The sequence below is a fragment of the Anser cygnoides genome, chromosome 1 (assembly GCF_040182565.1).
Source record: "Anser cygnoides isolate HZ-2024a breed goose chromosome 1, Taihu_goose_T2T_genome, whole genome shotgun sequence".
NCBI classification, from domain to species: Eukaryota; Metazoa; Chordata; class Aves; order Anseriformes; family Anatidae; genus Anser; species Anser cygnoides.
In genome coordinates this window covers 44,944,983-45,233,340 of record NC_089873.1, presented here as the reverse complement: position 1 = coordinate 45,233,340, position 288,358 = coordinate 44,944,983, and the positions used below count along the sequence as shown (strand labels likewise).

The 288,358-nt window shown below is 45.7% G+C and overlaps 1 protein-coding gene across 5 annotated transcripts; it reads right to left on the bottom strand.

Annotated features, from left to right (window-relative positions):
* Positions 1-58,971: 58,971 nt before the first annotated feature.
* Positions 58,972-286,704, bottom strand: GRIN2B (glutamate ionotropic receptor NMDA type subunit 2B). 5 transcript variants are annotated; one of them, XM_066993879.1, is made up of 14 exons: positions 286,527-286,704; positions 267,325-267,760; positions 233,196-233,624; positions 184,391-184,989; positions 144,257-144,371; positions 101,390-101,598; positions 100,912-101,083; positions 100,079-100,232; positions 98,402-98,527; positions 95,114-95,343; positions 80,239-80,399; positions 77,941-78,128; positions 75,949-76,187; positions 58,972-74,072 (listed from the first exon to the last, which is right to left on the bottom strand). In XM_066993879.1, exons 3-14 carry the CDS (start codon positions 233,604-233,606, stop codon positions 72,165-72,167), a joined length of 4,512 nt encoding a protein of 1,503 aa, XP_066849980.1. In that variant the 5' UTR covers positions 233,607-233,624; positions 267,325-267,760; positions 286,527-286,704; the 3' UTR covers positions 58,972-72,164. The 5 variants fall into 5 exon arrangements, with proteins under 5 accessions (XP_066849980.1, XP_047909827.1, XP_066849998.1 ...); XM_048053870.2 differs by lacking the exon at positions 286,527-286,704 and adding an exon at positions 268,626-268,793; XM_066993897.1 differs by lacking the exons at positions 267,325-267,760; positions 286,527-286,704 and adding an exon at positions 259,516-259,616.
* Between the last annotated feature and the right edge of the window lie 1,654 nt (positions 286,705-288,358).

The following is a 288,358-nucleotide window of genomic DNA, read 5'->3' as shown; positions in this document are numbered from 1 at the left end:
ATAGTTTTATCAAAGTTTAGACATGAAGTGAGAGGCTGTGCGTGTGCGTGGAGGGACGGAAGCTGGAGAAAGAACCTAGCGCAGAGCTGGGAAGCAGTAGATCCTAAGCTCTGCTGCTAGCTGTGACCTTGGTCTGCTTAAGTAACACATTGCCCAGCAAAATCCAAGACCAGCCCTGAATTTGGGTCCATCATAGATGCCAGGGTGTAGCTCAGAGGTTTGTCACAGGCATTACATGAGACAAACACACCCAGGACTCCTGCTGAGCATGTGTTCAAGAAATTGTTTCAGGGAAAGCGTTGCCAAGGGAGTCTGCAACATATGGACTCTGCCATAAAGCTTGCTCCTGAATGTGCTAGATGTGGATTTTCTAGGGGGCAGGGGAGCTTCACCCTTTCTGCCTGCAGGGAGCACACACAAGGTTTGCAGGTTGTGTTGCCATTCCATGGAGGTCACAATTGCATCTGCCCATGTCCATAACTGTCAGCCGGGAATTGCTAAAACAAAATTATTTCATAGAGGAGTGTATGTACAGCATTGCATAGTAAGGTTTGCTAAATCACATGCTTGTAGTTGATTATAAGTTATTCAGGAAACATCCAGAGATTAGTCTTTCAAATCTGCATCTTGTGTGGACATAAACATTTCAGTGTGCATAAATAGTCCTATGGAAGAAACTGGAGACGGAAACATCTTCGCCAGATGACGTTCAAGTGTTCTGCAAATTACCGCGTGTGCATTATCGCCGCACCAAGAGCTGGACAGAGTTAGCTAATGGCAGATACTGCTGCATGTTTTATTAGGTCATTTATCAATCAAGTGAAATGTAGCAAGATGTACTCCATGAGTGTATTTTCCTGAGAAAAATCTATATTTTCTTAAAAGGTCTGTTTTCATTTCTCTCTGCTGTTTCTATAACAGCTATGATCCAGACTAGCTAATTTTGTTCTGCCAGTGGCTGTTCAGTTCTCCCACCTCCAGCTAATTTGTGTTTTTTTTTTTTTTGTTTTTTTGGTTTTTTTCACAGTTCACTATGTATAAGGGTCTCTTTGTTCTTGTTTAAGGTGATCTCCTCATTCTTATGCAAATGGCACAGCTAGAGGCAGAATGCTATCTCTCTTCAGTTAATTTAGAAATTACATTCATCACCACAGATCAATGTTTCCTTACTTGTGGCCATATTCAAGACATATGGATCAAAGGTCTTTCGTCTGTTTATCATCTCTGGTGATGCAAGTGCCAGTATGGTGCTCTGGGAGAGAGCCGCCATCCAGAACAGCATTATCTAATACCACAGTAATGCAGCCCCACAAGACGCTCGTATCTTCACCACAGTCCACTGTAGGCCCAAACATGTATCTTCTTTCTCACTGCAGCCAGCAGCCTCTCCTTTGTTGTCTGGAGACACTAGCTGTCTACCCACTGTAAGAGCTGGAACAAGATGGAATGGTTTCAAGTAGCTTAAACTGGGTTACTTCTCCCAGAACTGCACAAAGGGAATAATTAAGAGGCCTGATTCAGACAAGTAATTTCATCTGGGCTGGCAGAATCTGGACATAAATATAAAGGGGGATCTGCTGAGCTGGACACATTGGTTCTTACTGCACTGCTTTTCTCTGTCATCCTGAAATTAGAAGAGAGCTTCCTCTCTGGCCAGGCAGCAACCACTTCGCTCCCCGTGAGCCACCCAGGCCTACCCCACTCTTCAGCCCCTTGACGAGCGGCCTGGTTTGTTGGTGGTGCAGCAGCAGTGACTCTTAGGCCCCAGGCTCTGACCGTGAATTTGTACTCCGCAGGCAGAGAGGGTTGTTAGGAATGCATGTACATTTCTGGGCAGAAATCATAGCTATACAGGGTCCCTGATAGCTCTGTCTTTGTCGTGTGGGTTTTAACCCCACCATGTCCTTTTTCACTTGCTTAAACAACAGGGCACGTGTACGGCAGCTATTGCAGGAGTGCCTCCTGGCCTAGGCACTCCCATCTAATCCAACCTGAGACAGCATGTCTCTTCGTTGTAGATAGACCCAGGGAAAGCCAGGATTGCTAAAAAATTTAGTGTACTCTTTCACCCAGGGATGCCATTGCTGGGAGCCATGCAGTTACCTAGCATTCTCAATTGCAGGATCTTCAAGCATTTTTTTTCTTTTTTGAGCACATCTCATTAAATTTCACATCGCCCACCCCTCTGTGTGAAGATGAAATGCGTTATTGTCCCCATTTCAAAGCTGGGGAAACTCAGGCATGAAGGGCTAAGCTTAAAACAGCCTTTCTAAATGGATGCAGGAAGGCTTTGGCAGAGTTCTGGCAAGAACCTGTTTCTCCCTTGTTGCAGGGCTTATGATTTTAACCTAAGACCATTTTTTTTCTCTCCTGTAAAGAGCCCTGACAGTCCTGTGAGGAATACTATGTAAATACAGGTTGTAGCTGTTGATATAAATCACTGTAAATCAGTAGCTGACATCAAAAGCATAAAGCTGCTACTTCTTTCCTAATGGATGGGCATTTCATATACCTGCCAGTGCTAAGGATCACGTCTTCCTGAAAGAGTGCTCCCATCCCTTGCTTGCTCTCAGTGTAACCAGAGGCAGGGCTGCCCCATCCCTGCATCCAGCCATATCAGCTGCCTTCAGCCCTGCAGGGGCTGCAAATATGACCACTTGATCTTCCTTCCCTCCTAAATAGACTACTCCTGGGGCTAAAACCTCGAGAAACAACAGCAGAGTGTAGAACATAACTGGGTGTAGGAAGATGGAAGAGCTGGGCCTTAATTTTCTTCTTGATGAGTTAATGCTCAAATGCAAGTATACACCCTTCAACAGACTGCCTAAAATGTTTCGTTGCTTTTTTTTCAACTTCCATGGGAATACATATATGCCACCAACCCAAACAGCTTTCTAAAATATCTCTGGTGCTGACATCAGCCTTCACCCTTTAACATTTTTCCAGCTCCAAAGCATTTCCTTCAGGGTCTCTGGGCAGAATTAAGATGGGAGGAACTAACATTTTAAAATGTGAGGTGGTACCTGTAGACACATGGAGGTCAGTGTTTCAGAGGACATCCCAGTCAAGGAACCCAGATCTTTTCCACTTTCAACACCACTTACTGGGATGCCACAGAACAGGATGGTTTTGTCAAAGTCAGGTTGAATTCACTTGGGGCATAGACAGCACTGCCCTTTGGTGTTGGACTCAGTATAAGAGTATGTAAAGGGCCAGCCGCCAAGCTGTGGTGTGGCAAGGAGCCTTCCACATCCCATCGCAGTCTTCTGTGTCTTCAACGTCCTGCTCTGGCCCTGTCAAACTCTGAGCACAGTTAGTGCCCAGCGTATCCCACCATGGTACCCCGGGTCTGCCTGGAGCTGCTACACCCCTTACCCCTGCAGTGCTTCAGCATAGGCTAACACTTTCTAGGGGAGCCTTGGAAGGTGCTGGGTGTCCTCACAGAACAATACACCCTTGGTACTACTGCACAGCCATCCCTTGCGCCCACAGAAGTGAGTGTCTCTAACCAGCTGCATTGATATTTCAGCACAGGCACCCTGGCAGCACTGACTGAAGGGGTGAGTAGTTCAGAGGAAAATTGTCCATCCCTCCCTGCACCTGTGCCAGATTCAGAGCCTGCTCCTCAGCACGGGGTGAGGGGAGGAAGAGCAGTGGGGAGACGTCACATGCAGCCTGGGAGAGAACACAGCTCAGGTCCCGGACAGCTGGGTTGCTATGGCTGAATAAGCTAAATCTGGACTGAGGAGTGTGGTGAGAATAAATGCGTCAGCACCCAGCAGAACGGGAAGGCTGTCCAGGTAGATGTCCATTCTTTCAGGCTGAGCTACACGGCTTTGCTCCACTGACTTGCAGGGCAGAAATCATTGATTTTGGAGCTGATTATCCAGCTAAGAGATTACAGGGAAGAGAAGAGCAGTAGCTCTCAGCCCCTGGTAACCTATCTAGGGAGTGAATGAAACTGACAAAAATCTGACAGCACGCTGCCTACACGTAAAGAAATTCTGTTTCCAGTCCCCTCAGGGAAACTTCTGAAAATCCTTTTTTTTGGGGGGTGGGATGGAGAAAGGAGAATCACTCCATGTGTGTGTCTATACATGACTTTTCCATCTGACACAGTCCTATGCAATCAACAGCACTATCACAATCACCACCGTTGTGTCAAGGGGATGGAACCAATTTGCTGCTGAGGACTGTGCTAGATACATTATTGGGGTGACTCCAGTGCAGGGCGGTACATTCGTATAGACCACCAGTGCTCTGCAGGCACTGAAGGAAATCCATCTGTAATTGCCATCCATGGACACGGGGACCACACAGACAGAGGTGCTGAGGAGCTGCAGGAGGCCATGTGCAGAGCTCACAGTGTTCTCTGTGTTTTCTCTCCTAGAGACCGGGGGAGAGGAGCCCACCTGGGAGCCGAAAATGCAAGGGAGGAGCATGGCATAGATTTTCTCCTTCAGACACCCTCCCTCTTGCAGTGCTCTGTGCGATTTACATATGAATGCTGTGGTGTTCTTCATATGCAAGAATTAAGAGAACAAAAGGGAACAGGAAGTGAGGGGCAGGGAAAAGGAAAAAAGACATGACAGTAGCTGGAGGTGGCGACAGGCACCCAGAAGCAAGGTTACTGCTCAGTTATTCAGCATTGTCCCTGCTGACATGCACTACAAGGGTATAATTTAAGAAAGAAATGCTTCCTCATGCTTTGCCCTCTCCTGCCTGGCCCTCTGATGCGTTTTGCTCTGATTTCTGATACTGCTGGGCAGCACCCAAACCATCCTCCTGGGGTGAACAAGGCAGGCTGGGCTTTTCCAACCCAAACAGTACTTCTCTTAGCACTGCAGCCCTCCCTCCTGTGTGTTATGGGTAGAGCTTTGGCATGTAACTAACAGCCAAACAAGAATTAAACTGATTTGGTGAAATTAGTTCAAATAGTTCATACATTTTTTGGATCTCCAAGGTGTCAGAGTATCTAGCACACAAGCTAAGGTGCAGATTCCTAATGAGACACACACAGATCACCATATTCATAAATTCAGTCTTATTTGACAGAAAATAAAATTGAAGACCTTGAAGGTACAAGCACATATTTTTACAGAGTTCCTTAAAAATATTTGCTGGTAAAACAAGATTTCTACAAGGAACAAAGAATCATATTTTAATTGGTCTTTTGTTAATTTAACAACTCTCAGTTTCATCATATAGGGACTATATTCCCAGGAATTCCTCTGACAAAAGTGTCCCCAAGAGTCTGGAAGATTTTCCAATTTCAATTTAAAGAAACGTGCAGCAAGAGTGACTGAGTACAGATAGATGTCTCTGAGAGCATTGTGAGAAGACAAAGAAAGAGGGTAAGGGAGCCTGTGAGAGACTGAGAGATGCACTTTCTCATATGAGTGAAGTAAGGAGAATTATACCTGGCCTTAAGTGTTGTAATGAGTGGGATCAAGGCCTCCAGTGCCAGATTTGGACCTGCTTGCTTTCTTTCCTTTCGTTTTTTCTCTTTCTCTCTCATTTGTTATGTGCAGGCCCTATATTTTTTAATGAAAAACTTACATTGCTTCTTATAGAGTTTTTTTTTAGATTTACATGTGATAATAAAAAGGGACTCTTAAGTTAAAAGTGCTCTTCATGGCATTACCAGCAGAGGATAGCAGATTGCTGTTACTCCTGGGCTGAGTCAGAGGCATGGTAGATGAATTCTCCTGGGAACACATTGCAGAGACCCATTACCTCAGAAATCCCACCCAGTGCAGGATCACCAAGAGCTAACAGCTCTTCCTACCTCTCTCTAGGTACTGGGAGTTGTCCACAGAAGGAGACTGTACTATTACGCCTGGAAGGAGAACTGCATGATAAGGCATTCCCACCCCATGCCTATCACAGGTATTATGATCCCTGAGCTGGCATGGGAGAGTGTTGAATTGATTCAGAAGCTCTTGAGATTAATTGCAGATCAAACCCATCTACTCTTCTACATCGCTAACAGCTCTTCCTGCCCAACTCACCTTTAGGCACGGCTGGGCAAACCCTACTTTTTAAACCTCACAAATTCAGATGTGATCTTCTGCTTCAGCAAACATGGTTGTGAGCCAGCAGACTGCCCAGGTGCAAGCGTGAGATGCATGTGGCCCTGGGCTCTCTCCATGCGTGGCTGAGCTCTGACTCTTGGTTCATGTAAGGAGTATCCACCACGAGGTGTTGCAAAGTCTGGAGGTGAACCAGGAGGTGGTAAAACCCAAGGAAGACTTGGAAAAAAAAAAAAAAAAAAAAAAGGCAAGTGATACTCAGCTGTAATCATTCATTTCAATTACAAAATCATCTTGCACATTAGTAACCCATCTATGGTCATTTTCACCAGGTTTCAGGGAAATCAGTTCACTCGTGCGTGTGTTTGCAGAAGCAGCAACGTTTAAATGAGTCCTACAGGAGACATGAGAAGAGAGAGTTCAGACTCACTGTAGTCAGGATTTGCATGAGAAACCTGATTCCGGGAATTACATCCAACAAGAGAACAAAGACCTACTAAGTGACCTACCTGTCCAGTCTAATCAGCTCAAACACTGAATGAAATTAATTACAACAATTAGAAATTGAAATGAATATGCCAGTGGTTCTCAAAAAGTAGAACTTGGTAATGTTTCAATTATTTAAACATTTCAAAATTATGTTTTCAGTTCTCATATTTCAATTTGATTTCATTTTCCAGTTTTATATTACCTTTTATAGCTTTTAAATGTACTATGATGTCAGCACATGTAATCTTCACCTCAAAAAATAATGTGAAAAAAAGAAGCGAAGAATCTATATTCTAAAATCATATTTTCAAATGCTATTCCAGCATTTTCTGCAATTAAATCTTTTTCATCTTGAAGTTTTCTTTTCCCACATCCTCTCAACAAGAATTTCACAAAATTCATTCAACTCTTATCCAGGGAATAGGAAAACAACAGAGAAATAAGACCCCCAGCCTTCAAGATGAAGTTTTCAGTGAAGCAGTTCTGCCTAGCATTGCTCAATGCAAAGTCTTTCTGGATGAGTGGCGGGTCACGAATTATCTATAGAAATCACATGCCAAATCATTTCAAATTAAGTGTGCAAGGAAACCACGATGTGCTCTTGAATAATTCACAGAGTCACCTCTGCTCTCCGCTATCTACGACTGCCCAGCTGTAACGAAGGGAGCTGCCAGCCAGCACTCAGTCTCGCTGTGCTGGCAAAGAGGAATGAAGACCTGGGAAGGAAGGGACACGACTAAAGAGGACACGATGGAAGCGCCATTGGAATGTTGAGATGGGAAGATAAAGGCACTGGGACTGGGCAAGTGAGTTTGGGCCTGTGGATGAATGAGAAAGGCTGGGGTAATGGGTACATTGGAGCCTGACCCCGGTGTTGCCTGGCTTGGGAGCAGGACAGAAGATGTGGAGTTTGTGCAGCAATTACAGCCTCTCCTGCCACCTTCCTCCGGTGGCCCTCTCCTGCCAGCCAGCCTGTGGTGCAAAGGGTTTCTGAGAAAGTCATTCAGCCCATTGCAGTCAATTAATCAGAGCAAGTCCTACGTCCTGTCTGCTGTCACAAGCCATTGCAAAAAGTTTCCGTAATCCTGCCTTTGAACTCCGTGGTTATTGCCGTTTACAATGGGTTTATTAGAGGCTTAATTGAATTGGTCCTGCTCGCAGTGTTCATCGCTAACACGCTGGCCATTAGCGGCTGTTAATGAGGGAATCCAGAGGATTACTGCATCAATTATCAGGCCTGGTTTGGACTGGAGGAGCAGCCTGCAGCAGGCTGCTGTGAATCCAGCTGAGAAGCATGACACAGCGAACGTGGAAGCAGAGAGAGGCGCTCGCTGGCTGACGACCTCCCGGAGAGGCACACGGTGCCACAACCCAGAGAGCCACGGCTGAGGCTCAGCCTTTCGGGTGCTCAGCCCCGTCCTGTAGCAGGCATGGTGGAGAGGAGATGACTAGCACCCCATGCTGCCACTGGAGGAGGAAACCAACAGAAGGAGCACGCAAAACTGTGGAAAAAGGAAGCCAAATGACCGTAGTCTTTTAAAAAGTATATAAACCGTCCATAAGCCAGTGATTTTGCCAGAAATGAGTGGTGGAACCTTGTGTACAATGACCCAGTTACATCAGAGAGCCAGAAAAGTTGGAGCGCATCCCAGGTAGGAAAGCTTCTTGCAAGTGAAGCAACACTGTGTGCACTGCAGTATGCAGATTTTTATGTGCAAGGTAGGTGAACATCCCCATTGCTGGAAAAGGGCTGAGCCTGGCAGTCAGGTCACACCTCTGCTCTCCCACTGAACACAAAAAGGTGCACAAAAGTGCACTGTGTGGGGGAAAAATGTCAGTTCCTCGCCACCTCTATGCTGAGTTATGCCTGGACTCCTTCTGCCTAGTTATGGGCGTGAACGAATAACCCTGCCTGAAAGAGTGCAGCCCAGGCAGGCTGAGGGCAGGCACACACTCATGACTGCAATGAGCTGGAGGCAGCCCCATGGCAGAGGTCACAGCCTCCCAGGGAGGGGACAGCACCCAGCTGAGCAGACGTGGGCTAAGGGGCAGCCAAAGCTCTGCCTTCACAGAGCCGTGGAGACTGGCAAAGAGATGAAGCTGCTAGGGAAAGGAGGAAAACAGGAACAGGAAAAGGGAATAAGTGAAAAAAGGTTTGGGGACATGGTAGAGGCAGAAAAGACCCCAAGAAAGACTCGGGTTATTGTCTCTTTCCATGACACATAGCCTGGGCCATCAGGAGCACCAGAGGTCCAATGACATATATCCTTCCCTCTCTGCAGTTTTAGCTAGTTTTATAGCTGGGGAGCCTTGGACCTGGAAGGAGTAAATAATTCCTCTGGGGTCCCACATAGCATCTGTTGTAAAGCTGGAAACAGTTCCAGATTGTCCAAGTCCCAACACACACATGGCAGATCTTACTGTGTCTCACACCAAGGCTGATCTAATGCCTCCATGGGGAACAAATGCATAAGGGGGACAACACATGCAAAAATAGAGGCTGAGCATCTTAAAGGTTGAAATCAAACGGTGGACACCCACCAAAGCAACCCCTCCACTTCCCAGCATTTCCTGAAAGCACCCGAGAGCAGTAGGCATTGCCAAGAGGTGCTCTGGCCAAAGATGTGACCACAGAAATAGTCCAACCTCCCTTCCCTTGTCCTGTTCCCCAGTCATGCTTCATCCTCACAGGGACAGGACTGGCCAGGCAGCCAGGTCCTGGGGCTGCTGAAGATGCCCTGTGGCTTCAGGGGTCCTTGGGTTGGGAAACAAAGACCTGAAAAAAAGAGCAGGAGACAGGAGGAAACAGGAGGAGGTTAGCAGGAGATAGGACCCATGCATGAACATCTCCACAGCTGGTGCTCCTCAGAGAACTGTATAACTCATGTCCCCTGTAACAAGTATCACTGGTCCTTCTGTCCTAGGAGAGAAGGGACTGTCCTGGAAGGGAGGATGAGAGGGAGGGGAGGTCCCCAAAGGAGAATGCCATATGCAGCCACAGCTTCCCAGCGGGAGGAGGCTGCAGTTGTACCATGCTTCACTGGGCAGCAGCCCATCCTCCAAACCTGGCCTTGCTCCCCTGAGGGGCATCAGGGTCTGACCCCACCTGGCTGTAAGAAGTGCTGGGGATGCAGCGTGGGGTGGCTGGGCTGCCAGGACCATAGGATGCTGGGCTGTCCGTCTGCTGCTTCGCCTCGCTGCCAAACGAAAAACAGGGGGAGGGATTTTTTCCTTTTTTTTTTTTTTCCCTCTCTCTGCTCTCTCCCTTCCCGCAGCTCATTTTTCTTCTGCCTTTCAGATAAGGGAGCATGCCTGAGCAGCGTTAATTATGTTCTGTGGAGGTGAATAGGGGCCGATGGCTGGTGGCACCACAGCCTCTCTGCCTGCGTGCCCAGGGCATTGCCTGCCGCTGCTCCCCTCTGCTGACGTGGAGGTGACACAGGGAGATGTGAGCTCACACCTGCCCGAGGAGACCCTGCACATGGACCTGCTGCAGAGCTGGGGCCAGCTGCTGGGAGGGACCTCGGGGTGCCTGTGCACCAGCCCGTTTTCTCCCTCACCATGGGAGCTGTGGATACCACAGAATACAGCTCCAGCATCCTAGGGGGTGAAAGCTACAAGGAGAAAGAAGGGGAAGATATTAGTGAGGGACAGGCAAAGAGGTGAGTGGGGTGGGAAGGAGATGACACCAGCGTCAGATGGGGATAAAGGAGTGCACACCCCTACAGAAACTGAGAAAATGATTGTTTCACATTAGATGTTTTCAAATGTCGTGACAGTTCCTTCTGTCACAAAATGTTAAAGGTAGAAATTGAGCTCTGCTTCCCTGCTCCCCAAACCCGTTCCCTGCTCTTGGCTTGCAGCTGTGGCTGGCGGACTCTTTTGAAAGGTTGCCTGAGGGGGAGAGATTAACACAGAAAAGCATCTTCTCCATGCTCCTGAGCTAGAAGAATAAAGTAATTGGCCTGGCCTGCCTTCAGGGTCTGCTGGTGCCAGTTTCTGGTTGGAAGACAGAAAGGCATGGAAGATGAACAATCAACCACCCCCAGAAGGGACCACCTTCATCCTGTCACACCAGAAGTGTCCCTGCTGGAGATGAACACAGCAGTATACTGATGGCAGGTCTTCAGAGAAGTCCATGATGGCAAGTGAGAGGCAGGAACCAAAGGTCAATGTCAAGGGCAGAGGTCCTGGGCTGTCTGTGCAGCCACACACCAGGGCGGGGAGAGGAGGAGTGGGCAATGCACACCCCCAGGCAGAGCCCTCTCTCCCCATCAGCTTCCCCATGGGAGGAATGGGAAGGAGACACGGGGATGTGAGGTTTGTGTGCTGGATTGGACCTTCCACCCTGAGCACACAATCACCAGCAAGTCTTGGGATTGGGTTTATTCTTCAAATACTTACCTGCATTTATCTGCACTAGCTTCGGCATCCTGGAATGAACACAATACCTCAGTGTCCCACACTACTGACGCCTGGTAGCCGTTCCCACCTCCCCGCTGCTGCTCTCTGCCACTGCCTCACCGGGTGCCCTCCAGATGTCTCTGCTGACTAACCCTCCCCTCCCACCTACACGATGCAGGGAAAGAGAAGACCTCAGTAGAAGGACCCAGGTAGTCTCTTATTCCTTCACTCAAACAGCCCTGAGGAGTATTCACAGCCTAAAGGAAGGAAATTGTGAGTCTTTCTGCTCTGAGGGGTGTCAGAGCTAAGCAAGCCCTGAAGGGCAGAAGGAGCACAAAAAAAGGGGGATCACTGAATAGAGGAACTCATCGGCAATGAGTAGAGCAAGCAGAAACTATCAAATTTGGATCAAAATGACACTGGGAGAAAGGCAAAGAAGCCTCTCGCTGAGGTGGAGTGGGCTGGACATTAGCTCTCCCGAGTGGCAGAGGGGGAGGGAGGCTGCCGGAGGATCTGGTGGGATGATTACTTGGGGATCTGACAAACCGACAAATGCAGCGATTTCCATTTCAAATGGGAAGGCGAGAGGAGATCAAACACATTTCACAGTAATGATTCGGAGCCTTTCCCTGCACACTGAGACACACAAACACTGAGCGTAATTGAAGCCACACGCAGCTAAGATGGAGAAGCAGAAATCTGCTCAAGGGGACTGGGGTAAGAACACCCACAAAGCAAACACAAAATCCCGAACTGCAAAAACAAACAGCTCGGCTGCATCCACAGAGCACCTGAGGAAAAGCCATTCCCCGGCGTAATGCTTGCCTCCCTGCAGTTTGCCTACCACAGGCTGTCCGTACACGTCAAGAGGTGCTCCAGAAAATAACGCCACCCTGCTCGTCCCTCCTCAAAATCTGCCAACACCTATTCCCAAGCCCATGAGTGAATGAGCCAGCTGGAAAATAAAAATAATTAATTAAATAAATAAAAGTGATAGTAATAAACATTTGTTATTGGGCCTTGGTTTTAGATGGATATAGAATAAGAATGTCAGTACAGAAGAAGATGAACTTGAGCTCTCTTTATTTATTCATCCATTTTGTAACAAGGATAAGGTGACTCCAGTATGAAATTAGCGAGGAATGTAGATCAAGTATTCACTGGTTTTCATTCCTTTTTTCTCTCCTGCTGAGAATGCCTTTAGCTATTCATTAGTAGCCTGATACGGATTCTTTCTCCCTGCCTAAAAACCATCCAGAGATCCATGAGCCTACTTCAGAGGGTGAGACCTGTTGCTATTGCCCCCCCTAACAAGCGGTTTAAGAAACTGACTGTTGCAAGGTAATAAGGACTGAATACCTTACCCAGTCCCAGATTTCCCAATGGCATTTTGAGAGAGCAAATCTGAGTGCTTCCCAAGCACCACCTTACAGCCTCAGTGCTTTCAGACAAGAGAGAAAAGTGTTTCCGTGTTGGAAAAAGTATGAGTCAGGTTTATTTCATGTAGTGTATTTATTTATTCAGTGAATCCAATTTTGGTTAAAAATGCCTGCCCCGGGCTAGAAATGCTTGCTTTGAAACAACAGCATCCACAACCTGACATAGTATCAGTCACCCCAAAGATCATCCTCCTTCTCCACGTTGCCACCTCAGCCAACCTACAGCAGAACATCAGGGCCCTCCACGCAGTCAGAAGAGCTGGGAACCCCCTCATCGGCAGGGATAAACCACTCTGCAGAGCGCTGGGTCTTTTCTCCAGCCTGAGGCAGAAGCTTGCATGCCTCCTGCTACCCACTGCTTAACTTGTGCACAGCCAGGGGAGGAGGAAGAGAAAAAACAGTTTCTAAGGTAACCGCGCACCCAGTGCTCAGGGCTGTACAGGAGAAAGCAGCTGCTGGGAACGGCTGGGAGGCAGTGGACAGCACACGGGTGGGAGCTGTCCCCTGCAAGAAGCCCCACGTGGCACAGGGGAGATGCAATGCTTCAGCAACCTCATGCAGTGGGGACCAGGACGAAAGGGCAGGGTGATACCACGCCATCTGCTCTGGACATGCTGGTGACACAAAACCCTCTTGGAGAGTACCACAGTGGATGCTCTCTTCAAATCCTGTGGCGTTTTCTCCCTCCTCCACCTGAAGTCAAAAGGCTGCTCATCATCCTGTCTGCCTGTCTCCTTCCCCACAGACCCACACTGTGGCTCTGGCTCCCAGGAGGGGTTTTAGTACTTGTAGCCTGGCCTTCTCCAGGGCTCAGCTACTGCGGTGGTGGGAGACAAGGAGGGGTCTGCGCAGATGGAGCAGTTATGTCCCAGGACAGAGATGGGACAGAGCCTGGTTGCACCATGGCTGAAGGATCTCCAGGTCAGACCAAGAACCTTTCTCTAATACTAGGTGATATGGCTAGTCCCCAGTACAATTAAGGAGGTTTAGGCAGCATAGGAGTTTCAAACCCTGCAGGGCCGAAATGAGAGAGCTGAGGTAGCTGGAGCTCATGTGCATCACACAGTGAGGTGCAGGTCTGCATAGGGTGCGCTGGGGACCCTTGGTTTATGTGCTTTTGGGACAAGGCAGTGAACACCAAGAGCCTGAAGGGAACCAGGCCTTCAGCTACGGCCCTTTGTCTTAGCACAAGGTAGATGCTGTTTGGTGCCATCTCCAGGGGAGGTCACCCAAGCCACAGCCTGCCCAGCCCTGGAGGGGTTTTGGTCCCTCATCCAGGGCTGAGGCTTCTGGCTCTTGCAGTGCCAGAGAGGGTGGCCTGGGGGAAAGAGGTTGAAGAAAAGCTCAGAGTTGGTAGACGAAGCAGCACTGAGGCAAGCACGGAGCTGAGATGGCAATGGGCAGCATGGGCTGAGAGGAGCCCTGCCCCGGGGAATGAAAAGAAGCACGTGTGTGCACCATGGGGCTGCACAGAGGGGACAGGCCAGTGCCCTAGGCATGAAGGAACCTCTGAAAATGGGCAGTGTGAGACTGAGCACATGTGTCCAGAACAAAGGAGGGGCTTTGACAGCCTTGGGACTCTCAAACTAAAGCAACCGCAGTAGGTAGCCCTTCTCCTGCACACACTGTGTTGGGCCCCACAGAAACCCTCTTGTGATGCACAGCCCTGGGCATCAGCACTCCTGGCTGGAAGAGTCTCCTTTAGCAGCAGTAGCATGTAGGTGCATGTGCTAGAGGCAGATGTGAGCTCCGTGTGCATTCAGGGTGGATGCAGGGGCACAAAATGCATATTCTGTGGCACTGTGTGAAAGCCCAAACACCTATTTCCAAGCACATCCTATAGAACTTGGGCAGCAGAGCTTCTGCCCGTGCATTACACAGGAGCATCTCAGCCAGCTGGCAGCCCCACCTTGTGCTTCAGCCAGCACCAACGCAGCCTTGCCTGATATTGAAACCATTACTCTTCACCAGCCCCTCACCCTGTGCTGCCTCTTCATCCCCGAGAAGCTTGAAGCTAAAATTATACACCCGAATAATTATTCTGTGGCTTGGAAACAATCTCCCTCCCTCCCCACCCTTTTCTTTGACGTGTGTGTTTAATATCAAATTATTTATAACCCAGCCTTGCGGTCAAGTTTTTAATGAAAGAGCTGCCTGAGACTTTTAAAAGCATCGTATGCACTCGACTGGCCACATTATGCTGAGTAAGGGCTGCAGGGGCTTTAGCGAGAGGAGACTTGCTGCCGAAAATCCCCCAGTCCATGTGCACACGTGTTTTACTTGCTCACGCTGCCTCTTGTTCTCCCCATGTCATTTGTTCTGTCTCTCCTCCTCCCTCTCCCCTATCTAGATCTGCAGTCTCTGCCTGGCTATCATGAAATTACTGCCAGCACTGATGTCTACGAATAAAAGAATGATTAAACAGGGATTCTTCAATACCACGTGGATTTTTCCTTCCCTAGGATTATGCATAGCATAAGAGAGGTCAAATAAATGCAGGAACAGTTCCTCTAACACTCCCTCCCTCCTTCCCTCCTCAGCTATATCTGCTTTTTTTTCACTGCACTAACCTTTTCCTTCCCTACATATATATATGCACATGTACATATTTCTCTTCTCCTTCAGTGTGAAATATTGATGAATTCTGCTCCCCCAAATGAAGGTTTGTTGGAGTAGCAGCCTGCAGTTCATCTTCAGAGCAGAAGGGATGCAAATTTGCTGAAATCCTGGGAGGGATGGGGCAGTGAAATGCAAGAGCTGCTGCAGCAGCTGCCAGCTCACGTTTGACTCTGCGCAGGGGCACAGGCAGCAGCAGGGCAGGGATCTGCCCGAGCAGCACCCACCCTCCCAGCTCCCCAGCAAGATGCAGAAATGCGGTGAACGAGCAGGAAGCTTCCTATAATATACCTTGAATTATAGAGGAGGGCCAAGCTGCTCTTAGCACAGATGTAAATCTGTGGCTACTGAAGCTAAAAAGCAGTTATTTCACATTTACACTGTCATCGGGGGGCTTATAAATGTAGTTTTCTGTGGTGAATTCTGCCATCTCAGGCACCACTGCACATGTCCGGCTTTTGGGGGCACTGGCAGGAATAACGCATGCATAACAACTTGGTAATCAATTCCCTCCAGATCTAGTGTAAAAGACCTGTTCCCAGGGGATCCGAGTACTTGGAAGAAGAAAACCAACAACAACCCATAACAGTTCGGGAGCTGCGCTTTTCTTTCCGTCCTCCAAGGAGCAAACTGATGCCTGTTTGTCTCAGTGCATAATTGGGCTCTGAGCGCTGAGTGAGGAACATCAAAGAGGTGGTGTTTGCACATAGGCCTCCAAGTGGAAGCGCTGCGGCCCTTCGTGATCATCCAGCGTGTAGGCAGGAGGAGATGCAGCTAGAAGGGCTCCTGAGTCCCAGCTTGCAGAGGTCCCAGGACACAGCCTTTGCCCAGGAGAGCCACCCCCACCTTGTGGGTGCTCTTTGAACCCCTGTGTCTGAGGAGGCAACCTGTGAGCCGTGTCAGAGGCCTACTGGTCAGGCTCAGGCAAGGCAGGAGTGAGAACAAGTGAGCAGGTACAAGGTGCTAAAAGGCTTTTCCTAGTCCCCCAAACCACTACTGGACTCTATTTCCCCAGATGCAAAGGCTTCTCCAGATCAAGAGAGGAGACTGGCAAGAATTTCAAGAATTTCACCCAGATAGGTCTACCCCCTTGGCTCCACAGCCCTTCCCAAATTGCAGGCCCCTCACACCACACCACTCCCTCGCTCTGGCTGCGGTGAGCGAGAGTGCCTCCTGCTCCCCCTCCGATCACTGCCAGCCTCACGCTTTATTTTTCCCCCTCGCTCAGAAGGCAGCTTGGTGTGTCCCACTGTGTGGCTTATCTTGTGCAATTAGCACTTCCCGCCATATCTGATACGAGCGAAGGGCTCAGCTGCCCCTGATTAATTGCCGAGTATTTGCTTTCTTTTCCACTTCTGTGGCCTGGAATTAATTAGTTTATCCCTCTTATTCCTTTCATGGGCCAGAGAATTCTCCTTTTGTGCAATTATATATAATAGCAACGCTCGAAATACCCTGGGGAACAGTTGAGAGAAGCTCTCAGTGGGGAAGAAAGGAGCCTGAAAGCAGGGAGATTACTAAAGGTCATATACCCTACAGCTTCCCTGTGGTCTTAAAATATATACCATCCTCTCACTCCAGCACAAATCCCGCTCCTTGCCACCTGCCATACTGCCTTCTCCAGGCTTCTCAGTGAGTTAATGTCCAAACAGTAGGAAAAGCTTGCAGACCCAAACCCCAAGTGCGAGCAAGAGATGCCAAGCAAGGGCCCCCTTGGCTGGACACCTCCAGGTGATGCAGGAAACACAGATCTCAGGCACAGTCGAGCAGTACCTACCTGGCTCCTATAAGCTATGCAGAAATAAGGACATTGGCTATAATTTAAAGGAGATGCTACAGCTCTGATGCAGTCCATCCCTTGCTAACATGGGCTGTACTGGAACCAGTGCTCACATCCCAGTTCTGCTCTTGTGAACACTAGTGTAAATCGGGAGTAAATGAATACAAAAGCACTGTTACCGAAAAGCATTCATTGCTCTTTGGCCAAAAAGAGAACACTTTTCTGCTATTCTTTATTAAGTTCTTTATTTTCTGCTAGTCTTTATCGAGTCTCTCCAAGCCAGGCTTTGTCTAGAAATGACAGCCCATGGGAATGATTTGTGGGTCAGCCCTCCAGGTTTTGTGGGGTTGAATGAAAGCATCTGGGAAGGGACGAGACAGGATTTTACCTAATTCCCACAGGAGTTGGCACTAGCTCAATTTAAGCCCTTATTTACTGAAGTTTATAGACCCATAATTGTCATCTTCCTTCCTATCTCATTCACACCCCTCATTAGGCAATTTGATCTTTACAGTCTAAAGCTCCTGGGCCACCTCACTTACTGCTGCTTTCTTTAAGCTGGGACTTGAAGTGCCAGACAACCGTGTTTGACCCAGAGCAGTCTGAGTCTCAGGGTGCTTTTCAGGTGTCAGCATTCCCATGCTTAAGAAATCCATTGGTATCTAATCTAACTCATAGATGTGGCAATGCAGTGCAGCCAGGATGCTGGAAGTGTGACACTAGCCTCATCTGAGAAGGCGAGGGAGGGATTCCAGAACACTTGCAGCCAAAAATTTGGCAAGAGCTTGTTTTCCCACTGCAATACCTGCAGAGCTAAAGCTGTTCAGCTTTGAGCCAGGAAAGAGACAGCAGGGTGACTCTTCCTGGGTGTTTGCAGGCAGCTGGGGTGGTGGGGCAAAATAGGGTGCCTAAGAGACCCTGGCAGTCTGCTCTTTGGATTGACATTTCTCTTCCCCTGTTCCCCTGCCTCCCCATATCCCTCCTATTCATACTTGTTTCTGCCTTCGTTTGGCTATGTTAATTATTAGCAGTGCTCGGTCATCTCCTCTGCAATCATTTTGGGCAGACTAATAAATAAAGGTGATAAACATGTGGAAGGTGAAGCCTGTGCATTGCCAGGGCTGCAAATCAGTGGCTGAGGATGGCAGCTGGGGCAGTGTGGCCTCTCCTCCCCCTCCCTTTTCTCCTTTTCCCGCTCCTGCCTAGCAGCCCTGCCTGTTCTGCATCACGGACTCCTCTGGACTTGTAATGCAGGCTGGGTACAAGCCGAGTGCATCCGTGCTCCGGGAGCCTGTAACGACACCGAGATGTGAGATACGTGTGTGCCAGGGCAGGGGGAATGGGTCAGGGGCTGGCCAGGCACATAGCATGGAGCTAGGGAAATGCAGGCACAGTAGATAGACTACACACACTCACACCCCTGTTATTTGCATCACCATCTGCACCCCTCCCTATTTTGCATGCTCTAGAGAGCATTTGCTGAGCAAAAAGCATTAGCATACAAGAAGGAGGGAGCTTGCTTTAAAGCAACTGTATGCATCTATCCAGAGCAGTGCTGCGGCAGACAAGTCATTTAGGGGACATGGTTGCATCTCTCTCCTTGAGAAGATGTTTAGCTTAGCACTGGTGGACCCTCCTTTGCCTCAGCATGGTGCCAGAGAAACAACCATTGCTCTACTCACAGCATCAGAAGGCAAAAGCCACTGACAGAGCTGTTTCCTTGACCCATTTCTCTGGGAGAGGACAAGGTGGGGTAGTTTCTTGCCTTCCTCTAGAGGGTGTATTTCTGGTCCTTGTGCTGCAGGAGCTGCTGGGGAAGATGGGTCTATAGACGGGGAGAGCTGTGCCAGTAGTCTACTATGGCTCAGAAGCAGCTTCTGTGGCACTGTGACCTGTGTGTTGGAGTCCCCCACAGCAGTCACAAAGTCCTTTTTACTTCTCTGCATGAATTCTCATTTATCACAGAAGTTCTTGGGCTGGTGTCCTGGTCCATCTCCTTTGACACGTCCATCCTCCAACTGTGCTCTGCTGATGTAAAATGGCCCATCTGCCTTGACTTGGGCAGTGCTGCAGTCATTTACATCTCCTGAACCTCTCTCTCCTTCATAATTAGGGGCATAACTGGTCTTATATGAACACCTCTAAATGGCTTTAAATGACAGGACTGCAAAACTGAGGAGTATTTACATCCCAGCACCTGCAATGCAATTCATGCACGTACACCAAGCATCATCCTTCACTTAACCTTGTAATAATCTATAGCTTTACTAAGGTGGTGCTTGCAGTGGTGACTTGAAAGCAAACCAATAAATATGACTTTTGAATTATGTGGAAAAGCCTTCAGTTTTCTATCACTTTGCTTCACGGCTCTGAGTAACAGCGTGCAGGGAAGATATGCAATGTGCTGGCTTTGAATGACAAGGAAAGGCAAATGCCTGCCTGTGCTGGATCATTCAGGTTTGTAGAAACAGAGCTCAGAGGCACGTGCATTTCTGCACTGGCATTTGCAATTGCAGATCTGCCTGTACAAACCAAGCATTTTGCACAGGCAGACTGATATTTACTCAGCTTCATTTGAATGCAAAGCTGCCATCATTACATACATACAGTCGGCATGCGACTCCTCACAAGCGGACACACTACCCCCAGTGTTGATGGACAGCATTCCCTAGCTTCCCATCAGCAAATTCCTTGGATTTCAGTGCTAGGCACTGCTCAATAAGAGCTCAGCATCTCATCAGACTGCAGACTGTTGTTACACGCTGGCTACCTCAAATTCTCCCTACTGGTTTCCATGCAAAGCATTTTTTTTGCTTCCTTCTGTACATGCCTTTACTGGGTTTCCAGACATTATTAAGCATCTGCCACAGTCCAGCCCAGAGGTAGCTGCGTTTTAGCTGTGGCTGAATGATCGCTGTGTACGTAGTTTGCAAAGCACTTAGCGATTCTTCAAGATGACAGGCGCTGGGGATGTCAGTCATTTTCATTAACATAAATAAGATATGTTTCATTTTAGTCACTCTAAAATCATTGAGTCATTTATTGATGTCTCAGTAATTTATGAGCTCTCTGTCTTGGCTGGAAATCTACCCATGTGACTGTTTGCAGTAAGGAATGGGCACAGTACAGAGATAGATCTCTGTTTAGCTGAAGTTCAGCTATTTCTACCCTGGGTCAAAGTATTAAACAAACGGGGATGACAAGGCACATGAGCCTTTCCCCTGCAGCCCACACATTTAGTCACAAAACACTTTCACTGCAATGCTCTGGTGTTCTTATTGGTGCTGTGGCTTACTGTGGGCACCCAAAAACTGAATCTTATTCCCCTTTTGCTGGCAACCCTATCCCAGAAGGCAAAGGTCCCATTAGGACACAGACCAAATTCCCTTCCTGCTGCTGGAAATGGCCAGCCAAGAGGAGAGGTGTTGGTGGGATGCTTGCTCTGCTGCTGCCAGTGCTGTATCCGACGGGGTGATGAAAGGGAAGTGTCAGTCTCCCAGGGTGTCAGTCAAGCACTCTCATCAGACTAATTTCAGACAAAAAATTTGTCATGCAAAAGAGAACTGAGTGGGTTCAGATGAGCTCTGGAGAGGCATCCAGATTTTCTGCTGATGAGACAAACAAAAAAGGGATGCCAGCTCTTCGTGGTCTGGCTCTGGCCAAGAATTTTTCTTGGGGCAGGAGAAAAAGGTGAGGAACATATCATGGCACCAGTGGGGTGTGCCGAGAGCCCACACTGACATTTTTTCCCATAATCTCACCTCTCTTGCTGGGAAAGAAACCACTTTAAAAACAGAATTTATCAGGCGCAGCAAGAAGGGGGACAAAAAGCAACCCAAAGCCCAAGCAAGCTTGTGTCTCCCTTTGTCTCCTTCTCACCTTGTTCTTTTCCTTCCTTTTTTTCTTTTTTTTCCCTGTTTCCATCATGTTTTCTTCTCTTCTCCCTCTCTTGGTTTTCCTCTGCATCCCTTCCTGCCTCTCCTAACACCACATCTCCTTCTCCTTTTTTCCTTAGCACACCCACAGGGATCCTGCTCTGTTCACAGGACTGCAAAAGCATCCAGCTCCCTTAAGCTCTACTTTTAAACAGGTGGTGGCAGTGTTTCAGTGGCTAGTCAGAGGAACTTCGGCACCACTGTCTTGCATTTAGACTCCTCTGTGCCAGCACAACCCTTCCAAACAGCCCAGGACAGCTGGGAGACCTCCAGCCCCACACTCACCCAGGGACCCTTCCCCCCTTGAGCAGAGAGGAGATGGTCCTGTCCTCACTGCAGAGGCTCATCACACTTGGGGGTTGATGCTTTTTAGAGAGCACCACCAAGAGCTGCCACTTGCAGGCTACAGCACAGGGTAGTCCTTGGTCCACTTCAGCTCCAGAACCATTTGGACAACTTAAGTTCAGGGGAGATGCTCAGGCACTGCTACATCTTACAGCTGGGTCCCATCGGAAGCTCTCACTTTGCATGGGCAAGGCACACCCCAAAGCCCCTGCTTCTCCTTGCTCCCACCTGAATGTCACTTCTGTGATGTACAACCAAGCCTTGAGGCTGGAATTTGTCAATTCTGCATTTGTCAACGTGTCACCCAGGAATGTTAATGATCTCCATGCATGGCCTGAAGACTTCAGAAGTAAAATAGCTCATCTGGAACATCAGGACTCCCATTGATTTACTTTTCCTCCTTCCAGGCAGCAAAGTTCTCTTGTTTTTGACCAGCTAATTGTATTTTTCAAAGGGGTTTTATCTACCTGTCACGTGTCAGCGGGACGTTGAGGGCATACCTGGATGGGCTCACACACAGACAGGCAGATGGGCAGATGGGCACACACCATCGAGGGGTGTTTTACACAGGCTGTGAGAGCCATTTCATTTCAACAAATGGCACAGCTTTCTATCCAGTGGATGGTACACGGCACTGAGGGTCCAAGCGACCACTGAAGATTATGCTGCAGAAGTCTAGCACTCACTCAGTCCACTCACTTTTGTTTAAATAATTGCTCTTTTGCAAGCTACCTAGTCTGCTAACCCGAGCAGAAGCTCAGTTACAACTGATGGCACTGAAGCAATAGCACAGCAAGTTTTTCTTGGCTGCTTCAATTTTCTCTGGCCAGTGGAAAGTTGTAGCTGTGAAGGTGCATCTCCGTGCTGATGGCAACTAAGGTGCTTTATCTCCCATCCGCACTGAGCTATTAACATCCACACAATTATTTACTGTGGCCTAGCTATGAGCAGTAATAGCAGATATCATGGTATCTCTACTGTGCATTGGTATCTGCTCTTAGTCAAACAGAGCAGCCACTCTGAGTGAAAGTGATGCATGACATATAGCACTGCTGGATGAGTTTTCTCTGGCATCCGAAAGGCAGAAACACAAGCGGAGCACAAACTTACAACCCAGCACATGAACACACATCGCTCCATTGTTAAAGGCATGCCTAAGCTTGTCATAGATGGGACACTTCTCTGAACCAGGGCATTATTGCTTTCTTACTTTTTCACTTCTCGTAAGATTTATTGAAACTCTTTCTCACTAGGCACAATAAAGGAGCCAAGGCTGACATTTGAAAGCCGAGGCAGTTGTCTAAATGTAAAAGGCAATAAATCTATACCAAGCCGAAAGGCCAGAACGATCTTAGGACATCTGAGAAGAGGGTATATCTAAGCTGATCTCCAGAAGGGAATCCAGACCAGTCCCTGTTGAGCTGCCACTGTAGTTGCTTGGCACTTCAGACCTTGTATTTTAATATACATGTTTTTTAATTTGTAAATGTAATTTTTCACAGTCCCTTTGAACAGGTTCCACTGTAGCTCCCCAGAGCTCTTGATGCATTTTGGAGACAAGACTTGGCTTGTGGCATAAAAAAGGTGCATGTGTGAGCTCCTATGCTCTGGGCATCAGGAGGAGGAGGTAGGAGCCCTCCAGCTCACTTGCCTTGCCTGTACCCAGCAGCAGGGTCATTCGCTGTGGCCCCTTACGAGGATGAAGGTCCTGGCTTCAGCACTGGTTTCCTCCCTCCCTTTGGAACACGTGCCAATGTGTTTGTGGGTGGAGATGAGAAGGAGCCCCTATGTCCACGTTGGCAATGACTCAATATGCTATTTCTGGAAGCTATTACATGAGATTTTTTTTTTTCTGCATTAACATTCAAGAGCCCAGGAAGGTTGCTCAGGGCTATACTCCAAGGTGCCAGATCCTGTAACTTAGATCGATATTCAACTGTATAATAAAATATATACATATAACATAGAAAGACCACCCTTCCTCGATATTCTTATAGTGAAAACCTTGCAAATCTCCAGGAAACTATTCAAAATAAACAGTAACCCAAATCTCCAAGGACCACGCAGCCACATGCTGTGCTGGTGCACCCGCCTTGGTCTGGCCTTTCAAGTCGCCTCCCTGCAGCCATGCCAGGCTGCCCCCAGCACGTGTCCTGCCATGGGACTGGGTGGGCACCCACGTCCTTCTCTCCCACCACCCGTGGCTGGGCTGCACAGTGGTAACTCAGCCACTTGCACCGCTGGATAGGGGAGCAGGTTGGGGGGGGGGACAGCAAGCACCTCTCCGAGTCACTGCCCTGCCTCAGGGGCTGCAGGTGACTCAGTGGAGGGTGCTCAGCCCTTTATTTTTCTCTGCTGTCTTCCAGGTGAGCCACCAAGCCCCCAGATAGCTGTGGACAGTCCATCTGCTTTCTTTTGTGTCTGAGTTTTGCTCTCTGTCTCTCATTCACTTTCCTGCTTCTCTGGTTAAGTAGGAGCTTCGCTCAGGGTTGGCCAGGGTTGGAGCAACCAGCTGGGAGCACAGGGGGAAGGAGCAGAAAGCACAGCGGTGGGGCAAAGGCAGGGAGACAGGTGGTGGCTCCAGATGGCAGGGAGGAGACACCGAGGTCGGGGGCAAGGGCTGGGGAAAGGAAAACCTGGAGGGAGGCAGGGGATGAAGAGATGGGGTGGAATGAGTTGAATGAGGAATCTCAGGAGAAAGAGACCCGGCCGTTTAGCTGGGCATCACACACCTCACAGAGCAAGTGGCTTCTCTCTGCCTGAAATGGTTTTGTTAGTGCTTGGAAAAGGAATAAAATGTGTGTATGCCTTATATATATATATTGGTTAATAACAGTGATCTATTTATAGGCTGTAAATTATACACCATGAATGTTGCTCAGAGACAAGACATTATTTTGCTGCCAACAGGGAAAAAGGAAGGAAAGGGAAAAAGAGACAGAGAGAAAGGGAGAGAAAGGAAGAGAGAAAGAGAGAGAGAAAGCGAGGAAGTTGTGAGCTTCTGCAGCCGTCCCCTTCCCCCTGCTCCTCACTCACTGACAGCACAGCGCATGCTGCATGCAAGAGAGACAACTCAGAGGAGCTGTTTGGGGTCAGCTCTGAGATTGTTTCTGAATGAGTCAAGGCATTTTCAAGGGACTTCTGAGTGCCAGAGAGAAATACCATGAAACATTGCCGAAGGGCTGATGGCACGTGGTATCTGGCACCTTCCTGCCTGCTGCAGACACCAGTGCATGGGCCACCTGGCAGGCTTTCCTGGTCCCCCAGCAAGTCATTTGAATGCTTCAGAAAAAAATTCTTTGCTAAACACTCTCTCTTTTCAGTACCCCTGCCAGCAACCCGCTCCCTCCTTTTGCAATCACACATCCACAGAGAATGCATCTGAAGCCAAATTCGCCTCGCAGAGTTAGAAACCCTGTCACACTGCCTCGCTTTGCAGTCAGTAGTAAAAGGGAGAGAAGGCAATTCACTTGCCTGCCCTCCCCATTAACTGTAAGATGGTCCTACAGTATTTAATTGAGTGTAATAGTTAAGTACCTAACATTAGATGAGACAAGTCTAGGCCTTATGAGAAACCCAACGAATTGTTTCCATCAAGCTTGCTGTGTACAGAATGAAACCATTCAGGAGTAATCCTGGGTCATGGCACAATAGGAAAGATTTATTTTTTTATGTAATTTTAAAAATTTAATTATTTTTAATGTAAACTTTTTTTTTTTTAACTGTAAACTTTTCCAAGAAGCCTGGGGTTTCAGAAAGGATCAGGGGAAATCTAACACAGCTTCCTTTTTTTTCCTGAATCTTCCTGATCTCTTTCTTTGGATATCTGAGCTTTATCACTTAATTGTTCTTTTCTTTCCACAATAATCTATTTTTTTTTCTTTTTTTTTCTTTTTTTTTTCCCCCATCTAGAGTTTACACTGCATTTAATAATCAATTTCTTTTGTTTTTATACATTGGAAAAGGAACAAGGGCTTTTGATCCAACTTGCCTATACTATTAAAATACCTTCTGTCATCTTTCAGGTTTCCCCATATGTATCCTATATGATGGAGGTGAAAAACCTGGAATACAAAACCCACTTATTATACAGGCCCAAAGTGAAAAGGGCCATATACCCATCCTGCTGGCACAACAAACATGGCCTTGCATACCAATCCATCACAAATATCTGTAATATCCCCTCCGAGGGATGTTACAATCCAGATATGGACCAGAATCAGGTACTAGTCCATGCACAGCCTCAAATGCAAGGAGTAAGTGCATGTGTGGAGGCACGCAGCACTGACATCTGAATTCAGTCCACCTGTGTTTTCTCTGGTACTTAGTAATTGGCTCAGATTTGGAGTGTCCAGGGTCAACCATGCTCTGCAGACCAGGCTTCCTGCATTTCAGTGAGGACAAGGGATGCCAATATGCAGAACTGGAAAAAGATGAGAGATTTCTTTGACAGTCCACTGAATCATGAACAGCTGAGTAACAGGTGGCTGAATAACTGGCAGGTAATGCTTGACATTGTTTCAAGCCATGCGTTGCTCAAGACGAAGGAACAATTTAAGGCAGTCATTCTTGGGGTAGAGCTACAGTGAGATTGTGGGTTTGGGTCTGAATTTGCAGGGCAAAAAGACAAAGTGATTATCTGAGCTGCTTGTTAGGAGCGTTGGCATGCATATGCACTATGGTGACATGTTCAGTGTCACACGAGGAAATCTCTGGTGAGCCCCCTGGAAGCTCCAGCAAAGAGCAGAAGAGCATTACCACACTTGACACTGAGAGCCTTCCTTTGGAGCCGCTGTTACAAGCCAGCCTAGGACACCGTCATACAGAGCAATCGTTTTCGTGGTGAGTGCCTGTTTGGTGACCTGTGTGCAAAGGGTCTGTCTAGTTCCACCTGAAGGGGCACAGAAACACTATCCCAGAAAAATTCAAGGGTAACTCTTACACAGCGATGTTCAAAGTCGTCTGAGCAGGCACTTAGCAAAATGTTACATCATACGGAGTCCCATAAGAGCATTGTATAGAGGTGCTGACCTCTGACCTGGAGGCATTTTTTGATAGGGACTCTCCAGTGGTGATGCCGTGTTACCTAACTGCCTTTGCACCCCAGTGGTGGCTGTTCCCACAGCTGGGAGAGGACATCCGTGCAGGCAGTGATGTGTGGGAGGGGAACTGGCAAAGCAAACGCCGCTGCCAAATAAATAGAAACTTGGATCTCCAGAGCTTTCTGTTTGGCCTGGAGGACAAGTCAACCAGCAGAACGGATCAGCCTAGCTACTCCTCATCCGAGCTCCAGGGAGCAGCCCTACCTAAGCACAAGGCACCCTTCCCCCGCAAGCTCTGATCTTGCCATAGCTCAAATACAAGCAACATGAAAGAAAATCCCATAGTTGCTGATGAATTAGTACGTGCTGCCTCATCTCCAAGTCGATGCTAAAGCTAAATCTGTCTGCATCAGATTAGAGAGCCACATTGCCTCCCCAAACCCCGACACCTCTAATCCTGCCTCGCTCCTATCCCCTGAAGCTCAGAACCGATTCCTGGACCAGTGCTCCCAGCAAGCAGACTGGCAGCCTGTACCTTTGGCAGGGTCTCACAGCCAACCTGTATTTTCACTGGTGCAGCAAATCAGAACTGAACAGCCTCCTGATCTGAGCCTTGCAGGGCACAGCAGTCTCCATATCTACTGTCTGTAGTGCCTGTGCTCATACCCTTCCCATGCCAGAGACCCCCTTCACCTCCGTGCCTCACAGCCCGGCTGTAACTCCTGCTCCAAGGGCAGACCCCTGCCAGGGAGACCCAGCAGGCCTGAGGTTCTGCAGAATTACATCTGCTCCTGTGTCCTGGTTTCCCCCATCTCATCTATGATTTCATTCAACTGAAGTCACAACAGCTTTTCCAATCCTACGTAGGCAGGGCACATCCCTTGACAGTTACATTATTTTTTTTTGTGAGCTTTATTTTGGGGTGGGGGTGGAGGAGAGGGTGTTTAAATGCGAAAGTCTGAACCTATAGGATAAAATCTCCACTCAGCCTAAGGGAAGAAGCTGCCTGATTGATGGGGAGCGTCACCGTAGTGGGAAAGAATAAATAGGGTGAAGATGCTGCCAGATGGGAAACTGAATCCTCCTTGGCTCAGTGAGCATAGAGATAGCTGGTGGTGTACGTACCGCTGGCACAGTCTGCAAACAACCTTTAATCCTAACGGTAGCTAACATCAAATCCTGCCACAGCCTATGAGCACCAACAAAATATTGTATCCTAGCGATCGGGGGTCTTCGAAAAACCTTTCCCTGTCCCACTCAGCAGATTCACACCTCTGCCCTTACACCTGTGCCTTGAGCAGCTACTGGTAAAGGAGACTGGGAGAATGTCCTCCTTGCCCACAGCCCTTCCACCTCTCTGACAGCTGGGTCCTCCGTGCAGCAGAGACCTGGGAGGGGTGGCTCCCTGCAGAAGGCAAGATGGTTTCTACGTGGGTGAGACTGTTGTTGTGAGGGCTCCGGAGAAGGAGAAAAATCTCCTCTGTTACTAAGCAGGGATCTGAAGGCCGTTGTCGGGGGAGAAGCAGAAGAATTCCATAAAAGGAAGAATTATTCTGCCGGCAGCCAAACCACCTCGACTCCGATCTTGTCAGATCTCGCCGCAGCAGGGCTGGTCAGCACGGGGAGGCGAGTCCCCTGGGGGAGCAGGGTGTTGCTGTGACGCAGGGGAGGAGGGAGGGAGCTTCTTGTCCTGTGCAGACAGTAAACACGTTTCCCCTATGTATTTTTTAGGTTTTTATTTTCTGACCAAAAGGAAAAGAGACCCTTATGATTCAGAGGGCGCCAAGGGCACATCAGGTGGAGCATCTGATCTGGCTTTCTCATCTGGTTCCAGCAGGAGGAACTGGATAATGCCTGAGTACCATCCCTCTCTTTCCACCTTCTTTCCAGCCCCAACACTGTTTGAACATCTCTGAGTGCAAAATGTCCCTCAGTTACAAGTGATGGAAGGCCCTTGGGAACACAGTGACCCCTTGCTTGGTGAGCAGGACACTCCCAGGAAACCGGCGTGGGGATGGATGTGGCAGAGGAGAGCTTAGAGCACAGGGCGTCCACCATCAGTCCAATACCAGAGTTAGTAGGAATCCCTGTGGTCTAGGGAAAAGAGGCACCACCGATCCCTGCCCCTTTTTCCCACAGCACCCGGGGATTGCCTAAGGGAATTTATCTCCCTCCTTTGCCTCTGGACGATGCCCTGCACAGCCAGCAGAGCTGCAGAGACTGACACCACAGCTGCACACTGGGAAAGAGGCGACGGCAAGGTTAAGCATACCCGTCGCTGCTTCCCCTTGGCTCAAGCAAGTTGGTGTTGATTTCTCTCCAAATGCCGGTTGTTTAAATTCACTGTATGACAAGTAGGAGGAAAAGAATAGATGAGGGGAAGGAAATAACCAACTCTCATCCTGCTGCTGCTCTTTGGCCAGTAAAGCGATAAGGCAGAACAGAGAGAGGAGGCTTTTCCCCTGCTTCATTATGAAGCTGAAAATTGCAGAGCAAATGAAGAGTATATTTGAAGATAGCACAAATCCTCGATAAAGCCTCTCTGAAACTTGATGAAAATTTTCAAAGTGTATCAGGAAAGCTGGGATTCTGTAAGGGATAAACCCATCAGACAAGATGAATGGAAGAGAGACACAGATGGTTGGTTTGAGTTTTCCAGAGCAAGGCAGGGGTGTAGGATGAGTTTTAACCTCTTTGCAGCCTGCTGGCTCAATGTCAGGGATGAAGTGCTAGCTTGGAGATGAAGCGCTCGGGACCCTCAGTCTCTGGTCTCCTGTCATTTCAGGAGACAGGCCCAGCATGCTGGCACTGCAGACACACAGACTGCTGGGGCAACATGAGTGTGGCATGCTCCCCATCCCACCTTGCTGTCTTTCTTCCCTGCCCTGGGGACAAGCTGTAGACAGTGCAGACAAGCGGCACATTTGATGGTTCCCTGCGTCTCCAGGAAAGCAGAGCAGCATGCTCTTCTCCAGTCAGGGAAAAGGCCATGGCCAGGGTGGTTGTAAATGTGGTGTTGAGGTCTTTGGGAGGAGCTGTAGAGGCAGTCACGAACTTCAAATCTTGTTTTTCTCCAGTGTCTCCTGTAGGAGAGCAAGCAGAAGAGGACTCTGCCTAGTTTTTCAGATCTGCACTGACCCTAACTCCCACAATATGAAATTATTTGGCCTAAATTTCCTACCAGTTCTTCAAAGATTTCTCTTCTTCCCTTTTCCATACCCAATAAATTAATTCCCTAGAAAAAGGCCTGTAATTAAAAAAAAAAAATGTACAAGACATTGTCATCAGGTAAATACAGAACATGCTGCCTGGAGACAGAAATTATTTCGATGAAGATTAATTAGGCAGAGTTACTGTCCCAGTCTGTCTGGCAGTGGGGAAAACATGGTTTGAACATGGGAGGAAAGTGCCCATGCCCTCCCCTTGCACATCCAGCACCATCCACACAGCAAGCATTGCTCAGGAAGGCTCCTCTGACGATATGGGTGGTTTCTCCCTTTGCACACTTGTAGTTTAGGAAGAGATACTGCTAAGACCAGCTCATACAGCAGCAGGGAAAAAGGCCAAAAAAATATGTTTATCCTTGATAGGAAGAATGTGAAAGGACTGTATTTACTTGCCCCATGTGCATCTATTTCCCAAGGGGATGGAGACAGGAACTAATATTTGTGATGCTCTCAGCACTTGGTGGGAAGGCAGGTCAGACAGAAGCAATAGGACACAGCTATGCCTCTTCCTGGCAGATCATCCTGGAAACAGATGTTTTGCCTTAGGAGTTTGTGCTCTTCAGTGCCCACCAGGCAACAGCAACCTGACTGCAACGGCCTGAGAGTGTGAAGGGAGCAAGAAATATGCAGGGATAAAGGCAAAGAGAGCAACTTTGCTGTATATGTTGAGTGGAAAGAGAATATCCCATACAAAGATGGATGGATGGGTGGGTGGGTGGGTGGGTGGATGGATGGATAGATAGATAGATAGATAGACAGATAGATAGATAGATAGATAGATAGATAGATAGATAGATAAAGCAGGCCACAGCATATACAGCAAAGTAAAGCATGGAGAGATGATGCAGATGTAGAACTCAACCCAGAAGCTGTGTTAGAACAGTAAGGAGAAAAAAGGGATGGAGAAAGGTGTACCAAGTATCCATTACTAAAAATAAATGTAGACAAAGAAGAACAAGGTCAAGGTAAGGCAGGGGAAATAGGAACAGATCCTGATGAGGAAAGAGAGAAATTGGTGTGGGTAGAGAGGGCTCGCTCTTCCACCATGAGACTTGCACACGTAGCTCTTGCTAAAGGACAGATGTAGGCAGGGGTGGATTACCCCAAGCGAGGAGGCTTCTCTGCAACCATCTTGCACATCCACGTATGAACCTTTCCCCTCTGCCTGAGTTTCATGTACCAACTCAACCATCAGCACTGTCAAAGATCAAAGTGAAAAGGTGTGTTATTCACAGGTCCCACCCCCGTCACCACTCCCAGATAGGTAAGTAATGTGGATTTGGTGGCTATCAGCAGCAGGTTTTGACCCGAGATGAGAAGTGTTAGGCAGACTGGTCACCTCCGATCATCCACCCCTGCCTGTAGGAAGCCAACAAGTGGACCACACAGCTCTAGACAATGATCTTAGAAAGCTCCTGGTTATACATAATAACTTGTTCTTTTAGTAACTGTGACAATACCTGCTTTTCTTTTAATATGACATTTAATGGCAGAGTCCCAGAAAGCTGGATTAGCTGGCTGGGAAGGCATGGGCACTTCAGGGAACAGCAGGGAGACATGCAGCTTCCAAGTGAGCTCTTGGCCCCAGGTAGCGATGGAAACACTAGGGACTTTCCCAGGAAGGAAGGAAGAAAAAATGTATTATGAGAAGAAGAAGAAAGCCTTTGATGCTCGGTTTATTGGGAGGCATAATGCTATATGTGAGAGATTTAGCCAGCATTATCAAGAACTGGAGACTGCCAAGTCCTTCAGAAGAGTGACACAGAGCTGTTCAGGACGCATCCAGAGAATTTATAAGAGGCAGCATCACTGCTGGGCTCTTGTAGGAGTGCTGGGCATCTCCTTTTAGCTTGACCCCACATTGACTTTTGCAAGGACAAAAAAAAAAAAGACAACCAAAGAACTATGAGAGCATCTCCAGACTACTGTGTTCTCAAATCTTTATCCCCCACTTACAGACACATCGTTCTTGTACTATATATTGATATACTGAAAGCAATTAGTGATACCTCACAATGCATTCAGCCACAGGTAAATATTATTTAGTCTTGGTTTAAAGGAAAATCGTATCACAAAGACCTTAAAGGATTTCAGCTGCTATGGTGAAACCTCAAAGGCAATTACACCTTGGATTGCCAGGAGCTCCCAACAGAGGCAGGAAAAAATTCCTACAACCTGCACCCACCAGGCTGGCTCAATCTTCAGAAAAAGCTCCCAGTTGGCATGAAGGATGGTTGATTTTTTCTCCCCCCTAGATGACTTTGTTATCACCAGCTCCAGGCTCCATACCACTTGCAGAGGCTGGCTATTAATTCAATGTGCATATATAAAAGTTAGGCCTGGGACATTTTGCCTACAAAGCTTCTTCCTTAGCAGGCAAAGGTCATGTTGTCATTTGGAGATGAGGGCAATAGAGATGGCAAGAGTTCCACTTCTGATGAGAGGAAGAAGTTAGATACCCAGGTGGGATTAATGTCCTCTAATTTTTGATGTCCAAATACAGATAAAAGGATAACATAGGAAATGGAGCTAGACCCATCTGCAGTCAAAGAAGAGACAGGTACATTTACACTGGTTCTTCTGATCTATTTGAGATAGGTACATAAGGAAGAGCTGAAACATGCTCTTCCTCCCCCGTGGCTTTAAAGGAAACCTGACACTGTGGTAGACATCTATCCTTAGAGAGAGAAACCCACCACCGGGTTTGAAAGGCTCCAGTTCCCAGGCCAAGGCACAGCTAAAGTGGCAGTAATGAATAGCCTCGTCCATTTTCTCCGGGACACCGGTGTCATGGGCCTTTTGCTAAAACTGATATACTTTGAAGATGTGCACACTTTGCTTGCTACAGGTACAAGACCTCTCCACCACCCCGCTCACCCCAGAGTGAGCCCGTGGGGCTGCCTTGGCCTCCGATCAAGAGCTCAGGTGCTTTCCTCCCAAGGCCCACCAGAGCCACAGTAAACAGGCAGCTGTGGAAAGCAGGGGCTCATCACCCTGCAGACACTGCTCCAGACACATGGGGCCACCACCACCTTCCACTGAAGGGAAAAATAACTGGCAGTTCCCTTTCCTCCATGAGAAAACTGAGCTTGTTTATCCCATCAGACAGATGGTCTCACTGCCAAGCAGGAGCTACTGCTCCTGTCTGTCCAGCGCCATCTTTCTCATTTCTCTGTTTCTCAGGGTCTGCTAAACTTGGCCCAGGAAGGCTGCAACAGGGTCTGTTGCTGAGGAAAATAGCCCAAAATCACAACCTGAAGAAAGGGCAATTGAAGCAATTATCTGCCTTTTCTCTGTCTGACTGGCAGCTGGGTGCAGGCAAGGAGAGCTGTGCCATGATACAGCGCCCAAGAGGTACTTCACAGAGAAACTGAGAAGATGCTCTTAGGAAAAATATCTCCTTTTCTGGGTGACTCAGAGAGTTCTGTTAAACAGGAGCCACATGCAAGTGAACAGCGACAGCTCAGGAGCTCCCTCCCTCCTCTACATATAAGCTATCTTGCTGATTTCCAGGGGGGAATATTTGTGTGTTGATGTTGGAGAGTGAAACCCTGTATTGCAGGCATGAAGCAGCTTCCTCCCCCCAGTTCTTCAGCATTGCTCTCTGAGGGAAGAAGCTGGCTTGCTCCATCTCTGGCATCTCCTCAGAGACTGACGACAAAAATGCAATTAGTTCCAGTTGCAGAAAGCTGACAGTTTTTCATGTGTGTGAGCACATGTGCTGACCACATAGAAACAAGCTTACAAAGCTGGAAAACAATAATTTCCCTCTTGCATAAATCTCCTCTCCGTCTTCTGTGCAGATACAGTAGTCTGGGCAGTGGCCACAAGTGACACAATTCAGACAGGACCTGGAAAGAACCCTGACGGTCTATTAGGGATGAAGGAAAATTTCATTGCTAGGATAGGGCAGGGGGAAAACTGCTTTTCAGGGGGAACGATACAAGCCAGGTTTCCTTGCATAAAGGTGTCCGTGGGGATTCTCTGCAAATTGTGTGTGCTGTCCAAGGTCTGGCCACATGCCAGCCTGAATTATTGCATCTCAGCTCCCCTTACAGTTCACATCTTCTCATCTGTGCAGGACACACGTGCTAGGGGTAGATTATAGGTGTCCTATTTTCCCCCTCTAAACCATTCAGAAAAAAAATCATGGTCTGATATGCATGAGTTGTTAGCACTGCAATCACACCAGCCCTCCATTGAAACAAGGCAGATTGAGGCCATTCATTTTGGATGTGCTTAAGAAAGTTTTAGTTCTTGTTTTGAAAACACCAGATCTAGAAGCTTACTTTCCAAAAGCCTCCTGAGATTTCCTGAAATCACCAGAGCCCAAGCCTAGCACTTTAGTAAAATCCTACGCAAGGCTAGGAAGCTTACTTCAACAACTTTCAGCAGTCTCTGATGTTACTGCTATCTGTAAGGCCCTGGTTGCAGTCTGTAACTTCTACTCCAAATAAATTACAAAAGCAAGCATCCTGCAAAATAAACACAGACCAAATGAGGCTGTTTGCCTTCTATCCTGTCCACAGCACATGGCTTCTCTGCCCCATTATCTTTCAGCTGTTGCCTTCTGTGAGCACGCACCATCTTTGGAAGCACCTCACCTGCAGCACCTAGACCAAGAGTACAAGCACAGCACAAGAAATTCAAACTGGCCCCACAAACCAGCTCCATCGCCCAAAGGGATTGCAGAAGATGGCAGCAGAGATATAAATCATGACTGACACTAAACCCCAGATGCATCACTTCACAAAGTCCCAGGGACTGGTGTTCAGAGCAGAGGAATTAGGGAGTCTGGTTTGGAACTAAGAGGCAGAAGACTTTGTGCCAGACTGCCTGAAGGATACTAAGTACATTCATCTTGTCCATAGATGAATGAAATGTTATCAGTAGAGCCAGAGAGGATAATTTGACCTTTCTGTCTTTCTCTCTCCCTCTCTCCCTGCAGCTCAAGGAAAGAAAAAGAAATCCTTCACAAGTTCTATCAATAAACTTCAGTTCCCTTTCTGTTCCCTGGGCCTGAGAGTGCAGGACAAGCCAAAATACCCCTCGCAGGCAGGAGAGGCTGAGGATGCAGCACAGGGAGACGTGGAGGAGCAGGAGCTGGCACAGGGTTGCCTGGGAGTCAGGGCTCCTCATATTCAAGCACCTCATCTCATGCCAGCATTGGAGACATACCAGCACCACACTGCAGAAAACATGGCACTGAGGGCTGTGTCCAGCCAGAAAAGCAGGGAAACCAGAGCACCATTGGGACTGGATGCTTCTTGAGCATTGGCAGTCCTACTTAAAGATGTTCCCCCATCCAGCCCTAGTGGGACCAAACACTCTCTGAAGCACTAGAGAAGGAAGTGCACAGTGCACACAATGAAACGAGGAGCCTGCCGTGGGAACGAAGAGCATTGGGGCCCACAGGACATGATGACAGCCTGGCACGGAGCACACTGCACTTTGCAAAGTCGCACAAAGGCCTGGCAACCAGAACTTCCCTCCTTGGCTCCTTCTTGCAGCAAACCTGACAGAGACACAGCTTCATTCCTCCCAGCTTCACCCCACATCTCCCCCCACGTCAGGGTCTCCCATTTGAGTATTCAGCAAGTTCTTCTGGTAGAAGTTTTACTCTAAAAGTTAGGATATATTTTTTAGTTAGTTAGGATATATCTTTTTGGCTGAGAGAGGAGGCTCTGAAATGCAAAGAAAAAGAAGAAAATTTGCAAAGCTTCTGTGAAGTCCAAGAGTGGGAAAATGTTCATCAGGAGCAGTACAAGCACTGCATGAGTGTGTCTCAGGAGTGCTGGGGGAAAAGAAAGAAAAATCCAGCACATCATCTCTTCTATCAAGACCCAACACACCGTCCCTCTAGTGCCAGCACTGAATGTGAAATCCACTTTTCCTCAAAAAAGCAGCCTAATTGATGCACAGGAGTGTGAGCACATTACCAGGAGGGGGAAGCGCTGTGGGTCTGTGCATCAATGGGAGCAGGAGGTGGTGGGCAGGGATCGATGCCCCCCAGCTGGGGGCTGGAGGGGAGCAAAGGACAGCGGGGGAGGCACAGGGGCCACAGAGAGGTACCCTCAAAGCACAGGGCAATGGCCCAGACACCGCTCGAGTTTCCCAGCACTCAGCCGAGCACACAGCCAACACACTTGATGGGAGCTGCTATTTCAGCAAGCCAGTTGTTAATAAGTGGAGCCTTTTAGCCCTAATTGTTGAAGAACCACAAGCCAGCAAACCTCCCGGAGCTCTTCAATTATAGATCGTGCCCCAGAACTGCTGGGAACAGCTAAGGCGTTTCACAAGTCACCGCAGCACTGCTGCTGCCCATCCCTGCTCTCTGCCCTGATGCTGCTCTGGCATGTCAGAGCTGGCCATGACCGACGGGGGGCCTGCCTGTGATAAACCCCCATGGGCAGAAACACCTACAGCCAGCCAGAGGCTCTGGAATCTGGGGGAGAAGGGCTTTCTGTGCAGATGTTTGCAGCTATTCTGCACCCTGTCCGCTGCTGGCTTCCCCCCACCTCCCACCCATCAGCTCAGCGGATTCTGTCTGAGTCACACAGGTTTTGCAGCCAAACAACCCCCAAGTGTTTCCAGCAATGGCCCCTTTGCTTGGTTCCTACATCTCTTATGACTTTGTGGGTCCTCTCCCATCTGAGTGCTGGACAAGGTGTTTGTTTCCACACCCAAGCAGAGCCAGCTCACCATGATCAGAGATTTATTCCTAAATTATTGCCATTCCTATGCCTTCAGTCAGGCTAAGGAATCTTTCCTCCTTTGATCTTTCTCTCATCTGCAAGATACCACCAGTTTTAACTACCTTCCCCTGCGTAATCCTGAATGCAAAGCTTACAGATGGGGACCACTGCCAGATGTACAAGTGATCCCGTCCCACCCTGCACCGCATGAGGCAAGGAGCCAGCACGCAGCATGTTGCAGGGACACAGTAAGTGGTAGCAACATTCACAGGAGGCAGCAATGGGCTCTGAAACCCCCCTGGCTCCACTGTTTGAAGCCCATGTGGCTCCACCAAATGAAACGTTCAAAATGTTTAATTTTGAAAATGCCTATGGGATAGCTACAACTTTGGAAGCCAAAATAATAATAATAAAATCCTATCCTGGCTATAGCTTTTGGACTCCATGGTAGAAGCCTGGAAGCCCAGGTGAGGGGCAGTATGGTAGTTGTCTTCCTGCTATTTTCCTGTCCCACCAAACAGATATTTAATATGACCAAGCCCCATGTGTGGTTTGGGATCTGTGGATCAGTGTACTCTGCCAAACAGCAACAGCCTCATGAATCAGCATTTTCTAATTAAAAAAACACTCTGTCAGAAAAACTCACCAAGCCACAAAGCCTTGCAGATCCTGGGAGATGTTATAATACAGGAGAAGTTTCAGGAGCGGCAACCATCTCATGGGTTTTAGATCCATGACTTGGACCTTCCTCTTTCTCCAAAAGGAAATATGTTTTCTGTCTTCTGATACCACTGTGTGCCTTCATTTTCAGAGCCCTCAGTTGTAACTCACAAAGATAAATGGAGGAGTAGAGGGAGGAGGGAGCTCTGAAGGAGCACAGCAGTGCCTGGGCTGCTTCTCTACAGCCAACCTATTTGTCCTGTTGCCAGTGTCTTGCAAGGACTTTAACTGGCTGCTCCTGAAGGCACCTAGATGCTAATAAGCAGAGTAAGGAAGGGAATGCTATTTATTTATGTTTAGTTATGCATTTTTAGACTCAAAAGTGAGCCATGCTCTGGGTGACAGCCAAAATCCTTCTTCCAGAGCAATCTCTATGCACAGGAGCTGTCTGTCTGACCCAACTGGCAAGACCCCTCAAGGCAAAGGCATGCCAGCAGGGGAGGCATTGTGTGAGCAACTGCACCAGGGAGGGATGAGCTCTGCAGGACTACATGTGGGTCGTAGCCATGGCATGCATGGAGGGTAGAGGGATGCTAAGTGCTGTTGGTCACCTCTGTTCCTGCTCCTCGGACTGTGGTGAGGAGCTAACCTCTCAGACATGTTCAAAGGGCATGTGAGCACACACATGAGCTAACGGGCAGAGTTACTCCTTCTTTTTCAATCCCAGACCTTTTCTCTATGGCCATATTTGGTTTACCTAACTCCATTATCTTCTCATAACTCTGCAGCAAAGCCCTTCTCTCTCCCGCTGTCCCTTTCTTCCTAGGTTTGGGCTTTCTTCCCTGACTTTCAAGCTTTCCTTTCTGCTTTGCTCAGCAGTCTGTGAGATCTGTTCAGGCAGCGCTTATGCCATGGGCAATGGCGTTGCTAGTGGCTTGAACAATCAATCACTAACAAGGTCCATGGCAGATTGCAAAACAACTCTGGAACATGTTCATGCCAGGTCCTTACTGGTGTTTTCTGTATGTTTGGTGGTTTTACCGTGCTGGGCAGCTGAACTCCACCATAGCCACTCTCTCACTCCCCCTCCTCAAAGTAAAAAAGGGAAGAAAATATGATGGAAAGGGATCAAGGGTTGAGATAAGGACAGGGAGATCACTCAAAAATGTTCACCAAGGGCAAAACAGCTTCGGATTAATGTAAATTGTTGCCTACCACTAGCAGACTAGAGCAGTGAGAAACTAAAAGCAAACTAAAAACACCTTTTCCCCATTCACCCTCTTCCACCTCCACTCCCCAGCCACGCAGGGGAACGGGGAATGGGAGTTGTGGCCAGTCCCTGACGCTTCATCTCCTCCGCTCCTTCACGGTCCCTCTCTGCCCCTGCTCCCCGTGGGGTCCCTCCCACGGGATGCCGTCCTTCCCGAACTGAGCCTGTGGGGGCTGCCCACAGGCAGCAGCTCTTCAAGAACTGCTCCCACACGGCTCCGTACCACGGGGTCCATCCCCCAGGAGCAAACTGCTCCAGCACGGGTCCCCCACGGGCGGCAGCTCCCCCCAGGCCCCTGCTCCTGCGTGGGCTCCTCTCCACGGGCTGCAGCTCCGGCCCGGGGCCTGCTCCTGCGGGGGCTCTCCATGGGCCGCAGCCTCCTCCAGGCCACATCCACCTGCTCCACCGGGGGCTCCTCCACGGGCTGCAGCGTGGAGATCTGCTCCGTGTGGGACCCATGGGCTGCAGGGGGACAGCCTGCTCCACCAGGGGCCTCTCCACAGGCCGCAGGGGAACTGCTGCTGCCTGCCTGGAGCACCTCCTGCCCTCCTGCTGCACTGACCTTGGGGGCTGCAGGACTGGTTCTCACTCCTCTCTCCCAGCTGCTGTTATGCAGCATTTTTTTCCCTTCCTTCCTCTGCTCTCACAGAGGCCCAACCAGTGTCGCTCACTGGCTCGGCACTGGCCAGTGGCAGGTCCCTTTTGGAGCTGGCTGGAGCTCTGATCTGACATGGGGCAGCTGCTGGGCTCTGCTTACAGAGACCACCCCTGCAGCCCCCCCTGCTACCAAGCCCTTGCCGTGTAAACCCTATACAGTATGCAAGTCCTACACTACAACATGTTTTTACTCTCACAACAGAGAACATGACAAATTAAATTCACACAGATCATCTCCTGCTCTTAGGTTTACTTCCTGGCTCCTGCTGTGGTGTGCTGTCCCAGTCTCCCACACACCTGCAGGCCTTGGGAACACCAGGCTGGACAAGGCAGTGGCGCATCCCCTCCTAGCAACAAACTGTCTCCAGTAGCATCCCTCCAGCTGGGCTTCTCCACACCTGCTCCTTCCTAGGCAGGAATCAGCCTTCGTAGTTAAGCAGCACTGAAGAATGATAAAGAAAATAAAAGAAAACAAAACAACGAAGCCCTTTTGGAACAAATATTTTGTTTATAATGAAGAAGCCTGTCAGGCTGCTTGGAAGCAATTTTGCTAAAAGACTGTGTGCTGTAACTTTTTGCCCTTGGTCTGTCACCTTCCCTAGCCTCCAGAGAAAGCAGAAGACATTGGGCTGGGGACCAGGGAGGAGACTGTTCAGAAACCCCTGGGTGCTGCAGAAGGCCTTAAGCTGGGGCCTGAGGTACAGGCCTGCCTTACCTGACTCCACAGCTTAGTCCCTGGAAGGTTTGCCCCATACCTACTGCTGTGGCGTTGGTCTGTAGCAGACCCACAGACTGAGTATTACTAGCAAGGTAAAGGCCAGCCCCCCCGGTTTGCGGGTGAGATAGGGCAGCAAAAGCCACCAGGGCTTGGCTGTAAGAGCATGGTTGCCAGGGGCCAAGAGGATATCCATTCCCAAGCAGCCTTTTATTCAGTGAAAGTTGTCGACAGAGATAGAAAGCTCAAGCCCTGCTGCATCAGTGGGTTGGTGGCACCACACGGGAGGCTACAGGACCCCCCCAGCACCGTGGTGTAGGAGCTCCAGAATCACTTCCATCTGTCTGTGTCATCCCCACCCCCAACCCCCAGCATTTTCCTTCCTGCCCAGAAATTACACATTTCTTCTGATTGTTAACATTTGAGCTAATTTTATTTATTTATTTATTTATTTATTTATGGTGTCTTTGCCATGACAGTACCTCCTCCTGCAAGCAGCACTGATCTGCTCAGCCCTGTGCAGGAATGGGGCAGCCACGGTGTAAGGAGAACCTCAAGCCTAAGCAGTCTGTGTTCCTGCTTGAATAACAGCCTCTGATGCCCTGCACCACCTCCACCAGCACTGAATCAGTGCTCCCGTGTGCCAGCATGCACAGTGATACAGGAAGGCAGGTCACCTAGGGACTTACTCCTTCACACTGCTGCTGATAGCAAGAAGTGTTGTAACACAGCACAGTACTGGTGGCCCAAACTTGTCTGAACTGCTGCAGCATGTAATGCTGCAGACAGCAGAGCTGCCCTTACTTGATGCTTTGCAGCTTTTGAAATCTGCCAACAGAGAACTGCACGTCGCTGCTATAGCAGCTTTTCATGCAAGCAGGTGATTAAATCCTGCCTTTTCCATCTCTGAGTCCTGCAGCCAGCCACAGAGGTGACAGCCCACAAGGGAAAGCTGCTGAAAGGCTCAGAAGTTGGGAAGGTCATGTAATAGGTGAACCCAAGAAAGAACTGGGCTTTTAGATGGTTCACACTCTGGGATTTACACATTTGTATTCCTATTTCACATCACAATAGGGGAACTACTTCAAAATGCACATGTGCAGTAACACAGAGGAGTTCTTGTCATTGCCTTGCCACATGGAGGACAGGTCATCTCTCTTCCTAGAAGAGTAGGGAAGAGATGGGGGAGCTGGTGTAAACCACTGGAAAGTTGGGGATCACCAGCCTGAGTGCCACTGTACAGAAGACACAGAATGCTAGAGCCTCCTGCAACTCTCCAGCTCATGAAAGCAGTTCTGGATTCAAGCATTTGATCCCTGTATTGGTGGATGTAATAGCAAAGTTGTCCCACTTCCAGTTTCTCCTTATACCATGGAGACTATGTGAGTGTAACTACATGGACAGAGGTGAGATCTGGCAAGTTGAGAGGCAGCGGAGGCCTGCAGTATAGATCACATCTAAAAATGCATAGGCATTGTAAAATGCTGTAAATTAGAGATCAGTGCAAGTGTGTGCATCTGGCAGGATTACAGTTCAACAGCAGCTGCAACCAGCAAGGCAAAAAATCATTGAGAACTTTCTGATCTGGACAAGAATGCCACTTGGGAAAGATGCCCTGTTTCTGCCAGAGTCTAGCTGGCAGTCTATACATCGATCGTCCTGTTAGAGAGTACAGCGGGGAAATAGAACAACATTATACAAATCTGATCCGAAGTGTTTTAAAAGTGAATTATTTGTGTTATAATTAATGCTACAAAACAGCAGTTATTTCAAGAAGTGGACTTGACCACTTGACCTTGAAGTGACCGTGCGTGCTTGTGATGGCAGTGAGAGCTGAGTGTGCCTCAACGGGCAGGATCAGATGACTGCCGGGCCTGAGCTGCCTTGTTTTTGATGTTACCTCTCTCAGCTGAGATGTGTTTGTAGCAATGATCACAGCAGCACTTGTGAGAAATAAATGTTTATAATGCTCTGGCTGAAAACTGCTAACAGTTCCTTACTGCCCAGAATGAAGCACAAGCAAACACTGCAGGAACAAACATACATCTAATTTAAAAAGCCACAGTATAAAGGCCAAATATTGGGGCAGACAAACAGCAGTGACTAGACTGACTTGCAGTAAAGCAGAGACAATCTCAACACAACGAAAAGGCATCCAGGCACAAGGACTCTGTGCTGTGCATGCTAGAAAAGCATTGGAGAGAAATATTGTTCCCAGCAGACAGAAATGTAAAATGAATTAACAAAATGTCTCTGAAGGACAAAGCCCTGCTGACGATTTAAATAACTGTTTTGAAACCAGCCTTTACCACAAACTGGTTTGTGACTGACAGAAAGAAACAAACAAAAAGGCAAAGGAAACGTGACAGAGATTGAGCCAAGCACAGCTACATCACAGCAAGGACCTATATTGATAAAAATAATTTTCTGAAACAGCCACCGAGGGGGTTTATGTGGCAAAACTAAGCCTGACATCTTTGCATTACCAAGACCAATTACACAACTAGAGTTTGGAGTTAAACCTCACCTGGGCCTAGTTTACAGAACAATGTGCCAGTGAAGACATCACTGCTTGACCTGAGATATTACCCAGAGGAACAGAACTCCCTTTGGCACACAGCGGAAGGATCACTTCTTTATTTTCTCAAAACTGCTTTTTTCCCCTTTCTTTAAATCAACAGAAGTTCATGAATTTTTCTCTACTGCATGCTAAGAAAAGAGTATTTAGTAGAGCATAAAGAAATGACTGAATTAGTTAAATAGAACCTCTGTGGGAAAAGCAGTTGATAAAAATCCAGGAATGTTTTTACTAATGCGAAAAAAATCTGCTAAAAATGCAGGACTATAAATAATGGATAAATTAATACTTAAAGTATTTCTGCTTTGTTGCAATTGAGTTGCTGCAACAGAGTTCCTCATATGAGGAGGGGCTGAGAGAGCTGGTGCATTCCAGCCTGGATAAGAGAAGGCTCAGGGGTCATCTCATCAGTGGAAGGAAGGTACAAAGAGGATGCAGCCAGGCTTTTCTCTGGGGTGCCCAGTGGCAAGATAAGAGACAATGGACACAAACTGGATCACAGGAGGTTCCCTCTGTATATCAGGAAGCACTTCTTTACTGCTGAGGTGACTGACCATTGGCACAGGTTGCCCAGATGGGATATGTAGCCTTCATCCATGGAGATCTTCATGTCCACCTGGATGTGGTCCTGGGCAACCTGCTCTAGGTGACCCTGCTTGAGCAGGGGGTTGGATGACCTTCAGACATCCCTTCCAACCTCAACCATTCTGTGATTGTGTGAACTGAACTAGCAAGCGGAAAAGCTTTGGGGATGAAAAATACGTTGTCAAAAATGGCTTTTTCAAGATTAATAGTCCAAGGTGTTAGCTAGTGTGAGATCACAGGGAAGGGGTTGTTGGAACAGCTGTCAAACTGTGGCATCTAGAAAAATGTCTAAAGACAAATTGAGAAAGGATCCACAGAGGTCTTAGAGATTACTCTTTGTCCGTGCTCCAGGTACTGTTAAGAATGAAATGGGAAAAAAAATTGCTTTCATTACTATGAAGTCACCTGTTGCTCTGGATCTAAGGTTAATTAATAATGAAATTGCTACTACAACAACAACAAGCCCCACAAAAACAAATAAACAAAAACCTATGTGCCAGGGCATACAGCAAACCTTTCTAAAAAAGATGGTCAGACTGTTACTTGCTAGAAAAATGAGAAAGAATTAGATGTGTCATAACCCACTAAATGGCACCATGTGGCACAAGTGACTGTGACATGTTTGTATAAAGATAAATGACACCAACAGTGTTTGAAATAGAAGGCTGGTCATGAGTCTGGGTTAAAACACAGCCTGCCAGTGGAGAAATCACAGTTTGATCAAGGGTTCAAGACCAGTGCAAATAGTTTTGGAAAGAAATTGTAAAGGCTAACCGATAAAACACCTCTTCCTACACACATCCAGGTTACATGTCTGTGATGCTTCTCAGAGGCACCCACATAAGAGAGACAGAAAATGGCACCTCCTTTTCCAGGACACACACAATATTGCTAATGCCATTCTGTGTTAGCAGAAGGAACTCAATACCTCAGGGAAATGAACAAGGTTTGCCAGCTACCAGAACCAGCCAAGTGGCCGAAGTGGACAGAAAGACATGCAAATACTTTGGTCCCACTGTCTGACTTTTGTCTGCTAGCAGGATTTTATCTCTGGTGTTCACAGATTCAATATGTTTGCTTTTATCAAGTTAATAGAATGCCACATTAACAAACAGGGATCAAAATATGTTGCACTGAGGAGTCACTCACTTGTACTCCCATAGTACTGTGCCTTCTTCTCTGCTGAAAACAGACATATTTTCAGACATATTTCACACAGATACTTTCGGGGGTTTGAAAGAAATAATGTTGAAGCACTTGTGTGTCTCAAGGCCTCTTTGCATCCCCTCTACAGGATTATGTAAAGATACAATTTCTCCCCCTGTCAGTTCTGCCTCCTGCACATCCATAGATTCCTTACCTTTAAAACTGAAGCACCAAGTAAATCACTCATGTACATGGCAGATAAAGCCAGCCATCAAAAATAGTCTGCTTGCACTGGGCCATTTGCAGCTCTCCTTGAGCAAACCCTCTGTCACATCCTTGCAGCTGCAGGAACACAGAAGGCCGTGGAAATGGCTCATGTTCCCTCTGTCTGTCACAGGAAAAGTGGAGCGGTGGGACGCACTGGCAGGTGATAGTTCCCTGTGAAATATTTCATTTGTGTTAAATGCCTCAGCGTTTAAAAAAGCAAAGCAGATGAACTCTAGGTCTAAGAACAGTACAAGAGTCCCAGTACCAAATATGTAGCTCTATCCAAAGCCGAAAACCAACCCTGGTGCTCACCAACTGATTGCATTTATATCCTGCCAGCAGGACGGATTCCTTGTTACTCCCGAGAGCAGGGAATTCCCATGCAGGGCTGCCTCTAGCTGCTAACCCACTCTGTGAGTTTACTTTTGATTTGGGATTAATTTTCAAGAGTGCCCATGTGGTTTTGCATGGCTGTTTGTTCCTAAGAGCATTTAGCCTACCCTTTATAGTTCCTCTTTTCTTTCTCTGGAAAAAGAAGCCTCACTGGAGATGGAGTCCCTGCTCAAGTACTTACAGAAGTGATGTAGGTAGTGAAAACACTTTTCTTTTTTTCTTTTTTTCTTTTTTTTTTAATGGGGCTTACTTACACTGTGTTTGTACTATGGCATACACCTTTGGAGGTGACCTTACTACAAACCTGAACCCCAGCTGCTAGACCCTGTACAAGTACAGATGACAGGAAGGCCTGCCCTGTGAATTCTGCATACCAGACATGGTGAAAAGCCACTGGCACAGCATGGCTGCCAGAGGAGGCACAGTCCACCAGCTGCAGAAGGGGCAGGAGAGCTGCCTCAGCAGCCCAGAGCGGAGATCCCTTCTCAAGCCTTGCACCTGTGCCCTACCAGCTCCTCTACCTCCCTGACCACTCCACAGCAGGATAAACCTGTGGTCATGCCATACCCACTGTCAAGGACTTATTTAACCATCATGGTAAAGAGAAACTCGAAACAAGGGAGGCTCTGACACTGAGATGGAAGCAAGAAGGAGTAGACATTTGCCTGTTCCAGCTACCTTTCCTCCCTCTTCATGGCTGAAATAACTAAGAAGCATGAGTGTTTTTTGCTGGGTGTTCCAGCACCCAATGGTCGCCAGAGCATCCTCTTGCTAATGTCAGCAGTAACACATCTCATTATGGGCACTGGTGTCTCCATGCACAGACTTTGTGGTGAAAAGGCAATGAGAGAAATGCTGTGTTTTTTGCTGAGGGTAACTAACAGCAGTCAGCCTGCTTTAGGTGGCTGCTTGGGCTCATCCACCTCCCCTCAGCAAGCCTGGGCAATCCCTCCTACTTCTGCAGCTTGCCTATGCTATGGCATTAGATGCATCAACTGGAGATGTCGCAGTTTCTCTCCGCTATCTGAGCCTTATACTACTCATAATTGTGTAATCCTCTAATGTCTTCCCATCCCTGCCAGGGATTAATTTATGTTTTTAATCATACGCTTGCTAAATTTCAACCAAGTTCAACCTACCTGTTGGGTCACAGCACTCCTATATAAATGTCTAATCCTTAAATTTACTAGTCCTTGCGGTAGTCTGTGACAGTGGTTTTGCTCTGGACAGGTGGGAATTGATGAAGTTGTTCCCCTCTGAGGGGTGTTTTGAGCAATGAGAACTCCAGCCAGCTGGAGCGACGGGGAGAAGAGCTGTAAGTCTCTCTGAGGGCATTGCCCAGAAGCTTTGTTGTGAATAAATACCCTGCCTGGCTTTCCACAAAAGCTGTTGCATTATATATATTTGATGTATGAAACGAGCAAATCCCAGGGACTGATTAATTGCAGGGTGAGAAATGTAAGTCCTTTTAATCTATAAAAAGGGAAAGCATGTTGCCTTTAAGACTTCCTCTCTTATACCAGGCTAACTTGGAGTGTCTGTTGGCCTGTTCTTGATCATTCATCGTCTACCTGTTTATTGCCTTCATTTCAGTCTCCAGCATCCCTAGTCTCTCCATGTATCAGATCCTTACTCACCCCCTGACAGCTCCCCAGCCCCTCTTGCTTCTGATCATTTGAATTGCCCTTCACTGGACCTCTGTGATTTCTGCACTCCTCATTAATTACACCACTCCTGTTTTCCCTCCTCATGTTTATCCTTCTGTTTGTATCGGCACACCTCTGCTTGTTTTACAACCACCTGGCAACACATGATGACAGGGTGTTGAAACAGCTTAGCTGGTAAGGGCTGGATAGCCGTCAAAATGCCACGTTAGGTACACAGGTGCTGCTGACTGAGGAATTGGCTCAGACACCCAGTCACCTACAACAGCACACATTCAGATTACCACATTACTGAGCTGAGGGAAGGGGGAGACGCGCCTGGCCAAAAGCAGCACTAGCTCCCATCTGCGTGGGTGAGAGCAGAGCAACAGAAACACTGGGGAGATAAAGAGAAGAGCTGCAGCCTCCTTCCTCCACAAAGAGGAGGACACAGGGCTTGGAAGAGATGCTTAAACCTCTTTGTTCCCAGCATCAGCAATGGCATCACAGTGGGGCTGTGATCTCGTGACTGTCCATTTGCTAAGGAAGCCGGGCATGGATGCTATTTCTGCAACCTACAGCTGTATCGAACAGCCCTCCCAGCCACTGATGCCTGGTGGCGGGAGCTGCTGTGCCATTGGAAATACCCTCTGCTAGCTGAGCTGCAAGCCCAAGCACCTCCTGTGCTTGCAAAAGGGTCATGGCAATTCTGCAGGCTCAAATTCAAATCCCGTGTGACAGGACACACATGCAGAGAACATTTCACTTGCAACTGAGATGCACCAAGCTCTCATAGTCAGTGGTACCCAAGCACTCAGGATATCACAGCCTGTTATCAGACAGAGGTGGAAAAAGGATGTACAGAAAGATGCATCTAATCGCTCTGGGAGAGCAGCCTCAGAGCGCAAGCAATCACTGCTTTCTGGGCACATGTTGTCATGCAGTCAAACAAGGCTTCCCTTCACTGGAAAATGTTTAATGCTATCACTCACAAAGCAGATGTGCTAATGTGGACAGTTTCAGTGTTGGCTAGATTAGCTATACAGTGCTACTGCTGTACTGAGCCGGGCAGAGCACCTTTGCCACAACAACTCCGTGCAACGTTACAGGCTTGGGACAGAGTGGCTGGAAAGCTGTGCAGAGGAAAAGGATCTGGGGATGTTGGTTGATGCTCGCCTGAACATGAGCCAGCAGTGTGCCCAGGTGGCCAAGAAGGCCAACGGCATCCTGGCCTGTATCAGAAATATTGTGGCCAGCAGGACCAGGGAGGTGATTGTCCCCCTGTACTCAGCTCTGGTGAGGCCTCACTACAAGAAGGACATCAAGGCCCTGGAGTGTGTCCAGAGCAGGGACATGGTTTAGGGGGTGACATTGGTGGTAGGGGGATGGTTGGACCAGATGATCTTGGAGGCCTCTTCCAACCTTAACGATTCTGTGATTTTATGATCTGAGCTGCTGAGTTCATCCACAGTTACCGAAGGGGCTACAGCAGGCAGTTCCCCTGGGCAGGGTTTAACTAAGACAATCTGCACGGCAGCCCTTCAGTCAGGCCCTAGAACAAGGACTGTGCAGTAACATTTTGGTACATTTGGGACAGACATTTTCCTCCACATTGTTATTTGAAGAATATGTCTGCAAAGAATAGGTATCGTCTCACACAATAATCTTTCTGTGATTGCATCTCCTGAGCTCAGACATATCCAAATGAATATGCAGTGCTGTGTATGTGGCTGATTACTGAATGAAGAGCAGCATTCAGATAGTTGGTGCAAGGAACACTATGCAGTAGTAAGAAGTCAGTCTATGAGAGGTTTGGATAGTTCAGGGTGTTTTCAATATATGGATGAACATTCTTTTATATTTTCTTAGAAGGGTATTATTGCATATAGCCCTATATAGTACATTGCACAATCATACAACAATTTAACAAAAGTGAATTACATCTTTTGTTGCTGGAACAACACAAAAGATAAAAAGAGGAAGATAAATATGCATGCGCACGTATATAAAGGAATGAAAAGGTATTTAAAAAGTCAAAAGAAAAAAAAAAAAGGAAGTTGGTGGTTTGAAGTCAGGGTTGGGAAAAGAAATCCAGCTATACCCATTCAAAATTACAGGTAGAATTTTTAGATAAGAAGAAATTAATTATACAAGCTGGAACAGGGCCAGGACACTGTCCTTTTCTATACTACACAACGTTATCATGTTTGAACATGCTCGTATCTAATTGAGACAGAGGACACAATGCTGAGCACAACTTTCCTCTGAGAGCATGAGCAAGCCATCACCCCCCCTCTGGGTCACTCTGGTCTGATTGTCATGGGACATCATGCATTTCAATGCATTTTTTCTAAGGCCCTGCTGACCACTAAATCAGTCAAGATCCAGGCTCTGACTGAACACAGTCATCTTCAAGCACCACTGTCCTTCATGCTCTTGCAGACGTCTGTGCTAATGTTACACCAGCTGAGAAGATAGCTCCGTAGGATTTAGATATAGAAAACACCCCTGTGCAGTTTACACTGCTGAACAATGCATGGGGACCTGCAATCGTTCCATTTGCACAGTGCTTTCTTTACATCTCATGTGTCAGAAAATGGGGGAAAGAAAGAGAAAACACAACATCACAGCTGTCTGTCAGACCTCATTCAGCTTTTTCAGTCCTGGCTCAAAGCATTAAGCACATCTTACACCAACCTGCAGAATCCTAGTTTCCCTCTCCCATTAAAGCTTTATCCTATGCAAAGCACCACAGCAATGACTTTTGCTGTAGGGTCCTCTAATAAGCCTTCCTAATTTGAGAATAATGAAGGCTGAAGGGTTCACATCCCGCAGGCCAGCCAAGGAAGAGGGCAGCCCAGGATAGTAGAGGTTGGGGAGGACACTAGTACATTTTAATTGTCTGCTAAACTCTCACTTGTCCTCCTGGGATGGAAAGGAGCCCTCTCACTCCACGAATTTTACTGATGGCACATGATGGAGTGGTTTCATTCCCCACACCTTGCACAGGAGAACATGGCATCTGGCACAGGGCCTTTACTGGAGCAGTCGCATTTCTGGATACCTTGGGATGAATGCTGAAAAGGTCTGAGTAGGCCGTGCTTATGGAAATGGAGGCTCCCAGTCGCAGTGAGGGAAGGAGTCAGGAAACCTGCCCCAATCCTAGTGGGGTAAGTCCATTTGCCAGCATTTGCTGAGGGATGCCCTCAAGAGATGCTGCACCCAGAAGAGGAGTGTTGTTCCCCAAGACAGGCACAGGAGCAAAGCTCCTTCCAGCCACAGCTGCACTGACAGCATGGTAAGGAGTGTCAGGATTAGCCCCTGGAGGATGGCAGAGTAGTCATATTTTGGGACAGAGGTGCAGGGATCTCCTTGCTGTATTTGAGACAATGTCAGCTACTGCACTCGTATATATCTTTGATTCCAGCTACATTTTTTTCCCCAAACACACACATAATTTTCTGACTCCTTTTACTACTTATTGATCTGCTGTTGAGTACAGGCTGCCAAGAGATGCATCAGGCAGTAGAGCTCATTACACTTTCTCCTGCTCCGTTTTTACATCACTCAGCCTTCCCCTTCCATGTCCCAGGCATTTTCAGCCACTCCATGTCAGAGAATTTGTCCTAGAAAGAAATCTCAGCCCCTCTCCCTCATGGTCTGGTACTCAGTGCAGCGCACCTGCCAGGGAGGCATATCTCCCCTACCATCTCTGCCGCCTTAACTTAGATACCAGAAGTGATCTTTGGTTGGCCTACCTTCAGCTGTCTTCCAGTAGAGGTGTCCATGGATCCAGGCTCCCAGCAGAGACCTCCCCAAGCAATGAGTTTAATGGGAGATTTGTCTGAGCCGAAAGAGGCATCTGAGATAATATAAAAAATCTCTAGAGTCCATTGGCTGGACTGAGTCTGGATGCTAATTGGTTTCACTGAAAACCTAAGCATCTAGCTGAGATTTCAAGCCCTAATGCTTAGGTGAGACCCTCCACACACACACGCACACACACACACACACACATGCACATATACTCACACTGGTCTCAGTTATCTTGGCAATTACCAAGAGAAAGGCTCATCTGGGGACAGTTGAACCCAGCCACTGGCTTTAGGCAAGGCATAGCTTATGTTTGAGAAATGCCTTCTGCTCTGCCCTGAACACGGAAAGAGGCTTGGAGACATCCCTTGCTGGACACCTAATGATAGGAAGGCACATGCTTACCTAGGTGGCAAGGGTAGCAGGCACTGGATGTAGCAGCCAATAGCTTTTTCCTATCGTTGTCATGCTGTGCTGTGTTTAAAAGCTCTTCTGTAAACCTTGGCTTTAGAAGAACAAAAGGTGACAGTGTGGGCTGATAACATCAGAACAAACTTATACTTATGAAACCTGAGTATCGTAAGGTTAGTGATAATGTGATTATATTCCACGCCCCCCCCCCCCCCCCCCCTTTTCCCATTTTTCCCATTTTGTTTTCATAGCTACTCCTGAGCTACAAGATTCTGGTGGAGGTGAAAGTAAAAAAGGAGGAAAACTAATAAATCTTTTTCCAGTTCCAGTCTGTTGCTGTGCATCTAGGAGATTCAGAAAGAACCTGACTTTTTTGATCGCTATCTCATTCACTGATAGCATCTCCTGACTTCTTAAAAATTATTTGCTTCAGCTAAAGAGCTGCCAGTTGAGCTGTTTAAGTTCTGCTTGGATTTTATTTCAATGATATTTACAGAAATAAAACTTAATGAGAAGAGTATTTTTTCAGACCCTTTGGATGATTATCTTTGCTTTTCAGTTATGCGCGCCACTTAGTTTCCTGCTGGATTGCTTTTACTCTATTAGTAGTTTATAAGTGTGCAGTATGGCCAAAATTTGAATTTTTTCAGACTGGAAACTGTAAATTGGCAGACATTTCTTATTTCAAAGCAGAACTTGTCAATTATTCATTTCAGTAACAAAAAAAAAGGGGGGGGGGGCATACTATGAAGAATATTGAAAAGGTAGAAAATTGGCCTTGTTTGAAAAGATAAAAGATTGAAACTTTTTGAAACTTTCAAACTGTGTACATTTCCCCTGCACCTCCAACAAGAATTTAATTCTGTCTTGCAAGTGAAATCTAGTGAAATACTCCTTCTCCTTTGGCAGAGGAACCTGAGGAAAGAACTAAATCTTGAATGATCTATACTATATTACAGTTATGTGTTGGAGTTTAGTCAGTTTTGCTGACAGCGTCCTGCATTAATGCAACTCTGTCCCTGACCTGTTAAGAAAACAAAAATATCAGGTTCTGGCTGAATTGGCCCCAAACAATCACATTTCATTTTTGCACTATCTAAGCTAGTGTCAAAAGGAAATAAATTTGATTCCCCATCAAAATAGGGATGTTTTGAACTCAGAAATACAAGGGTGAACACCTCTGCCTTAGTAGCTAGCACATATGGGCTGAGATTGAAAATAAATAAATAAAAGTACTGACACCTCCCCCTCCCTTTCTGGTATCTAGTGTATTTATGTAAATATAATCCTCTTTACCTTTACATCTAATAGCCATAGATTTTCTTTCCCTGGTTCATATTCTGCTCCCCTTATCAATTATCTGCATTTACTAATGTTTAATTTCCATCAGCTGTTGTGCTAAGCTTCCTCAGCTGAGCACTGCTTTCTTATACTGAGTCTGGCTTGCCATGTCTGAGTGTTTCTGCCATGTTCCACTCCTTTTAATTGCACCCCATAGGTAGTCAAACAACCTCTGAGTAGCTCATCTGGTCCATTTTATTTATTTTGATTTCCCCTAAAAATAACTAAAGGCTGACTACCCTCTTACCATTAAAGGTGACCCACTGCTGTGTTTCCAAAACCAGATAATTCTTAGCACTTCTTCAAAAATATCCTTCTTGTCCTTTTCTATTGGTTGGACCAGGGCAACCTCTGCAAAGGTCCACTCTTACCTCTTGCCCCAACTTCCCCGCAGTCTCAGGGGCCATGACTCATGTGGCTGGTGCCAAGACAAACTGACATGGCTGGACAGTTCCCTTTGCCACCCTGTCCTCCTCTATAGCCTGGGCTTTGTTTTATGAAGAATAGGAATCAATGTCTTGTCACTTACTGGCCTGACAGGAGGTGTTCAAGACAGCTCCAAAATATGACACTTTGTTTAGTGGTTTTACCAACAGCTTCATGTTGGCCTTCGGCGCTCAGCCCCCATCCAGTTTCCAGGCAGTGCATAGTGAGATAGAGCCCATGGAGGGAGTCTCCCATCCATGCATCTTCCTCAGCATGTGTTTGTGCTTCTTGACTGGGAAAGATGCCAGATGTTATGCCCTTATCCACTCTCACCAGGTAACCACAAGACACAAGGCTCAATCTACAGCTGCTAGTGAATGCCAGGGGAAGAGCCCCTCTCAGGTGACGTTGTAGCCTAACTTCAACTCAACCCCATTTAAGACTTTTTAAACACCACAGACACAGTGCAAAATTCCCAGGCAATCTCCAGCACAAGTGTAAAATGAACAAAGACAACAAATAAAATGTTCTGAGTATGGGTTCAGATTTTTTTAACCCTGATATTCTGTGGTAGGTTTCTTTATTTTTGAATATAAAGTGACAGAAATAATTTGTTGTTAGAAAAGAGAAAGTATCTTTGACTATTTACAGATTTTGTACATCACAAAGGTTTTCATGTTTTTTGTTGATTTTTCTTCTTTTTGTTTTTTCTTTTTTTTTTCTTTTCCTCCACATCCTTTAAACAACGCTGAACTGGAAATCTCAACAGTTCACAAAAACCCTCTTCCCCAAAAAACAAACCGCAATGAAAAACAAGAGAAATCAAAGAGGGGGAAAATCAACTCCTTTCATAGTTTTCCAGGAAATCCATTTGCTTAAATATATATATTTATATATTTATATATAGTAATTTTTTTTTCAAGTTCAAACACCAAAATTCAAGAGAGAAAGGAAAACGAAACGAAACGAAACAAGTGTCTTCCCCGCCCCCCCTCCAGAATCTGTTGATCCCTGCTTGTCCAAAATCAGAAAGAGTTATTTACAGAAAGAAGAACCGGAGGGGGGTGAGGGCATAGGGAAGAGAAGGATAAGGTGGTGACTGGTGGAAGAAGGATAGTAGGATTAGGGCCTCAGAGAGATGAGGCAAGCCTGAGTTCGACCGCGCTTTCCCTTAGGAAGACGCTACACTGAGGAAATATCCACAGTGTCCCCTTGCCCCCGTGTTCAGCGCAAGGGTGCTGCCTTTCTGGGTCCCCTTCTCAGTCCCACACCAGGTGCTTGGTGGTCATCGCTGTCCTTCTCTCTGCACCCTCCGCTGGTCATCCCCACGCCAGCCGGCTGTGCGCTGTCCTCAGCGCTCACCTCTGTCCCCAGCCAGAGGTGCTCTGGGGAGCAGAGCGGAGCACGTCGGGGTCTCCACTGCACCCAGCTGAGCCCCTTCAGGAGAGCCAGGGCCAAGGTTACGAGGCCATGACAGGCAGAAACGTTTCTTGGCCCTTTCCCTCCCTACTGTTGCTGCTCACCCATATCACTCCAAGCCTCAAGTCAGCTAAACTGCTTGTTCACAGCAGTCTGACCCCAGGGCCACAGCATTACATGAAACTCATCCTGTTACCAGCTGTCCTTGGCATCCTCATCTTCTGTTTCACAGCTGCAGGGCATCGGCAAGTAACAGGTGCTAAAGAAAGATTTCTCCATGGAAAAGCCACCTCTGATCCCTGTCCTTTCTTCCCTCCCCATCACATCCCGACTCCAACAGCAACCTGCTGGAAAAGTTTTGCCAGACAAGTCAAATATTACACTGCACAAAAAGAAGTTCATGTTGCAGCTGTGAGCCTGCAATTTACACATGATTTGTGTGTATTATAATGTATTAATCAGGAAACACTATGTAAATGTGTGTAAATGCAAACCACGATCTTAAATCAGTTTTGCATAATACAAGTAAACAAATTAATCTCCCAATGCACTTGTAAATGTTAATAAAAACTTGACATTAACCATTAAGCTTAGATAATGTTATTGGATGAGAAAGCAGTGTTGTATGTCACATGTGCCCTTGAAGTGCAAATGAATAAAATTTACATGTCCAAGACATGCATGTTCTTAAGAACTCAAATTGCTGCTTGCTGCAAGTCATGTAAGCTCTACTTTTCCCATCAGCAATTTCTTTTTAAAACACTGTCTCCTCCCTGGAGAGAGTAAACCATCTGAAATTAAATGTAAGGAACCCTTGAATATTTGAAGAGTGGCAGTGAATGTGTAAGCAGGGGTATGCATAATTGAAAGGGGCACTGGCAAGACAGACCTAAAATTTTGGTGTGATTATGAGGCTGGAACTTGCACTAAGCTGAACTGTAACCTTAGGAAAACTGTTTCTATCAACCTAGCCTTTTGAAGACGGAAGGAAGATCGGTCAACCTCTGTCCAGTTGCATATTTGTTTGCACTTCAAAGCATCCTGCACGGTTTGGAAGCAAAGCTGGAGAAGAAGCAGTCTGGGAAGTTCAGCCACTATTCAGAGACCAGGCTGTCTTGGACAAACTTCATCGAGAGTTGGCAAGTTGGATGAACACTGTGCATGGTGCAAAGAGGTTCTTGATGAAGCCTCGCCAATATGACAGCCTGAGGTGTTACTGCACATTGGTGGAACTGAAAAACGAAATTATTTTCTATACAATGTTTTGACAGCCTCCCTGTAAAAGCTGAGAGTTTGTAGCAGCCTGACAAAAGCAGAAGAGGGATGCTCAGAACTACCCATGAGGTGTACACTAAGATTTTGGTGTGTGAGTTTCCAAGGAAGGGACATGAGTTGTGTTTTGATTCGTGGTAGAGCCTCCATGATCAGCTCAGAGAAGTCACCTCAGGGTAGCAGAAGAGGCTGACCCCATGCACAGCACATGTCCTGGAGAGTCTGTATTGCCCAGCATCTCCCTGGGTAAGGCCCATACATGCCATTACTTACTCTGTCTGTAAGAGCAGAACTAACTAGAAAAAAAACCTACCGTAGCCAGTAAAACCTCTCTTTTGGCAAGACTGGGATGAGGTATAGCACCCTCAAGGCTCTGCTCAATGGAAGAAGTGGAGAGAAGCTAGAAAACCAGAACACTGTCAGAAAAGCAAGATTTCTCACAAAACTCACCTGAAGCAGAAGCTGATTGTTTTGGGCATGGCTTTGCAAATAGCACTGTCCTCCCTTCATGACCTCCAGAGGGGTAAGAAGAAGACGACGACATCCTGCCAGGTACTGAAATGGTGACAGGCAAGTCTGGTGTCTGATGTGTGGCCTGCTGCTCCTGTATGGATTACACACTCACCTCCTCACTGTTCCCCTGCCTGAGTATGAAATTCTCACTCCCTTACCATGTGAAGGGAGCTCAGTTGGGTGATGTTTGCACAGTGATGCAAAGAAGTGAGTATTTCTTTCTCAAAAAAAAAAAAATCAAACAGAACACAAAAACAGGCTGAATCCCTGATTGTCCCTTCAGGCTGAGGTTCCAGCATCTAAAATCACGTCTCCCAGCACAAGTATCCTGCACTGCTGCTAACAATATCCCACATAAATTTGTGCACTTTTGTGCACTGTTTTCTCCAAACAGCAACCATGAATGTAGTACATGAAAATGTTAGATGTCTTTTCCCCCTGCTCCTTGGCTTTACCACAGTTCATACAACAGGCCCCATCAAGTCACCTAGCTTATCAGATCTCTGGGTGCTTCAGTTATTTCCCCTATAATGTGTACATGTTTAATTTAATCTCAATTAGATGCAAATACATGCAAGATTTCAGGACATTTGCATAATATATGTAAACCATGGCATCTGTCAATTAACTTGTAAATGCTAATATCAATGTATTTTAGTTTGGCATCAAAACTGCAAACTCTTTGAAGTAAGGACTACAGCAGTGCAAAGCATCGAAGGGACAAATCTTGTTTGAAAGCAGCACCTAAATGTTTTTGATCAATTTTATGTCAGGGTTTCACCTTCCTGGCAAAGCATCTCACTTGACTTGGTACTTGCCAGATTAATGACTGATTCCGACACCGTCCAATTCTGCAGCAACACCGTTGTTGTTAGGAACGATGGAGTCATTTTGAGCAACACAAAGCTAGCTCTGAAGCCACCAGCCACTGCTTGCATGCAACGTGCATCCCCTTTCTGACGAAATCCCAGCCAGTATGCTACCCACTTCCGACTGTCGAGGAGGGAGCTCCCGCACCTTTTTAGAGTTGGTGGTTGAGATTATTACCGCAGTTTTGTAGGCTTAGGAGAGCTGTTAGTCTACCTGACTGTTGAAAACTACAGCTCCCTTATAATGGAATTTTTAAAAAGGATAATCATTCTTAAATTTTGTAGTGGAAATTTTAGCAAGCATCTGAACAGCTAAGCACTACTGGCTTTCAATTAAATGGGGTTTATTTTAGTGTCTCAAGTGCTTCTAAAAACCCTTCTCTATTTGCTGAAAATATGGCACAAACATTAGCTAATGATTTCTTCTTCGCACTCAGTGCTGCTGGCCCCCATGCATCCCCCCATCTAACCAGGGGGTGTAGTCAGCATGCCATGCAAGCCACGCAAGCACTAAGTGTTTAAGATTCTGGACTTGAAGCTCATCCTTCAAGGTCAAGGAGGCAGAGAAAATGCCCCTGCCCTTTTCAGCAGAAGCTAGACTTTTCCTTCTGTGAAAGGCTGTAGAAACATACTCAACACTTATGTGTGGATACCAGCTGAAGATCTGCCTTATTCTACCCCTGCAAAACAATACTCTAGTTTAGACAAAGATGCAATAGTCTGAGTTTCAAATGAGGAAAGAACCTTCCCTTTCTTCTTTTTTTTTAGGAAATTTTCTTCTGGGGGCAAGGGAAATAGACAAGAAGTAAACCAGCCTCCTCTTTTCTGCTTAGACATAAGTCTACACACAAATCTTGAAAGAGTGGCAAGCGTGTGGTGGAAGTCATTTAACATTTCAGTGCATGTCCCCTCTGCTAATAGCACAGCAGCAACCTGCAGCCGAAGGGCGATCATTTACCCAAAGCTTAACCTTGCAGCTGGCAGACCTTGGTCTCTAGCCTCCTCAGCGAGGATAACTAATCAGAGAGCCACAGAGACAGGTCCAAAACGTCATGCTTCTCCAATTTTAATCTAATGCCTCAGATAAGAAAGCGGCCATGAAGCTTTTACTCTCTGCATATAAAGGAGGGGAAGGTCAGCAGGGACAGCAAGCCAGGCTGTCACTGCAGCATGCAGAGAGCCCTGAAGTGGCTTGGGGAAAAAGGAGAGCATCTGAACGGTTAGTCCCTAAGCAATATGAAGATGCAGAGCCAGCAGAAGTGGCTGGTTCATTACAACTAGCTCTCTTTAGTCCCCAAATGGAATGCTTCCACCTGTGTCTTAGCACAGCAAGGTTCAGCTGCAATAGCTGAAAAAGGAACATTTTGTTAGAGGAAAGGGCCACCAGAGCCAGTGGAAGTGGATTTACCACTTGGAAAAGTCTGTACTTGTGGAAGGCCAAAGAGGAGCTCTGAGCCTGTTTATTCCAGTGAGTGAAATACATTAGCAAATACCCCATAGGTATGGGACCTGCATACTTGCAGGTATCTTTTCTTTAACTACATTTCTAGGTCCCTTGTTCAAATGCAGAAAAGACACACAGAAAAGCTCTTCTCCACTGACAGAATCTTGGCTTTGTGATGGACCATGCAAATCATCTGTGAGGGCAAACAAATCTTGCAGCACTCACATTAACAAAGACAGAGAGATATAGATATTTCAAGGAGAACATCTAGGGCTGGAGCGCTCAAAAACTCCAGGCTCCTGCCCATGCCATATGTGTGTACTGGAAGGATATTTGCCCTTCTTCTAGCCTTGTAAAATGTCTACCTCTAAAAACCTGGGAGATCTGAGCAGTGAGGTGCAGAGATAGGGTGGGCAAAGTGCAAGCTGCCTCCAGTGAGATCAGGATATCTGCTCCATCACTACTGGCACAGCCAGCCCTTGGAGTCTAAGGAAAGAGATGAGCCTGCTGATGCACTCTAGGGAAAGGAACATGAGTGAGTGCAGAGGCTGGAGTGCAAGAATGGCCCCTGGCTGAACTTCCAGCAAGCGTAACACATGGTCAAAGCCCTGGTTCCAGACTCTGAAACATTATGCTTGGAAATCCGAGTCTTCAGAGCATTTGCCAAACGTTTTGTTTTGGTTTTGTTTGCTTTGTTTGTTTTATTTTTCAGCTCTATTCCCCTCCAATTCCAGGCAATTGCTTTCAAAAAGTATTCCACCCAGATGCATATATCCAGGCCACATTTTTACTCCAAGCCACCTGTGTGGCAATGTTACCTATTTTTCTCCACTACACTCCTTCTGCTGCAGACATTTCCTGAAGAAAGTCTCCAAAGCTGAGATTTTCATTGTGACTTTTCCTTTCCTACTACCAGAGCCAGCCATGTGCTGTCAGGCCAGCAGCCTGGGCTCTGATGTGCAGAATGCATTTTCCATGCTGAAGCTGAGGTCCCTCAGATGCTCACTCCCTTGCCTGGTCCACTGCCTCACATCCTCCATGGAGCACCCTGCTGCTTAGAGAAGAGAGAGTGATAGAGCACCTCTCAGACGGAGGAGACAAGAAAGCCTGGGGGTCATAGAGTCACAGTGCTGCTCTCGCCCCATACCACATTCTCTTGCTGGTGAGCACACACTGCACACTAGCACAGCATCCCACAGTGTAGAAGACTCTCAGACAGAAAGGACAGAGGTAACGGAGAACGTCCCCTGGTAGCTGATGGTGAAGGGTTCTAATGATTGAGTGGAAGATGAAATCATGATGGATGGAAGATGAAATTCATATTCAGCTCTGATTCACACAGGCACAAGGAGTGTTTTTAAGACAGAATGGGCAGAGGAACCCACCAGACTCCATGGGACAGTCCAGAAACCAGTATCTCCTGTCCTCTGACAATTCAAAGGACTAATCTCTTGCTCCTTGGCAGGGTGGGATGGCTGCTACCCATCCAGTGTTCTAGCACCTAGCATCAGAGCCTCCCAGGAGGCAAAGAGCACTAGCACCCCCGCTTCCTTCAGGGGAGCAGACAATCTCCATCATTTCTAAAAGGGACTGGAGTGCTAAGAAAACAAACTGTTTTGTTTGGAATTGGGAGAGACAGACTACTTCCTTTATTTTTACACTTGTATTTTGATTTTTTTTTTCTAAGAGGAATGAATGACAGTGCCAATAAAGCTTGCAAAAAGACAGTACCATTTTGCCTTACTCAGGAGATATGAAGAATTCCATGCTTAACTCCTGTGCTTCGCAGAGCAAAATTCAGAACTTTGTTAACCCTTCCTTACTGTCTGACCTCCTTCACACTTGCCTCTGCAGTACTGCAACCTCAAATGCTCAAAAAGGACAAATCAAGCAGAAAAAGAATCATGAACACTGTTAACACTCAAAAGCAATTCATTATTATTTTTAATTTGCCTTTTGTTTTTTGAGTCTTTTGGATTCATTCCATTCTTATTTTCAAGACTTTCTCCACAGCAATCAGAGATAAAAACTTCTTTTCATATAAAATGTGAGTTGTGATTTTTTTCTTTTTTTTTTTAACATAATCACAAAACTCCTGTAACCAAGATTGGAGAAAAACATCAAATATTATTAAACTTGCTATAAAAGCCATAGCAGTATCATCCCTCTCTCATATAACACTGCTTCTCTCTTTCTTTTTTCCCTCAAAAACTAAACAAAAACACCCTCTGCACAGCTTTTGTTCTTGATCATTTTATTTTGGTGGTTTTCATGCTACATAAAAATTAGTTTTTATATCAAAAATTATTCACAATATTTCCAAAATAGTTCAAGTTTTTTTTTTCCTTTTTGTGTTTTTTAAATATTTTTAATTTATTTTTATTTCTTTTTTTTTTTACTGCAGCTAGGGTTACAAAACATCCCATTTCCTCTCGCCACCACCAATTCGCTGTCAGTTCCCTTTTACATTTGCATATGTAAAAAACAAAAGAAAATGAAAACGAAAAAGAACAAAACCTTTTTTTTTTTTTAATCATTTACTTGAGAAATAAAAAGTCATTTGGCACTCATGTCTCTGTGGCTCTGATTTTCACCAGTGGAGAGGTTGGAGGTGGGCGTGTGTGTGTGTGCACGCGCATGCATGTGCATATGTAAAAGGGGATGAGGAGGAGGCAAAATTTAGGCAAAGATGGTCTCAGAAGTGGATAGGGAAATATCTGCTGTGCACAACAGCCTAATGGGTGGCCAGTTCACCACAAGATACTAACAGCTCAAGAGAAGAGGAGGTAGCCGTGTTGGGCAGTAGAAGACTTACACTAGAGGTGAGTATTTCTTTTCCTTTTGGTTGATAAGACAGAGCTGATCAAACATGCGCTCAAAAGTAAATGTACACAAGTTAGAAATCAAATACAGTCAAAGCTGACCAGTGTCAGCTTTAGAGACGCTACCTGCCCCAACCCTAGTAGACACAGCAGTCCTCCACTACAGCTCTCAGCCACTTCCACATGTCAAAGGATGAAGGTGCCGGGCTTTCTGGTAGGTGGCATGGCATCGAGATCTGGGCAGATTCACACACCCCACCTTTAAGTCCTACTTCATGGTCTGTGAGACTTTGTTCGGCCCTGAATGGCATTGTCCAAGCTGAGGGGCAGCCCTGTCCAGTTGCAGATATCTCAGGGGAGGCAATGCTGGACAGCTCTGGCCTGGGCAGGGTTATTCACCTGTCTCCATGGCCTTGCTCCCACTCTGGCCTGGGGAGGCCTGTGTGGGGAGGAGGAAACAGAGGGCAGTGAGGGGGTGGCTCAGGCCACTCCAGATCACTCAGCCTCTTTTCTGCCTGTTTGTCCTCTTTTCCCCTCCTCCTGCGCACACATGGGTGGGTAAGTCTTTTTCCAGCTTACCCTCTGGCCTGAGACCAGAGACCCATGAAAGCAAGGGTTCTCCCTTGGGCACCCATGGATTTTGGGTCAGGTCCCTCGGCAGCCACAAGGCCCCTGCCCAAGGAATCACAACAGAATCCACCCAAAAGGGCCTCTTTCCCTCCTCACAGGAGCAATTCCATGTGGCCTTGGGAGGGAGGGACCCAGGGGTCAGATTCCCTCCCCACTTTCTCCCCACCTTCTCCCCACCTCACAGCAGCCTTGGGGGCAACGGCCAAAGCTTACTGAAGTAATGCACATTTTTTCAGAGAAAAATAGAGAAAAAGAAGAAAATGAAGGAAAAGAGAGGGAGTACCAAGAAAAAGAAAAACAAAAGAAAAACAAATAAACAAATAAAAACCAAACATCTGTGCATCAGTGTAATAGTTTGCCTTCTGTGACTGCATAGGGAAGTCCATGAAAAGCTACTTCCCAAAAGGCTGCTGCCTCCTCTATAGACCAGCCCTTGCCTCCAAATACAGATGGTGCTTTGGTCACTGGCAAAGAGACGTTTCAAGATAGCCCTGCCTTTCAGGAAAAACACATACAAAGGAAAGACCCCAAACACAGCTGAACCATACAAACAATAACTGCACAGAACTGAGGTCTCGGAAAGTTGTATTGCTGAAAACACCTCCCTGCTCCCACTGAAAGGACTGCAGAAAACAAACAAACAAATGAAAGAAATCAACAACTAATCAACAAAGACATTATTTCCACATTAGAAACTTTGAAAATGCAAAGCTAAAAAGAGCAGTTTGCTGCATTTCTGACCGCATGTGAGAGAGAGCCTGCTCCAAAGATAAGAAAAGCAACCGGACAGGCAAAGAGTCCTTCAAAGCTAACATCTTTCTTTGCTAAGGTCCACTCTGACCGCTGTCTAGTGGGAAAGTCATTTCCTACAGCACCTCTTGAAGGCTCCAGCTTGCTAGGAGCTTTTAGGTGTATAGCATGTTGATAACAGTAATAATACATAAAATACACACATACATATACTCATACACACATATATCTTCTCTTCCATAAAACACAAGCCTGGCAGAGCACAGGATACAATGTGATGGAGAGGAAAGAGCGGTTGAACATGGTAGAAAGCAAAAGAGGTGAATGGATGTGGTTTGATTGAAGGAGTCACTGGAGTCCAAAGATTATTCTGTTACATCTTATATATATACATAAAAAGAAACCATCAAAGAGGCCCAGTGACACCAACACTAATGGGCTGGTTAAGCAGACTTAAGATGGTGTATATGATGAGGGCACTAGTCACTACGTGTTGCTCCTTCCTCATCTGATTAATCATGGCATCTCTTCAACAGGTCCTGATTGTCTTTTCTGGCTGCAGACAGAGGACAGCAGTGTCTTGTCCAGCAGTTTGGCCAAAGCACTGTACTGGTTGGCACTGTAGGGCCCTCCTAACAGGTTTTTCTCTCTGGTGCTACCAGTGTAGAGATCTCTCTGTGAAATGAATGGGATGAAGGATGGCTGCAGAAGATTCACTCCCTCCCACCCTTCCTATTTACCATCTCCTCTGAAGAGACTGAATCCCCTCAGAACTGGGGATTTGCAAGATCCCTACCCAAATCCAAGAAGCAATGGTGAGGGTCTTCTATATAATGGGCATGGGAGATCAGGCTAACACAGCTCAGCTTGTGTCTGATCCAAAAGCAAGAAAGGACAGGCTAGTGCTTGCTTGCAAGTGGAATTACAGTGCTTGCACTGCCCTGGAAAGCAGCAAAAAGACAGGCAAGGAAGCCTCTTGTTTGAGTCACAGGGCAGGATTGACCAGATGTCTTGTGAAAGACTTTACCAGTCAATTCAGGATTGTCTTCCTGCTCCACTTGCCAGTTAAGGCCTAAGTAGGTAATGAGTGTGGCACAATGGTTTGAAAATGTGGCACAGTGGATTCAGCACAGACGTGAATGAAAGCATGGAATAAGTTTATGGTGCTGTATTCAAACCATCTCCAGGAGAAGTCTGTGTCCCAGCTTTGTCACTGATGCAGACTGGTCCCCCAGACTCCTAACAAAGCAGCCATGCCAGGGCCTACCAGGTAAGCAAGAGCAATAACAGGGCTGCCAAGGTACCTATGGGTGCCCATCACCTGGTTTTAGCAGCATACAGCTTCAAACACTTTTTGCTCAGCTCAAAACATGCGTACACACACCTAAGCACATATACAGGCTGTGGCATCACACATACGAATGTGCGCAGGCTGCATAAATACACATACAAATATGAACCCACCCTTGCCCCCACAAATAGACACATGCAAGAAATACAGACAAGTAGCAATAGGCATGCAACATACACATGATGATCCCAAGCAGAGGGAACCCCTCAAAGCTATGTTCAAGGACGGTGAGTTCCTGGGAGATGAGGCCTGGCAAAATGTATTGCAGGAAGAGGCCCACACAAGCAAGAGAATCCACAAAGGACATTCTAGGCATCTAAACCCCCAGGTAGCTTTTGAGAAGCTTGAATTTCACAGTTATCTGCCTGTGTTGATGGATCTGGTTCCAAGGCCTGGAAGGAAAACAGAGGGAGAAAGCACAAAGCTATCATCCTACCCCTTAGTTAATTTTTGTCTGTTCAGGGGCAGGTATAATCTTTCTTTGGGTGACATGGGACTTACCAGCCACTGCCCATGGATCTAGATAGAAGTCCCATGCAATAGATGTGCTCTCTCCAGACACCCTGCAGATGCTGCAGGTATGTCATGTTTATGGCACATTGAATAAGCAGTGGTAACACAGAAAGGAACCTAGTGACAGTGACAAAGGTAACTCAATGTTTTGGCCGAAAGCTGATTTATGGGATGTACTCCTAAGGAGATGGCTGCCATACAGATGCACATTGTTGGGGTAGCACCAGACGGGCTAGTGGTTTCTGACTTCATTTATGTTTAGAGTTCTGCCAGGAGTCACTCAGATGCACTGTCTCAAACATACACCTCCTCCCAGACTGACTGGTGTTTGCAGTCACGTATTCACAAGTACACAGCCCACTGTGGACCATGCTGGGACAGCCATGCCAAGGACACAGCAAAGGTACATGAGGGGGACATCCACCCTGCTCACTCCTCTGAGTAGAGCACCATTCCCACGTGGCTGTAGTGGTTCCTCCCACCCAGAAACCAGAGATGCATGGTGATCAAGAGTTGGCAGAACCAGCTGGGAGAAGGCTACTGCTCCGGATAACCTCTGGGTATGCTGTCTCTTTCCATTGCTCCTTTCACTGCCCATATACTTTCACACAGTACAGTTTGAACCCTCAGAGACCGTGGCACATGGCAGTACATGCACATACACAGCGAGGCTGACTGACCCTTTCTCAGACTGTGACCAGCAGACCCAAACGTCTTCACAGATGAGCAGCTGGCAGCATGCATGGCAGTCCCAGCCTGCAGAGGACGGTTGGTTGATGGTGATTCAATAAGGACCAATGCAAGTTGTCCAAAACGGGAAGGAAGGAGGTGTCTTGGCATCTGCCTAGAGCCCCTACCCGTTTCACACTGGTTCTGTTTCTGCATATTCACCACGTCACACTCCATCACTCTCTTTCCTGGTGCTAGACCACAAACCCTAGTTATCTAGTGTCAAGTACTAGCTCATATTGACTTGCCAAACAGAAAGGGACAAAATACTACCAGACACTCACTCCCAGGTTTGCAATGGCAGAACATCATGTAGGCATTTAGAAGCCAATGGTGTCTAGTCAATAAAGGGAGGGAGCCCTGTGCTTCTAAAAAATAGCATACTTCTTTCCAGAAGCCTTACTTCATTGATGTAGAGTAAAAGGGAAAGGCTCCACTGACCCTGATAATGGGTCAAACTGGATTGGATAAAAACTATAACTCCCCCTGCTATAAACTCACCAGTCAGCCATCAAGAAAGGAAAGGATATTCTCTCGCTTGGCTTTCTCAGAAAAGACAATTTGTTTACTTCATTGCACTAATTAATTTGCCAGACTGATTGTTTCTTATTTCTTGAGCAAGTAAGAGCAGAACTCCATCTCAGTGAAACTGACAGAAAAGTCAAAAATAACTACCAAATATCACCATCTAAAATCCTGGTCAGGGCTAGAATTTTCCAGGAGATGAGAAGAAGAGGCCTGGCCTTTACTCTTCTGCACAGCATTGCACACTCCAATGAAGACAACAGAGCAACAAGACAGAAGAGGAGCACAGTGGGCGAACAGCCAGTGTAAGTCACTCTGAGGAAAGAGGCATAGAGATGAAATTGAAAAATCAACATGAGTAAAATGGGAAATAAGCAGATAGAAGGCCAGGGAGATGATGCAGTAAACTGCTGAAGAGATCAGAACACCTGAAAATGAGGTTCTGCTCAGAAGAATGAAAAGAGTACCTAAAGCAGAGGAGGTAAAGTGGGTAAGACTGGCACAAAGGGTCCGAGATGGTGCCACCTCCCCTCCCACAGGTATTGGGAAGGCCATGAAAAGAGGGAGATGGAAGAGTTGGCCAGGAGGAGATGAAGGCCCAGAGAGAGATCCCTGTAGTAACAAATGTAGTCTGCTGACATCCCAGAGGGAAGACAATAGGGACCAGGGAAGAGAAAGTAATCAAAGAGCAAAGCACATAGAGAAGGAAACAGCCCTGTGCCTCACACAAACAGTCCCTAGCAATCAACACTGCTTTTATTACAGGAAATTATTAACACCCTCTGCTACCCACCACCCCTCACCAATCCCAAACCTCCCCTGTTTGGGGACCCTTTCTTGGCACACACATATAACATCCAGATAAACTTTCCAAACCAGCAAAAGCAACCACTGAAACAACTTCAAACACCACAGACCAATAAAACCACAATTTAGAAGTTAACTTTCCCACCCCCCCATGCCATTATTTAATAAGGAAATACTGTACAGATATAAAAACCACCCTTTTCCCAACCTGAATATAATTGCTTGAGTTAGTTTCTGTACATATATACACATATATTTACACAATAATGCTGCAGTCAAGAAAGCAGATATGTAAAAGTCACAAAGTGAATACATAAATTAAATAACTACCAGAAGAACTTTAGGAAAGGTCATGTTGTTCCTACTTGGCAAAAACACATTGTGGGACAGAGTCATTAAGTGTACTGCAATGTACCATATATATGTGTGTTTATGTGCGTACGAGCGCACAAGCCTCACAGCTTCCTGCTGTGCTGGGCTTGTTCACGTGTGTTTCACTTCCCCAGTATGTTTCGCATGTGTGCACATGCCCAGAGGAACCCCTGTCCCACAGCAAGGAATTCATCTGACCTGTTGGAGTGCATACCAGCGCTTGCTGTGAGCTTTGAATGGCAGGAGGCCAGCAGGTTAAGAGATCTGTAGCTACTAACACGTTGCAGAGACCTTCCTTTACCTCAGCACCCAGGAGACTGTACCCTTGGCATCGGCAGACCTGAGTCCTGTTCTCTGAGATACAGTTTCACCGCCTTTTTTTACACAAGCAGATTCATGCTGTGTCAGTTATGTTGTCAGCAATGACAGAAGGGTGCCAGAATTCACTCAAATGGCATGGCTAGGAGAGGAATTCGGGGATGCTGAAGATATGAATAAAGAACTCAAAGCCAATTGCTAAGTGTTTTTTGTTGTTGTTGCTGTTCTAATGGCAGACACCCAGGTCTGTCTGCAGTCAGCCCCAGGGAGGTCCAGAGAGCCTGTGATGAGGATGAAGCAATAGCTTTCATATTGCCAGTGAGACAGTCAGCGCCCCAGCTTGCCTTTGAGGGGGAAGGAGGGAGGGAGACACAGGGAGTATAGGTGGATGAATGCAGCAAGGGTCTATGGCTTGGAAATCTATTTGGCTGCAAATTGAAAATAAGCCCTTGTGGGGACGACAATTGGGTCCCACTAGTTACTATCTCGATGTGCCCTGCAGCATCCAGCAGCATGGTAGGTGTGTTCCAGGTGGACACGCCAGGTGTGTTCAGCAGCAGGGAAGCACTTATGGGAAAGAGTGGGTGCGGGGATCGTGGCTTGGAGTCTGTCCCCATTTGTTGCCAGCAATCCAGCTCCTTTCTTGCACACAGCTCCCAGGGGCTCGGGTCATAAGCCAGGCATATGCCACAGAGAGGCAGCATAATCAGACCCTACCCTCTGCCAGCTTGGATTGAGCAGGAAGGGTGAAGTGTAATTCCTTAGAGCAGTGGCGCAAAGAGTCAGCACAAAGTCCCTTCATCAACACTCGTCATCTTTATCCCCTCCCCTTTTTCTTTTCTTTTTGGCAACCAAAAATACACGGGGAAGTGCAACCTCCCACCCTTCTCCATGGGAAGGGCTCATCAAAGGTTGCTTGACTGGAGTGGAGGATGTGTGAAAGGCCTAAGTCTGATCATTGGCTGTGTTCCCAGGCTTGCTTCCATCCGTTGATAAGCAATGGAGGTGGGAGGATATGCCACATTTGATAGAAAGCTCTAAAGCAAAGACTTGCCTATAAAGATCCCTGAGGTATCTCTGATCACTCTAACCTGTCACCACCATCATATACATTCTCTGTCTCCCCCTCTCTTTTGCTGGCAATGTTGCTGTGAGAAACAATCCTGATTTGAAGGTACAAAGGGGCTTTTTTCAAAATGGATGCTAGAGTCTTCTTGGAGTGAGGAGCTCAACATCAGCATGCATTACTGAAGAAGTCCTAAGCAAAGAGGGCCAGCTTGGCAACTCTTAACTCCTCCACGAAATCCTTCAGGACAACATAAAGGAGCCTTCCTCCCCCCATGCACTGGACATCAAAATACCAATTCCCTATGGGCAAAGTTCATACTTGCATATTGCTGAGCATTTTGAACCCACTGGGGTTCTCACCTGGAGAGTTCTGACAGCGCATGCTGGATTTCAGAGGGAACAGGATGAGTTTTTGCCGAGGAGGTGGGGCTGGTGTGCTTCATTGTCTCAACAGACAACAAGTCCTGACTGTAGCTTTTCTTTCCTATTTGTGATGTGACATGGCAAGTTCTGATAGTGCCCTCACTGGAAGGCATGATGGGAGACAGAGGACTGCTACACCAGCATGTGTTGTGTTGCGCTACAGTAAAAAGCTGGTGTGAATACTCCAAGAAGGTTTATGATGTGGAGATCCACGGCTGCAAGGTCTACCTGCCAGCTGCTTTCCACTGTGCATGACACATCTCTGATATTTTTGGAATATTTCCTCCGTCTCCTTCATACACATCTTCCTTCAGCTGAGTACATACACTCCAGTACCACTTCAGAAGAACATGGTTCATGAAATACCTCTCAGGGAGACATGCCTGGGGCTAGATTGAGGGGGCAAATGTCAGAAACATTGCCAAAGACACCTAATCTTTCCCAGGAGGCTGGCTGCAAATATACAGTAGAGGTCAACAAACTGTAGAGGACACAATGGTTTTTGATCGTTATTCTTGTGTGCAGAAACTTTCATAAAGGGGAAATGTTCCCAGCCACTACCCCAGAAAATTCTGGCATTTCCACAGGAGAGAGAGAGAAATGGCAAAGTACAGGATATGGAATATTGTCAGGCTCTGGTATGAAATCCCATTCTTTTCAGGACAGGTAATAAACAGCACATGGGTGGTATTCTAGTATAGATGATACCTGCTGCTAATATTACCTGATTGATTCACTTGAATGCTTAGAATGAAAATACACCAAATCTAAAATTCTAAATATATAATCAGAGTTTAATAACATCATTGATTTATTTTCTGGATTATGAATTACACCCTCCCCCACCCCTCCCTTCCCCTCCCCTTCACCTCTGTCCCAAAGCTTGTTGACCTGTCAGAACTAAAATAAACAAAGCAACCAGAAAAGATCACTTATAGAGAAAGAATTAACCTGATGGACACGTGGCCTAATTTATTATGGGAGAAGGCAAAATACCAGACTCCTGTAGTTAGACCAGTGGTTCAGTCCAGAATTTCCAGTTCTTCTTTTCTGGTTGCCCTAGAGCATTCATTTGAGTGGTTTGTGGCACAGTTAATATTTGCAGAGCACTCCCAGTGTTAACAGTGCTACACAGTATCAACACTAGATAATGATTTTGGCAAACTATCATTTGCCAATCAGTGGAACAAGGGACAGACCAGTTCGGAGAAAATACGAACCAACTTTCACCCCAGAACACAAAAATCAGAACCTTTGAGAAGAGATTTGAAAAAAGTTCCGTTAACTTCTTTTTGGTTTGTTTTCGGCTTAATTTCCCTGCAGAGCCACCCTCCAGGTTTCCTTGTTCCAGGTGGGGAGGGATGTAAAGTACTGAAATAACCACCAACGAGATTAGCTGCCCTTGCCAGCTGTCAAGCTCCCCCCCAAGCCCTTAGGAAATACCAGAAATTCTCACAAGCTTTCCCAGGTCCAAGATTTCTAAACCAAAGTAGCATTGGAGAAGTCTCTTAATGTCAAGTGATGGTCCAACCTGAGCGGCCAACTTGATGGTTCACCCCACCACTATCAAGACAGCGTAGTGCCTTGAGGCCCAAACTCCACAGAGAGATGCTGGTACAGAGAGTTTATATGCAAAAAGGAATTGGGGGTGTTCCCATCAAAACATGAAACCCTGCTGGCAAGGCTTGAAGTGACGTTCCGGCGTCTTCCATTCATGAAGATAAGGTGACTGGGCGATACGGGGGGCCTTGGGGGAACACAATACACACAGGATTTTCCTCTCTCTCGCTCTCTCTCGCTCTCTCTCTCTCCCTCATTCATACGGCCTCGACCCGCGTAAACCGCTTCCAAAAACGCAGCCTGAAAAGTTGTAGAAAACAAACAGAACGGAAACAAACTCCCCTCCCTCCCACCCCACGACCTGAATATTCACGAGAAGAGAAACACCAATTTATACAAAAACGCAATAAAAAAGAAATATTTACAAATGAAAGGAACGCCTTCTTGGTGGCCGCTGTCAGAGGCATCTGACAAGCTGCCGTGTGTTCTGGATTGCAGATCGCTCTGGTAATTTGTTTGGTTTCTTTTTTTTTTTCTTTTTTTTTTTCTCCTTTTTGTCCTTGTAATGAGAGAAGAGGGAAAGAATAAGAAGTTCCCTTACCCCAAAGTTTAAGGGGTGGTATTACAAAGACTCTCCCCCTCTTCCCTCTTCAATTTCCTCAGTGAAATCTAAGAAAATGTTCCCCTCACCAATCCTGCCCACCTTCTCCTCACACTCTTTGACTTTACAGGCAAATCCCACCCTCCCCCCACCCCAGCTTTAAAAAATAAATAAAATAAATAGGTAAATAAATAAAAGGCCTTCTGTTGGCTTAAAAAGAGAAAGATAAAATCAACCAGGGTGCGGTGACAAATGCGAGAGAGGTGGCTATCAGCTCCAAGAAATGTGGCTTATAAAGGGGCTGCCATCGCCATTCAGAGTCAGTCCCCTGGAATGTCCCCACGTCCTTAGCGCAGGGCTCTCTTGACCCTCCCCCTGGTGAGCTGTGGTAATTGTGACATTGGGACAGACCCAGGAGAAACAGGAGGGACTTTGCCACATCTCTCGGGATGGGACAGGTTGGCCCATGCCCCCACCTCAGGAAAAAGAAGACATATGAAGGGGGAGTTCAACTTCTCACTCCTACCATTGCTCCCTTTCCTTTAGTTTAACTTGCATCTAAAATGATACAATGGAAAGAAAAAATCACTCTTATCGATACTAGATGCACCAGGAAAGCTGTCACTACAACTGCAGGGATGGGAAACCCTAGGCTATTCCAGCTTTGCACTTGTGCTAGTATCTCTCTTGCACACAGAGGCACACGTACATGTACACACACATCTCAGCCTTGCACGTCTTGTCTTCAGCCCTCAGCACAAGTTTCTGTGCTCTCTGGCATTTATTCAAGCACACCCCTTGCCAGGAAGACAAGCCATGTACTTCCCTCGTACATTCAATAGTAAATATACATATGTATTTCCCATGGGTGTGCAAACCCTCTTCCCACTTCCACATGTCCAAGAAGGCATCAAAACAGTCCACCAGCACCACCGCCACCACATGCACCCTTTCATGGTGTTTTTTTTTTCTCTCTCCAGCACCATGCCAGCATTGGCAGAGGGCAACCTGTTCCTTTTGTTCCATCCTGCTGGCCAAGGGTAGGGAGGGCAGAAGGATGAAAACCTTTCTTGTCCTGCTCTCCTTGCTGAAAGGACATGCCAAAACAAGGTTGGTGTCCCCTGAAGTGACAGTGACAAAACTCCCCACCTTTCCCTACTCTTTAGCTCTGTTCCACTGTTTGTTATCCAGACACCTTATAGGATTGTGGGTTTATTTTGCTTTCTCCACAGACATTTCAAGTATAAGATTATTGTATATACTCGCGTATAGGCTAACCCATATGATATACTGCTCCCACCCTTGAAATAAGCCACAACTAGTGAGCAATTCATAGCTAACAACTCAGCTCTGCACTCCTTTCTCCAAACTCCTTTCATTTCAGTGCAAACCTGCATCCTCTGTCAGAGCTCCCAGAAGCCTCCCTGACTCCAGGGTTGCTTTTCCAGACTCAGACCCCACTTCCTTTCCAACTGTCCCAGTGGTCTGTCACAGATTCAGTGGCTGTAATAGCCATAGTGAAACCACTAACCAGACCTGCAGACAAATCTTCTCTCCCTCCCCCCACACCCCCAGCAAACAATTCAAAATTTTAGAGTAAAATTTCTCAGCATATACGCAAATATATATATATATATTTCAGCCCTAAACCCCCATAGTCTTCACAAAATAATGTAACGAGAACCTCAGTATACCTAACATATAAGTGCATCATCAAGTTAATCATGTTTTTCCCCCTTCACTTTCTCCACATCTTCAAACATTACTCTTTTCTAGGCAGTTTTAGGAAGAGTTGCCTGAGCAAGCATATGCTCCTGCATGTCCATTACACTGCTTCTGCTGTCTCCTCCTGCCACACACGTTTGTGCGTGCACATGCCTTTCTCTGCTGGGAGTCAGCAAAAGTGAAATACTAGAGTCACTGCTGCTCCCCCTCGCCCCACCCCTTCCCTGTCTTTTTCTCCCCCTCCTGAAATCACGAGCGAGGATATCCAACTCTGACGTCACTGTAAAGTGCAATGGCCAGGAATGGAGGAGAATGGGAGGAGCGAGAACATGGAAAAAGAGATAAAAGGGGAGGGGTGGGAAAGAGGAGGAGGAAGAGGGGAAACCAAAGAGGTGGCACTTGTCACCAGTGCTGCACTACTCAGAACTCCAGTATCCCACAAACTAAGGACGACCAGGGAGAGTAGCCAATGGGAGTGATCCCACCCCACCCTCCCATGCTCCACATCCACCCCCAGTCCCTCCCCGCGCTCTTCCCCTCTCACTCAAACGTCAGACTCAATACTGGAGAGTTTCTCATAAACATGCCCGTTGCTGGAGCCATTGAAAGCCCTGGGGTTTTTGTTGTTAGGCACACAGGGGTTGGACTGGTTCCCTATACAGATGTCCTTCTGGAAACGGGCTGGCACAGCCCCATGAAGGGCTGAGACCACCGGCTTGTTGGTGGTGACGATGGCTCGGAAGTCTGGCCTGGCTTTGGGCCCTCCTGCCACCACAGGCTGCCTGAAGAAATAAGATTTGCTGCCGTGGAGCAAGCATTGGTCATCCCCAAAAGTGGGGATGAAAGGGTTTTGGGTGACCCGGTCAGGGTAGAGCGACTTGCTGAGCATGTATCCCCCGCTGCTGCCGGGGTTGTTGTGGTGGTGGTAGCTGGTGGCGGGCACTGAGGACTTGTTGTTGGCAAAGGTGGTCTCACTGGCTGGCATCTCAAACATGTGGGCGTAGGGGCTCCCCTCCAAAAAGCGGCCCTTGTCCTTGAGGCTGACGCTGCGAGGGGCCAGGGCTGAGTCATCCTTCTGCAGGTCCACAAAGGTGTCGTAGGAGTGCTGCCGGCGGAGCTTGTTGCGGTTCTTCTTCTGCACCTTGGAGGCAGAATTGGAAGGGCTCTGAGGATATTTGGAGGAGGAGGTGGCACTGGTGGCCACGGGCACAGGGGCAGGTGGCTGGTCCAGCTCTTGGAGTGAGTTGTCCTCACTGATGTCATACAGGTTGCCCGCTTTCTTGCAGGCCTCACACCGGATGCAAGCCTGGCGGGTGGAGTTCTGCCCCACCACTGACGGTGTGTAGTTGTGCACCTTAGAAGGGCAACCACGGCAGAAATTAGTCCCAGGCCGGTCCTCCCAGTCTAGGTTGGTCAGGTTCTTCTCCCACGGCGCCGGGACCCCACTTACAACACCATGCTTGTGCTCATTGCTTCCGCCGAACTCACCCGAGCCATGCTTATGGTGGGCCCTGTTTGTGCAGGATCCACCCCCTCCTCCTCCTGTGTCACGCTTAAACTCATCTCCCCGCTCTTTGTAGATATCCGTTAGATCCACGTGTTCCCAGTGCGGTGAATTTTCCTTGGTTCGAAACTGATCCAGGTAGAAGTCCCGTAGCCCTTCCTTGTCCCTGAAGTAGCGCTTGTGGTCGGGCGAGCGGGGTGGGCGCCGGCGGTAGGCCAACTCTATCTCATCGAACTCCCGCCGGGACTTGGCAGAGGCTGGACGTTTCTTCAGGCTGTCCTTGTACTGCTGCTTCCGCCGCTTGGCTGCGTTGCCTTCGATGTTGCCATAGGTGACTGTGTGAGTGGAAATGTCAGAGACATCCGAGCGGATCAGGTCATCGTGGGCTCCACTGCCCCCGTAGCGGTCACTCTTGAAGGAGAACTTGCCATAGAGGTCACCCAGCTGGCTGTGCTTGGCAGGGGGTAACCCCAGGTCCAATGGCTTCTTCCCAATGGACCGCGACTGGGCATTGAAGGGTGGGTTGTCACAGTCATACAGCCCATCGATGGAGCTGGTGCTGCCAATGCTATGGGGGCGGTGGTGGTGATGGTAGTGGTCCTGATATACATTGCTGTCCTTCAGCTGGAGGTTGCCAAAGGTCCTCTCTACCTCACTAATATAGTCACTAAAGAGATTCTCTTCACAGGGGGGGTTGTTGTAGGACTTGCAGTCTGAGTGTGTGAAGCTGCGGCGGTGCTCAGAGATATCGTAAACCGATGACTCACGACGGATAAAGTCCAGGGCACTCTGAGGCGAGCCATTGACCCCTGACAGGTTGGCCATGTTCTTGGCTGTCCGAAGCAGGCGGAGGATGTTGGAATGGGTGTTGTTCATAGTCGCCGTGGGGGAGTTCATTGCTGACTGGCGTTCCTCAATGGCCACACCATGGATGCAGCTGTAGATACCCTGAAATGAGAGAAAGCATGAAGGTGAGTGGCCCTGCTATGAATACACAAAAGGGGTTGTGGGCTCAGAAGCACCCTGTGCATATACAGCACATTTCTGTAGTGTACACCTGTCAGCCTTCCATCATGAAACACACTCAAATGAAATGAAGCTAGATCAGTTCCACTAACCCTAGCTGCCCTGCCTCTCTTTCTTGCCCCTCACATTTTTTTTCTTTTTCCTCCACTTACCTTCCTCTCCTTTGCTTCATGTCATATCTGTAGGATGTAGCAATAACTGCTAGCATCGTAAGAGTTACTCAGATTTAGTAGGTGTAACACAGAATTGCAAATGGGGGAAAATAATATCCTTGGGAATGAAAGCACCTAGACAAAGGATTCTGTGTAGACAAGAGGAAGAAGGTCTATTTTGCCCCTTGAAATTCATCTGGGCATCAGTGAATCAACAAGACAAGAGCTATCTTAAAAAGGAAACAGCTTCATTTGTCATAAACTTAGCTACATTATTCACCAGTACAGATTAGAAAAGGAAACAGAGAAAGAGCAGAACTGCTGAACAGGTATTTGGTTCTTTTGCATCTGGTTGAGCAAGGTACAATAGAATTTTTAATTGCATTCTGTTAAATTTAACGGTGATAACAGCCTCCAAATTGACATCCCTGAAAGTGAAAGTTCTTGATTCAACCTTAAATCAGACAGCAGAAGTGCCTGATTCCTCCACCTTCCCCACTAGCTCACTTCATCCAAAAGATCACTTCATCCGTGATAGGCGGTTTGCAAGGACTACCCCAAGGAGCAGAAGGAAAGGGGCTCATTTGTTACCTGGCCTACCAAACAGAGCCTGCTGATTAATGTCAATTGTGAAATGGACACCACCACATCATGTTACCATGGTTTCTCAGCAGCTAGCAGATGATTAATGCTTTTTGGACTTTTCACCAACCTGAGCCAAGTCTAACAGATAACCCCAGAATGAAAGGATCTGTATTCAGCTAAGGATCACCAAGCACAGTCCCACATCTCATTTCCAGACTAGAACAGGTTAAAAACTAATGGTATAGAAGAGAGATGTGTCCCTACATACAAAAGGCTTATCATTTCTCCTAAACAATATGTTATGCAGCAATTATATACTCCTAGTACAATCAAAGTTAGTTCTGCTACAACAGATACCGAGGTCAAACATGCTAAGACTTGACCTCACTTCAGAATGGATCAAGAGAACAGACCAGTGACAGAAAGAAGAAAAAGAAGCTCCAAATGGGATGCTGCTACCGACAGTAATAGCAGGAAGATGACACAGAAATTACTAGAATCTGCTTTAAATGTAAATAGTATCCCCTATGGCAGATTTGCATAGAGCAATTGCTAAGTTTATGTGGTCATCCTCGCTGGAAGGATTTTTGCATAGTTTAGCGCATGGCTTGTGGCTGGGGGCTTCTGGCTGCCCCTGGTAGCACAGTTCTAGTTAACACAAGTTCAGGTGAACAGCTGTAATATAGGGGACAGTGAAAAACTCCTGAATTTCTAATCATTATCCACTATTACTCGACCTATTGTCCCTAAATTTGGCCTGCTTACAACTCACATTGGAGGAGCAGACAATTACAGTTGACTTCTCTTTATATTGCATTTTCATTTCCATGTGAAATTTCCATTTCTGCTATTATAATGAGGCAGAGACCAGAAATGTCAGAGAAAAACAGTAAATACTTTTGCAACATTAACAGAGGAAAGACACCAGCCTTTACATTGCAGACCATCACTCTGTACCACCTGTGTGTTAGACAGCCTGGGTGGATTTCCCCATCTCCAGGACCTAGGACTGTCTGAATAAAGCCTGACCCTTTTCCCCTCTGCTAGCTAATGGCACTTACCCTGCTGATGGAGAAGACCACGCCAGGCTTGCCAGAGCAGACGCCCATGAAGCAGTGGCGGAATTGCCAGTAGAAGAGATGTTCACAGATGAAGGTGATGAGACTGAGGGCCATAGCTGCTCCCAGCATGTAGAAGACACCTGCCATGTTATCTATATCCAGCTGGCTGCTCATAACCTCATTCTTCTCGTTGTGACAAATGCCAGTGAGCCACAGTGCTTCCAGCTCCTCCATCTCCCCTGTAAAGACACAGAGATGGAAAGAAACAGGTTAACCCACCCTGCAATGGCTAAGGAGCTCAATCTGAGGTAGACTGAATACAAGAAGCTGATTTAAGGTAGTTTCTGGTGGCCATGCTCTTTTTCCACATTTGTTACATCTGTGAAATATCCCAACTGCTCTTCTGATAGGGGCAGGTGCAATTAGTCACTGGGAAGGCAACAGGATTTTTCCACAGTGATGTTAGGCACAAAAATCTGTGCTGCATGACACAGCTATCACTTGCCAAATGTCTGCAGTAGGACCCTGAATAAGTTGTCCACCAGATGACTGAAGACTTCCTCTCACAAACTTCCACTTTCATATTAGGTCAATGAAGGGAAAATCAGTGACTGATAGTGGTAGACAGAAACGAGTCATTTCTAAATGAAGACATTGGCAGCTCAAAATTCAAAATGTTGATTTTTTACATCAAAATGACTGATTTTGAATGTGTTTTCATCATATCCATAACTCACTAAAATGAGGTGCTATGTTCTCCAAAATATTTTTGCATTTTTACCTGGTTTTCTTCCCTTCAGTTTCGCCCATATTTGACACTTCCAAGCCCGCTGACCAATCAAAAATATTATTAATTTGTATCAGCTAGGAACAAATGTTCTGTAGTCTAATTTCATACCCCACTTACTCCCATTATGGTATTTCATGAGGAGAGAGAGAAGCACACACGAATACACATGCTCATACTGAGACATTCAGAAACAAACTAATTTTACAGGTCGGCAATTCTTTTCATGCTGCTAGGGAAGTTATTTCAACCTCCAGTCCAGTGTCAGGGAAAAAAAAGATCCATATATTTATATGGCATCATAGTACACTCTTAAAAGCTTTATGAAGACCCCATGTCTTTTTCTGAAATAATACATATTAGACAGTTTAGACACCCTATCTGTCAGGTGATCAATAGTCTGCTGAAGTATATAAAACCTATGTTCTTTACATACTTATTACACCATGTTATTTTCAGGTTTCAGGAAAAAAAAAGAAATACTGGTATATAAAGTAACCTGTGAATTTTATTTATTAAAAAAGAACCCAGAAAGGTGTAATATGGAATGGAAAGGGAAAGCCAGGAAAATATTTACTAAAAAGAAATTCCTTACTCCATGAATAATTTTTAATAACAGCTCTTTCTCAGTAAATAATGAGATGAATGAGGTAACTATACTGTTCTGATTAAAAATTCATTCCAAAATGTTCTTCTGAGTCTCAAGATCTTCCTTCCTTGTTTGTTTGTTTGGTTAGTTGTTTTTTGAGATTTGGGGAAATCTGAGTTAACTTTTTCATCAAGAAATAATTAGTCTGTTATTTTCTAAACTCTGCTTGGCTTGGTCATGTCTAGAACTATGAAGCATGGGGCAACCATGGGAAGTCCAGTACCGTTTGTGGGTTTGGTCATAGCTAGCGAAAAATTCACAAAAGAAAACTTGTTTTCACAAGACACTCTTCTCACAAGATATTGTTCAAACACACATCAGAGCTGATTCTATGAAACCCCTAATGCTTTTGATAACATTCTGCATCAACAATATAAAAACAGGTGACTTCCTGCACATTTCTGGTGCAATGTCTCCACCAAGCCCTTGTTAATAATCTCCTGTTCTCAGCTCAGATCTGAAACACCAGCTCTAGGGAGACAGAATTTCTACTCCATATATGCAGGGCTTGTTATTTCTTAGGAAAACTGCAACTCCTCTTCTTCCTGTCACTTACCATCTCCAAAAAGCTGTAGAATGGCAAGATCAACCTGGCGCTTCCAGCCTGAGTCCTTTTGGATGGCAATGCCATAGCCAGTGGAGGCAAACACTTTCCCACTCCCAATCGTCACCAGCTTGCAGCCTTCATCTCTGCCAGCCATGTAGTTCAGCACTGCTGCATCATATATGAAAGCATCCAACTTCCTGCACAGGTACAAAAAACAAGAGATGTATAGCACAGAAAAGATAGTATCTATGAGTGCAAAGGTGTTCTCAGCTAATTAAGGCAAAATTAACCTCTTGTACATAGAGTACAATAGGCTGGCATCTTCACCTTCCTTACAGTTAACTCAGCTCTGAGGCTAGAATCTTTTTCCAGGTGAAGATAGATTATAAATGACAATTGTCTATTTCTCTCTGATTCTTTGATAATTGTCATTTCTGATCTGAAAGGAAATTTGGAAGACAAACATAGCACAAGATAAAGATGAATGAAGAAAAAGTCCAAGGGATCTATAGTCCTAAGAATAGCTTATATTTCTGTACTGCCTTTCATCTGAAAGGAACCTTAAATACTTTATAAAATTTATCAATATTAGATAGCAAAGTAGGGCTTGAAGTAAAGAAAAGATTTTCTCCAATTCAAAGTGCTGGAATCACTTAGCTGAGCAAAATATATTTTTTTCAAATTAAATGTAGCCAGGACACCACGTTTAACTCCTCAGTTACTGTGAAAAGCTCTACCAGTTATTTACCAATGTCAAATGGCCGTGATAACAGCTGTATGGCTTACCATGCTAAGTAGCTCTTTTGTAAAGACTGTTCAGCTGAAAACCACAAATAAGTGTCTATTTCAACACAGAGAAATACCCTTTATAGTTTGGGATGGGCAGACAGCACAACAGACTGATGAGAACCTTCCTTTCACCTCAACAAATTGATTTGGGAGTGGGGGATTAGGGGGTTGTATCTTCCATACAGCCAGAGACAGCCGATGAGTAAATCCTCCCACTAGACCTGAAATGAAGCTCTTTCTGGTAAAAGACCAAAGACCCTCCACCTCACACATTCTCACACCCACAATATCTTTTCAGTCCACCTCCTGAACATATATTTCCAGGATGGTGATTATCTCAGTTTAAGTGCATATCTGTAGGGAAGTTTGTCCAAGGGTGGATATGAAGCCAGGATGACATCTACCGCAAGTGACGAGCTTTATTTCATCTATATATTTCCAGGACAGAGCATATTTATTTCCTGGATGATGACTATACTGGCAAATGTACCTTCCCAGGATGGTATCCAAAAATGGTACAATCATTTATAATGGGCTGTGTGCCTCTGAACCTGGCAAACAGGTTTAGGAATATTCAGTCAATCTAGTAATTAAATTGGCTGAACATCTTCATTCGTGCTTTGGAATGAACTTTCTCATAACACTGTGACATGGGTGTAAGAGAGAATGTTTTTTTACACTGGGGCTGGGTTCTGACAACCAAAATGGTCAGCTCTAAGAGGAGGCTTTTAATTAAAAGGGACAAAGGCTTACAAAGACTAATTGGGGTTTTAAGTTAGCTCCTCTACAGATTCACTGCTATTAAAATAGAGTGAGATGTTTGAAGATACTTTTTGCTAATGATTTTTCCCACATTTCCCAAATTACCCAAGGAAATACTCCCTTTTTATATAGTTCCTTAATATTCAAACAACATTTTGGTTAGCTCTCGATACTATAATATTCCAGAGAGAAGGGCTACTTGCAAACTATTTGCTTCAAGCACACCTTCCATTACACTATATGAGCTAGTGACACACTGGAGTGGGATTAGTCTAAAGATTGTTTCAGCGTCCTGATTAAACATAATGTTTTTTATACACAGAAGGAGAAAAAATAAAGGAATTTCCAGATGACAACACAAATGCTCTGAAAACAACTTTGCCCACAGAGGTCTGTGAGCTTTCCCTGTTTATGCATAAGGGCCCATCAGCATGAAAGAGCTTGCTGAATACAAGTGTGCTAATACACACAAGGCTAATATACACAAGGTACAGATCTTTTTTTTTTTCTTCTTCAAATGGTCTTGTAAGTATAGCAAAAACAGAAACTCTTATACAGATGTGAATAAAAAAAAAAGGAAAAAAGGCTAAGAGAATCACAAAAATATTCTCCTGTGTTGTGTGCAGTCTAGCTGCACTTGTAATCATGGAATGATAATGGAGGTTCACTTTCCAAAACCCACAAAAATTTTCCCAGACAAGCATGATAAGAAGTCACATTTCTGTTGTTAGTAAGTTTGGAAGAAGAAAGTCTCACCCAGTCTTCAGTGAGAATAGTGCATCATCCACCCCTCTCTGATTGAACTTCACCATGTAGCTGTGCATTTCAGGGTAGTTGTTGCGGATGTTCCTTTCTGTGCTGCCATTGGGAACTGTCCCAAAACGGAAAGGGGGCGAGAAGTCATTGGGTTTCTGGAACTGGAGAAACAGAAAAAGAACATTTCTCACAATCTTTCAGCAAGAAGCAGTCATCTGCATGGGATAACACTCTCACCAGAGACCCTGTGTCCACTGCAACACAGAAGGTAGCTCTGATTTTATTTTACTATCAGGTGGAAAACATTATTGAGAGAAGATACTATACTTCACTGTTTTCAAAGACAAACATCTTCTGTTAGTGTCTAAGAACGAAGAAGCAAAACTGAGCAATCTGGTCTTTTGTCTGCTCTGGATAAAGTACATAGAATAGCCAGTGATCAGAGATTAGAAGGAGGTTAGATAAAAGGAAAAAGGGAAAAGGAAAAGAAAAAGGTAACAGTGGCTTTGGAACACAGTCAAAGAAAGATTTTCAATAAAATCTATGTGAATTTTATCAACATAGTGTCATTTAGTTTCTAAGAAGTATCTTTTTCAGTTTTATCGATGCGTTTGCACTTCCTGATTCTGACTGAAGTGGAAAAGCAATTAACGAGGAGAGATGTCTCTCAAAACACCTCCCACCCATTTCACCAAATGAAGTATCAGCTTTCAAACTTTTGGGCAAATGTCCCAAATGAAATCCTATCAGTGGTTGCAAGTCACCAGTAGCGTTTGATGCCCAGAACACAGCTGGCAGAATACTCAAAACCTTTTGCTGCTCCCAAGAAATACATTCATCATAACATTCCCCTACGGCTGCAAGGCTGTGAGATTTTATATGCCACTTGCTTAACTCCAGTCATAATCAATGCTCTCTGGGGTTTTATGAGCAGTAAAATTTAGACTGTCAATTATCAAGACTGCTTAAAACCCCTAGAACCAGCAGACGGGAAGGAGCACAGAACTGTAAGCCAGGAACTGAATAAGCAGTATAGGAAAAGATGCACAGGTAGATCAGATGGAGGGAAGCCCCCCTCATCTTTTGATGCATCTAACAGTGTTAGTTTTTCATTCTCAACTGTGACTGTATATTTGGGTAATCTTGAGAAGCATGCTAAGAACATGGTAACAGTCAGACCAAACCCATTTAATGGTAACAGTTCACCTGAGACATCAATACATACAGTCATGCACTGCTGTCTTCTATGGTGAAAATCTGGCTACTGTCTATAGCTATAGCTTCAAAAGCTTGCAGTCAGGCCTGGTTCTTGAGTTCTTCTCAAAGCCAGTCTAAACCTCCTCAACCCAGCTGCAGAGTCCAAAGCTGCTAAAGCAGTGTATCTCATTCACAGCATTTCAGGAAACAGACCAGTTAGGACCTGTGTCTGTGGATACCTGAAGTCATGGTTCGCATCACCAGAATGAATTTATTGCACCTATTTCTCTGTATCAGTTAACTGATCTGGCTGTGCAGGGAATCATCTCTCCAATTTGGATGAAGAGATGGGCTGGCTCATATGTGCATATGTGTGTGAGACAGAACACATGTCCTACTGCTTTAAGCCAGTAAGAAACATCAGATCTGTTTTTTGAAACATGTGTTGGCACATCAGCAAAAAAAAAGGTTTCACATAGCATAAAACAGGCAGTAAGGTGCCTCTTAGAACCTTGTCACACTCTCAAGGGATGAAGACAAATTCATAGCTATCAAAACCTGTACTGAAAGCAAACTTTGATGGGAGAAAAATCACTGCAGCATAAAAAGTTCTTTAGTACCAAGCTGATTATAGCAGCAGCTTAGGGGACCCCTCATGAGAAGGGCATTGCCATATCAGGCACAAAGAAACACAGTCTTTCTCCTGGCATGCTAAAACATGAGTTTCTAAAGTAGGCAACTTTGGAAAAAGTGGCAATTTTTTTTCCCAAGACACTGCAGAACCCAAAGTTGAGGGCAGATGAACCCCCATCCCACAGAACCCTCCAGCAGAGGCAAGACAGCAGGGCAAGCAGGCAAGCCTGACAAACATTGCTGTGCCTTCAGCTTCAGCATGCCCTTTGGAAGGGCAGCAGCTGTGAGAGCCTCTCTATGAGCCCAAAAAGTGTTAGGAGAAAAATAGGCTCCATGCAACATTCAGTGTATACCTCCTCCCTCCATCCTGTGATGCAATCTCTAGTTTTGTCTGCTTCCATTGCTTGACTATGAAATGGAGCAAAAAAGGATTATAGAGTCAGGTAGAGCTGTGATAGGGAAAATGACATCTCTGAATGATCCTTCATTACGGCTCGTCTTAGTATAAACCAGCCAGGGGCAAAAGGACCTATATTTCATTTTTAACCTTCCAGGCAACCAATAAATAAATGAAAGCATTTCTCCCGAGGAAAAAGACTTTTTCTGGCAACTGGAAAAGTGTGTTTCCAGAGAAGAAAGCCAGGCTGATGGCTTCTACAAACCCATGTACTGCACATTCACTTATCACCCCTTACTCCCTGTTCATTCCTCAGTCAGAGCAAATCTGCAAATGCAAATTCTTCTCCACACACCCACATGCACACACATTTCAACCATAGAGCGGTGGAGAACGAGACAGGAAACAGTCTGAAAGGATCCACATGGGACCTACACCATAAATCTTTAGCTTTAATGTCTAAGGGGAACACATGTACTCATCCCCAGCCTCCTGGATTTGTGTTCACAAAGCTGAAAGCAACTGATGCCCAGTTGACTCCACAGTCCATGGAGACACTAAAAAAGTAGCAAACTTCTCCATGTCTCAGGACTAATACTGGTACCTGCATGCAACTTCCTATCAGGAAATGGCAGCTGAAAATTACTGATATTTGCTGCTCGACAGTAGCTGAGCACAGCTCAGTCCAGCGATGAAGGGATCTGCAAAGAGCTCTCCAGAGACAGAAACTGCTGCATCTACCTTAGCTCACTTGTGCCCCACAAAACTCAACTCATAGTGAAGGAGCAGGAAGGCATGTAAGGGAAAATGTATGGGATAGCCAGGGATGTAGTGTGTCCTCTCCTGGCAACAAGGCAGAGGAACTTCTGTGGAGGAACTGGAGAAGACCCATAAGGAGGAAAGTCCATTGGCACTGCTGTCCAAGAATTTAGTAATGAGAGACACTCACATGGCTTCTCCCAAAGGCTGGGAAAGTGTGTCTGGATCAAGGGTGTCAGCCCCAGGAAGCAGGGTGATTTGGCACACTGATCTAAAAGGAGTCTGAGAGACGTGAGGCAGGAGCTGAGGCACACTGCCGGGGCCATTACATGGAGACAGCCTGTGCAGAGGTAATCTCAAGGCCTCAGTAAATATTGATAAAGGAATTAACTGCAGATATTGACAGAAATGGTCAGAATTTAGATTAATGAGAGAGCTCTCGCATAATTTCATGTAATCATTACCACTGCCAGGGCCCTAAGTCACAGTTACCATGCCCCAGGCGTCTGCAAACAGGAGCTATGTGAGACTCTTGCAAAAAATACAGTGATACCAGGGGAAGGGAAGATAAGCAACCACACAGGTTGCTGAGCAAACCTGGCTGCAGAGAGTCACAGGGAGTGGCAAACAAGGTCTGCTCGTGTAGAAGCCCCACCTCACACCTGCCTGCAGCAGGACCTGTCCTGCCACTCAGCCCTACTGACCTCAAGGGGACACTGCCCAGGGGAAACCCGCAAGGCTCCACGGCAGACCTGCACCCAAGGAGCCCTGGGTGGAGGTGCACCCCAGCTGCAGCCTCCTGCTCACTGTGGGATCTCAGTCATGAGATGCTCCCATCATACACGAGGTGATATGACAGCCTCTCACCTGTGAGAGAAGATCCCTTAGACAGCTGGCTTCACATTAAATTTAGGCGGGAGGTGGATGCTACAGATGGGTCCTTGCCTCATCTGACCTGGGGGCGGGAAGCAGACACTGAGCGTGCCTGAGGGGCAAGACTGAAGGCAGCTCTGGGACAGGCAGCGACAATGTTCAGAGCCTGGAGGCTGCCCACCTCCTCAACCCCTCACTCAACAAATCGAAATCAAGGAAGATTAAGTCCAAATCAGACCACAGCTTTGTGAATGTAACCCCTCGGAGTCAGAGGGCAGAGATCTCACTGCTCTGGAGAGCCATAAACACACAGGCTGGGGGCTATTAGCACGCCCCAAGTGGAGAGCCCCTTTCCTGCTCCCTCCCCGCAGCTCACCGTGAGCGCTGTCGGCAGCAGCAGTGGGAGCGGGTTTAAGTGACTTGTCTGGCAGAGACGTTTCATTAGCAATTTGGAGCCGTGCCGTGCAGAAAGCAGCATTGTTCTCAGATGTTCGAATATCAATCTGCATAATGAAACAGGTGATAGGAGCTCTTCCCATTCAGGCAGCCAGGATTGGAGGGGATTCAGGAATGAGGGGAAAGGGTTATAGCTAATTGGTCACAATTAATCTGATGAGATTTTTTTTTAAAGATATTGTCTATCACCAAATGGTTCATACAGAAAAGCGCATCTGCACTTATTTATCTGCCTGATGTAGGCCCTGTTTACACTGTAAAGTGTTTGCCAATAGCACTGAATGCAGTTTCCCAAACTCAGCAGGTCTTACAGCAAAAAGGCTCTTTTTCATCTTTCGATCCACTTTTACACTTCTTAATAAAAATAATCCTCTGCTGCATAACATAACAAGCTGGTAAAACTGGGTAAGTGTGTGTATGTGTGTGTGTATAGTATCTTATACCTACACAGCTTCTCTGTGGTGGCTCCTTTCACTTTGTAAGGCCCAGACCCTCAGATTAAATTTTCTACTGCATGAAGCTCCACAGCTCTGACCCTCCAAAATAAGGTCCCTAGGTTCAGCTTCACTGTCACGTGCAAATCCAAAAGAGCATGAGCCCATGTTAGATACTCTGGGTTCAGTTCATTTGACCAGGCGTGTAAGTGCCATTTGAAATGCCCCAGGGAATTTCACCCTAGGAGCAGGTCCCTTGTAGCCCCAGTGTCAGATCTGCCAGATACCTGAGGGTATTTTGGATACTCCAGTGCACCTATATCTGTTCTAGACATCTGCATTTGTACAACTAAATTTAGCCTCTGGACCATTTGGACAGCTTCTCCCACCAAAAGCATAGGTAGCCAAAAGATGTGGGTAGCAGACAGCCCAAAATGCTCACCACTCCCTTGAACTTGCCAATCAGGGCATCAGTCACAAGCTTTTGCGCAGGCACCTATAAGCAGCAATCTGCTTGTTCTTTTGGCAGGCTTACAACCAGCAGATATCTGTTGTGACACAGGCCAAATATCTCTAAAAAAGATGGCATTTATTAGTGAACTGTAACATAAGATTTAGTGACATAAGGCTAGAAAAGCATAGTCCATGCTCAAGTGCATAATTTTAGCACAACCTCTCTGCATTGCCCAAACATCCTTGATTGTCCCCTTTTGCTCTGGTTCAGCTGCATGTCACTGCAGTTAGCTTGCACCTTTTTCATTGTCTAAGAGTCCAGTCAGGATATTTGCACAGGAGTTTGACCAGAACTTGTTAAAAATTAAAGGCTAGGTCAGTGGTTTTCAGGTCTAACTCCAAGGTAGCTCTGTCTCTACATTTACATCTTGACAGACTACTTGTGACTGCGGTAGCACATCTTGCCCAGGATATTGTGTTTCTTTATCCTTTGTTTCAGCCAAGAAAGGAACCCCTTCACAGCTAATGGATGACACTCAAAGAGACGAGCCTTGTCCTTTTCATATCCCCCAAATACGTCATTGTTGTCACCCAAGCCACGCCATGAACAATGCCACAAATCACAGAGCTGGAATTGGCCTCGAGAAGATGTCTGCTCTGCCCTTTTTTTCTCTGGTAGGACTCTCCTAGACACCACCATTCCTGACAGCTCTTCACCCAGCCTTCTGTGGAAGATGGCCACCACTGGAGATTCCCCATTCCCTTGGCAACCTACCCCAGCTTTGCTATTGGGAAGTTCATCCAAGTGTCTGAACTAAAGCCTTCCTGCTGCAATCCAAGTACACTATTTTTCTGTGACCTTCACCATGGATAGGGAAATCAAAATAGTCTTTTCCTCTCTGAAGGTGACTTTTACGTTTTCGAACACCATTGAACTGTTTTTCCCCCATATTCTCACACAGAGGATAAAGAAGCCCAGTTCTCTCAGACTTTTTTTTGCTATGTTATCTACACCTCCACCTGTTCTTGCTGCTGTCCTTTGGTTGTATCCAGTATGGCTTTCCTTGACTTGCCTTTGGTCAGTGGACCTGCTCCCAACCTTCATTGTACCAAGAACAATCTGATCAGCACCCCAAGATGCTGAAAGAACATTACATTTTAAAAGCTCACAGCAAAATGAAGCCAAGGAAATAAAGGCAAAGTAAGAGAGAATGCTCACTATTATTCTCCTATTTGCCTCTCTATATTTTATCTTTTCCACCCTGTCCTTTACTCTTGTCATCTGCAGCTTGCAAGGTCTTCAAAGCTGTAACTGTGTCCCGATCCGCATTCAGGTGGTGACTAGTTTGTTTCCAGAATGTCAGTCATCACTGCCAGCACCATCTGCAGGGCTTTTCCTGTATTCTTTTCATTATCTAGCTTGACCATGCACATAGGCACTTCCACCTAATTGTGTCCCATCACCTATGCTGGTAGAGGAAGCGCTCTACAGATTCCCAGCTGGCTGCTCTACTGGTATGTTGGTTCAGGGCACTTTTATATTGCCACGACAGCATCCCAGCTAGGCGTGTGCCAGCACAACAGCACAGGCAAAAAATCATACTTCAAACCTAAATCACAGCACTGGTACAATAATCTGTGAGGACAGCAGACTAAAGAGACTGTGCTGCTCTTTCTTCTATTACTCATGAATCTCTTGTACAGATGTTTCTCAAGCTTCACTCCTAAAGCATCTTTCTCTCCTCTGCACAGTCACCAAGCTTTGACGTTACTGACATTTTTTTAACTCCCAACATGGAACTCACAGCTGCTTCCAAGTGACTACAAATTTTCAGACCTTCCTTTTCTCCTAGCTCCAATTTCTCCTCGTCTTCCACGTTCCCTCACGATATGACTCTCCCCCCCCTCACCAGTGGCTGAGACTCCTTACAGGTCAGAATCCAGTGGCCTCATCAGCTCTTCCTGATTGTCAGGCCCCAAAGGAGAAACCAGCCCTAAGACTGCAGTGGCGAAATCTCAGTTTCTTGTCTTCACCAGTCAAACAACACCCCTTGACTTTAAATAAATAAATAAATAAATAAATAAGGAACGAGCAGCATAAAATCCAATACAACTCAGTTAGTTAGTTTCGGAAGGTCATAAAAAATCCTTGTGCTTCCTCAGACCTTGATTTTGTTGTTTATTGTATTGTTAAATACCCTGTGATGTTTCTTATTTTGCATAGCACTTTCACCCATGAATTCCTCTAGATAAGTCTGAGAAAGGAGTTATCAGTTATTGCAGCTGACCGCAGCAACGCTGGCAAAGAATTAGATTAAAGCCAGTTCTAAAGGAAGATGTAGAGTGGGTCAGACCAGCAAAAAGAAGAAAAATGTCTATGAATGTTTAGTGGTGAAACAGTAACACATGTGGGTCAGGGAAGCGAACAGAGCAACTAGGGACAATGCAGAGGTGGGGGGGGTGGGGGCAGGTGAAAGTAAAAGAAAGGATTTCAAATATAGCAGCTTTAAAAATAGTTGCCCTTGTAAAATAACTGAGATGAAAGCAGAAACCCAATTGGTGGAAGAAGCCTCCACCACATGCAGTTATTGCCAGAGCAGTGCACACTGTAGGACTGTGCAGCCTCTTTGCGAGCTGGATTGCTCCGTGCAGACCTGCTCTGTGCTGCTTCTGCACAGAGCAGAAGACTGCAAACCTCAGGCAGGGCAGCCTGATGCCTCACAGACGGCATTTAAGGGGTCCCACATCTTCCGCAGCCAGATCTACAAGCACGTGCTGGGACCACACGGCCGTTCTGCTGGCCCAGGCCTTATGGACACCCCAGGCCTAGGCCGCCATTCAGGGATCGCACCCTCACACGTGGACAGAGTCCACCCACTGCCAGAAAAACAGGCTTCTCCTGAGACTGTACCACCCAGCTGCCGAGTGTGTGAGCATTATGTGGAACCTGTGCAGCCTCTCTGCCCAAAAGATAACGCTAAGGCTTTAAAACTTCCTCAGGACACGTTTGGCAGGCTACGGGCTTCATGGCAGCCACACTGTTAGGTGTCTCTCAAGCTTGACCAGAAAACAGCACCTGTAGTAGAATCGCTGAGCTTCACCAGCCAGACATGAAAGCTCCTTGCACAGCCCCAATACTAGTGGGTGTGGTATTAGAGATACACACAGTCATATCTGTTACAATTATGCGGGCTACGTGATATTACCTACAGAACACTTAAGTTTTGCTTGCATGTATGTAAGCTGGAGATAACCTGTTTCTCCCAGCATCAAATCATGCCATGTATTTCATCCTTGGAAGTCAGTTTCTTTGGAAGTCAAACACAATGGGGCAAAAGGCACATTCTGAATAATCTCAGGCAAGCACAAAACAGAAATTAGTGAGGCAGAAAGATGCTGGTTAGCACGCTTATGTTAATACTGTTGGAAGTGTACCTGTTCATTCAGAGGGAGAAAATTGACTGATGAAAAAGACCTTGAGAGGAGAGGTGGCAGCTAAGTACAGAGGAATTTGAAATCTGCTTTGTTTGCACATGAGACAGCTGGTTAACAAATTATGAAACTCTCTGAGAAATTCAGATGATGTAGTTTGGTGGGGGAGGGAGGAACTCTGGTTTTCAGCCATCGTTACTAAGAAAGGCAGGTCAGAGCCTCTTATCTTTCAAGCACAAATAGTAGCCAACCCGCTTCAGCAACCTGATGCTAGACTAAAGCAATGAAATTTGCAGCGAGTTGGGTTGTTATATATATATTTTTAATCCTGTAGATCTCATCCTTCCATCCCTTTCCCACAAGGATATCATCCCTGATCTTTCAGATGAGGGAGGTCAGCTCTCACTTCTCAGGCTGCCAAATCCTGGCGTCAGGGCCATTATCTTTTATTTGACTGCAGAGTGCCAAGTACATTTATGGCACTGTATAAATAATAAATAAAAATATTCATCGCCTCTTTCTCTGCTGACTTACACCAATGCAAGAAGCAGGACAATCCTTTGCTTCCCTCCCCCCTCCTGTTACGCAACTCTCCAAAGACAACGTTTTCCAGGCTGCCAAGCAATTAGCACAGAAGCAACCAAGTTTTCCCAGCATCTCCAAAGGGCAAGCTGTGAGAGGTGGTGAGAAGGAAGATGAAAAGGAAGGGCTGGCCATGGCTGAGGCTCGGGAAACACCAGGAGGAATGAAAAATCTGGAAGCTAAGGAATGCTCTGTGGCTATGTAGCTGACCTCCCTCCTCCAGCAGCCTCCACCTGCACCATGGGCAAAGCCAGCGGGGTTGTGCTGCATTCTTCCCTTTCCAGCAAGGATAGACTCAGCCTACGGTCTTGCTTTGTGTATCTCCTCCCCTTGCATTCTACCTGCTCAAGTTCCCAACTGCATTTAAACTGCCACTAATCCTGAAGAGTCCCATTACAAGTTTTTACTGCTGCTAAATCCCTCCTGATTGACAAAAAAAGAGAGTATCCTGAGAGGCTGAGCCGAAGCTAAAGCATATCGCAGCCTCCTTGCTGCTCAATGCTACACAGCACTGAGCTTAAATAAGAGGGGGAATGACAAAGAAAGTAGAACTGAAGGGGGTGTGGGGGAGCACACACTTGAAACCACACTGACTTTAAACATTTATAGATTTATAGCCATAAAACTACTGAATCACTTTTTAGCACATGGACATGGAGGTTTGTTGAAAGGATTTCAAAAAACATAAAGATTATGTCAAGCTGAAGAATGAAGGATGATTAAATCTATGATAAATGGACTTATCTACAATTATAAAAGATTATCTGTGTTCATATTTATGTATACAGTAAATGTAAGTCACTGGTTAGAAAGATGTATTACTAATGTGATAAGCTGTACTTATTTATTCCTTTGGAGATTTTAGAATAATATGCAATTAAACTGCATATACTGCACTATTTATTATTTTTATATGATGATTTACAAATAGATAGAGAAATCATCAGATTTTAAGGCATAAAATTTGAGACTTTCAGAGGTCTGAATTTCTGCACTTCACTATGAACCAACATTTGTCGTATCAACCACTAGTCAGTACCACTAATGTTATATATAAAGGTCATACAGAAACAAAAGACTGAACGCAGTTCAACTTATTTACAGGAAAATGTTACCCCCAGAGAAGCACTGTGGAAAGAAATTCAACTTTATGGTGTAAGGTTTGGGGACACTATTTTGTTATTTTTTGGCCAAGTAGGATGTGTCTCAGGCTAGGACTCTACGGATTTTGAAGAAAGGTTCTGCTTTATCACAAGAGGACTGGGCATGGTCTCCACTGGAAATGGCATGGTTTTACTTGTTTCTAGCTAATTTGTAATCTCCACAGAGGTTTTTACAGTAAAAATCATACTGCTATTGAGAGGATTACATATTTTCTGCTTTTGGACATTGCCACATAAAATTTCCTTTGTGTCATGCAGAAATCTGTGAAAGTACCACAACTGTCCATGGACAGTAAATGTGTAATCCTGTGGAAGATTTGTGCTGCCTCCAAGCAATACACTTAGACAGTCTTCCCTCTGACGCACCTTTCTGGGTTGAAGACCGAGCCCCACTTACGGTCTCTTTGGAAAAATTTCTGGCTGGCAGCTATATCTGCTCTGCGTTTCTCCTAGCCTTCTCCAGAGCAGGTATTTGTTGTACAAAAGCTGCAAGCTCAGAAAGGCATTTAACTTCAATCATGTGAATAATAGCCCATTGACTTTAATATCACCACTCATGAGCGCAAAGTTAAGCACACGCTTAAGTGTTCTGGATATCTAGGATCCTTGTATAATTTACATTTAATGTGCCGCAGAGTACAATGTGGGAAATAATTCATTTTTCAGTTTCATGGCCAAGCATCTATTAGTGCAGGAATAAAGCAGATTCATTTTTGCAGTTTCTTCAGCGAGATTTTTGCTTTGTATCAACCTGAAATGCTTAATTCACCTCAGAATACCGTGTTTCTTTGTCTTTCAGTTATCTCTTTCCATCCCTTTCCTTCATTACAGAAAAATCTTTTTTGTTTCCTTTTTCTTAAATATAGGTCAATTTTATGATTACTGCCTTTAGAAAATAAGTAAGTAAAAAATACACATCAGAAATATCAAACAAAATGTTTTGTTAAAAGTATACTAAAATGGTCTACTTTGGCAAATATCAGAATTTCTCTCTGCCTTCTTGCACACTCCCAAGATTTTTTTCAGTAATAAAATTTGGCCAGTTTAAACTCCAAAACTTTTTTTTTTTTTGGAAATAAAAGTTATCAATTCAAAAAAATCTGCTGACCTATGCTGCATAGAAACAGACCCATTGTCTCAACATTTCATTAACTTCTTAAAAAGCAAATAAATCAAATACATGTGAAATTCCAACAATCTGTATTAATTTGCAGGCATACAGAAATCCATTTCTTTCCTTTTTATGTCAATTACAAAATTACCATTTTAATACTTTATTAGCTTCTTTGGCATTTTCAACTAATTTATAGGCACGGATACTTTTTTTTGTTGTTATTATTATTATTAACCTACTGCATTCTAAATTATTTTATTTAAATGTCCTGCTGGCTGTCCACATTTGCTTTTATTCTATTACTACTGTATATGAATGGAAATTATGTATAGCTATTAGATTATTTCACACATTAGCTCATTTTATGTAATCTTCCCTGTATTTATTGCCTTCGTTAGACCGAAATACCGCAGGCACTTGTTTCTCTAATGTGTCTGAAGCTCTCCGGTTATAGGAAATTGGGTTACATCTCCTGATTACAGACAGACAAGATCCAGACCTGGCAGCTGGCCGCGGTACCCTGTGACAGGCCACCTTGCTGTCCAGGCTTTTGCAGGGGGTGGTGGCCGCAGCAGCCTCTGGACAGACACAGCCGGGACCACATCCAGCCATGCTGTTGCACAAGGTGGCCTGGAGGAGGTGACAAGCGATGGTTTGGCATCGGTGCAGGAGGAGGGCAAGCCAGGAGGGCATGGCTGGAAGGGAGATGCCATCAGACCAGCTCTTCGCTTGCAGGACACGCAGGGCCAGCGCTGCTGCCCAAGAGGAGCAAGTTTCTCCTCCCTGAACCTGCCCACACCTGCACTGGCTTTAAGAGACACAGCTTGATGTGTTATTTAGCAGCTGCAAGGGTTAACGTGGGGGAACGTGGGTTCCTGGGCCCGCTCTGGCATCAATTTTTGGCCAGCTGAGCACAAATGTGTGGCACTGAGCAGGGTGAACACCACCAGAGTGCACCTTCAGGGCTGGGGGGGGGAGCAGCAGAGGTCATGAAGCTCAGCACAGCAAGTCTCCAGGCACCCTCCATCCAACCTACCACCCTGTCTAGCTCAGACAGGTCTGTTCAAGCATCCCCATAGCACAGCAGGGGCTTGACGTTAGCCCAGTCTTGAATTAGGAAGGAAATGCTGGGGCACAGCCAGGACACCATCCCAGTTCTTAGACGGCTGAAGCGTTTCAGCCTGCTCTTGTGGGTAAGCAGCAGGTCAACAGCTGTAGGCAGCTCTTGGAGCAGCTCTTCCTGGGGCAAGGCCCACAGCATCCAAGGAGACCGCCTTTGAAAATCTGAAGTGGCTAATTTAAGCTGGCAGGAAAAGGGAGGAAGAGCACAACACACCTCCATCTCTGGGGTATGTGCATTGAGGGGGTTGCAAGCAGTGTGCAAGCTTTGAAACAGGGAAAGAGAGGAGATTCAGAAAGGTGAATTTCCCAACTAGGGCATCCTGAAGCAAGGCAATAGATACCTGAATGACTGCTCTCAAATTCTGCAAGGCTCCTCTGCATGTACAGAGTGGAAATCCAAGAGCCCAGCAGATCAAGCTCGCTCACTCAGCCTTTTGGATGGAGTTTTTCCCACCTGTCTTTATTCTCCAGAGGCAGCAGTTGGCCTTCAGTTTTTACCAGCAAATTTTCATCTGGTTCCAGATGCTGTGGTAGATCATAATTTTACCCATATGCTGCAGTTGCACTAGCAGCCGTGTTTGAGGCACATCACAACCATCTGAGTATGTGCTGTGACCTTTTTCTTCCCCAAGACACCCAGCACGTGCTTTAGGTAAGCAAAAGCAAAAAGAGGTATGTAAGCAAAGAAAAGCAAAAGAAAATTACCTCCGTCCAATACACACAGACAACCTTACAGTGATATTGACCAAAATAGGACTAGAGACCTATATCCAAAGCCTCTGTGAAGCTCCAGGAGTTACCACTTTCAATTGGTATTTCACACACATATCTCTGCAGGTATGGAAAGTATTTTGAAAAACATGAGGATGAAAGCATAGCTCTCTCCATGAGCCTAGGCACAGCCTGAAACAATAGATCACAGGTATGAACTACCTCATTTAGCTCAAACAGTTGAAAACCTAATGATGACAAACTAATGTTAACTCTGGTAGGGCTGGTTGGTTTTGAACAGCGTCTTTCAGTCTGAGGGAGTCCACAGTTTCTCAGGTGTCTCTGCTACAACCTCTGCCTGTCAGAAAAACATCCTCCTTCTCACCCCCCCCCCCTCAACACAGCACGTTGCAATTGTGGAGACACTGTGGAACAAATTGAGGTTGGAATTAAAACAAATAACAGGAGCACTTTTGCATGGATTGTATTATCTGTGCCATATTTCATTACAGGAAAAAAACAACAAAAGAGAAAAAAAAATCTCTTAAAAATGAATCCATTACGGAATTTCCATCCTGCTGCACAGGACACGGTACATACAGGAGGCCTGGCCGCAATTTATTTCTAGACTGTCACGGGGGACTCAAGAGACAGTAACTAAAACCAGTCCAGCAGCAGCAAACTGACACCTGCATTCCTCTTCTTGCTGCCATCCTCAACAGCGATGTGTGTAGCCTGTTGCCATTTGGTTGCCCTACAATGACATGACCCCTTAAGCAGCCCCAGTGACTGAGTAACAAATTCAGCATAGGTAATCGAGCCTCGCAGAACTCAATTCCTTGTGAGTAACCTTGCAACAAAACAAAAATAAAGCAGTGTGCACAGCTTCAGACCCTCATGAGCCAGACAGTGCTACCCTGAATGCATGAGCAATCTCCTCAAAATCCTCGGTGTGCAAAGCCCAACAAAAGCAAATGCTCTGCGAGAACAAAATTCAGTGCATGTAAACAAGGCAGTGAAACACATTCTGAACAGGGAACGATCTCTTGTGCTAAGCCTCCAAAGGCCTTGAAAAAATGGCAGTATAACTTAAAATGCAAGCAACAGTAAATCATCAAAGCCAAGCTGATTTACCCCCATGGGCAGAACTCGTCCCCAGAATAAACTAACAGATCATATTTGCTAGCCTAATGGTCACAGTTCCCACACAGACAAATTATTTCATCCTCAAAAAACGGGTTACAGACATTATACACGTCACTTCCAAAGCAGCATTAATTCCTTTCTTGCTGCCAATCAAAGTGTTGTTTAGGATCATTCAAGTAAACACAGTTCAGTTCAGCTTCCATAATTCACTTCTGAAGTGCTTAAAATGTGTAAAAATGCAATTGAATACCAGCAAAGAGCAGTTGTGCTATTTAAATGAGGGACTACAGAAAGGTCGTAACTGACAAAACCTGGACATTTTCCCAGTAAAAGCAAAGGAGAAAGGGTAGAGCAGTCTCTTCTGTGAAGAAGGCTGCTTTGGGGGTTTGGGTGGATCCATTACCTTTTTGTCGCTCAGGCCAGACACCTGGTCCACGTATTCTTCTTGGATCATGAAGGCAGCCAGATTGGCAGTGTAGCTGGCCAGGAAGATGACAGCAAAGAAGGCCCACACTGACACCATGATCTTGCTAGTGGTACCCTTGGGATTCTGCACTGGCACAGAGTTGTTGAACACCAGCCCCCACAGCAACCAGATAGCTTTGCCAATGGTGAAAGAGGGACCTCCTGGCTCTAGAGTGATTGAGAAACAAGACCCCACAGTGAGTATCTCAAAACAAGTGAGAGGAATGCATTTCTCTTTACATACATGCTTTGACTTCAGAGTTAAGAGCAGAGATATTCCCACGTGAGATGAATGTCCACAGCTGTGCTCCCATGTTCAAGACACTATATCTAAGCAAACCATGACCCTGAAAAGTGATTTTTTAAAATATCCTCAGGCTTCTGTATTTATTCTATCTCACGGATTTCCAATGAAGCCTTATATAAGGATTTTTTTGTACCTGATTAGAAAATGTAGAATTTGAAACATTAAATTTCAGTTCAAGTATAGTCAATAGAAAAAGAGTTTGGTTAAAAACACTCTATCCTCATTTCTAGCTGTTCAACAGTGATGTTGTTCTTGAACTCTCAATACACACCTGTGCAAAATATGGCCACCACTGTACTTGGACAGGTGCATGAAAGAGCACTATCTGAAATAACAAGGCTCTGCAAATACCTCTGCAAGAGCATTTCATTACCCAGTCTGTTGATGATGCACAAGCTAGAGAAGAACCAACTCCCTCTCTCCATGTGCTGCATCTAAGCTACATGTGACATATACTTCAGTCTCTCGAGAAAATCAGCAGCTTCAAGAGCAGATACAATGTTTACGAAGTTGATATTTTCCCCTTAACTCACTTTTCAGAGTAGAAACTCACTCATATCCCAAAAGCCACGTGTGCTCATGAAGCACCATGCCTGAAACCTCATGAAATCCTGGCTGACTCTCAGCAGTCTCAGATCCCCAGCATACGCCGGTGCCATTAGTGGGAACCAAAACCAAAATTTGTTCAACTGGAGCGCAAGAGAAGCTGTCAGGGAGACTGCAGCTGGAATTACTCTAAGGATCCTGCTTCAGGCACTGAGAAGATTCTCTTAGGACTGAAGCCCTCTGGCACAGTTCAAGTAGTGCCTGTCACTTTTCCAGTGGTGCTACCCTAGCTCTGCAACCCCTTGGTTTAGCATCCCATGTTTTACCTCCTTCCTTGGGTAGCCTGGAGCCTGGTGCTGCTGCCTGTGGTTACAGTTGGCTCCAGCGCAGAAACAAAAGGGAAGAAAGTCTATTGATAGCTCCTCTCCAAAGTGCTGAGCAGGGAACCTTATGGATCATCTCAAAGCACTAACTGTGTGCACTCTAAATGCAGTTGAAAGGTTCAAGGGGCTCATTTTTCACTCTGGGAACTGCACGCCAAGTTCTAAGTAGAATCATCACCTGGCAAAACTGGAGCCTCTAGATGCCAGGGAGGCAAAGTTGCTACAAGAAGCATGGTTTGACACTCCTTGCCTTTTTTACATTCTGGAGCGGTAGTTTTAAATTCTTCTTTACTCAAATGAGTGAGATATCTAAGCCACGTGCATATGTAAGGTGCAGTACTGCAAGGTATGGACTTGCCCTAAGACATGAGTGCAAGCCCTGCAAAACACTAGTGGGAATTGTGGAGTGCGAGGAAATCTTGACAAGTTCCTTCTCCACCAATCACCCCATCTGCTTTCACAGTTACTTTGTCAGCCACAAACCAAGACAGCAATGGGGGTCTCCAGTCCACACCAGGGACCCAAATCATTCTGAGCTCTCAAACTTTGAGTGACCCAACAAAAACAAACCAACATAACTGGGGGCTAAGGCTTTAAGGTATGCCTGCCTGTCTTGGAAAGAAATTCTTGGATGTCCTTAAAGAGAAAATCCAGGTGTGAGAGCAGGGTTATACCATGGTAGATTAGTTTGAATGCAGCCAAAGAAACATTAGCAAGAGCATTCATTACCAAATAGGCACTGCAGTCTCTGCAGCTGCTTTCTACATCTTCACGTTACGTCTGTCAGCGATAATATCTGCCTGATCATGCACTACCGTTCCTAATTACTCAGAAATATTGATACTGCAGCTGCAGTTCAGCTAACTTAATAACTGCATGACTGCACACCTGTGTTAAAAACTGCTTCCAGTTACACACCTGTATTAACACCTCCCAGGAGACTCACAGGTTTAACAATATTTACTTGTATCCAAAGATCTGTGTGGTTAAGAGTAGTTGCCATGAAGGCCTTACACAGTTCCACGATAAGGGAGTTCTCCACTTCCCTGTGTATGTGGTTCTGCCTGCATTCCTATTAACACTTGTTTGGTTTTTTTTTTTTTCAGTCCCCTTTAATCTGATAGTATGAATTCACTCAAAGTACTAGACTGGGGAGCAAATGAGTGCATTTTCCAGTAACTGTCTCCCACCCATCATTCTGGACTCTCTCCCATCATTGGTCCCATTTTGGGACCAGTAAGTCCCAGAAAGGTTTGAAGTGCTGACTTGTCAGGGGGTGAAGATAAGGAGATGACAGCAGGTTAAACTTGCTAATTGTCTTCATGCCAATAAGGCAAAAAATGCTGTCTATCAGGCTGTCTCTTCATCCTCTCTTTAACTCATTGGGCTGTCTTCTGAAGTTCAGAACCACACAGTTAGGTCACTCACTTGTTCCCATCTTTCCTCCTGCCTTTACAAGATAATTCCTCGCCCACGCCCAGGGAAATAAGCTTCCCACTTTCTCAGCTGGCCTTGGCAAGCCAGAGAGCCAAGCAGGGGAAGGACGTGCCCAGCTGACAGATGTGGGCTCTGGAGGACAGCACTATGCCGGGGGGCCGGCAGAGCTGCTTGTTTTCTGGGTAGACGTAGCACTGAAGGGCAGATTGACAACAGAGAGCCCGCTGATTGCCTCAGAGAGAGCAGCGCCGCAGGCACTGCCAGCACCAGTTACCAGCACCCATTTCCCCTCAATGAGAAACAAATTGGAGCTAGTGTGTGCTTTAGAGATGAAAGACGCCACATTCAGTCTCCCAAGCCAAGCAAATTATCTATTATCTACATCTGTTCTCTTCAGAGCCGTTTTCCACCTCCCTCCCTGTCCTCTTCAGTCTGAACCCACAGCTCAGAGTGGGCTGTATCTGCATCACATTTAATACAAAGGAAATGCTGGTGCTGAAGGAGCCGGGATTGGAAGCAAGAGAGGTTCATGGCAAGGAGCAGCTCCCCTTACCTCTGCCATCAGCAAGGCACCGATTATAGCCCACAGGGCTGAAGTACTCAAAGACAAAGACGGCCACTGCAGAGATGATAAGCAGCATCACAAACATCATCACCCATACATCAGCACTGAATGGCTCTAGAGAGGAAGAAAAAAACATGTTGAAAGGCCCAACGTAGCGCAGCCACCTCGCCCCTCCCTTCCTTTGCCCTCCAGAGCACCCCAGTGAGAGTGTGTGGCTTGGGAAATACAGGAGTTATGGAGATGCCTTCAACCCCAGTCTGAGAAATGTCCTGAATTAGTAGAAGTGTAGTTTCCTTTTCCTGTAATGACTGCATTCATTCTTACAGCTACATCTGTGACACATGGCTCCATCTGGAACCACATGCAGCCGCTGTGACATGCATTGATAAAATAAAATGCATTGATAAAAGATTGTTCCCAGGAAGTCCTCCAGCACCATCTGGAGAGAGTGGGGGAAAATCAAACAGAACTGGCAGAGTTTCAAACAAGGATCCAACTTTCAAGATGTTATTGAGCCAAAGAGCATCTCCAAATTTCTGAGGTTCAGCCATAATGATAGTAGTTTTTCAGCTATTCCATTCCTGTAGCAACAGGAACACTGGCTCATTCTAGAAATGTTAGCATTCACATTCTGCAAGTGCTTGATCTTTGCTAGGTTTTCTCCATCTGCAAGCACAAACAGGTGAAGATGGTACTGTACCAGATCAAAGAAACCTAGGACGTTGGTCCACACTATACTCAATATTGCAACTTGATTTTGATTTTAATTTAAAAATTTGGAATTTAGTTTATTGTTGGTTTTACACACCCCAGTAATATGAATGAAATATTGGAAGCCAATTTGCCTTGGCTAAAGGCAAAAATTGCTGAAGAGTAAGCAGTAATGAAACTCCTTCTTCAAGAGGAGTTTGGAAAACTTTCTTTGCCCATATAAAATTATTTCTGTAAGTGTTCTCAGGTTCCTGGCAGAGAGCAGACAGTAATTATATAACTCATATGCTGTGTTTGCTGCATCATAAAGCATTTTGTAAAGCCAAATAGTAGTTACTGGGAAGGCATGGATGCCTGGGGGAAATGCAGTATCACTTCTGCATTCTCCGACCACCCTCCACCACTGAAGAGCAACAGGAACCATTTTACTGGGATGCACAGTGTCAGCAAAGAACTGACGGCTCAACCCTTTTTCAAAAGCTCTGTTAGATCTCTAACTTCCTCCAGTTGCTTTGTCAAGGGAGGATCAAGCTAATATTCTCTTTACAAATAATGTCTCTGAAAGCGCAGCAATTCTTTGCTAATTGTTATCACTAAGTACAGTCACATACCAGCTCTAAGGTTTGAATCAATTTTTTTTTCTGGCCTACACTGTTTGAACATGCTATTAGTTGAGTCACTGGGATACCACATGCTGTAGGGTAGATGACAACCCTGAGCCCGTTCTTTGCTAGGATTACTGAGAAATGCCTTGGAACTTCTGGGCAGTGCTTGTTTGCGTTTGCCTGGATTTCGCTTGCTTGGGATTTAGAACTAAAACATCACAGTTTATTTTTATATACCTGTCCCACAGGTATTCCCAAAAAGGGACTTTCAGGCTAAGAATCACAAGTAACCTTCACCTAATTTTTTATGAACACTGGGTGAAATTTTAATTTTAGACTAAAATGATACCTAAGAAGGCAGAAGGTGAGACAGTTCCATTGCTACGTGACACCATGACGCTGATTCCCGTCTCTATGAAGGGCACAGAGAAATCCACCACTTCTGAACGTTCCTCATTAATCGTGAGGGATCCCACAGCCATATAGGCCCGTTTGGTGACAACCTGGAAGACAGAAAAGAAGAGTTCACATGCACAGACCCAAGGCTAGCCCCTCTCAAGCACCACAACCTAGCCCCTTCTTACCCTCCTTTCTCTCCATGCAGTCCTTTTTACTCCTGTAATCCCATTCCCTATATTGTTTCTATCATTTCTCCTTTCTAATCTTTCATCAGGACACCTTTTTCTTTCAGTGAATCTATAGACATTTATCTTCCCCTCAAAGCTGGTATGCGTATAAAAAATAAATCCGCAGAGGTCTTAGGATAAACACATCATCCACCGAGAAGACGTCTTATCTCATTTTTCTGTCCTTGCTTTCTCCTCCTTCTAACACTGCAAAGTCTTATTTCATTCTTTATACATCTTATATATGATCTAAGCTTAATCTAGGTTGCAGCCTCTTTGGTGCACGGATATCACACTCTTTCTTTGACTATAAAGGCAAAATTTGTGACACTATAGGGAATAATAATTAATCGTCAAACAGGAAAGGTGGTCATGGTCAGAGTGTCAGAGCAGATTAATTCACACAGCACCCAGAAAGAATCCAAGCCAATCATTTCTATAGAGTCACCTCTGTCCTTTCCCTGGCAGGGCACACAATAAATGATGGGAGATTGGACCTGACCTATAGCACCCAGCCCAAGAATGAAGCCCACCATGCCCTCCCTTTGCTGCTGACCTCTCCAATCATTCCATTCCATGTCCCATTGATTTTTTTCCCATGCTTGCCGTTAGTCACCAAGTAGAGGTCATAGGTGAACTTGACAGACTTTGAGATTTTCTTGAGGATGTCAATGCAGAACCCCTTGCAACATTTCTTCATGTAATCTGGCTCCTCATCAGTTTTGTTCCTGAACAATCACAACAATAATGGGTTAGAAGGCTGGTGAATATTCCCTCAATTCCCCTCTGCTGTCAGTATGTGCTCCCCCTCCCACAACACAATGTGGAGAACTTCACTTGTGATATCTGTGCTGGACACACTGCAGTGACTTGCCCAGTGGGGCCAGCCATGAACGGGCATGGGCCAGACTGAGCAAAGCGAGGTGACTTTTCTAAAAAGGATTATCAGGGTGTGCCAGTATTGGCCCAATAGGCTCTACTTTCTGCTGAGAAGGGAGAACCCAACGGGAGGAGAAAAACCCAGGGATGCATACTCAGTCACAATGCGTTTTTGGCAAGGGACAGTGTTCCTCATGCAGGTGCCACTTAGGGGGTCCACATTCTCCACAATGACGAACGGTGCCTCTTCCAGGGTCACTATACTCAGGTGGTCGTCCTCACGTTCCTCAGAGTCAGGATACAGCTCAAAGCGGGGCCACACATAATACTTCATCTGCAGCTTTTTTTCCTTCCATTTCCCCACCTGTGGAGACACACACAACACAAAATAGACTTCTAGCTGCCCCGTCCCTCTGTATCAAACGCATTCCCCCAGGCCCAGGCAGGAGAACTACTCTGGAGAACCCAAGTTCACGGCTGTGTTGGACAGAGATATTTCTGGGGGGAAGGCTCTGAGGAAATGGGTTCAAACCAAGGGAGAGGGAGAGAAAGAGAGCAAGAGTCTGGGGGTGTCTCATCTCTCTGATGGTCTCAGCCTCTGGGCAAGTGAGTGGATGACAAAGGGGATACCATCACCCTAGTCAGATAGACATGATGTCTTTGAGCTTTCTCAGTCAAGCAACAACCATGTAGCTTGTTGTCTCCTGAAAAGTTGATTTCACTCTGCTAGCCACAATAAAAATGGTAATTTTTTCTGTAAAAAAGAGGAGAAATATATGCCAAAAAAAAACAACAACCCTGAAACAAAATGCAATTTTGAAACAGAGAAATTGAAATACCTCATTTGAAAAAGTCAAAACATTTTTTCAAAAAAATTGTCTTTGCTTGCTTTCAGTGAAATTAATCAAATTGTTTCATTTTAACCAAAGTTGCCTTTGTCCAGAAATAACTCATTCTGGAAAAAAAGTTGCCAACTCCTAGTCAGGACTGAGTTCTTCCAAGTGACAGAGGAGATAGGCAACCAAAGGAGATAGGCTCAACTGAAGGTGTTCAGCAATTTCAGGAGTATCTTCACAGGAGATGAACATAGACAGAGATGCTTGTTTAATAGTTGTTCTCACTATCCCCAGCTAAGGGCTCATTAAAATACCTGCTCTTGTCCTTTCACAATGACTTGGTTGCATATGTTAGCTGGAAATAAGCAATTGTTCTGTTTCTGACACATGAAAATCAAGCAGCATCTGTTATTTCTACTTTTGCTATTTTTCCATAATGACATATTGCCATTTTATATCTTTTCATTTGCCATTTCTTCAGAAAACAGAAATCACACCTTCAGAGACCAGAGAAGGGGGATGGGGACCCCGTCACCTTATACCTACTGCCACAAGTAAGAGTTGTTTTGAAGCCACTCCGTTCCCCGAAGAGTTGATGCGTGTAGCACACCCACTGCCAATGGTAGACTGCTCCTTGCAAAAATTCCAGGAAAAGAAAACACCTGAACAACCACTACACTTTGAACTATCAAAGTCTCGCCTCTGTTCTCATTTCCCCTCATCACAGCTGACACTAATTAGCACCTTGGCTCGCAGCTCAGCTGGGAGGGCAAGAAACTAACTGGGCTCAAGAAGGAACTTTCCTGCTCAATCCTCAAACAAAGCCTCCCAGGCCAGGGCTGAGACGCCTTCATGGGGACAGGCAGTGGAGGGGGGGCTTGTGTGACTGGTTTTGGTGATGTACCTGCTCAGTGGGTAAACAGAAAAGCTTCATTCCACTGCAATCCAACACCACCTCCCACCACCGCCAAATTTCCGTCATTTATTTATTTAAATGACAGAAAGGGAGGGAGAAGCACTTATTAGAGGCTCATTAGGTGTCAGCGGTTATTCTGTGAAACTCAAAGCCCAGCTGGGGTTTGGCATTTGAGAGCAGCCAGAATTCACATAAAACACTTGTCACCTTCAAAACAAACAAACAGCCGCTTCATCTGGCCATGAAAGAAAAACCCACACTGGGGGCTGGTAGAGGGAGAAGAAAGGCAGAAGAAATCACCCAGAGACAGCAGCCTCCCCATGCATCCCTGCAGTGTGAACATGGCACCCCGGAGAGAGCAGGGCTGCAGTTTTTGTAAGAAGCGGGTGAAGTGGCTGGGCAGCAGGCTTTACCCTCCCCAAGAACCCTTACAAGCAGCAGCTGCCAAAAATTTTTAAGGGAAGTTTGCCCCTAATGCTTCCCCCACCACCAGAATCATCCTGCTTGGACCAGCAAACAGGGTACATAGCTATTTTTCTTCTTTCTCTCTTTTTTTTTCTTCTTTTTTTTTTTCACTTGATTGGGCAGGGGGATGTTGTTTTAATTTTTACGTACACTTTGAGCAGCAGGTGGAAGTTGGCAGACTGGGAGCCCAGGGAACTGGTGGCCTCTTCCACCCACAAAAGGCAAGTAGCGTTGGCTACCACAGCAGACGGTCTGTACTCACACCCCTATCTAAGCCTGGATGTGCAAAGTGCATTTCTGAGGGTATAGAAAGCATACACTCATATGCTCACCCAGGGTCTGCTCAACCCTGCCCTTCCTGCTCATTGACAGAGCAGATCAATTTATCATCATCTGAGCCAGAGATTTCTGCAGTGCGATTCTAGTCTTCAAGTAACTGAGCTCAAAAAATCCCCAAAACCCGTTCAATGAGGCCACCAGACAAGCAGAATAACTACACACACAGGGCTCAGGAGGGACCAATGATTAAGATGCTGCACAGAACAGCCCAGACTTCAGCTCAATAACATTAACTTATCATAGAAATAAGCAGTTGATGAAAGAGACATCTTGCAGTATCTCAGCAGCACTTAGATATCACAGTAATAGGCATGATATAAACCCTTAAGTGATAAATTAGATCAGATAAGCAAACCCAACTCGTAATTACCCAGAAGTTCTCTGGGACAGAAAGGGGACTTTGTAAGGCTGCGTGCCAAGCACGTTTCACAGTGTTGTACTACACAGGCCAACATTATGAAATTAGGACAACAATGACAGTCCTACCATGGCCTCCTGCGCGCTGGAGCACCTCACCTGTAAATACAGTAGTACATGTCCTTTCCTTATTATCCCAATAAAGTCCTTATAAATTAACCAAGAAGGAGGAAAAATAGGATGTAAGGAAATGTGCCGGTCAGCATTTTCAAATGAACTACAAACTGTCTCAAGAGTATGTGCAAATATTACATTTCTTTGCTAAGCTGAACAATCAGGCACGCCATATAATTACTCACACACCTGCAGGCATGTATTGATATGAGTCAATGATACGAACAAGCAAAGTCAGAAAAGGTTTATGAATTAAGAGAGGGCAGATTTCTTTAGATGCTCATGCATGTAAGGATCAAACGTGTGTATACATGTAGTTAAAGAGAGGACTTAAGCAACATGTAGACAGGGACAGTAAAGATAATAAGAAACGCCCCATGTGCAGAGGACAGAGACAATGCAAGAGAAAGAAAATAAAAATGTGCATTGTATTCTAGATAATCTGGCATGAGAGAGAAGGAGCAATTCACTATGGGGACAGAGGTTAGCCACAACAGAATTAAATGTCACAGATTTGTCCAGGTAATGATGCCAGCTCTTAAAGAATATAACCTGCCAAGCTGTGCAGAGCAGAGCAAGGCACTTCTGAAGTCTCAGGGTATTTGGTATTAACAGCTTGTAAACTGTTATTACTTAGGTTTTGCTCAGTGCTTGCCTCAGCAAAAAGAGGAAAAATAAACCATCCCGGGCATCCTACATATTGTCACCCTGCAGTTTCAAGACCCACTGGGTGTCCTCTGATCAGAGCCCAGTTATCCAAACTCCCACCAGGAGTACTGGAGGGTTACAGAATCAGCAAAAAATGCTGAAAAAAGGATGCTAGGGATCTTAAAAAAAAAACACCTTCTAATCACGTTCTCCAAAACCCAAGTATGATCCTGTATGCCAGGGAAGGGTTCCTAAGCCAGAATTTCACCTTAAATCCCCCCTTCTGTGTCTGTACCACATCTGATCTTATCGAGAAAAGGAAGTCACTTTGGTTTAGGAATTAATTTGGAGGCATTGAGGGAGGGGAGCAGCTAACTTTCACCTTCAAATACAGGATCCTACTTTGGATTAACAAGCTGTTGGGAGAAGTCCAACGCATTTGCGAAACAAGAAAATGAGAGCTATTGTAGAACAAAAAGTTAACCATATATGCTATTCGTTTGCCTAAGTGTATAAGCTATCACGGACAGACAAAAGGTAAGATTGCCTACAAAAAGTCAGAGCCTTCCAAAAACCTTCCAGCCGGCTGGCAAATTGCCTTAAACACAGTATAATGCAGCCAGAATAGAAGTGTTCTGCAGTATGTTAATGCACATCCTTAATGAAAGGTGCTGTAGCATGTTAGCTCCCTGAAACTAATTCTTAACAGAAGCTTTGCTCCCCTACCAAGAGAAGCTAAAACTTGTAACAGGCATTTCTGACAGATGTTTGTCCAACCTGTCCTTTTCACCGACAGAGAGCCCATGATCTCTGTGGGCAGTCAAACTATCTGTCCTATTTAAAAGGTAAAAAAAAAAAAAAAGAAGTCCTGATTTCTAACCTAAATCTTCTTGCTGCAATTTATACCAGGAGAGTGTATTTCTTTATTCTTCTGCATGTGCTCTTTTCAGTGTTATCATGTCAGTAAGATGTTTATAACACAAGAGCTGGTAGTCTCTTTCAGTGGATACCTTAAATGCTACATTGGCAAAAGCAACCACCAAATGACCAGCACCCAGTCTAAGCGTTTACAAAGCTTTCACTCAGATTTGTAGCACAGACAAGTACAAGCTACTCCCATGAATCTCCAAGGCTGTCTGCTGCAGCCAAGGCAGAAACCAACCTCTGAGTATCTCCTAGTATGCTAAGGAAGGATCACAGAAGAAAAAAAAGCATCTGGAGAAACCTCCAACTAATGTCAATAGGTAGAGAAACAAAACCTCACAGAAATATGGCTTTCAAGGACTAGGCAGCAGAGTACAATTCTGGATGAAAAAAGAAGAGGTTCAGATACATTGCTTGTACAAGATACTCAGAGGCCTTGTGTTCTGATTTGGGGTTTAGGAGAACTACACCTGGGTGAAGATTTTTGATTGTTTTTTTTTGATTCAGGCTCCTATTTGCACCACATCTTGCACTACTCTTTACATCTCTCACTTCCTTCCACTCTTGGTATAGAAGAGACATAAGAAAAGGAACAAAACTTATTTGGTCTCATTTACAAAATAAAAGACCACTCCAAACTCACTTAGAACTCGAATGCTTTCTGCTTTTCCCAGAAAATTCAGTGTTTCCTCCCTTATTACATTTTGTTTTCCAGGAGCTGAGGGGCTTGTTCATTGCAGTGGGGAAGCACAAAGACAACAGCACAGGGCAGGGATTAGAAGGCACATTCCCTGTTTTGCCAAGGACCTCTGGGACCTGATCTGCAAACACCCTTGTCCCTCCACTCCCCATTGTGTAAAATGGAGACAATGGTACATTCTCATGTCTGGGTGCACTGGGTGGATAAATACAGAAAAGGTCATGAGACTCAAAAATAATATTGAAATGAGGAGATACACAAAGAAAGATGTGTCTGACAGATCTGGATGAGGGAACTCTTATAGCAAGCATGGAAAGCTACCTGCCATTTACCTTCCTGTAATATAGTTAACTGGTAAGAGCTTATGTAACTTTTACATATGATTTTAATACACGGAAAAGGCAAAATCAAATATAGAAAAGGTAAAGGTAAGATGTTGGGCAGCTGGCAGAAAATAGCAGTGTTATTGGCAATAGAGCTGATGGAAAAGCATACCTAACCCCTCTGGGAGAGAGGGAGGGTCTAGGGAGAAAGACGAGCCTTGTCAGTACAATTCGTACAGCTCCTGAATGAGGACATAGAAAAACCAGAACAACTGGGCAGGACCTGAAAAGGACTACTGTAGGAATAACTGAAACGCCATAGAAATAACAATTATAACTGGGACACTGCCAATGGGAGGTATGTGCTGACTAGGGTACATAAAAGTAATGGTAAACCTTGGGGTGCTGTTAGAACCTTAATGCTGAAGTAGATTATAAAGAAGTAAGTCATGCATAAATAAAATCACTGGGGATAAAGAGTTTTTGGAAGGCTGGTGCAAGATATTCCACTGGAATTGAACTACTGTAGATCCACAGGCTTGGCTTTTGGGGTGGATAGAGATGTCATTACTGTTATTAAATACAAACTATATCAGGAACCAAGTCATCATAGGAGGCTTTGGCTTCACAGAGATAAGGTAGAGAACAATTGCAAATTTTAACAGCAGAACCCTGATGTCTTTTTTTTCTGGATCTGGTAGCTGACGCTTTTCTTCACCTCAAAATTACTCAACAGACAATAGGTCATGCTGTTTTACACTCAGTTTGGGTGAGCAGCAAAGAACCTTACAGAAAAGCTAGTTATCAAAAATAACCTTGGCTTGAGTGATTAGGGGAAACAGAGAGCCTGCCTTGAAGGAGGAGATTAAAAAGCTTGTTTAACCTAGATAAATGAAAGCCAAGAGGGGATATGATTGCTCTGTATAAATAAAGGGGGGACAGATACACAAGGGAGGAAGAAAAGTTGTGTTTTTTTTTTTAAAGCAGAAAAACAACATTGGCACAAGAACAACTGGTTGTGAGAAAAATTGCCTTGAAAACAAGATGTTTTTTAACCATCAGAGGAGGGAGGTTCTGGAACAACAAATCAAAAGGAGAAATGAAAAAAACTAAAATGGGGTCAAGAAGAAGAACTACTGGTTTGTATAGGGCTACGCAATGTCACTGCCTAGAGTGGCAGGGATGGGACCAGATGAGCCTTTGTAGTCCAGTGGCTTAACTAAGCAGGAACAAGAGGAGTAATTCCTTTGTAGAAAGCCTTTTCTCCTCACCTTTTCAGTCTGCAGATGTCATAACTCAATCTTAATCATCATATATCTGTCCCCCAGCTAATCCATGTGAACACAAAGGCTCCTATTATTGATGTCTTCACCTCCTAAGCTCACACTTCTCTCATTCATGGAATGAGGTAACCTTCTCCAGGGCCCTGAGAATAGAACATCCCTCTTAGCCTTCACCCAAGCTGGTTAAGTTGTGACTCTCACACTTACACCGCTGACTTCCCAGCTATTTCCAATCCCTGGGATGCTATAGGTCTCTAGCCTTGCATAGGCTGGTCTGCAGCAGGTAAAGAGATGCCACGGAGAACAAAAAAAAATCTCCTGTTTACAGACACTTAGGGTGATTAATTAGCCACATCAACCAAAGCAGGCAAGAAACGGTTGTGAATGCTCAACATGCAAAATTAATTCACACAAAAACAACACTCCTTCCTGAACCTCAAGCTCACCTTCCACCACCACCTGGGGAAGGCTGCTTTCTCCACTGCACCTGCAGAAGCAGGAATTGCTTCTAATAGCCATTCAATTAAGCTTGTAGATTACAAAAGATGGTGCAATTTTCTTCCCTGTATATTTATACAGCACCTACCATAAACCAGGGAGAGGCTTGGTGCATAGTACAGACAGGGTGAAGTATCTGCTCTGGCTTTACAACTCATTTCTGAAGTTCTGGGAATAAAAGCACTTTGCAGGAACACAGTTTCCCAGCTCACTGAGGTCTGACATTTACACAGCTCTTGCTATTTTTGCTGAAACATTTCTTTATTGGTGCACTTATATGCTTTTTGCAATTGCTGAGGTCCTGTCCCCTGCCATGATTAGAATGAGAAGGTTAATGAGATATACTTTGAGTGCTTCTGTCTTCTGCAAAGTCAATGAACTATGGAGCTCCACTGGTGTCAAGGAAAGGCCAGGACTGCAAGGATGCCAAGGTGTTTGCCTTGGTAAATCATTCTTCCAAAACAGAAGTTACCAAGAGAGCACTACAGGCATAAAACCAGCTAGGATCAGCTGATTGTTTTCTCTAGGTGATGGTATTGCTCCTGGTGGTAGCATTAACTTGGTAGTCCAGAAGGGGTTTATCCTGACAAGGCTGACTCAGGCAGGAGCTGTATGGTTTCCAGAGGGACGTATTAGCTCAAGGTCCTCAGTACTTCATGATGTACAGGTGACCATGATTTATGGAAATCCACACCGCAATCAGCACAGGCATAACTGGGAGACATGAGGGGAGAGGTTAGAGAAAGCTGTTCATGGTAGTAAGGACTGTGATCTGAGTAGTCTCAAGGATGTAACTCAGCAAAGTCATAGTTTCTAGAGGGAAAAATCAGGCGTTACGATGTTGCAAGAATTAGAGGGGGGTAAAAAAAAGTATATATGACAAACATTGCAGACTGACTGTACCATCCAACATAAGCCACCTCCAGTTAACAGGCAGTGACAGCCCCTGACTCAGGCTCTTACTTGAGTAATATTGCATCCTTTAGAGCCATCAAGTCCTTCTGAAATGACTCCAGGTGAGGCGAGTGGAGTTGTCCTGATGTCCTAAACACCAACATCAGGCTATTCTGACTCAGGTCTGGCAAATAAAATCTAAATCCAGAGAGCTTATATTGCCCCTATCCTGCTCATCTAAGGTTTCACCTTGAAGATCTCTACTGCTCTCCTCTGCAGAACCATGGGGTGGGGGGAAATTTAGCAGGGATACCAGTAACGCTGCATGATTTGTGTGACAGGGGTTCAGGAGTCACAAAGGTTTAAAGAGAAGTGTATTTTTATGTGCATGTATAGGCATCTGAATGCTTTATGGAAGCATTTTGCAGTCTCTAGGAGGGCATCCGCATTGTGCAGGTGTGTGTCTGCATCCAGTACGTGTCCATGCATGTAATGCCCTATCTAATGATTTTTCCCCTTGGCTTTCCCTGTTGCGTGCTGGGCTTGGGTTTGCATTTTGCTGAGCTTTCATTTCTTTCACTCAGGCTTTTTTTCTTCCCCTAAAACATGTTACACAGAGGGAGAGGTGGACTTGCCAATTCACACCGCAGTCTGGGAGATGGGTTAGAGCTTCAGCTGGTAAGTGGGTCCTGCACAGCAGTGTGCAAACCCCTGATGCATGTTCCTCTGTCCAGTGACACCTCCTCTTGACACAGAGCAAATATCTCTCACAGCATCTCTTGAGACCTATGGCTGAAGGCATGTTTAAAAATGCAAATCCAAAGGCAGCCTTGTGCTGAGAAAATTTTGGTGTCAAAGCAGGCCCCCACAGGGGGAGAGGAGTCAACATGAAGAGAGAGGGGGTGGGTTGCCTGAACCTCACTGCTCTCTGAGCTGTGCAAGCATCGCTTTGAGAAACATCTCTGAGAATGTCAGAGAGATCCTTTAACTTTCAGGAGCAGGAGGCCAGGGCAGGTGCAGCACCACAGCACCCAGCACGCACCAGCCAGAGCCCCCTGCCCTCTGCGCAGCGGCCCCACATGCAGAGAGCCCGGGCTGGCACAGACACATGCACACCCTCTGGACGCATGTTCAGCTCTTCTCTCGCTAGTGACAAAGGGGGACATGGCTCAGCTGGGCCATTGCAAGGGGCAACCAGCTGAGCCACTGCCTGAACAGCAGCCTCACCTCTGTCCTGAAAGCAAATGGAGGCCCAAACCAGAGCAGTGTCAGCATTGCACATCTCCACCAGCAGTGAGCACCACCGGGGTACTCCTGTCTGTGTGCTCTACACTGACCCAGCACACAGGCCAGCTGCCAGCTGGGGGTCTCCCAGGCGCTGGCATGGGCTGTTCCCCCCAGCTGGAGAGTCCTGCCTTAGGAGCTCACGCTTCAGCCTCTAGCCCTCACGGTGCCACCTCTGTAGGGGGTGAAGGCTCTAGAAGGACAGCCTGTGAGCTGCAGGACCCACTGCTACAGCCAAGTACTGGGCTTTGCCCGAAAACCGTGGCACTCTGCCCTGCTTGGGCAGAGCAGGAGACAAGACCCGCCAGCTCTACCTGCACCCTACAGGCAAGGCCTGACCCTTGGACGGAGTCCACCAGTGGGACAGCTGGTTCATTGCACATGTGTGTGTTGCTGCCATGCTGGCTGGAGCCAGGAAGCATGCTGTGAGCAGCAGGGAGCTGCTCTGCCAGATTTCACTCCTTTCCAACCCCATACACAGGTGCAGACACACACGCACACAGGTAACCCCAGCAGCAGTTATCCTAAGCTGATCTGGGCTTGGAGTCCAGACAGAGCTGCCAAGGGCCCAGCTGAGGCCATCTGGGCTACAAGTCATCTCTGCGCAAAAGGAGTGCAATCAGATCTGAGTAGGTTATAGAGAAAGGTAACCTTGAAATCAGCATTTTGGGAAAGAGGCTATCTGCCAACCCTAGCCAGCAAGGAAGGGTTAAGCCAAGGACTGCTTTCTTGGGAGCATGGCCTCAGGAAGATAAAATCCTCCCATTCTCTCAGCACTGATGGACCTCAGGAGCACCTATTTTTCAAAGGCTTGTCTGTCATTTCGTGCCTACAAGTGGCAACACAAAGCAGGTATTGTGCTATTTCCTTTCTGCAGCTTGGAGGTAGAACAACAGGCATGGCAGGCAGTCTTAGACTCATAAGATGAAGCTAAGGCCCTCGGCAGGTTGCAAAATGTCTTTTGTGACATGTGCAAGTCCACACAGGGAATGACTTCTTGCAGTCTGGAATTAGCTGGATGACTTTGTATGCAAATTTAAATGTGTGTGTACTGTGTAGTTACCTCTATTATAGGGAGAGTTGGTAGTAAGCCTGTAATTAGGTTCTCTGACACTTTCCATTACAAGAGTCTTTAGGCTGGTTCTCTGAGAAAAGCCAACATCTCCACATTTTGCAACAGGCATTTGAAAGTCAGCAGGGAAAAAACCCCGAGGCTAAGGACATGATTTTTACTTTGGCCCATCAAATTTCATTCAGTTTTAACTGCATTATAAACTGTTAAATAATCATCACTTCTTTTCTGTCACTTTCTTGCAGAAATTCTGGCAGATGGCCCAAATGCCATTTGAGCATAAATGTTCTAAGAGTTAAGCCCATCAACCCAGTAAACCAGTGGGGACACCCCTGCCAGTACCAGTCAGAAGAAGGAACACCCCAGCTTTAGCAGAGCAAAGGAAAGGCAAAAGCCAGATCAGACAGCCCACAGAATGGGGACAAACCATCCAGGTTCTCCTCTGTCTTTTAAATGTACCCCACTGTGAAAAGGTCACTTGCACTCCACCATTTAGGATGCAGAAGAAAGTCAAACCAGTTTGAGCTGTCATGAGTGTCTGTGAAATAAATATGGGTTAGTCACTGGTTTGAGCAGTCAGACTCAGTGCCGAAGGCTCAGCGTGTGTGAGAATGAACAATACAATTCTACAGAAAAGATTTGGGGTTTTTCCCTTAGAAAATAATAATAATAGTAATTAAAAAAATGACAACACGAAGAAATGAAAAGAAAAAAACATCAATCAAACTACACTGAAAGGAACTTACTTAGGTTGAAATATTAGGAAACAGCAGCTTTACGGTTTCTTTTTCAACCTTTCTTCCATCCCACTTGTGTGTGGACATTTCAATTCAAGTTTTAATTAATGAGTGCATACAACTTTCTCCATGGGGTCCCTGCCTCAATCCCTGTGCTGGGAAGGTACCTGAAGCAACAGAATTAAGGTGGCCTGTGAAACAAGACTGGCAGTTCCTAGCTTGGCTTTGCAAGCTACAAATGAAATCACTGTTCTTTTATTTTCTGTACGTAATCACTTATATAGCTCTATGAATGTGCTCGAGCCCTTACAAAACCAATAAACAGGCCAAGAAAGAATCAGTGAAGATGGAGAAAGAGCTGTCCGTGAGGTACTGAATCACCAAGCACTGGCAGAGGAGAGAGCGATGGACAGCAAACCAAGGAACCAACACAGAGATTACACAACCCCACTTTACGAGAGCAGCAGCCCTGACCTTGCCAAGGGTTTGAAGGGGCAAAGAAAGCAGAAGCCAAACTGGAAGGGAGCGCAGAGGGAGGTGGAACAGGGTGAAGCTGGCAGGTGTCTCATGGCCATGGTGGCCAGAAGGTGAGAGGAAAGGAAAGCATTAAGACAGATTATGTTGCAGGCAGGTTTCTCACGTTGCAGCAATAGGTGTGTAACTGGCTAAGGGAGCAGGAGACCTGCTCTGTATGGCCCTACAGCAGAGGCATGGGGGTGGAGGTACGTGGCACATGGACACCAGGAGGGCTGGATGCAAGCCAGTTACGGTCCAGATGCCATCTATCCATACTAGCCCAGTAGAGCTAAGCTGCAAGCTGAGGCAGCTCGCCAGGCTCACACAGCTGCCTTGTACCCTGCTGTGCTGCTGGGTCCCTGTGGCACTGCTTTACGTGGCGTGGATTTACCATCGCCAGCCTACGCCAGCACAGGCAGTTCTGTGCTGGGTTTCACAGCACAGATTTGCCCTGAGCAGCTGCAGCAGCTGCACAGAGCGCAGATGCTTTCTCCCCAAATGCCCTGGAGTGAAGGGACCCAAGTGCTGGCTGTAATCTTGTCCTGTGCTTGCTGTGTGACCTTAAGCAAACCATCTAAGCTTTCTGAAGCTCAGTTTTCCCCTCTACAGAAGGCTCTTAAGAACCCATCCTGCATTGCAAGGGGGCTGCATGTTGTTAAAGCATCTGAACAGAGACATAACAGTGGGGAGCAGCGACATAAGCCAGTACAGTAAGGGGATGGCTCAGCTCATCCACCCCAGAGGAAATCGAGCAGCTCGGGGCTGTCGCTACAGCACCCTCACACCCCGTGTCCGAGGAAGGGGCTTTGCTGCAGAAGGGTGCCAGATGCTGCAGGGCAGCCGTGCACGTCAGCAGTCAGCCATGGAAATCGCGCTGATTATTGAGAGAGCGGCCGTGAGCAGGGCAGGCATGTGGATTGACGGCTGTAAAAGGAACAGCAGGATTTCATGCAGCACTCGCTAAGAACTAGTTTGGGATCAGGAGATTAACTAAACCTCAAGAGCACGTACTTGGGTCCTCTCCAGCTGCTGGAGTGGCACAAGTGACCAGGCAGCTGTCTTTCCTGGCTCTAGAGACACCGTTCTTGGAAAAGGGAGCACAGCGATGCTTGAGCTGGCACAACAGTGCTCAGCCCTGCCCCTTCCAGCCTCTGGGAAGCAGGCCCATCTGACCTCTGTGCTCAGAGTAAAACTCAACCAGAGCATGCCTTGGGCCACAGATCTCCCTCACCGCTCTGCACCACCTCTCTGCCCCACCAGGACCCTATGTAGGAGTTTCTGCAACCTCCCCAGAAGGCAGGATTTCTTCTCCTGTCCTGCTCTCCTATGAGCACTCCTCCAAAGCTGCTCCCCAGCTGCAGCTGAGAGCTGTGGCTCACTGTGTGGTGCTGTCTTGCAGAAGCAAACAGAGGGAGCATCCAAAAGCTGTGCAGGAGAAACAGTCTTGGAGAAGGACCAGGTGAGCAGCTGTCCCTGGCGGTGAGATGGGCACTGTGGTGGGGTGGCCCATCAGGTGCAGAACAGCCCCGTGGCCAGCTGGAGGCATGTACAAGCACAACTGTGCCCTGGTGCCAACTTTAGCCCTGGCTGTTTATCTGCTGTGCCAGGAATATCCAGTGAGCCAGGCTTTACTTCTCTTGCGACAGACAAGATCGTGCTTGCGACTGAACATTCATCACTTCTCGTCTTCTGATTATTTCACCAGGCAACCTTAACATTCCATTAATATCGGTCTTTGTGGAGCTAAATATATACACTAAGCACATATACAAATACATATAAATACATCTCTATCTAAAAGAGAATCCAATTAAGTGAATATGTTACGCCTTAGCAATTAATGAATTCAACAAGCTGAACTGCCTCTTGCATATGATTAAAGTTCAAGCAATACCAACCACAACAACAAAAAGAGCCCAGATTTTCCTGTGTCCTATCTACAAGCAGACTGTTAACACTTAAATCACTGGGTAAATTCAAGTGTGTTTGCAAGCCCTGGGAAACTCATCTTCCCATTGATGTACAGCCTGTCCTTCAACTCATTGTAGCCTAGGAGAAATTCAAGTCCAGCTGTCCCTGCATGCAGCCCTCAGACAATTGCTGAGCCCTTATGTATCTTTCTGCAGCGCTTTCTGGATGGCAGGTCTGTTAAAATGCTGGTGTCCTATGAGTTAAAAGAAAGCAAATTCCATGACTGAACAGAGCCGACTCTGTAGACAACTTGACTGATGCAAATACTGTCTTTCTCCTTGTGCATTTTTTTTTGCCATTTTTTGTTTGAGTTTGTGTAAGTGCTTGTGTGCACATGCATGTGCATCTGCGCTCTTTTGTATGTTAATCTTTTTCCAGGACGAGGGTTTTTTTTCATGCAGTTTCTGCAATAGACAGAATAGACGATACTCAGCAATAGACAATATTGGCCCCTCTAGGGAGTGCTCATTCCCTCCTTCTCTCACAATACCCCTCCTCTGCATTCATAAGACATTCCCTGTGGGCAAGTTCTACAAAAATAAATATTTAAGTAGCCACTAAACCAGAAAAGATGCACAAAAGCACGCAAAAGACTTGGCTGCAGAATTCAGGGCACGAGGGGGAATGAACAGAGGCACGGCTTGGAGGGTTGGGAGAAGAAAAGCGTTGCGAGTTTGATTGGAAACACAAGCATCCCCTTCTCTTCCCTGTTCCAGTGGTGCTTTTAACCCTGAGACCAGAGCTAACTGATGTAAGATAGGTGCTGTTTCCATATCGACAGCACTGTCAAGTGTACCAGCTTGTGGATGCTATACCCCTGCAGAATTATTTGTGCCTACGCCCACAGCACCACAGATTTTACAAGTCTCTCTGAGATATCAAAGAATAAAGCTTGGATCATTTCTAGACTATGCAAGAAACACTGGTTTGAAAGTAGGTATTATGGGGAATAGCACATAAAATTGGCCACTTATGTCACCCATGTAAGATGGTAGTTTGAGGGGTAATAAGCAGATAAAATGTGCCATACCCCAGGAAGCCACATACTACTTTTGTACTTCCCAACATATCCAGAAGAGCTAGAAATCCCTCAGAAAATCCAGTCAAGAGCCAGGTTCATGCTGAGCTGTGGGAGCACACTGTGGCATTCACACAGAGCCCACAGCGGGCACCGGCAGGCTTGAAGCACCACTTGGATGGTCAGAGCAGGACATTTTCTGTGTCCTGGCATGCAGCTGTCAGAGGGTGATGCTTCTGAGGGATTTGGAGATCTTTCCTTCAGGAGACTGTCCCAGATTTCTCACTTCCCCAGAGAGCTGAAAAGGTCAAGCAAGGCCCCCTTGCAGGATCACAAGTTTTATTTTCTGCTCTGGGTACACAGATGCTGGCTGCTATTTGAGTTTTGGTAGGAGGCAAGCCGTCAACGAGAGCTTCGGGTCCAAAGTGAATGCAACCAGCCAAAGCCACTACTTCACTCTGTTTCAGCAGTTTCTGCAGGTTTTCTTCTACCCCACCAGAGTGTATCATCGTTTTACCCTGCTTCCCATCAGCGTCCTTTGGGGATGTCCTCCTTGATTAGAAAATAACATACCCGCTCTGTTTATAGGCATCAGAAAACAGCCGTTGCACATATGCAAGCAAGTGTACTCTACAGAAATGACAGAGGGGATGTTTTCTTACCTGAACTCTGTGCAGTAAGAAATGTACCTTCTCCCCTAGGCAGCCTTCTTGTATCGCATGGAGAAGCACCCCTTCCCTCCGAAATCTGAACAGTGAGAAGAGCCAGCAGTGTCCAGCACAGCAGGAGATGGAGCTGCCCTGCCAGTGTGGCATGTACCCCTGAACACAAGAGACCAGCCCATTTCTGCCATCCATTCCCACTTTGTAAGCAGAACAGAAAATGAAGACACCCTTCCCACAAATAGTCATTGAGATGTCAAAGCATAACTGCATTTGCGCAGTTGGGATCCCTTGGGATTTTCACCCCACACAGCTGTCACAGCTGATGATTCCCCAAAGTGGCTGCTGTATTGTCAGGCTCCTTGTAGCTTGCTGTCGCTGTGGCATCGAGCCCTTTCCACCCATCACCTTCTCCCCGTCTGTGATTACCACTGCCTGTCAGCACTGCAGTAAATATGTGTATGTTTCCGGGTCTCCCATTTCTCACTTTACAGAACACTCTCTTAAAAAGACTTTCCCATCAGAGCAGACACTAAAATAGAGAAGAAACAGGAATTTCTTGAAAGGTTCACCTGCTCCACTCACTACACATAACATTACCTGCATCTAAGCACACTTTTCTGCTTCTTTCAGGAGGTTATTGCACTTCTGCAGCTGTAACTTCTTAAAGCAGTTGTCATAGGTGCTTGTGGTCTCATAAATCAAGAAAAAGTCGGGTCTCATGTGAGGATTGGACAAGGTGTCTCCAAAAACATTACTCTGAGGAAGTACAGACAGCAGATCAGTGGGACTGAGTGAAGGAGACTTCCGTGCTCCAAATCCTCTGTGTAGGAAAGCAGCCACCATACTGCTGGACAGACTGGCTTTTGGAGAGGAATATAGCCAAGTTCCTGACACCACTTTGTCATCAGCAGTGCAGGTGTGAGGAACACGATTAGGATCGAGGACCTTCCCAGACTATCATAATCCTGCTCTCTCCCTTACTCTAATATCTTCTCTCTGGCCATGACAAATGCCTCTCAGACCCCCTGCACATCCATTCAAAAAGCTGTTTCACAGATCATTTGCCAAAATATCATCTTTCCCCTTTCTTTTCAGTCTCACTTTACCTCCCCGCTCAGCTGCACCAAGCGCTCCTTTTCCAAGCGGCTTGATGCCTCTAATCCCTCAGTCAGTATCAAGATGTTAACGCTGACCTGCTCCACCTTCTCCAGTACATTTTTTAGAGACCCATGTAGGTTTCTTCCATTTTGACCTTCTTCCTGAGGGAGGTCCCATGAATACCGGTTAAGTTATGACATTGTTTTCCTTCGTACCCTGCCATAAGTCTCTCTTTTGCCCAGATGGCTGCAGATAATTGAAAACAGTCAGGTTGCTGACACATTAAGTCCACAAAACATACAAACACTGACCAATTTTCCCCTTGTAGTCCCCTAGCAGATCAATGCAAAAATGCTCACAGCCATCAATGGATAAAAAAACACCATCTCTTTACAGATTCTTCCTAAAGGAAGCACAGCAAGAAAATCGTGGCTATTTACTACTGTTCTTAACCTGCCTGTGTTCCCTGTGCGCTGACCCTCTCATCTGTCTATATACTCACGTTTTCTCAGCTGTTACTTACAGTGTTTAGTGGCTATGGCCATCATCTTGGTCTCTCGGTGCTGCTCCCAGCACAATGGAGCACTGGTTAATGGCAGGGATTTTCAGAGACTACAGTAATACAAATAATTAAAGTAACCATAAGCTTGTTCTGCACAGTTCATGAATCAAACTAACCAAGGATGCTTTTTTTGCAAGACAGTGAATGACAGCCATATTGCTCTGCTATTCATTACAGCCTTTCTCTTTCTAATTACCCCTCCATTTTCACATGCTGCCTAACTGCCAGTTAGAATGGCTCTGCACTGACAAACAGCTGCCACATCTCATCCCAAGAAGGTACGGCTGCTTCCCTACAGAGGGGAAAGTGATGTCTACAAACAGAGCTTAACCACAGAGAGCTCAGGGACCCCCTAGGCTAGGTTTGCAGTGTCACAGATCTTCCTCTGCCTGATCAGCACAAGATCACAGCGATGTGGAAAGTCTGTCCTGAATTTATATTAGTCCTTTATATATATATATATATATATATATATATATGTATAAAATATATAATTGTAAATGAAAAAATGGCAAAAACTCAATAAATGGATTTCTCTTTTCTTCCATTCATACCTCAAAAGCTTCCCTCCCTGTCCTTCCTTCCCCCCATCCCAGCACAAAACACACACTTTAAGGCACTAGCTGCTCACTCCATGCATTTGACAGACTCTGATTAAACTCCCAGATAATAACCTTGCAAGGCAGAGCCAAACTTGCAGCAGTACAGGGTGTTCTCATCATTGGCTCCCAAAAATAGTTCCTTGCCAATAAGTGTCAATTGGTTCTGGCTTTGCCAACCTGCACATCTACTGTCCCCCACATCCCAGGGGCTGCTGACATAACTCATCCCTTCCAGAAGGGTTGTAAGGCTCTAAATATGGCCAATAGCTATGTATCAGTTGCTGAAAATACCTCAGGTTTGTAATATTAATGTAAATTAGGCTTCCATGGGTCCTTCCTGTCTCTGTTCCCTTGTATAAGGGAGATATGGGAGTCCTGGACTGCAATACCTGTGAGACAGCATTTGCAGGCTTTGGTCTACAACATCTTCCACAGCCGCCTAAAACCTAGTGGCAATGATCATCCTGGGATGGCTATTTCAGCTTTGTCCCAACAACACCTGCTGCTAGGACTCAGCAGAGCTGGCTGCAAGGAGGGAGCAGAGGGTTGGGAATGTGCAGATTAAGGGAGTGTGGGATTGCAGACAAACAGATCTAAAAGGAAAGAAGACAAGTACTAGGAGAAGAGAAGGTCCCTGGACAGAAGGAAACAGAAGAGGGGGCTCTTAATGTGCAAGGATGGAGTGCAGTGCTGTCAACAAGCCAAATCAAGCACAAGAACGGGTCACTTTTGGGACAGAAATCACTCTATTATGCCTTAGTATTGTTCATTTTGATGTCTACATTCCAAAAATTTACTGCTGACGTCAAGCAGTGAAACTATTCTGAAGTCAATGGAATTGCAGATACTTATGCCAGAGGTGAATTTGGCTCCCAAAGGACTTTTCTATGCAATCATTTAGATAATGACCCTTCAAAGCTTATGTTGCTGCCATAGCATGACAGTGGGAGAAAAGGGGCCAAAAAAGGCTGCAACAGAATAGCCATCTGTCATACTCAAGTCCAGAGCTCAGCTAAACCATATGGCATAAAAAAGGGCAAGAAATACTGGAAATTAATGAACCCTCCTGGAGGAAAACTTACCCCCATCTAACAGTACGAAATCACACAGAGTGTTAAGACAGGCGCCTTCATGCAAACTGTATCCCAGAATATTTCACAAAGTTAAATACAAGACAGCAAATGGCATGCAGCATAAAGAATAGCTGGTGCACTGAGCAATCGAGAGGCAGTGCAAATGGCCATATAATTTTGCCTTTTAAAAGCAACTGCATAAAAGCTCATTCATCTGTAAAAACGCTGCGTTTCTGTTTTCTGCCTTCCTAGGAGCTTTCTTGCCTGCCCTCCTTATCACCAACTACAGACTTCAGATCTTCTGAAAAGAGTAAGAACAAACACCTGCCCCTCAATGCCCAAACACTGCCTCCACACTTCAAGGCTGTTTTATATAGCTTCTAAGTTTTATCAGACGAGGCTAATCAGACAGTTCACAGGGTCTCAGGCTCATAGTATATTTAAAGTACTGCACATGAAAAGGGGCTATGAATAGACACAACAAAAAAACATGGATGTCAAGACATCATGTGGTGAATACATTTTGAATTTGAAAATTAGGAATGAATGGGATATGGTTTCAGGCATGGAAGAATATATTTATTTCCCACCTCCTTTGAGATGGTAGATACTAAATCTGCCACTCTGGCATCCATATGAAACCTAGACATCATTTTAAACACCATGAGATTCAGCCTTCAAACTCTTTTCAGCTATGATATCTACAAGAATTGCCAGCCCAGCTTACAACAGCTAGTCAGGCAGCAAGTTACAAGCACCATTCTTCATGTTAGAGTACAGATATTTGATTTCCTCATTGCCCTCAAGATCTCCCACTCCCTCTATACCCATATTTAGTTTATCTACTTGTAGCGTGCAGCATCTTCACTAAACAGTTTGAGAAACTGATCTCTGGAAGGTGTTTTTGCAGTGTCTAATACAAGACACCTTAATACTAAATTGAAAGATATGAGAGTTGAGATTTGGAAGTCCAAGGAAATTACAGTAGCTCCGATGGAAGAGGACTGAAGACAAATACAGGAAGTCCAGGATAGTGGAAGACAGACAAACTAAACCACTGTGAATGTACAGTGGTGACAGACAGATAGACAGATATATACATACATAAAATGCAGATGGAAGAAAAAGGCAAGGTCCTTGGTAAGACCAAGTAAGGCAATCAAGAGTGAAGCCTGGCTTAAAGAAAGAAATTGAAGAGATCATATGAAGCCTTTATCCCTCTACCACGGTTACAGATGCTGTACAGAAAATGGCGTGCCCTCACCAACCTTTCATCTTCACCTTGAAGACCTCAACTGTTGTGCAGAACACATTGAGTTGCTCTAATGACTCTTGGAAACCAAGTGGCCCCTTGACCTCAGTGCACCCACATGCTCTGAGTGGGAGAAGTTCCTCATGAGCCTGCTCATTTGCTCCTTGCCCCTGCTCTCCTGTGACAGCCTCCAGTGCTATCATGCTGACCAGAGTCCAAAGGAGCTGTTCAAACAGATGGGAACCACCTGGACTTCCACCCACACAAACCCCATCATAGAAATTCTTCCTCCATCGGGGACCAGGTTAGAGTCCTGGCACAGGACTTGCTAATATTGTCACGCAGTGCTGTCAAAGGCAGCTGTCAACAAGGAAGCTCGGAGACTCAGAGTTCTTTGCCTGTTACCCAGTCTGTCCACCTTTCTCCCCAGTCCTCTCAACTTATGACTGAACAATCCCAATTCATTAAATCACTGCTTGTTTGCCTTATTTTCTATACCCTTGATTATTCTCGCTGCTTCCCCCAGCCTTACTCCAGTTTGTCCAGACCTTTCTTGAAGTGCTATCTGCAAAACTGCACTGAGCTTTTCAGCCTTACCATCGCTGAGCAGAGAACAGAGATTACATCATTCGCCTTGCAGGCTGAACTCCTATTTATACATCCAAGTACAGCACTTGCCTCCTTTTCAACAACAAACAACCATGTTGAGCTTGTGGTCTTCTTTTATCCTGCCCAATCCTTTTCTGCAGAACTGCGATCTAGTTGATCTTTCTCTGCACTGTATTTATGTAGACCATTATTCCTGCCAAAGTACAATAGTTTGCACTTGTCGCTATTGAATTACATCCCACTTTTTCAGAGTGTATTTCCAATTTGCAAGATCATTATGAATTCTAATCCTGTTCTCCAACAAATTCACAGTCCCCCACTAGCTTGCTGTCATCTTCAAATTTGATATTCAAATTCTTCACCAAAGCTGTTAAAGAAAACATTGAACTGAACTGAACACCAGACAGACCCTCACAGAACCCCATTCAATGCTCTCTTCCATTTTGACACTCTTACCCATTTTGCAAGCATTTGTTATTACCTCTCCTCGAGACCTTGCCCCTCTAGATTGCTAACAAAGTGTGATGAAAGAGATGGTAAAAAAACCTTACTGTAGTCAAAGCAGATGACACCTTCAGTTTCACCTCTGTCCACGATGCCTGTTACCCTGTCACTGAAAGATATTAGATTGGTCTGACATGTCTTGTTCTCAGCAAATTCTTATGCACTTTTACATGTTTCCTTGTAATTGTTCAGGTGCTGACAAGGAGTTTGGTTAATTCATGTTCACATTTGATTCATTTCATATTTTTTCAAAGAATCAGGGTTAAGCAACAATGATTCCACAAATCTGCAATTCCCAAGCTCCTTCCTCCTCTGCCCACCTCTTCTCTCCCCCTGCCCCAGCTCTTTTTTAAAGGCAGGCATTCAGGCTTCTCCAGCATCTGGCAGATACTACCTGGGGACAGCTTTACAGGTGCAGATCCATTGCAGTTTGTTCACAGAAAACCCCTTCTGTACATTTCCTTTAGAAATAAAGGACCAGGTTGTGTATGTAATGTGCTGCTGCAACAGGAGAAAGGAGGAGGTTACCTTGTCTTGGGAAACATGCACCCTTGCCCTTGAGCACATCTCCCTTGTCACGCTGACAGCAGAATAGAGACTGGTATTAACATGCCCCAGACCTCCTGTCCTACAGTCCTGGCCTGCCGCATATCCTGCCATTTCAGCCCTTGACAGCAATAAGCAGTTTGGCCAGTGCACCTTAGACCCCATCTGTGGCACTTTAGCTATTTTAGTGCTTCCTCCCATTCCACACATCTTGTCAACACGCCTCTGCCCTTCTCAGCGGCACCCCAAGCTACTCAGTCTCGCTCACCCCAAAACCACCCATGTGTTCAGGGACTGAAGATAAACTGACGGCCTACATCTTCCCTGACACAACAATTCTCAATTCTTCTTCTTCTTTGTCCTCCTCCAGCTCCTCTGAGACATTTCAACCCCGACTTCCTGCTCCCTCCTGCACCCACAGCTAAGTCAGTGCACCCTCCATACTGATGGAGAGCAGCTAATCCCAGGCCAGCAATGAGTTGTGCACTGTTTCATGGCAGTAATCTGGGAGGTGATCTGAGCCCTGCTGCACTTGTTTCACTTATGACAGAGGACAGGCTGGACAGAAGCGGTTGGGAAGCAACCTGCTGGAGGAAGAAGGAGTCTGAGCTGTGCTCTGGTGTGCCAAGTGGAATTCAACAACCATGTGCTGGGAGCACGCACAAGCTGTAGGCTGAAAGAAGTCAAGCAGCTGAGACCTTTGGAGGAAGGAAGCTCCTCTATAACTACTGAGAGAACAATTAGCTGGTATCCTGGGGAAATGGTGTTGTTCCAGGGATGAGTTCTGATGGACAAAATAGCATTTTCATGTACTAAATACCACGTGCACTCTTCAGTGTGGACAAGGACCCAGGTGCTCATCAATTATTGAGCTTGCTTGAAAAGGCATTTAGGAGAGTGCACAAGAGGCTGGTCTGCAGCTCTACCTCAATCCCAGCTGTGCTGCTCTTAGAAACTCAGCCAGTGAGAAGGGAAAGAAAAAAAAAAAAGGGAAAAAAAAAAAAAAGACTATAAGGAAGTAGAGATGGAGAGGCAGAGAAAAGGAAAGTATCTAGTAGAGCCTTCCCCTTGCCAAAGGATATCACATGTGGGACAGGAAATGACTCCTTGCTGCCTGGTACTATCATTCCTGTAGTATCCCCTTCATCTTCCTACTTTCTGGGACGAGAACGCCTTGGATTGGAGGCGGGGGAAGGCAAGGACACACTGTTGGCTCAGCAGCGCTGTTCCCACATCCCCACTGCTCTGCTGCCCCAGACCTCAGTGGAATTTGCAGCCTTAATAAGAGTGCAATGTTTATGCAATTCAATGTGCTATGAAACATTCCAGGTTCTTCTATGCCAACTCCAATAAGGTAAATAGATGCTCTTATCCCGAACCAGCTGCCAGTATTCAAACATATCTTCACATGGACCTGCAACAAAGACTGTGCTCTGGGTAGAAATGCCCCTAAATTTTTTGTTTATGTTGGCCACAGACAGCATTTAATCTTTATTATTGCTTTGGAGACATAGTACAACTCTCCAGAAAGTCACATGTCCAGGTGCAGCTCTCTAAGGAGATTCACAGCTGATGCACATTGAAAATGAGAAAATGAGAATGAATCTCAAGGAACAGCTGCAATCTCAAGGAACATTCATTCACAATCACTCAGAACTTTTCTATTTGTGAACTGGATTTCCTAAGATGTGAACAGTCATTTTCCACTGAACAAGAATGTAGTTAAAATGTAACCAACCATAGAGCTATCTTACCACTAAAAATGGTTTTTTAATAAAAAGAGCTAGTTATTTCTTTACAATAATATAACTTGAAAAATACATATAAAGGTCAAATTCTAAGAGCTTTTTTTGTTTCAGATTTTTATTGTTATAGTTTTGCGTTTTTGAAGAAACTTTGGGTCAAGTGTGTGCTAAAATAAGAGCATTTTGTATTATCATGTAAAAGTGAAAATATGGCTTCCAGAAAGGAAGAGTTTTCTCAGCTATGAGCTTGTGGAGGACTAGATACAATTATGGCAGGCAATACATTACATCTGGAGAGTCAAGTTGTTCAAAGTCCAGGAAAGAAATGTCAGTCTTATCCTCAGAATCAAGAACCTCTAAAAGGTAACTACAAGATCCTTTTTTTCATTAGTTTCTTTTACTTAGGATCACACATACAGGCTTTTGAGACCCGGGAAATACTTCTCCACACACAGGAACATCAGGTTGTCGAACTTGCTGTCACGGTACAACAGTGAGGGACACAGCTTAATGCAGGTGAGGAAAGGACTGGGCATTCCCAGCATCAAAGGCAATGCCCAAAGTTGCGATGTCAATGATTAGAAAAAAAAGCAAATAAAGAAACTTGGAGTTACAGAAGCAGTAAAAACTCTTGTGATACAGGTTATAAATCAAGACTGAAAAGAAGTGAAGGTGCATTAGGCAGTGCATGCACACGCAGAGAAGGAGGCAGTGCTCTGCACACACTGCAATGGACCAGTATCTCTAACAAATATGTAGTAATACATGCAGGACCAGGACAAGTGTTTGTCTCTATCACTAAGTTTTTTTTCTTCTCCTGAGCCCCAGGAGATCATACTCAAAATATCCTAGGGACAAGGCCTTGTCCTCTGAATCCAAATCACTGGACATTCATATAACTCCACCAGCATTTTAAACTGCTTTCAGGATCTGTGGAAGAGACTGGAATGACATCCCAGAAATCAAACTCACTTTGCTCTTCAGAGAGCATAAGGCAGTCCTACCTTGTTTTTGAGAAAACAAGACGTCTTGAACCGCTCTGAAGTCTCCCACATCATGTACTGGCAATATTAAAACACAATGAACACATAACCTGCTGTGGAGGTGCTACACTCATAGCCAAGGACAGAAAAACCTGTTGCATAGAACAGAGCTTTCTTAGCAGCTGAAAAAAAAAAATCCCTATTTCTCATCATCACCAGTGAAAGCCTCCTGGGTTGTGTTCGCCACGAAACCAAATGGCAGAGGCCTTGCCCCGAAGGACATCTTTCTGGATTTGACATGTTCTGTCAAATAGTACTTCTCTCTGTCACCTCTTTTTCTTGCAAGTTTAATTTCAGCCACCATTTCTCCAAGTGCCTCTTTCTCAGCAGCCAGTAAAGTTGACTCAGTGTCAAGAGGAGGTTAAGTACTGGAAATTGTCATACAAGGATAGCTTCATCTGTCCTCTCACAGTTTCTCATGGAGAGTTTGTACACAGATTAGAGAGAAAGGAGGAATGAGTTGGTGTATAGCACATGCCTTCCATCACAGACCCCAGGGGTACTACCAGAAAGACCTCAAAAAATTTAGCATCTCCTTTGCAGAGTCAGCTGCCACTTACACTGTTGCATTAAATAGTACCACTGAAAAACATGCAATAAGAAAAGACACTTGCCCCAGTCCACGGGCCAGAACACCATTGATACTCAGCATAGCTTCAGGACAGAGAATTATAAAATGCCAAGACGTTCCTTTTTTTCAAATAAATTAATTTGTTGAGAATGGGAGTAGGTAGAAAATTTTCATTCTTGAACAATAAATCTTGAACTTATTTATCCCAGAAACAGGTCCTTTTGTAAACTTTATTGTCAAAGACTGAAGATGGAAATCAAAGTAAATCAAATTGTCTCCTTCAGTAGATTCAGAAAAGGGCTTATCAACGACAGCTTTGGTGAACTGCATCAAAACAGTTTAGAGGTTTACTCTGTATGTGGCAAACTACAAGGGGCGTCCTTACGAGCTTTCAGCCAAATTCTTCTTCCATAGCCATGGTTATGCAGGTGCAGGTATCTTCAAAGGACCACGATATAATGGGAAGGAAAGTGCTGTCTCCATAACATGAAGCACCTTTTTCAATGGCAAGTGATGATAAAAGCAATCTGCGTAGATCGATCCATCCACAATCCAGAAGGTTCAGCCAGATGTGATTTTGCTGCTGGTGCACCAGCAGAACAGAGGAAACAACTTCATGCACTGCTAGAGCACCTGGGCTTGAGGATTTCCCCAGGCTGTTGTGCTGCTCCTCACTTACCAGTCAAGTCCCATTCCCTGGGACTTTTGATGTAAGCTGTCTGCGGTCCATCAGTCATTTTGCTAGGAAAATCAGAGGCATTGACCTAACCCAGAAGAAGGCCACTTTGTCTGATTGCCTCCTCCCCTCCCTTCCCCTTACCTCTCTAGCTTTTGTCGTCGTAATTAACAAAGAAGTCAACAAATCCCTCAACTTTGTTCTGTCACTTCATATTGCACATTTCCATTTCCATTTCCTACCTCCTACATCCCCCCAAGTCAAAATATGCCTCCCTTGTTCATTGCCTGGCCTCTCAGTCCTTAGCAGCATTTCTGGTGTTCACTGTGTGTAAGAGAGAGATCCTGTGAGAACCCTTTCTCCAGAAGAGAAGCCAGAGAAAGAAGGACAAATAGTTTATTAACCAACAAGGAGGCTCCAGGCACCACAGACGTAAGGTTTGCCAAACCTCATAAGATCATTGGCTTTATTTATTTCCCATTCAGTACTATGTATTATTTCAATCTCTCCAAGTGCAATAGCAATAAAATTGAAAAACACCCATGAAAACACTTCCAATTAACACAAGGTCAGAAAATGACATTAGAGACCTCCACAGCCCATAAAGAAGAAATATACCCAACACCTCCCTGTACTACTATTCTCCTCAGGAACAGCCTGAGCAAACAGGCAGTGCTACTTGTCTTAAAGGTCAACAACCTTCATCTGCATTTTACCAAGGGCATGGAAGAATATATCAGTATCTAGCACCATGTGCCAAGATCACACCACTGGTAAGATACATGCACAAATACACAGATTTTTAGCTCAATTAACCTAGCTAATTTCAATGCAGGCTGTAATATAAAGCTAAAAACTACTCAGGTTATAACATCAGAGAGGGATTTGGAGAGCAAATTCAGCACCTTCAGCTGCACCCAGAAACACAAAAGAGAGTAGGCCCACCACTGAAAAAGGGATGTGCTGTAGGATCAGTGCATGAGCATCATTCATTGAAATGGATTAACCTTATTATGACTTCGACACAGGTTCTTGTACAGTGCTCTGTGGCACACAGTAGCAAGAGAGACAATCACCTCAGCATGAAGGGCACAAAACACAAATCAAAACAGAGATGTCTTTTAATAGCTATGGTGCTATTGTTTGTCTGCCCAACATCAAAAAGATGAGAGGCCCCTGTACCTGGAGGTGAGCCATACAGGCTACACAGGCAAAGTGGAACATTGTCCAGTGCTTCTGAGACTCTGTGCCCTCTTCCAGCCAAACCTTATCCTCCTAAACTACCAAAAAGGTGCCCCTAGCACTCATATGGAAGTCTTCTTCCCCAGACCAAATGCCCTTGCATAGATAAGCAATTACCTCAAACTGCCCTGCAGCTAATGCAGGGAGCAGAAAATAGGTGTTTACAGAAGGTGTGTGTGCGATCCAGCACCTGAATGCTGGTTATTACAACCTTTACAGCCTTGCCATTCCCAAACTTGGCCTGATAGAGGTGAAGAAAATCAGAGTTCTTCAGATCTGCTTCCACACAGATATTTCAGCAAGCACCTTCTCTTGCAAGGAAGCCCTCTGGCAGGCAAGCAGGCAGAGAGAGAGCTCATCTACTTTAAAAAATAGCTCTGCAATATCTCCTAGAGTTGCTCCTGTGAGGCTGGTAACCTGCCTCCTCCTCTTTCTACAGAGGTCAGGGTGATGTTAGAAAATCCTTGAAGCCAGTTACATTTTCTAGCACTGTTTGTATTATGCTGCAGGTAGATAGTTGACTGGCCACATGACAAGCATACATACGGTTCACTGCTCTGCAAACTGCTTCGGAAAGAAATGACCAGCAACAGAAAAATTCTAAGCAAAAATAACCTCTTTTTAGTCTCTTCCCCAAAACATGGGTTTGCAAACAATGATGTAATTGATCTGCTTTCAACACAGATCTCATGAGAGTTGTTTATTTTAACCCTTACACTTCTAGTTCCTTCTCCCTTTCCTTGTCTGCCTTCATGTTCTGGAGCTGCTGAGCTTTGCACCACTGTTCGGCCCAGCACTATTTGGAGGTGTAATTTGGAAACAATCCTGATAAGGCATCCCAGGCCTGCACACTTCACATGAAAGAGCAAGGCAAGTGGCGCCAACCCACCATTAGACAAAGGTGCTGCTTGGCCCCACAAAGAGGGGTTGGGTGGGGAACTGCAGTACCAGTTTTACAGCATCATTACAACACAGAATAGTCCAATTTGCAGCAGCATAGAAACTTCTGGAGTAAGGAAAGGGGAGAGAGAGAGGGTGCAAGGCAGCAAAGAAAAGATAAAGGCTTTGCACGACACTCTCTAGAGGTTCACATTTAGGTGGCCCATGAGAGGGGCCTTTCAAACACAGAGCACCATGTTTTTTCTTTAATTTTTATAAACCATCTTGTAAAGTTGTGAGGCTGCATAAATATTTATCATTAATTCTTATACCCCATTCCAACCATTTCTATGTTTTTCTGCCACTCAGTTGTGCCCATGCTCACCATACCCTTCATCAGCCCTCAACAGGAAAGAGATTGCAGCTTCAGGACCTTGACCTTGCACTGGTATCTATCCTTAGCTGTTTCTTCAGAAAGCAAGGTTCAGTTATTCCTGTCAGTGTCTGCATGGTTTTGCATTTATCATTGCATAACTTTCTGGAGCAGAGACGGTAATTTCCTCTGAAGGAGGTACACTGGCAAAGAGTACGTTCTTTCTTTTAATACCAGAATCATCTGGTTCTTGGCTTCCTGAAACATACAGAAATATTCATTTGAATATAAATGAGAGGAGGTCCGTGACATCATTTCTTTTGCTGAAAATTTTAAAATTGTATACAAAAATTTGAGAACAAAAAAAATATAATAATCAATTTGTACTGGTTGTAGCAACAAAAGACTCTAGAGTAGTTCTTTCAAACTCCTCAGCTTTCTCACAAAAAGTTGGAATGTCTCAAGAAAAACAAGCACCTCATATGAAAAAGGTATTTTTTTTTTTCACAAAAAAAGTAATCTCAGTTACTTTTGGACAGAGTCACTCAAAAATGCATGTCCCCTCCCTCCAGAGGACTACATATAAGCGTTGTTGCACACCAGCATCAGCAGTTCATAGGATTGCATCACTGAGACAAGCCCCAGTGAGCATGATAGACAAATGAGTCTTAACCAGTGCTTCTTCCAGGATAACAGTTACACTTTCATAATATTAATATCTTCATTATATTCCATTTGGTGCATTTCTCTAAATTAAATGATACTAGGAGCTTGCCCGCAGGGGACGATTTACCAGTAGAAGCTGTATCAGTTGACAAGTACTCAGCTTGAAGTCTCTTGCGGACCTTCCATCATTGCTTTAGGAAACCTCTACTGCCTTTCAATTCCCCTCTGCACAGTTGTAATTTTCTTAGAGCCAGCAACTGAGGTGGGACGCAGCATCCAGCATCCAGCACAGGGGCAGATAGACAGCATGCAATGTCCCAGGAGCTCAAGACATGGGCTTCTTCACTCTGCCTCTCCATCCATCCACTGCAAACCTGGCTGCGTTCCTGGCCAACTCAAACAGCAGTCCTGCAGCATTCTCCTGCCGATGGACTCTACAGAAACATTCAATGGTCCCCAGTGCTCTTCATGCTGTAGCACCCCCAGGGACTGTGCTCACTTTTGGGGTAGAACCTATCACTGCAGCTGGCTCTGCAATACCAGCAGGAGCCTTGGCTGTGGACACACACAGCCTACACAGGAGCTGTGGTGCCAACAGTAACAGCACTTTGGAGGCAGAGAGGAAACCTTGCTGGGATCCAGGCTTGTCCCCACTTGAGCCTGCTGGGGCTGGTCTCTGCAGGCTCCCTCTGTATCAGAGGAAGCAAAAGAGTTTTTGAGCAGGGGTCTGAGTTAGCCACTCTGAATTGCCTCCTGGAGCAACCAGTCCCACCACAGCTCATAGGTCTGACCTTACTAGTATCTCCTCCCTTTCCCCTCTGGTCCCAAGCTCTGATCCTGCCCAGCAGAACTGGGACCAAACAGTGCCCCAGCTGCCAGTGAGGCTTTCTGCTAAGCTCCCCTGTCCTGTGAGTTTGTGCTTGGAGGTCCTGTCTTTCTCAGCTTCTCTCATCATCTTCCTCACCCTCCTCCTCTACCCACAGCCAATGCACAATAAAGGCAAAGGTACCACGCGCAGTAAGACTTGCTTTCTGAAGCAGGACTGCAAAGCATCTATTCCTCCACGCAAGTTTGCTTTCATTTCAGATCCTAACTGAAACTGTGGGGGGCTTTTTCTCTCCCTTATCTACCCCTCTCACTGCCCTCTATCTGAATTTTTTAGCACTTTGAAGCACTACCAGATCCATTATATATGAAAGATACGGCAGAAGAAATTAAATTGTATTGTTAGGTGTCTATAATTACCCCAAACCATTTTTTTTCCACAGTGCAGCAATTTCAAATCTCTCGCAGCACTCTCTTTGTAAACCAGATGTTGACCATGTCAGCTGTGTGCTAAGAATGCATTTTCATGAGTTGCGTTTCTGGAAGTTTGCAGAGGGGTGGTGGCAGCAGAGGGGGACGCTCCTGGAAAATTCCACCCGCGCAAGCGCAGGATGGGTGGTGCAGAGCTCTGCCATGCTTGTCAGGGCGCTGGAGGGCTTCTCAGCCCTCTCCCTGCGTCACAGCACAACCTGGGCTCCTTAGCTTCATGCAGAGGGTAAAGGAAATGTCCTCCATGCTTCCACTCGCAGGAGGGCAGAGGGGGTGCCTGTGGGAAGAGCGTGTCTGGGAGAGGGAGGATTTCCCTGGGGGTGCTGTGCTGCTGGGCCTCCGGAGCCGCACACAGAGCGGCCTGGAACAGTGAAAATAAAAAATGCAGTGGATGCCTCTCCAATCAGTACCACTATGCCTCCCTCCCATTTGGTCTGTCTCGTCCCATATTTGATAGCCACAGCAACCAGGCTCCCACCGTGCTCCCCAGACAACTGGTTTGCATCTCCTAAAAGAACCCACCCATACCTGATATTCTGCCTGAATGCACTTTTGCTTTACCTCATGACTCCCCATTACTCTTTAATTGCACTCACTTGAATTGTCCTAAAGAAGTCCATCCTTTTCTTATTGACTACACCCTTCAAACACTTGCAGAAAATTATCATACTCCCTGTCTGGCAAAAACATAGCCTCAGGAAAATCTGTCCTCAGCAACCAGCTGAGGGTCCAGTAAAACACAGGCTACCAAGAGAAAGCAGGTTTTAACTAAAGTTCAAGTAACATTACACAGGAAACCCTGGGAATACTTCAGAGTGTTTATCTGAGACAGGGGACTTCTTAATGGAGAGAGTCCTCGGTGTGGATTTCACCAGACTGTACTCTTTTAATCTTTATTTGTAAGACAGTGTCTCCATTAGTCCCAGGTTGGAGCAAGGTGTCTGGGCAATGAGCAGGAAAATATATACACACACAGGATTTATTCTGGGACCAAACACAGGAGACAGAGGACGAACGAGAGCAACAGTTCAAATACAGACACGGCCTGGTATGGGTTTGTTCCTCAGTCATCCCGAAAGCCAGGACCTTAAATACCAACCTGCTGTAGGAAAGGATATAAGGTATGGAGCTGGAGAAACCTGCAGATGCAGGCTGATCTATGCACAGGACAAGCTCATGGGAAACAGCTGTCCACAGGTAGCCTCTCAGAGGCAGAAAAACTGCAGAAATGTGATGCTGCTATAATACCAATAGTCTTTAGAAAGCAAGCACAATTAAATGCGGTGATACAAAGAACTCCAGCCTTAGTGAAAAGAAAGATAACTGCAGAAGAAAGGACTCTTTCTATTGAAATTCCTGAGTGTCCCAGCTTGGACAGTGAAACTCTCGTGTGATGCTGCTCAGACTGGTAAACTTCAGTCACACTGCCCACTGCTGCACCCAATATAAGTTGATTTGCCAGCAAAAGCTATTTCTTTAGAAAATACATAGGATTAAGTAATACTAAGGTGGACTTACCAGGAGAATGAAAGGATCTGCAGCACCTATTAGCGCTGCCTGCTGCAGCATGTGTCCTGTTACACAGTGGGTAGCAAGTTTCCCCACCCTTGCAAGTACTGGCCCTGCATGCTCCAATACTGACCACGACAGCACTCTGATTAGGCAATTAGTTACGCAAAAACATATTTTTTAAAGTAAGGTTTGAACAACACAGGAAAAAAAATAAAAATAAGGTATTGCTTCAGCATAAAGCCAAGTTTGTTTGCTTTTTTTAATTTTCCACTAATCAAACTCTTCCATTCAGCACACACACAAAAAAAAGTATTGTAATCAGACATTATTAATAAAAGTGGCATAAATTCGGATGAAAAAAATAATCTGAAAAGGCTTCCACCACTCACTAGGAAGGGAATAGCATTTTTTAAAAAAAAAAAAGTCCCAGTCCCAAGGGTTAGACCTCTGTCCTGAGAGGTGGTGGAGACCTCAGTTTCAACCTTGGTTTTGAATCAGGCAGAATGGATCTGAACACCATTTTCCCACTGCCTAGGAGCCTGTCCTCACCGTCTGGCTAACTGGGATCTGAGGGAGATGCTGCCATCTCCTCCTCCACGTCGCCTCTCTGAACAGCATCTAAAGACTTCTGTGAGCCTACACGAAAACACCGAAATGTCAGTTTTCATTTACAGCAGTAAAACTTCCAAAACAAATCCTTCAGATCTGACCAAAATTAATGAATATTTTCATTGATCCCAAACTATGTTTCTTCACAAAATCATTTGTTCCTCCCACCATATTTCTGAGGTTTAGGCAGTATCATCTGGAAAGAGAAGGACAAAGGCTTTATCTTTCCTGGTCTCGATCCACGTCACTTTTTCCCAAAACAGACTTTGGGGATAAAATTGGCCAGAGTCCATTTAAAAACCCCTCACCTCCTTCTGTTTGAGACTCCTCTTTCTTATTCTAGACTGCTTCACGGTGCTGCTTTGCATCATTAAACAGCCTAACCCCATTCCACCACATGAGTGCCTGAACGTTACTCAGAGTGAAATGTTGCTTGTATGTTAATTTTGTAAAGTGCTTAAGATCCTTCTCGAAGGAAGGAACAATAGAAATGTAAGTCATTATTGGTACAGGAACTGAGGAAATAAACCTAAGGAAAACAAGCACTAGAAACTGTCACACAAAATGCAGACCAAGTCGAAAGCTTAAACGGGAGCAAGAAAGGCTGTAAAATAATCTTCCGGGCTTGGCATGGTAGGAGACGTTGCAGAATGCAGCTAGCCCAGCAGAAGAAAATTAAATAAACCTGGCAAACTTCTGACGCAGCAGAAGGCAGCACAACCCCCAGCACACCTTAGAAATAAACCAAGGTCTGTAAACGCCAGACCCTTTCCCAAGGAAGAAAGGCCAAGGGACAGTGACAAAAACTCAGACACCATGCCACAGCAAGGAACGAGTGAGCACTGGCATCTAACATTACTGAAGGCAGTCTGAAAAAATTACATACTCAGGGAAAACACAGTTGAGGCAGAGGGAAAACAAGCGACGCTGAACATATTGTACGCTCAAATCGATGGCACCAAGCGCATGCCAGAGTTCATGAGCAGTGAGAGCAACTCAAGCACACAGTAGCTGCAGTGATAACCACCGTTTTAACACCGAGATACCTTTGCAGAGCAGCGGAGAAGCTAATACATAACAGCGCAGAGAAAACCACGAGGGAAAAGACTGTCCTGGTCTTGTAAAAAATACTGCCAAGATGCAGGTCAGCTTTAAGCCAAGCCAAGCCAAGCCAGTGAGCACAAAGAGGATTCAAACCCGAGCGAGAAGCATGTGAGAACCGAGCACAGGAACACTGGCCAGAACCAACACCAGAGGATTGAAACCAAGCCAAAGACACCACAAACAAGCTACTCCTTACTGAATAAAAAGTCTGAGCGGTTTCATATTAAGAAAAAATTGTTTCAAATGCTCTCAGAAGTAAACGTGGTCTGGCTTCTACTCCAGGAAAAGCAAACTGCCAAAGCCCTTGGAAAAGAAAGGGGAGAGAGGAGGAGGAAGAAAAAGAAAGAGAAAAACAAAAAGAAAGAGAAAAACAGAAAGAAAAGAAAAAGAAAGAAAAATGTAGGGCCATATGAATATGCAAATGAGGGCATAGCATCACCTCCTTTCTCTCAAGCCCAATGGAAAGAAAACAGAGCCTCCAGATCACAATATTCAGGAAATATAAAAATAGAAAAAGCAAAGGAATCGCAGGCCAAGCAGAGACATCAACATGAGACAGAGCTTCAAGCAAATGCAACCTAACAGATGAAAACACTCCCTCAGGCAGTGGGGACACTTCCACCCCCTGCGAGGCTCCTTCAGCAGAAGCTATGTTAGCGCTTTCTCCCAGCTCAGTTTGGTTGCTTGCTTCCTCTCTACCCTGATGTCTTCATGAATTTCAAACCTTAAAGCCACCAAAATTCTTGTGTTTTTCTCAACTGTCTTTCTTTTGCATATTTGGGAAGACTTTTGGCCTGAAGAGAGTGGAAGGGAGAAGAGTCTTAAAATGTCAGTATATATCACTTAGATATATCACAATGAAATACTTTGCTAAAAAATGGCTGTGCACAAAATGAAAGCTTTAGAAATTTTCATTTTTATGTGACATTTTTCTGTCAAAAGCTGTCTATGCTACAAAATGGTTTTGATACATTTAGATGACCTGAGAAAAAATATTTTTCAGGTCCAAAAATATTTTGTGTTGACTCAGAAAGAAATTTGAATCTTTTTCATCCACCAGAAAATACAAAACAACAGCTATGTTTCTTTCTTTCATTTCTAACCCAGTCACACCTCCCTTTCCGTTTTTTTTGAGGATGTCATTGATTGATCAGGAATGATGGACTGGATTCTTGATAAGGCCTTGTGATAGAAGTATTTAATTACTACACTCATTCTTTAAAACTTATCTTCCCACAGGAGCTCAGCTACCACCTGAATTAAGATATGGGTATTTACTGTCAGCAACCTGGGGTAACACATCCCCACAATCAATGAAACGCTCACAATGAAGTGGACACAGGTACAGACCAGCAGGGGACATGCCCCAGAAATCTCTAAGCCAGTGGCAAGCAAGAGTGGTTCTGACCACCAGCAATGTGGTTCTGGCACCAGCTCTGAAAAGACAGGAGGTACTGAATCACAAGGTGTAGCCCTACCCTAGGTGGTTTTGGTTCTCTGTAAAGTTGGATGATAACTGCGTGTTAAGAAGATTAAAAACTTTCCAGCAACACTGAGTATTTTTGAGTTGTTGCACCCTCTCAGCATCGTGTTTAAAGCACGCAAAAGCACCTTTACTGCTTTTTCCCATCTGCCCTTCACACTCTCGACGAGGCCCCGTAAGCCTGCACGAAGCCCGTTATAATTCTCCTCTGCCTATCAAACCCTTCAGAAGAGTTAGGCAGTTGGTGTGTAAAGCCTGCTGCCTACCATGCTGACTAATGTTGTCTGATTGTTCCCTTGTACTCCCCCGTTGGTCCATCTGTACCCATCTGCTGCCTTTTGTCTTCTAATTAAAGTGTAACCGCTTTGGGGTAGGAGCCCCTTTCTGGTTAGCTCTCCTGCAGCTCCCTGCAGAGCAGAGTCCCAGGTCCATAACTGGGTGCTGGGGACAGTGACGACAACACACAAGAGGTAACTGCACGTAGAAGCAGCAAGGGGGAACAGTGAGCCCCTCGCTGTGTGGCACGGGCAAGTCAGCTGGAAGAAAGCCCCAGACTAGAGCTGTCCTCCCAAATAACAAAGGCAAGATCAGCCTTCCTTCTCCTCCGGCTGGACAGTGTTACAGCACCAGTACACCAGCCATGGTCCTTAGGGTTGCCCTGTCCAAGGAGTCAGGCTGGCAACCCCAGTAAAGGTCAGACGGCTGCAAGCACTCAGATCAGCTCTACCAGCATGGAAATGATAGGCAGCATCCCAATACTGGCTGTGTTTAATAAAGATCTCCATATTTTTCAATATCTGATTTGCACTAAAGGACGAGGTCTCTCCAAGAAGCTGTCATTGTTTCAATGTAAGAATTCCCTCTGGTAGCCAAAGAGTAGGGCCTGGTGGAAAAGAGCCAGAATATTTTTCTGCAGGCTCATGAATCATAAAAATATACTCCAAAATTCAAGCAAACAAAGTCAAGAACTGTTTCAGCAAGAGGCAAAGAGAGCAAATAGCTTACACTGTTGTATGGTTAGGAGGGGGCATCCAGCGAGTGTCCTCTTTGCTCAAAGAGACGGACTAGCTCATTACTGCAGGACGCAGTAATCTAATCTAACACTCTGATACAATCAGTCAGCAAAGATACCATTTGATAAGAATGTCCACAAGATTTAAGTTGGAAGCTTTTTCAGAAAGATCATTGCATTTATCACCTGATAAGGAAAGCTTTGTGTCGCACTTGCAGCTGCCCTTTTCCTTAAGAGTCAGTGTAAGATTAACATGGCCATAATTAGCCATAAATCCATACAGTTGCATCCTGGGCAACTGCAAGAAGCCAGGCCAAATCCTGGCAGTGGGTGCAGCATAGGTGCACAAGTAAAGCCATCTGGTTGTCTGACTGAATCAGGGTCATCAACAAAGCCATCACATGTGACCTAGATCAGGTATCTAAGGGACGCTCACTTGGGAGTGGGGCATCCATAAAATATGTATTCTTTGATGCAAGCCTGCTGTCTAATGAGAAGCAGGGGATTCAGTAAATTATGATCTCTTAGAGAAATGTCCAGAAAGAACACTCCACAAATAAGGGGGAAAATGCATGTACAGAGTCCCATTCTAATTTCAGCTATGTGTGCTTAAATCCAGAGTGGTCCATCTGCCCTAAGTGAAGCTATATCCTTCTAAAAACTGGTTCTATGGGAACAGAATCACTCACTAAATCTGAGTAGGTTTAAGCAAACTCCTATGCCATTTCTCTTCAGGGACAATGAGTCATAAATCCCCATGTACACAGGGAAATTAGCAAAACAAGACTGATTGGCAAAAACAATCCAATCTTGTCTCACCATAAAAGGAGCTGGTGGGATAAAAAACGTTTCCTCTGTGAAGTCCATGGACATCAAGATGCCAGAGCTCTGCACACAGAGCAGAACCTGGCCCAAGGAAAAACTTCCACCCCAGGGAAACAAGCATACCTGTGCATGCATGTACAAATGATCAGAAAGGCTTGATCAGGTGGACACCAGACAACACGAAGAGGAAACTGTCTCAAACGATCTAGTCATCTTTCCAAAGGCAGAGGAGGGCCTTCAGAGAAGATGCTTACATTTGTACAGCTACAGATTTCACCTCATAGCCCTACATGCTTGTTCCTCTCTTATTTTTAAAGAGCCTTCTTCAGCACATGAAATAATTAAACAAATCTAAATCCTTCCTTCTGTTGGGCAACTTGACATATACATGATTCATATTGGTTCTTCATGAAGTGGCCAGTACCACACAGATCCTTACTAAAAGCCAAGACTACCAATCAGATTTTCAGTCCTCTTCTCTCCTTCTCTGTCATTTCTGCCACTGGAACGCTGAAGGAAATGACTGTGAATACTTCTTTTAATGTGCAGGAAGACTTGAGACTAGGCCTATACATCTTTTTCCTTAACAGAGAGAATAATTCTCCTTTTGAGCTTGTGATTCACAGAGAGATGCTCCCAAACAACATTAGTCACGGTCACTACTGTCTCCTGGTCCCATAGAAGCAGGTGGTGTCTAGTTTCTTACCGCTCTGAAGGCTGCAAAGCTATCAAAAGCTACAGCCTTTTTAGCATCTCTGTGGTGTTCATCGGACCTCCAAAGCTGCAAACTCCTGGAGGTGACATGTGCCTTCATAAGGGCTTTTGTTTGTGGCCATCAAACAGCTGCCCACTCATATAAAAGGTACATGATAAAGGGTGCAGAAACGACGTCCTCACCAGGTCAGGATTGAAGTTTTTGCTGATCAGTCTATCCATGACCTAGATTTTCCTTCCTATCAAACAAGAGGTCTCTTGTGAGACACTCTTCAGGTTCATCTTGCTCACCTAATCACAGAAATGTAGGCTGCCAGAGAACCACATGAGATCATTTACTGCATTCTTCTGCTCTGAGGCAGGACAAGATAGAGACAGAAAAATACCCAACAGTGCAGGGTCTGTGTGTCCTCCAGCAAATGAGCCTCACCAGCAAATGAGCCTTGCCATGTCTCACCATGATAATGATTAGACAGCTCCCTACATCTATAACTGAACTATTTCTGCTTGAAAATTTAGCAAGATTTCTTCTTCGCCCTACTCACTGTGGACATGAAAGGCAATCAGCCATGAAGTCCTTTGTCAACAACCTTTTAGATGTCCAAAGATGTATCTTCTTCCCCTCTCTCTTTTTTTTTAGATAAAACAAATCTTATTTTTCCATTTTACTTTCCTCAATCCTTCTTCCTTTCTGTAGCTCCCTCCTACATCCTGAGGGAACCTTTCCTGAGCACAGATGTGCATAACACATCTCTGTGGTAAGCAGGGAACAGAGTCACACAAGTTCACTGATTTAGAAACTCACCTTATGTGGACTATGACCCAGGCTGAACACAGCTCTGGAAAGCCCATGCGGCAGCAAGCAGTGGGACCACTTTTCACCCTGTTGCAATGTTGCGGTCACTGAGACTGCCGACAGAATGTCACAGCAAATGGCCCCATTCCCAGGGAGCACTAACGTGTGCAGTGGTGTAGGGGAACAGGCTAGGAGCAGCCAGTCTGTGAACTTCTAATCATGGCTGCACCGATGGCTACAAGAAGTGGAACAGATGCTACTAATTGATTTTCAGGAGTTCAAAAGTCAGACAATGATAATTACAGGAGCAGCGGGCAAACATTTTATCTGCAGAAGGGGCGAGGGTTGGTATGGGCAGAGGATTAGTACATGCATCAGGGAGAATGAAGCTTTCGGCATAAGCTTCCCATCTGTCCCCTCTAAGATGTTTTGTAGTGCTACCCTGGACAAACCCATCACCTGGGGCTTTGCATCCCCAGCAAGGAGCAGGAGCTACTGGGTTATTCATGGGAAGAGATGCCCTGGGAAACTTGCAAATCAAAGGGATCTTTTGGGCAGCACAAGAGGTTGCTGTCATTAGCATGTGGAGAGGTGCTCCAAATCCCCAGTGACACATCAGAGAGAAGAGGCAGAAAAGCCTCAGCAAAACGGAGAAGCTGAGAACAACCGAGCGACAGAAGTGATGCAAAACTCACAATTCTCCTATGTTAATGACTATGCTTCAGAAGGGAAAAAGAAACAAAAAAATGTTTGATGGGTAGAAATTAAAGCAGAGAAAGAATCTCAAAGAGAGCCTCAGAGAACGTGAGGTCTGTGTCATCCCCAAGGTCACTGGAGGAAAGGGAGGCAGCAGACAGGAGGAGCTAGGAGCTAATGGGACATGACTGCTGTGCGTTGCCTCACCAAAGAAGGTGGATGTGAGCAAGAGCTGGAGAGAAGCACCTGCCAGCTCTCACAAAGGGATCACAGACCCCGAAATAAGTCCTCATCATATGTGGGATTATAGGAGAGTAGAGGAAAAAGGCAATCAGTAAAGAGAAAGCCTGGGTGAAAATTATTCCTACACAAACACCACAGACACAAAAGTTAGTGCAGTGCCTAGCCTTTGGCTTACCTTACAAGACCTCTGGCCTCAGCTCATTGCTGTAGTGAGGCAGGGCCATGGGGTAGATCTCCTTCACCAGTACTTGCATGTCTGTCCCTCTATAGTCAATACAACAGAGGCATCCAAGCACCCAAAAACACACCTAGACTACATCTGGCCAATGAAACCAGAGCTCTACTAATCAGCTAATTAAAAGCTAGTGAGAGAAGGCATGTAGCCTTCTGCCCCTAAGGAACAGTCATACTAAGAAGTGAATGAAGCGCAAAACATTTGTTATCATGAGATGAATTGTTACTCATAGCTGAAATAGCAGAAGACCTCGGGATACTGCCCCTTTCCAGAAAATGGTTCTTTTGTGATTGTCAGCTCTACAAGGCTTCAGTCTGTCTGAAGGGCACAGGAGATTTGTCAGCATCAGGGTCTGGGGACAGCCGTAGCTCTTCTGGAAAATGAAATCCTGTTCTGAAATAACTGGTGCATTTTTCAAGATTTTTCTTTCCATATTGGGATGAAAAATCAAAATCTCGGCAAATTTCACAGATCTGAAATATGGAAATAGATTCATTCACTGTCTGCATCTTTGCTGCTCAGAAAATGGAAGGCTTCACACCTGTTTTAAAGCTTTCTTTTCATATATATACACACAGCATGAGACATACACCTCCCAATCTATTTGCCGTCTTTCAAGAATCATCTGCACCACCCTGTACAGAGCAGCAAATTGTGTCACTAAATCCAGAGGAGACTAATAAAAATGATCAGAAGACTACAAAACATGACCTACCAGGAGACTGAACAAATTCTTGTTTAATCTACAGCAGAGACTGGGAGACAACATGATAGAAGCTTTCAAACATACATACGGAAGATAAAAAGAGAAAGAGAATAAACAATTCTCTGTGTCCACAAGGGAGATGCCAAGTAGTAATAGGCTTAAACCGCATTCAGGGAAATCTAGGGTAGACGTTAGAAAAACTTTCCAGAGTAAGGAGAAAGAAGCCATGGAAGAGATTGCCTCAGGATTTCACAGAGCATCGAAGGACTCTCAGAACAGGTGAAGCAAACATCTGTCAGGAATAATTTCAGTCTAGTTGATCCTTCCCTTGGGCAGAGGGAGGAACTAACTGACCTCTTGATGTTCCTTCCAGGCACGGCATCTGATAATGGATAAAAGTGTGCAGCGATGTAATTAAAGACTGAGCTATTGTGAATGCACACAAGTGGACTGAATCAGTGTTTCCCATGCAGCTGCTTTCATCCTTCATCTCCTACTGCCTTAGTGTTTGGGAAACTCTCCTGTTCTTTGTGCAGTTTCTCCTATGTATTACCTAGAAGGTGCTAGGACCAAACACCTTGCTAATTTAGCAAAAAATAGTGAGACTTTGGATGATTTTACACTGCAAAGCAATGAACTTACAAACTTATTTGGATTGTGTGCCAATACTATATGAATAATTTATGGTTTGTATCATGGCATTGCCTGGGAGCTGCTGTTAAGGGCCAGCATTCCACTTTGTCTGACTCTGTAAACATGGAACAAAATTATGATCATTGCCACAAAAGGCTGTTTCACCCTTACATTTTAATGCTTGCATTTCAGATGAATGGAGAAAATTAAGAACAAGGCTATGATGCTCCATCTATGAAATGTATTTTTCTGTGATCAGAGCATGATGGAGATGACTTCTGTGTTTTCCAGGAAGAAAACATTTGAACACCTCAGAGTTTGATTATAACAATCTGATCTTCCCACTGAGTGGGACCCCACTTCAAGGTAAAACATTTGTGTTTAGAAAGTGCTAAGGGCTTTTCATACAACTAATACCATAGCTCATTATGGTCTCATTTCAGTCCAGCTTCTACAAAATGAAGAGCTGTTCTGGCTTAATGCACACCAAGTGGTCCCCATAGACAGCAGGGATCAGGCAGGTCCTAGGTCCAATCCCCACCACTCAAGCCCACCAGCATCTCTTCCACTAATTGTCTGGCTCAGCTCAGAGACCCCAGATATTCTCTCACAGACTGAACAGGTTCTCTTACCGCTAATGAAAGACCCTGAGCCCTCATTGAGGGTGCAGCAGGGTAGTACATGTGAGAAGCAGGACGAAAACAAGACTATGTTTATCTGTGCCTCCTCAGAGGCCTGCAATGCATTCCAGCAACCGATTGCCCACAGCCTGCACTGCTAACAGTCCCTAGCTGGATTCATGCTGCAACTGCCTTGATTTCCTGCTATGATAATGGAGTTTTCCTCTGTGAGAACAAATCTGATGCTAGCTAGAAACAAATCCACTTTGCCTGGTGGGCTTTAGTGAAGTTATGCAATGGGCAGAGTTTGACATGAGATGCATCCCGGAGCAGTCCGTGCAATATCCAGCCAGCCTGCCTCCAAACATGTCCAAAGGTTGTCTGCACATGCTACTGCTATGCTGTATGTTTCCCCTTGCTCCTGTCCCACTGAGACCTCTGCTGCCAGGTACTAATGTGATGGCTCTTCTGCTTCCTTCAAAACTTGCTCCTCCAACCCTCTTCTGAATGCACTTCTCCTGACAGCCTTCTATTTCTTTCTCATTTCTCCATGAATTCTTCCTGACTTTAGCCATGCAGATTTCTTGCAAGTCCATAGAGGAGACAAGGAGCCAAGGAGAGAAGGGTTTCTCTGCCTGGTGGGTCAAGGGGACATTTTTCTAAGCCATATACATTATCGCATCCAGGCTGAGCTCTGCTTCATATCTGTTGAGTGCGTTGCTGAATTCTTCTTAGTTTTGCTCTGACTTCTCACCTCCATCAGTTTTTTATATCTCATAACTACCTCAAGCTACCCCCTCCACTTAGCTGATTCAAACCCTTTGGGAATGCTTGTTCTGAGCCTGGACCACTGACACTTATGTGGGAGGTGAAATGAACCAAAGCTTTGCACTAACACAGAAATCCACACCATTTCTAAAATGGTGGTTTGGGTTACATGCAAATTATTCAGATATATGCAAATTTAGATCTTTGAGCAACTTGGCATGATCTCATGTACATATCCTACCTAATGCACCATCCCATTGCAAATGACAGTGGCCAGATATATCAAGCACAGTTAACAGCTGCATATTACTAAGTGTGGCTATAGCTCAGTCACAGCCATTTAGCATACATAACTTCACTGCCTTCAAGCCGTGCAGAGAAGTATTTTCTGTCTCTGCCATTGAAACTCATAGCTCAAAGGAGGTCTTTTCTCTGAAAGGCAGGGAAACTTATGTTCAGAGGTGACAGAAGGGAAGCTGATTAATTCTTTATGCATGCTAATGGAAGAATGTAATGGCATCCTGCATGGAGATGACAGCAGCCTGGGTATTGGAGATACCAGTGGCCCAGGATGCAAGGAGGAGATTGCCAACTCTTCCTGAGTACAGAAGGCAGGAGGATTATTTGCTCAGAGCCTTCCTCCATCTTCCTCCTGTGTGGTACAGTTTGAGAATTATCAAAGATATCCTACCCTCTCCCACTTCCTCTCCTTGGTCAGAAGGATGATCACCAGCTTGGGATGCATCTGGTATCCGTCCTCACTGAATGACAGATTCCTGCCTTCAAAGGTGACATTGATCAGGTACCTGTAGGAGAGAGAAAAGAGCAAGAAGAACATTAATGCTTGGGAACTGAACCCAACACAAGAGCCTGCTTTCCCCTCTGCAGTTTGTGCCAGGACAGTAGAAGCACACTACAAACAACTGTTGTCCAGCTGGGGACAGCAGAGGAAAATCTAAGAGGAAGTGGGTGGTAGAAACAGGACAAATACTCCAGAAACTGGGACCATCAGTTGAGGCAGGGCCTCAAAGGGCCTAAGTTTCCCCCGTTTAGGACCAGGATAAAGAAGATGTTGGTGCTCACTGAATTCCTGAAAGCACAAGTCACGTGCATACACATGTGCCCACAGTCCTTGATTTCCCCTTTCCACAAAGGGCAGAGGGATCCATAGCAATTAGCTGTGTCAACATGCTCCACAGCCTACATTTTGCTCACTGTCCAAGGGGGATTTCACATCGCATTTGAGGACAGTGATGGCCCACAGGTAAAGCAGTGGATACAGCCTCCCCTGTTCAAACATGAAGGAAGCTGCAGAGAGCAGAGGAATGAGCACCTGTGAGTGCTCTGTCCTTATTAGAGCCAGCATGCCTTAGGGGGTCCAATGTGATCCTCTCAAGCAGCTTAGGAATAGGGCCAGGGGGTACTGGGATAGCCCAGTGAACGTCCTTTTCCCTAGGGACAGAGTCATGCCATGTACTCTGCAAGATCAAACTACAGGGTGATCAGCCCTGCAGATCCCTGCAGCCAATATTAACGATTCCCTTTGTCTGGAAAGGCTCCGTCGCTTCTGTGCAAGGCACCCCGCTTTGGGCCATCTCATGTCAGCTGTACAAATGGACTATTAAACAGTCCGGGCTTCAGTCTCATTTATCCTCAGGCCTCTTCACTCAGCTCTGGCAGTGGGGAAGACCTTTAAGTGGACCAAGATTACAGCTACACTCATTTCAAGGCCTTTCTACATTGTGAGAGCATGTTGAAGCGGTGTTGCTGTAAAAGAGAATCAAGTCTATTGTTTTCTTAACTGTCAGACCATCCAGAATGACACTGTGGGGAAGAGGGGGAGGCAAATATACATTTCACAGTTCATTGGCTTATAAGACATCTCCGTGGCACTCTGACAGTTTCCCCTGTTCATATATTTCACTTCAACTCACAATCCTGTTGCATGAAGTAGATTTTGCCTTTGTACACCTGCTCTAGCACCAGTGGCATCACATCACTGCGAGAGGCAGAGGTGAGCGAGCTGCCTGCAGGGCTAGCCCCAGGACATCGCCCGCCCCTGCTTCGCCCAGTTCTCCTAAAATTACACAAGCAGCATTTCCATTGCAGACACGAGAAGCTCTTCTGCTCTATTACACCACAACAATAGGAAATACTTCCTGATACCCAGCTTCAGTTTGTCCCTTGTGAACTCAATGTGAACCAATACGGGGGGGTGGGAGGGGGTGGCACTCAAATTTCTGTTCTTTCAAGGGGTTCACACATTCCACCCGTCTGCACACAGAGAAGTCCCTACTAATTTAACAAAAGCACGGGTAACAGGCAAACTTCTTCAAACAAATAGAAAAGCGGGTCATGTTTTCAGCTTCTTCCTTTTCCTGAATTCTTCTGTCCTAAGCCCACTACCCGACGAAACCCACCCACTATTTCCCCATATATGCTGTGACCTTCAGGGGATGTGTGCAATGTAGGGAACAGCCATACGGGAGCCTGGGGTGAAACACTGCAACAGGCCTATCTATTTTCACAGGCAGACTATTTGTCATTTCCCAAAAGCCAGACCCATTCAGCACCCAAACACTGAGCAAACCCCAAATCATCAGCCACCTGGAAAATCTTAGCCATGCAACTGTAATGGTGTAAAACATCGAGTGTTAGGATCACACATGCTCTTCTGGCTCTCCCTTCCCAGCTGTTTGCATTACTCTGGTACAGTGAATGCCAGACACAGACCGCCATGGGTATGTGCAGCCTACCAGACCTACAAAAGGCTTTGGCAGTGAGAAAGACCTTCCAGGGGACCAAGATTACAGCTACACCCCTTTCATGACTTCTCTGCACTGGCGCTCAGAGTTAACAACAAAGCAAGGCTCCGAGGAGATGAGGATGCCATTAGCATGATGAGAATTGCAGCTTTATGTGTCAGTATTTAGAAAGCAGTGCCAATATCTAATTAAACAAACAGCAATATTAGACAATTCTCGGTCCTCTTTCCCTTCCTACCCAAGAATGATGCCACTGTGGGAATCTCCCTTGCACAGCCTGACAAGAGTTCACATAAATCAGTGAGAGAGATGACACAAGAGGGTGTCATTTCTGTTCATTTTCCACTGGAAAGATTAGAACCACTAATAATAATCAAGGAGGGATCATCAGTGCCTCCGATCCTTGGAGCTGCCTTGAGATTTACACTTAAAGCGGCACTAAAATCCCTCACTTCGCACCTTAATGACTGAAATTAGCCTCCAGATTTGGTACAATAACTCTTCAGAGGGTTTTCTCTGTAACCCATTAGCAACATGTTTACCAAAGTTTGCAGGAGGAGAGCAGAAAAAGCAGCTCCCCCTGCAGCCTTCAAACATTCCCGCAGCTCACAGGGTCCTAAATTCTAGGGTTTGGGGCTAGTGGCACCCAAGGAGTTGCTGGGCTTGCTCAGGTGCACTGGGCTCCATCCACCCTCCCTCCGAGAGCCCAAGTTGGTGCTGGGCAGCAGAAGGCACGGTGTGTGGGTGCTGGGGGATGTGGGCTTCCCACAGTGAGATGGAGGCACACATGAACAGGCAACTTGCACGCCCATGGTGGCTACTGGCTATTCTAGCAGGGATGCTGGACGGGCCTGGAAGGTAGGTCTGGGAGTGGGACAGGGGCAGGCTGGAGCCAAAGCATCAGGGCTTGAAGGACTCCCTGGCAGCATGCTGCAAGGCAGCCCTGCTTGGGTGGGTCTGCCCTTCATCACTGGTATGCCAGCATGATCACTGCCTGCTCTGGCCGGGGGGATTTATTTCCTCCCTACAGCCTACAAGTGCACCAGTCCCTGGAGAGGCAGCCGAGGGGCTAGGAGACTCCCTGACACATCTGCACTAAGCCACACTGCACTGGGGCACAGCACGGAGGCAGCAGGCTGTGCTCGTGGGTGAGGTAACGCAAGATGAAGCTGTGCCTGTAAAACGCAGCGAGGGCTTAATTTGTGATTTCCTGAGTGTATGCAACTCCGAGACGGAGAGAGAAAGAGAGAGATTATTTTAATTAATCTCATTTGCTGGAATCACCTTTCAGCAAAGATTTTTGCTTGCACAGGTGTTTCTGGAGCTGCTCACTGCAAGCACAGAAGGGTCCGACCCCTCCCCAGCCCAGCGGAGGTGCAGTGGCCACAACGCCAGCACACAGCCACGTGGGAGCAAGATGCACATGACACTGTGGAAGCAGAGTGACATTGCGAGTCCCATGGTACAGATGAGCAGGCAGGAACAAAGCAGGACAGGACATGTCCTTGGGCACAAAGCAAGTCAGGCTCAGGGGGACTGGGCTCTGTGTTCTGACCATTAGGTAACATCACTCATCCTAGATGTGAGGTTGTCAGCCCTGTGAGCGAATGGAGAGTGTTTCCAGAGCTGGCTGGCATAGGAAATAGAGCATTAAAACCACATCAGATGGCCAATTTAGGACCAGCGGAGAGATTATGACATTTTAAATGGTTTCAGCTAGTGATGGGGAAAGCCTGGAGAGGCAAATGTGGCAGGCTGAGGGGATGTGGGGGAAGGCAGGGAGGGTGTTAACTGAGTCTTTCTCTGCCCTAGAGACAGCTCTGAAGGGGATGCATTTGAAATTAGCACGAACCGCTCTGACTTCTGCCTCCAGTGCACTGCAGGGAATCAGCTCCTCCTGAAGCTACTGAGCGTGTGGGCAAATTTGGGCAATGCCCTCGTTCAGTCCATAGCGCTCCCTGCCTCGCACGTGCACACGCACACACATGTGCATGCACACGCACTCCCTTGTGCCCTGTCAGTGCTTGTTACACTCTGATGCGACAAGCGGTCTGCCTGAAAAGGCACGATTATCCTAACATCGACCGCCTCCCCGAGTAAGACAGGTCATATAAATAAACCAGCCTCTCCACCGTCAGCATCAGGGAGTCATCTCTGCAGCCCAGCACACAAACAAGGCATAAAAGGAGAAATGGAGTGCAGGTGGAGGGTGGGGATGAAAGGCGACAGGACACCTTTGCCGGGGAGTATCTGCAGGGTAAAAGGCAGGTGGAGATTGCTGCGGGATAAGGGGAGGGGGACACAGACTAGCATCAGCCTCTTTGGAAACCCACCACAATGTGAAACACTGAGGCCAGTTCAGCAGCATAACAGCAGTGAGGGGAAGGCAGTGCTAGACCTTTCCCCAAAAAAATCTGCATGGTAAAATAGCCTTTTTATTTCCCGACAGACAGGATTAAACAGCCACTGGCCAGAGGTGCCTGCCCAGCCCCACTTCATGCCCAGGGAAGAGCACGGATGGTGTGTTGCTGCATCCCAGCACAGGTGCCCCAAAGCTCCAGAACACGTTCCCTGCCTGACGCAGCTCCTGCCCGCTCCACACGCCTGCTGCTAGACCAGGACAGACAGACAGAAAGGTGGGTGGCTCAGTGGACAGGCAAAAGGGGGCTTAGGACCAGCGTAGTTATCTGCAGATGGGAATTCTGATCTTCAGATGGCAAGTGATCGACAAACAGGTTTAACCAGCACTAACTCTGCTGTTAATAGCTTCTCTCATCTGAGACTGAAATAGTGTAGTTTTTTTTGTAATGAGAAAACTGCAACTGATCCCTTCAACTTCTAATTTAAACCTCCGTTCTCCAAACCCATGGGAAGCTTAAAATAATGCAGATATTATTTCTCCCCACTGTTGCTTGGCAGTTCTGTGGCTGCCTGTGCCTCAGAGGACAGCCAATACACGCACCGCAGCCACCCGGACCCAGCTGCGAGCACATGAGGTCCCTGAAGATACGGCAGTCCCCAGGGAACGCTGAATCCAATTGCTCATTCCCAAAAAGATGAGAATAGGCTCTTCATGTGCCCTCGATCAGACTTTCCCATCCTGATACCGACCCTGGCCAAGCCTTTCAAAGGCTGTCCCGTTGCTCCTTCCCCTGCGCTGCTCCTGCTGTTGCGGTGCTCGTGGAGCTGTGCGAGGCGGGCACATCTGGCCACATCCGTGTAACATCTGGCCAGTGTCAGGTACGATTTACAGTGAAAGGATTCCACGCAAAGGGCATGAGAGCAGCTGATTTAACATAATAAGGGGCATGGACTCTGTTCTTTCTGCGATGATGAGAACAAATTCAAAACAAAATAGACCAAAAAAAAAAAAAATAGAAGCAGCAGCTGACTGGAAAAACTAAAACTTAAAGGAATAGCATCCCGCTCTTTTTAATTTGCTCCTTTCTCCCTCACTGTCAGTGTTACCACTGACTCTGGGGAGATGTGCTGCAAGAAAGAAAGCAAGCGTAGAAAAAAAGACCAAACAAATTCCAAAATACGCAGGTATCCTACACCAGAAAATCTGTCCAGGCTCCAGCCATTTTGTGCTGCCGAGAACCAACCTGACCGGCAGGCTTAGAGAAACACACAGAGCTTGGGATTGTTTTCATTAAGCAAAAAGGTTAAGAGAGCAACTAGATTAGGAAATATCCCTCAGGCTATAAGATAACAGAGATATAAGAGATTAATATGGTTCCTTCTTGCCGTCCACAACTTTTTAAAAGACAAGAGGGCACATACTGGGCAGGAGTAAATATCCAGCTGATATCAAGGGGGTGATACTGTTTGGTCTGCTGAGGTTCTGGCCTCTTACCTTTAGGAATGTTGAATTTTCTCAGTGTTTGGTTCTGACCTGTGAAATATCTGTTTCTGGTGAAAGAGAAATTTCTGCTGATCTGTCTTTGCTGTTTCTCCATCATATTCGGCAAAGTTGTATTGAAAACAACTTTTGAAACGTACTTGTGTGCTGAAACTTCCCAGTAACACCTTCCATATACAGTGGAATGGTGAAACTTTTTCATCATTTCCCCCTCTTAAACATAAATGAAACGGTACTTACACTTTCCCTCCCATTTCGTCTATTTATCTGCCATGAATTTGTCACTTCAGAAAGACTCTGAGCTGACAGTTCCTGAGGACTGCTAATATATCTATCTGCAGAGTGTGCAGGGAGCCAGAGCAATGGCAGGGCCACTTTCCTACACGCATTGCTTGATCCTAATGAGTCAGGACCATTCCTGAGGATGAGAAGTTCACTTTCCACAGCCTATGCAGTCCCAGCTCCCTCCTGAAAATACTAAAAGGAAAGTCAAGCACTGCACCACAGGATTCTGCAGCACAGGCACCTGTCCAGTCAGGAAGTGGGGATCACTGCCCCACACTGGGAACTTGGGGTCAGCTCCAACCTAGGGCAGAAATGACACTAATGACACTTAGGTGAGAGGCTGTTTGTCCCATTTCTTCGGTAAGCTTCAGAGTTTCCAAAACAACATTTTTTTCCATGTACCTAATACTGTCACGGACCTGATATCTCATTTGCTTTTCATCCTCTGCAGTCAGTGTCTTTAATAGAAAGGTGGAAAGAGATGGTGTCCATCAGGTCCCGTGGCATTTCACACTCCTTTGCCAGGGTGCTGCTGACAGTACCAAGGCCATCCTTTAAGTGCTAGGTCTCTTGAAAGAAATACATGTATAGATTAGGATGAGGTGACCTGTTTATGAAGAAAAGGGCAGGACAAATCTTCATTTCCCTCCTGTTTGCTATGTCAGTCCCAGCAATACCTTGAAAAGCCAACCAAAGCCAAATTTCTCTTACACACTTCCTGACTAACCTATTTTGACAAATGCCGGAACCAGAAAAATTATCTATCAAAACCACATTTTAATGGGAAAGGGGGATAACAACTTGGCAACAACATTTTCTCATGAGGAGGTTAACGTTTTGTCAGAAAGACAGAACCACGAGATCTGAAAACTGTAATGACATTGGACAGAAAATGAAGCTCCTGGCATGGTTGTGCCCTCATACAGTCTTGTCCTTTGTGTGACACCTTCTACCCTTTCTTTTTTTGGACAAGAGTCCAAATGCATGTAATGGGCCACCATGAAAGAGTCCGGCAAGGACTAGCACCCTCTCAGCAAGGGAAGGGATATTACTGGAAATTCAATCTGTTCAGTTTTTGAGAAGGAGAAATACGAGCATAAAATTCCCGTGCTCCTAATCACGAGGGAGAGCAAATAGGATTTCCATGTCAAAATATTCCATTTTAAACCCAAAATATTTGATTTACAACTTTTGTTCAAAAACTATCAATTTTGCTGGCAAAATGACACAGTCCCAACTAGCTTGAGAATACACCTCTACACCTTCTGGCCTCACTGGAAATAAAACTGAAACAAGGAAAAGTATTAAGAACATATTCTGGTTAAAGCTGAAAACATCTATAAATCTCATAGGAAATCATCCTGTTCTCAGAAAGTTTTTTTTAACCAAAAAGCTTTGATAAAAATAAATATACTTCTGAATTGACTCATCAAACCTTTAAGTAATATAAAATAGCTAATAGAAAATAGCTTTAAGGTCAAAATTGTTACAGTGACTGGATAAAATAAAAGCTAAACATTCAGACCAAAGTTGTATCAAGCCACAGAGCTTTACTGAGTTACTAAATTCCTGCCAATTACTGATTAAATATATTATTTTTAATTTCCACATTTTCCCATCCTTCCTTATTCATCAAGAATGGGTAACATACCACTTTTCTCCAAAGCAAAAACATTGGAGAAAATATTCCAATGTATTTCTCCTGTCAGAAAGGACTACAAATCTGCTGTGATAGATTTACATGGGGCAGTAAAAGCACAGAAAATTACATTTGTCAGAACAGCTGACAATAGGTCATAATTAGGTCTTGGCATCCACCTAACAGGTCACTGATGGAAGCCATACCACTAGGAACGGTCAAATACTGAAAGGTTAAGCACTGTCGATCAGATCTGTTTATCCGTCTTAGGGCACAGTCACACAAACATCCACAGGACAAGCAGTCACAGGACAGAAGTCACATGGGGCTCTTCCCCTCGTGATTTTTCACCCAGGATGATGGTTTTTTGAGCTTTCTCAATCTGTACTGCCTTAAAAAATATCCCTGTTGAACTGCTGGCCTCATACAGTGAATTTAAACACATAGACAACAGTCTTACTTCTTTCTCTTAATCATTTTTGTTCCACATGGCTGTGGCCAAGCGGCCAAGTGAATGTATACCTCAACAGCCCCTTTCATTGTCTGAAGGAGACTTGTGTGCTGGAAGTTAACCATAAAGATATCTCCGTATGCACCTAGAGTTCATTCCAGTTTCTGTCCTGGACGTCAAGACCAATAAATGGGTGAGCACACCAATTTTCCTCTAGAGCTTTCAGGACTTTCTTGTTTGCAGAACTTCACCCCAGATCTGCCTGAGAGGTCCCCCTCACTGCTGCCAGAAGCCAAGCAAGGCTAAACTAACTGGAGAAATTGAAATAAATCCATTTATTATATTCTTTGGAACAGCAGACTAACTTAACTTTTTTGACCCACTAAAAAATTCCATTATTTGATGTTTATTGAGTGTTGAAAGCATCCAAAGTACTTGCAAGAACTATCAGAAATATCAGCATAGTTCAGCTGGAAGGGACCTACAGGGACCATTAGGTCCAACTGCCTGACCACCTGAGGGCTAACCAAAAGTTAAAGCATGTAATTAGGGGCATTGTCCAAATGCCACTGGAGCACTGAGAGGCATGGGGCATCAGCCACCTCTCTAGGGAGCCTGTTCCAGCTTCTGACCACCCTCATGACAAATATTTTTTTCCTAAGAAGAGTGAATTTGTGGCATTTACAAGAGAAGAGTCATTGCCTGGAAGGACACTTGGTCTGAAAACTGGATTTTCCTCAGTCCATAGCAGTTCTGCCAAGACGGCACCCTATTCGTTTCTCCCCTCCCCATCACATCTCCCAAGGGGAATCGATTAAAACAAACAAACAAACAATCACCCCTGTCAGTGACCGTGTAGGGGTTCGTTTGAATTCTGCTGCTCCTCCATTGTCAGAGGAGCTGCTCTCTGCTCACTCCCTCTCTCTTCCCTTTCTCTCCTCCGTGGGTTGATGTTTCCATGGAAACATGTTCTTTAGTGCCACTGAAATTACATCGCGTTTAAAGCATTAACCCTTCCTTGGGCTGAGGAAGGTCTCAGAACAATTTGGGTCTTTTTTAATTTTTTCCCTCTCCTTTAAACTTCCTTGTGATTTTTTTTTTCTCTTGCAGCATTAGGAAAACCTCATTCTTCCTGAGGAGACCTCCCAGCTAGCATCTGTCTGACGAGGGGTGCAGGATGCATCAGCACTGGGATAGCATCTAATTTAAGATTGCTATTTTCTTTTTCATTTATTTTTACACAAAGCCATTAACGCATTTCTCTCCACACAACCCGCAAACGGGGAAAATGCTGCAATAGCAAAGAAGCAGCAAGCCAGCCACAAGCTGGCCCATGGGAAGAACACAGCTCCAATTAATACCAGAGTCGAAGCACTGAAACTCCTCATAGCACCGCACTGAGCAGCAGCTTCTTCATTTTAAATGTCATAATCGCAGACCTCACCACTCCTCGTGGAGCCTGCCTCCTCTTCCTCTTCACAATCATGTCTGTAATTAGCCACTTTTGTCTTTAGCACTCCAAACACCACTGTAATGCTTGACGCAATCAGTACCCTCATCGCCACCAGCACCCGTCCTTCTGCCGCTGCTTCTCCACCCAAATTTCCATCTCTGACATCCTTCCATCGGCACTTTAATGCCAGCCACCAGTACTTCCAACAAAGCCATTACAAGGGCACTGCTGCCTTCATTGCAGCCAGCTCAATCACACAGCCTTTTCTGTGACCCAACTGTGGGCAAACAAGGCTCTGAAACTCAAAGAATTCCCCTCTAGGTACTTCCTGGACCCCATGTCCCTACTCAAAATTACTCTACAAATCCTCAGCCTGGAGCCTTTGTTTAGCCTCACCCCAGTCACAGCCATAACCTCTACAAGCCCTTCCTTCACTGACAGCATCCCCTCTTCAAACACTGGGAAGACCTAAAAAGGAGATAAATATCAAGAATCTCCTTCCAGTATTTTGCCAGGGTACCTACATTCACGCATGCCCCCTTTCTGCTCCAAAAGTCCCATGACTTGACAGTTTTCAACCCCCTTTTATTACCTCTACCTGCACAGCTACAGGGTCCATATTCCCTTCCATCATCTATTTTGGGTTGCCCAACTCACACTCTGAACACTTCGAGCATATCTCACCATTCTCAACTCTTGCCCCAAAAGTCAGAGTGTGAAGCCTCCTGCTTTGAGCTGGGCGCATATGTAGTGCCGTGAGAATGGATCGGTGTGGGAGGAGGATGCTATTCTGAAGTGAATGATAAATATGGATAATAAACTCAACCTAAGTCTTTTCTGCCTGTCTCTAGTGGGTTCCCAATATGGGAGATAGAAATATCATGGGTACATTTTGAACATGGCTGGGAAAACTGCCAAAGTCCTACTCAGAGTTCACACATTTACATCATTTATATCACATCCGACTTATGCTTTGTACTATTAACTTTGTGGAGTGTTTTGTGATATAGTTTGTAGTCCAGACCCTGTTAAATAAAGTTACACACCCTTTCTACCTTCTTTTTGGTGAGAGGGTGATATCTGGGGCTACATAAGCTCTTTCTAAACCTAAGAGGGTGACCGTGTCTGCTGATGTGGTCGGACCACTCCCAGGTTCTCTAGAAAACCTTTGGGGATCCTTCCCTGAAAAGTACAAAAAGAAAGACAATATTCAACCCTAGGTCACAGGTTCTACTCCTAGCCCAGAGTGGTAGTGACTGAAGAGTTATTCTCTGCTGCTGGATGTTCAGGAACCTCTGTGAAACGCACAGATGGGGTCTACCTGGCAGGTGCCCAAGACGGCACAGTGACTACTCAGGCTTCTTCCTCAGCAGTGTCAGAAAAGAGGTTGAAGACAGAAGGAGACCAACACCCCAGTTAGCAGGACTGAAAAAATTATGTTAATCTAGAACAGAGTAGAGGTACATTGACAGAGGAAGAGGTAGAGCATTGCTGATGCATCAAGCTTTTTGCTTTCTGCAGGACAGACAACAATCTGTGGCAGCCAAAAATCCATCGCCTTCCAGGAATTCATACAAAAGGAGTTACAATGACCCAACACTATGACTTTATGGTTTCATAAATCAATAATTTTTCCAACAGTCTGAAAAGACTCTAGGTTATACCCCATCACCTACTCCGCATGCCCTATTTAGACTGTGACTATTACGGCATCTGAGGCCAGACAAGCAGCAAATGACTCAGATACCTGATACACGCTGACAATAGGGAAAGGTAACCACAGTGTGCAGGTCAGGTGTCTGCAGTACACTGCCTAAATGTAGTTGTATATATATATAAAAAATTGCATCCTCAATGTTTCCTGAACAAGAAGAGAGAGAGAGAGTTAACTTCACCCCCACTTGCTGCACCTCCAATGAAGTAAATGTGCCATTTTACTCTGGAGCTGCATTTGATCCTGAATTACTTCTCTGCTTCTTCTCTGAGAAAAGGTCAGTTTAAAGAAGCCCCAGGCATGATGCTAACATCGCCTCCAATAAAAGACTCTCAGGAGGTCTGAAATAAGTACAAGGTCCAAATTTGGGCTATATTACCTGAATTCTTTCCCTTCTCCCTCCTGAACAGTCAGAGTGGGAAATCTCCCAAAAATATTTCTTTGCTCAGGAGACTTCCAAGACTCCTTGGGCATAGAAATACTGTGAATGAGCTTTTGCAACATGCATCTGAAATTCCCAAGCCACAGTGCCCACTGCGGGAAGCCTGAACACAGCACAGATGGAAACAGCAAGTGTGCTGAGAGTGAGACCAGAACATTTCCATGAAGAGTGCAACAGAGGGTCAATTCCCATGTCTAGCGCCAGTCCACAGCTCTCTTCAATTCAACCAACTAGCAGCAAGGTTATCAGAGCACCCTAGCATTTATCAAAGATATCTGGGTGGGTTTATTCAATTTGAGCAGAAACCTGCACTTCACTGATTTCACCTTTGACTGGTGGTTAAGTTAACAAACTAAAACATAACCCACAAACCACACACTCAAGTCCTGACAGAGCGTGGACATAGCCTGGCAGTTTGGGAATTAGCATGAGCACCAGGTGGGCTGACATGAGCTCTGGTCCTGGTCTCATTCAGTACCTTAGGCTGCATCATTTCCGCAGTTCTCACCATGCACATATTGTGGCAGTGCATGAGTTGTCCGCACCCTTTTCTCTTGGCAGCACTCACTATGATCATTTCAGAAAAAGCAGCCTCCAAAGGAGGCATCTCTCAGAAATGTCTCACTCCTCCTTTCACTCCAGCATGACTTGGGTGCTTAAACATCACGGATCCATGCTCCAGGCTCCAAAAGATGCAGTGCCTTGAAAAAAAAACGGTCACAGCCTCCAGTGTCACGTAAGCACTTCTCAAAGCCATAATCCTGCTGGGCACCCATCGGCTACAGCTTCCCACTGCAGCCTCCCACCACCCTCCCTGCAGGAGGACTTCACCAAGACAGAGACTTCCCCCTTGCCCAGGGACAGGGTTTCAAAGATGCATCCAGAGTCGCACCCCCCCCCCCCCCCCCCAAATATAATAAGATTGAAAAGCAAACTTTTAGCACCAAAAAAAGGGGGGAAGGGGGCATCTGAAATTCTTTATGGATTATAACTTTTCCATGGCAACATGCTTCAGAAACAGGAGGGCTGGGGAGGGGGGCGAGGAGAAGGAGAGAGGCAGAGCGCCGAGGAGGGAGCGAGGAGGGAGCGCGCAGCACTGGTACATTGCCATGGAAACCCTCTTGCATCGGCAGCCAACTGCCAAAGTCAGTCAGGATCCCAGAAACGGGCTTGGAAGGGGGCCCAGGAGGGGCTGGGGGTGGCAACCATCGCCCGGTGAGACCCAAGGGTGCCCTGTCCCGGTGAACCCGGGCCCTGCTCCTCTCCCCCTTCCCTGCCAGCAGCACCGCCACTCCCGGTGCCCTCGCCCCCGCCAGACAGAGCCAAATTTGGCCCAGCTGAAGAGTGGGAGGAAATACGGCTCGGCAAGTGAAGCAACCAGGGCGGGCGGTAAGGAGCGAGGCAGAGAGGGATAATTTTTCTGGTAGCCGTTGGTTTGCTTTCCACCTTTCTGGATCGATTTGGTCCACGCAGATGTATTTGTTTTCACACCCCAGATGGCTGTAGAAAGAGGATGTCACTCCTAATCACCAAAATCAAGATGGAAATGTTACTTCCCTGCAAACTTAGCTACTGAGGCAAGAAGGAGGGCTGTGCCTGACTACAATTTGCTGGGTGCCCATTTGTGCAGGGGCATGTCACTTTCAATCGTGCCCATCCCACGCGGTAGGGCAAATGTCCCAGCCTCCCTCGAAGATGTGACAGATGTCACCACATTGTGGCCGGGTGAAGAATTCGAGGAGATTCTGCTAATGAAAATGAAGCACGCTATGAAAACAAGTTAACACTGCCTTCCAAGCCTCTTCTGCAGCACTCAGAGGGCAAGCAGCTTGGTGAAATGAATGATCAGCCATTCACACCCCTTTGCACATTGTGTTTCAACAGAAGCCTTTTGCTGCCATAAGAAACTGCTAAAGACAGATTTTGGAGAAAGAACTTAAAAGGGAATGGCAACTTCAATGAACCCGTGCTAGTATTTATAGTTGTACCCCTAGGATCGAAGGGATGGATGAGTCGTTTCAGGCTGCAGACGGCTGCAGACGGCAGGAAGGAATTGACTCCTACTCCAACCACACAACTGGCTAAGCAAATTGTGGAGGAAGATTCCCTTCTCCTGAAGCATCTGTTATCACCCATCTGAGTGCACAATGAATCAGTAGTATGAGGACAGGGCACTCTGAGGGTGGGGGGAGAAGGAGAAAAAGATTGCAAATCAGACAGCTATAAAACGAGGAGTTGTCAGTTTCCACTTTGTCAGGGCAAAGGACATCAACCAGATGAAGAGAAAGGGCACAGTTTTCCTTCTTTTAAACTGTGTTTGGATAACTACTGATAGTATACCACTAATGAAGTAACTTACCTTTAATGCAACAGTAACTCGGTATTTCCACATGTATTTCAGAGCAAAGGATCCCAAAATGCTCTGTACCATTCATCTCTCTCCATCACATGCACTGATGAAATAATGCAGACATCTTGCACAGGCAATTCTACACGGCTCATCAGCAAAAGCAAAATCTTTATCCTTAAGCTCCATGCACAGTACCCAAACACAGCTCTGTTGGACCACCAAGTGATTCATCTGTACACCTCTGCTTGTTATTGACATTAGAGCCCAACCCCAGGCCACCACACCACTTCTAAGCTATCTTCACTGCTGGTCATGTTACCTGGGATAAGGGGTACCGCAATCGCTGATGTCTTCAAGAACTCAGCATCAGGGTGAAAATTGTCACCATTGTACCAGGTTCCTACTTGGACGGTTGGTGGGACCCGAAACCAGTCACAGTTTTGTGGAACAAAGAGGAAATAATAATAATGACCCATTATGGACTTGCATAGTAAACTGCTCAATGTGCAAAAAGTCTGCATGTTTTGTTTGTTGTTTTTTTTTTAATATGGACAGAGTTCAGGCGGTAACCGACACATCAAATCCAACTTGCTGTTGATTTACAGATCTCTGAGAAGATCCTGTTAAGCTGCTCAACTGGGAACAGCTTCAAACAGCTAAGATCATAAGGGCTGTTTCTTCTCAGGCTGAGCTCATTTAAAAAGTTGAAATAGGGTGATAGGTGTTACTCTGCAGGCCAATATGAGGGATGATATTAAGCAAGGTAGTAGGCCCAGAGAAGTTCAAGTTCAGTGTCATAGCTAGCAGTGAGACAGGGTCTGATTCAAAGCCTGGATAAGGTAATGTGCTCTGTGGGCAGGAGAAAGCTGTGAGGACTCCTTCTCTGCCCTAATTCTGACCCAGTGAGGTGACACTGTGACCCCGACTCAAACAGGCACAAGCATCCTTCTCCAGCAAATCTGAATCTGATTTCAGCAAAGGAGAGGACAGTACCCAAAGGACACTGCTCTCCTGCAAGGACAGCTCTCACCCCACAACTGTCTATTGTGAATACAGCAATGAACCATGCACCAACAAAAAGAGCTAATCCCAAATGTTTTCTCCTTGACCTCGCCATCACAATTACTCTTCAAGAGATCTTCAGTATAGGACACATGAGCCAAAAGTGGAAAGAACCATTTCTTGTGGCCCAAAATCTGGTTCCAGAGACGTTCTACTTCTGAGCTCCACTGGCAGCTCACCGCCAGCACCTCTGTTCATCACTTACTGGTCGGAGTCAGGACCAAACAGAAGCCTCCCCATGGAAGCTGGACTCCCATGGGCTACCTTGTCCCTTTATCTCCTGCATCTGTCTCTCCCTTCGCAGAAATGATGAGACTATTAAATACAGACCCGTATCGCTTACAGGAGCTTTGCTGGCCCATCTGTGAAATTGTTCTCCGTCTCTAGAAGGCGTACGTAAGAGACATTCTTCCCCCCCACCTCACCCGCCCTCATCCTCCACTGATGGATTGGGTCTGTCAGCTTGTCAGCTCTCATTGGGCACTGTTTGACATAAGTCCACATCAGGGCAGTGAAAATCTGTTTGCAGTCAGCTCTTCCAATAGCTCCTGCAAAAGAGGGGAGGCTGACCCTCTCCAAAAATTGCTGCCTATGCTGGCTATAGGAAGGCCACAGATGACAGATATGTTAGAAAACAGATTGAGCCAGGATGAGAACACTAAAGGTTTCTTTAGGGTCTGTTGGTACAGAATAGGGGGAAGGAAGGCTGAGACCTGGGAAGGGAACTTCATGGCTCTTGGATCCCACTCACAGACACTGCCAGCAAGAACAGCAGCCAGTGACTAAAGAAGAGGAGACCTACACACTGGAGGTTGTGCAGGAATGGAGCTCAGTGGTGTGGGCCCTGGAATAAAATCCCAAGAATCCCTGGACTCTCAAGTTGCAAATGTCATCTGTCAATCCTACGCTCTCTCCTTCCAGAGCAGTTCTGCCAGGGGTAGCTGAGAAGGGACGTCAGAGGCTAGCTAGGCCTGCAGTGCCTCCAAAGGGTAAATTGCCATGCTACATCAAGGAGCCCATCATTCAAAATACGGCTTCTTGACCCTGCTTTCTTAATGTCTAAGAAAATTGCACAGTTTGATATCCCTGGAAATCCTTCTCAGAGTCTTTATAGAAAGAGAGAATTGAGGTTATGATGGCCATCATGGTGTCTTGGAAGGAAAATGTTAGATGATTAGGACCACTTAAGTTGCCACCATGACCCTCACATCTCCACTTCCCTTCAGTTTATTCTGACATGGCAAAAACCAAGCAAGAATACCTGGGTTTCTAGGAAGAAGCTGAGGTGCTACAACGGGCAGTTCAGAGAGTAAAGAGACTGAGCGCAGCCTGCAGAGATTCTCAAGGGGAACCATTTTTGTGGGGAAAGTGGGAATTATGTTGAAAAATTTCAGCCTCGTAGTTCCACTTCCAACAGTAAGCCCTCATTTAGCTAACACTCGCTCCAAAAACATAGAGACTTTAACCCCATTTAGCATTGCAGCCCTTGATAGGGAAAACACTTCTACAGATGAGCTCTTCAAATTGTAATTTTGTGCTCTCCTGCAAAGTAAGATTTGTTTAGGCAGTAAAAGGAGAAACACTTGATTGGATTTCTATGCCTAGAAGACAAGATTCCATATACCATCCATTTCCACCACCCCATGTTATGTGAGACAAGCAAATAAAAACACAGCTCAGGACCAAAATACCACTGCGGCAAACTTTTAGAGTAACAGAAAAATTCAGGTTGGAAGGGACATCTGCAAGTGATCTATTATAGTCCTCCACTCAAAGGAGGGCCAACTTAGATCATTTTTTCACACCCACTTTCCAATGAAATAACCAAAGATTAAACTATGATCGCTAACTTGCTCTTCACCTATTGTTTCATGTCTCAGTCATGTATGTATTCTCATATACCTGCACAAAACATACACACACACAGAACTTTTTAGCTCCTTCAAACACATATGAATAGAATCAATGGGACTGTCCAGTCACTCTAATGAATAGAATAATAAAAAATAATAAACAAACAAAAACAGTAAATCGTACTGCAGTCAGGTATGATGGGTAAGAAGTAGGAAGGAGGCTGGGCAAATAAAAGAAAGAGTGAGGGGCAAAAACTGAGATTGCCTGACAGGGATGGATGAGGAGGTGGACAGTCATGGTGCAGAGAACCTCTGGATCTGTTCCAGCAGCAGCAAGAAGCACTGGGAATCTTTCAAGCAAGGTTTAGTTTTTCTGAGTTTCTTCGTTTAGCACTTCTGAGCCAACATGTACGAACAGTTGAGCTAAGCAGCCATGTTTTGGATACTGAAGGGAACCTCCTTGCTTTCAGATACTCCTTCCCATGGAGACTCGCAGGGTGCCAGCTGCCTATTCATACTATCTTCTCTCCACCTCAGTCAGGAGCTACCCTGGGTGTAGGCAGAGGGACCCATGGCAGAAAGGACTCAGGTGTACATATACGAAGCTGAGGCAAAAGCTAATATTGACATAGAGAAAGGAGCAGTTCCCGTCCTCACACCAGGACACACAGAGGAAAACAAAGAGGAATGAGAGACCCAGAGTGAGCGACGAACATATGGCCAGGCTGAGTCACTTAAAGACGAGCCTGTTCTCCACCTCACAGCCCTGCCCCGTGCATCAGTTTCATCATTATCCATGACAATAGTGACAGAGGATTCCCATCCTGGAACAGAGCTATGAAAGCATCTGTGACTTCATCCCATCACAACCCAAATGAACTTCTTCCTGTCTCTGCAGGATTGATGCATCAAGTCCTATCGAGCCTTGTGTAATAGCTGGGACTAGTCCTATTTAGAGAACTAGCTAATCCATGCTGGTATCTTTTTAAGTTATTTGCCATAATATTCGCTTAAGGCAGTAATTTCCATACTTTAACTAGACACTTTACGTCTTCTCCTTTTAGTCTTTTCCCTTTCACGCATTTTACATTTGCTGTATCTTAATCCCAGGAAATACTATTTGTTCTAGGACTATTGAAGAAGGCATGGGAGGGTCAGGGAAGGAAATCTCAAGAAATTAATACTGAGATGGAAGAAATATTAGCAAACTCTCTCAAAGATAAAAATGGACCCTGCTGAAGGAGTGGGAAACACATATGAAAGAAACACAATGCTTTGAGAGCACCTTGCCAAAGGCATAGTCATGGCAGGGGGGAGGAAATACGTGGGAGAAAGGGCGCGCCTTCTTGGTGCATGTGCTGGTCAGTGGCACTTGATGGGGAGACATTTCCTCACTGCTCCCATAGGAGTCCTGAACTAGGTTTGGTATAGATATATCTTTGTCTATTCCCTTTAATAGCAGGGAGCTCTTATCCTTGAGTTTATGTAGAAGTCCCTCACATCCTCCTCTCCAAAGTGAAGACCCCAGGTGTTGATCAACACTGATGATCAACACTTTGTTGGTGTTGGCCACCAAAGTGCACGGTGAGCCAGTATTTTCAGAGATCTTCTGGCAGTGACCTCAGTATCTCTTCCCTGAGCTGCAAGAGTCAGTCCAGCAGTCAGCAGGGAGTAGGCATGGTTGAGATGATTTTTCCGTAGATTCATTACTTCACATTTGTCTGTGTTGAAGCTCGTTGCCATCTTTTTGCACAGTCACTGAGTTTTTCTAGCGTCTTCAGTGTGGCAGCTGACTATACGAAGGAATTTACTATAAACCACAAACCTGGAGAGTTTGCTCTTCACTCCTATCTCCCAGTCACTGATGGCTAAGTGGAATAAAAGGAGCTGGGGTTGGAGAGGGCTGTGAGCCCCCATGCACAACAGAGGGTACCCCAGCTCTGACTGGCTTTTTAGGGGTATGCAGCATGCCTGAAGAACCAGCTTGCTGTTTCAGAAGAGAGCTTCAGGCAACAGCAAGCCCTGCAGTGAAGGGCTTGGCACTCACTTGGGACTAAAAACAGAGCACTTCTTATTAAGGAGGCTGATGTAAAGCCCATAGCAGGGAGGCGGGGGGATGATGTGTGAAGGGAGGACATGTGATATTCATTCAGTAGAAGAAAAGCAACAGCTAAAAAATGCGCAAGGTTAATATCAGCCACTTTTCCTGCCCTAGAGCTTCTTGGTACTAGGAAGCCCAATTGTCTGGGGTGTTTTCTTCACACACACACCACACGAACACACACCCTATCAGACTCAGCCTCCCACATTTGGAGAGGAGCAGATATCTAAACCATAGACTAAAGGCAAGACCTCTGTAGGGAGGAGTGCTTATCTCAGAGCAGGACTGGTCCTAGCCCAGAAATGACGACCTCCTCCAGCCCCCAAGCAAGCACACAGCCAGTCAGTGCAAAATGGAGAAGGGCCACACAGTCCCCGTGGGAAGTGCACGCAGATTGGGAACATCTAAATCCTTCCCCATATCTACCTCCCTTCTTCATTCCTGCTCCCAGTCGTCTGGCTTTTGCACTCTCTGTCGGTGCTAGTGGCTCTCACATTTCAACAACCTCTGTGATTCAAGAGACTCATGGCAGCACAGACTCCAGTGCCCATGCTCCAGCACAGCAACATCACCCAAGGCAAGGGTCAAAATGGGAACCCTCTCCAGGTCAGGACAGCTGCTAAAAACCCAGTCTCCTCCTTGTATAGCTCCAGTTCTGGTCACTGCTATTGATTTGGTTCCAGCACACATGCCCAGAGCTATTCTCACTGCTTTCTGCCTGGTTTCTACCCTGGTTTCTACGTGCTTATCATCATAAATTGGTCCTGCTTTGCCTTCCCCTCTGTCCGAGGCACAGTGCAGCCTCTTTGCAGTGTTACATAGCCAAGAAACCAGGATCACTGCTAACCATATTTGAAAGGGAGAATCAATGGGGGTAACAAGACAGTCCATTCTAGCTTCAAGTGACAGCCAGGGAGAGCTAATGAAGACAAAGCAGCAAAGGAGGCCAAGAGAGACAGATGGACAGACAAGGAAGATGGCGCAAAATTTTTATTTTCTATTACCCACATGTAAATGGATTTGTTGCCATGCAGCAATTTACAACAGCTGGAAACTGGTCCTCAAAGGCCCAGAGGGAATTAGGATGTTGTCACGTCCCAGAGAGCAGAAAAAGTGGATTCAATGCTGAGCTATTGCTCACTGGAAGCCCTGCTATGTTCACCGCACATTCAAAATATTGGTCTGTATTTTCTTCACACTGTGACCAGAAGGACAGAAGAAATCTGCTCCACTGACCACCTTCCTCCCCCCGCCTGACTCAGCCACGTGCAGAACAAACTAATAATTCAGTCATGCATATTCACCACGCTCTCACTGCTGCCCACGTGCTCACCCACCTGCTGCCAGAATAGGCACCCCCCCATCGCCAGGGTTGGTCAGGCATGTTTCTTCTCCCACTCACGCAGTCCCACTCAGCTCCATCCACACCCCTGGCTCTGTCTGCCTTTGACAATTATCTCCAGCTCTGGGAAGGAGCGCTGCAGATTTCCATCCTAGCATTTCTAACTTCACATTCGCTACATCACAAAATGCCCTGAGCTGAAATGAAATTTTGCCATGTTGGTTGCCTAAGGGATGGGAAGGAGGCAGGAGGGTGTTAACAAGCTCTTTAACGTGATACATCTTAGAAATAGAATGGCTACTGCTATTTGTATCGCTATCTTTTACTTGAGTGAAAATCAGGCAATGGACCTACTCCTGGCTAATTTTCTATGGCCACATGGCGCTATAGGGATACACCAGGAATTTTGGCTTAGGTGCTGATCCATCATTTCTAAAAGATAGTTCTCAAACATTAGTCTCAAGTTTTACAAGGTGTGAGAGAGAAAATGGCTTCAGACACACTTCAGAGCTCAATAGAAGGTGATGCTCTTGTGTAGACAGAGCCATTTACAATTTGCATCGTATTCACAAGTCTTCAGTTGCAAATGTCCTCTGCTCTCCCTGCTGCCTTCCTGTCACTCACTAACAACTTTCCTTCCTCCTCCAAAGGCTCCAGTAGTTAAAGACATTACCCAAATGCATGGGGACCTCAAATCAGAAATGCTTATCTGTTCAGATAAGTACATTAACCAACCTCTCCCAGGGAAGGTCCCCTAAATTTGAAGATATCATATATACTAATACAGTTTCACTAAATCCCACCTTCTGAAGCATTTTCATATCATAGAAAATATTTAAATATCCCTTGGAGCAGCACCTGGAGCCTGAGTCCGCAGTATCCAAGGAGAGTACCCGCACAGCGGGGTATACCGCCAGCCCCAGTCTGGCTAAGGATAGATGTGATTGTACTGATACAGAAGTATGTGTGCCACCCCACAGCGGCTGTTCCTTGGGATGACAGAATTACAAAGCAGGATTTCTTCCCTCAGTCCTGCAAACATCTTGCATACATAAATAATACCAGTCCAGGGGACCAAATCAGTCTTTTCTCTCTAAGGCTCTTCCATCCTTCTCCATCAGTATGTAGCCCAGACTGCTCAGGAATGTGAGGGGAAAAAAAAAAAAGAAAAAGAAAGAAAGAAAAAAGAAAAAAGAAAAGAAAAAAAAAAAGAAATGCTCCAACATTTTTCCTTGGATACTGGTTCAAGAATATGATGCTGAGAAACCAGAATGATATCCTTTCACTCAGTTCACTGAGTTCCCCTCTCTTCTGCTAAAGCCATAGAGATGGATTTTATCTCTGCTCTGCAGGTGTAAATCTGCCATGGCTTCACTTAGTTTTCCTCTGCTGCCCAGTTCTTCTGTGGGACTCAGTCCTCCTCAGCCTTCCAGGCCCTGGTGTTACAGATCTACATCACAATAATCAAGGGAAGAGCTTGAGTCTGTCTCCACTAAGGCAGGTTTCCTGTAAAAGTATATAGGGAATTGTATTTCAATGGGCAAATAGATTCTGTGTCCCTAAAGAATCCCACCTGAGACAGAAACCGTGTTTCCAATTCATCTGATTGCTATAGTTAAATGTTCATACCACTCCATTACACACATCTTAATTAATCTGCTGATTGTTCCCATACTCTCCCAGATTAGGATACCCTCTCCTAGAAAACATTAGCTTATTAACCCCAGCCACTCCTTCTAAAGTAGTCCCAGAACAGAACATTGCCTACCCGCTAAATGCCAAGGTATTCATAATGTTCTGGTTTACCAAGAGGCATTGCAAAATCTCTCAGAAGTATCTGAGCGGAGGAACAACACACAGGCTCTTTCAGTAGCATCATTAAAACCAGACAAACCTTTCAATCCATTTAGTGAAGTGCCTGAAGGTTGCCTTTTCAGAGAGGGGAAACAGCACACTGAAATTGAATACACGCAGTGCCACAGGCACCAGCCCTCTTGCACATCATTTGAGATGCTGATGTTTTTTCCTGTTTCATCTTTTTCTTCTATCTATGCTCAGTACATTTCAGGCTCGTGGAGGAGGCATCATAACAGCCCTGGAGATTTTTATTTATTCCTGAGAAAGATATAAAGTGGGCAGCAGGCAGGGAAGTTCCCTCTGCTATGTTGAATGCCAGACGGAAAGGATTACTTACCTGCCATGAGAAGGCAGTTCGTAGTTAGTCCTACTCAAGCCCCTGCCCTTTCTGCTGTGGACAATTCAAGTGAACTAAATGAGAAGGGAACTGGCTCAAGAGAAGGGTAATGTCATCACTGAACTGGACAGAGACTATCTCGTTCATCTCACAAGTCCCACCACATTGCTGGTGGTGAGCAGGAATGAATTAGTCAAATAGGAATTAATTAGTCGTTGAACTAGTCAATGATAACGGCAAGGTTCAAGGCTCTATCACCCATTCTCCAGAACCATGGTGTTTCTGTTCCTGAAACCATCTTCTAGAGAAGAGAATGCCTATCCCAGTATCCGTGCAAATGATGTTTCCACTAGGCTTTCTCCAAGAGTACACCAAGGGAGGGTGTGCCACGTGTCAGAAGATGTCTGGCCAGCTGAAGCAAATTGTCAAATCTTTCTTGGCATCTTGACCCCAAACTTGTCCCCTCTTCCAGACCACCACGCTCTGTAATGTATAGCCATAGCTTTCAGTTGCAGTCTGTAACCTCATCATGCCACTTGTCTCCTAGAAATTTTGTACAAAACGTAAGAAGAAACAGTAGCTCTGGTATTGCTTTCTTTCCATGAAGGTTTCTCATGTTAGGGGACAAATCATGAGCTGCATGGATTAAAGCACTTTAGGTGAATGCAGGACTGCAAAATACAGCCCCGTAGCCAAACACCCATGGCTGAAGCAAAGAGGGAGGGAGAGAAGGAGGAGAAAGAGAAAGACAGCCTGTGGAGGACTGGATTTTTTCCACTCTTTCGCTTGTTTGTTCTAACTGCTTGGCTGGTTGGTTTTAGTTCCACGCTGGGGACTGGCACTGGTTTTCTTTCATTGTGTGACATGAATTTTTAAATGAGTATTAAAGGTGCTGGAAGCCTGGGGTAGGATTTTTATTTCTTTTTTTTTTTTCAGAAATTTTGCTTTTAATTCAAATTCAAATAAAACTAATCATTTCTCTGCTTGCTGACTGAGCCCCAGGTTTGAGCCCCTGTGTACAAGGACATGTTCATCCAGTGAGACAACCTTCCCTGACCTCCTAAAAATGCCCCAGGAAGCCCACAGACATGGGTGAAACGTGCATTTGCTGGGGCTTGTACTATTGTCTCGTCAGGCTGCCCTCTTCTAAAGCCTTCTTCACGGATTCCTCTGGCTATGCCAAACTTTATTTTTTGGATTGAAATTTTCCACGTGAGATGCTTATCCCAGGTTTGATATTTGAGGAAAATGGATGCAAAAAGGGTCTGTTCAAGAATAGACTAGAGGAAAGAAGCTGTTTTACCAACGTTAAATTGTGACCTTTTTAAAAATCTCTAGCAAGCTCTCTGCTTTCAAGGGACTTGAATTTTTATGAGAGTAGAAAGAAAAGGTTCCGTTTGTGTCACATGCTGATTTTTGCCATACTTGTGAAAACCTAGACAGGTCATAAGTCTTTGGAAAAACTGCAATTTACACTTGTTCAGCAGGGACTTAATAGAGCTTTTCAAACAAAACCTTTCTAAAAGCTTCTCCTCACTGAGCCTTCTGTAGGCTGAGGGACTTTGTCCACACACCAGCTCCAGAAAGGTCTATCTCTAGACTGGGGAAGCAAGAAGAGGAGGACTGCACCTCTCAGGTTTGCATCTCCACTCATCCAGCCTGCTCCCCACACATGGGGACAGCTGAGAGAGGAGGCTGGTGAATTCCAGAGGAAAAGGAAAAAGAGCTGTGAAGGTAATCAGGACAGATTGACCTGGGGCACTGGGAGAAGAAAGCAGGTGACTGAAATGCTGCAGGGGAGAAGAAAACTGGGAGGTGTGACACCTGGGGTGTTTGGTCAAAGATACTGGGGCTTGCTGGGGCTGAGGGTAGGGGAAGACAAGGACAAGGAGACAGAATGTGAGATAAATGGAAATGGATGAAAACCAGGGCCACATAGTCCAGAATTAATTAGAAGCTGGATTTTTCTAGACCCAGTGATGGGACGTTAGATGAGACGCAAGTGAGGCAGATCCTAGGTTTGCTAGGTAAAAACCAGACTGAGGAAAGGTGCCCAAAGGATGGAATAGATGAGGCAAGCTGCGGGAGACAAGCTAAAGGATGTCAGTGGTGGAGAGAAAGGCTGAAAAGTCCTAAACCATTAAACCATGCACTTTGCCAGATCCTGGCCTCCAAGCCTTGTTCCCACGTTTCTTTGCAACCAGCACAGATGTGAAATGTGCTGGTTATGTGTCCTTTTCAGGACCTGAAAAAAAAAAAAAGGAAAAAAAAACAACACAGGCTGACATTCCCCCTCTGCTACTGAAGCCAGTTGACTCAAAGAGAAGCTGTCTGGGTAAGGCACGTGGCTGCTGATGCATACAGGTATCAAAATGATGCCATGTGGTGGAATTTCTGAGAGTTTCTTTTTTTGCAACATTTCTGCAAAACATTGGAAATTGTAGGCACATACACAACAGATTCTACATGAAAAAGATTATTCATTACACAAAGTCAGGCACTGCAAAATGGGAAATGTCAGCAGTACAGTCGCTCAAGCAACCTGAATGCAGCCCATTTTGCATAACCACTGCGAGTCAGTCCTGAATGATATAATCAACTACATTTTTTCTTGCAGGACCCCTGTCTTGTTCGGTGCACCAAATGGATTGAATTAGGAATCAAACCTACTGTTTGGAAAAGTGGGCATTAATCAAAGGAGAGGCACAGAATGGCTGGAATAAACAGTACAATCAGATGGCTAAGCCAACTGAAAGCTGCATCCCTACCTCTACACAAGGATCAGGGTAATGCCAGGAAAACCTCTTAAACCAGATTCTTTGCAAGTAGACACTAAATCTGTACACCTCATTTTTTGGATGCTTGACAAAAGATGGACAAAGCCTCTGGTTTCCTTTTTGTCTGGTGGCAATTCCAAACAATAATAGGTACTGTATTGAGAGTTTGATTTTTGGCAAACCAGGAAGTATTAAGTTTTGACTCTGTTGAGAGAAAACGTCATTCAGCCCAGTATCTTTCAAATCTGAACATTTTCAAATATCTTTTTTCAAATAAAAAGAAGAGACATATTGAAATGATAAACTAATTTGAATAAGAAATTAAATGTTACATCTAAAATATATTGAAAGAAATCATTCAAATTAAAATTTAAAAAGGGAAATAGTTCGGAGACTGTTCTGTTTTTCTCTTGGGTTCAAGATGATTTCTGCAAAACAATTAAACAGGATACAAAAAAAAAAACAGCCCGTATAACTTGCATGCCACCAAATCTCCATTTTTGTATTAAAAAAAATCAACGAAAAATGGTGCTCAATATTATTTAATATTTGGGGGTGGGGACTCAATTCAAGGAACTGCTGAGTTGAAGTCAAAGAGAAATTTGCTTTGAACTCAGGAAGCATTCTGTAATGATCAGTACTTTGAATAACAAAATTCTAGGTGTCTCAGATGGGCCATAAAAAATTAATAGATATTTTTTGACCTTAATCTTGCTGTACCTCAGTTCTCCGCCTATACAATGGATTTACATAAAGCAGCTTTTGTCCTCTCATCTCACAGGAGTAGGGTGAAAATCCACAAACTTGACGATGTACTGAGATACCACCCTAAGGTGTGCCGCAGATAACACCTTGAGACGAAGAATTCTCTCTTTGCAGCAGCCTGTGAAAGCAGGCACAATACAAAGCTTAAGGCTGCACATTAAACACAGAGAAGAAAACAAAATACTGAATCACTGCTCAGTCGGGAAATGTCACCCATCCTGCATACAAAAGCAGGCAGGGGTCCTGTGTTGAAAGATAGTATACAGTCCTGAAACCATTGCTCTGTAACGCGTAGACACATAAGTGCCAAATTAAGATTGCAACCTTAATTCTGGCATTTTCTTCTGTTTGAAGTGCTTGCCTTCGCAACCTAAATAATATTTGTCTGACACAGTTGTGTGTGCGTAATATATGAAAGGCTCTTGGCTCGGGGGCCTTGGACTTCACAGAACATTGCCGCAGTCCCCCTGAGTTTTCCTCCCTGGTTATTTTGCTTCCAGCTCATACCGGTTTTGCAGCACTGTATTAGAGCCTGTCTTTTCTGTCTCCCTCCTTTAATACATGTCCTTCCTCAGCCCTGCTTTCTCACCTCCAGCCACCCACCCCACCAGCTTAGCTCTCCTGCGCCTTCACTGCTGCATTGTTAATTATTTGCTTGGGCAATCATGATCGTTGGACTCCAAGCAGACAGAGGTCTCACTGCATTAGATATAAAGCAGCAAATACAATAGTTAGAGGTTCCCTAATTACAGGACAGAACTGCAATAGTGTGTATTGCCTTTCTGCATCCTTCCCCGACGTGGTTAATGCAGCGGAGGCTCCTGCCTCCACCATTTGCTCCTTTGTGACCTTCTACCCAGTAGCTGTACTGGTGGGAGGCAGAAAGAAAATCCTTGGCTCACCAAACCTGCCTGCAACTGCAGTTCTCAGGCTCTTTCCAGCCCCAAATCCCCATCACTGTCACTGCTATCCAGCTGCTAATGGTCGTCGTCCTTTTCCACATCTCTTTACCTGAACAGAAGCTAAACCATCCCCTACTCCTCACCTGAAGAGGACAAAACTCTGGGCAGTCCTGAGGGGGTAAAATCCCATTCAGAGAACTGCTATGGTTTGGTTTATCCTGCAAATGTAAAGACTGCATGCAATACACTTGCATCAAATGAAACAAAGGCACCATTTACTTTTCAGATCAAAAAGCTCCAGAGGTATTACTTCTGTTTTTAGCCACATCCAAACACATCAGAATGGGAGACTGGAGAAGACCAAACGCTGTTTCTGACCTGCTCTGCTGACATCATTTGCATATGCTGATGTTATTCAGGAAGAAAAGAAGAGTCAAGGGAAAAGCTTTAAAAAGCCTTTGGGGGTCCCCAAGGCTTCCCCAAGAGATCTGCTAAGCTCACAGTCACAACCACCCTGCCTCTCATCTCCACCTGCTCTTGTGGCCCCTTCTCCTTTACCACTAAGTTAACATCCTGCTGTCAGCCAGGGCAATACAGACACCCCTCGTATACCTATTTCTCAGCAAGGATTGAGAATCGCCCAGCAATATATTTCTTGGCTGCAATTAGGCAGCTTTGCCAAGCCTGAACACATTAGGGTGGGAGTAGGGGCTGATGTTTCAAAGACTCTGTGCAGAGGGAAAGACAATTTGGAAATTGCTCCCACTCCTGCCCCCCCCCCCCCAAAAAAAAAAAAAAAAAAGGAGGGACTACTTCAAAAATATGAGTTTATGAATTTTAAATTTTGAACTTTTTTTCCATAAAGAATGTTTCGGAAGCTGCAAAGATCAAAACAATATTAAAAGACCAAACCAGCCCAAAACAGACACACGAATAATCCTCTTCTCCCTGCCATCATGATGCCAGTAAGCACATGTTCCTCCTTTGCTTACGTGCCTTGTCCAGCCCTGTTGTAAACTATTCTACCCCTGTTTTCTCCTTATTCCTTCTTTCCTTTCCTCCCTCTCTCCTGGCTCTCCCTGGTGAACTGTGAGCTGCAAGAAACATTCCTAGGCTAGAAATTAACATATTAATGAAGAAAGAGCCTTGAAGAAGGGCTGAGAGATGGGGAGAAACACAGAGGCGAGGCAGGCAGAACAAAATAACAAAGGGAAGATATAATGAAGAAGGGACACAGAGCCAAAGCACAAAGGGAGAAAAAAAAAATGCCTTTCTCAGGAACTTGTGCTACTTCAAACACTTCTACGGGAAGAAGAGATGAAAGAGAGGAAAGAAAGGGGGTGAGGAAAATGGGGTGGTTCTTCTGTTTTAAAACAAGTTTTAATATTTCTGTAGAAGAGAATCACCTATTGAAGGAAGGATGAGAAAGATGGAGGATGGGAATGAGCGAGGGACAGAGGGGAGCAACAGAGACACACAAAGGGGATAGGACTGATAACAAGAACAGTGGGCTCATCCCTGGCGGTTTGCAAATCACCGTAAGTATGGATGCATGGATACATCAGTGCAGTCTTTGCCTATGGGTTATTACCTCCCCTGCAACCCTTCTACTCTTTTCTTCTGCAACGTACTCCTGAAAGCCTGCCCCAAAATTATGTCAAAAAAGCAGAAAATGTCAATTAGCAAAGACTACCGTTGATCTGGCAGGCTCACAAGAGTCCTGCTCCCAGCCCCTCTCAGCACTCTCTCAGGCAAACAGTGGGAAACCCATTAGGATCAGTGGGTAGAGGAGGAAGTCAGAGAGGTTAACCTCCAAGAGGAGGTTAGTTCAAACATCTACGCACTTGCTCAATCATCTGCTCCTCTACTTGCCTACCCACCATTTACATCCTTGGTTAGATGCACTGCATAAGTCACAAAATTGCTCGTTCAAACATCTAAGCACTTGTTTAATCATCTGTTTGTCTACTAGACTACCCACCGCTTACATCCTTGGTTAGATGAACTGCAGAAGAATGTATTCTAAATTTGCTCTTGCACCCACTGTCCAGAACAAGCCCACGACTCACATACCTGCTAACAACGCGGGAGGGAGAAAAAAAAAAAAAAAAAAGAAAAGAAAAAACCAGCCCCACAACTCCTTTCTTCTGGGACACAGTGCTTTTTATACTGGTGAGAAGAGAAGGACCAAGGACTAGTTCTCACTCAACCATCTCCATATGAGACCCTAGGTACTACCACTCAGCTTTCTTTTCTGAGGCTTAAAAAAGCTTCCAGCAAATCCCTCTGTCATAAGCATGACAAATTTATATGGCTATTTTCCCTTAACTTCTCCTCAGACGATATCAGAAGGCTGCAGAAACTTACTGGTGTAACAGTCCTCATGGCCCAGCTTCAGCAGAATGGCCACAGCCAAGGTCACAACATCTGTGCAGCTCCTGGCTTGTGGCAATCGAAAAGTTAGGCTACAAACCACATGGAGGAATAAAGGTCAGTGCCACCCCCAGATTTCAGAGCTGCTGCAGCTGAGCACTACCATACAGGATGCCTTCTCCGTGCCTTGCAAGGATCCAGAAGGAGGTGGCAAAAAGGAACAGAACTGGGCAAACCAGCCTGATTGCCAATGGAATATGGTGGGTGCCTCTTATGTAAGCAGTTCTCCACTTTCCTGTGGCTTGAAGGACCACATACCTCCATACTGGTTTACATGGTACTGCCAGTACCACCCACTGTTGGGAGTGCTATGGTCTTCTCATTTGGCTCCCTCACTCTGCCAAACTTTCGTGTTAAACAATTTCATGGAACAATAATAAGCTATCCCAAATCAATTTCACAGCCTTGCTAAGCTTGTGCCTTCATCAATTCAAACTTGAGCTTTCCATGAAAAATTGCTTGGAGAAATAAATACGAATCAGTAATTTTTTTTAAGTAAACTCATTCTAGCCAGTCAAACTTGAGCCTTTCCCAAAACTAGCATCTTTCCACAGCGACCAGAGAAACTGTGACTTGGCACCATCTCCAAGGCGCTTGTTTCATCTGACCAGTCATCTCACATTAGCAAGACCTCCTCTACCTCACAGCTACATTAAAACCAAAACAGATCTGCAAGTAGAGTCCCCTCCAGCCATCTCAACTACCTGTCTCAAGGAAAAGGAAACTGAGAAGAGGACAGCAGAACATGCAGAACCCTGAAAGATTGGCCCTGCTGCACCTCCTGGATTTGGGCAATTCAAGGGCTGGAGAGCCCAGCATCCCACGCTGCCCCCCAGAACAGCTATTTGACAAGAATACATAGAAGGCATACTGAAGAGCAGTTGCTATATTTTCAGATTTATTCAGAGGCTGTAAGCGTCTGTACTTTGCACCTCAAAGTCTTCACAGTCCCTTGGTGATACTGGAGAGCATTCCTTCATGGCTTAAGCACCAGCTCTTCTGAGCTCTCACCGCACCACACGTCACCACTTAGATGCAGAAGGGCAGCGTCAGCATCTTCGAGAAGAGGGTGGAAAGCGTTTCTTGCAGCAGTCTGTATTTGAGGTACTTCATGTCACTCATCGGGCTTAATCTGTCAGTGTCGCATTATTTTAAAGGGGAAGAGTGCTATAAAAAGCTTCCTTTCGGGGGACCATCTTTTATTTACAGCATCTATTACCTACGTGGCTGCATCCTCCCAGAGCTGCATTACATCTGACCCTTTTGCTCCCCATCTGATTCTGTTTCTCATTGTCTATGCCCTGTGGCAGGTACACAGAAGTCTTGTTGGACCTCTCCCTTTGCCCAGGGCTGAGTTTCCAGGGACAATAAGCAGATAATCGGTGTAGAATCTAGATACATCTGTCCAAAACCTGTCACAGTCTTGTGATGAAGGAGGTCTCTGAAAGCGCATATCATCTGCTGGTGAACTCTGCAGGCTGGAAAAGCTGCCAACCTCCCCCCTGAAACCACTTCTGGAACTGCTGGCTGCCTGCTTCACACAGGCACATGAGGAGCATGTGTGGCACTGCCACTAATCTCTTGTGCTTATTAAACAGCCCCAATGTCTTGGCTAAAATCCACCTCCAGCAATTTCATTCTGCCAGCTGAAACGCCTCTTGCAGCTCCAGTGAGGTGCAGTATTCATCTCTGCTTCATACTATGTGCTGTTAAACCGTTGCTCTATTTCACCCCAGAGATGGTTGAATTTTAGTAGTGAATTAAGCCATCCCTTTCTAGTTTGTAAAGTGCTTTGGAATTGCAGATAAAAGATACTACAGCCTGTCATAAATAAATGTTAAGATGCTGACACTGCTTCTGGAGGTAGCCATCTTGCTGAAAAATGATTTCATTTGTGACACTAATAATACAGGCAAGAACACCGGGCAAGACACTGAAAGCTCATTTCCATCTCGTTTTAATACTGCTTCAGAAAACAGAGAAAAAGTCAGCCTCGAGTCAGCATTTGTTTTTAACCACTGTCAGGCCGCAGAGGTTTGTGGCTTTTCAGCCCAGTGTGGCAGCTCTCCTCCACACCAGCTATACCATCAGTGAGTAAACTTCTCACCGGATTACCTGCCATCTTGCCAGATCCTTATGCAGACCAACCCAAATCTGTTTTTCAAGCATTTTCCATGCTGCGTTACTGCAGAGAGGAGCTCTAATCACCTTACAATCTTTACTCGATCACGACAGGTGTGGAGACCTGTTAAGCGTGATATAGCAAGCTCAGAAGCCTCTCCACAGGGGTGGAAAAGAGTTTTCTTTGTAGAAAGAGGGGTGGCAGCATTCAGCGTGATTGATCATTTCAAGGGCACTATGGTCAGATTTTAATATTCATTTTATATTAAGGTGCTTGCAGGCTCGAGTAGGGACAGTCTGTTATTTAAATGAGGAGATAATATGTTGTAGGAATGACAGAGCAGGCAGTGGACTGGACAAGCTGGCAGGTCTCTGCCATTTCTAGTCTCTTTTTTCCTATTTCATTTGCATTTAAGCATTTTAAATACCACATTTTTAGATTATCTGTCATTCAAATATTTTGTGAAATATAGTATGCAGTGAATGTAAAATACACAAGAATGACACTAAGGTAACATACACCCCCTTCAAATGTTTATATTTGTTGCAAAATCTATTTTTCTAGCCCTAACAAAACAAGTATTCCTTGTCCAACACTACATATTGATTTTTGAAGTTTGAAGTGCAGCTAGCTTTGAGTTATTTGTCCACACCAACAAAAATCCCACTGCTGGATAATTATTTGAAAGCAGAACAAATGCATTCATTTCACACTTTCACGACTCAAAATTGGATGAACAGGTTTTTTTGCTCAGGTTTTCCAAAACGTTCACCTTCAGACTGAGGATGAAAATGAAATTTGCTACATGAAACAAAATGTATTTTTAAAATTGTAGCTGTTTGAAAATAGGCCAGTGCAGAGGGCTGTGAGCTACCGAGAGGTCTGGATTCTGCACACTTAACAGGTGTTTGAAGCCACAGCTCGGTTTGGTCTATTTGAGATAAGTATTCAGCTGTACCACAGATATGCAGATCCATGTTTTCCCAAAATTTGGATGCAAAACTCGAGTACACCCTTAAAGCAATGACTCTGAGAGGAATTTCAGCAGCAGCAGCTAGTCAACAGCACTTTAAGCCTCGATTCAGCAAAGCACTTAACTGCGAGCTTAGCTTGAAATGCGTACAATGATTTCTTAGACTAAGCGCATGCAGCAAAGACCACTTCACCCGCCCCTGAGCTGCAGGTGCCTCTGGAGGGGAGCACACCAGCTCCTTAACAGGGTTTGGCACCATCACACAGCAGTGTAGGGCAGAAAGGGGAGAAGAATATCCCATCTGAAGTTAAAACCACAGGGATTGTCTTAAGGCTGCAAAATGTCACCAGTAAATCTCAGCTCGGACACGCCAGGGTTAAAGCTTAGACTCTCTGCCAGGAAAGGCCATCTGATATTTTATTTTTTTTTTCCTTTTATTCATGGATTTCTGCCAGGGATGAACGCTGCCCCAGCCCCCCGGGACAGAGCCACTAGGCGGCGTGCCGGGCTGGTGCCTTGTCACACCGCATCGCGAGCCCAACCTGCATCAAAGCGATGAGATAGCTGCTCCGGAGTTGCACAGGGAGCCATAGCAACGCAGCAGTTCCTATTTTTAAAAACTTGAAAGATAGTAAGAACATTAAGTCTGAGGGTAAAAAAAAAAAAAAAAAGCATTTCTATCAGGGGAAAAAAAAAAGCACGCATTCCTTACAGGATCCAGTGATGAAACCACAAGTGGCTAGCCACTGATTTGCAGGTATGCACGTCTCCGAAATACCCACAGCCGCAACAAGCCAGTCCCTGAAGGAAGGAGGCTGTTTCTCACCTTCTCTCCCCTGATCTGCTAAAGCAGGTTTTCACATTCCCTGGGGCACTTTAAAATCCACAGAACCCCGGCTGTAGTTTGTGATCGGGGGAAGATGCTGCTGTGGCTGATGCCAAACCACAGCCAAAGCTGGGTTGGTGGTTTCACACCGCTTCCTTCAGCTCCACCACAGAGGAAGGATTTTTATTCACTTTTTATGAAGAGCACAGAGAGCTTGAGTGCACAAGTGAAAGCATATTGTCACCAGCAAGTGAAGTTGCCACAGTATTAGCACTAATTGGACTTGGCTGTGGAGCAGGAGATGTCTCAGAGGGCTGGAAGCAGAACATGGACATTTTCCCATCTGGAAACTGATGGCGCATAATGAAATTCATTCCCAGCTGGTGGATTTTGGAGGCCTTTATGAAAGGGCCTGTCCTCTAATCAAAAGATAACCCTTGCCTAAAGCCCATCACTTCACTTGAATCCTCCCACCCTATTTTATTTGCAAAGATGATGAAAAATCCAGCTGTCCACACAGAGCAGGTGCCTCCTCTCCCACTCACAGAAAGTCCAGCTCTTCAGGACCAAGGCATCCTGCTCCGTCTGCTGAGGAACAGACATTTTGCTGTCCTCTTGCCCCCTGAAGCCAGGGGTCTTCAGTCTCCTACCAGCATGCCACGCTGGCTTGCGTTAGACCTCCCTGAGCAAGACACCGAGCAGGAGATGCAAGGTGGAGGAGCAAAAAATAAAGAGAGCCACGGTGCTACGCAAGCAACAGAGACCAAGGTGACGTACAGCAGGGAAAATGGGGAGGCAGAGAGACCCTGGCAGAGGCAGGAGGCACCGGCCAGCCCCGGCCTCCAGCTGCTGCTGGAGCGGTGACAAGAACAAGCGGATTTCAGCAGCAGGGATCTCTAATCCATCAGCAGCGCTCACGCCACGTGCTGCCAGCCAGCACCAGCCTGACAGCAGCCGGGTACACGGACCAGCGGGGACGTAACGAGCTGCTAACAAGACCCCAGCTTAAAGGCTCCGAAAGGTCAAAAGTTACATATGCTCCCGCACCCTCCAAGCTTCTGAAAAGGGTGATTTCCGCATCCATGGGAACATGCCATTTATATCTTCCCTCTCCTCCTCACAGGAGTTAAGAAGCGAGTCTCAGCACTGTGCCTCCCACCACTGGAGCGGCACGGGGTTTAAGGGCTGGAGCAGGGCTTCCCAGACACTGGGCAAGCAGGTCCCGCCGAAGCCAGTGAGACATCAGGGCTGGCCAGTGCTCTTGGTTATAGCACAAGGTTCACTCATTAGTCCTACAAATGGAGAAAGGGCAATGGCACAAATTCTCCTTTCTCTGTTCCTGCTCTCAGCTGCCTTGCTGAGCTGTGTGGAGGTACGTGGCTCACTTGGCTGTGAGACAAGCTCCATGACAGTATCTGCAAATGACATATGATAATCCTTGCGTCTGAGGTGACAGGCAATACCTACTGTGGCCGGAGAAAAAAGGGCAACAACCCTATTGTACAATCCTATTGCAAGTACTTTCAGTACTCACCGACTCACTATTCGGCTGTCCCAAGCCCCAGCGACTCCTAATTTCCACTTGGGGAACATGGTCCTGTGAAAACAGAGCTTGCCCTTGATGTCTCAGGAAAAACGGTTTCCAACTGTTCATCAAGGGTTCTTTTGCATTTCTTAACTGGTTGACATGGAAAGCTCCAGATGAAAGTATTTCACCCAAAGTGGAAGTATCATGTCCAAACAATGCACCAAGCTAGCTTACCAGCTTTTTTCAAATTTGAGGAATCTGAGGTGCAGAATTGAACTTACCTTTGTTCCCCCCTTAATTTATTTCTTTGCAAAGGCAGTATAATTCCACATTTGTATTTTCATTCCAAAGCAAATGCTTCACTGCACTTTTTATTAAAATGAAATCTGGTGTGTGCAGCCTGGTGTTAAATGAGAGACTATTAAAGCCAATCAGTGGAGAACTCATTAGTAACCCTACAACAACAAACTAGTAGTTATGGCCCAGCATTCACAAGCAGTCATGACAACCAGTAGGAAGAACCCAGGTCTCGTTGAAGGCTGTAATAAAAACATAGCTTATGTAGTCCAACGTCTGAATATCCATACAAAACGGCTGATCTTCTACTTCTCAAATGATATGTGCCAAAAATCATATTCTTTTCTCATGACTCATCCCTGAATACCTCTCTCAAGAATACTCCTGTCATTTCGTTATTTCTTCCCATTTCTAAAATGTAATGAGAAGCACCCATCCTGAGCTCAAGGAAATCTGTCCCATCAATTAAAATAACAAAATAAACAGAAGGCTGCCTATAAACACATCCACCTCTGCCCACTCACTCCTCAGCAGCCATGGTGAAGGGAGAATAGATGAGTTTTGCAGAATGCCTAGAAGGTTAGCAACTCCACTTGGAAGGGCCAAGAGGGAAGAACTCCAAATCTGAGCATCTCTCCAGAGCAAAACCCTGTTAGAAACTCCTTCCCTCTGAAACTCTGAAACCTTCTCGCTTGGCAGAAGAGAGTAGAAGCACAGTGATTTGCTGAATGGAGAGGGAAAGACCAGCCATCAAGATAACTATAAGCTTGGTAGACTGGAATATTCAAACCAGATCACTTTCTGGGACAATGGAGGAATAAATAAACGGATACCTATTAAAAACAAAATAAAGAGTTAAAGAGCACAATTGAACCGGAAAACAGCATGTGGATAGTTAGACTCCAACTGATCACCTAAGCCTATTATCAGCATAAATTGAGATATATCCCTCACAGAGGAAAACTTCCTCAAGAATCCTTCAAAAAAAAAATAACAATACTTGTAGCATGAACCTTCCATAATGTATCATACTCCTACTAGTTAGTGGAGTTATCTTGTCAGCAGGTTCTTTTCTAGGACAGAATCTGCAATGTTCAATGGTCAAGATCGCACTTCTGTAGTTCCAGTCTAAAACAAAGGAGTATCAGCTTCAAGATAGACAAGAAACAGTTGCTATGAGACCATTATTAATATGAGAAGATGCACACCAAACACCTACAATGGTGAGAAATGGCATTTAGATAACAGTCCATCTCAATTTATTTATATTTTTGTGCTTGCAGCCATACCTCAAGGAAAGCTTTGTTAGCCCAAGCACTTGCAAAAACAAACAAAAGTGCCAATGAAAGAAGGGGCAAAAACATAGAGAAAATGAGTTTTCTTTCTGAATTTCAGCAACATTCAGTCCAATTCCTCCTCAATCCATTATACACCCATAGAGCAGGACCATTTGATTTTAGTTGCATCCAGAACCATTGCATGTTGAGGAAGGAAAAAAAAAAAGAAGAAAAGAAAAAAAATGTAAGAAATGATCAGGGTTCAAAGGCAGATCTTGGGAAATGACTAATTCACAGTGTTAGTGTATAATGTGCCCAGCTGAACTAAATTACACATTTTTTTAGTTGTATGTGTCACTCTCCAAAGAACAAAATGGGAAAATTCTTTTATTGTACTGCCTCCCAGCTATGGATTTGAAGCAAATCAGACCTCTTTGGATTAGCTTCAAGAGCTTCTGAAACACCAGCTACATGGTGATGTATTATCTGAGGTCACACACACTTTGCAGTCTCCCCAGACATCAAGCCCACGTACATACATTTCTCTATTCTGTGTAGGCATGTGGAGGGGGAACTGTAAGTTGCAGATGGCTGAATATAGTATTGCCAGGTCCGGGGCAGGACTATAATTAGTTTTCCAGAACCTTCATTCCAGTCCAAAGTATATCAGGAGAGGTTTAAAGCTTAGGATATAGTAAATTCCAGTGGTTCAAAATGACTTGAAGGTATGAACAAAGATTATAACCATTAACTTCTGTGGACCTTAGTTCAGGTAGTGAGGTGAACTCATACCTTCAAGCTTGCTTCTTCCCACTTCCTTCTCGCTCTCCTCTGCCTTTCCTCCTGCCCAGATTCAGTCTGTGAGGCTGAGCTTGAAGCTATCACATTTCTATTGAAACTTTGGATTTGTAAAAGCAAAAGCTAATTTTGGACACCACTAGCTTTTATGTGCCAAAAGGTGCCTGAAAGTAATTTCATTTAAAAAGAAGACCAAGCACACAACCCACTAGAGATCACACTGTTTAACTACCTCACTCAGAAGCACTGATAGGGTGGAAACATTTGCAGGAAGCAGAACCCCCAGACTAGCAGAGCACAGGTCAGCTCTGTGCAAGGCAAAGAAAGTATTTGCACGGTGATCACAGAAGCGACTGCAACACAGTGTAATGATTTCTGAGCTAGTTCAGGTGCCTGCAGCAATCTAAGCACTGGCAGAATGGAGCTTGGCATGGACTAATTGACTCTGTTTCTCAGAGAGACTGATGTCAGTACCCAAACTAAGTTGGGTATATCTACACGTATCTGTATGCTATGAATGTTATACCCCAAGTAGACAAGGGAGAAGGAACAGAATGATTTGGGCCATGAAGGTGAGAAGAAATATAATTCTTTCAAAAGTGCCAAGAGCTGCTTTAGTGTGGGGTGCCCAGGCTTCGGGGCATATCTATGCTGCACAATAGTGCTGTCATATCTAGAGGCTCAAGAGTCTCTGAGCCAGCGCCTCCTATCCAATGCAAAGGAGTGCTATGCAGAATCTGCTGAGTCCTCACAGAAGCATAGCTATATGGGTGTGATATTATGCACAGGCTAATTAGTAGAAGGTCTCTGCAGAACACAGCATCACACAGCAGGGGACAACATTATTTATTTTTTTTTCTAAAGAAATGCTGAAAAGTCACAACACAACTCCCCTCCAAAATCCCTATCCATTTGGAAAGGTAAAAAGCAGCCTGCCTTTATGCTACTTCTGACAACTTTGTATATATTAAATATATTTTCCCTGTTTAATCATTCCGGGGATGAACCAAAGGAGCAGCAGAAAACACCCCTTTCCACTAAGCCTAACTGCGAAGGAATCTGATAAAAGTATTGGGTACCTTTGGTGATTCCAAGGCTTGCAGACAACAAAAAGACAGTGTAGGAAAGAGGAAATCAAGGCAATGAGACCTGCTAATATGTCAATGGATCACAGAGACAAAGAACAAATAGCAGACACAGTCATGGGCAATCTAATGGGTCACAGAGGAGACTTCTTTCAATCCCCAACTTTCAGGCAAAGCAAAATCACGTTCTGCTTTTTTTGTCCATCAGTCCCTCTATTTGCCTAGTACAGTTTACAGTGAGAGGTCACAGCACAGAAACCAATCCATCACATTTACACTATTCCATGATTCATGGAACAAATGAATAAAGACGCTGCACTCTCTGTGGCCACCACTCTCAACAGCTACTATGTGGATTCCCCGTATCCTACTGCAAAGGAACCGATGTGCCCAAAGATTTTATATGTAAAACATTGGAGAATGACAGCTGAACAGGTCAGGGGGCATCTGGCTAATTGCAGATATCACCTCCCCCAATTCTTCCCATGTCTAATTATCTGGGTTGCTTAGCTACACACTAAAATTCTACCTGGGACAAAAAAGGAAGATCTAGCAATCAGAGGTTGTTCCACCACATGCTTCCTCTGTGGCCTCAAGTAGACATCTTAGCACTGTTTCTTCAGAAAATTTGAATCTGAATTAGACAAAGATGATTAATTCAAATAGGTTTTAATAGGTTTTCCTTTTCTTCTTCTTTTTTAATGTCCTTTGCCATCTAGAAAAACTCCCAGTCCTAATGGAGGTGCTTAGGCTCTCTGTGTAATGTGCATAGAGAATGGGACACAAAACAGCAAGCAGACACCAGCCAGCGAGAAGCCAATGAGCAGGATGCACAAGTCCATCCTCTGAGTAAACTGGATGCTTAAGGCACCTGAGGGCTTTAAAAGCTTCAAGGATAAAGCAGGCGCTCACCAGAGTTGTTGACCCTAGCTCTTTTTACAGCTCTAGTTCTCCAGACCACTCTGCACTTCCTTCTCTCCTGCAATTGAGGGGTAATAGGCAGCAAGACACTCAGTACGCAGACAACAGGTGCCATGAAAATATCCCAGGTGGGTCACACAACCATCACCTCTAAAGGACACCCATTCATGTATCACTGGTGCCTGGAACAGTACCTGGGGCCATCTAGATATAAATACAAAAATCCCCACTGCCTGCAGCAAGAACCCACCTGACACCTACAGACCCATTTGTGCAAAGACTCTCCAAGAAGTTCAGCACTGTTATGGAAACAAACCTGTTATACATCAAGGGGCACACCCAAATATTTGCATCATGCCTTCATTGTGCCTTTGCCATGTGTTGGCTTCCTCCTCGTGTGGTCTGGCTGCTTTCAAACAGGATAATAGTACTGGCATTCAGGACTTACAGCAAAGCAAGCCCCACCATTAGCACAGCTCCCCTTGTCCAGGTTCTAGCCAACACAACGCACTGCCCCAGCACACCACATGTCCTAGCAAAGTTATTCTAGTGGTCAGAGGTCCTTTGTGACCCCTCTTTTGTAAGGGTAGCCCAGCCCTCTCCCTTACCTGTTGAGCATGTTTGACTGGTAAATCCTTTTCTCCTGGGTGTTGTAACAGCTGCTCTTGGGCTCAGGGATGAAGCTGTGTTCAGACAGCATATCAGAAGCAGCCGTGGTGATTATGGCTATTCCATCCCTCACTCTGGCAGGAAGACCGTAGTCCCATTCATCATATGAGACAGAGATGAGCCCAGTGGGGAACTCGGATGGCACTGTGTCTGTATCCCCTGCCACCAGGCTGGGCACGATCCACGTGTAACCATAGCCTGTCAGACCTACAGAGTTGGCCACCTCAAAAATGTAGGTGGCCTCTTCCTTGGTACAGTAGAGGAGGATAACAGGGCTTTGGAGCTTCTTGAGCTGGTTCTGGATCTTTGAGTCCCCATCGTCCAGGGACATGTCCAAGAGGAGGACCTCCTCCAGCTCCCAACCCACAAAGCTGTGTTCAATGGTACTGCGGATCTTGTTCACAAAGTCCTGGTAACCAGGGAAGTAAGTAGTGACAATGGAGAAGATGTACCAGTCATATTCTTCCATGATGTTGAGCATGACAGAGGCTTGCTGTTCTATTGATGGGCCAAACTGGAAGAACATGGATGACTCATCCTAGAATAGAAAGCCAAAGAGAAAAAGAGAAAGAGAAAACAAGAACAGGTCAAAGGAAATATACAACATTGCTAGTCAACCCAATGAGCATGTAGAGGGAGGCATGCAGTCAGAATCTTGCACTTCATGTCTTGGCCTGAGTTTAAGGATTTTTAACAAAGTGAAGCAAGTGGAAAGGAAGTAAAAGCCTTTTTATGACCAGCTGTCCTTAATTTATTTTTAAAGGCAGGTTGCTGAAATTACTTAAAGGTTTCAAATGTTATGCATGATTCTAACAGACAGGGAACAAGTGGTGCACAAGTGAGGCCAGAAAGAGAATATATGCAAAGTATTCCATGTTTGCAGAAATTAACAGCTTTAATCCCAGGATTATCACAACCACATACATACGATAAACAGGGTACATATTAATTACAAATGCATAACCACATATATGGGATAAACAGCTCTGATTTTGATTGTTTCAGACAGTCACTCTAGTCTGAATATCCAGACTGAAATATACCTAGAGTAGGCAGAACCATTGGACAGAAATAGATCTGAGAACCTCTATTGCAAGTTCCTCTCAGAGCAAGCAGTAACACAAGGTACTATGACTGTGAAGACTCAGTCTTAGAACAATATAAAACCTACTAAAATTGAAATAGAATTCTAAACCATCAAGGGTTTTGTTTATACCATGTTTTAGAGAAATGTTAGCTTAATATTTCTCTTGCTATTGCCTTCATATCCTTCCACCATGCCATGTTCATCTTTGCAAGAATCAGAACATGCACTTTTTTATAACTCCCAAGACTACAAAAGGGTTATATACAGATCTCATCTCTTCAATGGCATAATGCAAGCTTTCTTTGTCCTGAGATTTCACAAGATACCAGGCTTTCAATTTTTAACAGATTTGGTAAAATCCAAATCCCACTTTTGCACGGTTCCTGGTGGAAAGGATTGGAAAAGGCACTTTCCAATATGTTATCCTATAAAGTGATCTCCGCCTTTTAAAGTCAACTGCAAATTCCCACTGACTTCTGTAGAATAGGATTTGATCACAAAGAAGAAAAAAAACAAGCAAACAAACAAAAAAATGTCAGAATTAATGTTATCTTTCCACAGAGATTCACATTAAGATAACAAAATCCAATCACTACTTTTAGGAATAAGATAGCAGCTCTGCCTTCTCTCAGTCAGCCAGAAGAGTTGAACCAGAGATCCAGAACAAGGTAGTCCAGAGTTTTAGATCTGGGGGAACTCATTGTGAAAATGCCCCAAAGCATTACCTCAGGACATTCACATTTAGAACAGCTCTCTACCAAATTCACTCTCCGACAATTTAGCAGGTAGAGATGTTTTTCAGCAAGGGTGACAGTTAATCAGACATCCATCCATCCCTTCTTTAGTCATGTTTTTTATTACCTATTGTCATTTTCTCTATTGGCAAAACATGCCATTGCTCAGCAACTCCAGGAAAAAAATCTCTGATCTTGTAACCAGCCTTCAGCTGTTTCTCTTTCCTGAACTCCCTGTGGGTCACAACCTATACCAAAGAGTCCTTGCTCCCAGATCCCAGTGCCTTTCCTATGAGGTTTGGTGATGAAACTCTATTCACTTCCTCCACACAGCTCACCACCCACTTGTGAAAGTACTCTTGGGCTGCTCTTTGCTCACTGGAAAAATAAATGTACACAAAAAGAAAAAAAAAAAAAAGCAAATTGGAGATGAGACAAGATGACAAAAAAAAAAAAAAAAACAGGAACAGCAACTGAGCCTCACAATCTGTGGAAAAGAGCTCATATTTTCTAATCATTGGAATTCACCCCTTCTCCTACAATTGCGCTCAGGAAAAAAAAATACTTTTTCAATAAAGAGATATGCTTTATCTTTGAAGCTCGTGGAGAAAATCAGGAAAGCCAGATGAAAGATTAAACAGCTGTCACAGCACCTGCCTGATATTGAAAACAGCCTGAACAAGCATCTCCAATGCCCTTCATTGCACTGCGCCTTTGAAAGCCACCTGTAGCAAACTGAATGCTACAGTGTGAAGACTCAGCTTTACCATAACATTAGAATGCAAGACACCCACTGTGGTAACTAGCATTTATTTATATATTAAATTCAACAAAAAAACTTTTCTATTCTTATGCATAAGAATCTCTGCACTGAATGCAAGTTTCCAGTTTCTAGCAGAGAGTCTAAGAGTTGAAGGACCCGGCTACTGAATTATGGGAAGATTGGACACACAGGATCTTGAAGTCTTGTCTGAAGAAAATATTGGGTGCTTTCTTCAGTGACAAAGAGGGGACATGAGGTGGTAGATCCACTAGCATGTCAAGGTTGTGGAGACACATGCGCATACAGTAGTTACTAGACGTGGTAGGGAAGTGCAGGAGGTTCTGCCCTCACTGTGATTCAAAACGCAGTCAGATGCTCCAGCTAAAGCACGTGCTGGCAGTTCATTCCACATAAGTGCACAGCACAGTTGAAAGAAATTCGGTCCCAAAGGCTCAGGCAGAAAATTGAGCACTCCTTACTAACCAGAGCATATCAGAACATCAAAAATCAGTACACCAAACAGATAGATAGCTTTATGACAATCCAGCTAAACAATTCCTCCCCATCAAGAAACATATGCATCCGTCCTTAAATCAAAGAGCACAGACCACTTGGCTGTGCATGTAATAATTGCTCTTGAGCAACTGCTTGCATTTTTATTACAGAAGCAGCAAGAAGAGGCAACTTCTATTCAAAATTCGAGCATTAAGAAGGTGCAAGCCAGTCCAGCTTTTGGCTTGGCAAGATGTTTCTTGGCACTTAATCACCACAATAGTTGGGTAGCCAAATGTTCTTCATTCTCTAACCAACTCAGCACTCAGAAAAAAAGAGGGGTAAGGGAAGGAGGACAGACAACAGCATGGAAGAAAGTGTCCCTCTCATAATAAATCAGGAGAATTGCTGATGGAGCTGGATGAGAATCTCAGTGAGTGTATTTTGGGGTACAGAAAGCTAAGAAAGAAATATTCCTGAGAGCCACAGTTTCCTGATTTTTGACCACACCTGATGGAAATCCAAGGAAAAAGAGAAGAAGCTGAACTGACAGAGTACCACAGGGTTATCAGAGGTGGAATTTGACCTCACTGTGGTGTTACGACGAGAGACTTTAGATTAGGAGGCAGATCCAAGTTTTTTTACCTATAGTTCATTAATGCTTTATTAGTCTAAAACCAGAAAGGAGTATCTTACCCCTCCAGATATTAAAGACTTTTATAAACATTGCAAGCCCCTATTTTTCTCCCGCAGAAATTTCATATTCCACCCTCCCCTTTTTCACCCTGGAACAGCCAAAATATGGTTCAACATCGCCACTGGAGACAGATTTAAGTTCGGATTGGGATAGGTTGAGTTAAAAGGAGGTGTCCCTCACACTGCACATACCTAGGTTAAAAACAATCCCCTGGCTACAGAAAAGAAAAGCTTGTCTTTCTCCTACAGCCCTCCACCTGCAAGCCTGGGCTCCCCCATAGCTAACTGCTGCAAGATGCTGTAAGATGCAGCGGAGGTGTCCCTCACCCAGTCTGGAGGAAGAGAGGCTCCATTACAGGATCTCAATCCTCCAGAGATCCTACTACTCCCCCACCGTAACCCTGCAAGGTCAGGGATCTGTGGTTTGCAGAGCTGAGCTGGAGGTGGAGCCGATCGACTGACACAGCACCACTCCCCAGCTGACAGATGGCTTCCCACAGAAAATCTGCTCGGAGTTTACCAATGCTGGGACAAGTATTGCCTCCCCCTCCAGCGTGTTTAACCCCTCAGGGAAGGAGGCTGGATTGCACGTGGTGAGGGAGCAAAGGCACGCACACTGAGGACTCCTCTTTGAGAAAGGTGCCTAGCTGGATGGAGATGGGTGTGGTGCAAGATTCAGGAAATGACCGAGTATTATCATCAGCACTTCTAAGTTGTCAAATGCCTTCTGTCGCTGAAGGGCAGACCCATGTAGATGCTGCACTGGGGGCCAGATGTGACCCCCACCCCAGACCTGGGGTGACAGCCCCTGACAAGGCTCTTGCAGGAGCCCTCCTGCAGCTGCACCAGTTGAAACCAATCTCTGCTGTTTAGAAAACCATTTACCTCTGCCGTGGCAGGAGAGGTCCCCAGGGTGTTTTTCTCACACGTTCCTTCCTAACAGCCTCTCTGGATTCCCCAGACAAGCAAAAGCAATTACTGCCTTGCAAACATCTTACTATTGAGAGCAAAACTGCTGCTCGGCATGGGGCAATCTCAAGAATACCCCTAAAGCAGAAGAATGCCGGATCCCCAAAAACAGTTGCAGTGAGCCAGTCATCCTGAGGAACTAGAGAGCCTTCCACTAAGCCACAGCTGCTGACTTAGGAAGTAAGGAGACTGGCATTTTATGTTTCCTTCTAAGGTTCCTCTGTGTAGATTATTCAAATATAATCTGGCGGTGTGTGTCATGCTGAGCTGACATGATGGCTGAGCCTCAAACAGATCTTCGGTACTGGTAGCAAGTTGCTTAGCATCAGTGCAAGTGCCAGAGCCCATAAGGGCCAGGTGTGTCAAGTTATACACAAGGATTAAGTGTGTGAGAAGCGAGTCAAGAGCATATCTTTGCAAAATGCCCTCGGCTGCTATCTTTGCACAGGTGCAAGAGAAATACAGTTTGTTCTGCTCTGGGAGTGGTCCCTTTTCATTAGGCTTTTGAAAGCATCGGTATACCTGATACCCATTTACCACTGTATTAAAGGACCTGTGCTGCCATAATTTAATGACTGGGATGTGCCCTTCACCTTCTTTACAGTACTCTGGTTTGCAAATGGGATTCTGTAAGATCCTCATGATCTCAGGCCACTATCCCTTTTCAAAGCCTTGTTGTCGTTTTCCTGATTTAGAAGAAAAGCTGTGTGTGTTTAGTACTGTCTTGATTTGCAAAATTCCTCTACGACCTACAGACAAATCATATAGGGCTGTCTCTTGTACAGACTTCAGCCCTACCTACCACAGATTTTGTGGGGGCAAAAAGGAGTGAGCAAGCACCAAATAACTTCTGGGAAAACACAGACCTTAATTTCCCTACCTATGTATATCTTTTCTTCAAAACTGAGACACCACTGTGTACCTATTTGTCACAGTCCTGGTGGGATACCTGATTCAGAAGGAGTTTTATTGTTCGTGATGGAAAATGCCACAACAGTTCAAGGTCTTATAATTAAATTTTCTATATTTCTGAGTCCATTTATTATAACAAATCTGACAGGAAATCAGGATCTTTGTTGCTTAAGTGTTCATTTACTTCTGTTTATTCTTACCACAAATGCATCACTGCTTCAGGCTAGCCTGGAGTCAGAATCTTCTGCCTGTTTGTTTTTCCTCTCCATGTTTAATTTTTTTATTTAGTTTTCAACAACTCAATACAATAAAACTCTGTTTTTAATATTACCGTACTGCCTCATTCTGTTTGAGTCCTCTTCTTGAATGCTTGCACTAGGGAGCATGAGAATATAGTGGCACTACAGCCCTAGCACAATGTCCCCATGGTGGGACTGGGGACTAGAACAGCATCTCTGCATCCATCACAAACATACACACTCACTTTTCCACAAAAACACACATTCACATCAAAGCCTACGCAAAGTAAGGCTGGACTGTGTCATTTGTTAATGACACTCTTCCTAGCTGATACTATTCAGCAGGATTTCAAAACTCTCCTATCTTGCTACAGTAGGTTCCCTGGGTTATTACTGATTTTTGCGTGCACAGCAGATGGAGCAGATGACCTCTTGCAGTCCCCTCCCAGTGCTCTGATTCTCTGATGAGCAAATCGTTCTTGGTGTAAATCTTCAGAGCTGCCCTGGGAATGTGCTGTCATTGGGAAGTTCAAGTTTGTTAGATGCAGAAATGTGGTTGACATAACCATATTTATCAGTTCCCTCACTAGTTCTAGTAATAACTATCGAATGCACGGGCCTTATTTGACAGAAAGACACATCTCAGAGATGATGGTCACAGAGAAATTATTACAAATGTTGGTATATGACTGAAAGGGAGAGACATGTTCCAATGTCCCCGCTGAGCGAAAGGCAAGCAGAACTCAAGACACCATCAGCATGGCCATTGGGCACACATGGCACAAGACAAGCCAACATACCAAGGGACATCATAAGAGACAGGAAGGAAAATGGAGGTTGTCACAGCTGGAGAAGGAGTGTTTCAGGCACATACAACACAAAAGCAGAGGAAACCAGGCCTCATTCTTTCCACTGTTCACACAATTTGAAACTTGTCATAGCAGAAACAAAGCCCAGACTGACAAGGTACCAGGAGGCTTTGACAGAATAAATACTGTACAGAACCATTAACCCTGTGAGAAATTAGTAGAGGGCAGTAAGACCCCTCTTTTACAGGCCAGCATTTTGCTATCCTTCTGGTCCCTGCTGGAGCGCACCCAAGTGGCCAAGAAATGTCTGCAGCAGTCAGAATGGTTGTTGACTCTCTAGGTCTTCTCTAGAAGTAACCATCACTGGTGGCTGCTGCGAGTAATTGTGATACGGAATCTAGAGTTGCCAGTCTAGCTCAGTTTTGTTACACTGGTAAAGAGTAACAAAGGTACCAAGATTCACATGTATGGTGATATTAACTATACTCTTAAGTATCATCATATACACAGCCTCCAGTTGTGGTTTGGGCATTAATCTCTCTGTAGCAGTGAAACTGATTTGTTGCAGAGCTTTAGCCCAGGGGCAACTGTGTAAGTGCTCTAGCACCAAGGAGCTCCTGAGAGCCATAATGAAAAGGTCTTTGATTAAAGATGACTCAAGGGCTGAAAACAGCTAAGTGATTTCCAGTTTCCACTTAAGAGTCTGCAGAAATCATTCGTCCGAAACATTTTGCAACAGAGGAAACGAGATACACTAGATTTTGTTATCTGGATCTTCGGAATGTTTCACTACCACATGCATTTAATGAACAAAATGAAAGAGTCAAACACATCAGGACCATTGTCCAGTGGAACCCTGAGGAAACACCAAAGGTTGTTTGCCAACAGTGAGGGGTCCACCACTTGTGAATTTTATACACAGCCACTGGTCAAAGCAAACTAGTATATGATGGTATGACATACCAGCTTCTCAGAGCATCACATACGGATGCCAGCACTTTTCCACAGAGGGGAAATGTCAGTTAGCAAGCTGCCAGGATAAATAATTTTCACATCAGGCATGTTGCATTTCCATTTTCACCTCTGTATGTGTGTGCTTCCTTGTTTGATGAGCTTACATAAAATGGCTTAAGCCACTGGTCACTCTGGGTAGATTCCCCCTGTCAGGTGCCATGTTATACCACACTGGCAATCTAGACAGTCCCAGCTCAGACAAACCCACTGACTGGCTTAATATCCTGACATGGCGAGCCCAAAACAGCTAGAGGAAATCCAGACTGCCCCATTACTCATCCACCCAATTACATCATGGTGTTTGCCCAGGGATTCTTTTCTGGCTGTCTTATCCTCCAGACTAAGGACTGAATTTTGACTGTAAGCTGAATGGTATGTCGTTGGTATAGCCATATCAATCAACAGCAGCCATAAAACTCTCCAGCTCTCTTTAAAAAAGTCCAGTCACAGTCTTTGGCAAGATGTCATTGAATAAATTTTGCAAATCAACTATCCAGGATGAAATACTATTTCTTTTTGTCATTTCTAAATTAACTGCTCTTCCATTTCATCAAATATTCCTTTGGTCTCTTATTATAAGCAAACCTGATTATGAGCTGAACGTGCAAAGGTTCACAGAGTCTATTTAGATAAGCCCTGGAAGTTCAGCATTGTGTCCGATGCCTTCTGAGCCTCTCAGGAACTGAAGATCTCCCACCGTAGCCCAGCTGTGTACTTTATCCAGGGAGTGTCTGCGAGGACCCTCATTCCCCTTCTCAGCTACGAAGTAGTGATACCTTCCTTCCTCTCAAATTCTGCATTGTTTATTAAAGCAGTAACCTTTTGTGGGAAAAGCTGTTGGTTCCTCTGTGTCCTACCACATGGCACCTGCAGTCCTGATGATGCCAAGGTCTACTCAGCCTTTATGGACAGTGAAGTTGGCTGTGCCCATGCTCCGAGCTGGCCAGACCACAGCCGAAGTAAAGTTGTCAATTTAAAGTAATGCTGTACCAGGACTGAATCTTTTCTCAGAAACTGTCCTTTTTAACCAGTTTAGACTACTTCTAATGTTCTAATATAGCTACATACCCTTTGGATCAGAGCTAGCTTGCCTCAGTTAGATCAGTGTACAGCATGTGCAAGCAGCTGAAGGCAAAACCTGTGTACGTGTGCCCTCCACTTTCTTAAGCTAAGGAGCAATAAAAGGCTTCAGCCTTTAAAAAATAAGAAAATAAAACTTAAAATGGAAATGCTCTCTATCAAGGGGACAAAACCAAGAGCTGAGATCTGACTAGATTACAGACGCTCTAGATTTCCCACTGCCCCACACACCTAGCTGCCTCTTCTGAGGGTCATAATCAAGGCTCTAAATGCGAAAAGAAAAAAATAGAAAGAAAGAAAAAAAAAAAAAAAAAAGGAAAGAAGAAGTTCCAGCCCCCACCACCTTGGTTCCAGTTCAGAACTAGTGTTTCCCTGGCAACCACGCACACGTAATACAGCCGTGGCCATAAGCTCCTTAGAGCCGGTTCTGGCAGCCAGAGAGGACGGCACCGCATTGCTCCCTGCAGTACCGCACGGGGTATGGCACGGCCCGCTGGTGTCGTGGCTGTCACGGCTGGGGTCGGGCGTTGTTACCCACATCCACACACCCACCCTGGCTCTTCTGTCAGCCTGCTGGGATTGCAGAGAGGAGGAGGGGACTGACAAGCTACCCGTCTGGACCTCTTGTGCAGGGTGACTGAGGGGAGGTAGCACCTGCAAGGACTGCCTTGGGGATGGTCACCTAGGTGGTTGGTCTTTCACAGTCTTTGAGGTAGGGAAATGGGTCGTTTCTGAGGCTCCTTGGAGACAAGGTCTTGGGTGAGATAGTATCCCTTCTCTTTTCCTCTTGTCCCACTCTAACCTGGATGAGCGGGAAGAGCTGTTGATCCCTCTCAAAAGGGACAAAGCCCACCCAACACCTTCACTTCCCCCCACCAGACAAAGGGTGAAGGATGTGATCCAAGGCTTCTGAAGTAGAAGGAGACTGCAGGATTCTGTATTCAAACCCAAATCTACAGACAAGAAAAGGCATCGCCTCTTTCTTGCAGAAACCAAGACTTCCCTTCATCCTTCTGCCCACCCAGGCTTCCTTCTCCACAGTAGCTCCTATCTCCCTCTATGCTCCTTGGCACTGTTTTCCTGCGTGGTGGGAGAGGAACATATGGAGCATATGCACTGCTGCCATTGCTTCACTTTATTCATACACCATTTATATCCAGGAATTCAGTCGCACAAATACAGCAAGGTTTATTCGGTTAGCCCAGGTCATTGGCTTCCTGCCTTGAGGTTGCCTCATGATTCAGAAAGATGTGAGGCTGGAGATCCAGTCTGTCTTTTCTCCTCTTGAGCCTGAGAGTAAGCATTCAGCCATTTCATATAGCGTTCTGAGACTGTGAGGATCTACCCGATCTTCACTGCATGCTCCAGATTAGATCCTATCACTTTGGTAAGGAGGTGCTGCTTGCTCAGAGTACACCTCCTCCCTGCTCTGAACTCTCCCAAACATGACTCACCCCGGCTCACTCCAACCTGTGTGTTACAGCAGAGGCTGGGACAGGAGCAGTGTCAAAGCCTAGCTGTGCACAGCAAAAAGGCCAGCTCCCTGTGGCATGCTTTAAGAGGGCTTCTACCACCTTCCTCATGCTGCCTGGGCATAAAATGAAGAAACAGCACCCCGGTCTGTTTTTGTTCAGACACGCTTCTGGCAAGCAGCTGCCTCATTAACGCATAATGTGCATGTCTGCACCAGGCAACAGGAGGCACGGAAACCCTGAGCTGGCCTTAAGGTATCCATGCATTAGCATTGCATGGACACTCCAGCACAGGCCCAGTATAGCTGCCATTTCAGGAGAGCTAACTAGTTCAAATCCCGGCCTGCACTGCCCCTGTGACACTCCTCCTGGCTTCAGATCTGGCTGGTGACTCTCAGAGCCTTAGGAGAAGAACCAGAGGTGGATACCTGAACTATAGGGTCTGGACTCTGGATACAACCCCTGCTTTGGAAAGCGACCGTATCACTGAAGTGTGTTACAAGAGTCCTTGGCTGAACAAGCAATAAGCAGTTCAATATGCAGCCTCATTTGTCATGCCTGAAGGCCTGATCCCCATCAGAACAGGCTGTGGCCAGAGCTAGTTACCTCTCACGCTCCAGGATGGATGAAAGCATGGCAATACCTGCCTTCTCCCTGTCCAGATCTCCTTCCTAGTCAACCAATGAGCAGCACCCCTGTCAGAAAGCTGCTGTCATTCCTGTCTTGCTCATCTAATTGATTCACAAAGTTTTAAACGATTATTGATTCTCCTCCTACCCACTGTGGAGACTTTGAGACCAATAAAGCACATGGAGTTATTTACACGGATATTAGAAAGGAAAGAAGCTCCCTCTTCAAATGTTCTTCTTGAGCTCCCATCTATTAAGTCTCAGAAACTCAATAGGAGGTTTCCTACAGCTTTACAGACAAAAACACTCGCAAATATCTGAAGTCCCCTGCATGCACACATGCCCATCCAAACATTTGCAGGATGTTCTGCCAAATTCACACCTGCTGAATTATTGCTTCCTATTATTTTGTTTTGGGATCATAGCTCTTTAGTTCCTTTTCTTTGCACTGATGATTAACAGCCATTTGCTATACCCCTTGCTGCTATGAGAGTGAGACAGAAATTATGGCAAACCTGCTATTCTAGGAAAAGCCATTTCTGAACTCCAATGAATTGGAATTTGTTGTCGGTAAAAGAGTGGATCACAGGAGAGGTAAAGCTTGCCATCTCCCCACAGTTCCAGAAACATTTCATATTCATAGTTGCTACAGTGACTGGTGCTGGAAGGACTATTATACTCATCTCCATGATCTAAGCAGATGAACATTTACACTCCTCATAGCCTGATGAAGAGGATTTAGGGGAGCGAATCAGTCAGCCTGACTTTGCAATAAGGATGCAGTAAGTTTCAATTCTGCATTTCTCTTCAACTGAGCAACAAAAGTCAGCGAGCTCGTTTTCAATCAGCTTAGCTCTGTGCCAGAGTACATGTAATTGAATACACTGTTTTTTTCTATACTTACCTGCATATTAATAGAAGGTGCCATCTATATAATCATTGTGCCTTTGACATAACTTAAAAGCAGCAGCATAATAAATAAGATGTTCTTTTTGTACTTGAATTCAAGTTTTTCTATCTATATTAGGTTTTCTGCTTTTTTAAACAAAACCTGAGGCTGAGCTTGAACTGCCAAATCTTTTTCAAGATCACAAATGCACATGAAGCACTGAGATTTCTGTTGAGGATCGGCAGGGCAAAGAAAGGGATTGACAGAGCAGCAAAAGAATTTGCCTCTGCTGGCCGTTAATAATAAGAGTAACAAAAGCATCTGTGAGAATGAAAACCAGGGTGAGGCATGTAAGGTATAGAAATAACTCTTTGACTGACTCAAAGGCAAAGCCAATGCATCTTGTTTTCCTGTATCTCCTGTTGTCTGTCCTCTTTCTTAACCACACACTCCGGCACAACGGGGGAGTGGGAAGTAGATGGAAGCCTCAGCAGGAGCTACCATAAGCCAGGGAGAAACGAGCTATTCAGTCCGAACATTGCCCTGCCAGGGCTCGTGATAAAAGATGGACAAATAAAGATATGAGAAGGGAAAGAAAAAGCCACATCCAGCACTGCACCTCCTGCAAGCGAAGAGCCGTTGGCTGTGATGCTTTGTCTTTTCTTTCCACTTTGTCTCACTCTGTCTCATTATTTCCTGTCGTCCTCTACACTGCTGCCTCCGGGTTCTTTAGTGAATGCAGGTAGAGAGAGAGAGAGAGAGAAAGACATGGGCACCTAGGCAGCTCTACATGCACGATGGCTCAAGGTAGGCAAATTGCCTCATCTCCGATGTGCCAGTTCCACTCCAGCTCAGGCTGGCAGAGCCTGGAGTGGATTAGCATCTGACAATGATCCCTATGAAGTGAGGTGATGGTGCAGTCCAACCTTTCCGAAGATTAGCGTCTACATCACCACACATGCGTTCAGAGTTAATTAAGCCTCTGGTTAGTGCTCTCAGAGAGAAGCCAAGGATTATACAGGCTGCTTCACTACACAGCCCTGGTCACATCCCTGTGGAAGAGAACTCGTATACCTTCAAATTATGGGGGAAAGGAACAGGGACATGCTTTTAACAGACCGTATTCTTCCCAACAAAGTACTGCCCTTCAGGACTCATCTTTCATGGAGGCAAGTAGTTATCTGATTGATATACACCAGGAAGATCTGGGTTTAAAAAAAAAAAAAAAAAAAACTATCTTTCCTTTAGACAGGTCAGAATAACCAATACTTGTGGGAAAAGAATAGCCACAGAAAGGTCTATTTCAGAGTGCAGCTAAGCAATTCTGGAAGCTGACAGAAAGTCATCAGTCTGGTCATCTAGCTTTAGGGTTATCTTTTCTTTTTTTTTTTTTTCTATATACACTGTAGAAAGAAGTGCCTTTTCTCCTTTCCATGCAAAACATCTGAATATCTGACTCCTGAGAAGTACTCAGCTGAAAACCATTTCTTTCAAGTCTGTTGGCTAGTGTAAGACACCCTAACCTTTTCATTATCTCAACGGATGCAGGATGTGTACATCCCTACACTGTGCATCCATCTGCACTGCATAGCAGCCTGCAGTGGTAGCTGTGCACCCTTCATCTCAAATGACACCCTCTTCTTTTCTGTGCTAAGAGAAGAAGAAACAAAGTTGAAGAACTACGCACATTCATCATCTTGGCATCAGCACTCTCCAAGACATGCAACCTTGCAGAGTGAATGAGTATACTGCGTAGGAGATATCAGCCCAGTGCTCAAAAGCTCATGTGGCGTCCAGCTGCTCTTGCTATGTTATCCAGTAACTTCTAAGGGCTGATAATAGATCTCTTTCTCCTCTCACTCATCAGGCTAATCTCATTAACTTCAAAGCCACAATATTCTCTCAAGGTGGAAGTGAGAGTATGGTCAGCCTCCTCGTGCATGCAGCAGTAGGTTATGGATACAACCTCTGTATTTATCAGTGGCAAAAAAAGGCAGATATCCCTCACTGCCCCTCCTTCCCATGGAATCTCTCTAATGTATCCCTAGAATAACCAAGGAAGGAAATGTAGCATTTTTACATATTTGCGTATTTTAAAACGTACATACTTCATCCATAAATAGACGGCTGAGGGTATTAAACCCCCTTTATTATAGGGAGCTTTATGAGGGGTATGAGTTCCCTTTCAGCTGACCACTGTGTGAGACTTTGCATAGCAGACTGCGTATTCCCCAAATTCACTGCTATGCAGCAAGCAAATTCTTGGGTCCTCAGAAGATTTTCACTTCACTCCATAAGCACCAGCATGTCTGTTTCAGCAGAGAAATATCATACAAGCCCTCCTGGCCTTGGACTCAACCCTTCTCAGGGCTCCTCTCCACAGGGCAGTTTACTTCCTTACAATTGTGCTTCTCGGACATCAGCAGAGGAAGCCCTTGGTCCTCCAGGCACACTGACAGCAACATTTTAATAGCACACAGCAATGCTGCGCAACAGTTAAGCATCTAAAGTAAAGGTGAACAACATTTCAAACAGAAACAGCAGGAAGATGTTAAGCAGGCTGCTCATAATCCCTACTGCTGGGATGTGGACAGAAGACACAAACCGGTCCCATTCCAGGTGAGTCTCAGAAAGAGATTTTTCAGGACTGTGAGTGGACAACCCTCTCCATCCTACAGCTTGCACCAAACCACCTCCTCAGAGTTTAACAGCATTGTGCAGTATTAACAGGCTCAGAAAGGAGATTATTGCCTCTTGAAGTGCCAAAAGCTTTTGCTACAGCTTCTAGGTTTTCCCTGAAGTGCTCCCCTCCAGGTATTGAAGGGGCTAGGTATTACAACTGAAAAGACTTTCACTTAGCATTTTTTTCTTCTCAGTAGATGTACTCAACGCAGAGGGAATACGCTACATGGGATCTTTTTGCTCCATCACATCTGCATAAGCTAGTTTTTATCACACTGTACAACTGTTTCAACTTCCCATCAACAGCCTCCTCACATTTCCAGACCTCTTCAAGGCATGCCAGGATGGTGTAATGCCGAGCCCCGTTGTCAGAGATGCCAGAGCTAACCTACTAAGCCCACAAGGAACACCAGCACCTTGCAGAGGTATTAGCTTGGATCCACAAGGAGTGAAGTTGTCCTGAAGCTGAGCTACGTGTGCGATGACATGATTGTACCACCCCTGGAGTCAGCCTGCTGGGCACTGCCTAAGGGCCTACACACTCTGCCACGCAGTAATGCTGTCTGAGAGACTCTCTCCTTTCCTGCAATACCTGGGCACCCCGGTGTCTCAAGGTGCTTCCCACCACAGCCGCCATAGGACTTAGGCTTGCTGCCTAAGCTCCAAGGCCCCAGGTGCCCCCATCACCTCAGCAGGGGTTGTTCTCCACAACACAGGAAATGGTGAACATCTCAACCCCTAGCTCTCAGGTGACCTGGCACCTTTCTCCTGCACCCCCCAACCCCATGGGGTCCAGCAGCAGCAGCTCCTCTCCCACCCATGCTCGGTGGTGACCGCACTGGGCCTAGGGAGGCGGGAGGCAAGGCCAAGAGGACAGCAGACGGTGCGGTGCGTTCGCGTCCACGTTAACGCGCGCTTCCCGATTAGGGATCCGGCTTTGTTCCCATGGCAACGGGCAGAGCCGCAGCAGCATGGGCCTTTCCTGCTCGTGCAGCGGTGGCCAGCCTGTGTGCCACTAAATCCTTGTGCCAACACCGGCCACCACCGCAGCGTGCTGGCAGTGACCCGCTCGGCCTGCCGCAACTAATTCAGTTCACACGCTTCCTAAAGCCCCGCAGATCGGGACACGCAGATCTCCTGCCTGTGACGTGCCGTCCTGCAAGAGGAGAGTGAGGACGCACTAACAGCGGCAATAGAAACTGTAACCGATGGCAGTGAAGCTGTAAACCCCTTAGGACGGTATTGCAGAGAAATGTGTTTTCTTCCCTGGAAGTTGGCAATGATGACCAATGTCCCACAAGGACAAGCCTGGGCTGCCTGGCCGCTCCGCTGGGCCCCCAAAGCAAGGAGGTGAAATGCACAAGGACAGCTCAGACACTGACTCTGGGACCTGATGACCTCCTCAGAGCACAGCCAGATGTTTCTTCAGGCTTCCTGCAGTCAGAAAAGCTCCTTGCTGGCTTAGAGCTGGATCACAAGCAGGACTGAAGCGCTCGTGATTTCTTGGCCATTTCTACTATATGTCTTAAGGGTTGTCTACAGAGGAATTATTGGGAAAATTAATCCAAATTAACTAAAGTTGTGCGTTTAGCATGTATTCATTAAATCACATTAGCCTTGAATGGACACAGTTCTTCCAAATTAAAGCAACCCTTAGAAGAAAATTGAACTAAACTGAATTAAGGTCCTTTTAATTCTGAAGAACAGAGTGCCTGCATGGGGCTTGATGTAATTAAGGAACAGCAGTCTGGAAGGGATGGCCCAGCCCTGCCAGACAGCCTCTCCATATTACTCTTTTCAGGAACCTGTCATGCTCTCACTGAAGAGGGGTTAGGTTCTTTGATTTCCTTACACAGTCTGGTAGCTGTGGCAGAACCTCTCTGGACTGATGACTTTCTGCTGAAGCCTGTTCCTGACCAGTTAATACGCTCTTTACCTCAAAGAACTTTCCAACAGCCTGAGTGCTTTACCCCACTATGTTTATGCAGTCTTTTATATTCCCTCAGCCCACATTTTCCCAGGTTAGACAAGCTATGTTGTCTTAGTCTCCTCTTGTAAAACGTTCTCCCTTCTCTGACCAACCAGGTGCTCTTCCGACTCCTTTTTGCTTCGGTTGGGATAACTGGAGTTATACGCAGAATTTTACACAGAGGAAATTACGGTAGAGCCTTTTACATTGATACTGATTCTTCCCTGACTTGGCAGGGAATATCCTGCCTGGCACCTAGGAACATAATTGCCTTTTATGCTGATGTCTCATATCGAAGGCTCAGTCATCACACCAGTAAATAATACTCCCACTTTTTCTCTTCTTCATTGGCTTCCAACTGATAATCCCATTGTTTTGGATCAATTAGTAGGAGTAAAAAAAATTCTTCCCATATAGGCCAGCAGAATGTGCAAAGTCACCCAGACCAGCTAGAAGAAATGGAATTATGTCAGTGCTGCATTCTCCAAACAATTTCCCTTGCAAGTCCTTCAGATCTAGCATGGGTTCCACCCCAGGGACCCCAACCAGGCACTGGAGACCAGTCAATCTGCATGTCCCTTGACTTCACACCAGTGCATTTCACCCCATTTCTATTACCATAGTCCTCAAAACTGTCCAGTTCTTCCTGCATGTTCCTTGTTTCACTTTGCACTGATCATACTGCTCACAAGTATGCAAAAATGACCTCATGGACCTAATCCTTCACACTCCTACAACCATAAACCGGAGCCAGACATTTGGAAATGTTTAAAATTCTGGGCCTTAGAAAGTTTCAGATTAACCACACTACACTTCATCTCATTTCTGAGGTGGGAGGCGGGAGTGAGGGAGCCAGTTTGGGAATGGGTAACTAGTGGAAGCAAGAGAAACAGACAAGCACTACCCATTGCAGGTCATGAGCACATTTACAGTGGGTGTCACATGAATATAGCCAATTAAAAAAACAAACAAACAAAGCAATAAAAATAAAAATAAAAAAACCAATCTTTGTATAATATAGATCCAGGCTGGGGTCTATATCAATACAGAAAATCATGGTACTGAGCAGCAGAAAAGAGAAGAAAAGAGGTAAATTATTAGGTTCTTATTCAACATAACATTATTGCCATTTACTGAGGACCAGGTTACTTCTGTGTAAAATCAGATTTTCGTCCTGGTAATTCAGGCCCTTTAAACATATTCATTCACATTTTTTATGCAAAATTGCTTAGACCTGGCTTGTCTGTGTTTGTTTGCTGTCAGTGCTGCTGTATACAAGTTTTACCTGCATATTCATGAATGGAAATGTGCAAAAACTTGCAAAAGTGTACATCTTCCATGTTCCTATGCAAGTATTCATGCCAGAAGTGCTTGTGTGCTTATTCAACAAGGGAACAGAAACAATACCAAATAGATCTCTCTGACCAACCATAATTAAGTAATGCAGCCTGTATCAATCCATAGAGTAAATATTTTCCAAGAAGTTCACTGAATAAATTCAAATAAATTTGAGGAAATTATGATCTGCACAATTGATATTCCATGAGCAGAAAAAGAAGCTAAATTCACTGAATAAATTATGTGTTGTGAATTAGTCCCCCAGCTCTAGCAATTACTATGGCTAGATTATTAAAATGGATGGATAATTTAGCATCAATAGTACTATTTTTTGTTCTGGGTACTCAGATAATAATACTTAGTTTTTCTATTGCATTGCTCAAATACATCAGTGTTCCCCTTCTTTACAGAGGAGGAAACTAAAGTACAGAAGCAACCTTCCTGGTATGTACCAGCTTGGCAGACTAGAGGAAACACAGCCCACATCCCTGAACAGCCAGCTAGATCCTTCCTCCACCAACAACTGCAGCACAAGAACTAGTTAGGAAGGCATCCCTCATGCACGTCCCGTCCCTCTGTAGAAGAAGATGGCTGCATTTGGGATGCAGGAAGAGTAGGGATCCTATTAGCCTAAAGCAACAGGCAACAGTTATTGTTTGAAAGTGTCTCACCACATTTAATGGGCTAGTGAGCACTAGATTTGCCCTTTAAGAACAGGTCCTTTGGGAAACTCCATTATTAATTGTGATCTCTTCTGTGGTGTCACTGAACTATGACGTTCAGTAAACCGCTCTCCAGTCTGAGGGGTAATTTAGTTATTTGGAGAGCTAGAAATAAGACTGAAACGAGCCCATTACTGCTTTGGGATGAAAATCCCAAATGCAGGATCTTTGCCTAGTTCCCTATAGATAGGTGTCCCCCACACCTCTTTCAGCCCTATGTACGCTGCTGGTACCCCTTGCAAGGAGGGAAAGGGTGGGTGAGGTCTGAGCTGTACTCTGCCTCCTGGGGGGGCTTCCTTGGAGCAGGGGACAAACAGGAGGTGGCTGTGGGCTGTCTTCATTCGTGCTGCACCTGGGATGGTGATTAAGAAAAGAATTTCATGCTGCAAAAGCCATCAATTCGGCATCTTGCACCAGCCTCAGAGCTATTCTGGTTAAAACAAACAAGGCAATTTCCCAACGATTTCAAGGCAGAGGGCACTAAGAAAAAAATCGTGAGCCCTCCCAGTCCTCATGTAAAGCCGTGGGTTAGCGCTTGTCCATTACTCCCTTCCCCAGGTGCTGTGCTGCTGCCACACGCGAGATTAACAAGGAGGTTATATTTAAACTTCCAAGAGGAGCTGCTGTGCGATTATGGGTCTATTTAAAATCCTCCGGGCAGCTGCAGTACATAATAACAAGTCAGCGGGAGGGAGAGGGAGAGGGGAAGGAGGAGAAGGAAAGGAAAGGGGGGTCAGGAGCGTCACGGATTGTCTCCAAAAAATCGATTGCCAGAAGATGGCAGGGGATGCAGTCAAGTTAAAGATGCCCCCCACAGAGAGGAAAAGACAGAGGGGGGGACGTGCGAGAGAGGTGCCAGCACCGGAGGAGTGCGCTGATGGGGGGATTGGAGAGACCGGCCGTGGAAAGCTGCCAGACCTGAAACCTCACTGCCTCGGGCAAGGACGTCATTCCCTTAAACCCACTCCGCTCGCTCTGGAGGGCTGTCACACGCCACTGGGTGCCTGTCCAGGCTTCCACAGATCACAGGCGTTTGAATGAGTAAATAGCTATTATTAGACTGTCCTCTCCAGCCCGCCCACACACACACACCTAACCCTTCAGGCCAGCACAAAACTACCCCAGAAAACAATCCCCCCAGGGCTTTACCCAGTCTTATGCTTTGCTATATCCCCTGGGGACCTGTTCCCCTGTCTATATTGCAACCACGGAGGAAGGGTTTCCTCACGGGGCAGCAGCAGGGACCCAGCTCTTCCTGCTTCAGCACAAAGCACATTTTCTGGGTTATCTCCCAACCCTCTCACCAGCCGCCTCCGCCACCCTCTGTCACCAGGTTGGGGGCGACACCAACCTGGTGAGGCTGTCTAGGTGCTCAGGGACAAATGTCCTCGGGTCACTGTGACATCGGAGCTCAGTGACATCACGGCTGCCGAGAGCCTCGGGCAAGTCCCGGGGGGAGGCCAGGGGCAGGTGAGGCAGCAGCGGCGGTGGCTGGGCTGGTGGAGGACAGCCAGGTCCCGGCACTGCAGGAGGCTGTGCTGGCAGCACCAGCTCCCAGCTGAGCACAGGAAAGGGGCCCTCAGTGCTCTGCATCACTGGAGGATGAAGGTTAATTCTTTTTTAGTTGCCGGAGTGAGACCTTTCAGCCACAGGTGTATTTTAGGTAAGTCCCATCCCATCGCACAGGCTCCCGTCTAACCTTTTCCCTTTGGTGGTGTCATAGCCGCCTGCCTTCTCCTAAACTGTCAAATTTCCATGTCCTTTCAAAGACTTGCTGCAATCCAGACAAGATGACTGCATTTCAGTGCTGACTGGAGCCTTTGCGATGCAGTCTATAAAACACTTTGGGAGCTTTCCAGAAGGAAGATGGTCGAGAAACATCAGCAATAGCAGTCCATGCACCTTCCCTGACACTGTCCTTTATGACCCTTTCCTACTCCTCTCTCCTGTCTTCTCTCTCCTCCTGTCCCTACACAACCATTTTCTGAACTGGAGGGTGGTGCTACCACCAGGCAGGGAAGGAGTGTCTCTTCAGAATGAGATCTGCCTCATTTTCCATCAGCAACAGAGAAGAGGGGGGGAAAAAAATGTCCAAATTAAGCTGCTTGATTACTGAAATTAATCTTGTCACTTAGCATCCCTGTTCCACGGAACGGGGCCTTTGATTAGCCTCCTTGTTTCAGAATATTACAAGCAGACGTTATTAAGCAGAAGACAATTCCTCTGTGGGGGGAGAGGGGCAGCTGATTCCCAAGGGAAGGCTGCTCCCAGGATAAGATACAGCCCCGGCTTTGCCTGCAACCCTGGCAAGCAGGGGGTGCTGCTCTGACAGCACAGCCAAGGGCTCCCAAGGGTTCTCCCAAATCCTCCCCTCGGCATACGAGTAAGGCCCACCCTGCTGTTACCGCCATGAGCTTGGTATTTATAAGGCTGGCCGCTTTTGCGGGAGGTTATCGCTTACTATCACCGTCACCCTGACAGCCCTCCAAGGCTGCGAGGTGCCGCGTCCTCCCTGCCTGCTGGCTCTGAGCGCTAAGGGACCTCCAGCGCCACGCTTCCCTCCCTGCTGCCTCTCCAGTACTATGCAGCACCGCAAACCACGCAGCTATGACTTTGCACATCCATGCTGTCACGGGCAGCTATGCGCATTTCCATGCCATAGGGTACACACTCAGAAACCACTGCCTCACCGCAGGCAGGGGCTGCGCTCACTGACCCATCACGGTGTGCCAAAACTGCCTGGGTTGCTGAAGGGAGAGCTCAGAGAGGGCAGTTGGATGCCCCAGGCACGCCCCCAGGGGAATTTCAGAGCCTGCCCTCCTCTGGGAGGTGCCAGTCAGGAGCTCCAGAGCCCTAAAATGGCACTGATGGTACAGAACTGGGATGAGAGCCGGTAGGAGGCTATCTCCTATGGCTTCTTCTGACTGACCACCCCCAGCCAAAGGGTGCTTGGACCTGGCAGCTGGCATGGGGGCATGTTCACTATCATCTTGGGCAAATCACTGGCAAATTTTAAGTAAGCTAAACTGGGTTTAAGTAAACTAATTACTGGGTTTCAGGCTACACAGCCTGTCAGCAAGCACTAAACAGTTGTAAAATCAAAGATCAACCCTTATGCTATTTTCTTTCTCCTTCCTATGCAAAGGAAGGTAAAGGGTTTTGGTACTGCAGACCTAGCTCACAGTATTGCTGCTAAAATGACTATATTCCAGTCTCTGTGTGCTACAGTATCACACTGCCAGTGCTTAGTCCTGCAGGAGAAATACAGATAAGAGGGAACATCAGGGTAAGGCCTCTATAAGTTTTAACTACAACTGTTTACAGGCTGTTGTCCTGGAAGCTGGCAAAATTTGGCAGTTTTCTAACCACTTTCATCAGAGGGCCTCAAACTACCTTCCAAACGTTAACTAAATGGGTTTCACAGTAGCCCAAATCCTCCAAGCTCTAGCTTGCACTCACTAGCAAAGTTAAACTTGCCCAGCCCCTGAGGAGGTAAGCAGGTATCATTATCAAATCTGTTCTGCATATGTGCAAACTGAGGCACAGGAACCCACATGATTCAGAGATGATCACATAGAAGAACCAGGAGAAGACAGCTTTTCTTGCTTTAGGTTTTCCACATCCCCACTCCTCATGATGCAGCTGCTCAGCTTCCAGGCTGCATTAAGTAGCCCAGGTACAAGAGCAGATCAAAGATCCTAGAGCTGACCAAACTTTGAACCTCCAAAACTATTCTGAGGGGCCCAGATGGAGGCTAGGACACAGGTGTGTAACAAGGTCTAATTTTATCTAAGATGATTTGGGCTTGCTCGTCCTTTCCTCCCCCGGCGTGGTGGGCAGAGCGTATGGGCTGCGTGAGAAACGGTGCTCTGATGAGGCATCTACAGGTTTGCTGCGGTTTTGTTTGCGGGTTTGCTGTTTCTTGGGTACCAGGGCTGTGCAAAGCATTGAAATTCCACCCTGAGCAGCAGTGAGCGGCAGAACCTGGTTTCCATAGCACTGCCATGGAAACCGCGCTCTGCGAATCTGTGCCTCCAGGCCCCTCTGCGGCTGAAGCATCTCTCGCTCATCCCCAGCACCCACCTCCACATTACAAGCCCCCAAACCTCGCTGCATGTCTCAGATCACTAAAGGGCGCAGCACAAAGGAAAAGTGGACCCTGTTTGGCTCCTTCCTGGAATATAATGTGCAAATTTGTCTTTGGAAGAAAAATACTAACAGCATACTTGTTTTCCCCCTCTTCCATACATAAAAAGTAGAAAAATGTACAGTTAAAATTCCTCAACTTGCAATTGCACGAGTAAAATCTTGTCAGGTAATATATTAAGGTGCAAACCCAATAATCTCATGCAATGGGTTCTTTTATCTTCCTTTGTCTGCCTGGAACACTGGCTGAAGGATTTAATTAACTGTTGGAATGTGGAACAGGCTCCCCTCAATCTTCTCTTCCTTTATTTTTTTTTCTTCCCATTCTATGGCTCATATTAAAAAATCTCATGACAAGGGCTTGATAAAATGGAAGGAAAAGTCATATGATGTATGTACGCAAGATCTGTGCTATTTCTTCCCTGAGTCCGCTGACTGCTTGTGGAAGTGCATGACAAAAGGTTCGTGGAAATGGCACACCTCTAAGAGTTACAGCCTACGAGCATTAGAAAGCCACCTCCCCTGCCTGGGAGGCCACAGGTCACCCAGCAGCTTGATAGGTCAGTCCTTAACCATCTTGGTCATTGTGAGGAGCTTGAATTGCAGTCCTCTGACCCTTTACGCAGGAATCGGGTCAAAAAAATTAAGGTCTAAATTTCAGAAGGAAAGCACTGGAAAAGCAAGTAGGAAGGAAGAAAAGGAGCAAATGGCAAAGGTTTCTGCTGATGTCCCTGCACCATGGATCTTCAGGGAAGAACCATATCCAGAGTGAGAGAAAAATCTCGTCTCTCCTCTGCCAAAATCATGGTGTCTCATAAGATTACTGAAAAGGGTATGTTACCAGGATAGACCATGCTCAGAAATTTTGTCCCAGGTGTGTTGGAAATCACCCACAGCCAACGATACGGAGCCGCATTATGTACTGTCAAAAATAGCAGCTCTCATCTGACATGCGTGGAGCAAAGGGCCCTTGGAGAGAAGGATCAATTCTAACTGACCTAGGTCAGAGTCCACCAAGGGCGCAGACCCTCAAACCCTCCTTTCCCAGGCAAGCATCAGAATAACAGCAATCATCAAATATCAAGATAATACCAAATTTTGCATATTTATAACAAGCATATTGCATTGCCCTCTGAGGTGCCCCATGCTGTCACATGAACCAGCTTCTCTCCCTTTGAGACCCATGTGCTGAGCAGTGTTGAGTGTATCAGTCCTGTTGTGAGCAGGGCCACATCTCTATCACCTGTCCTGGCTGTAGCTCATTTGAGGGCTTGCTGAGCAAAGTGACTGATTCGTTGCATTTCATTATGGAGCGTGAAGAAGGTCACCTATCTTCCATCATGTGTCCAGCTGACCTGACAGTCTCCTAAACAACAGAGTATTTTCCTGTGTTACTGGGCCTACCTCTAGCTTTTCTTCTCCAGCATGTATGTGCACAATATCCTTCTAATGAAGAAAGGAAGCTTCTCAGACCCCAAATGCATTGAGCTTTTCTTTTTGCCTTACTTGTCCCTTTGTATAACTAACTTAGAATCCCAAGTGACTTTGACTTCAGTTCTGGAATCCTGATTTCTACTGGACAAAAAACCTGCAGGAGGCAGCTCTCACTCCATTGATACCATGCTATGATTTTAGAAAGCTTAATAAAGACCAAACTACAGCCCCCCCCATCCCTTTCACTCTGTTCTTTATTATTTTAGTGAGGTTTTCCACACATCTGTTAAATCACGGATGAAGAAAACTAGCAGCTACATGTCAAAACGCATGCAAACTACTTAAAATTCATGCCTGCTAAACTAGCCTATTGTCAGATGCTACTAAGTCAGGTGTACCATGTCTGGAAAAACAAATTTGGTATGCATGATCACCTACTTAGCCAATGTGTCTTCTGATAAGGTTAACTTGAGGAATTGAGAATAACAGCTTAGGACAAGTACACACTGAATTGTTTTATTTTGGGTTTTGTTTTCCAGGTAGTATGTAAAGATCAGTGGCTACTTTGGTGCAAGGGGCCAATTTTCTCCTACCACTAACTCTTTCGCTCGACCTAGCCTACATTTTTTCAATATGAATAAAAAGCTTTGACAGCCTCTTCAATACCACTGCTCTTCTGAGCTCAGGATAAAACCTCTTTGGCCCCTCTCGAGTTCCTTTTAAATCCCTAAATTACCCTCATATAATCTTCAGTCTCTCATCTCATATTCACTGGACATCTTTGCACAGAAGCGCTGTCAAGACCAAGGCTGCTGAAACCAAATGAGGCACAGATTTGCTTACAAAGATCCTGGTACATTTTTCCATGTCAGTGGGGCAGTATTGGTGATACTGTGATCTACCTGCATTAACAAATCCTCCAAGTATGTCATTTACACTACATTGGTCCTGGTTCTCCATAAAGCTTCTCAGATCCTCTGATAATAGATTTATAGTGGTTTAAGGCAGCTCAAAATCTCCACTGTCTAAATGTTCATGCCCTCAGTATTAGAATTCTTCCTCTTGCAGTGGCAGGAACTGATCTATTTATAAACATTTATTTATTCTTTCAGATCCTAAGTGTCCAGCTTTACACACTTCCCTTCTTCACCTGATGATTCCCAGAGGAATAAACCTTTTGAATTACTCGAATCTCTCTCCACTCGCTACCAAAAGGGAATTTTCTAGGATCATGAATCATTGGCTGACTTTGCTCCTCCCACTCTACCCTATAGCCAGGCAGCTTTCCTCACCCTTGGAAAACACCCTCATATGGTATCTTGAAGAGATCTCTGTTTAACTGATTTTAACCTTAGAATGACATTAGTACAGATAATTCCTTCTCAAGTTCATTGGGTTTTTAGCCATGCTTTTAGTTCAGTCACTCCCCTACAAAAAACTAACTCACCCCCATACATCCTGAATTTCTCTACTTTATCACTTCCTTCCATTAGTTTTTCTTTCAAGGGTAATGTCATTTTTTTTCCTGGCATCAGACTAACATACTCCCATGCAACTTCACTTCAAGCAGTATCCCACTTGCTTTGAGGGTGACAACAAAATCATCTGCTATTGCAAAACTGTCTTTTGCAGCTACAAGGAGCTGCCCAGTTTTAATGATGTTGGCATCTTCTTTAACTATATTGGGAATGCATTTGCAAAGTATAGCACAGCACTGCAGTTCTTACACCCTTTTCTCAGATGTCAGCCCTGTGTTGGTTATTATTTGCTGCAACATCAGTAGTTCCCTGTGCCACTCTTGGAGGATGCTGACTTTGAAGAAGAAAGGTGGCCAAAGCTCTTTTAGCAGATTTCTCTTTTTGCAGCATATTGGATTCCTCACCAAGTCTAATCTCTCTCTGGACTTGATGATTTCTCCCCTCAGGAAACTCAGAGTATTATTCCAAGGTTTACCATGGAAAGTCCTGTATTTGTGATCTCTGTCATCCACAGAGTTTTGTCCCCTCCTACTTCCACCCAGTCTTTTACCAGGGACTGGCTTAACCTCTTAGAATTGCCAGACTGGGCCTTCAATCTTTCCTCTTTCACAAGCCCTCTTGAGTTTTCCTGTCTTTTTAATGCTCTGTTTCAAAACCACAGGTTGAAATTGCACTGGTTGTTGGGTCATTCTATTTACACGCTCCCAGTCCAAATGCAACCTCATACTATGTCAGAAGCCCCCAAGAATAGCCAACACCCTAGCATGGGAACTGCTCCCAGCTACCTGCTCTTTTCATTTTGCTTGCAGGTTTAGCGCCAGTTACCAGACAAGTCTTCCCTTGCATAACTGCTATTTCCACTAGCAAGGCTTTTTGTCTGCTCTGTTCTTCTACTCATGTTTTTTCACCTCATTTTACTCCTGGTGTTACGTGCTTTCTAGCAGTTGCTCAGAGCCAAAGAGCCCACCTCATTCAGCATCTATTCACAGGCCACTCACAGGAGTATGGAGAGCATCCCTGTCATACGACAACTGGCTTCAGCTGGCTCCTGCCAAACCATCTTAAAGTTGCATGTTCCCACAAACCCTGGAGAATAAGTCCTTTGTGCAAGGACTTGCTCAGGCAGCTCAAAAATAACTACCTAAAAGGCACTCAAAATGAAGCAGACATTACAAATCAACATTACCCGTATGCAGGGGATTTGCCCATGCATGGCCTGCTTTAGAATTCATTCCTGGTAGTGGCCAAAGCTTTCTTGAAAAGACCTGATGATCATCCCATTTTCCAAGGTCTTCATGCAGAAATACAAGCAGATGCTACTGGTGAGTGACCGGCCATCCTCATTACAAACTTTGGAAGCAGATTCAGTCACCCACGCACAGCTGCAAAATGTTTTCCCTTCACCAGGCACATCAGGCTCAATTATTTCATCAGCTGTACCCCTCACAGAGCTGCCATTACTGTGCCCCATATTTCCTGGGTATTATACATAGCAATGTCGTGTGGATCAACACTGCCTTGCAAGGGTGATCAAGAAGACACCATGGTGCACGCAGTCACACAATGTGTCCAGTTGCAGGTAAGACCAATTGCAGGAGGTAAAATTCTAAGCATCTTGGACAATCAGCACACAAAGTCCAAGCGAAGCACCTCTCCTATGCACTTGGCTACTCATCAGGCCTTGGAGAGAAGAACACAGACCTATATGGGAAAAGGATGTACCTGTTTCATAGCTATAGTTTACAAATAGACCCAGAGAGCAGCATGTCATATCCAAGTCAGAAAGCATCCTTTTTTGCTATGCTCCCAAAAAAATATTTGCAGATGCAAATACACCAGCGTGCCATCTTGGACCCACGCAAGCTCACTTTGAATGCAACAGAATGAGGAGTTATGCAGGACACCAGCACTGAGCACCAAGCTCTGCCCCTCTCTATCGTGTGTCCTCAGCCTTTGCTAACAAGGGAGGACCCCAAGCAGCTTGTGGGGAATTTCAGAAGCGGGTTTTTTCTGGAGGGGTACATGTGAGTAACTGTGCTGCATTTCCTGCAGCAGCCAGAAAACCAATGCTGCTTTGTCTGCAGATGGAAAGTAAAAAAATTCTCCCATTATCATGTATGAAAAGTCAAACATTTCACACATTTTATGAAAATATAAATACCTGAAAAACTCCATTTCAGGAGATCACAAGAAAATTCTTTTTTTTAGTCTGTCATCTACTCAGCTGGCAGGCAAGGGATCTGGCAGAGCCACAGCCTCCTTGCAGACCAACCAACCTGCCCCATTTCCATCCCCGTTGTGACAGGCCTGATGTGCTCCCAGGGGACTTTTCAATACTGTACAATCAACGTTTTCCAGCAGAAAATTGTTCCACCAGAAACCTTTCAGCCAGCTCTACTGTATATTTAGAAGTGTTTCATATATACGAGCACACTGGGCATATATATTCATACGCTATTCACATTCTGTAATCTCCAGATCTTCTCAATGCCTGTACAAAAGAAAGAAGAAGTAAAATATGTCCCTTAAAATGCCAATCCCACATAAAATAGCAAATGATCAGCACAAGCTTTTGTGAGATGAACTCTAAGCTGGACTCTAATTTTCCTTCTTTCACTTCATCTCCATCCAGAGGCTCTGGTTTCTTCCTCGTTTTTGATTAGCAGCATTTAGCTGCTCTGGGCTCTGATCCCACTATTGACTGCAGAGCGGTTTCTGCCATATCTGTGAAGAGCCTCCCTGAAGTCCATAAGGATCTGCCAGGGAGCCAGAGACGCGCATTATCAACACGCAGAATCCAAGTGCGCCGTCCCTGTACGTTTTCTGCCGCACAGAAACGTGTGCACATTGCACTCGCACGCTGGATTGCAGTCTCAATTTCATCTTTTCCTGAAAGCTCTCCTCAGCCCCATGAGCTCTCTCCTGTGGGACTCTGTGGCTAGGAAAATTAAAATTTTGTTTCCTTCAAATGCTAAGTCTCTGTTTTTCCTAGAGGCTGCTACAGTTCTTTCTCTGTGATCTGAAATCGCAGCAATAATTATATTTCCTATTTTGTTCACTGTAGTTGACTGTTTTGGCAGTCATCCTGTAGCAGTAATCCACACATAAAGAGTCATCCTGCATTTTTCAATCCAATTTAAAGGGAATTGTTTCTCAAGGAAAGCAAGGGGGTGAAAATGTTCCCTTCTGGCACCAACTTCAAGTACTTGGGTATTACATGCAAGAATTTTACCTACCTGTCTTATTCATCATTGCATTTTACAAGCACTGATTTAAATTCTTTGCACTTCTGGAGAGGCCTGAGAGTTTCTTCATGTTGCTTTTCCCTTAGTTCTCAGGCATTCACGAAGAGAACTCTGAACATTTTGGTTCCTTCTTCCAGACGATGCTCAGAGCACTACGTGGTCTTGTTTTGTTCTTGGGCTATTTGTTTGTTCTAGACTTGGGGGAAGGATGCAGTAGGAATGAAGGCAGGGATGCAATAGAAGACAAGGGAATAATTATTCATTCTTGCCTTCAGCTCATTCCCTTGGTTTGATTTACATAAGTTGGCCCAAAGTTTTCTAATTATTTTCTCTGAAATAATCAGAAGCCTTTAATAATGCCACTTACACATATAATGCAGTATTAATGTTGAAATCCCCTCCATTTTGCATTTCAGAACAAATTCTTTTCACAGCAACCTCTTCTAGACGCAGACACAAACTCAGACACACACCACTGTTGCTTTGTTAAGTGTGAATACTTTTTCCCTTTCCCCATTCGTTTTCAATCCTGATGTTCTTTAAGACACAAAGATACAAGAGCAGCACGACAATGAAGACGTTGGGACCAGAAACAATTAGAGTCAGGGCATACACAGTAAGGTGGCAAGAAATTCAGCCTTTAAATCCTGAACGTTATAACTGCTGAAGCTCTCTCTGCATACCAGACAGGGCAAGCAGCTGGAATAATAGCATTACAAGAAAGACAAATGTCAGGATCTCAGTAACAACTGGAAGAAGAAAATACTGAAAATTTAGGAGGCAAAGTTGGCATTTGGAATGCATCCCAAGTCCACATCCCAGCAAATCTGAGTTTTCTGCCACCTTTCCAGCTTGCACCACCAAAACCTGCTCATCACCTGAGGAAGCTTCAGCTACATCTGTTGCAATTACAGGAAGTCTTTGGAGCTTTGCTTTGTTCTTTTTAATTGTTGTTTTAATTGGCGTTTCCCTCTCACAGGCATCAGTGAATCAGGCGTCAGTTGTTCCTTACAAGACCTCTGCTGCATTCCCCCCTGTGACCCAGCTGCTGCTCTGCTCGGCAAACTATGACTGCTCCAAGCTATGCCCCATGCCTTGCTCTCTGCTTCAGTATCCTGGTTCAGCTGGACAGGAGGCTGCCGGAGACATCAGGGCCCATCCACAGCAGCAATGCAGCACACGGCAGCTTCGCTGGGATGCAGGATCTGTTCCTGGGCCAGGACTGCTAAATACTCGCCTGTTCAGCATTGCAGCCCAAAAGCATGATCTGTGTATTAGCTCCTCAGAGGCCTGCAGTGTGCTTGCTAGAGGGAAGCAGGAATGGACTAAAGCTGAGTAGATCAATGCCAATATAAACTGAGCGTGCAGGGAAAGAGAGCGATAAAGAGTCTCTGTACCGTAAGGACAATTCTAGAAAGCTTCCGCATCTCAGAGTCACGTATCACTTCTGAACCTTCACGGCATCACAGAAATATTAGCTGGACAGGCCTCAAACAGTCCCCTTACAGTGGGACCATCACCAACAGTAGATTTGATCAGCTGTGGCTGAACTCTGGCCCCTTGTTCCAGCTCAGCACTACCCTCTTAGGGTTTTGTTTGTTTGTTTGTTTTTTCCATGATGTCTAAGGAGCCATCTTTGCCTCTCATTACACTGTCTGGCACTGCCAAACAGTTTGACTCCATTGTTTCTATAACTGCCCCTCAGATAGTAATAGGCACCTACACCTCTCACCCAGGTCCATCAGCCTCTCTTCACAGGACATGTGCTGCAAGCTCTGACCATCATCTGATCAGCAGCAGGAGCTCAGAGGGCAGAGCCAAAAACCAGTCCCTCAGGACAGAACCGGGCATGCTGTATCTGTGTCAGGACCAGCTCAGGTAGCCACTGCAATTAACACACCCATGGTCTATGGTCTACAGGTCTTTTTTTCCTCCTGAAAAGTCTCATGTTGAATTCCTTCCCCAAAGTGATGCAGAAGAGCCAGAAAAATAAAAGCATGAGGATGGATGACAACTGGAAAGGTCTTTCTGAGAGTCAACTAAATAAGTTACAATTCTCCTGCAGAAAAGTGACAATTAGTGGGGAACATGTTAGGGACATCTAAAATCAGGAGCTGGTTAACGAAGGTGAAAAGGGTATAACTGTTAGCTGCTTTTTCCAGTAAAACCATGAGGAGATATCAAACGAGAATGTCAAGCGGCAAGTTTCCAACAAGGTACTACTTCACCCCATGAGCAGTTAAGTGGTGGAACAGCTTGTCTCTTGGATGCTAAAAATTTACATGGGTTCACAAATACCAGGAACTTGCATGCAGGTAAATATCTGGAAGAAAAAAAACATCCAGGACTACTAAATACAAAGAAGCACTTTCTAGCTTAAAAAGTCCAAAACCATAACCCACTGTATGCTTAAAGAATATTCTGAGGAAGTATCACTACTTGATCCTCTATCTGTTGGATAGAGAATACTGGGATAATCAGTCTTTGATCTAAACCTGTTCATATATCATTATAAAAAAATTTGAAATTAATATTTACTAAAGTTTGGACAAGTTTAAGTATACTTGGACAATAAGGTGGTGTCCCTGTGGTTATGGCTCAGACCAATTCATAAGTCCACCTGCTTCATTTTATTTAAATGTTGCATCATTAAAGAGAATCAAGACTTTTTGCTTCCTGGAGAACAGATGTATGTCTGATCATACCATCAGTCCAGCGTTACACTACTGCCATCCCACAGCAGCCAAAGGTGCAGAGCACACGGGACTGAGCCCAAGGAGTTCAGCCATGGCACATCACTCTGCTATGCTCTTCACTTCACAGCCAACTGCCCCCAGCTCCAGAGCATCTTTTATGAAAAACAGCGATGCTAAAGCATGGCCAGGCTGGAACAGGCTTTGAGGCCAGTTGTCTTCTCAACCAAAATTTACACCTTCATCTCAATTCCAAACATTAACAATCTGCTAATTTTGCTCTCCCCTGATTTCCTGCTCATGGCTATACATAGAAGTCCCAAAATATTCTACAAGGTTAAAAAAAAAAAAAGGTCTTGGGGTAGTAGCACATTTGGCCAGGGGAAAATAGAAGCAAGGAAACCTCATCCCATTACCTTTTCATTTGTGCCTTGGTGGTTAGAAAATGCTGGACTGTACTGCTCTGCCATGCATCAGTCCATGACAATACTCAGCCACCCCGAGCTGCCCACCACGGGCATGCCTCCATTTCTGCAAGTTTCCAGCACTGCCTATGCCAGCTCCTTTCTCTGCCTACTCCCTCGGTCGGAGGTGTAGCCCAGAGAAGGCAGTCTGGCTGGGGGCTGCCCTGTGTCAGACTAATCCCAGCTGCCACGGGGGCCTTGGGAATCGCTCGGCAGCCAGAATTAATTGAGCTGGGTCTGACTCACGCCAAATCCCAAGCCAGCAAGGGGAATATGCAGGTGCAGAAGTGGTGTAAAGGCACTTGACTGCTTCAGTGCAGACACGTACCAGGCGCAGCTCAGCCCATGTAAGGGACGAGGCCCTGTGTCACAATGCCCCTAAGAGATGGATGACTCCTATGGTGTCATTGCAAGTGCTTGCGCCATAACGGATCAGACCCTGGGAAGCTAAGGCCGCCCAGTAGATTTCAAGACATGCCAGCACATTTACACCCTCCCCAGGTTTTACTCTGCTAGCTTTTCCAGTCCTAAAATATATCTTAAGCTAAACTCAGCCGAGCGCCCAGCCCTGGCAGCACGGGTGGAGAAATGAGGTGATGGCGCAGGAGAAGGCAATTAGCACCCCACAGCCACACGCTGCCTTCCCCCGCTAACCTCCCTGCCTCTACGCCCCTCCTCGCCCCCGTCCTGCCACGCTTTTGTTGGGGAGCTCAAAGCTCCCCCTCACAGAGCCGGCACACGCAAAGTTGGCACGGGCTTCAGAGGAATTAATTCAGACAGGCAAAGTCTGATCCCTTTCACGGAGCGTGCGGGAGAGGAGGCAGCTCTCAGCACTTCAGACATCAAGGAAGAGGGGGAGAAAGAGATGAGAGAAAGCCTCGCAAGGAAAAGGCAGCAGAAAAATGTCCTAATTTGGAGAGACAGGCCTCATTGCCATGGCAACCCAGAATCGCCCCTCAGCGGCCAGATCTGACTTCGTATGTGGCGTTAAACGGTTCAACCGTTAAGAGGAAAAAAAAGAAAAGATAAAAGATAACGGGGCTGTGGGCTGGAATGTATTTGGTAGCAAAGAGGTTTTGTCTTGGGACTTTCTGACAAGGAACGTGAACCTTATGAGGCTTAAGTTGTATTTCTCTCCCCTGCCCTTAGGTGCAGACCCATCTTGGTGCACTTGAAGAACACATTCCCCCTCCCTCGCTGCACTGCCTTCCCCCCGCAGCCTGGCATGCACCAGCGGCAGGGCCAGATCCTGCCTCCTGGGTGACACGGGAAAAAGCCTGGGCCAGCCTCCGGTCCTCTGGTCCAGGGCCCTGCAAAGCACATACAGGATTGTTTGCAAGAGAGGTGAGGGCTGCTGAGCCCGACTGACCAGGGGGAAGCGGTGGAAGAATTGCGCTCACTTGAGGTCACACAATGCACATATTGCTGCCTGAGAGAGGCAGATGCACCCCGGAGGTTGTTAATTAATTATCCGATCTTGCCCTGAGGCCTTTCTGCCCACTTTATTCTACGAAGGACTGAACATCCCATCACACGTCCTCTCCCCAGCACCCTTGCCTCTTTCCACCCTCACCCTTGGGGTACCCCAAACCCTCCCCCTCCACAACGCTGACCCTTGTCAAACATCTCCATTCAGTAGGTCTCCTCCATCCTTTTCGTATCCCAGACACAGTTCCAATACCTTTTCTCAGCCCCATGAGAAGACACGCTAATTTTGCAGGGGCTGTCCTTCAAAGGTTGCTAGCACATGGAGGTGGATCACTACAAAGAAGAGGAAGGCAAGGCAAACAGCAAGGAAGGAGTACCATAAAATAGCTTTATCCTCTGGAGATTCACAAATTATAACTGAAGGAGCAAGTCCTGGGGGATATGTTCCCAGAAGACCATAGCCTACAGGTTTGTAAGTGCAAAAAGGTAAATTGATTGTCACAACAAGATCCCTATCACCTTGTAAGTGTCTAATCTACTCATGTCAGCTCATTTCCATATCCAATTTATTCATCAAATGAAAGCAAAACATTTGGCCAAAAGGATTCCTTGATAGCAAGGATGCATGCAGCATGGAGGAGGAGAGGACATGCTTCCACATGGACTCAGTTACACAGCAACACAGCTACACATGTTCCCCACACTGTTACCCCTTCCTATATAAAAACACTTTTCTCTGGCCACAGAAACCCTAACATGCCAATTGAGAAAATCCTTTTCCAAGTACTGAAGTCTAGACTGGAGCAGGAGATAGGGAAACTGAAAAAGTAACTCACTCCTCTACCACCAACCAAAAAAAAAAAGCCATCAACGTATGATTTGAGAGATTTGTGTGTTTTATAGCAGCACACGGCAGGAGCTGCTGGCTGGTTGCTGGCACTCTGAAAGCACCAAATACTTCCCAACAGCTTGTATTGTATATTACTGAGTATTATTACAGGCATATCTCAAGCCATACAGCAACACACTATTGGACTAGCATAGTGACCAGTGAGTGACACTGTTGGGCAGAATTGCAGCCCTCAGCACAGCAGGAGACAAATACTGTTCACAACCTCCTCCTCCTCCAGTGGCCAGTATCACAGCATGCTTTTGCCAGTCCATTTTGCCTTTGTTGAGAAAGCTGACAGCCACAGCTTCAGTTTATAACAATTAAGGAGATGAAACGTAAAACCCACGCATGTACATAAAATCTTCCAAGGGAGCTGCAGCAAGGGCAGGAGGATTGGACAGAGAAAAAGGGTCTTAGAAGCCATGGTGAAGATGAGCCCTGTGGATTCATGCCAGGACACGGAGACAGAGAAGGTTAATGGCACCATGGCTCATTGGGGGACAATGGACCGTGGGCATGAGGAGCAGCACAGCCTGGTGAGGTCTCCAGCCATTCGCTAAATGAAGCTGTTCCACCATCTGCAAGCAAGCATGCTTTGGCATTAAACATTTTGCATGATGGCCTAATTAATGGAGCACAAAGTGACTTATTAAATCTAAATTAAGGAAACAACTGAATAACAAAAAAAAAAAAGATATCTCTGACCAGGTAATGGCTGTATCAAACATTTGGATGTGCCCAAAGCCCAGCAAAACTCACCTGGCAGATTCCAAATAAACAGAAAGTTTATCAAAATATAATCAGAGATTTTTAAAATAAAAGAGAGGTAGGCCATGAGCGTATAGGAAGCCTGTAAATGACCAGAACTAGCAGAAATAGAAGGCTGGCTCATTACCATCTGTCCAGTTCTTCCCCATCTCCTTCCACCTCAGCAGTACTGTCTACTGCAGGTGTGCACATATTCCAAAACTTTGTCAGTCCCATTACAAATTATTTTAGCGTTGATATTGCAGCTGCAGGAGATTAGCCCATAGAGCAAAAGAGGACTCAGTGCTCAGAGATCTGCTCAATGTTTGCTCAGCACCTCCCTACCCCGCATTTCTTCACGTTACTCTTTCCAGACCTTCCTGTCTCTACCTCCCCTAGGTGTCCAGGCCTTTAAGCAAATCCCCTCCTCTAGATCAAGGGATACATAAATCCCTTGTTTTCACCTTCAGGTTGGCACCTCCTCAGCCCACCTACTGGCTAGACCATGCCTTGATCTCCTTCAGTGCCATTTGAGGTATGCAAATCACCACAGTTTGCTGTAGCCTTACAAAGAATAAGGCTATACAGAAAGCTCAGGCAGACGAAAGGCAGAAGGTGTGCAGAAAGAAAGTGGGGCAGAAAACAGATGTCTGCTTGTGAGTTATGAAAAGAAAGTAAGGCGTAATTCACATTTTAAGTGCAATTTTTAAGTCTCTGCATTGAAAATATAGTTAAAGTCACGCAACTTCCTCTTCCACGGAGAATACTAACGGAATAATCCAATTACTGCTGCTGTCATCAAGCTAATTTCTTTTCTCAAGAGGTCTGTTTCAGGATAGAAATATTAAAATCTTCAAGCCTCGTGCCATGTTCTCCTTCAAAATCTAACCGATAGGAGCATGAGACACTGAACAAGTGTCTGCTCATGATTATGTCTCATTTGCTTCTGCGATCCAAGCCACCACGGCATGTTAGCGTGAGTCACAAAGCGCATACATGTGCGCTGTGCACAAGTGTGAACCGAACATCCAACCCCGAGAGACAGCGCAGCTCGCATTGCATGCTCGCCTATGCGAATCGCAGAGCAGGACAGCGCCGGGTGAATCACAGTGAGTCACCCTGCGAGCGTGTGGCAGCAAGGGTAAGCATGCTGCAAGCGTGTTTGGGACACGCTGCGCATGGGTCACTTGTGCAGAAATCACAGCTCGTCAGACACTCCAACGCAGGGCTTTGCTCACCTTCTGAGTGTGTTTTTAGCTCGTTTTTGCAAGGAAATGAAGCTTTTGCAAACCTGGTACATGTGTTCGTGTGTACATGAGTCAGACTTCCCAGCAACTCTTGAACCTGCTGGCAAATTTCCACCTGATTTGACAAAGGGGCAGAGGACTCAAGGAGAATTAAATTCTTACAGTCCTGTACAAAATAGAGCCTGCAACTGCACACAGTCCCAAAGCCTTTGTCTGGCCACACAGCAGTACGTATGATTCTTCCACTCACAGGCACACGCTATGGCTCACTAGGCAATTGGATAAATTTCATCTTGGCCAGGCAACATGTCTGTAGTGGGCAATCCCTATACACGCAGTCCTTGGGGGCACCACAGTACCTCTCCCTTCTTCCCAGACAGCCATAAAATACACAGAGTAAACTGGGGGAAAAAAGCAATAGAGGACCTGGGAGGAATGAGATTCCTGTAGGGAGGAGGTGTAGTCAACTCCTGGAAAAACTGAAGTTTCTATGGGCACACCAACACCTTTGGACTAGACATATCCTGGTTGAGACAGGGTAGTGGGTGGAGAAATTAGGTCCTTTCAATGCCTCCAGTCCTCACCTTTGTATAAAGGCTGAGCTCAGCTCTTCTGAAATCTCTTCACTCTGCTCAAGTTATCTCCTCTGTGGATTCTCTGGTGTCTACTAAAGGATGAGCTCACATTAGTCTCTCAGCATATAATTCAGTCAAAGAATCAATTAACCATGAGACATGTATCCACTGAAAACAGAATTCATTCATTTGGGAACTGACAAAACTATTTGTTCCATCATCCTTCCACTCACTCCGTCTTCTCAACAACCTATTCCAGTGTCGGGTCATAAAATTCACTTTTATGTGTACCAGATATAGGAAAAAAATAAAGAAAAGCCTCTAGCAGAGATTCTCAAAAGCAATGAGGGACTCTGGGTGTCAATCAGAAGATACAACATGAAATACCCAACTTCCAGAAGGTAGAGATGCTCAGCTTTTTTCAAATTTGGGCTGCCTTAACCTACCTCATGTTGGATGCCAAAAAAAAAAAAAGCACCTAGAAACACTGTTCACGCTCAAAAGACTTTAGCCTACATCTTCGATTTCCATTGCTCCTTGGAGGCAGGCAGAGCCCATCCAGATACCAGGTGTCCTGTGCCTGGCATCTTGGCACACAGTACTGCATAGAAAAGGCTCTCCACTCCACCAGCCCTAATGCCACCTGTTCCCCAACCTCCCTGCCGCCCACCCAGCGCTGCTGCGCTGAGGAACAGGCTGAGCCTGGCTCAGAGCCCAGGCCGTGAAGGAGCCCAAATGGAGCTAGGCAACTTCAAGAAACAGGAAAGCAGACACTTCAGAGATTCTCTCCCTCGCCGTTATCTGGCAAATACACCATTACCCCACAAGAATCTCTCTCTCCTCTCTGAGCGACTATCTCCATTGTTAAGAATCCATTGACCCCCCCCCTTTGTGTTTTTTTTTGTTTGTTTGTTTTGTTTTTTTTATCTACAATACCTTTATAATAGGATCATCTTCCTTACATTTCTTCTGTGCTCTGCTAGGTGCAGGTTTGTTGTGGGTTTTTTTTTTTTGTTGTTTGGTTGTTGTTGGTTTTTTACTGCCTTGAGTAGATAACTACAAGGTATTGTTAACCATCAGCTCAAGTGTGTTCCCCTGAAAGGACACACACACTCCCCTCTCCCAACTGCTGTCCATACTGCACCAGTGACAGGAGATTCCCTGCTCCCGACAAGCCTTTCTGAACTGAAAGTGATGGAAACCACCATATTTCCAGTGGAGTGAATCTCAGCGGGAGGAGGCCATTCCATTCAGAGAGAAAAATCATTTATTTCAATAGGTTCAGAATTACACAGCCGCTTGCATGTAAGAACATTTCCGGCTATAGTGATCTTACCTTGCACTCAGGACCATACAGAGTGTGTGAACCCCATGATTTGGCAGGCTCAAACAAAAGTTACGTCAATAAATACCTCCCAGATCACTGACTTCTAATAAATGGAAAAATGTGGTTAATGTAGCACACATAATATTGAAACTTCATCTCAAGCGGGTTCATGTTGGAAAGAATGTTAGACACATACACAATGGGTACTGAACTCACTGCGGGATTCCCTCTTAGATTAGCTGGGATAGAATTATATGCGTCATTAGGACAGGTGAAAAGGCTTAGAGCAAGTTCATAACATCTTTCCTCAATTCCCAACCCTTCACTAGCCCCTTTCAATCAAGGTGCAGACACACGGCCAGCCTGCTAAGCATGAATCCCCATCAGACGGGCACCACGAACCCTCACACAAGTGATCACCATAGCCAGGTGCTCACATCCCCATGGGCCGCCCCTAACTGAGGTGGCAACAGGAATCACCCCAGCAAGGCCCACAGAGGCTCGGCAGCCTTAGCCCTTGGCTGGAGGGAAGCAACAGGCATCGTGCAAGGCTTTCCCCAAGCTTTGCCTCCTCTTACCCGCTGGTCTGTGACGTGGTGCAGGCACCACCAGACTGCATGCTCGGCTGTGGTGAGAGGATCACCAGCCTGTCAAGCTGGTGATGTGAAGAACAGTATTAACTGAGTAATTAAATCATTTCTGTAATTACTCTCACACAGTTATAAATAATGTAGGCCCACACGTTCTCTCTAGAAGCCACAATACCAAGAGAATAGAGGGTGAGGGATGCAAATGAAAATGAAAAAGCAGAAATAATAACAATAATAAAAACACTTAACATTTATACTATACTTTGCATTTTCAAAGCACAGCGCAAACAGTAATTAAGAAATGTGTAGAGTGACAGACAGGAGCGGGTGACAGAAAGGGAAGGAGGAAAAGGGAGGGGAGAGGAAGGGGGCAGGCGCGGCACTGCAGGCCCCAGCAGGCTGCCAGCCCGGAGGACACACTGTCCAGCCCTGCGGCCACGGGGCTCCTCAGCCCTCACTGTCACGCTTCCCCAGCAAGCTGGGGAGCACAGGCAGGGCCCTGCCTTGCTGGAAGCAAGGCAGCAAAGCAAGCTGACAAAGCGCTGCACTGGCCCCGAGCCAGGGCGCTGGCAGGCGGTGGGGGCCTCATGCTGGCAAAGGGGCACCAGGCCGAGCATACCCTGTGCGTGCACTGGGAGACCCGCTAGCCTTTCCCCAGGGGAGCACTGATGCCAGCATGCCCCACATCCCTGCAGAGACTTCCCTTGCTCCCTTCCTCACGTCAGGTTTCTGGTCCTAAACTACTCACCCACAGAGGTCCTTCACACACTTGTCTTTTTCTCTGCTGCACACAGTTTCTCCTGGGTGGATCCTGATAAGATCTCACAGGAGAGCCAGTTCCACCCACCTCCAGCCCCAGCAAGGCCTGTGCAGCCCCCAGTCCACATGCAGTTTTGAAGCACAGCTTCAAAGGACAAGATCTCTTCAAGAGATTTGTAGCAAACATCTAAAAAGACTGCTGCATATACGCAATTTCTCATGGCTTATACCAAAGCCAAACTTGGAGCAACCTATGCCATGTGGCAGCAAACGCACATTTTGATTAAAAGTCCTTCCCTGCAAGACATCTCCAGACTTCAGCCCTTGCTCTAGAGGCCAGCGATGGCCAGGCAGAATTGCTGTAGGAAAACACACTAACATTTTCAACATGAACAAGTCACGTATCTTCCTTGCCACATTTTTAAGAGAGCTGTTTTATTCTCCAAATAAATAGAGAAATAAATCAATCAGCTTGAGGCATACACCTGGCATAGGAAACTTTGCTCAAACACTCATCGTCTGGCAAAGTTACAGGCAACCCCCAAGAGGATCTTATAATAGGGAATGCTGGGCAAGCTTACAATAGACAGTGCTATCAGCCCTGCATACAATAAGCTTTCCTGCATGCTGCAGCTATTCAGCCACCTCTAATGGGGGTTACAGCTTCTCCTCCTGGAGTCCAGATTTTCATATCAAGCATTGTATTTACTTCAGCTAGAAAAATTCATTAATTGCTCCCTGGCAATTAGGTAGCCTTTAGCTTTTGTACAGCTCAAAGTACTTTACAAAAACATCATTATTGTCTTCTTACAAAGGGCAAATTAATGTAGACAGAAGTTGAGTAGCTGTCTTAAAGTCATGTAGAAGGCTGTTTTAGAGCAGAGCTGCAATGAGCACTCTGGTTTACAGGACTTGATTCTGCTGGCCACAATGAACCCCTTAGGTCACTCCTCCTCATTGTGTGTTCTTTTGTTTTGTGTTTGGTTTTTTTCCTGCTTGCCTTTAGACTCTCTACCTCCTTCATTCCTCCTTCCCCCGAAACATACACTTATTATCAGGAACCTCATAGATACACAGCTAGAAGCTATTACCAAAGCACAGAAAAAAAGTACCTCAATAGAGTATTTGGGGTATATTTTTTCCAATCACCTTCAGAACTTTATTTAATATAGTCTTCTTTTTCTTCCCTACACCCCATGATCCTAGATTCATAAGAAGTTTTCCTGTAACTGATCTTTGCCGCCTTCTTTCTCCACCACCTCTCCAGCCATATAACACATTCTCTAGCACTTTGTTCAGTCCTGGCTGAAAAGCTGGTTGAAAAAAGCTGAAGCAACGTGCTTTCCACACTCTTCCACAAGGAAACTACAGCACATCCTAATAAAACTCAGTGTCTGAACTTTCTTCTCGATACACATACAAATGATATCTTTTCTCAATTCATCCTGTCTCTCCTTTTGGCAACTACCTAAGTATAATTTTCTCTAATTTTAGTCTCTCTCTGTTCACAGCATATATAAATCACACCCTGACTCATTGTTCAGCCTATCTACAACATACACGTATAGCTGTTCCAGTCTTTCTTCATACATAGTCCCTCCAGACCCTTAACAGGCTCACAGACTAAAATAATATTTTCTGTACTGTTTTTTTCCCCAGCCAGTGTATATTTAATTCCCTTAACTTCCTTCATAATCCATCCCCTCTAAACTTGGTTAATGAAGCAAATAAAAGGCAAAGAGAAGAGATTCCCTGAAAAGAATTGTTTCTCCCTGTCCCGCGGTTACAGGGGAATGATACACGGATCTAAAGCAGCAGCATTGGGCAATTTCACACTCCATGTTTTCAATTTCATTTTGAGGCCAGTTTAGGGTAGGGACAATTTGAGTGTAATTAATTTAGATTTTGTGAGACAAGTAACTGCTTGGGGTTGTAATAAAGGACTGCCTGATCCAGAATGAAGAAACTAATCTCCTTGTCCAGCTGGGGATGGCACGAATTGATTTAATACTTTTGTGTTCTTTGGGGTTTTTGTGGTTTTGTTTGTTTTTGGTGTTTTCTGTTGGTTTTTTGTTTGTTTAGTTTGTCTGTTTTGAAGAAAGAGTAATAATAATTACAAATAATGATGAGTCAAGATCTCATCAAGCTCCCAGATTTTCTATGGACAGGTGCTCATGGATTTGGACATCTACCCAAACACCAGCAGCATGAAAGTCATGGTTAGAAATCTAGTAAGAACGAACTTTTCCACAAAAGCCCTATTACTTGCCAGGACCAAGCTGGGTGGGAAACAACATTTTCCTCACAGATATTTCAGTACTTCTATTTCCATGTAGACAATGACAACACCTCATTTAAACATTAGTAGGAAAAAAGTTAACAGCTTCTCTTTCCCCCAGGCAGGTTGCAGGGGTTGCATGCAGAGCTAGGCAAGGAAAGGTCTTCTGACACTCAAAAGAAAACATCACTATAACAACAGGAGAAAACTAACACTGAGTACTCCTGGAAGAAGAATTATATGACCCAAAATAAAACAGCTTATAAATAGCTACAAAAGTCTGATGTAAAGGAATCATACTTCAGGTTTGCTTGATGTACATCGTCTGGGACAACTTGTGCCAAGGGAAGGAATTGACTCCCCCCTGTAAGCTCCTTCACATTCAGCATCCTACTCCTGTCCCAGCACTGCCACTGCTCAAAAGCTCCACATGGTCATTTGGCAGGGCATGAGCCTCACTGGGGTCCCTCCAGATTTCCCCCTCCCCAGCCTTGTGCCATTCAAGCAAAGATGGTGCCTTCAGGCTCCAGGTGTCCAAGGCTCACGGCAGATATGAAGTGCATCAAATAGAAATGATTAGGAAAAAATTACAGGAATATCTGGGGGAAAGCTATGTTTACCCTAAATACGTACCTAATACATTCATACAAATAAAAGGGGGCTTTGTTGATTTTTTCTAAAAAATAAAAAAAATAAGCTCCATGCTCTTCTCTTGTGACTCTCAAGAACACTACTCCTCAAAGAAGTGAAAGTCTTCAAACGGCATTCCCATTTGAAGCATGTAGGAGAGAAAGTAGAGGGAAGCTTGAAAAATTTAGAAAACGTGCTGTTGTACTATGATATTTAGTAAAAGAAACAATACATTTCTTTGAAAGGTCTTTTTGTTTTTTTCCATTGAAATAATATTAACAAGAGTACTTGAGCTCTTGTTTAGGAAGTGAGAGTTAACATTGAAGGATTTAATGGCCCTGGGGAGAGGCTAAAGCTCTTAACAGTTCATTTCCAGGTTTCCTAATATCTGTGGGATTTTTTAATGCTGCAATTTATTTGTAAAGTAATAAAAAATGTTCTAGGGAAAGTTTGAGATATTAATTAAACTCCACAGAAAAATGCTACCTATATTTGTTATACAAAAGAAAATATTTTTATATGGGTGGATTCCACACACACAGAAACATAAATTACTGATCCACCTGGCCTATGATTACATGTGTATATTCAAGAGAAAAGCAACATTGACATACAATACAGGATTTTATTCTCTATATCTGTGACCTACCTTTTTTCTCCCTCCCCAATTTTTACAGCAGACTTATAGTTTGAGGACACATGAAATTTAGTTCATTATTTGTGAGCTACACAGAGCTTTCATTTGGCAGCAAGAGGAAACAAAGTACCAAAAACAAAAGAAGTAGATTAATCGTGTCCTGAATAAAAATACTAAAAGCTTGAAGGGGAACTGCTGATTTTTATTTATTTATTTTAAGATCAAACTCATCTTTGCTAATCACGAGATTAGTCTAAGAAACATTTAAGCTATTACTATCATCAAATGCATTTTCAGAGAAATGAAAATGCCTTGTGAAATTACATCAACTGCACATCATTTTGGAGGGGAAAAAAGGGATATAAGTCTTCTAACAACACTGAATCGTACTCTTTCAACATTTGCAGATCAAAATGCATCTTTCTTCCCTTCTAAGCATCATTTTGTTTGGAATTTATTTCACTTCCTTTTATATAACCATTCAAAAGGAACTTTTTTTTCCTTTTGTTTTTTACTGAATTTTTCACACAAAGGCTCTAAAAATTTCTGATGTCATCCTTAATGGAAATGAATCAAATTTCCATCTGAAAAACGAGGTTTGCATTCCCCATGCATCTCTATTATTTAACCTTTAGAAACCTGAGAGTGAAAGTGTTTTCCTTTTAATTACAGATGTTCTGCTTTTAGCAGCACTGTCCCAGTGTCTTTGACTTTGTCCTGGTTTTCAGCATGTATCTAGGTGCTCAGCTTATCCAACTAGTTTTGGCTTCCCTCTACCTGCAGCATCATTTTGCTACACTCTGACCTATAGCTGGATCCCTTCTCTGGTGCTTTACACCCATTGACCAAGTTTCAACATGCTTGCTCCCCACTGAAATGCCAAATACCACCATTGCCGAAGCAGCATGGCCCAAGCATGGAAAAATCACCTCAAAGTTCAGCACTGAAACAGATAGAGAGTGTATCTTGGAAACCTGACAGAAAACAAAAAGAAAGGGGACAAGGACTTATAAAGCAGGCCTGGCAAGATGGAGGAAAAATTGTAGCTTTGGTGTGAATGGGGGGTGGGAATGCAAGGTAGTAAAAGGAGTAGTGGAAAATTCAGCTCTATGCTGTGTAAGAAAAGGAAGGAGAACCTGGCCCAGAAAGGATCAAGGATTTTAGATTTCAGGTTAGTTTCACACAGCTGTTATATAGATTTTATTATAGACATAGCCTTATTTCATAGATTATTCTTCCCTATCATTTTGTTTCATCAGCATGGCTACCCTGTGTGAACAAGTCCCAGAGAAAATAACACGGGACACAAAGATAAAGGAAAATATAATCACATTCCTCTTCCAATATTTTTCCTGGGTGCTGCTTGTGCACCATTATGTTACTATAAAGCTGAACAGGACAAGCAGCTTTAGTAAAGCAATGAAACCGGGCAAAACTGCAAAAAGACACTTCTGCCAAAAATGATGGTCACCAGCTATGCTATAAGGCAACCCAAGACAATTTCTGTTCTTACCTTTTCTACTTTCATTATCAGCAAGTTGACTTTTCCTCTTATTAAAAAGAAAAAAGTCTGTCATTACAAAACAGACCAGTCAGCCAAATGGTGTGGTCATTTTTTTAGGCATGAATCTAAGTCTTTTCCAACACAGTAAGTGTCCTAAATCTGAACAACAATTTACTCTTCCTTTAAGATACATATAACTTTACACTGTTATTATTTCCTTTTCTGCAACTGCTCCTTTACCTCCTAATTCTGGGAAGAAGTGATAGAAGGCAATATTTAAAGTATAATGAAGAGAAGCCCAGCACAGGTTTCCAGTCTCATGTCTGCAAACACAAGATACTGGTTTGAGTGCTTATCTGAACTGAAGCTGCATTTGCAGCCTTGAAGGTTTCCTCCCATCATCAGTCTCCTAACACAGAGCATCCTCATCAACCGACTACATCCACATTGTGATAGGACTGAATTTCTGCTTTTAAAAATAACTTGGGAGAGAGGAAAAGTAATTTTAAAAACTGGAATGGGAGCAGATGTCACCGGTCACAAGTGCTTTGCAGTCCTCTGGACATGTGGTCCTAATTCCTTTTCGAGGTGTCAGCACCAAAACGAGGACCAGATAAACGTTCATTTGTAGGACTCAAAACGGTGCGGCCATTCTTACACTCTGCCCTACAACTGCAGGACTTGCTTCTCTGAGAGGAGCTAATGTAAGGGCTACTGAACCCCCTCAGCCATCACTCCCAAGCCATCCAGCCCTATCAAAGTGACTGCTGCAGCTCCCAACGCCTGGCATCACTGCTGGCAATTTCAGACACTAAAGGGACTGAACCAGTGGCGAGGAGAGTCTCCCTCAGTAAAGTGGTCCCTCCAGCGCGGCACAGGGTGTCTGTGCCGTACCAGTTTCCTGGAACTAAACCCAGATCTCAGTGTACACACATCATCTGGTCAATTTCTTCTGATGCCAAATTAGACATTAAATGCAACGCTTTGTAACAGCTAAGCAGGTGGGATTAGAGACATGAGCACCGAGGAGAGAAACAGCAAAAACGTATGCAAATGACTATATAGTTATTGTACAGGGGAAAAACAGGGAAAACAGAAAGTCTAAATATTGTCTACAAAATCTAATCAGATGCAATATTAAAGAGCACAAATTTGAACAAAACAATCAGGAAATCCAGATGTTACATTTTCAGCAGCATACCTTCACCTGCTGTGTTACACCTAGGGCAAGATTTGTGGCACTTCACTTGAGGCTCTACCCCAAATTGCTCTTGATGCCTTCTTCAGGAATCAGTGTGGAGACACAGGACTGTCCTACAAACATTTCATTGCACCCCAAGGTGCATGGGGATGAACTATCCTCAGATGATGCCTCCTTCCCCACTGATTGTAGCAATGCGATGCCTAGACCTACAGCTAGCAGGTAGCAAACTTTCAGATGGATGTTAACTGAGATGAAGGCAGCCTATGGTGCACATTGTACAATGTTTCTGTCGGGGGGGGGGGGGGGGGGGGGGGGGGCATAAATTCAGGCTGGAAATCCTCTTTTTTTCTTTTATGCCTGTAGTTTCATGTCTCAATTCACCAGCTTTACAGAACATTATGAAGTTAATTTCACACATGGACCCAAATTTCCTCACAGACACACTTATCAAACCCTCACTGAAGGTTAAACAGAATTTCTCATGCTCCTCCAGGGAAGGTGGTTCAACTGAGGAGGTTTTTGCTTTAACCACCAGAGAAGGCGTCAGTAGTTTGCACTCTTCTTTAGGTTTGCATTGGTGCTACTGATCGCAAATGCACAGGGAGCACAACAAAACTCTAAGTGCAGGTCTGAACCTGTGAAATGCTGAGCGAGTTCGATCACAACTGACTGCTGTGAGCATTGAAGGGATGCTGAAAGAAGCAATGTGTGCTTACAGGATCAAACCCCAGCCACACAACTCATTTGCGAGCTACATGACTAAGGGTCAGTAAAAGAAAAGCCTCTGTCAAGGCCCTCTATGGAAAATAGATTGTTAAGGACTTACCAGTCAGACTTCAGCATTTTCAGGAGAATATCAATGTATTTACTCTCCACCATATTTTAATTCAATTCATCAAACAAACATTATCCATTAAAGATTACGCACCTGTGAATCAGAAGCTCTAAAGGTCAGCCTTTTCGATTTATGCTGAAAAGAAATCTTGGCCTTTCCTAAAGCCACAGATCTTTGTATGTATCCTGCTTCTCCTGCCTGCAAAACTATGAAAAAGGGAGCTTGATAAAACAAAGATCTCTATTTATAAGGCTTCCACCTTTGAGCTCCCTGTGGGCTGCCTGCCTGCCAGAAGGCTCTTTAGAAGCAAGCTGGTAGAGTACACAGGGTGGCCGCATGAGATGCCACCTTCCCAAGGAGAGACGAGAGAGAGGTAAAAAGAAAAATCTTTGCCAAGTTCAATAGGCCAAATTCCTCTTTGAATTACAGAGGCGTAAATCTGATCTAATCCTACCATAGGCAATGGTGCTGTGCTGGATTTGCACTGCAGGAATCGGAAATCAGAACTTGGCCTGCCAAGCTCAAAATTGCAAGGACCTTTTCCCAGTGCTTAGGATGTCTGGCAACAGAGACACTGATGCTTGTTCAAAGAGGATATAAAATGCCACCATAAGGATGAAATGCAGCACTGAAAGTAACGCTCTAGACCTGTTTTGCACAGACATTGACAACCACACAACGCAGGAGAGCAATGAGTTGTTGCCTAATTCTTCTCAAGAAAGAAAAGTCTCATTGTGGGTAGAATGGGGCATAATGACTTTATCACAGCTGTAACTACTGAAGGATGGAGAAAGAAATGCCTGTGATTCTACTACTCAATGCCTACCTTAGTTCAAAGACTGATCTGAGAAAATAACCTGCATATTAAATATACATTTGGCAACTGAACAGTTGGTCAAAGTGTGAGAAAATATCTTGTGATTAACCTATTCCCAGCTACTCACCTATGATAACCTGCACTGAATTAGTTACTTACAAGGTAAATAGAACAGAAAATGCCTGATTTCTGAAGTCCACTAGATCTCTTTCTGAGAAAAAGTTGCCACATTGGCCAGCTTACTTTCCCCCCCTTCACTCAATTACACCTGATTCTGCCTAGTTAAATCTCTCAGATTTGCTGAAGAGTGACCTGCAAAAGGAAAAGACTGTCAGCTTGATCCCCAGATTGTTTCTTTACGAAAGTGTGGTCAAGAGGTTCTTCTCAATAAAGGGGCTTTCTTGCACCAAGCCTGCAGGGAAAAGGGCAGCTCACTTCTCTTGGAAATTCCAGCCAGCCCACAGCAGCTTGGAGGCCATTGTCAGCCATGCTGCCTGGCCCAATGCACGCTCAGGCGTGAATTTCTGGGTCCCCTGCTCCTCCTGCCGAGGAGATTTCTGTCAGGTCCAGCTGTACACCATGCATGCTCCCCTAAGCTGACAGTTACCAGCTGGCCAAAGATGGTGCTCTTTGCATCTTGCCGTGTTCCAAAGCAGCGGCAGGAAGGCCTGTTTGTGCAGTTAACTGCCAAGAATACTAGCTTGGGTTGGGGAAAACAGCGAAGTGTCAGTGATATGATGGAATAAAATAAAGTGGAAACAGCTGGACTGGTTCAGACCAGTTATTTGCATTAGCTAACACCTATTTAACTTCAGGAGCTAATGAACACTTCTGAGAGACGATAGCTTTATTAAAGATTCAATTATTTTTCAATTAAGATGTAAGAGCTGTATTAAGCATCTCTGAAAATGCCACAATGTCCTCCAGCTCCGTTCAGGGAAAACCCAAGCTAGTATTCTTGGCACTTCCCAAGGTAAAACACTAGCAAAAATAAAACCCTAAAAAAAAAATCAGAATTGTCAGAGGCTCTTTACACTTCTTAAGGAAGAAGAGAGCTCATTCTTTTGCAGCTCTCTTGTATCTGCTCCTTTACCTCCTTGGTTTTTCCTCTGTTGCAGATAATTCCACATGATTAATAGGCTCTTCTCAGCAGTGCTACACACAGTTAGCTCTTTTAATCTCTCTTTGAATCTGAGTCTCTCTAATCCCCCAGCCCTTCGGCCCCAGGAGACTCCACCTGAGGATCACAGACTCATATAGCTCTCTCTGTTTTAAGTTTCAATCTGCGGGTTTATAACAGAAGAAAGTTCAAATTTACCTTATCTGCCATGATCATAGAGGAGCCTCCATGAATGCCCAGGATGGGAGTGAGGGTCTGGGCAGAGATGAAGTCCAGGATCTGAGCAATGGCTTCCTGGTCTGTGTCATCAGCAAATACCACCCCTTGAATCTTCCGATCTGACATGAGGTCACAGATGCGGGTGATGATGCTCTTGGGATCTGTCTCATTCATGGCCACCAGCTCCACCCGGGGCACCACTGAGAGGTGGTGGAAGTCATCTTTCTCGTGTGCATCTTTGATGGCCACTTCGTCTGAGGTCCCCACCAGGATGACTGCAATGCCAATGCTCGGGTGGCTTTTCTGGGCATGGGCCCCGCTCCCTGTTGTCGCGAGGACTGCCAGCACCAGCCAAAACTTTGGAGAGTAGCACTCCACCCTGGGCCTCATCTTCGGCTCTTACACTCCCTAAACAAAGAAGAAATAAAAGGAAGGGGGGAAAGTGAGAGAAAGAAAAAGTGATTAATTGATAAGCCAATCATGCACTCAACCCTTCAAGGCAGATCCATCGATCCTCCTCAGCCGCTGCCATCCTCCCACCAGCCCTTCTTGCTCAATGCCCAGTCCTTCAGCTGCATTCAGGACTCTATTAAATAGTCAGAGGGACTCAAACTAGAGTCGCAGTCTCTACCTCAGAGTTTAGAGTCACCTCAGAGAACAGCTGTCAGCAGAAGATGGGATCATGTCGTCTCTCAGGTCCCATGTCACACTGAGACCAAAGTCAAAACTGATTGAGAATTGTCCTTTGACGGCTGTTCAGCTGTCTTTGTGAAACTAATTGCTTATGTCAAGCCCATGTCTAAGTGCTTGCCCTCAACACAAAGAAATTATTGATGCTTGTGATCTGTTTGGCCTTCAGCTGGAGGTATAGCAGAGAGGCTGAAGGGACCAGGCAGACAGGACACCCTTTTACTTTCTCAGCACAGTGCCTCTAGAATAAAGGGAGGACAATTGTCAAGGCCATTAGATGGATGTGGGTGTGAGTTACTCTGTGTATGCATTGCATGCAGCCTTCCTACTGAAGGAATACACACTGCTCCAGTCCATAGTAGTTCAGTCATATGCCTTTCACCAACACAACATCCATTTCTTTTTAAAATGCCAAGAACACAAAATTTCCTAATGGTCATAGCTAAAAATGGACCAGTGTAACATGGGGAAGACATTCCCTTCAAGACCAACATGCCAAGTCTTTTTGCTAAAAAGGAGAAAAAATCCACAGAGCTTATAAAGGTTCACCATTGGCTACCACAGCCAGGGATGTTACAGGGATCTTCTCCCTGAACATGTCCACTTTATTTTGTAATCACAACAGCAGAAATGGAAAAACCCGATGAGGTCATCTCTCCAGCCCCTGCCTGAGCAGGACAGCTCCCTGTGGGATTGTTCCTAGCTCTTTCTTTACTCAGTCTTGTTTTAATAATACCTCACATTTCCACAGCTCTTTTCATCCTCAAGGCACTTCACAGACACTAATGAATTAATACTTGCAGCACCTATGAGGAGTAAGCATTATCAAAATCCTCCTGGTCTGGGGACAAAAACAGAGCAGTGGCCGTTCCTGTGAGAGGCAGCACTGTTCAGCACGCTCATCCAGGGCCACTTTGCTGTCCCAGGTAGATGCCAAGCATTTCAAACTAGAAAAGACTTCCTATCAGCTCTTCATGCCCATAAATCTGCTCATCAACAGCCAGGTACACTTAGAATAAACACACCCGCCCTGCATTTCGTTGCACTACATCACTGACCCTCTCATCTTGGGAACCAAGAAATTGGAACCTTCCATACCGTTCACTGCTGCATGTCTCTCTGTTAAGTGGATAGAAGGCTGCAGCAGCAGGGACAAAAACAACAGGATTTTTTGGGGAAGTTGGAAGTCCATCCAACAACCCCACCAAACACCAGTCGCCCCCAGAGAGAGGGCACAAGGGACTCCATCATGCCCTGCCCAGGATAACACAGAGGCTCAGCGCGTGCTCCCTCATTGCCATGCTAAGCAGAGAGAATGTATCCTGCATTATTATTACCAGATAAATAACCACATAATAAAATAGATAATAAATATGCACCGGAGGAACCAAATCCACTTAGGAGGCTGGAAGGAACCACGGGTACGAAGCAGCAATCGATTCTAAACTCTGACGGATCCACTTTCTGAGAGATGCTCATAAGAACCAAGGGACTTCAAGAGTTTGGCAAAATGAACAGCTAACTTCATTCCAGCAGGACTGTTATCCTCCAATTACGAGTCACTAAATTAGATTCCTTCACAGTGAAATGCAGTCCCCACTCCTGCAATGCTTTATTAACTTTAATGCACTCTATACGCTCTCTGTCTCTCACTCTCTTGCTCAGTCCCTTTAATGCTATATTTGCTCTCTTTAAAATATGTCTCCTGCGATCTCTCTGCAGAGTCTCACACTGTATATTACGCTTGGTTAGGCAATGGCTAGCTGTGATGCCCAGGGAGCAGAGTGTAGGTTTTTCCTAGCCCCTCTCCCACCAGGAATACTTCACAGGGCCTTCCAACACAGGGCTCAGAGAGCAGCAATGCAGGAGCTATGCAGGCAAATGAGGCAGCTGTCTGCTTTCACACCCAAATACAGACTTTTCCCACAGGGAAAATTGCTGGCCAAGAAACTCATTCCCTTCTCTTCACTTGCACCAAAGCCAATAAATCTCTAGCATCTACCTTCAAGGGCCAGCAGATGAGAACACAGATCTTGAACAGCACTTAAGTGCCAACCTACTGCATGTCTGGCTCAGGGGATGTGCCCCCCAGACAGATCTTCTCTTCAATACAGGATGATAGGGTTCCCTGTAAAGCATCAGAAATTCAGCCTTCAGCCAGGGACACAGGGAGCAGCCAGGCCTAGGAAAAATCTAATCTAAAAAGGTCATCAGTGCCTCCACAGCTGACCTGGCATCTCCCTCCACTTTGGAACCTTGGCCATGAGCCCTCTCCAAGAGCAGGCAGAGAGATGCCTGCGTCCACCCAACCACCCAAGGCACTTTTCCTCTGTCTCTTGCTCATATACAAGTTCTCTGTCACACTCACTACGTGTTTCAGGAACACGGATGGCCCACATGCCAGGAGCCAGTGTCCATCTGCAGCAATTACAGGTACCAGGTTCAGACTGGGCCCCCTGGCAGGACAGGACACAGGGATGTAGCAAGGCAGAATGCCAATAAATCAAACCCAAAACAGGGCTGGTGGTACCCCATTAGCTCCACACTCCCACAAGGCAGCAGCAGGTTCACAGCACAGAGTTGCGCTGCTCAAGTGCAGTCTGTTGGAGATAGGAACGGGCATCCTGGCACCAACCCCACCTCTCCTTCCTCCTCTGGTCTGGCTCACTATCAGCCCTTTTTGAAGGTATGCTAGTAAAGGGGTACACAACCACAGACTTATTGTAAGATTAAAGTGACCCCACAACGACTGTGAGAAGGTGTTTTTGCATACACAGCAGCAAGTTTTACCCATTAATTTTGGCAATGTTTAAGTGCAAAAGTCTGAGACACCCAAACGAGGAAACACTGGAGGCACTATAGGGACCCTCCTTGAGGGCTGTCTTTTTTCCAGTGAGCATTTGCAAATTCACATGGGGAAATTCATAAGCACGTGACAAGGTTGCAGTTGTAAAAGAGGACATTTGCCCCTAGTTGTTTCAAGTAACTTCAATATTCCTAGACTCTAATTTCACCAGTCAAGAATGACTTTAAAAATGTGCTAGGATGTTTTATGACAAAATATTTTACGCGAGTAGTTTTTTCCCTTGCTGGTGATGTGGGGCAGCATAGTGTCTGGGAGGCTTTTCTGTGCTTTTGCCACTCCAAAACAATTCAGCAATTCCTAAACTCCAGTCTAACCAGTAACGTCTTTCATGCATTATTCCATGCTATTATATTCTCCCTTACTCCCTGGTATACAATATATGTCAGGGATATTAGATAAAGTGGTTTTACAGACATATCTATATTTAGGTATAAACATGCCTGTAAAACCATTATACCTCTATAATCTCATTTTACTTACCAATAAAACACATCCACCATTGTAGAGGAATGCAGCATCTACTTAATGCTGCAGAGCAGTGTTACACAATCACTGTTAAAACGAGGAGGGAGAGTTAACTTTCCCAGTTGAAAATGCAAGAGAAGTGTAGGTAGTCAGACAGTAATTATTCGGATTGGAATTTGGCCAGGACCAAAGGTTAGATTGCTTTAAAATATCATGAGAACCTTATTTGACACTGCATTTTATGTGGATCATATCTAAGATAAGTATTAATAGAAAATTATTAGGCTGCACAGGCAAAAATACAGCTCAGCATTTAGAGATATTTCTGGACTATATTTCAAAATACCGAAAGTACACAAATAGGTCACTGTGCATTCAGCCAGGCAAACTGTAAATAAAGTGCTGCTCAGTGTACAGCAAGGCGAGACGATCTTTAGGTGGGATAAAGAAACTGAGGCAGAAGGTGGGCTGGTCCCAGGAGCTTGGGGTCAGTTCTGTTGTGTATTGATGCTGGTGCCTCCATCTGCTGCAGCTTTGCTAGAAGGGCAGCAACATGCAATAGCCCCTTGGGAGGGTAATTGCAGGCCCCAAAACCCCACTTCCAAGCTAAATATAGCAAAAAGAAAGGAATTCCTGTAATACTGTGGTCTCAGACTAAAAGCTGCCTTAAAGGCAACTTTCCTAGTAAGGAGGAAGACAATGGTTGAGATAGGAGGCTGAACAGCATCAGCAGTGTGAAGGGAACTTCGTAGGGATGAGGGCTCTACACTGGAGGAAGAAGAGCATCACCTACAACTTCCAGACTTTCCTGGGGAGCCATGGGGAGGTTCACACCAGAGTGCTTTCTGGACTCTGCCCGCTGGGAGCTGTGATGAGGTCACAGGACTTCAAGCCACAGAATCTGAATTCAACAGCTAGTTTTGCATCTGCACCAACTGTAATGCTAACTCTCAACCCTACCCTTACCCCTGATCACTAGCCCAGTTCCAATACTTACCACCACACCTGTGGCCGAGCTACTACCTACAGATGTCCTACCATCTCCAGTGTTACTGGAGACAGTTTGAGCATTGTTGGACAATGAATCAGAAACCAACCCTCATGTTTCCAGCCCTAGTTGGGGGTAAGAAGAAATCCATCTCAGCTGTGAGATACTCTAGAAAGCTGGCAGGTGCTTTGTGCCTTGTATCCAACACACCACCAGGGAACAGCACAGCGCACTAGGAGCCGTAGGGAAGTTAACATTGCACTAGACGAGCTACTGGGCTGTCTGGCAAGAAAATACCTGTATGTCTGGACCAGAGAGCACTATTTCTGTGCTAATTAACTGCAGAAGACCGTGGTTTTGGTCTGCTACCTGCCTTACAGGTAGGTAAGCTGCAGGAGCTAAGAAGACCCAGGAGAAGAAAGGTGTAGGATTGATTTAAACCCCATAAATTGTTACTCCTAAAAGCTGGGGTGTAAGGCTGTAAATCAAACCCTTCTCTAACTCACTGATTTTTGGCAATCCAATTTCAACTTAGGACAGCATCCCATTCTTATGGTTAATGCCACCTCCCCACTCCAAACACACTGCGTGTAGTCTGCCTCTGAAGAAGCACTCCTCCCTTCCTAATGCTGCGTTGTCCTACCACAGCTTCAGCCCAGGCTATTTGTACACTGACAGCTCCTGCGCTGCTGTGCCACATATTGCTCACCAGGTAGGTGACATAAGTGTGCATAAATCTTCTGGCTCGTGTCCCTGTTGTTCCAGGAACTTTGTAAACAGAGACAAAGATGAGGATGAATCTGGGGCACAAAGGATGTGTCCTGGAAGCACCTGCACACTTCAGGTACTGATAAACAGAATGAATGACACTGCAGGAAAATATCCGTATGTTCAGAGCAGGAATATGGCAGTGTCTACAGATATCAGAAAGTTCCACGTCCAATGATGAATGAAAGAGCAATGCAGCACCTGGACCAGAAGGGTTCATTATAGCGACTCTGACTGAAATCCCTTGCCCTCCCCTGGAAGGAAAGTGGTATGTAGACTCAATTCTATTCACAATTTATTTTCTTTTAACCTGTCCGTTCTTTATTAAACCAGATAGAAACTCCTCCCCGGCCTGGCCAGTGTCAGATTCATCCCATAGATCACATATTTACTCCTCCCCATCTCCAAAGCCTAGATTGCTTCTGTTTAGGTCTATCCATTCAACAGGTCTATCCAAGGATAAGGTCCAAAAAGCACTTCCCTTTTCCTGCCCCACATAAAGGAGAAGAGTAGTTCTCTCCCTGCACTTGAGGCGGTACAAGGAACACTTTGATCATCAATTAGACCCAAATCATTCCCAACAGATTAAGAACTGTGTCTCATTATTGTAAGCTTGCCCAAGGGTAAATTCCCAGTGTCCTTCCCACTTCCTCCCACCCACATATTTTACATATCATGGGGATAGCTGATACAGCCACAGCCTCCGAGCTTCTGTTGAGTCCAACATCAAGTGATTCAGAGAAATTACACGTGAAAATCCTCTCCTTAATAGTCTTGCCCTTCCCCCAGTCATTTCAGTATCGCTGTCTGCAGCATCTGCTTTAGCACACGACCTGCCCTGAAACAACTCAAACAATAGGATTACCACCACTAGAAGATGACTCCAAGGATCACATTTAGAAGCGTTTCTCTAAACTCAGCCTAAATTTTCCCTTTGCTCAGCTATCCTGTTACTTCAATAATATCTCCTTCATTCAGCCTAAACAATTTCTCCCTCTTGACTCACCATTTCCACCCTGAAAACGCTTGTAAGATGGTTATCTGATCACCCCTTGGGACTTTCCTCTGCTGCAGTGGAAGTTCAGCTGTGTTCATGTCCCTCTTAAGCTGAACCCCTAGGGCCCTCAGCAGGATGAGGGAGGGAGGAGGAAGGTAGCAGCCGGGCCAGGGAGAGCAGGAGCAAGCCTGACCTGCTTCCCCAGCCTGGCATACAAGCGCAGAGCAGCAGGAGCCAGTGTAACACACAGAAAAGCCATTAAGAGAGACAGCAGGTCAGTCTGGCGTTGCCCGGTGCCAATTTCTAAATGCCAGGGCAGAGAGGCTTGGCACGGCCATCGCTCTCTGCAAGGCTGGCTGGTGGAGCCGGGCTGGAGCCATCGTTCCCCTGCCGGGATCTCACCCCCAGCACCCCGCTTGGACAGGTTTAGAGGGACAAGACCAGCCTTCCTGCCAGAGGGGAGGAAATGTCCTCACCGTCTGGAGCGGTCAGTTGTCGCTCCATGCATGCTCCAGTTCAAACAGGGGTTTCAAGGCTTTCAAGGTCTCTTCACCATGCAGTTTCCCACTTCCAACCATTGCCTGCCCCATCTCAGGCTCAGAGCAAATCATCCAAAGCAAGGGATGCATCTCTGTGTGCACAGCCCCTCCAAAGGGATTTCAGCACATTTAAACCCAGCTTTGCTTCTGGCACACAGGACTGAGGGAAGCTAGGTTTAAACATACAGCAGAATGCTGCACCCAGAACAACACCAGTTTTGCCAAATAAATCCAACTGGAACAAGTTGGTGATCCATGCTGCAATCCCTTCCTTCCTTCCTTAATTCTCTGCTTCCACTTTTCATTTCCAAGCAGAAATCAACAGCATATTAACAACCTGAGTACATTAAAGACTAGGATTTCCAAAAGCTAGGGATTTAAATAACTCCAATCCATTAATAACCATGAAAAAAAACACACCTTTAATTTTGGTTAGATGGTTTGGAGAAACACATACTCTGCATTTCTGATTACTTGCTGTATTAATTTGAGGTTTTCCAATAAACTCTACATTTTATGTACATTGGCAGATTGTGACACTGAATTTCAAAAAGTTTAAAAGAAAAGGAAAAAGTGTTTACCATCAAGGATGGAAAGACTTTCCATTCCCCAGACACTCTCATGCACTGCATTCAGTCCCTGTTCATTCCCTGAGTTATTTGCTTAAAGGCAAAGCACAGAGCAGGCAGGTGAAGGCTGCTCTGTCTGCTGAAGGCAGCTGCCAAACACCATGCCAAAGCTGAAATCCCATGGGCTACTTAAGACTGTCTCTTGATGTTCTTTGTCCTTTTATGCCACATATAAACACCATAAAAGCTAAATCACAAAGGTTTCTTAAAACATGAAATAAGTAGGAAATAATATGTGTTTTTTTTTTTTTTTTATAAGGCAACTCAAGTGATTCCTTGTCCTTCATACTAAGAATCCCCAGAAGGACATCTGAACCAGAGGGATACAGCCTTAAACTACATCTGCACTTTGGATTCAGCCATCTAGTGTGCTGACAACCTCCTCAGATATAATGTATGACAGTGGGCAAAGCTTTAAAGCATTAACCAGCCTGTCTCTTAGAAAAGATCTTCATGGGTGCGTGAAGACCATGCAGCAAGGGCAATCTAGGAGAAACTCCCTGCACTGTCTCTGCTGCTTGTGGCACCATTGTAGCAAATCTTAAACAGCCTTAAGCAGAGTGCCAGAGCTCACCAGACCTGATCGGGCCCTCATAAAGGTGTCACAGACAGAAGGAACTGCAGAAACGGCAGTTGATGCCTGAAACATCAAGATATGAGATGGTCAAAGAAGCTGCTACATGAAGGCAGGGGGTGGAGAGTGGGAATTGTGTTTTGTGAGCTGGTCTAGGGCAAAGCCACAGCACTAGACACTAATGGGTACTGGTACATATTTTGCAAACTGCCAGCATCTCTCAGGAGCTTCGTGGCCTCTTGGTTTACACTGGTATGCAGCACTGTGGAAAGTAGGGTTTTGTCACCAAGTGACGCTGCAATAAGGTCAGCCTTGCTCATGAAATGAGCCAGGAAATTAACTGGAAGTTGAGAGGGGCAAAAAGGTAGACCACAGCCAAAAGTGGTTGAGAGCTGGCTCTGGTGAGGCCACTAGAAAGGATGGATGAGTACTCAGATAACTTTGTTCTCAAGTCTGCTTCTTTATAATTGCCTATCCCTTGGCAAAGTTGTGTCTTCCCTTTTCCTCATTCTGATTCTCAGTAAAGATTTTTTCTGTTCTTGTTATTGCTACTTTAAGAAAAGCAAAACAAAATTTACCCAGGAGAAGTAACAGGGGATACCCAATGTGTGACACCAAAAAGAATGCCATGCAAGATGCTTGGAGTTGTATGTTCCCAACCCAGCAGTATCTTAAAAATCACTCATCCCTTTAGAAAAACCTGATCCTTACAAATAAATACTAAAGTCAGGATGAAAGTAGAATTGACAATTGCAAGTTAGGATTTTTTTTTTTTGGTGGCCTCATTTTCCTTCTCCTGTTCCTTTCTTTCCCTCTTCACTCTTCCCACCCCAGTCTCCCCTTTCCTTGTATTTCTCTCCCTCAGTTCAGTAACCAGTAAGGCACCAGCCATCAAGCCACTGGATACAATACGTTTTCACACTACATTAGTGCTGTGCACCAGACCATGCAGCACCTGCGATTGTATGACAGGTCATGGCCAATTCGTCTTACGGAGACCTTCAATCAATAGCATCCAGAAAGCTTTCCTGGCTGGAGGGACCCAGCCCAGCAGTCACTGACCTCTCCCTCGGCTCAGCAGTCCATCATATTTATGGAGTTGCAGTGACAGAAACTTATACAAGAAAAGCCACATCTGGACCACGGCTCGTCACTGACTGTTGATGCTGCAGGGATGGGAAGGCCCAATCCAGCACAAAAAAACAGATTAGATTTGGCTGAGCTGAATGCCATTTCCATGCATCTTCTCCCACCAGATTCCTCTCCTCTCTCTTCTCCAGCTTGTCAAATTCATTCATGCTGGCTGCTTCAGCCCCCTTTCCCAGCAGCTCACCTAGCTATTCATTCCTCCACAATGCATATGAGGATGTGTACCTGCAAATTCCTCCTCCCAGCCCAGCTCCATCACCAGCTTCCTCAAGGTGCAGCTCCACTCCTTTGGGACACATCTTTTTACACATAAGTTACTATAGGTTACATTTGGAGCAGGAAAAAAATGAATATTGACAGAAAGAGCAAGAGGGAACAACCTCCAAAACTAAATAATGGTCACAGTAAAGAATACACTGTCAGTAAATAAAAATTCATCCCATGAAAAAGTGTAGCTGGGAGTTACTTATGCTTTAAGGTCAGCTTACACTTTTAGAACAGCATAAAGGGACTTAAGTATAGAAGAAAACCTGGAATTTCAATATCCCCATAAACTTCCTTCAGTCTACAATGCATGCCCAGATCTATTATCCTACTCAGCTTTCTGCATCCATCCATCACTTATCTCTAATCCATATTTTGTCCTACGTGGCTCCCACAGTCACTCCATTCCTCGCTCTAAGAACTGCTATACTTTTGTTCCATCTTAGCTCACTTGCATTCACACCGTTCGGTATCTGTTTTTAAATCTTAAAAGCATGGAGGGAATGAACCACAGCAAGTGAAACCTGGTTCTAATCCCTTACACAACCACCCAAAAATCAATAAGCATTTTTTCAAAGTGTAAACACCGTTGTTTTCTTCCTCAGCCCTTTGCCTTAGTCTCCTCATCAGAAAGACAGAGATGCATCTTCCCTGCTTCACAGAGCTAGAAAGTTTAATTATTTATTGTATTTAAAGTACTTTTGGCTCTCAAGTGATAGAAGCTACAGGAGTTGAGATTATTATTATTGCTTTCCATTGCACTTCCCTGAAGGCAGCAATGTCTTCTTGTGAGATCATACCCAACATTACTCACAGGATCCCAAGAGAGTGTATTAAAACCTGTCTGTCCAAGATCTTCAGGACAATAAATCCTAGTTTAGCTAGGAGCAGAGAGAAAGGAATTGCTGTAATACCATAAATAGTTATTGGTTTCCAAGCAAAACCCTTGATACTCAATATCGACTTTGCCACATTAACTCAAACTGCAAAATACTGCTGATCAGTGGTTTCTGAGGAAACAACACATTGTCAGCAAACGCCAGTTTGTTAAGCCTGTTGTCATGAAAATATCTCAACTCATGATACATTTTCACCTACTCCAAAGCAGCTTCCTGGCCAGGCAAGGAAGAGCAAGAGATAAGTGAAGCTTTGGAGGGCAAAGCAGAGCTGCAGTAGGCAGCCAGCCTCTGGGGTCTGATCTAGAGATGCAGCTCTTCGGGACATCAGGTGCCATCCTTCTGGCACTTTTAATCCAAACCTGAACACCTGTTTCATCAACAGATCTGCCCTGGGGGTCTGCCATGGATCCAAGGAGTCTGGTTCCAGCAGCTCCTGGACTGTGAAAACGTAGGGCACAGCTCAGTCTTAATTCACTTACAGAAACTCAAAGTACAAGATCTCTTCGCTGGTGGTCTCACAACTGGAGACCCTCAGACCCTGGGTTTAACAGATCTGGGGAAGGTACCAGAGCAGTCACCCGGCTTGCATAGCATGGCTGGAAAGTTCTGGGAGCTCTGATCCTGTCCTAAACAAAAATCCTGGTCTTACACCAGCAAGCCTGAAGACTCAGAGACCTCGCTGGGACTACAATGTCAGAGGTCCCAGAAGTCTGGGATTCATAGAGAAGTCCTCAGATGTAATTCAAAGGGCCCACAGCTTCAGACCAGGCTTTAAGTGAAAGCACCCCACAGCTGCAAACCCTATGAAGCCCCAGGAGCCAGAATAGGAAACCAATAGGTTTGGTGGAGACAACGTTCAATCGAATCCCTTTTACATCCAGGCCGGTCCTTATGGAAACACAGCTTCCTAGAGACAGGAACCCAAACCTTGCTGCCATGCTGGGGGTCAGGCCCCAGCCCAGAGCAGCTGCTCTCCCTCCTGAGAGGAGTGGGGACAGAGGCACCGCTCAGCCAAGAGGTGTGGATTTAATGGATACGGTGGCAAAGCTGCTTTTACACTGCCCCTCCTGAAGCACTGGAGCAGCACTGAGATGCCAGTCCTGTCTCATGAGGAGCTTTTGTACAAACCCAAGGTTGTAGCACCATACAAGCGTCAAGTTTAAGCATTCAGTCAGCAGCAGTCTGGGGTCTTTAGCTAGGTCTCATCCTTGTTTGTATATGACAGTACCAATATTGACAACCTGGGCAGCCAAAGATTACTGGCTGCAAATACCACCCATCCCCTACAATAACGTGGGGAAAGCACACCAGGTCATCCAGGCCACAGGGCTGAGCTGCAGCCCAGCAGGGTCACAGCATGGCTCTCACCAAATACAGCAAGACCAGCACCGACCAGGTACACGCACACTGGAGAAACCTAAGACAAAGCCCCCATGCTTAGAGACAAGCATCTCGAAGTCCCATGAAAGGGGAAAAAAATAAAATCAGTCCTTGGATGCTGTGCTGACTTCCTGCTTCCCTCTCCCTGACAGTTCCTGCTTTGGCGTCCCATAAGAAAGACACGGAGACAAGAGCTCTCCTCCGAACCAGGTGGTGTTTTTCCATGCAGCTGCATGGATTTATAAATATAAAGACGCCCAAGTAGAATAAAATTCACGGACACTTTTGAACTATTTCCATGCACCCCTGTGCTAAAGGGGTTTAAAGGCCACGATCTGATGTGGCAGTGTTTTAAAACCACTTGCCTGGGTTTTAACACCTTTGTGAGGCACTGGGTAGCATGGAAGGGATCTGTCGTTCCACAGGACTTTCACCTAGGGAGAGAGAGAAACTGCAACAGACAAGCTACGTATGCATTACCACTTGGACTGCATTGCCCCTGGGTTCTCTGGGATCCCTCTTCTCTGGTTTGTATTTTATCTTCTGAGTCTGTAAGACTTCTGGGATCCTATACCCCCTCCCTGACCAAACTCCTCACACAGCCCTGTCGCTGCCCCATCCAGAGACTGGCAATATTTCAACAAGACTAAACACAGCACACATTTATCACTTCTTTCCTAACTAAAGAAATCAGAGGATATACAAGACCATGGCTGAGCCCCTGGCCCCAGAGCTGAGGTGAGCTGGTGGGCAAGCTGTGCAGCCCCTCCGGCCAAATCATTTACCCAACCTGCTCTGCCATGTGGCTAAGGGACCACCTTCTCCAGATCCATCTGCCTTACAGGTTCCCCCACTGCTACAATTTTTATTTATTTATGAAGAGCAACGGCCTTAAAGTATACATACATACAGGGGAAAAAAATAAACAGGTGGCCTGACATTAGGGAAAGAAAAGCACTCAGGCAGTGCACAAACTCCCCAAGGGAGGTGCTCAGGCATGAATTACTGCCAAGATGACATCTGTAGGGAAATAAGCCACCAGATGCAGGGGAATGGACTGGAGAGGCCCAGAGCAATGAGGAGGAAAGAGGAAAAAAAAGAAATAAAACAAGAAATGAAACAGGCTGGTTTGCCCATCAATAGTTATTACACTTTACAGAATTCACAGGTGTCTTTCACTCTTCTTTGTTGAAGCAGCTTTCCAAAAGCTCATGTCCCTGCTTCAAATCATCTGGCCTGCCATCACCCATCCCATCAGACTCCCAGCCAAAAAGGCTTCAGTGACTACTGCAGCAGAGCAAAGAAGAGCCATCTTATCCAGCCACTCTGGCCTGATGTGCCCAATCTCCTCTTCCTTCTACCTGAAGGGCCACCACTTCTCTCATAAGCAATAAAAATCTCCTAAACACGCACACACATCCCATTTTGTCAGCTTTCAGAGCAATGCACCTCCCCAGCCATCCCTTCGGAGAGGCCATGAGGAGACAGTCATCTCCCTCACACCCTCAGGTGCACACTGGTGCAACAGTAATGGTGGCATGAACAGAGGACACATCCCATGCCAACAGAAACATGAAGTGAAGATGAAGAGGACGATGCTTCACCAGATAGCTGGAAACTGGTCACAGTGGGGAGAAAAGCCCTCCTAGAAAACCTGGCCCTGGCTCTAATACACGTCTCCTGGACCGGCAGCACAGGACTGCTGGGGCAGTCACAGCTGGGTACCCATGAGAGAAGGCAGGGGGTGCTGAACAGCAATCACACAGAGGCGGTAAGAACCACACACCTTCTCTACAGGGCTTCTGGGTGTACCAGGGCCCTGGGCTACAAAAACACGTTCAGACAGGGAGCTTGCTTTGTAGCAACAGCAGAGAAAAAGATGCATGTATCAGTGAAGGGAGCAGGATAATGAGTCAAACTATCTGAACAGCATTAAAACACTTCGAGCAATGGGTGAAGAGCAAGTTCTAGAGAAGACTCTGCAGCAGAAGACATGCAGAGTACCAGCCCATGTAGCTCACTAGCCCAGACTTTACCCTCTCCACCCCAGTATCATCTCAGAACCACTGCAAGTGCTGGTGCTTGTCCATGTTTCAAACATCCACTCTAGAGGGCCACCGCCTTAGACACCATGCCTGAAACTTCAGATGATGGCCAGCCAACTGTACTTTGCACAAGTGAAACCTGTGGTTGTCCAACACACTTAAGGAACTGGAGGAAGTTCCTTGCACCTTCTGCAGTGCTTTCTATGTTCCAGCAGGCAGACCTCTGGCAGCATGGAAAATACAATCACATATAGAAACCTCAGCTGGAGCGGTCCCACCTTCTCCCCCACCTCATCTTAATTGGATTTTTGGTTTTGGTGGTCCTCATCACCATACTATGAGTGTCAGCCAATTGTGTGGGCACAGCTGACCCAGAAATCTGCAAGCCCACCATTGGTGAAACAAGGGGACACCACAGGGGATGGATGTGGCCGTGCTTCCCATTGGATGACTGAGCCCATCCCCTCTTCTCCTAAGTTTTCATCCAGAAATGGACTTAATAGAGGCTGCCCAATAGTCACAGCCCTAAACTGGCTGACACATGAAGAGCTGTATGATGGAGAGAGGAATGAAGGAGAAAGTTTCTTTTTCCTTGTTCTCAGGGTGCTTCCCTGGCTCAGGTGGTACCCACTCTCCAGAAAGGCCATCAGCCTGCACCCACCTCTAGTCATGTTAGCTTTTCTGGAGCAGGAATGCTCAGCTAGATGCAGTCAGTGCCTCCACTGCTCTATCACACTCAGCCATCCATTCCAGGTGCAGCATACACAACCACGCAGCAGCAATAATGTTTAGAGAAAGAGGGGTGAAAAGCCAAGGGGAAGGACACAGAAGGGCAGAAAAAGTGGAGCCAAGAACGAGGGTGAAGTCAGAGGAACAGTGAAAACAGGAGAGAGAAGGGAGAGGCAGCTACTTTGCAAACTGTAGCTAAAAGTCTCCCAACGTTTACAGCAAATGATGCATGAAAACACACTGTCAGGAATGTGATGCCCAGAACCTATTGCTGCTAAATATTTAATCTGATTGGCAGGGAGCTGTTAAAGCCTCCGTGTCTGGATCGCAGGCTTCTACAGAGCAACAGGTAAAGTAAATACATCAACACGTAGTGATTCACCTTGGGTGCCATCAGCTTTTCCAACCAGCAGCACTGCACAGGGAAAAAAAAAAGCTGTTGATGGATATTTAAAACCAGCAGAAAAAGGGTATGGGAAAGGCACAGCTTATGTACCTTGGCTCCCACTGCAAGCTGAGGGACACATGGAAGGTGGGTATAATGAGTATCTTCTTCAGAAATGACAAGACATTGCTCAGAGATCTCATACAATAAAGTCCACGCCTCTTGAGCATTATAAAGTCGCACAGCAGTGTGTGTACATTGACGCTGCAGCTCTGATGGCCTGCACTTCCCTGCATGTAGATCCTGAAGCCAGTCTGGAGTAGACCGATGGTTGCCTCCAGCGATCAGCTTTACCGTCTGTCAGGCAGGAAGCAAGTCGGAACACCCTACATTGGTGCTGCCCAGTGCTCGCACATGCAAGCACAGCAGGGCTGGCTGGGTGCACGCAGGAATGTGGCCCTTTGGGTGCAGGAAACCTCACCAGGCAGTAGTGCAGCACAGCAAGGGGACGACAGGACAGCCAGCTGCTAGCAGGGGCATGGGCACGCATGCATTTGCACATCCACGGCAGCTCCTGCTTGCTGACCCCACACACACAACCTCCAGAGCAGCTGCTGTCTGTGGCAGCTCTGCTCTTCCTAAGCCAGCACCCAAGCTGGATCTATGCTCCCAAACAGCCCTTTCCTGGAGCTGCACAAAGGAGGAGGATGACATCTAGGCAAAGCTTTTGTATTTTCAAATGACAGCTCCACTCCAGCTTCTTCTCAGAGGCTTCTGGCCATTCTGAGACACTCTGGGGAAAAAAAGAAAAAAAGACTTTCTTCTTAACCCTCTCGTATTGCTTATACATACCCATTTCTGGAATGAAGTCTTCACTATTTTTCAGATATAACAGCTTAATTTTTACAAAGCTAACTTAAAGATAAAGATGCTCTTCTGTAGAGAGACCCAGACCAAGTTCTTCACTATCATGCAGCACACCAGCAACAGGGGTGTAGTTCTTTGTACAGACCCTACAGATTCTGGGCACAGGGCAGACACTGCACTGGCACTAACAAGTCATGAATAGCACCAGCCCAGCAGCCACATTCCAAAGGATAAAAACATAGTATTACCTATAAATATATACATAGGTAGTTAAAAGTTATTACAAAAGCATAGAGGAAAACAACATGCCCCACGGTTGTTTCACAGAGGGCACAGGATTTGGCTGTATCTAAAATCATGTATCATGTAGGACATCTGCAAATCTAACACTGGCTGCTGAGCCTTGGGAGCCTGGGAGGTAACACAGCACCGATACCTTCCCTAGGGTTAGAACTTGCAGGACTAGAGCCCCATCACAGAGCTCTATTCCCCAGCATGAATCTCCCATGACATTTCCCTTTTTGTATTTCTGGCTGCTTCCCTGTCCATGTCACAGCTGTTCAAGGAGCTGACTTCATCAGAATATGCTTTGAGAAGTGCTTTACTGCTCTGTACAATGGTCCTGCTTTATTTCTTTCAGAAAGTGCCAAACCACTGAAGAATGCCAAGGATAGAGCTCTGCAAGTCAAGACCAAGTGAAGAGCAAGTATTTTTCTATGGCATCATCAGCTGCAAAGTCCCATGGACCTCACAAACACAAAAGAAAGCACAACTTCAGAACACAGCTTTGCTATGTGCACATCCCTCATCCCAACCCACAGACGAACACGTATGCTGGGCAATTTGTCCATGGGCTCTGACAAACCCTGCTACCATGGTTTTAGATGTGGCTGCCCCCAGCTGGCCGCGCTCACAGGAGGCTGCTGCTTGTAGCTGGACAGGGAGAAGGAGAGGTGCCTGAGCTCCAGCCACATCAGTGACAGCCTGATACGCTGTCTTCAGCCAGCAACGACAGTGGGTTTGCATGACATCGCCAGACTGCTGCAAGAACAAACTGCTGGGGCAGGGAAGGGAAACAGCTTTAATGAGCACAGCTATTTATTAACTGAATAAGCACAATGAATAATGCATGGAAAAGTCCGATATGGGATCCCTCTGACCTGCCTCCTATCTATACTGCAAGAAAAGTCTTCTCTATAGCCCAGGACAGCATTACCCCACTTGCCTGCAGTGCTTCAGCCTTTGCCTTAAAAAGGTGCTCTTCTGAGTTTACAGCAAAAATCTGTTTCCTTGATGCTGGGTTCCTGTCACTCTTTGAACTCCTTCTTAAAATTGCCCAGGAACTAGCTGTGTCACTGGGACACAGTCGCTGTCACACAGGGAACGAATCTGAAGCATTTATTTTACAAACAGCCCTCCAATCGGGTATCACAAAAGAATAAATTTGTGATGCTCTTTACATCAGGCACGACAGAGCCATTTACCCAGAGAGACTGGAGCCACCAGCTGAGATGCTGCGCAGACGCATGGCTCTTCTTCTCATCCTCACCTCTTCATTTCCCTCAGAGATTCCCTACTGCTCACTTTTAAAAGCTGTTCAGGAAATTAACATTTCCAGGCATGCGATATCCACCTGACATCTGAAAAAATGGACTTTCTATGAGAAAATGTGCAGGATTTCTTAGTTACAACTAGATGAGAAGCACTGTGAGAAGAGCTTCTTCTTCTTGATATTTTCCTGGGCTTGTCAAAACAAGGAGATATATTACTGCACAGACTTTTTTTTTCTTTAAGCTAATTAAGCTATTTCATACCTCAAGAAAGGTTCACACCAAAAGGGAAAAAGAACAGCTAATCTACTCTCACTGGAACTAGTTCCTCATTGCCTTTTTTTTTTTAATATAAAGTGTGCATTTCATCTGTAATCCCTCCACTGCAAAAGGAAGCATTCAAACAGATGCATCAAAGACGAAAACATAATTAAACAGAAACATTAACAAATGTGTCCTAAACAAATAACCTGTACGGAAAAAGCACCACAGCACCGGCTCATTTACAAGCCCAAAAGCCTTTTAAATACTCTGAAATCACTGAAATTAGATGAGCCCTCCATAGCAGAACAGCTGGTTTGGGCACCATCCCCTTGCTGAAATGAGATTGATTTCCCGATGCCCATGTCATCTGCTTGTAAGTGGGTGTCTACTCTCACCCCCAGTATCTATACTCACACAACTCCCCTCCTAGCCTCTGTGCCACCTAACATTTAGACTCTCCCTCACAGGGATCCTCATTTTGTAGCTTCAGCTACAGGCCCACTTACTTCCAGATCTATCCTTAGTGACTAAAGAGAATAATTGGCCCCTGTCCTCTTTTTATAACAGTCCTTTTTGGATTGCCGACAGTCAGGTTTCCACCCACAGCTGCTGTTCCCCTAGACCGAACATGCCACTGAAAGACTCTTAGCCTTTCTTACAGGACTTGGTGTCTGACAGCATCCAACCCCATCCCTTCGGCTTGCTCCCCCTCCAGCCTGTAAAAGCTGGGAGGGCTTTTATTAAAGAAACCGCACCCCAAGACAGATGCATAATCACAGCCAAAAGGACATGCAGACAGTTTCTCCCCATGCCCTGCAAACTGGATGGGGAGGACTCCTGTGGGAACGCTGAATCCTTTCCCTCCTCTTCTCTTGCAGCAAAGCTCCTATGGCTAGTTTTGTTGAGACCACTGTTGCTTCCCAGGAAGCAGTGCTTTACCCTCTGCCACGCTGCACAGCAGGGACCATGCTGTCTATTCTGCACTTCCTTGTGTTCACTCTTCTGCTATTGTTTGGTTACAGCTCCTTCTTCTCCGGTTCTGCTTTGGCACCTGCACCGCTCCCCGCACTGCACAGACCGGGCATCGAAGCAGCAGTGCTCCACGATTCTTCGCTCCCTTTCCCTCTCTGCAGTGTTTACATTCTTAAGCGCACACTTTAAGGCAGTCATCACATCTCCCTTTTAATTGTCATTTGGCCAAGCTAAATGTAATTAGTTACTTTAATCTCCCCTCTTAGATCAATCCCTCCAGCATCTTAATCATTTTTGTTGCTTCACTGAATTTGTTCTAATTTGCTGCCATCTTTGGGGCACTGAGATCTCCAGAAACGAACTCAATAGCCTAGGTACGCTCAGACCAGGCGCATGAAAACATGACTATAAACATGTAGAAAACATTCCCTTGCTCCAACATACAATAGTTCTGTTTATGCAACCCAGAAATCACATCAGCTTCTTTGCTGCCGCATTGTATTGCGAGCCCATGTCTCATTTGCTCACCCGTGTAACCCCAGCGTCATTTCTGGCATTACTGCTTTCCAGGGGTGTACCTCTCATCTTTGCTTTCTTTACGAGTGCAGTCTGATTTTAACTCCTACTATTCAATTTATTATCCACTCTGCTAATCCCCAAATCCTATTCTGAGGTATGACTGCTTAGCCAGCTATATATCTCAGATCTCTTTGATTTCTAATGGAAATACTCTCACAAAGAAAAGGCACGGGGTTTGTCATCAGAATGAAGCCACGGCGCATTCCTAAATTTGCAAGACAATATGGATTTTTCACACACCCCTCCTCAGCATCAGCCCCTCACCAAAAACTGCCAAAGGGTTTTCCAATGCTGCAGCTGGGCTTTGGTAGCATATCAGCATCGTGTTGCCCTAAGAGGGTTTCGCATCAGGTCCCGCTGCTCTCAGAAAAAAACAGTGGCCCTTGGAGAGCTGTGCAAAGCCCTGAAAGAGCAGCAGGGAGCAGTGGGCAGGTACAACTTAAGCATCACGCAAATGTGCCACTAGTATGCAGGCAGAAATGCTGCCTCTCTCAGTATGCACCCTCCAAGCAGCACAGCATCTTCCTATATAACCCGTGCATTAGCTTCCTAAATGGAGGTGTCCAGGCTCCCCTCCTTCATCCCAAAGGATAGGGGGAGAAGGCTCCTTCAAAGCCTTTTTGTGAAATTTCACATTTGTGCAAACCACCCCAGCTGGTGGGGACGGCACCAAACTGTGTTTCTCCAGCCTGAAGGAGGGGGCAAAAGAGGATGGAGGAGCCAGGGAAAGGTGAGGGCAGCATTGATGCATCGCCTCCGCGGCAGTTCAGCTCCGTGCGGGAGATGCTGCTCAGCGCAGTCCTGCTTCCCCTGGCCACAGGGCAGCCGCAGCTCAGCGCGGTTTCTAAATGAAGCAGGCAGGGGGTCCTTGCTGCTGTGCCTCTGGTAGTCCCTGCTCCCCCTCTGCTCTAGGTCCTAGGTGCAGGGAGAGGTGCCTACCCGTACCAAGCAGGCTGCAGCAACAGGCTCCCTCTCCCAACAAAACCGGGGGGGGGGGGGGGGGGGGGGAAGAAAAAAGAAAAAAAAAAACATGCATCAGCAACTCCCTCCTACCCTCTCCCATGCATATATATTGCTGGTGCAAGGAAATTTATGAGCCAGTTCTCTCAGTCCCTCACAGTCCAGGCTTTCCCAGGATCGGAGTGCAATTTACTGCCAGTGAAAGTCCAAGGAGGTGCATAAATCTGCCACCACCTCTCCTCATGACCCATGTCAGCCCACTTCCTCCACACCAGCAGCAAGGAGTTTTTGCTTAATTTCTCCATCCTATCTGCCAACAGAAAGGAGTGAGAGAAGAGACTTAGCACAACTCAAATCACTTGAAAAGCCACAGAGCATGTGAATTGGTTGGATTTATGACAGCATTTAGCACCATCGCAAAGATCTTAGCTACAAGTAACAGGATCAGTTTGAGCAGAAAGAAAATCAAGTGGACTGAACAAAAGTACGAAGCCACAAAGAGTACCCATTCCTTGGATGTTCAGAAAATGCAAGAGGGCACAGATGCACACTCTCACCTCTACAGTTTGCACTGACTTGAAGCCAATGGGTCCTCCTTGGAGGAGGCTAGGTCAGAAGATCTAGGGATGCTTTTAGGCCAAAACAGAGACTAGACTTAACTAGACTTATGCATGCATCTAGAGGAGAGGATCTCCAGCCAACCCACCTGGTTGTATCTACTGGCACAGACCAAGGATGGGCACTTTCTGCCAAATGCTGATCAGCATATACTGGACCAGCTCTGCCAGGATGGAGAAGGTCAGCTTGGCTTCAGCCACCTGGGAGCTGCCTATGGCCAAGAAAAATCTTAAAACAGCTCTCACCATCTTGCTTTAGCAAGAAGAGATGATTCTCAATTACATCTTCACTAAGCCCTCTGGTTTTGCACCAAAAAAACTTCATCCACTCAGCATACTGCAAGTGGTGCTCAAGGTTGCAAAGCTCTTCCCCAGTATGTTTTTCTGCTTACTGGCATGAATGTATAATGTATTATTTCCAGCAATATTAAGAGGCACAGCTTAACCTGCTGCTTCTACTCAAAATTTGCCCTCTCTATATAGAGAGTCCGTACAGTGAAATGACAGCATATCTCTAGATTCTTTTGTCCAAGTTACATTTTTTTTTTAGCAGGTGTAATAGACATGATATTTCAGTAATGCCAAGGTTCAAGATAAGTCTTCTGCATGTGAACTTCTCTAAACCCCAGGCTTCACCTAAACAAGGTGTAAGTTCATCATATTCAGGAGGAGCACTGGACCAAACACTGTTTCTGCTATTTTCTTCAATCTCACTGAATATTCTTACATTCTATAATAAAGGAAATGAGGAGTTTTAAATTGAATTTAGGTCTTTAAACCTTTATTTTTTCTTCTCCCTCTGGATCTCTGATGGTAAAATCAAATTATTTGATTTTCCAGCAAGTTTTGTCCTACAGCATTTAAAACGCTTTTATATTGTTCTTCCAAAGTCATTCAGATTATAAGAAAATACCATTAAGTTGCTTTAAAAGTCTCAGATTCTGTTCAAATGGAAAACACAGTGATGCCAAATACAGCCATTTTAAGCAGTTCTTACCAGAAAGTCATTGATTTTTCTCCTCCAGACATAGTCCATGAGGATTTGGGGGAAGGAACATGACAACTTAATCTGATCCCCAAACTGAATCTCAACCATATTCTATACTTACTGCTGTTTTATACTGCAGGAAAAGCAGTCCAATAGGTTGTCCTGAAAACACATGATTATTTATACAGCAAAAGAAACATTGATGAATCTGTTGGTTATCACTAAAAATCATGCCACCTAATGCTAGAAAAATAAGGAAATTATCAAAAGCAAAAGACAAGACGTAGCAGCCACTGTATGTAGCTAATATCAAGAATCTATATGGCATTCATTGCAGGCATCAAAACAGCAACCTAGAAAATACTTCAATAACTGAGATTCTCCTCAGATGAAGAACACAAAGGAGTTTATAAACAATAATACTTTGAAATGAAGCTGATTCAAAAAATATATATATATTGCAAGTACTTGTGTCTAGTACCACATAACAGGCACCCAAAATTGGTCCAAACCTCAGCAGAGTCAATGCCAAGATTCTACCCAGTTTCAAAGGGGTATTGAGTCCAGCCTCTGGTCTGCAGCTAAATCCTTCTGTAGGTACACATCACAACTTGTTCTGCCACAGTTGCCAAACTACAGTATCACGGAAGACTTATTTCAGAGAACATACACAGATATCAGTATTACCCTATGCACTTAAGAGGATACAGACTGCTGGGGCAAACTTTAGCGCTAATTTTCTGTTTTGTTCAATTTTTATGCTTCATCATGCAAGCAATATATTCTTATGAAACACCTGCCTTGGTGGAAACAGGCACTGCTTCTAAATACATGCAGGCAGAGATGTACAAAGATGCATAATTAAATGTTATTCTTATACCAGCTCCCTCCCGGGAAGCATTGGCTAATGATGAAGTAAGCCTTGGCCATCTCTCCTTAACTTTCCTGCAGCATCCTGAGGGACAGTTCTCTGTGGGATGCCAAGGACCAGCCCTATGATACCTGGTCACATCAAGGGAGCTCTTCTGCTAACTTGCTACTCCATGGCTTGAAGTTAAGGTCAGAGGAGTCCAGAGATCAGTTCACACAGCCCAGCAACAAATCAGTTATATACACATTACCGTTTCTTGCAAATTCAAATCACATTTGGGAACCATTAACATCAGAACCAGACTGAGGGATCTCCAAGCCTTCATATTCAAAAAGAGATGGACTATCAAGTAGCCAATTTTCTTACAGTGGAAAAATACACGGCATAGGACCCAGGCTTAGTAGACTTTCGGTTCCTCCTGGCTCCTGACTGTTCCAAACTGGGTGGTGAAAGAGGGATAGTTTAATAAAGCTCATGCTTCTTCCAGCCCCCAACCTAGTAGTACACCCTTAACGCACACATACACAGAACAAACTATTGTCTTAAAGTCCTTCAGAAAGCTTGCCTGCATAGGCTGTCTTCATAGTCAAGAGATTAGTTTCTCCAAAGAGCAAGCTGGAGCACATCCACTGGGCTCCTGTTCTATGCTGCCCTTCAAAGGACTCCCCCTGCTCTTTCTCCCCTGACTCAGTGGAGAACCTCTGGAAAGAAGTCTCCCACAGTTAGTGTTAGCTTTGCAAACGCTCCCCTTCCTATATAAAAGTCAAACATCTCACCAAGCTTATAAAAGCCAACATATAACGAACAACGAGAGGGGATACACTAAGGGATACGAATTGCAGGAATGAAAATCTCAAGTGATTTTAAAGATCTAGAGACAGCTTTAAAGAGCTGCCTGCACATCACAGAAAATGAGAAAAATTTTCAATAACTCTGGTTTCCTGTCACAGAGTCTCTGTAGTTCTCATCCCTCATCCTTTGTTTAAGAGCAATTGCTTGAGGATCATGTCTTGGTTCCCTGGGAATTCACCTCCTCCCATCACATTTTCTCCCACCTGGGGTCAGCACTGGAGCTGGATGCAAAAAAAAAAATTGTTGTGATTGGGAAATATGAACGCACCCAAAGCGGAACAAGAACAAACCTGCACTGCTAGTTTGAAGGAGTAATTAGCTCCTGTGTCTCCCATATCTCAGAGGACTCCACAACCTCTGGGCTACGGAGACTGCTTCTCCATTTCTTTCATGCTGAAGTCATTTCCCTTCATATAAAGTAATTACTTTATACCAGGCCAAAGAAACAAACTACCTCCACAACCCAGTCTTTAGAGCGCTCTCTCTCCAGCGCAATGAATAGGCATTTATATAAAGTAGAACGGCTCCAACTGGAAAAGCTCCAACTGAGAAAGCATTACTGCAGAGGACCCAGGAGCCCGGGCCCTCAAGTTAGCTAGAATGCGTCCCCACTCCAAAATGCGCAGAACAGGAACGTATCACCCAAAACCTAGTCACTTTTCTGTTTACTAGGCTGCTAAGCATTCTGTGCTTTTCTCCATTTTTTGGTTTGGTGGTGGTTTGGTTTTTTTTTGTTTTTAAATGAAAACATACCAAGTGCTCAAATTAATTTCAGCACAGAAATAGCAAAATCTATGAAATTGATATTTTTCTGTGGGGCAGAAAATCCATTTTCTGCCACATTTGCTCCATTACAAACCTCTCGTGTCAGAAGTCTTAATCACCATCTCTGATGTCACAAGCAGAATTCGGGGGTCTCTCCGAGAAGCAGTGAGCAAGGAACACAATTTCACCTTAATGTCCTAACAAAAAGCGTGAGGTATGTCATTAACCTACAGTCATCTTCCACTGTACGCCTCCTGGTCTTTGAAAGTTATTCTTCCCTCCAGTTAAAAAAATTAAAAAAAAAAAGCGAGCATTGCACAGAAAGAGTTGATCATATCAGACACCACTGCGGGCATGCAGTTCCTGCCTCAGAGAGCGCAGAGGCACAGGCGTTTAGCTCCTGCAAAGTTCCCCGATCCCTGTGGTTCAGAGAGCCTTTTAGACCCTTTACTTCCCATTGAAATGGTTCAAATTAAAAGGGGATGAAGCACAATCCTCACAGCTCACTCTGAATCCCTGGTTTGAATGCTTGCAAAACTTTCAGAAAAGAAGACTTTTCAGAAAACAATAACTCTTCGCAAACTTTCAAACGAGGGATTCAGAGAGATCGTTCTGTAAGAGGCACTATATCTTTCGAGGCAGCCATCCCACAGCTATCCTATTTTTCTAAGCTACTTAGCTTTTATCTCCTCCTGTTTAGAGCACAGGCCCCCCATCACGTAATGAAATGATCTTAATGTCTTTTCTCAGATTCCGTTTATGCTTTTGTGGCATTTACCACTTTGATACTTCCTAACAGAAATTTAAAAGCTTCCTTTCAAAATACTTGAATATGTGGCACCTCAGACCACATCCAAACTGCTTTTATGCTTTGACTTTCAAGGTTTCAGTACGCCATCTTTGCGATTGTAATTAAATATAATATTCACTTCTTCAGTAATAAAATTAGAAGAAATTTTTAAGCTGTACCAAAGACATGAAGAGCTGGAGAGGAAAGACTAAGAGAACGAATTACGTCATTCTGTCACTTTCATTAGACTCTCCTTTGGGGATTGTCAGCCTCTGATGTTTCAGCTTGACTCTGCTGAAACACGCCTGACACAAGGGAATCTCCCCTGAGATGCTTAGGCCAGTGAATACAGCAGCCAGCGATACCAGAGAAACATAGAGGAGGAGAGAGAGGGGCACAGGGACGTGCAGATCTCTCCTGCGTGTTTTCCACGCAACCTCATGCCTACGTACAAGTAGTTGTGAGTTAGCGCATTTGTGCGCATTTCCTCCACCACAACAGACTTGAAATGCATTAATCAGCAAAGTCCAGTGACAAACATCCCCTAGTTGTTTGCAGTTAACTAACATTCTGCATTACCTGGCACTACTAGATCCGCAGCAGTGACCCTTCTCCTGGAATGGCTGTCAGCATACGTATGCTTTTCCACACATCACTGGAGCCACTCTTCTCACCACCCAAACTTCAAAAGCCCCCCTACACTGAAGATCTAGAATTGCCCCCAGAATCAGAGGGCATTTCCAGGGCCTTATTCCCAGCAGGGGATGCTAGTGAAGCAGAGAGCCCACACAACAGAAGGAACCACGGTCCCTTATTACATGAATCTACAACAGTAGATTTTGAGATTTTCTTCTCACCCGTTCACATCCCTCTGTGTCCTGCTCATAGCCAATAGCTGGAAGCAATACGCAGCCACAGCTGTCTCCAGATATCATTAGGCTATTATGCCTATCACCTGAAAACAATTTTCTGTTCATTAGGCAATCAGCTGTGATGTAGGACACGGCATTTGTGCTAGTAAATTATCAGCAGGTTCATGACACAAAACCTTATCTGTCTCAGCTGGCTCCTAGTAACCATCTCACCTTCTGGTCTGCTTTGAAATACTGAACTCATAAGTCATGCATTTGTTTCCTTTTGCAAAATCCTCCAAATTCTTCAGAGGTCATACATGCAAGAAACAATAAGTCCACAAAAACGAGTTGTGCGTACTAGCTCTTCAACAGTGCATGGCAACCCTCGCAAAGAGATTAGGAGAAGAGGTGAAATAAAAATGTTTAATCCAAGTGTAATAACAAAGACAGTTTAGCATGTCATTTCCTCCATTTGAGTTTGAGTTTGTCCTGAACACCTGCACAGAAAACTCCTGATTCTCACGAAAAACATCAGAGGTCAGGGTTACATACTTGATGCTTTGCTAAAAAATTGTTTTATCATATGGGGACTTGTATCATAGTCCCCCTTTCTGCTGATGCACAGGAGGATATGAACTGGCATAGGCTTAAGGTCACACCATATGTCCCTCCAGTGCTAGCCGAATTCACAGTCTCAAAATGGCACCTTCATCTCTCTCAGCTACCTGCAGGGGAACCTCTAATGATTCGAAGTGAGGAGACCCTTCCCTGAACCCATTAATAAGACCTCCCATCCGAAACCCAATTCTACACAGGAAGATCCTCCAACTCAGAGCACAGAGATGCAACTGCAAAGGATGGCTTGAGCGAAGCAATGATTCTCAGAAACCACTATGCTTACAGCTCCCCAGAATCTCAAATTATCTTCTGGAAGCAGCAAAGATGAGTGAAGATAAGGCACCTTTAAACTGTAGCTCATTTTGCAAGACAGAAGAATGACATCATAGAATGGCAAGGCATTTATTTTCACTTTGTTCAGTACGCAATGATGTACGTCACCTCCCCTTGCGGTATCACGTTTGGGCACATGAGCATGTTTTACACCCTTAGATGCTGTAAGGGTGTAAAACCTTGAAAGCAATGGCTACAGAGGGGTGAAGTTTCCTAAGTTAAGGGACATGGTCTCAATCTAGAAGAGCTCAATTTATTCCAGGATTCAAGAATTGTACCTGCAAATTCTAAACATCACGCAGGACAGGTTTGGAAACCCCCCCTTGCAAAGACCGCTACATTGAAGCTCTAGCAGTTCCCTAGGTCTTGACATGCTGTCACAACATACCAGAGCTTTTGAAAACTGGACAGCTTTGAGGAGCTTCTGATACCCTTTGTGAATGGAAACCAAGCTGTGGCACCAGTCATCACTCATATTCACTCCTACACGTACCAAATGAGATTTAAAGCACAGGGCCAGTGTCAGATCCACTCATTTGGGGAGGGTTTCCACAAATGGGGCAGACAGTCCCTCGCTCCTGCACATAGAACAAATTATCTCATTAACTCTCGTCCAAAGTTATTTGGCTAGGCATGCAAATATCATGATCTATGGTTCACTGGAGACAGACTTTATTAGATACAAACCTGATAGTTCAGCACCTACATCTAGCTTTAAATAGCTTCAGTCACAGCCATTCTGCCACGTTTATCAACATCTTCTGCTATCACCTAAACCATTCGTTCAGTAATCATTTAATTTGATGTTTAATCTGTATTCTCCTTCCTTCATCTTAAACTCATTTATTTCCTGATCTATCCTCGGTGACTAATGAAAATAATTGGCCCTTGTCCTCTTTCTGTAATGGTCTTTTATATATTTGCAGACAGTTAGGCATACACCCACAGTTGTCTTTTCTCCAGACTGAACTTGCCTGGCTCTCCCAACCTTTCTTTACAGGTCTTGTTTTCTCTGATCTGTGATCATTGTCTTTGTTCATTCCCCCACGCTCTCCCCAGTCCTTTCCTCTCGTGGAACTGCAGCCCCCAAACAGAGTGCACTTATCCAAGTAAGGCTTAACCACATCTCTAAGTAGATTCTAGACATACGGCTTCACCATTTTGTACAAACGAAGATTGCATACAAAGCTCACACACAGACTGTAGAGCAGGTTCAGTGAAGGATGGTAGTACCTAGAGCGATTCGTTTCTTGATGGGTAGTTCAAATCCAGGCTAGGAGTGTGGTAAGAGAGAATTGTTCCCATCTCACAACGAGATAGCTACAAGCAGACGAACTAGTACAGGCTGACTGCTACCTTCAGAAGTAATTTAGGAGTTTGGCACATGGAGAGTCAGCTGTGTATGAGCTCCTGTGTGCTCAACATGCCAGGGGTGAGCAGAACAACAGAACATTATCTCATGGATTATTCAGGTCAGACAAGCTGGTGGCCCCATGCCTGTTTTGGTGGTAAGCAATCAGCAGAGACAAGCCACCAGACCATGAAAATCAAATTCCCATTTTTCCCCATAAAGTGTTTCTTCCCTATAAATATTTCAGAACAGCCATGCACACCTACATCAATGACATTCTAAGTGTTGGGGGAATGGGGAAGCATCTTCAGTGTTCAGAGCTGGCAACCTAGCACTTCACCTGAGCCACTTTCAGTGATTCTTTGCAGTTTTGAACTTTTCTTGTGAGTGGGGCTGGAGGTACAGTGAGCGAATGCTACAGAGGTCTCAGCTTAGAGAGGCTCAGCTTAAGGTCTTCACCTTAAGCCGGTAACAATGCTCTCATTCGTAATTTCTCTTTTTCCCAGAAGCTTAATCAATCCATGTGTATTTTTGGCTCTGAAACATTGTCTTTGATTGCATTAGAAAGGAAAGAGACCCACCCAGCACACCTCACAGTCTGCAAGTACCCTCTGCGTTAGGAAGCATCAGCTAGCAGTGCGTTTCAGATTGCATACCCTTTCCCTCTCCCCTATTTTAGTGGCCCCAAGTACAGAGAAAGCAGTATTTTTATTCCCTGCACATGAAGTGCATTCAGTGTACGTGTAAGAATTAATGAAACATCAGTCAGCCTCTCCTCCTGCCCACAGCCGGTGTTCTCTCCTGCTTCTAAGAAAACCAAACACTAAACAAGACGCAGCCTTGTCTCGAGAGGTCCAAATTAGCCGTGGTTTGAATTGACGAAGATCACAGTGCTGTTTGCACACTGCCAAGTGCCACGTATTTGTTTCTGAGCACACGGATGATTTTTTTCTCTGCAGGTGACCTCAGGACCATGGAGGTACACAGCCTGGTTTGCACCGACTGTGCACTTGGTCGACTTTTACGGTCACCAGTTCAGAAGCCCATGCACGACTCTAGCTGGGAGCTGGTGGTTTGTGGCTTAAGCCATGAGCTCTTGAACTATAAGGCGTGGGTTGGTTTGGATTATTTTTTTCCAACACAAAAAGGGTAGTTTTGATATTAACCTGTTTGGGTCAGTCTCCTGACTCCCAGACAGCACCATGCCACTAATTTTGCCAGAACGAGTGCCAGTCCATACCTGCCAGAAACCTACTCTCCTGTCTTCGGATGAACAGAGAAGCAAGGCAGACAAAACAGAGGGGCACTGTGGCCCTCTTCATGGCTGGAGAAATGGTCTTTTTAGTTCCCATTACAATGCACTTAGCTGAAGCAGGAACACAAGGCTCAGAGGAAGAGAGGAGGCAATGGTAGCAGGAGAGCCAGGCTTGGCTTTTAATCTCTTATTTTCTTCTGGTTCCCTTTCCACATATTTCAGCGCTGTGATCTTCACGCTGCCATTTCATTTTATGCAGGGAGGCACCCAGGGCAGTAGCTAGACTGTAGCAAAGCAACTAAATGAGTAAGTCGCATTCATGGTGGCTGAAAGAATTCTTGTGGACAGGTGGGTGAACGATGGAGCAGGGCAAGAGCAGATAACATCAGCCATGTTTCTCCCAATCACTCCCTGCTTTTCTGTTAAGTACAAATGTATCTCAGAGAAGGCTGATCACAGAAGAGTCAGGCAGGCCAGGAGCCCAGATGTCAGGCTGAGTGGATACTACCAGCATCCCACTGTAGATTAGGCAGTCAGGGTACGTGGAACCATCTCTCTCAAAATAACCACCTAGTGCATCTCACCAATTAACTGATCCATCTCTTCGTGATAAATTGAGGCTTACACAAAGAAGGGAAAAAAAAAAAACCTTCACATATTCTCCAGATGCAAGACAACTCTCTCCCTGCTGCCCGCTCTGCCCACTGAGCCATGCTGAGAAGCGGAGTGCAGGCAGAGTGGAGCTGTGGCATCCCTAAAGGCCAAGCAGATTAAAGCTCTAGAGACCAGCCCTCGGACTGGACCATCTCACAGGCAGCTTTTGCGCATCTTAAGGAGTAAAAGACGGGAGCGGGGAATGGAGCCCATTGCAGAGGCAAGCAGCGCTGTCTGTACAGCTCTCCCATCCTCTGCCAGCTTGGGGGAATGAGAAAACAGCGCTGGGAATCAAACCCAGACCTCCCACATGCTACTGCAGAGACACCGAGCGCTAAAGCACCGAATCCCGGTGCCAGCCCAGGCAAGGAGAGTCCGGTGTGGGAACCGAACCCAAGCACATCTCCGTGCGCTAGCGCAGAATGGCTCCGGTGCTGGAGCCGGTGTCCACCTGCCCTCTTCCAAACCAAGCACAAGAAACAGCCCCAGCTGAGCTCCAGCAGAAGGCGAAAAACAGAAGCGAATGTCGCCATCTCTTCCCTCTATAGGCAAGGGTTTGGAGGTAGAATGCCGGTTTGTAGGTTGATGGGGGTTTTATAGGGGGGCCGTTGATAATCCAAAATGAAGATGAAACAAATCAAAGCCTCAATGATTAGATGAGGATGAGGGGTTAGGATTTTCACCCCTGCTCTGCATTTCCATCTCCTTCATGCTCTTATGTGCACAGATATAAAAACCCAGCCATCGATGCAGGCATCCCGAGAACCCTGCCCAGGCCAGGATGGCTGGGGTTTGCTCACTGACAAAGGGACCACAAGAGGCACCAGGACCGGAGCAGGCAGTGCTGGGCGGGTGCAGCAGGTGTGCGTCACCGGGCCAGGGTCCCCAGGAAGAGGAGCAGTGGCTGTGACCGTCCTTCTTTCCTTTTCCCTGCTGAGACCTACCTCTGCCTGCCAAGGCAGAGCCAAGGGAAAGCTGAAGTGGGTCTCACTTCGCAGGTCGTTGTCCAATTTCACCCTATCCCAACCCTCTGAGACCCCCACCCAGTGCTGGGAGACAGGCTGGTGTGGCATGGGACTAGAGAGAAGCAGGAGATGTGGAGGCAGCACGAGCTGCTGCTGCTTTGGGGGCGGCGTAGGCAAGCGCTTGGAAGTCGCCCATACCCACAGCTCCCCTCTTACGGAGCACCTTGCACCCACGCATGGCTGCTGTGCTCTCCGGAGCTGCAGCTGGGGCACGCCGGGTCACCGGACACCCCAGGGTGGTGAGCCCCTGTTCTGCTTCCCTCGGGGTTGGGCGATGGGGCAGCATGGGGTCCCCTGAGCCGGGGGTGCTGCGTACCCAGCCCTCCCTGCCTGCCCACGGAGGGGGGACCAGCCGCCACCCCTGCACTGCTTGCTCCCACCTGGGGGTGGCTGTGCCTGACGGTGGGGGGCAGTATTGGAGGGCTCCTCCTTTTGCCCACGCTGGAGCTTGCAGGGAAAGTGAGGAAAAATCCCAGGCGAAGGTGGCAGCACGAAAGACTGGGAGGTAAAAGGGGGTGGGGATGCAGCCCGTGCTGCCTGCCCTCATGAGCATCAGAGCTGTAAGACCCCTCCCCAGCCACCTCTGCCCAAACCTGGCCCAGGTCACCTCTGGGAAGTGCCACAGGGGGATGCAGGACTCACCCAGCTGGGTACCTGCAGGCAGGGCTGGCTTCACGCAACCCAGCCCAGCATCCTTCCCCTGCCCTCCAACCTCCCTGCAAAACCTGGGATGGGGGCTGAGTCGGGCTCCCCCAGCACCTCCCCTCCTCTCCTTTCGCCCTGGTCATTTGAGGCGTGGGGATGCACCCCCCACACACACACCAAGGATTGTGCTTTTGGAGGCTCTCATGGGGAAATGAGACCTGAGGGAGGGGGCAGCACCCCCCACCCTGGACGGTGCTGGGGTCTCCGGGGAGATCTGGCAGCAGCCACGAGCTGCGGGGCCTGAGAAATTCCTCCCAAAAATGGGAAAAAGGCTCCCGCACGCCCTCCTCGCTCCGCACAGGTAAACTTTCTACTCCCACTTGCGGAGGGAGAGGGAGGGAGGGAGCTCTCTGGCAGGGAGGATCCAGGCGCGGATAAACCCTGGGAAGCCTTAGATATTTATAGAAGCACAGTCAGAATATGGCAGGGTAGGTGGCTCTCAGCCCCTCGACAGGGAACGGCTCCTGGTTTTTAACAATAGCCCAGTGAAACCCCTCAGAAAAGGGAAAATGAGACACTGGCAGGACCAAGGCGAGCGAGGGGGCGGGCAACGGCGCGCCCCCACCGCAGGATGCTCCGGGTGCCTTGGGGGCCCCACTGCTGCCCCAGCCCCCAGCTCGCCTGGCAGGGCTGCAGGGGGCTGCGGGATGCAGTCCCTCTCCCTCCTCCTCCTGCTGCTGCTGCTGCTGCTGCTGGGGGCCTCTCTCGCCCACTGAAGGCCTCCAGTCTGGTGTAGGGGGAGGCAGGGGGAGGTGGGTTGCGGGGAGCCCACACTGGAGCTGATGGTGGGGATAAAGGAAGGGGGGGAAGACAGCTCGCCCCCGTCCCCCCACTGCTCTTCCAGTGTGGGGGCGTGCAGTGGGGGCACTTAAAACAGCCCCGACACGTTCAACACCTTGCGCCCAGCGCTCGTGGCGAGGCGCGGCAGCCACACGCTCCCGCACCCCACGGCGCTCCGCTCCCTTTGTCTTGCCACCATCTTACGGAAAGACTCACATGGCACGCTACGGTCGGGATGCACCGGTGTCTCTCGCGTACCGACAGCACGATAGCCATTTTGCATCCCTCCAGAGCAGGCTGGGGAAGGGGCTCCCAGCGTGGGGATGCAGGGTGTGCAGCAGAGAGGGGCCACGATGCCCCACTGCCACCCCCGCAGCCAGGGATAAATTAAAACCCGTGAAGTTGCCTGAATACGGCACCTCGTAGGCTGAGGTTAAGTCTCTTGACGTGCTTGGACTTAAAATAGCCCTTCACCTCCACGCAAGCAGGCGCGCTCGTCCCGGCGCTGGGCTGGCTCCTGCCGCGGTGCCAGGGGCGGCCCCGGCCCCCCGGGTCCCCGGCCCCCACATTAGGCCGCTCGTGATCGAGAGGTCGGCGTGGGTTTGAAATAATGCACCACCTTCCACGCGACAACCCGGTTTCCATGAACTGGTATTCCTAATGAGCTCTATTTTCTCATCAAAGCATGACAAGGAGCCGCTGAACCACTGAAGAGAAAGAGAAAATTTGCAGATGGATGGACAGGAATTATCGGCATTTTCACCCTTTTCCAAATCCGTGTTCCTTCTCCCGTGTCTTCCTCACCCCACCTGCACACCCCCCCCAAAAAAAAATCACAAGGGACTTTCTCCCGATTCACCGGCACGATATGCAACTCAAAGCATCCCTCTCGCCTTCTCTTCCCGTCCTATTTGATGAGCCTAGAGGGAATCAACATGTCTGGTGAATGTTTCTTCCTTTTCTTTTGCTGTATCTGCTGCTAAGAGCAGCAAACCTAAACCTTTTGTTCTACCGTGAGTGGTCCTCCCCGGGCAAACCTGTGTACAGAAAACGAGCTGCCACTAGAAACACAGAAACAGGAATTTCCCTACCTTGGTTTGTAGAAGCAGAACCTCTAGACGGACAGATCAAGGGAGAGAGCATGTTGGGAATGTCCAGTCTCCTCTTCTTGCTTGCATATCCACATAAGAAGAATAAGGGTCGGGGGACAAATGTGGGGGAATGAGTTTAAAAAAAAATCCTATTTGGCTGTAAAAAAAATAGAGAATTCTTTGTGGCAATCGTCTCGAAGCGGTGCAAATTCAAAAGCAGGAGAGAATCACTTCAGAGGGTATTCAGCGCGAGTGGTGAGGATCGTCAAATGCAGGTTCCAGAGTAAGCATTCCTTTCACCTTTTTAATGATTATTCTTGTAATTATTCTTTTTTTTTTTTTTCCTGGAGCCCTAGTGGAGGAGGTTGTGTTTAAAGCAACTGGAGGTCGGTGCTGTTCTTCTGTGAAGCATGATTATCCTCAAAGCGTCCCCTTCCTGAAGGGAAAAATAAGCATCAATTTTGTATTAGAGGGGTCTGAAGGGGATAAAAACCGCTCCCCAACAAAGACATTAATACATTGAGAAGAAAGGGAAGCAAAACGCATTTCCCAACAGTGCACACAAGCGGAATCAAGGAAGGAAAAAAAAAAAAAAAAAAAAAGAGCTGGCACGGGTCTATAAATAATTCAGATACGGGCTGACTACACCATTCCTGGGCTAGGCATGCATACGAGACGGGGAAGCGGGCGCGATGTGAATCGCGGCGAGCTAAACGAGCTCCCCCCGCCCCCCCGCCCCCCCCCCGGCGCCTTGCCCACCGCCCCCTCCCCACGCACGCCCAGCATTTCGCCCACCCCCGGGCCCAGCCCCCGGAGGGCTGGCGAGGGCCGTGCCCACCCCTCTGCAGTGCTGCCGGCACCGCTGCCCGCCGCGCTCCGGCTTCAATGGGCAGCGTGGGGCGCGCTCCGCGCAGCCGGGCGGGCACACGCACGGACACGAGGGGGGTGGGTGAAGGGGGGGGGGGGGGGGGGGAAGAGGAGAGAGGGGGGGGCTTCACCTGCAACGTGGCCGCTTTGCACTACGCGGCCCCGCACACGCATCGCCCCCCGCAACGCATCCATTGGCTCCCTGCGGTTTGGGTTGGGTTTGGGTTTTTTTTTTTTTGTTTTAGGGGTGGGTTGGTGGCTGGGGGTCACCCCCCACGCCCCACCGGTGACAGGGCTTCTAGCTATGCAGGCATTTATTTAATGAACTCGCAGGTATTTTTTTTTTTTTTCCTCCCCCTTTCCCCTCCCATCTCGCCCGGAGAACAATTCACACTTGGAGCTGTCACAAAACCCAGACCCACATACATACATACCCGCAAATCCTGCTTCAAGCACCCGGGCTGCTCTGAGCAGCTACTGCCCCCCTCTCTCTCTCCCTGCAAGGCTGCTCCACCTCAGACATGCTCAACTTCTTCACTCTCTTCTCTGCTACTGCCAGGGTAGGAGATACGGGGCGGGGAGGGGGAAGTGTTCAGAGCATCACCCTAAAAATATATGGAATTTAAAAAAAAAAAAAAATCCTCTGCAATATAAAAGCACCCGGAGGTGGAGAAAGCACAGGAAGGCGAACTAATAAAGCGGCTTAATGATTAATAATAATAAAATATCCGCGCGGATAACGGTGGGGAGGGGGAAAAATCACGGCGGGGGGGCGGGGGGGGGAGGGACTCGGCGAGCGAGCAAAGGGAAAACGGTGGAAGAGGAGGAGGAGGAGGGAGAGGGAATGGGAGATGAACCCCTCCGCGCCGCGGGTCTCAAGCTCCTGGCGGGGGCGACGGGGGTGCCGGTGCCCGGGCTCCGGGCCGGGGCCGAGCCCGCAGCCGCCGCCGCCGGGGGGCAGCGCCCGGGGCTCCGCGGGTCCGGCCCCAGGGGAGGCGGCGTGGAGAGCTGGGGGCGCCCGTGGTTGGAAGCGAGCGATTAAAGGGATGCTTGGGAAAAAAAAAAAATATTAACAATAACCGTAAAATAGTAATAATAAGAAGAAAGGAACAGGCGCCCAGTCAGCAGGCAGGCAGCAGGATTGGATGTGAACGGAAAGAAAGGAGTGAGAGCGGAGATAACGCTAATATCCAAATTGGATGCTCCGCAATTAAGCCCGGTGCTTTAATTGCTATTCTCAGAGCCCCCTGGAAGCTAAGGAACGTGAAATCAGCCTGAACAGAAAGCAAAGTGCGTTTGCGCACGCCTCCCTGCCTGCGCTGCCCTGCCCACCCGCGGGTGTCTGCGCCCGTGCTCCCCAGGGTGCTGCAGCCTCGCCCCTGCAGTGCCATCCGCAGCAGGGCTCTGTGGCCACAGCTCTGTCCTTGTCCTTTCCACACCTGGGGTTAGCTCTGAGTGCCCGACGGGGCAGAGCGCACCCACTTGCTCCACACAGCCCCGCAACGCGGCCCTGGAGGAAGTCTGTCCCAACTGGGGCAAGCCAGTGGAGATACCGAGGCAGAGCCCCTCCAAGAGGACGTGCCAAGCACATCCTTCAGGACACAGAGTCATCCTAGGGTCACAAAGGCTCACCCTGCCCCAGGTTGGGTCTTGGTAGGAGGTCTAGATGGGCTCAGACAGATCTTGGTAAACCCCTAGAGACAAGAGCAGTGGGGAAAGCCCTCCCCATCCTGCCCCACCAGCTATGCTCATCCTGCAGTAAAGCAGACCCCAAGTCCAACACCATGTGCTCTGCCTCAGTGCCCATCTGGGTGGCATTGTCTAGCCTTTGCATCCCCCTCACCAAAAGCACCCTTCCAGGAAAACGAAGTGACCTCTACCCATCTAAGCAAGCTCTGTGTCCAGGAGCAGTGACGAAGGTACCCCTCAAAAGATGGGCAAGGAGGGCTGGATCCCACTTGCTGAAGAGCTGTGCTCCAACAAGCAGTCAATCACTCTCTAACTCAATTCTGGCCCTTTGTTGCAGGTATGTATCAGCATGGCAATAGATGGATAAGACAAAGGTCCACACTAGCACAGTCAAGGTTCCTGAGGGAGAAAGGCCACTTGAAAGCACCACATCGTCTCTCAACCCCAGGGTCCTGCCACTTTGTACCTCGTGGGTCAAACAGGGTTTGCTGGTCTGCAGAAAAGGTTATGGATGGCAATGTGGCCATGGCATCACGTGCACATACTGATATGCGACATGGAGCTTGCTGTGTCCATGTACACTGGGTGTACAATGGTGTTTTTCCATGTAACTACAGTGACCACAAGCAATGCCAACATGTGCTTAATCTCCTTGCCAAAAGCATATACCAAGATTTTAATTTTGACAGCCAGGATCTTCCTGAGGGTGCTGGTGAGGTCTGTTCTGTTAGAAAGATTTTCCTAACATTTTTAGGCATGCTTAAAAAAAGTGACTATGATCTTTTTCATTCTAATTTCAGTAAAAATGGAAGACATATTAGCCAAAGCCTGAAGTAATCTGAAATTATCTCAGAACAGTTGGAGGAAAGAAATGTAGAGTGATAACTTGCATACAGAAGTTGCTAATAGCTGAAGAGATTAGTCATTTGACTTTCCTGTTCCTTTCACTGATATTAGTGATACAAGAATAGCAGACAGGATTTGGCCGAAGGATGTTTTTCCTTTCTCTATGGCAAGAAGGGATACGCTGGAACTGTGCAGGTCCTCCTGCATTCTTCTAGTTGAAACAAGAGCAGGAGCTTGACAGAAATGAGAGAGAACGGTTTTCAGCTAGCACATTACATAGAAACACAAAATGGAGGGTTAAGAAGTATCTTAGGAACTATTTCTGAAAAGGGGCCCATCAATCAAAAGAGAACAGCTGCAATTATTTTCAGCAAGTCAGCAATATTTAAGATTATCATTCTCTGTGACCTTAAGATGAAGGAATTAATCAAATGTGAGTTTTCTTTCTGCAACACCACAGCTCCACGGTTGCATGCTACATGGCAGCCTGCATTATTGCTTGCTTTTAACAATAAGACTAATTGCCTTTCCACTTAGTGGATGTATATAGAAACATTATATAAACATATTATGCATATACATAAAAATCATAAGGTCCAAGTTCCCTATAGGGCTCAGGGGTCTGAGTGTCTGATTTGAAAGGTGGTCAATTGCCCCTGCCAAAGCAATCAGGTTCACCTGCAAGTTTGAAACTGGGCACACAACACTTCTGATTGCTTCAGCATATCTTCTCCTAGCGATTCTGCACAGCATCTAAACCCCAAATTACTTTCACATTAAGATGTAATATTTATTATAAATAATGGGTGTGGAGATAGGAGGCACATAAAACTTGCTACAAAATCTCCAGCAACATAGTACTATGACAGGGTTTACTCTCACTAGCTGTGACTGACTTATTTTTTCTTCAATCAACTAAGATGAATGAGCAGCATAAAATGAAACAAATAGCATCTCCGACGGGAAATTGGTTTTTCAAACATCTCTTCAATTCAAAAACACTTAAATGTTATTTGTAAGAGAAATTGAGGGATTTATTTTAAATGTGTCCATGTTTACAATAAATTAAGGGCCATATTATTCTTGTCCTGCCTAAGATAAATGAATGTGGATGAAAGTTCTTATATCAAAAGCAACCAGGGCTGGATGTGGCAGAGGTGGTGTTGGGGTGGATGCACAGCAGCAGAGCCATTGGGCCTCTACAGGACAGCATCTGCCACCACTGACAGGAAAGTACCTGTGCTGTGTTTAATCCTCTGTAAATACCCCTGACTTCATAAAATCAGTGCACTACAAGTGGCCTCTATCTGCCCACTATGTTCAGAAAAGGGAAAAGATGGGCAATTCATGGGTCATCTGCACAAGCACTGACCCAGTTGCATCAGTATAAGAAAAAGGCATGTCCATGCAGAGCAAGGCCTTATGATCAGTGAAATGGATGGATTGCTCTGGAGAATTCACACCATAAAAAAAAAAGGGGGGGGGGGAGTAGGTTGTAATAACATTCCTTTGGGTGTTTGCATATAGCAGAGCACAGTAACCAGATCTCCAGCTGCTTTTATATGGTGCTCTGTGCCCTGCTCCATCCAGTCAATCTGATTATAAAATGGCAAAATAAATCCATGCTCGTATCCCAGACCTTCCCACTCTCAGAGCTGAAGAGACACTGTGGCAATCCTAGTGTTCAAGTTCTAAGCCTATAACATCTTTGGAAGATCACCATAACAATGACCACACAGGCCCACAAACAAGGAAGCCCTGTCATACTGCATGAACAAGATTTATCAGAGAATTAAAGGGAAAGCAAATAAAGCAACTAGAAAAACAAACCTGACAGTGCCATGATCACCTGGATGAAGGACTGGGCTGGGTTTTGTCATGAAACCTTTCATCTTCGCTATTGCACATGGCTCAGAACCAAGAGACGCTAGAGAAGGATTGAACCAGGAGCCAGTGGTGGGGGTTCTGGTTGCTCTCCTTCAAAGACACCTGGACACAAGGCCGCTTGTCTCATTTGCTACCTCAGAGGACACTCAGCCTGCTAGCAGCCTTGCAGAAAAGAATAGTGAGCACTGTTGCGTTTGCTTTGAAGTGATATACACGTTCTCTCAGCTGTCACACTAGTGCACTTAACTGAGCTCCCATCATTTTACATTGCAATAATTGCAGCATCCCCTACTGTCTCCGCCATGGCCAGTCTGTCCCCAGAAATCCTAAACAACTAGCGGACTGGTTTTTTGTCACACAGAATCAAAAAATGGGTGAAGTAGATTAAAAGAGAAATAGCTTTCCCTGTGTCTTTATAGACTTGTTTTATTCTTTTGAGTATGGAACGTCAGGCTCACTGAAATTGTTTTTTTCTGGATGGTCATTTATATGTGAAATACATACACATTAAACTAAGAAACTGTGCAGTTCTTTCTTTCAAATGGAAATGAGTTATTTTTAAACTCCAGAAGCACAGACAAGATTTCAAACTGGCATTGTCACTTTTTTAAGATGGTGTATGGCTCTACTACCCATAGCACAAACAGACCAAAGAACCTCTCTGTTGACAGCCGCCACACATAATAATAACTAGCAATTATCATCAGATGCTGTATTGTACATCTCCAAAGCACTGTACAAACATTAGCCATGTATGTCACCCCTTTTGGCATGACATCCTACACATAATGTGCATGTAGGAAAGGTCGAAGCGCTGCCTCACACAGGTCTGAGAAAGAAGCCCTTCTCCTCCACCTCTAGGGTGCAAAGATCATTCCAGTGGCTGGAGATTTCGTCCCACCTCGTTAGTCTTAACAAGGCACGGTTTCCTGATACACTTCAATGAATGAGAAACCATAGCCCTCCAGGCAGTCATCTCCATCCTGTTCCAACCCTAACGAGACAAACAGATTATCTGTTTTCTTGTTTAAAATCATCTCTCTGCTTGATGAAAACCTTATTGGTTCTCTCCAGATTTAAGCGATGACACCCTTTCTTCTCTTTACTGGAGGAGCTGCAAAATGGATTAGGTAGATTGCCTTCATGGTTTAAAGGAAACTGGAAAACCGCTTTCAGTAAGAGATAAGGTGTAGCTTTTGCCAGCTTATCATGATGAAAAGTGAAAAAAGAGTCTCTTCAAGAAAGTGTCTGCATTCACCTATTCTCCTTAAAGGGTGTACAGCAGCCAGCAAAATCACCCTTGTGTCTGAAAGCTGTCTTCAATGTTCTAGCACAGGATCCATCAGAGCATTCAAAACTAAATTAAAATCCCAAGGAGGAATAGGGGATTTAATTCTAGGATTAAGCTTTGAAGTTGCTCCCAGGAAATAAATTATTATTGGATGAGAACCAACACACCAATTATCTAGTTTACTGCTCATGCTACTGAGAGCTGCTGCACACACCCTGAGGGATCGGATACCACAGCTCTACCTAGCCAGTCTTGTCTTTAACACAATATTCACATAAAGGCAAAAACTCAGCTCATTGCATTCCAAGAAACTTAGCTTCCTGGCTCCCATTATTAACAGAGAAACCGCCCACTACAAAATATAGGGCAATGTGATACAGTCGCTTAAACTCCCCGCTTTTCACCTTTTATCTTGCGTTGTTGTGGATAATAGAATAGTAATAACACGCCACTTCTTTGCTCTGTATGTTATAGTAGGGTCAAAGTATTACAATATTGGTGCTACCATAAATAAGCCCTTTGATTTTTCTTACACAGAAGGCCTACACGCTAGTTACACACCAGGCAAGCCCTATTCCATTCAAATGGCATCTAGATGAAGCAGTGGGACATATCCAGCTTTTCACTTGCTATTCCACAGATTTCTTCAAGCTACCCAGAATGCCTCAACTTCACTTATGCAGCCTATATACATGTCAAATCCGTAATGCTTGTTCAATGGCACATCGCTACAGCACGAACCACCTCCTGAAGAAGGAACAAATAAAGTGAAATAGCTCCAAGACAGATAGAAGTGTCTGGAGCAAAGAGGAGTATAGACATCAGAGCTGGTATTTCACTCAGACTAAATGCTAACAGTTAATCAGTGCTATTATAAACTCACTCAGAACACTAAGTTACAGTGGGTAAAAAATAAATTCTTCCCTCAGAAAAATATGCATGTGTCACCATTGAGGCAAAAGCTGGCAGTAGCAGTATACACAAATATTCGATTTTCTCCCAAGGAATGTATTTTTTGTTTAAATACCTTATGACCCTAAAAATACTGCCACCAAAGCATACCTATTTTTTCCCCAAACACATGGTTCGTATCTTCTGTCCGGGGCTTCCTTACACTCTTTAACACAGGAAAGTGATGTACGCAAAGCCAAGATGAAATTTCATCCACCTTCCGTGTCCTCCTTCATCCACAAGCTGTACCAGACCTTCTGCTACCATTTAATTCACACATGGATACATAGGGATCACCGGGTGCTAAGAATGCAGCTGGAAGCAGCCAGGGCTGCACATTCTCCACCTCTGCAAGGAATTTCTCAGTTTATGCGAAGTTCACCAAGACATGGGCAGCTAAACACAGGAGTCCAGCAGGTGAGCAGGCACAGAGGGCATGGCTCTGTTTTGCAGTGGCGTTGGGTTGTGAAGTGCAGATTTGACTCCCTTCTCACTGTACCCAAAGACAGCAAGATTGCTTTTGCTATAGGCAAGTGAGGGGACTCACTTTAATGGAAATGTGGCAAAGCGGAGGCACCGGTTATTGTCACCAGCCGGGCTCCCTGCTGGTACAGCCATTCTGACAAGCACTGTCGTTCACAACCTCCCAACAGACCCGGCCTTTTCCAGAAATGTTCAGGGTCGATAACTGCACTGAGTCTCTCTGTTCTTCTCATTCCTCCTTCAGGTGAAGCAGATGGCATTGCAAATAACTTGCTGAGCAGGAGTGGGGGAGAAATGGTAGTGAAGCAAAGTATTATTCGTACTGACAAAGATTCTGAACCAGTATCTGCTTGACGTTAGAGAAGCAGATCGCTTTTCTAACATAAATATATGGGTCTGAAAGCATTCTTCAAAACAGAAGAGTGATTTCTCCAGAAAGCCAAAAGCCTATGAGCTGGGGATGTTCCCATGGGGTTTGGATTAGGTGCTCACTCCAGCATTTATTGTACATTCGTATTGACCATCTAATTTAAGACAAATGTTTTCTGTAGACACATTTTAAAGTGAAAAATGATCTCAGTTAGCATGCAGCTGTGGTCCCTGAGATAGCTCCTTGCCCAGGGGCAAACAGTAGAAATGTTAATGAGCTAGAAAGTAGCTCCGAAAAGCAGTGTCCATGGTCAGCATTGCGCCAGCAGGATCAGGGTCACCCGCTGCTGTAACCACTCATTTTGTAGTCTCATTAAATAAAAAGTATGTGCTAAACCAGAATATTCACAGAGCAGGCAGAGAGTATCTACCCCCAGCAACTGAGGTTATCGTGCTGTCCCACCACCATCACACCTGTCAGGAAAAAAACAAGACACCCACCCTTAGAAAATTACTTTATGCAGATGGAGATAGATTTCCCTTGCCTGAGCTTTTTCCCAGTGAGCTATCTGACTCAATAGTTCAGCCCTCTAGCAGTAAGAAGCATTAAGATTTCTGTCAGATTGCTCTATATCCTAAAGAAAACTGCCACCTTCTTCTCTCCTTTACTCAAACATACCCTTACTTAGACATCTAGGAAGAGGCAATAAGCAAAATACCTCTGGTACACCTCAGCTGCCTCTTTTAATCTGCCATCAAGTTGAAATGGAGGACATTAACCTCAACTGCTTTGAAACCCAGCAGCCCATTTTTGCTCTCGTGTTAGGTCTGACTCAAACTCAAGCCTCAGCATTTTGATTGCATACACTACCCACAGACTGTCTCATGCTCTAGGTGCTCTATGTCATGCAGCAGCTGTAAACCTGAGCCCACCAGGCCTTACTCAAATATAAGCTCTCTTTCATCTTCAAAACAATTAGATCTTCAACAGAGCAAGGCCTGGCTTCACCTGAGCAGCCTTTGTCTTCCAGCAAGCCTGCAAGTTTGCTCTCTCCTTTGCATTACTGCCAGGACCCAACTGCTTGTTGTGCGCTTTTTGCGGCCCAGTAGTAGGAAAATAAAACGCATGAACCCGTCACATACACAGGGTGCACCTTTTCTTCATCCTTTACCAAGTACTGCATTCAGAAAAGCACACACTGTTTCGTAACCATTCCCTCATCATCTTTAGGAGAGGTCTGCCCAAAGCTTTGACCACACTCTGGCGACTTTCCCAGCCCAAGGACAGAGGCTGGGCATTAGCACAAGGCAACGTTTATTTCAAAGTACAGCACAAAGTGTCTCAGTGAAAAATTTGTTGTCTTCTGGCCCTTGTAGATAGGTTTGGCTGAGAAGGGGTTATATTCCATATTAAATTGGTTATATCCCATGTTCTTTTTATGCCATTCACCTGTATTTATGCTGTTGCATTGCTTAGTTTTTTACAAGGCCATTTGTCCTTTGTTGTGCCCTTTAGAAACACATGCATAAAGCTCCTGTGGAGCTGTGGCTTGTTCCCCTGGCAAAAGAGCAGTTGGGCATCTCTGCTCCAGCCCCTATGTCGGTCAGGAGTCAGTACTGTGAGCTTGCCATGCTATCCAGTTTTTTCGTGCTGACAAAGAGTAAGCCTGCAGGCTGTTGTGTCCTTGCTGGTCATGTCCTTATTCTAGGTCAAGGATGGCCATGTGTTTTCATACTACCTGATGGAATGGTACTTTTTTTTTTTTTTCCTTTTGAACTGATCTGTGTCTCTAATATGACAACTTCCACAGACACCCATCTTCTTGCATTTGCCAGTTAACAGCTCTATTGAATTGGAGCACGCTCTCTGCAGAGGACACCGTCTCAGTAGAGACATACCCTCTATTTCACAAGGGACAGCCCACAACCTAATGAAGGAAAAGCACAGGAAAAGACACTGTCACAAACGCCAATTTTCCCACATACTTTTCTCTTCAGCACCATTAGAGGAGGTCTGTATTCTCAGCTATATTGTTCCCTGGTGGCATCTCAGGGAATGTAGAGATAGGAAGAGATATTCTGGGAGAAGATAATGAGAACGGTGCGAGGAAGCAGTATTTGACAAATTCATGTATTGTCAATTATGTTCCAACTGTCAATTACGTTATCATATTCCTTTCTGCCATGGAGATATATTACATCAAGATGATCCTTTTCCTACCAGGAGCCATCCAGTGCTGGTGGCTCCATTGGGCTGAGCAAAGGCAGATCAGACTCCAGTGAATTCAGTGTTCATGGAATGGCTCCTGGTTGAACTTGCTATGTTGTGTTTACCACAACAGGCTACAGGTACATCAGCAAACCTCAGAATGCCGTTACTGCTGACTGAATATGTAAATTATGATAATTCATCAGGAGCCAAAGGTTTAGCATGATCATATCACAGCCAGTATGATCAGAAAGGGATATAAGAATTAAGATGTGTTGCATTATTTGGAATAGAGGTTGCTAGTAGTGCCATAAAAGTTTCTGTCAACAGGTTAAAAAAAAAAAAAAAAAGCCTAACCAGGCCCTAATGACAAAAACAACTTCTGAAGATGTAGGCATAGATACATCCAGCATTGCCAAAATAAATGTCCACAGAGTTGGTCAAGCATCCTACACTGCTATCCACTTAATGTAGGGACTCCTACATTATTAGGGCCCCTTTTTATTCATTTGGTGACTCATCAGCTCAGGTTGACAATTTGTAGAGCCACAGCTCCAGCAGCTGCAGAAACTATTTTGGGTGATACTGCTAGTTTCTGGAAAGCTACAAGGTATGCAGTGCCATGGGGGCACAGCGTGAAGGGATAAGAGGTATGCACCATGGCAGTGACTACTACTATGACAACCTCAGTGATGAAATTCCTTGCCTCACACTGGTTTGCCAGCCATTGACAGAAATAGTTTTATGTTTTCTGCACACTTGTCCTTAAAGGCTGTATGCCAGTAGTCTGAAATGTATGCAAGTTCGTAACACAGCATGCCAAATGAAGGTCTTCATATGTATACAAATTGCCCTGTACCCACTTTTGTCCATCCCAGAGGTGAAGACCATGGTCCCATGGAATGTTGGTCTCCATCTCCTAGAAATGATGCTCTACAGCAGAGAGACAAGGATCAACCACAGCCCAGTCAGGTAAAAATCTTAACAATATCAGCAGCACCTTGTGGCTTGTGGCAACAACTGCTTTTCTTCTGTTTCCAGAGTTGAGAATAGATCTGACTGGAAAAGGCCTTGCTCCTGATCCAGAAGAAAAGCCAGCAATGCACACACATAGGATCCCTGACAAAAAGCATAATGAGGATTATATGAGGCCTTGGTGCATGCATATAGGCAATGCAAAGATAGCAGAGGAGTACAAGCTCTGTGTTCCTTAGGTAACTTCCACTGTCTCCTTCAACCTTTATCCCCCCAAAAATGCAAAACAAGCATTTCTCCTCTCAGGACATGCTAAGGAACACATAAGGGATGATAACTGCCAGAAAACAAAAATTTGATTTCAATTATCATCATTCCAAACACATCTCCACAGAACCACATAAGTGACTGCAGGAATCTCCGTCTGAAATGGTGGTATTTGGCACAAAGCATTAAACCCAAGTGGGCCATTCTTGTTTCCTTGATCTGGAGGCAGGTTGGTGTTGAGTACACGTGATAATACCACTTTGCAAACTGGTGCTCTGAAAGGACAGCTTTTCTGATAGGCACCAGTGCACTTGAACATGACATTGACATGCAGCAGAGTTAGGTATCTTCTGGCTTCAGGCTGACTAGTAAGGCTGCCAGGGAAATTGTGAGCAAGGAAACTGGCTGTCATCATCTGCTTCTACAGTACCCAGGGAAAGAAGTCCTTAGGTACACTGTAAATAAATAGGTTCACACAAAAGATACACTAACTGTACAGACAGTTTCTTTGCTTAGTGGAAACAGGCTGGCAAGACTGCTGATGACTGGCTAATTTCCTAGGCCACAGAAGAACAATACCAGGCAGGTGACAGCCCCATCCCCTTTCAAACCATCACCAGGATCTGCATTACTCTTGTGTACTACCAGGAGCTGTAGCTCAGCTGAATAGAATTGAAATAAGTAATCACACTACCTCAGGTAATAGTGGTAAGCCTTACAATCTAAGATTGCAAGCATCTAGCATACATAGAGATGATAAGTGTCCCCTGGAGTTACCACTCAAAAGACCAATTTCAGAGTTTACATCAGAAAGGACAAGCTCCTTAAAATTATGTTCTTACTTTTGAAGTCCAACAGAGGTCAGAACTGCTTGGTCTCTTGATGTGCTGCAATGAAAGGAGTGTAATCTCTGCCTTCCTTCACGGGGATGAATAGAAGCAACTGGCTTCATTATTAAGCACATATCTGACTGTCACTGCATCTGCAACATTTTTGTTTTCAAATTTCTCTTGATGGCCATGAGGGTTGGAAACTTAAGTCTGGACACGTTGTCCATGTGGAAGTGCTTGGCTCTGTGCGGGTGTTACAGTGAAGTGGCAGTAAAGCGACAAAGGAATAGCAACTGCTCCTCCCTGTGCACAAGGTCAAGGGTCATAGATGTCAGGTTGGGGAGAGACTCAGGAGGCTCCAGTCCTATCTCCTGCTTGAAACAGGGTCAGCTGTGAGATCAGATCAAGTTACCTGGGGCTTTAGCTGGTTGGGTCTTGAAAATATCCAAGGGTGGAGACTGCACAGCCTTTCTAGGAAACTTGATTACTTCAGGACAGACTAACCTCCCCCATGTTTACCAGCATTCCACCACAAGGTCATGGGGAGGCACACCTTCGAATCATGCCCCAGGGTATCCACATTCTCATGTCCCATACCTCTTCAAAGCCCAGGTCGATATTGAGATGGGGTGCAGCCTCCCTTTCCCTGCTTGGCCCACATCCCTGTACACAATGCTTGCCAGCTTCCTACCCCTCTGAAACCCATGAGGGATTACTCACATGGCCGTGACCAGACTGGGTATCTCCATCACACAGCTCCGAGCAAAGCACAGCCAGCATGGATCACTGTGCTTACCACGCACGCCATCCTCCCCTTGATCCCCCTTCCCCTCCCAGTGGCGGTGTCCCCTGAAGTGCCCCCTCCTCTGACACTGCCAGCTGAACTGCCACAGCAGGGCAGCCAGGCAACATGGATCCTCCAGCTAGCCAGCCATGGCAGACCACAGCAACCCACCACAGACCACCTTGAAAGCTGGCACACCTGCCACCATTTTGTCTCTCAGCAGCTCTTCCACCCGCACACAGCTAGTATCTGCACAGGTCCACCGTCTTCTCTGCCCTCAGTATCCAAAAGCACCAACGCAGGCACTCCTGCGATGGCCAAGCAGGCCATACGCACACAATTAATCAACACGTACTCATGGACAGTGCACGCATGCATACAGGGCAAGGAAGTTCAAGTAGGAATGGCCTTCACATGTGTACCAAGCACCTCCCTGACTTGCGTGGGTTGTCAGTCTTCTGTGCCCTCATCGCCTCTCTCTCCCCAGCCTCAGTGACAATGTCAGTCAGGACATCATGGAGCTGTCCCATCTCCCAGCAGCATGCTGACTACCCTAGGCTGTATAAGCACACATCCAACATACAGATGGGAGCATTTTAGTGTAGCAGCCATATCCGCAAAGCAGGCCTTACAGGACACTTGTGTACCCACCTCTACCTCCACCCAATTCACTCCCTGGTCTCTTTGCATCCCAACAGCTGCTGCAGGCTCCCTGCCTGCGTCTCCGTAGCCGGGGCTGAGACCCAAGGAAGAGGCTTGGCACTGATCTCAGCCTAGCTCTGTCTCTCTGCCATTCCCATAATCATGCTGCACACCAGGGGTCAGCTCCTCCACATCAGCCCAAGACAAATGATCAAGGTGCTCACTACCCGCCTCATGTTTTCCTTCCCCAACAGGGCTGTTGCGTTATACAGGGCAACTTCTGTAGCCTTACCCCAGCCTTTTAAGATGAAGTACAATGTTTTCATCTGCCTACAGAGACACACGCTGTCCTTGCAGACCCCGAGCAAATGCAAGGGCATGATCATGCTGTGCAGTAGGGTGGTTCCAACTTCTGGAACAAGCTCACCAGTGGATATAAACCACGACTGCAGGAGACAGAGACAGCAGAGAGATCCACAAATTATTATTTGCTGCAGCCACTCTGGCCCAGCTCTTTGTTCCCTTTGCCTCTTCCTGAGGCAGTCACAACACCTTCTTGGACCAGCATTAATTACTCACAAACACTTTGGATGCTGTTTTTACCAAGTGTATCACTGTTAGGGGCTGGGATCACCACAACAGTTTGCTCTAAGTTGACTGTACAAACACAGACAGCTCTGTGAGCACCTTTTAAATGCTTTTCCAGAGGGCCATGGCAGGGTCTTCTCTTGAAGTTATTTACACTTTAGTCTGTCATCTCACACAAGTCCCAGGCTCCAATGGGAAACCAAAGACTTCCCTAGTATGAAGGATTAGAGGCATCTACACAGCCAGGGAGGGTAAGGAGGAAATGGGGATGCAAAGAGACCTGTTTGCCCCCAGATATGAGTAACGAAAGCAAAGATGTTTCATCCTAATTAAGGAAGTTTTTCTATTTTCATTGCATGTTGCCTCATGTCCTAACTCAGGAACTTGAGTTCCAAAAAAAATGGATCTCAAAAAGTTTCCAGAACTGAGCAACAGGCTTGACAGGGCATATCCATACTGTACCATGACATAGTACACTGACATTAAAATTCCAGCTTGTGACTTATGATGCTAATGCAGCTGTGACCTGCCATTAATCAGCCCAAGCATAGGACCCTGCTGATACGAATCTTGGATTTGGTCTGCTCAGGCCCTGCCTACATATATCCACCTTCAACAGCTGCGTGGACATCCCTTTGTATAGATTTGTTTCAAATAGAGGGTTCAGATAAAGTAAATAATTTCTTCTACATAAAGTGCACAGACTTAATTAAATTGCTATCTGTGCCAACCAGGATTAAATTAGTGCAAGTTTGGGTATAGACAAGACTTTCTTTTTGTTACTAATATCATTCACTAATCCAAGTTCTGATTGGCGTTAACTACAGGATAACAAATGTGAATCATTAGTCCAGGCTTCTAGTATCTATGTCTTTATCTAGCCTCAAATATGAGGCATGGAAGAGCTGTGTACAATCCTGATCCTGCCCTCAGAATTCATATTTAGTGAATTCTTACCTTGAACAAAGAACCCAGTAGGATAGCTGCTTTTTCCATAAAATTAGCTTTTTTAAAGCATCTATACAACCATTCCTCAAGAAGGAGTTTGGGCAGAGGTTACGATTCCACTCTTACAGAGAAGCTATAGTTTCTGGAGAAACAGCAGTTAACCAGAGAATGCTGTTCCAGCATCTCATCTATGGGTGCTGTATAGGGATGATGGTATTATCCTATTTTTCCTTCCCAGCTAGTTAATAGGAAATCCCCTTTCAAAGGCAATTTCCATTTTAAATCACCCACATTAAGAGAGACATGTTTAATACCAATAAATCCGCTTTCTTAAAAGAGACAGAGAAGCCAGGCTCATCAGCTGACTAAATCCTCTCCCCACACCCCCATTCCTGCCTTGCAATCTGTAGATCTTGCAGAAGGGTGATCTAAGACAGCTGTAGTTAGCTAGCTACACTTCTGAGCACTAAGCTGCTCCTTGCTTTGTATCACTCTGTGCCGAACCAAGGTCACAGGGACACAAGGAGCCCAAAGACTTTCTATGCTATAAGGGAGCAGAAGTCTCAGCCACAGATGCTCAGATGCCAAATTTCCACATACCTCCCATGGGAGCCTCCCCCCTACACCACTCCCCAGTACAAGTCAGCATGGGGTGAGTGCTTTTAAGGGCTTAGTATGTGAAATGAGGTTTCTCTCCTGAAAGTTTCTTGCAGCAAACCTTGGAGAACCATCCACTGGCTCCCAGAGGGATCCCTGTGCCCAAAACAGGTGTCCTGAGGGCTTCTGCTCTGCCATGAGACCCCATGCCTTTATCACCATTGCTTTCCACCTTCCAAGGAATTTCTAGCCTCATGGCTCTTGCAGACAGATTTACCTCCTTTGGCTGAGAAGCAGGAGGGAGCCAGCTCAAGACTCATGTGCCTAAAGGAGGAGAGAAGCCAGTGGCATAAGCAGTGCTAAGTCAACGCTTCCCCAGAAGCCAGAGGGTGACCTGGTAGGACCATTCAAGGTCAGGACTGAACCAGCACTGGGACAGCGGCACAGGTACCTTTCTTGTCTGACAGGAAGAGACATAGCTGACTCAGGTAGGAGAACGGGGAGCTCTGAAACCTGAATGCACTTCCTTCTGTTTCCTACTACTGTAGGAAAGATTGGGAGCAAAAATTACAGACTAAAGATAAGGCTTAGAGAGGGGAGGGAAAAAAAAAAAAAAACAAAAAAAAAACAAACAAGGTACAGCAGAAAACCTTGGCTTGGCTGCCCTTGGTGCTGTCAAGAACAGGCCCAAAGTCACCCACGTGATATTCCCCTGCCTCTTCATGCAGTTCCAGTAGCCAGACCTGCTACTGGCAAGTACAAAGCTGTGTTGCTGCAGTGGTCTCTCCTGGGAGAGAATGGCCAACTCCTTTCACTGAATGGAGAGCGTAACACAGCAATAGGAAACCTGAGGACTTTGAAATCATATCTGAAATAAATGTTAGAGATAATGGTATAATCCGCTGTATGTTTTCCCAACTGTAAAGTCTGAACACCCTATTTGGCAAAACAACATTTTTGGACACATCCTTGTTTACCTACTATGTACACAGACTCCAGTTCCACAAAAACCCTTAAAGGTGAGTCTAGGTGTGCTTATGCATGCCAAAAGGAGCGTGGCTTTCAGCTGGTAGCACCCATGCACCCGTATAAGGTAGGGCCTGTCAGAGTAGGGAACTGATCCCAGTGACTTAAGTGGTCTCTTTGGTGGTGTTCCAACCCTGCAGCAGGACCCATTCAAGCAGACCCTTCCCTTCCAGGAGCACTGCTTGGACAAGGCTTGTTGACAGAGGAACATTTCAAAAACAGCTTCCTTTTTAAGGAGCTTAAGGGAAAAAAAAAAAAAAAAGACACAGGAGTTGTTAGACACCTATTTTGTGCTTTATTGTTTAAAGCACCTTGCCCTCATTTTGTTCCATGCATTGTCTATGGCTGACTGGGCGCCGCTCAGCAGCACGGATAGCTCTTCTGCTGTGGGAAACAGCCCTGCCTTTGCTGGAGCAGGAAGCCTTCCTCCTCCTCCTCCCTCGCAGCACTCTTTCCAGTCTAGATAGCATGGATAATTATATCTGTTTCCATGCTCTGCTTAGCCAAAGTGGCACTTTTTAAACAATTCCATAAACCCAGACAAAAGCACTTCTCTCAATCTTGCACTTCTTTTCCACTTGATATTAAGATCTGTTTCCTACTTTGAGAGTGAGTAATCGTTAAAAAATAATAATTATAATCCTGTAGTAAATGGGAAGGAAAAAAAAGGGAAAGGCATAGAAGGAGGTGGTTTCAGGGCCAATTGCTTTGCAGTTTGTTATAATAGGTCATAGCAGTTAGGTTGTTACAACACAGTACCTATATAAGTAGACCAGGGTAAAGCATACAAAGATTAATATAAAATTCATACTACTTTTTCTAAATACTGCTGCTACAAGAAGAAAAAAAAACTCACAGAAAAATAACGAGAGGAAGGAGAACACAATCTTCATTTTCTGTTATTCCAAGATCTTTTTAACCTGTTCAGTTGACAAAATGTTATGCTTGACCAAAGTATTTGTGGTAGGAAAAGTGAATTAGTGACCTAAGTAACTTCTGTCATGCCCCAGGGTGGAGTTAGGTGTGTGCTAGAATGTTCCTATCTGTCTGTATCTGCACTGAACTGTTAAGCAGATGCTCACTGAGTAGAAAATAGACTGCAATAAACTAGCACTGACACAGATCTGAATCGCTGGAACTGCCATAGCAATAGAATTCATTTAAGAAGTGTGGTTTCCATTTCCATTTTCTTTTAATAAAAAGCTATTGAAACATTAAAAATATCAACTATTTTGAAATAGCAAGCTATGCACATCAGTAAGAGAGTAAGAGAGACTTTGTTTTATTGATGTAAAATGCAAATACATCACAGTGCTGGACCTCATGGGAGAGCCAAATTAAAGTCTTTTTTCATGGCAGGGAACAGATCCTGTCCTCATGTACACAATTGGCAGTACTCAAGATCTAGAACATTTTAGAAGCTATAGTCAATATATGGGAGCCGCATGGACCCCATTAGGAGAACCACACATGGAAAAGAAAAGACCATTCAGTGCAACACACCTAAGTATCTCCACTGCATAATGCTGTCAGTGAACCGCCTTTCTCTTCCTCAATGAACCTGCTCTTTGGTTGTACCACCACCCTATTCTAGCCACAGTCCAGATGCTTTATCCCTGCTCTTCCCAGACTAAGGCAAGATCATAATGCAGCCCATTCTTTGACTCTGGTGGAAATCCCTTCCAGTTCTTCCATGGCTACTTCAAATACATGTAACAAGCTCCTGTTCTGTGCAATGCGCAGTCATTACAAAGCCAGAAAGTTACATATAGAAAATTGGTTTCTCCTCTCAATATTCTGAGAACTCAAGCAATTACAGTGCTAAATTAACCTGACTCCAAATCGAGCCTTCAACCTTGCACTCTAGGAAGACTTCAGAGCATGAATTTGAAAAACCCATAGTATTTGGATAACAGAAGCAGGAGTGGAGAGTTATAATAGACAGTTACATACCCTGCATCCTCTCCAATACCTTCTGAGTCAGGCCAACCACTCCAGAGCTGGTGGTTAGCTTTCACACCAGCCTTCTAGAGGTACGTGAAGGCTGGACAAACCATGCCTTCCATTATGTACCAATGAGAAGAGTTGCCATGCTACCCTAACTGGTGGCCAGGTCTACTCTAACAATGTGACTGAAGATCACCATGGATACCACAAGTCACTGCATAGTTTCAACTCTAAAGTAAAGAAAGAAAAATCTGAAAAGAGTTTTAAATTCCATTTTTCTTGGCTATTAATCCTGCACTCTCACATACATGTTTCTCCTGGAAACATCTACCATCACAGTGTCCTGAGCCCCATCTCTTGTGCTCCCTTGTACTCACTGTCCCAAGGTGAGTGAGAAGCCTTGCACCATTGAGTTGTTGGAGAAACGTGGTCCAAGGTGGAATCTCAGGCCGCTGCAGAAAGTTTTCCGCTCACTAGCATAAAAGAGAAGAAATCAAGAATTAGCAAAAGCATCAATATTACCAGAAAAAAAAAATAATAAGAGGCTCATGGCTATATTAAGTTTTTGGTTTCCAAAAAGAAGCTAAGCAGTTTCTTCCTTATAGCAACATTCTGATACACAATAGTTTAGTTGGAAGGGACCTACAAAGAGCATCATGTCCAACTGCCTGACCACTTCAAAGCTAACCTGATATATGAACATACTTACATTGCATAAGGTTGGGCAGCCCAGCAAAAGGAAAGCCCAAGAAACATCACCGCTCCTTACAATACTGCCTAGAAAAGTACTTTTGATGAAGGAAAGGAAGTTACAGTATTTTGGGGAGATTTCTGAGTCAAGACCCAAGAATCTCCCAAGACCTATATTTTCCATCAAGCTGTCAGGGAACAGAAGGGGCAGACCACTTTGCAAGGAAAGGTGAGCCAAGGGTGACAGCAGTACCGTGGTGTCACCAGTGCAGGCACAGCCCCAGAATACCCAAGTAAGGCTAGCAAAAATGGTCAAGCAATCACCCAACAACTACAAAGCAGGTCAAATGCCAGTCCAGGGATTCCAAGCAGGCACAATAAAGCTGAAAGCAGACTTGCTCACAGCATGGCTCAGGCAGAGAGCAAGGCTGAGACTATATAAATGCTCGCAGGCCAAGGAGCAGAGCCGGTACATGAGTGGGGGTCTCAGGTGAGGCTGCTCAGGACAATTATAGGCTGTCAGAGCAGTCAGGGCTCAGCAGCGGTTCACTTTGGGCACCAGGCAATGCTTAGTTCTTCCATTTACCGTGTATGGGCCATGAGTCAGCTTCCATTGCTGTTGCTCTGAGTTTTTCGCCTAGCAACAAGAGAGACGGATGGATGGGGGGAGGTGTTAGGAGACATTGAAGCACAATGAGATGAGAAAGACAGAAACCAAATTGTCAGGGAGATTAGTGGGGTGGGTGCGGTGCCCAGAGCTACTGGAGGGTCTAAAGGACAAAGACCAGTTTGCAGGTAGCAGAGTCCCTTCTACACTTTAAACCTTCCTGGGAAACCACGGCCATGTCTCATGGGATGAGGGACACATGCAGCTCTCCCTCAAGCCAGGCTGCGCATCTGAGGGCTTGTACGCTTTGGCCTGCACGTCAGAAGCTCCAGGCCAGCTCAGCTGTGACCAAAAGGCATTGTCATTTGCTGTGCATGAGCTCACCACAAACCTGCCTCAGCATGTGGCACAAAGCATTCTGTCTAAGGGTAGTGGTGATGCAGCCCTTGCCGTGCCCACAGAGGTGAGCATTCCTGTAGATGATTTTCTGCTGGTCAAAGTGAAGCCACTGGGAGGATGGGAAGATGTGACACCAAACATT

Excerpts from the sequence above, each read along its gene's own strand:
- GRIN2B (XM_066993879.1), bottom strand. The coding sequence starts at position 233,606 with ATGAGGCCCAGGGTGGAGTGCTACTCTCCAAAGTTTTGGCTGGTGCTG. Across the intron at positions 80,400-95,113 it reads CTGGCCTGAGCGACAAAAAG|TTCCAGAAACCCAATGACTT; the intron begins GTAATGGATCCA and ends CTGTTTCTCCAG. Across the intron at positions 78,129-80,238 it reads CTATTCTCACTGAAGACTGG|GAAGTTGGATGCTTTCATAT; the intron begins GTGAGACTTTCT and ends GTACCTGTGCAG.